The sequence below is a fragment of the Argentina silus genome (assembly GCF_951799395.1).
Source record: "Argentina silus genome assembly, chromosome: 4".
Classification (NCBI taxonomy): Eukaryota; Metazoa; Chordata; class Actinopteri; order Argentiniformes; family Argentinidae; genus Argentina; species Argentina silus.
The window spans coordinates 5411405-5693597 of NC_139658.1; the positions used below are offsets into that span (position 1 = coordinate 5411405).

General features: G+C 41.1%; 30 protein-coding genes and 1 long non-coding RNA gene across 39 annotated transcripts in view; 17 read left to right on the forward strand and 14 right to left on the reverse strand.

Annotated features, from left to right (window-relative positions):
• fkbp5 (FKBP prolyl isomerase 5) overlaps positions 1-6022 on the reverse strand; it is a 10548-nt gene extending 4526 nt beyond the window's left edge. Inside the window, exons 1-3 of the mRNA XM_083668804.1 lie at positions 5783-6022; positions 503-635; positions 54-198 (exon numbers count right to left, since the gene is read on the reverse strand). Of these exons, the coding sequence (XP_083524930.1) occupies positions 54-198; positions 503-607 (250 nt within the window). The 5' untranslated portion in view covers positions 608-635; positions 5783-6022. The remainder of the gene's footprint in view (positions 1-53; positions 199-502; positions 636-5782) is intronic.
• A 3440-nt stretch (positions 6023-9462) lies between these two features.
• srsf3a (serine and arginine rich splicing factor 3a) lies at positions 9463-14946 on the forward strand. The gene is made up of 7 exons (XM_083668815.1): positions 9463-9534; positions 10006-10061; positions 10258-10468; positions 10574-10720; positions 12325-12363; positions 13984-14070; positions 14218-14946. The coding sequence occupies exons 2-7, from the start codon at positions 10055-10057 to the stop codon at positions 14243-14245; spliced, it is 519 nt and encodes a 172-aa protein (XP_083524941.1). The 5' UTR covers positions 9463-9534; positions 10006-10054; the 3' UTR covers positions 14246-14946.
• Positions 14947-15545: 599 nt separating this feature from the next.
• Positions 15546-25088, forward strand: rab44 (RAB44, member RAS oncogene family). 2 transcript variants are annotated; one of them, XM_083668791.1, is made up of 11 exons: positions 15546-15677; positions 16206-18713; positions 19573-22313; positions 22858-22940; positions 23085-23200; positions 23568-23699; positions 23827-23908; positions 24114-24228; positions 24387-24485; positions 24748-24824; positions 24952-25088. In XM_083668791.1, exons 3-11 carry the CDS (start codon positions 19626-19628, stop codon positions 25040-25042), a joined length of 3483 nt encoding a protein of 1160 aa, XP_083524917.1. In that variant the 5' UTR covers positions 15546-15677; positions 16206-18713; positions 19573-19625; the 3' UTR covers positions 25043-25088. The 2 variants fall into 2 exon arrangements, with proteins under 2 accessions (XP_083524917.1, XP_083524916.1); XM_083668790.1 differs by having other exon boundaries at positions 16206-22313.
• Positions 25089-25468: 380 nt separating this feature from the next.
• Positions 25469-29735, reverse strand: entpd8 (ectonucleoside triphosphate diphosphohydrolase 8; the record flags this gene model as incomplete). Its single annotated transcript, XM_083667636.1, has 9 exons — positions 25469-25663; positions 25847-25978; positions 26183-26293; positions 26592-26858; positions 27842-28072; positions 28264-28423; positions 28798-28948; positions 29289-29406; positions 29613-29735. The coding sequence occupies 9 exons, from the start codon at positions 29733-29735 to the stop codon at positions 25469-25471; spliced, it is 1488 nt and encodes a 495-aa protein (XP_083523762.1).
• Positions 29736-35856: 6121 nt separating this feature from the next.
• trub2 (TruB pseudouridine (psi) synthase family member 2) lies at positions 35857-39933 on the forward strand. The gene is made up of 8 exons (XM_083668806.1): positions 35857-36108; positions 36213-36347; positions 37947-38021; positions 38180-38241; positions 38326-38407; positions 38529-38601; positions 38714-38850; positions 39182-39933. The coding sequence occupies exons 1-8, from the start codon at positions 35991-35993 to the stop codon at positions 39511-39513; spliced, it is 1014 nt and encodes a 337-aa protein (XP_083524932.1). The 5' UTR covers positions 35857-35990; the 3' UTR covers positions 39514-39933.
• A 312-nt stretch (positions 39934-40245) lies between these two features.
• On the forward strand, positions 40246-42276 carry hdhd3 (haloacid dehalogenase-like hydrolase domain containing 3). Of its 2 annotated transcripts, XM_083668812.1 has the most exons (3): positions 40246-40272; positions 40677-41029; positions 41406-42276. In XM_083668812.1, exons 2-3 carry the CDS (start codon positions 40700-40702, stop codon positions 41805-41807), a joined length of 732 nt encoding a protein of 243 aa, XP_083524938.1. In that variant the 5' UTR covers positions 40246-40272; positions 40677-40699; the 3' UTR covers positions 41808-42276. The 2 variants fall into 2 exon arrangements, with proteins under 2 accessions (XP_083524938.1, XP_083524937.1); XM_083668811.1 differs by having other exon boundaries at positions 40246-41029.
• Positions 42277-47225: 4949 nt separating this feature from the next.
• tgfa (transforming growth factor, alpha) lies at positions 47226-53173 on the reverse strand (the record flags this gene model as incomplete). Its single annotated transcript, XM_083667637.1, has 6 exons — positions 47226-47233; positions 48451-48560; positions 48727-48876; positions 49568-49682; positions 51772-51915; positions 53131-53173. The coding sequence occupies 6 exons, from the start codon at positions 53171-53173 to the stop codon at positions 47226-47228; spliced, it is 570 nt and encodes a 189-aa protein (XP_083523763.1).
• Positions 53174-56901: 3728 nt separating this feature from the next.
• Positions 56902-61738, forward strand: LOC310803001 (solute carrier family 2, facilitated glucose transporter member 11-like; the record flags this gene model as incomplete). Its single annotated transcript, XM_083667638.1, has 12 exons — positions 56902-56913; positions 57074-57172; positions 57353-57513; positions 57757-57881; positions 58128-58257; positions 58342-58490; positions 58599-58786; positions 59565-59675; positions 59968-60069; positions 60874-60949; positions 61154-61281; positions 61520-61738. The coding sequence occupies 12 exons, from the start codon at positions 56902-56904 to the stop codon at positions 61736-61738; spliced, it is 1500 nt and encodes a 499-aa protein (XP_083523764.1).
• A 4526-nt stretch (positions 61739-66264) lies between these two features.
• On the forward strand, positions 66265-72051 carry LOC310803860 (solute carrier family 2, facilitated glucose transporter member 11-like; the record flags this gene model as incomplete). The annotated part of the gene is made up of 12 exons (XM_083668805.1): positions 66265-66288; positions 66965-67063; positions 67848-68008; positions 68164-68288; positions 68736-68865; positions 69854-70002; positions 70167-70354; positions 70686-70796; positions 71050-71151; positions 71239-71314; positions 71453-71580; positions 71857-72051. The coding sequence occupies 12 exons, from the start codon at positions 66265-66267 to the stop codon at positions 72049-72051; spliced, it is 1488 nt and encodes a 495-aa protein (XP_083524931.1).
• Positions 72052-73863: 1812 nt separating this feature from the next.
• On the reverse strand, positions 73864-81590 carry patz1 (POZ/BTB and AT hook containing zinc finger 1). 2 transcript variants are annotated; one of them, XM_083668800.1, is made up of 6 exons: positions 80219-81529; positions 80015-80078; positions 79606-79777; positions 78701-78859; positions 76979-77191; positions 73864-75837 (listed from the first exon to the last, which is right to left on the reverse strand). In XM_083668800.1, the coding sequence occupies exons 1-6, from the start codon at positions 81460-81462 to the stop codon at positions 75359-75361; spliced, it is 2331 nt and encodes a 776-aa protein (XP_083524926.1). In that variant the 5' UTR covers positions 81463-81529; the 3' UTR covers positions 73864-75358. The 2 variants fall into 2 exon arrangements, with proteins under 2 accessions (XP_083524926.1, XP_083524925.1); XM_083668799.1 differs by lacking the exons at positions 76979-77191; positions 78701-78859 and having other exon boundaries at positions 80219-81590.
• A 607-nt stretch (positions 81591-82197) lies between these two features.
• Positions 82198-92050, reverse strand: eif4enif1 (eukaryotic translation initiation factor 4E nuclear import factor 1). Of its 3 annotated transcripts, none has more exons than XM_083668795.1 (19): positions 91753-92050; positions 90489-90650; positions 90017-90090; positions 89753-89880; positions 89320-89594; positions 88935-89133; positions 88474-88637; positions 87722-87860; positions 87390-87566; positions 86755-87050; positions 85756-85836; positions 85400-85595; positions 85183-85259; positions 84802-84938; positions 84531-84612; positions 84244-84361; positions 83751-84083; positions 83400-83585; positions 82198-83266 (listed from the first exon to the last, which is right to left on the reverse strand). In XM_083668795.1, exons 2-19 carry the CDS (start codon positions 90585-90587, stop codon positions 83091-83093), a joined length of 2937 nt encoding a protein of 978 aa, XP_083524921.1. In that variant the 5' UTR covers positions 90588-90650; positions 91753-92050; the 3' UTR covers positions 82198-83090. The 3 variants fall into 3 exon arrangements, with proteins under 3 accessions (XP_083524921.1, XP_083524922.1, XP_083524920.1); XM_083668796.1 differs by having other exon boundaries at positions 86800-87050; positions 88935-89136; XM_083668794.1 differs by having other exon boundaries at positions 88935-89136.
• Positions 92051-92470: 420 nt separating this feature from the next.
• sfi1 (SFI1 centrin binding protein) lies at positions 92471-102690 on the forward strand. Of its 2 annotated transcripts, none has more exons than XM_083668792.1 (31): positions 92471-92940; positions 93077-93148; positions 93311-93421; positions 93556-93650; positions 93796-93913; positions 94394-94496; positions 94620-94776; positions 95009-95170; positions 95319-95389; positions 95520-95612; positions 95758-95855; positions 96106-96172; positions 96293-96423; positions 96534-96615; positions 96714-96892; positions 97117-97192; positions 97309-97404; positions 97616-97692; positions 98016-98118; positions 98229-98325; positions 98939-99099; positions 99194-99268; positions 99507-99581; positions 99784-99960; positions 100514-100731; positions 100820-100903; positions 100990-101293; positions 101408-101504; positions 101594-101735; positions 102062-102164; positions 102405-102690. In XM_083668792.1, the coding sequence occupies exons 1-31, from the start codon at positions 92795-92797 to the stop codon at positions 102558-102560; spliced, it is 3726 nt and encodes a 1241-aa protein (XP_083524918.1). In that variant the 5' UTR covers positions 92471-92794; the 3' UTR covers positions 102561-102690. The 2 variants fall into 2 exon arrangements, with proteins under 2 accessions (XP_083524918.1, XP_083524919.1); XM_083668793.1 differs by having other exon boundaries at positions 101146-101293.
• Positions 102691-103155: 465 nt separating this feature from the next.
• sxph (saxiphilin) lies at positions 103156-108229 on the forward strand (the record flags this gene model as incomplete). The annotated part of the gene is made up of 17 exons (XM_083668798.1): positions 103156-103210; positions 103840-104003; positions 104137-104236; positions 104325-104501; positions 104678-104840; positions 105038-105102; positions 105298-105455; positions 105609-105795; positions 105912-106060; positions 106180-106270; positions 106424-106483; positions 106583-106765; positions 106858-107005; positions 107111-107193; positions 107457-107641; positions 107729-107915; positions 108098-108229. 17 exons carry the CDS (start codon positions 103156-103158, stop codon positions 108139-108141), a joined length of 2199 nt encoding a protein of 732 aa, XP_083524924.1. The 3' UTR covers positions 108142-108229.
• Positions 108230-108362: 133 nt separating this feature from the next.
• Positions 108363-111233, forward strand: sirt4 (sirtuin 4). Of its 2 annotated transcripts, none has more exons than XM_083668807.1 (4): positions 108363-108755; positions 109178-109662; positions 109914-110208; positions 110342-111233. In XM_083668807.1, exons 2-4 carry the CDS (start codon positions 109178-109180, stop codon positions 110492-110494), a joined length of 933 nt encoding a protein of 310 aa, XP_083524933.1. In that variant the 5' UTR covers positions 108363-108755; the 3' UTR covers positions 110495-111233. The 2 variants fall into 2 exon arrangements, with proteins under 2 accessions (XP_083524933.1, XP_083524934.1); XM_083668808.1 differs by having other exon boundaries at positions 108363-108748.
• Positions 110956-112820, reverse strand: cUnh1orf74 (chromosome Un C1orf74 homolog). Of its 2 annotated transcripts, none has more exons than XM_083668814.1 (2): positions 112486-112820; positions 110956-112173 (listed from the first exon to the last, which is right to left on the reverse strand). In XM_083668814.1, exon 2 carries the CDS (start codon positions 112159-112161, stop codon positions 111370-111372), a length of 792 nt encoding a protein of 263 aa, XP_083524940.1. In that variant the 5' UTR covers positions 112162-112173; positions 112486-112820; the 3' UTR covers positions 110956-111369. The 2 variants fall into 2 exon arrangements, with proteins under 2 accessions (XP_083524940.1, XP_083524939.1); XM_083668813.1 differs by having other exon boundaries at positions 112271-112820.
• A 403-nt stretch (positions 112821-113223) lies between these two features.
• tomm6 (translocase of outer mitochondrial membrane 6 homolog (yeast)) lies at positions 113224-114118 on the reverse strand. The gene is made up of 3 exons (XM_083668818.1): positions 113939-114118; positions 113541-113680; positions 113224-113333 (listed from the first exon to the last, which is right to left on the reverse strand). The coding sequence occupies exons 1-2, from the start codon at positions 114037-114039 to the stop codon at positions 113584-113586; spliced, it is 198 nt and encodes a 65-aa protein (XP_083524944.1). The 5' UTR covers positions 114040-114118; the 3' UTR covers positions 113224-113333; positions 113541-113583.
• Positions 114119-114233: 115 nt separating this feature from the next.
• On the forward strand, positions 114234-115488 carry uqcc2 (ubiquinol-cytochrome c reductase complex assembly factor 2). The gene is made up of 4 exons (XM_083668817.1): positions 114234-114379; positions 114523-114597; positions 114797-114866; positions 115315-115488. Exons 1-4 carry the CDS (start codon positions 114242-114244, stop codon positions 115422-115424), a joined length of 393 nt encoding a protein of 130 aa, XP_083524943.1. The 5' UTR covers positions 114234-114241; the 3' UTR covers positions 115425-115488.
• Positions 115489-119965: 4477 nt separating this feature from the next.
• Positions 119966-122931, forward strand: frs3 (fibroblast growth factor receptor substrate 3; the record flags this gene model as incomplete). The annotated part of the gene is made up of 5 exons (XM_083668802.1): positions 119966-120031; positions 120164-120350; positions 120708-120869; positions 121237-121358; positions 121462-122931. 5 exons carry the CDS (start codon positions 119966-119968, stop codon positions 122785-122787), a joined length of 1863 nt encoding a protein of 620 aa, XP_083524928.1. The 3' UTR covers positions 122788-122931.
• A 5531-nt stretch (positions 122932-128462) lies between these two features.
• slc6a11a (solute carrier family 6 member 11a) lies at positions 128463-139158 on the forward strand. Its single transcript, XM_083668803.1, has 15 exons — positions 128463-128714; positions 129144-129331; positions 129642-129776; positions 129968-130108; positions 131056-131143; positions 131624-131756; positions 132858-132992; positions 133128-133231; positions 133692-133816; positions 134051-134163; positions 134365-134502; positions 134682-134784; positions 136258-136358; positions 136499-136669; positions 138227-139158. Exons 1-15 carry the CDS (start codon positions 128707-128709, stop codon positions 138377-138379), a joined length of 1836 nt encoding a protein of 611 aa, XP_083524929.1. The 5' UTR covers positions 128463-128706; the 3' UTR covers positions 138380-139158.
• A 3423-nt stretch (positions 139159-142581) lies between these two features.
• Positions 142582-145526, reverse strand: ppil1 (peptidylprolyl isomerase (cyclophilin)-like 1). Its single transcript, XM_083668816.1, has 4 exons — positions 145360-145526; positions 143302-143456; positions 142995-143063; positions 142582-142889 (listed from the first exon to the last, which is right to left on the reverse strand). Exons 1-4 carry the CDS (start codon positions 145413-145415, stop codon positions 142669-142671), a joined length of 501 nt encoding a protein of 166 aa, XP_083524942.1. The 5' UTR covers positions 145416-145526; the 3' UTR covers positions 142582-142668.
• Positions 145527-154087: 8561 nt separating this feature from the next.
• eno1b (enolase 1b, (alpha)) lies at positions 154088-159207 on the forward strand. The gene is made up of 12 exons (XM_083669213.1): positions 154088-154194; positions 154987-155076; positions 155320-155415; positions 156397-156455; positions 156653-156722; positions 156839-156972; positions 157087-157309; positions 157484-157681; positions 157881-158082; positions 158248-158356; positions 158542-158600; positions 158698-159207. The coding sequence occupies exons 2-12, from the start codon at positions 154992-154994 to the stop codon at positions 158765-158767; spliced, it is 1305 nt and encodes a 434-aa protein (XP_083525339.1). The 5' UTR covers positions 154088-154194; positions 154987-154991; the 3' UTR covers positions 158768-159207.
• Positions 159208-159733: 526 nt separating this feature from the next.
• rereb (arginine-glutamic acid dipeptide (RE) repeats b) lies at positions 159734-168864 on the forward strand. Its single transcript, XM_083668257.1, has 17 exons — positions 159734-159867; positions 161021-161069; positions 161455-161579; positions 161913-162012; positions 162098-162196; positions 162392-162472; positions 162638-162791; positions 163006-163098; positions 163193-163386; positions 163577-163741; positions 163966-164076; positions 164275-165443; positions 165651-165861; positions 165973-166675; positions 166772-166909; positions 167105-167279; positions 167879-168864. Exons 1-17 carry the CDS (start codon positions 159842-159844, stop codon positions 167910-167912), a joined length of 3627 nt encoding a protein of 1208 aa, XP_083524383.1. The 5' UTR covers positions 159734-159841; the 3' UTR covers positions 167913-168864.
• Positions 168865-176265: 7401 nt separating this feature from the next.
• LOC310803002 (RING finger protein 223) lies at positions 176266-176964 on the reverse strand (the record flags this gene model as incomplete). Its single annotated transcript, XM_083667639.1, has 1 exon — positions 176266-176964. The coding sequence occupies one exon, from the start codon at positions 176962-176964 to the stop codon at positions 176266-176268; it is 699 nt and encodes a 232-aa protein (XP_083523765.1).
• Positions 176965-179999: 3035 nt separating this feature from the next.
• cUnh1orf159 (chromosome Un C1orf159 homolog) lies at positions 180000-183993 on the reverse strand. Its single transcript, XM_083669171.1, has 9 exons — positions 183957-183993; positions 183166-183250; positions 182901-182985; positions 182620-182715; positions 182445-182501; positions 181587-181721; positions 181425-181450; positions 181093-181120; positions 180000-180643 (listed from the first exon to the last, which is right to left on the reverse strand). The coding sequence occupies exons 2-9, from the start codon at positions 183235-183237 to the stop codon at positions 180540-180542; spliced, it is 603 nt and encodes a 200-aa protein (XP_083525297.1). The 5' UTR covers positions 183238-183250; positions 183957-183993; the 3' UTR covers positions 180000-180539.
• A 7493-nt stretch (positions 183994-191486) lies between these two features.
• Positions 191487-194787, reverse strand: kbtbd12 (kelch repeat and BTB (POZ) domain containing 12; the record flags this gene model as incomplete). Its single annotated transcript, XM_083669317.1, has 5 exons — positions 191487-192170; positions 192290-192487; positions 192637-192787; positions 193237-193507; positions 193715-194787. The coding sequence occupies 5 exons, from the start codon at positions 194785-194787 to the stop codon at positions 192001-192003; spliced, it is 1863 nt and encodes a 620-aa protein (XP_083525443.1). The 3' UTR covers positions 191487-192000.
• A 2745-nt stretch (positions 194788-197532) lies between these two features.
• Positions 197533-203414, forward strand: slc26a6l1 (solute carrier family 26 member 6, like 1; the record flags this gene model as incomplete). Its single annotated transcript, XM_083668338.1, has 19 exons — positions 197533-197672; positions 197973-198112; positions 198259-198369; positions 198464-198639; positions 198823-198987; positions 199377-199529; positions 199786-199868; positions 200010-200157; positions 200346-200459; positions 200628-200705; positions 200861-200956; positions 201107-201213; positions 201328-201397; positions 201521-201613; positions 201787-201897; positions 202298-202708; positions 202958-203012; positions 203118-203260; positions 203381-203414. 19 exons carry the CDS (start codon positions 197533-197535, stop codon positions 203405-203407), a joined length of 2421 nt encoding a protein of 806 aa, XP_083524464.1. The 3' UTR covers positions 203408-203414.
• A 974-nt stretch (positions 203415-204388) lies between these two features.
• Positions 204389-212547, reverse strand: p4htmb (prolyl 4-hydroxylase, transmembrane b). Its single transcript, XM_083668867.1, has 9 exons — positions 211885-212547; positions 211703-211784; positions 211299-211489; positions 211037-211133; positions 208533-208695; positions 208091-208276; positions 207642-207732; positions 207344-207467; positions 204389-205218 (listed from the first exon to the last, which is right to left on the reverse strand). Exons 1-9 carry the CDS (start codon positions 212227-212229, stop codon positions 205007-205009), a joined length of 1491 nt encoding a protein of 496 aa, XP_083524993.1. The 5' UTR covers positions 212230-212547; the 3' UTR covers positions 204389-205006.
• Positions 212548-220703: 8156 nt separating this feature from the next.
• Positions 220704-234383, forward strand: myhb (myosin, heavy chain b). Its single transcript, XM_083668694.1, has 41 exons — positions 220704-220710; positions 220904-220941; positions 221616-221826; positions 221980-222123; positions 222216-222372; positions 222458-222485; positions 222670-222787; positions 222884-222976; positions 223064-223127; positions 223204-223302; positions 223405-223508; positions 223814-223952; positions 224186-224304; positions 224413-224562; positions 224682-224852; positions 224945-225251; positions 225461-225525; positions 225634-225721; positions 225868-225985; positions 226132-226255; positions 226359-226495; positions 226758-227013; positions 227354-227596; positions 228040-228216; positions 228391-228536; positions 228643-228733; positions 228820-229209; positions 229383-229509; positions 229609-229727; positions 229821-230017; positions 230128-230311; positions 230491-230656; positions 230758-230882; positions 231068-231376; positions 231462-231665; positions 231751-231876; positions 232012-232182; positions 232270-232374; positions 232457-232552; positions 233656-233787; positions 234273-234383. The coding sequence occupies exons 3-41, from the start codon at positions 221623-221625 to the stop codon at positions 234291-234293; spliced, it is 5814 nt and encodes a 1937-aa protein (XP_083524820.1). The 5' UTR covers positions 220704-220710; positions 220904-220941; positions 221616-221622; the 3' UTR covers positions 234294-234383.
• Positions 234384-240138: 5755 nt separating this feature from the next.
• On the reverse strand, positions 240139-242082 carry LOC310804141. Its single transcript, XR_014554201.1, has 3 exons — positions 241974-242082; positions 240887-240914; positions 240139-240225 (listed from the first exon to the last, which is right to left on the reverse strand). It is a non-coding gene; the product is annotated as an uncharacterized lncRNA (long non-coding RNA).
• A 4871-nt stretch (positions 242083-246953) lies between these two features.
• Positions 246954-269631, reverse strand: cacna2d2b (calcium channel, voltage-dependent, alpha 2/delta subunit 2b). The gene is made up of 38 exons (XM_083667557.1): positions 269315-269631; positions 264197-264278; positions 261056-261172; positions 259176-259235; positions 258316-258357; positions 257820-257955; positions 257576-257707; positions 256929-256986; positions 256780-256830; positions 256528-256627; positions 255996-256157; positions 255533-255643; positions 255271-255349; positions 254762-254811; positions 254487-254576; positions 254113-254178; positions 253820-253894; positions 253520-253594; positions 253211-253282; positions 252763-252834; positions 252314-252375; positions 252126-252202; positions 251946-252006; positions 251702-251799; positions 251517-251607; positions 251364-251426; positions 251060-251163; positions 250671-250769; positions 250361-250452; positions 250066-250113; positions 249761-249832; positions 249402-249554; positions 248873-248925; positions 248634-248689; positions 247986-248109; positions 247719-247828; positions 247326-247408; positions 246954-247214 (listed from the first exon to the last, which is right to left on the reverse strand). Exons 1-38 carry the CDS (start codon positions 269428-269430, stop codon positions 247119-247121), a joined length of 3288 nt encoding a protein of 1095 aa, XP_083523683.1. The 5' UTR covers positions 269431-269631; the 3' UTR covers positions 246954-247118.
• A 12523-nt stretch (positions 269632-282154) lies between these two features.
• The window catches only part of LOC310803224 (interferon-induced protein 44-like), a 4263-nt gene continuing 4224 nt past the window's right edge, over positions 282155-282193 (forward strand). Inside the window, exon 1 of the mRNA XM_083667921.1 lies at positions 282155-282193. This exon is cut by the window's right edge and continues 31 nt beyond it. The gene's annotated coding sequence lies outside the window, so the exon portion shown is untranslated.

Genomic DNA, 282193 nt, shown 5'->3' on the forward strand with positions numbered 1-282193 from the left:
AGATATAAAGTAACAAGCAGAAGTGCTGTGAAGAGAGTCAGACCCATACATACCCTTTCCCAAATTAAAGGAGAAGGGCTCTTTGCGATCCAGACTTGAGTCAAACTTCTTCCCGTTGAGCAGTTTGCCAGTGTAGTGGACAGTCACCTTATCCCCAATCATGGGTCTGTCCCCATCCTCTCCCTGTCGTCTCACCACCTGCAGGGACAACACCCATCAGCTCTAAATGAGTTCATCCCAGTATGCAAGTCCTTGTTTCTGTGGCCAGGGTTGAGTATTTCTATTTCTATGTAGAATATTTCAGATTGTTTAAATCAGTTCCACATTGCACACATTTCGTCCTCTGCTCTTCTCTGTACAGTTGCCAGATTTTGAAGTATATCCAGGAGGATATGTTCAATAGATAGGAACACTAATGAGTGGTGATGAGAGAATCCCAACTTAAATCTTAAATCAGAATTGAGCCTTTAGTGAAGATGTTGGCGATTGGGTTGATGCCTACCTTTCGTACTCCATGGTCTTTGTTAGGCGTGACGTCGATGCCCTGAGTGGCAAAGACCACTGCAGAGGATTGGCCATCCATGGACAGGTCCTTATCAGTGGTCATCTCTGCACCTGGGCATACCACTCTATCCCTGTAGAGACACACACCGACACACCGACACACCGACACACACACACACACACACACACCGACACACACACACACACACACACACACACACACACACACACACACACACACACACACACACACACTGTTAAACTAGGAATACACAACAGCAAATGGACTCTGGAAAAGACCACTTCATCTGTAACCCTAACCCTGATGAGTCAAACAAGAAATCCACATATCGTGCAATAGTATCAATCAGTGTTTATGACCACACTTTCAATGATGAGCAATAACCGTGTGTGTCTCCCAATGGCTACCTTTCTCAGCCTCATCTCTTCTAAATGATATGTTAACTCAGGGAATAATTTGCTGCAGCTATACCTCATCCACATCAAGTGTGCATATTCAGTACCTCTGTACTAACTGTAATACAATCTCTGTACAGATATGCTTATTCCTGAGCTGTATGTACACTTTTTATGTTTAAGTAATTTGGCAGACACCCTGAACCAGAGGGAATTTCAGGGAATCATAATTGTAACTCAAGACCGTAGCTCTGCAATAACCTTCTAGGTCTGCTTTCTAAAACGTTGCCTGGCTGTCAAAATGTTTTACTTAGATTAGGCTATAAACTTAAATCTTGCATTGACCTTCTGTGACATATTGAATCCACATTTAATAATGAAACTAGCGCAACATACTTAACCATACCTAAATGAAGCAAAAAAAAAGATATGATATGTCCACATACTTATCTCAAATAAAAAACATGATCAGTGTTCAAGCCCCATTTTTGCCGATTGTTTCACTATCATTTCATCTTTATTTCTTTATGCTGCACATATCATGATTATGATGCTGCATATGTTTTCCTAATTCTATCAGACTGTACACTTAAGGTATTTGTTTGTATGACTGTATGACTGACACATCCAGAATATTGGTGTAGAGAGACTGTGACAGTAGAGTGCCACATCCAATCAGTAAAACAAGGTTTGTTGTTCATAACACTTGAATTGGGTTTACATTCAAGCACCATTCAAATACCAGATCTTATGGTTTGGGGTTTCAAAACACAGTGTAACTAATCGCTTCATTTAGGACATTGATTGCTGTTGATCACGCACTTCATGTCTATTTTCACAAAATACAAACATAGCCTACATGTGAGCTTTAACCTATATTTAGAGTACACTCTAGAGGTAACTCTGTCTGTACATTAGAGTGTGTCTCTTGGCAGACGGTCCTAGTGATACTAATCAAACTATGGATCTCTGGACACCAACTGTCCAGCTTCCCTCCTTGACAATTCATGCCTGTCTACATGATCAATAGAGTTGTCAACAGACATTGTGCGATGTCTCTCCTTGTTCTATTTCATCCTACACTCTACCCCAAGAACCTCCTCTGTTTCTCTCTTTACCTCTTGTTTTTCCACCTCTTTCTCTCACTCTTTCTATTTCTATGGCTATTTTCACTATTGTGAAGATTTATGTAGATGTTGATATATCATACCCTATAAGTGATATAACCTCATTGTTACCACTGTAGGTAAAGTGACAAACTCAATGTTACAACACAACATTAAACTGCTTTGCAACTACTGATATCATATTATATTTTAGTGGCACATAATCATAAATCATGTATAACCTCATTGTCACCACTGTAGGTAAAGTATTGCGCTGTTCAAATGTTATAACACTGTCATTAAACAAGTGTGTAGATGATATCAACAAATATGATATCAGCAGCTGCAAAGCAGTTTAATTACTGGTTGTAACATTGGCAGAGTGTATCATTTTACCTGGTGAGAATGAGGTTATAGATTATAGGTCATAGAATGAGGTTATAGGGTGTGTTATATCAACATCTGCATAGCTATAACATCCAAACACTGAGTCAATACAATAGTGCAAACAGCCATACAGCAAATGTGATAGATGTTTTTGTTTTGTGTTTATAAGGCATCATAACAAGCATCATGATGGTTTGCTTGACATATGTTATAACAGAAATATGTTATAACAGAGATATAGAGGTATACAGAGATATAGAGGTGGAGACAAAGTAGCATGCTAATAAAGGTTGTTATGGAGTATCAATGTTGCGTAACACATTAATAAAAACATTTATAAATGACTGTATCAATGTATAGACCATTATGACTCTTTGTGTCATGCATACTGTATAAAAGCTTAATGAATGCTTTATGAATGCTACATTACACCACTCTAAGTAAAGTGTTAGGCAAAAATAGTTATAGCAGTTGAGCTGTTGATTAAAACTGTAATGACAAAAGCAATATAGCTAGAAATGATCGTTATTTTCAGGAGTACAGCCTTTCTTCATACAGACTTGTCCAGAATATTTTGCAAGCTGTTGATCTTTTTTTAGAGAAAGGCCTAGCATTGTCATGCATATTACTGCATTTTCATAGTAATCAGTCGATTAAACAATCCTATCAAATGTTAGAATGAGCTGGGAGAAAAATAATTCTAGAAAGAGCCAGGAAAAAAAATCAGGCTTGTTGGTGTGTACTGTATGTTATACAGTATGTCTTTACTGTACGTATGTGACTGTGCCTGCGGTGCCTGAGGGTTTGTGCTTAAAGTGTGTTAACTGCATGCCTGAGAACACACCAGTGGGTATGTTGCCAAGTTATGTGATGTATGTTTGTACTGTACTGTATCTGAATGTACTGTATACTGTATGTCTATGTAAATATGTAGGCCATGTGTCTTTGTGTGTGTGTGTGTGTGTGTGTGTGTGTGTGTGTGTGTGTGTGTGTGTGTGTGTGTGTGTGTGTGTGTGTGTGTGTGTGTGTGCGCACTCTAGAATGTGAAAGTGTGTATTTGTGCATCTGTGTCTGTGTCTGCGCAAATTGACTTGTGAGAGTGTGTGTGGGGGGGGGGAACACTATGTTCCTTCTGTTCAGAGTTCCTGGCACAATCTGATGGTGTTCACCAATCTGAAACCCACTCAGTCACAACACAGCATCTGCTTTGGGTGGCAATGCCCAAATAGAAATTATTCAAATAGGCTTCCCCAAAATCGAAATAGGCTCAATGCAGCTTACTCACCAATGTTCTCTTGAAATTGGCAAAATGTGAAACTGGGTGCTGATGAAATTCCTGTCAGTATCTTGAATTTGAAACCTGCTTTAATACGCTTAAATGTAAGTAATTCAAAATATGTGTTACAGTTAAGTAATAATAAACCCTGAATGTGCTGGTAACAGTAGTAACAACGTATTGTTTAATTGATTTAATATTTTTATTAATTCAGCTTCATGACAAAGAAATTAAAATGTAAGACATCTGTGTATAAAATCAACAATCTAAGTTACAGCTGGGAGAAGGTGGTGCGTCACTTAAGCATGGAACTCAGAGACCCTGCAGAGAAATGCAGGAACAGAACAGAACAGAACACAACAAATCAGAGAACATTCAGTCCTGGGAGCTCACGGTCACTCCACAGATAGACACCGTGCCTCCAAGCTCTCAATCACAAGTCAATGCTTCAATGCTAATCCACATGTAAACATCATCAGCCTAAGTGTATACTCTGTCTGACAGACTAGCATGGAACAGAGTGAGACATTGTCTGAAATAACAGGACATTGTCTGACATAAGAGGACATTGTCTGATGTACAGTTAGTGGACATTGTCTTCTCTGGTTATGGACAGACACTGACATAGGTCCAAATAGGAACTAGGCAAACATTTACTGACATCGAAATGATATAACCCCAGGCAGTAGTAGTCAGATCCTCTCAATGTACTAACAGTGATCTATGGATGCCATTTCTTGGAAGAACAAAGGTGACGTGTCTTTCTCTCATGCACAGTCTACTGAATTTCTACAGGGTTAAGTCCTCCATCGAGCTCCCCTGAGCCTCCCCATAGGCCTCACTTGTATCACTAGACATGTGCCTACTCTGCCACAGGTCCAAACCACCCCCACAACTTTGGCAGTAAGGATGGCTGATAAAACTGAGTGTACACCTATTTCCCCACACAAGCCTTGAAACAGCAATAAAAGAATTGCTTCATCCTACACTTCTGTAATACAATTGTATCCCAGGAATTACACATAAGTGTCTTATTCATTCTTGTCCTAGTACTGTAGACCTACTTCAGTCCACCATTCAATAATAGCATTTCTATGCTTCTGCCAAGACCACATATTGGAATTGATGTAACAGTCTACCACACCTCAAATGAATTGATGTAACAGTCTACCACACCTCAAATGAATTGATGTAACAGTCTACCACACCTCAAATGAACTGTTCAGCAAACTTGTAACACTAAGACCTAAAGAATGATGACGATCTTGTCCTAAGACAACATACATTGTCATCTCATGTCTTACAGGTCTATAGTGCTGGGAGGTTTTAAAGTGGATTAGGCTGTACAAGAGTATATGATTAATTTACCTTTAATTCATTGTAATGAGTGAGACTGATTATATGTGCTGTGTGTTATGTGTGTGTGTGTGTGTGTGTGTGTGTGTGTGTGTGTGTGTGTGTGTGTGTGTGTGTGTGTGTGTGTGTGTGTGTGTGTGTGTCTGTGTGTGTGTGTGTGCGAGAGAGAGAGAGAGAGAGAGAGAGAGAGAGAGAGAGAGAGAGAGAGAGAGAGAGAGAGAGATCTGACTGAACTGAATACCAGAAAGGGATTTATTTAATTCAGTATTCATGTAATCATAAAGTAAAGCTTTACCATTGAGTACATTTGATTGATTCAGATGTAAATTCACTACTTTCACATTAGGCTACTATTTACTGAATGTGGTGAAAATTCACCATAAGTATTTTGTAAAATCATGACACTTGAGTCAAACCTGCAGAGGTGGAAGAGTAAAACAGAAAATGTATAGTATGTGGAAAAGTAGTGTGTAATTCAACAACACCTAACACAACATCTAAGTTAAATAGGTAGGTTCGTAGAATCTAAAACTTAAAATCAAGATAACATAAATAACGAATATAGGCTACTTATTGATCTTTTTCAGCTGCCTTTTATTATAGGCTATTATAGGCACGCTTATAATGTGACAATCCTTCGATATGTGAAACGTCAGCAATGAATAAGCCATTCATGTGACAGTTAAATCAAATATTTCATACAAAATTGAGAAGACAAAATAAAGCGTTAACTTACTATTTATCTTTGTCTTTTCTCTCTCCCGATAGATTGAGTGTTGCCGTGATGTAATTTCAGCCGGTATCGCCAGCGGTTCAGCGACGCACGCTATTCTGCTGAATTCAAGCCCGCCCTCTCTTAACCAGGGTACTAAATGTTCTGCCGACAGTTTGTACACTCTAAACCCTCGATACTAGTGACGGTCAACATGCTAGTTTCAGCCACATGGAGTACAGAATGAAATGACACTGAGAAGAAGGCGGAGGGAGAGAGAAGGAGGGCGATTTAGTGTAAAAATTAAGGGCAGGTCTTGGAAAGTGGCCACAAAGTAACACAATGTTCCGGCTGTACTGTAGCTGAGAACACAGTGTTCCAGTAGACACCCTGACCTGTAACCCGTTCTGTGCCGAGCGCCGCCGCAGCTACCGGGAACAGCCTGTACAGCAGTGTACTGTCCTCAAGAGCTCTGATGAACAGTTCAGATGAACATCGCTTTTATATGGGTTCAGTTCGTAATTGGCGGAACGATAGGTGCGCCATCTGGAGTAATTACTCAAGCGAAAGTATTATTTAATGATAATAATAACGGAATTACATGTTCTTCAGTATACAGTATACTTAATGAAAACTGCCATATATTCGGTCTAGAGTCTAGACAATAGCCTGGTGCTATTTCCTCTGTACGGATTTACATTGAGCGTTGTTTTATAGCCCAGATTAAGATAGTGTAGGCTATACATCCTATTTTTGTTTTCAGATTTGAACAGATTAGGGTGCGATTAAGTCTGGTTTAGACAGCAGAATTCAATAGGTTATTTGCGTGCCATTATCTGCTGTTGATAGAAAATAAAAGTTAAATATTAAGCCTAAGCATTAATATTAAACACATAGCCTACATTATGTTTAACGTTTCTTGTAATTTAGGGTATAGGCCAACTTTATCAAATCCCTTTAGTTATTTATATTTTCTTAGTTTAATTTCATCTAGGCCTAGGTCATTTGTTATTCATGATTGAAATATCACACCACCACCCACTCCAAGTTTGACTGAAAAACCCTTTAAACCTTCAGTATTGCTCTGTCATCAGCACTAGTGGCTAGCATATCACCGCAGTTTTACCAATTATAATGCAGTGTACACTTTGATATTATTTTAATTTTTAAAGATGTTTCTGAGATATGGTATCAGATTTCATAATTGCTCACCAAGAAAGTGATGTACAGTAGGATGGATTTTTTTCAGCTCATGTTATAGAATCATAGGCCTACACTCCAGTCGCTCCTCCTGGCTCTTCACAAATCCCACACAAACTTATGTTATGGTGGGAAATCCTATACTGCAGAAACATTGCATCCTTTATGATCTATAAAGACACAACTTTTGATTTAAATTAATATGAGTTTTGTTTTGTTTCACTGTATAAACATTGTTTTTGTTTTTTTTCTGTAGTGCAGACGTGATTGAATTCCACACTTAGAGGTGGCGTTGATGAAGCTGTCACACCAAAAGATTGGCTTCATCAATTACATGTCATCCTATTCCTCTGTGTGCTATTCCTGAAGACATTTCCCATCAATAATAGGCTTTTGATTCTGCATTTACATGTTGTAAATTAATCTCCTCTGCATCATCATGTCCTGCTACTCTACTAGAACAGTTCAATTCATGGATAATCAGGAAAGCTAAGAAAGTCCAGGGGTATTTCATCTTTTTTATTTCCCTTGGGTCAAGGGAGTTGGGGCATTGAACAGTCAAAGTCGTTAATTAACACTTTAGATAAACATTTATTAGAAGTGCTCTATCGCCTTTGTTCTGTCTTAGATAACCAGTGAACTCTGCTGGTCCAATGACACTACAGCTGTAAGCCTATGACATAAATGTTAATTTTGCACATTGCTTGCCAGAATCCAATCCATGCTCACGCATAGTACAGTAGTTTGGATGGTATACATTTTACAAGATTTTTACAACACACAAATAGGTATGATTTATTTCCCCCAACACTTTTTATACAATTGTCCATTCTGTTACAGACTGTAATAAACACAATTATGCTAAGCAAAATCTACCACTCAACAAAACCGGTTAGTAATCCATTATGTAGATTTTTCCAAGGAATTTATAAAATACATTGTGATATTGTTACTCTACAATCCTTTTTCTGCAAATGCCATTATTTTTCTACTCCAGGCTGCCTCTGTAAAATTCAACTGCTATAAGAATGTGTGTGTATGTGTGTGTGTGCGTGTGCGTGTGCGTGTATGTGGTGTGTGGTGTGTGTGTGTGTGTGTGTGTGTGTGTGTGTGTGTGTGTGTGTGTGTGTGTGTGTGTGTGTATGTGTGTGCATGTGCATGTGCGTGTGTGTATGTGTCTCTTCGTGTAACTAAAAGCATGAGGGCGGGTTCATGCAAGGATACACACAGTCATCAGGAAGTGAAACAGAACAGAATGTGCTGTACTAATCTGATTGAAAAACAGCCCTGAGTGGCTGTAAGAGAAAAGAAGATGTTTTATTTCAGCATCTAAAAGAGAATACTGTGAGAGTGTGAGAGGAAGACCAACAAAAACACTCAGTTGGACCATGGATAATCATTTTGTTTTGTGATGTGAAAGACCAGTATACTAGAGAGGTGGGAGAAGAGCACACACTCTCACACAAACATGCACACTGCGACAAAAATAAAGCTGAGCAACATAATGCTATTTGTTTGTGTACGAGGCATCTGTGTTACACAACCCCGTCAGTTTAATCTCCTGCCTAATCCTTTTTAGCGTTGAACTTTTGCCCCCCCGGGGTCAGAGGGTGTGATATGAGGAACATTGATGTTGTCTGTCTGCATCCTAATTCATGCACTGTGATAGATATTGTTTCTCAACCATGGGCCAGAACTAACTACCATACCATGTTTTTGAATGAATAAAGAGAAGCCAAGTGATATAAATAGGTTAGAGAGCTGGCAGAGACTGAGGAGGATGGATGAAAAGAAAGAAAGGGATATATGTTTTATGAGAGAGCAAAGAGGGAGAGGGATGTTAGTAATTATATATTGGGTCCTACAGTTTGAAATTCACCAGAGGCTGCCAGGGATGATATAAATATATATATTTCCATGATTCCTGATTTCATATCGTAAATATTACATCTGAAACTGATACCAAACCATTTTGTTTGAACATAAGACTGATTATGTCTTGTAAGGAATACATGATCATCGCTGTGATAGACCGAAATGTGCACATTTTGTCACTCTCTTATTTTCCCTTATATCTGCACCACCTTTGACAAACAAATATAATAATGATTATGATAATACCCCTGTATTTTAGTACATGCAAACTAATAATAATAGTAGTAATGATTATAGTACATTTGATTAGCACATGAGAAAGATACTTCACATTTGAAATGTTATTTAGGGAATTTACTCTTGAAAGAGAACTGTTTATAGGCCTAGGCAGACTGGCTGATATTGATTGATCTATCGTTTATTGATTGATTGATTGATTAATTATTGAACCACGGAGTTAGCGTTATACCAGGGATGTTCTATGTTATACCAAAAAATGTAAGATAACAAACAAAATAAATAAAAAAGTATGTCCTCTGGCAGTCGTACGACACCACTCCAGTAGACGGCGATGTACCGTTTGTGGTACAGCTGACCCTTGAAATAGACGACGTTGTTCACTTCCGTGTGAACAGAACGCCAAAAACGCCATTACAAGCACGGAACGACAGCTACGCTAAGCAACGGGTTTGAAACAACTGGTAATAATATGTTTATTAATGCTAAATTGCAAATAAAAACAATTGACGGGTCTTACAGCGTAGAATTAACATTGCAGTCTGAATTCCGGTCAGTGTAGCTAGCTATACTTTGTCTTTATGTATTTTATTAGCAGGCTAATGTTAGCTAGTCACCGACGCTCCATTGCTAACCGGTTGATTAGCATAGCTGGTTTAGCTACGCAATAGTGTCAAGCTAGCGACAAAGAACTGTTCTTGTTTTAACTGGCTAACTTTTCTAACACTTTTAGACTATGTATTTATGCTATTTAAACACGTTTAGCTAAAATACCCTTTTCGGGATGTAGCCTTAAGCTAAAGAAAGTAGCTAGCTAACGTAGAACATGTGTAGATTCGATTTTTAGATTCGCTTTTATTGTCCTCCAATGTTAGGAAATTAATTTGCACATGCTCGTGTAGGATGTTCATCACCTTTCTCATTTTGTATTCCAGTGTTTGGTAAGGGTTTTTGAGACCCCTCAAGAAATCCGCATCAGCTGAAATGGGAGGTAATATAGCTGTTCATGTTATCATGAAGAAAATATTAACCACAACGAATGTTAGTCCCGGACATTTCAGAAAGTCCTTGAAGTGGGATGTCCAATTTTTCGGATGGATTTATGAGTTGTGTTATTAGGGGTGATGTATTAACGTGATTTTCTCTTCTCTCCCCATTTCTTGCCCTCGTTGCGCTCTTTCTCTCAGAACCGGCCCACCTCCGAGATTGTCCTCTTGACTGCAAGGTGTATGTTGGGAATTTGGGCAACAGTGGTAACAAGACAGAGTTGGAGAGAGCGTTTGGGTACTATGGGCCTCTGCGAAGTGTGTGGGTGGCCAGGAACCCCCCAGGCTTTGCTTTTGTAGAGTTTGAGGACCCGAGGGATGCAACTGATGCTGTCAGGGAACTGGATGGAAGGTATAATTTGATCAATAGAGTTGGTCAACATAATGTCATTTTGTGCTATTCCAATGATATCCTAGTCCACATGCTGCCCACTTATGTCATGCACTATGTGTACAGGACGCTGTGTGGCTGCAGGGTGCGCGTTGAGTTGTCCAATGGGGAGAAACGCTCGAGGAGCCGTGGTCCTCCCCCTTCTTGGAGCCGACGCCCTGGTAGGGATGACTACAGCAGCAGGCGCCGTGGTAGTCCACCCGTCAGACGCCGGTAAGACCCCTCAGCCCTAGGGCTGCATGTATTCTTCCACTTTTAACATGTCTTGTAGCAAGTGTTCATGAGTCATTTTCCCAATCAAGACCCTTACCAGACCTTCCATCCTCCTTTTCATCACTTACACTCGCTCCTCAACTTTTCTGTGTCCATTTAAGTTAAAACTGCTGGATTTGGCTGAAAGGTCAAATTTATCTTTAGGTTGGGTAGTGCAGCGATATACTAGTAACACATTTCTCACTTTTGAAAGATAGTCATAGCTGAGAATGTTCTTCACTATAAGGAAACTGGGTCCATTTCAAGGTCACAAATTTGGAGTTTCAGAGTCCCCAAGTTAGTCCTATTCAATTGTTGAGGTCTGTATGCAGCGATAGATTAGTAGCCTAATTGAGCAATTCATCATCCATCAAATTCTGAAAAGGTGGCAATTGTTTGATAATTTGATTTCTATGGATGTTAGTTTTGTTTAATTTCTCTAAGTTTGATTTTTGCCATCTGTTAATAAAAATGAACCCCGTTGCAGAGTCACCACCATGCCTCTTCTCACCACCCTCTGAGTCAGTCAACTAGTCTTCTTTCAGCATCATGTGACCGCTGACCAGCGTGCCCCAATCAGCTTGGCTGATGTCGTGTCACATGACCCAGGCATGGCCAGTCGTCAGGTTGCACCAGCCTATTGGTTCCTGAGCATGCAGTTCTCAGCCTCCTCCTCCTCCACCTACAACCTTAACCCAATCGGCAGCGGCCCACCTCACATTCCCGACCAATCAGCGTTTAAACTTTTCACATTATGAACACAACTACCTACGAGCAACAGCCCTCGGCTAATCCAAAAAAGACAGGGAAACTCTACAGCCACCCCCTCCAGCCAACCAACTTCATATCGCCAACATTTGCAACATGTGGCAAATCCTCTCTGCAAATTCTACCTCCCTCGCCATCAGTCTGGCTTCCTTGCGTCATTTCTATCTTGTCCAAACACCCCCCAAAATAGTAAGTTGTTTTTCTCCTGCTTCTTTAGTGTCATGCTTAATCAAATTTTTACAGCTGCTTGACAATATTAATTTAGCAGTTATGTAATTTGTACTTGTGTACAAATGAGTACAATTATAAGAATTTTTAATCTCCCTCCCATAGATCACAAATGCAAAGCTTTTATGCTTACTCAAAGGTGTATGGTCCAGGAACTGCTGGTTAGGTTGAACTTAGTGATTTTAGCAAATCAAAAGTTTGGCAGCAGAGATTTCTCAAATGTACAGTATGTTTGTAAGTCTGCATACTTGTACTGAAAACATTGTCTCCTCTTATTGATTGTTTCATTTGTTGATATGTGTGTTGTGTTCACAAAAAAAGTTCCCCATTCACAGTGAGTTAAAGAGCTGTAAGTCTCTGATGAGAGGTGGTTGTCGAAGCGGTGTTCTGTCATCTAGCAGGGATGCAAAGGATCCTCCTGTTCACAGAAAGGGGAAGGCTGTGTGTGGTATTGTGCTATGATGCTTCTTTAGGGATCATAAATGCCAGATTTGATAAGAATTGACAATGTATCTTCTTAAATGTTCTGTATCCTCACCCCTGCTTTTCTTACCTCATCCATGCACCAGATCTCCTAGGAGGAGGAGCTTCAGCCGCAGTCGCAGCAGGTCAGCCTAGATGCCACCTTCTGCTGTCTCAGTCTGTTTACCTTCTGCTGTCTCACTCTGTTTACCTTCTGCTGTCTCAGTCTGTTTAGCTCTTCAGTGTGGCAATAGTCACTAAATGACTTAACTGGAGACTCATCAACAAAAATGAACAGGCTCAAATCTAATTCTTGATCTCTTTTAAGCTCAATGTACATTTGTTGATCGTTTTGCTATAAAAGTCCAGTATGTAACATTGAAGCTTTCTATAAGCTTCCTAATGGCTTTAATTGGTAGGGATCAGGTAGGGGTGGGTGATATTTTCCTCACTTTTTTTCTAAGCCACATTATATGAGCCCTGTAAAGTTTATAGATGACAAAGATCGCTTTTAACCTGATAAAACCAGAGAAAGACATGGGACAAAATCTACACTTTTTATTATGCAAATAATCTTGCAAATAATTATTCTCAACAAATAAAGTGCATGATAAACTACTTAGCTTTCATAAGTGCTCCACTGCTGGGGTTGACTGCTGCACGCATTCTGGTGCTTTCATCATAGTCATAACATGGTTTATTTTGGGGTGATGGAAGAGGATAGTCGTCTTGCCTCCTTTCGCAGTCACAGGCCGACGTAGCTTGCAGACGATAGTGTCTTGGTTGAGGTTATATTTTGAATCCAAACCAGTTCCAAATTACAGACGAAGCCCCTTTCTTCTGAACAGATTCTTCATCAGCGGGCCAAATTCCACGTTTTCTCTCATTTTAAATTCTTCTCGCTTGCACGGTTAGTTCATACCCTTGGCTGACGCACATGGTTGTTGAGGGGCGTGGTGCGAGGGCGTGGGCGTGGTGCGAGGCAGCGGGATAGAGGCACGCATACAGTTCTGAACAGAATTTATCTTGTATTACAAATTATACAATAGAATTTCCAAGTTGTAATCTATAGTTTTGGGGATTAAAACAATTGTAGACCTACCGTTCGCTGATTCTGCTAATATATATTTTAAGATTTTTCCATATTATGGCACAACGTGATACCGGTATTCACTTTCATACCGGTATATTGCCCACCCCTAGGATCAGGGAATGACATCCTTTGAATTAAATATTTCATTCATAAACACTGTTTTGGTCCAGAAAAAGCACTTTCTGAAATGGTGTGTCCTACCCAACACTTGGTTTGCATACCAACATGTTACTGCCAGTGGTGCCTTAAGAGTGGATTCACAGATGTTTGGCCTTTCAGTCTCTGGTGGCTGCCTCTTCGAATCGTGCACATGTAGAGAAACAGCAGCTAATGTCCGACACTGCTAGTCCATTTCGGGGAATTATATTATTAGGGAGGATTTTTGCAACTTCCAACTGAATTTCGCAGAGATAGCAGAATTTCCTTTAAAAGAGCAAGAGTAAGTTTGTTGGAAATCTGCCACCATGGTGAAAATCAGTTCAACTATCAGGAAGCTTTTAGAAAGTTAATGATTAATGATGCACAGTTGTACCAATCTTCTTGCTTTTGGATCTTCTTTTAAAAAGGCAAAATGATTCAATGCATTCTTTATGCATGCTGTTATGAATTGTCATTCTTACTGTGATGTTAAGTCATGTTGGCAACTGTCTCTAATTGACTTTTTTTTGTTCAGGTCTGTCTCAAGAGACAGAAGAAGAGATAGGTCTATCTCCAGAGAAAGGAACCATAAACCCTCAAGATCCTTCTCAAGGTCCCGGAGGTGGGTCTTTTGTTTGTTTGTGTGTGTGAGTGATGGTGGACTCCTGCATGTCTTTCTATGGACTTTCTGTGTAGCTGTACTGGAGTTCTGCACAAAGTCTGTGAAATTCATTTCCTGTGTCTCACAGAACTTTTCTTATTTCCACAGCCGCTCCAGGTCTGCTGAGAGAAAGTGAAGTGTCTGAAGTTAAACTCATACCAAACTGGAGGACGTCCCTAGTATAGAATCAGGTTATGGATGAGTGTGAGTTTCATTTTTAAAGGATTCAATGATTCATCTTTTTAGATTTTTTCTCCCTCTTTTTGAGATGAGGCAGCCATTATCTGTTCATCTCTGAAGCTTTTCTGTAATTGCAAACTGTATGATTCACTAAAGACTGTCTTATTTCTCCATACGAGTCCCATTTCCTTGTGTAAGCCTACTACACCTTACTTAAATGTCCAATGGGGAAGGGGTGGATATGGAATATTGTTGCTTCGGCGCTATTGACTTATCAACCCCTCCAATTGGTATAAGTATGGGAAGTGAATACTGTCACCCATTGCATGTTGAATGATTTGCATTTAATGTTGGCATAACTCAACTTCGTATGTATTGTTGTTGTTTTTTTTCTGTTAAACTGTTTGAATTAAAACTTTGGTAACCTGTGTTCTTGGTAGTGCTGTATAACTTCTGAATTACTGTTTTGAATTACTTTTTACCTTCATTTTACCAGGTTAGTCACATTGAGATTTAAGATCCCTTTGGCAAGATATACCTTTTGTTTTTTTACTTTTGATTGTGACAAGCTGAATGTTACTTTTTTAAAAGAGACATACAAGAGTTGAAATGCTAACTTGGAAGCTTTATTGGTCATTAAAATGTGCATAAGATGGACCTTTCTCTCTCTGGCTTTGAGTGCGTCACCCATGTTTTAACCTCTACAAAAAGTTTCTATTGAAAGTTTGATCAATTGACTCCATATTAATCTACATGCGAATATACACTGATTCTATTTAGCTAGGCCTATTTAGATTGAAATACTCTGGACCACTTAATCCCCTCAACTTGAAGAATTAAACCACCACCACAGCTAATTAATATTTACACATTATTTTAGTACTAGTTCAGCAGAAGTACCACAGAAATAGTTTTTGTCCTCAGGACCATAATAAATACTGTGCAGTATGATGTTAGGCTTTCTCATTTGTCCTATTAATTGTATAATAAATATCCAGTAGTTTAACCTCATGACTGTATTACCAATGTTTTCACAAACATTTGAAGCAAGTAAAGGGCAAAAGGCCTGTATTTCTATATTATGTGGACAGTGACAGTCCTCCAGAAGCTATGTTGTGTCAATAAATAGATAAGCTGGTAGATAGTCTAAGATGATCTGGCACACAGAGTTTAGCTGACTACCGGAAGGATGTTCATGCGGTACAGTTTACTGAATGTCGACAGAATGGTACACGTAGATCACACAGGAAGTCATCAGTTGTGGTTGCAAAAGAAGGAACTTCTACAATACAAAAATTAAGCGAGACATGCTTTGACCAGGGTCAGCATCATACAGGGTATTTGAAATTCAAGGATTTCCTGTGCATCTGAGTGGTCGTCGCAACTGGGTGAGTGAAGTATTATGATGCTGTTTCCCTAGTTAATACAATTTGTTGGAGAGGGAGTGTGGCTTTACTTGGCCATCATATCAAGGGTTTTGCACTCAGATAATGATACATTCTTATAACTAATTTCATTATGTATAGTATTCATGTTGTATAGTATAACAGTAAAGGTAACATTACAGCATTTGATGGCCGCGCAACATGACTCTAGTCATGAATTACTTTCACTCATACACATTCATCATAGTTGTTGACGGCTATGTTTTTAGTGCATGATGAGTCACAGAGCAGGAAATGAGAATGAGGTGCTTAAAATGTCTTTGTTGCATGGTGCGGGTTAGGGTTTAGAATTGTCTAGTTATGTGCACTTACAACCAAAGTCTGGTTCTATCAAACCATGGTTCTATCACTTCTATTTAATTCATTTACATTTTCTCAGTACATTTTATGCAAATGGTTTCTCAAATGATATTCCTTCTCATCCCAGCTGAGTTCAGTAGTTCTCAATCTGTACTATCTGTTATGATATAGGAGTGACTCTGAAGAACCATGTCTGATAAGAAGTCAAGAAAATCTAGAATTGGTTCATCACGACGGCTGATGAGGAATCAAAATGAAATGAAGTCTGAGAAAGATGATGGGTCTCAAATGTGGCTTGATAATAGGACAGGGGTTGAAGTTAGGGCTGATTCAGACACAGTGATCCTCGAAACGGACCCTAACTCATCAGATAATTCATCCCCAATAACACAATACATGGAGGAGGAAAGTCATTCTACTTTTGATCTTTCTGAATCACAGCCATCTCAATCTGGAAACCCACATCTGTTAGACTCTGACACCACAGGGAAGAAAAGAAAACTCGGGTCTCGCAGGAATAAAGACAGGCAAGGAGGGAGAGAGGTGAGAGCAAAACAAGTGCATAAAACTGCAGAGGAAATAGGTGAGGATACTGCATCTAGTGAAGCTCTGTTTAGTAATAGCAGTGAATTGCTTCAAGATACTGCTGGAACAATATCAATCCCCCGTCAGTCACAGGACTTTGTAGGGCAAGATGTTTTATATTCTGTGGAACAGGAGGAAAATAAACCCACACATCTTGCAGATATTGGGGATGAAACAACAATTGGAAGTGGGTCCATTGATACAAATACACCAAGTGACAAAAAGACACACAAATATACTTCTGTATCTGATAGCAGTGTAAGCAAATCTACAGACTTGGAAAGACTGCCTGAGCAAAGTGAATTCACCAGCCCCCTTTCTCAGTCACCCTCTTCACAAAGTTTTCAGTTTCATCATGATAGTGCTCTCACAGGCTCCAACACCACAGGAAGGAGAAAGAAGATGGGGTCTACTCGTAGGAATCTTACAGACAGACAAGGAGAACAAAAGGGAGAAGTAGTGGATAAGGATATTCAAGAGGAGCAGGCAGAGTTGTCAACAGAAGGTATCATCCAAGAGGAGTCTAAGTTAGAAATGTTAACACCTTTAAAGGAAGGGGAGAAAGAGGAAGAGAGGCGAGCAAGTGAACATGACACGACTGCATCCTCCACATTTGACACCTCTATGTATACATCCATTATTTCAGATCAATCATTCAAATTTGAGACTTCCACCATGACAGAGGAGGATTTTGAATCATGCAATAACACATTGATCCCCGAAAGCGGAGAAGAGGCTATAGATGATGAAAGAACGGAGCTAGACAGGGAATCAGGAGTGTTTCTGAACAAATCAACTCGAATAATCTTTGAAAAAATTGATGAATTCCATGATGCCTTTCACTTTCAGAGTGAAGAAGCTAGGGATCATGCCACACATGATACATCTCAGTTGATTGAGAACAGGCAATTATGCCTTGATACATCTAATTCATTACTGTTTTCAGAGCACTGTTCGCAACCCTCAGTGAGTGAGCTGCCAGAAAGTAGAGGGATCACAGAGGAAGAGGGGAATCAGGGCACTTATGGAAAAACATATGATGAGGAAAAACCTGACCATTCAATGGCAGAGGAAAGCCCAGGAGATGGGGCTTTTGACAACATGTATAATGTGATAGGCAGTGGCAGCGAGAAGGTTGAAGAGATAGTAGAGCAGAAGTTTGAGTACTCCATCAATACAAATATGTCCCCAGGTGGAGCAGCGAGCACCATGGACATTCAAGGCCCTGAATACAGTGTCTGGAGTGAACCTACTGGACTTCAATCTGACGACCATGACCAATTGAATAGCACACATGAGGAAACACAGACAGAGAGTAAACAAACTGAGAATATTGAATTGTTTCAACACACTGGTGATGAGTGTACACATCCATCAGAGGACATTTTGAGCCACAGAGTGACTAAGCAAGACTTTTATGACCCAACAGGAAACAGAGAAATGCAACCCACTGATGTTGACACTCATGGCACACAGAGTGATGCAAAAGTAGAGTTTGATTATCCCAGCCATGATCTGAAAGGTTATGAGGATTTTGAAGCCAGAGAGCTGTTCCAATTAGAGGGGAAGTTACACCTTGAGATGGGTGATGATGGTCATACTTTAAATGAGCAAAATTATTTACCCACTGATGTCACAGAGGATAGCCCTACTGGACAAGACAACCAGGAAGCATTGAACCAAATAGATGACAAGGAAAACATTAGAATAAAACAGGAACCAAATGAAGCAAGTAATAATGAGACACAAGAAGCAAGAGAAGAAGAGACAGCATGGGAGCAGGTTTATGGGGATGAAGAGAAAGGAAGTGATAAGGAGGAAATACTCAAAGACTTGGTATCACAGGAGGTGGAAAAACTACCTGGCCAAAGAGAGGGTATTCATTTGTCTTTACCAACTCCTCCATTAGATATGTCTTTGTGTCATACAGAAAGTGCTCACATAGAATCCAATACCGCAGGGAAGCGGAGAAAGATGGGGTCTACTCGCAGGAATCCTAGAGGTAGACAAGAGGAGAAAAGCAGAGAAGAGAGTCAAAAGGAAGAACATGGAGACACTGAACAGAGTGAAGACGTTATTATGGGAAAAGAGGAAGTAGTTGGTGAAGAAGAGAAGCTGGAAAAGAAGATGGAGCTCAAGGATTGTGCAGATTCACTTACTGAAGGAGACAGGGATTTCCAAGTTAGAGAGCCGTACCAATCAGAGAGCAAGTTACCCTCTGAAGAGGATGATGATCATCCTGTAAATGAGCAAAATGTGCTATACCCTGATGAAAAGGAGAATATTAACCCTACTGGGCCTGGTAATCAGGAGAAATTGGACAAAGGGCCAGATGATGAACCAAATATGATGCCTTGTGCTCTTGAAGACATGAGTGGAGTACAAAGTAATGAGACACATGAAGCAGAAGATGAAGAAGAAAGAAAATTGGAAAAAGTTTATGGAAATGAAGAGAAAGGAAATAAGGAGGAATACACAATAGAGAATAAGACAAATGATAAGGAAATAGAGGGCTCAATGAATAGCCACAGTGTTTTTGAAAAGTTTGAAGATCCAGCAGAGGAGGAGCACACAGCTCTTCCTGTCACAGAAAATAGGGATGTTCTTTCAGAATTATCTGATGCACATAAGTGTTCTCTTGAGGAGGATATTCCTTGTCACCTTACACAAACCGGGGTATTGTCTTTCACTGACCTTCCTGCTGTTCACACATCAGAGGAAAGCAGAAGTTCTGATTCTCATGTATCTAATACCCTTTTTAGTCAACCAGAGGAAGTGAAAAAATTACCTGAGCAAAGTGAAGATTCCACCTCCTTTTTACAATCACCCCCTTCGGACAGCTCTTTGTGTCATACAGAAAGTGCTCACATAGAATCCAATACCGCAGGGAAGCGGAGAAAGATGGGGTCTACTCGCAGGAATCCTAGAGGTAGACAAGAGGAGAAAAGCAGAGAAGAGAGTCAAAAGGAAGAACATGGAGACACTGAACAGAGTGAAGATGTTATTATGGGAAAAGAGGAAGTAGTTGGTGAAGAAGAGAAGCTGGAGAAGAAGATGGAGCTCAAGGATTGTGCAGATTCACTTACTGAAGGAGACAGGGATTTCCAAGTTAGAGAGCCGTACCAATCAGAGAGCAAGTTACCCTCTGAAGAGGATGATGATCATCCTGTAAATGAGCAAAATGTGCTATACCCTGATGAAAAGGAGAATATTAACCCTACTGGGCCTGGTAATCAGGAGAAATTGGACAAAGGGCCAGATGATGAACCAAATATGATGCCTTGTGCTCTTGAAGACATGAGTGGAGTACAAAGTAATGAGACACATGAAGCAGAAGATGAAGAAGAAAGAAAATTGGAAAAAGTTTATGGAAATGAAGAGAAAGGAAATAAGGAGGAATACACAATAGAGAATAGGACAAATGATAAGGAAATAGAGGGCTCAATGAATAGCCACAGTGTTTTTGAAAAGTTTGAAGATCCAGCAGAGGTGGAGCACACAGCTCTTCCTGTCAAAGAAAATAGGGATGTTCTTTCAGAATTATCTGATGCACATAAGTGTTCTCTTGAGGAGGATATTCCTTGTCACCTTACACAAACCGGGGTATTGTCTTTCACTGACCTTCCTGCTGTTCACACATCAGAGGAAAGCAGAAGTTCTGATTCTCATGTATCTAATACCCTTTTTAGTCAACCAGAGGAAGTGAAAAAATTACCTGAGCAAAGTGAAGATTCCACTTCGGACAGCTCTTTGTGTCATACAGAAAGTGCTCACATAGAATCCAATACCATAGGGAAGAGGAGAAAGATGGGGTCTACTCGCATGAATCCTAGAGGTAGACATGGAGAGAAAATGACAGAGGAGAAACTAGAAGAAATGGAAAATGTAAAGGTGGTGATAACAGAAAGGCATGTATTAGGAACAGTGGAAAGATCTGCCATTGAGAAGACTGAGTTGCAAATGTTATTGAAACCTGAGCATGGAGCCAATGATGAAGAGAAGAGAGAAGAAGAAAGAAAAGACAGGGATGTCCCCATTGAGCCCATCTCCTTTGACAGCAGCCTCTATTCATTTAATATATCAGATCAATTCCATGGACAGGAGAGAAGCATAAGTGGTACTGAATTGGGCGATATAGAAACTGAGAGTTACAGTGACTCAAACATGGCACTCTCGGCTGAACCAATGGAACTCGCCACAGGAGGACTAGGCCAATCAGGGGACACTTTACTCAGTGAGGAATTTGGTGATCATGTACTCCATGTAAATCAATCAGAAATTAGTGGCAGCAGCCAACTAATGTATGAACCTGCACCTGAGTCTTGCCAGTCAGATGAGACTCTAAGCACTGATCCTTCTTTCTCTCAAAGTCATCCATACCAAATTCCAGACTTGGAAAGTTCCAACCCCTCTCTTAGTCCACTCTCAATACCCAGTTCTCAGGGCAATGGGGACAATTTAAGCACATACTCTAATACCACAGGAAGGCGAAGGAAGATGGGGTCTACTCGCAGAAATCCTAGAAGTACAGGAAGAGAGGAAAAGAGGACAGAGGAGGGACATGTACAAGAAGAGGAGGGCAAAGAGATGGTAAAATATATTGCTGAGGTCTTGGAAGCAGTGGAAGGATTTCACATAGAAAATACAGAGTGTGAAATGTTGGAGTCTATGGATAGAGCCAGTAATGAGAGCCATGGAAGAGAAGAGAGAGAAGATGAAAATGCAACAAATGACAGTATAATCTGTTCATTCAGTACATCAAATCAATCCCTGCAAGATAGATGTGTCATAGATGGAGCATTGGACGGTAGAAGAAGTGAGAGCCAAATGACAAACTTAGAATCTAACCCCACAGGGAGGAGGAGAAAAATGGAGTCCACTCACAGGAATCCCAGAGGTAGACAAGGAGAGGATAGGACTGAAGTGAGACAAGAGGAAAACACAGAAGATTCAGAGATGATTGTAAGAGATGAGGAAGAGGCTATGATAGCAGTGAGTAAATTAGGCATAGACAAGACTGAGTTTGTAGAGCCTACAGAACTGTTCACTGAGAATGAGAGAGAAATGGCATCCCACAAATCTGGTGATGTGGCTTGTATAGATATTCATATGTCTGCTGATCAACTTGCCCACACAGCAGTCGAAGAGCATCAGTTTGAACCAAGTGATAGCTCTGAATCATTCCATTCTCAATGTTCCCAATTGCATGCGGATAATATGGCACAGAATACAGAATCCAAAGCTACAGGGAAGAGAAGAAAGATGGGGTCTAATCGCAGAACTGTAAAAGAACTCCATAGAGAGATAGAGAGACCAGAGACAAAAGTTGACAAGAGTAAAATAGTAGAAAATGTGGTGAGTGACCAGGGAGGAAAAACTGAAGAATGTGCCCCTTTAGAGAATTTCTCTATTCCAAACATGGAGTTGTTCATGGACCAACCAAACTTAATATTAGGTCAAGATGAAGGTTTCACATCTAAAGAGAGTGTTGAAAATCAACAAGGAAGAAGGAAGAAAATGAGTTCCAGACGTGATGGCCAAGGTTGTGTTGGAAAAAGGGAGACTGACCCATCAGAAGTCAGAGATGAAGCAGATTTTCTTTCTAGAACCACCCAAGAACATGAGGCTGGACTTATAGGCCTAGAGAAACAAATGGAGGAGAGAAGCACAAAAAAGGAGAGGACACACATAGAGGTACTGTGAGACTCATTACAAACAACCTAATTCATTCTCTTAACTTTCTCTCCGGCCAAGGGTGATATCTCATAGCAATGTATAAAAAAGCCTCTTCCAACATTATATTGTGTTTATAAACGTCTTGTTTATTGATTACATAAATTGACATATTTGTTTAATTGGCAACATAAAGAATTGCAAGAGCTGCAAAGATGAAATACACCAGAAAGGGGAACTTGCTGTCTTAAATTAAATGTGGTGTTTTTATGAGATGTCAGCCATGGGAAAGAGGAACTATGGGAAAGAGGAATATCTCAATATCTTCCCCTCGCCGCTTTGATACGGCCATATCTTTTCAAGCATCTTATCTGTTATTTTGCTTCTTTTTAAAAAAAATATAATTTGGATGAATAGGGTATTGGCATCACAACAATATTACGCAATTAATGTTAAAAAGTTTAGCTACAGAATTAGCAGAGAACAAGCAATTATCCATACTTTACCTTTGTGAAACTGCCCTGCCCTGCTCTTTGTGAGAGATTGCATTTTGCATTTGTCTTAGGTTGTTACCTTGGAAGGTGACAATAGACCCACATCCCATGACGCTTCAGTGCTTGGAAAAGACTTTGCTGCAGACCCTGCTGGGTAAGGCTGACATATGTACAAATTATACCCATGTCACATCTCCATTATTAATCACTTCCGAGAATGAATGTATTGTTCATGAATTGCCATAATAATATCATGATGGCTTGTATTGTGAACACCTGCTGACTGTCTCTTCAACAGTCAGAGACCGTCTGAACCAGTGGCTCCAACACCAGACCCAGGCACTGGGGGGCAGAGGAGGCCTGCTGAGCAGGTGGAGAAGAGCTTGGTCACAAGAGACAGGAGACAGCAACTAGGTAATGTATATCCCTAACTACTCAACCCTAGATGATCTTTTTAATAGTATATCACTATCCAGAGGATACAGTGGAGGGGATGGTCACATGTGCCTGTGCACTCTGTCCCCCACATACTGTATGACTACAGTGAGAGAAGAAGAGGGGGGTAATCAAGTTTGGCTTTGAGTAACAAGAGCAGGCAAGATATTTTTGGTAATAGAGAGAAGAGAGGAGGATATAGACGAGGAGGATGAAGGAAACATAAACAGTATACAGACTCACACAGGTTTAGAGACAGGAGGGAAGTGAGCAGGAATCCAAACATAAGGAAAACATTTAGTAGCCTTCAACTGCAGTTGACCTGTCTTTTCCCTCTACCCTGCAGGTTCTAGAAGCCCTGTCCGTGGGCCAAACATGTACAATGTGATGATGGTTGGAAATAGCAATGTGGGCAAGACCTCCTTCATAAAACGGTACCAGAGTGGCGAGTTTTGTTTGGACCACTGTGCTACCATTGGTGAGTATAGTGCTGTCTGTCTTCACACACCATCACATCTGTTACTCAGTTTTCTAACGCTCAGTATTATGACTGTACTTGTGTTTCCCACTCTGGTTACATGTTTGTGTGTACATGTGTTGGGCAGGTATTGATACCTTTGTACAGTGTGTGACAGTGGATGGAAGACCAGTGACTCTACAGTTATGGGACACTGCAGGTCAGGAAAGGTGAGTCTTGAGTCTTTCTGTTTATGTGGTCTTCATGACTGTATGCTGTGTGTTCATTGTCTGTTACAGCACAAAGCAGAATATTCCTGGTTCACTCAGTTGTTTTTATCCTGTATAAATTTCATTATGCATCATAATATCATACGCTTTTCCTCTGTCCTGATTTGAACACAGCACAGTATATCTAATAGTTACTCCTCCCAAGGTATCACAGCATCACCAGACAAGTATTCCACAAAGCACAGGCGTTCCTGCTGATGTATGACATCACTTCCTCTCAGAGCTTCTGTGATGTCCGCTACTGGGTCACCTGTATTCAGGTAGAGTGCATTCAACCAAGGAGTTACAATGAGTTATAATAACAAACAGTTGTTTGCAGGGTTCATCGATACAGCATACCATTTTTTATCTCATAGATACTTATACTATCTGAATTTATTGTATCTCAAGTACAATCTAAAGCCTTTGTATTTTGTAGGAAGGGACCACAGATGATGTGGTCGTTGTACTACTTGGGAACAAGAGTGATTGTACCAATCGACAGGTACAGTTTCATGAAGGGGAGAACCTTGCAAAGGTATGTTTATGTTAAAATTAATGTAACCTGTATCTAGTTAGGTAGGTCATCAAGAACAGTATCAACCTGGTAACATTAACGATCATGTTGTGAGCATCTGGGCTGCATGATTTGAAAATTATGTGGGTTGTGGTGGTCCAATGATTACAAAATGTTTATTGTTCAATCTTGTAGCAAGTTGAAATTGAAACGTCATGCTATAGTAAGATTCAAATAGTTGTTTGTCACATATACATTGTTACTGACATTTGTCATCTTATAGGAGTACAACATTCACTTCATGGAATGTAGTGCTGTCACAGGTGACAATGTGTCTCAGTCAATGGAAATGCTGGCAAGGTAAGACTTAAAGCAGGGTCCTCCACTCTCTTTATGGTGTGTGAACTTCACCTTTAAAATTTTACTTGTCTTGTCATTCTGTATCCAGTGGCTGTGGTGATTCAACCATTGTTTTTGGTGCTTTCAGGATGCTGAAGCAGAAGGTAGAGGAGATAGAAGAGGGAAGTTTGATGTTGCAAAAAGAGCCCCCACAGAAGAAATCATCAGGGTGTTGCTAATCAAGATACATCCCAGTCTCTTTTTACTTCATGTCACCTTGTGTTTGTTTTTTTATTCAAAATGTTCAATATGTAATACTTGTAGCTTATCCAAAGCATGTAGTCATTACCATTTCATTTTCATTTTCCTTATGTATCAGATTTTTTATTTAAATGTGCATGTGAAAACATCCAGATGCTTATCTTGAGGCTTGACTAAGAAAATCATAATACATTATATTTCCATCATAATTTCAGCCATTCATATATTGCCTGATATAACTATTACTACTCTCACTATAACTTAAAGTTCCAGAAGCTGCCTTTTGATCATGATCATTGAGTGCTTAGTGGGTGTGATATGTTTTACTAGAATAGAGACTAGAGGGGTTTAGAGATGTTGACAATGTGGCTGTCTTGGTTGCTAGTATGGCCCACCCTGCCTCATCAGTCACGTGGACTCCAGACCCAGAGGATGGTCAAAACCAGCAGGCTGATGAAGACTGCAAATACGATGAAGAAGACCTCAGCTGCCCACTGGCGATGCGGCACCCCTGTCACCACAAGGGGGCGATCTGAGGGGATCAGATTGGTCAGGTTCAGCATGTAGCCCAGTGTCCAGCCAATATCAGTATCAGCAACCTGATGGACAGACACACAGCTTCATCAGCACACACCTCCCTTCACACTACTTTGTCTTGTGATCATCACACACATACAGATGATTTATTTGGAATTTGAACTGTGTGCTAAAAGGATTGATAGTAGGGGATGGTAATGCAAATGTATGTATCTTTGAATACTCAGGTACTGATATACACATACCTGTCTCTGGAAGTATACGTTCTCCCAGGTCTGATTGAACTTGTAGCCCTCTAGTAGGATAATCATAATGTAGTTGGCTGAGGCACAGTAATCACGAAGGTACTTCTCTTTTACTGCATACTGCATCTTCAGCTGCCAAAAGATGTACTATCATTAATTTTAACATGACATTTTATTGTTTAGTATGGTAAATGTGGTATGATGTGCGTTCTATGTATTGATGTGTTCAATAAAGTTTTGTGGATAAATCCTGTGAGTGTTTACATGTGTATATTCATTATTACTGATGTGGGAGTGACTAGTAAATCCCTATATGTAGAGGGGTTAATATCTCACCGAGTCCCAGGTCCTGTTACAGAAGGTATCTATAGTGGTGATAACCTTAGACAGTGGAGCCTGAGGAGCTAGGCCCAAGAAGTCGAAAGTGTAATAGTAGGCTGAGAAAGCCTAGGAAAGGATACAGAATAAAGAATAATAACTTATTCATGGGCTGTATATGTCTTTCTGCCACTATTCATTCAAGACAACATTTGTTTTTGCCACAATATTTATAATAAACCATAATAATTGTTATGCTAAATAAGAATGCAAGTATGTACATTGGCATAGATCACTGAAGTATACCTGTTGCCTCAAAGCTGTTGTGAATATATAATAGTATAGTATAATATAGTAGCAGATAATCATTTAGCACTCAGTAGGGACTCAATTTGAAGATGTTTTAGAACAGGAGATCAATACTCACAAAGAAGTCCCCACTGACAGGTGGCTGGTAGACCCCATTAAAGCCACAGTCATGGGGGAAGGAGCAGGCAGTAAGGTTGATGATACTCCTCACTTGGCTGAGACAATGGACTGGTTCACTGGTCCCTGTGAAGGTGACCTCTGAAGCAGGGTCAAAGGTTGCTGGTTTGGCCACACAGGGGGAGTCATAGAGGTCACCCAGGATCACAGTCAAATTATAACCAAGGTGATAACAGGGATGCTTGACTGAGTGGGCAAAACCACTCATCTGAGAAGGGAGAACATGCATTTGATTCTCATGAGAAAACACCCTTATATGTTTAGAAAATACTGCTTATGCACACACAGAGCAAGGATTAGAGGATATATGTCCAAACAAGACCTAGAAAAACAAATTCACGCTTTCATTTTCAGTAGGTTAGACTACTGTAATAGTCTTTTCTCAGGCCTTCTCAAAAAAACACTGAGGCAGTTACAGCTCATTCAGAATGCTGCTGCTAGTTCTAACAAGGACTAAGAAAGCTGAACATATTACACCAGTTCTCAGGTCTCTGCATTGGCTACCAGTGTGTTACAAAATTGACTTCAATTGACTTCAATATTCAATACTATTACTTGTCTATAAATCACTTAATGGTTAAGGGCCAAAATACATCTCTGACTTGCTTCCACACTATGAACCCTCTAGACTTCTTAGGTCATCAGGGACCGGTCTACTAACTGTTCCTAGGATTAAAACAAAACATGGAAAAGCAGCATTCAGTTATTATGCTACACATAGCTGGAATAAACTTCTAGAAGATCTTAGATCAGCCCCAACTCTGGCTACTTTAAAAAATGGGCTAAAAACCTTTATGTTCGCCTTTGCCTTAAATTGAAACTGAACTGCTGCTAATAATTGCTCTCTGACCCTAAAATGCACTTTGACTTTTATTATTTTTTATTATGTCTTTTATGCTTTTTTATTATATTTGTTTATGCTCTTTCCTTTCTATCTATTTTATGTAAAGCACTTTGAATTGCCTCTGTGTATGAAATGTGCTATATAAATAAACTTGCCTTGCCTTGCCTTGCCTTGCCTTGCCTTGCCTTGCCTTGCCTTGCCTTGCCTTGCCTTGCCTTGCCTTGCCTTGCCTTGCCTTGCCTTGCCTTGCCTTGCCTTGCCTTACCTTAAATGATACCCATTGTTTCAACACATATTACTATGTATTATTGTCCAATAAGACCGTATACTGGGGGTGAGCCTCTCACCTTCAACAGATGTGCCTGTAGTTGCCTCAAGGCCTGGTCTTTGCCATAGCACAGGTAGCTGTGAGTATACGCCTTGTATTTGTGACCATAGAGCTTCAGTTCAGCCGCAGAGGCAGGGTCCTTTATAGGCTGTGTTGGTGTAAAGGCAATCTGGGTAGAGGAGCCTCCCATGTCCAGAGCCCCTATAATCTTCTTTCCTTTAGGATGCACCCACTCTCCCTCAAAAGAGTACTGCTCAGTAAAAACAGAAAGATCTTATTTTGATTGTGGATACCGACAGTTTGCTACCTTTACAAGTACCCCTGTTAATTTTGACTCCATTGTCTGGGAGGCATACCAAGGTCTAAAAATGCTTTCTTTCCACTTTGATTCAGGATGTTACAGTAACATAGGCTTTGACATTTTTTTGTAAAGGTTGACACCTTGATGAACCCCTCTAGTAGATAGTTGATGGTAATCCATCCATAAGATCCCTCCTCCATCCCTGAGAGGATCCGGGCTCCCCGGAAATCAAAGGGATACCCCTGGATCACCTTCATCACTTGCTCCAAGACCTGCTCAGACTCTGTGTGATTCGTGAGCCTGAGGAAGCACACAGCATTCAGTCATACCGCACATGAGACATTTGCTGTTGTTGTTTTTATCACAAATTATTTTTTTCATCATTTATATTGTTGTTTTAAATATGATGGTGAGGTTTTAATATAACCCCTTGCTGGGTTTCCTACCTCACCTGCACATGCACATTTTTAGCCATTGTATTCTTTCACTGTAATTATGTATGCAAATAGTCACCACATAGACAAGTGTAATGTTAGAAGGATTGAATTTGATACAAATATAATTTGATACTTATATTCTGTAAGTGTAACATACTCTCTGCCTAGCATATCAAATGGTAGTAGCATGTGGTAATAAAAAATGACACCCTAGCCAAGTCAGGAGTCTGGACTTACTGCAGGAGTCGCATTCCAGCAGTAGCACCCAGGTACACAGGGGTTTCACTTTGCTGCCTGGCAGGAATGGTTGCCAATGCACTGTCCAGACACTTCCTCAAACTGTTCCCAGCAGCAGGGGGGTCCTGGGCATAGCTAGAGATGCCAGGCCCTGTGGAAGGTGACAGGGATATGAGAGAGCATAATCACAGTGTCTGACTGGGTGGTGATATCCATGGTGGTAGAAATCGGAGGACGGGCTCATTGTAATATGAGGAATGGAATAAGGAATTCCTCATTCCGTTGCATCGAATGCTGGTTCCATGTATTCCAACATGTTTGATACAATTCCTCATTCCATTCCATGCATTACAATGAGCCCGTCCTCTGATTTCTACCTCCACCAGCCTCCACTGATCTGGACTGATACAGTTTTGTCCATCAGCCTGTGCAAGACTAAGCTACAATGGGGATTAGTAAGAGGTTGGTCAAATGATGGAGTAGAAACTGACCGTCCACATCACACACCAGCATCTGTGACACCACCCCTGTGTTGTTTTCCTTGTTGCCAGGCCAACGGTAGATGTACAGAGATGTGTGACTTGATCCAGCATCAAACACCATCCCAAACTGAAGGACACAGAGACAGAGAAATCAAACACCATTCCATATTGGGGGAGAAGGTGTGTGTGTGTGTGTGTGTGTGTGTGTGTGTGTGTGTGTGTGTGTGTGTGTGTGTGTGTGTGTGTGTGTGTGTGTGTGCGTGTGAGTGTGCGTGTGCGTGTGCGTGTATGTGTTAATCATTAATTATTACACAGTGTGCATTTTCTAATTACCTGCATGCGATAAGGCAGATCCATAGAGTGGTGTTTAACTAATGTGAGAATTAGCGCAGTTATGCCCATGCATCCCATCGCTACCACCACTGCAGCCAGTACCATCCACTTCCTCATTGCCATGACTCTTGAAAGAACACTCTCTGACACACACACACATGGTAAATGTCACTCGTCATTTGGGAAGATTAAATCTATCGTCTCTCTCAAATCTATCTGTCCATCCATCAACATTATATTGTCATACATTTTCATTCATAGATCTATGACATTGTACTTGCAAGAGTTGATAAATCTTAATTTAATGTACATTATCTGTCATTGTGTATCCTAAAAGCACTTAATTATGTACTGTAGATGATATGAGGCTTATTATGCCCCCATGGCATAAAAGAGGACACTAGACCTCAACTAAAGTTTGTCATTTCAACATAAACATTAGAATAATTTCAATCTTCATTTGAAGGCGCAATCTGGGATTCAAACAACAATAAAGCCAACAAAAATGTAACCACTCTCATGTTAACAGACAGGGCTATGGATGCAAAGACTGATCATCCAGGAGATCGTTTTAACCATGTTTTGAAGCTATACAATGTAAAACAAGCTTATATTTTGGGTTTCATCAGCTTATGTTCTGATGGGGTAAGACAGTTGAACTAAGCTGTATTCTTCAAGAATCAAGGGTTATATATAATTAATTTAAAAGTAAAAACAACTGACAGTCCCCATGTTTCATGCCACCTACCTCCTCTAAACAAATGGCAATCTCTATACAGCCAAACTTAATCATTACAATATCATATTTGTCTCAGTGTTATAACATTATAAAGATGTTAACATAAAAACATATTGCTTGGGGTACTGGACATGTCATGCTCACGTTGCAAGCCTTTTAGATAACAGTAAACGATAAATACCTACATGGGGCAGTTGCTGTGTAGTCAACCATTAACCAAGAGATTCCCTTAACCCTTCTGTTAAAGAGTGAGGTGACGCAAGGAGTTTTCCACATGACTGTCTTAGACTCGGTCTAAACAATCACTTACTGTACTTACTTATCTTGTTGATGTTCTTTTCTGTATCTTCCTCTCACCTCCTCCAAACTAGTTCTGTATATGCCTTATACGATATAGATTCACATTCAAAAGAACTACAAAATCTTACGTTAACTGCAGTTGTGCCCCTTGCTCTCGTTCTCTCTCTGTCTCTCAATTCTCCCTCCCTCTCAATTCTCCCTCCCTCTCTATCTCTCTTTCACCCTCTACCTAATGAATACACATAATGCTCCTACTTCCTTGACTAATTCATATGTACAAATTGTACTTGAAATTCCTCATAGTGATATGTTGGAATGTAAAGTTAGAGCCCACCTTGTCTCTACAAATGTGATTATGTTGATCATGTGCATGGGAAAAGTGGGTGATCTCATATTTGACCTAATGTTTGATCTTTCAAAATTCATTAGGTGGGCTTGCTTAAGCAAGTCCAACTATTGTTCTTTGACATCTTTATTATTATTATTATTATTATTCCAATTATTCCACCTGCTACTCCTGCTATAACGTTTAAACTATTCACACCAATCCAACTTTAAAACGTACAGAGAGGTCGCATTGCTATGACTTTTGGTTTTGATATTAAACTTATTAAACTTTTTAAACCTTATAGAGAAAGTGCACTTTTTAACATGGAAACCAAAAGATGCACATTTTGAACCACTGCCGATCTTACACCTTTTAAGCTATTAACACCACTTCAACTGTAAAATGTGCCACAAATTCAAATTTATCAAGTCAGATAAAAGCTTTTTGATACCTATTCAACTTTTTAAACTATTAATCTTTTTGTAACTCCAAAATCTCTCATCCGGTTAACATGGTGGAATGTTGATTTAGGCCAACATTCTGTGAGCTCCTTTGTTACTGCAACTGCCATGGAACTTTCAGGACTCTTAAATAAGAACAATAGGAAGCCTGCAGAACACATTCTTAGAATGATTACACAATGAATGCACTCTCTTTGCTACCAGTTCTACCCCACTGAAGCCACTCTCAACCACTTAACCCTCTACCCACTCCACAGAATTACTCCCGGCTTATCCTATCTATCTATCTATCTATCTATCTATCTATCTATCTATCTATCTATCTATCTATTGTCATGGAAAATACATTCATAGAACTATTTTCAGGTTATACACTTTCATATGACTGATACAACTTGTGTAACTACTGTGATTACATTTTCTCTTGCCACACCTCTAAGGTTCTATAGCCATTGTTCTGAGAAGCACTGTATGATCTACCATATGAACAGCGGTGATCTCTGAGGGAGTGGTGAGAGAGAACAATAATGGGGGGACAGGTGCATCCTGCCGATAGGTGTGAAATGTTGAACGGCAATTAATCAGTAAGAAAGCGCTGATTGATCAGTTAGAGAGTCTCCCCATTGTTCATTCTCTCCCACCCTTTCTCACGTAAACACAAGCCCATCAGCCAGTAGCCGTGGCAGCCCCTACTATTATGTTCAAACTGTATAAAAGGCAAACCTGATCATTGTCTCTTCAGACTTGCGCTGAACGGACCCCCGGATCTATGCTGGGCTGCTGTTACGCTCTTGTCTCTTGTTTGCAAACAATAAATACCGGACTCAAATATTGTGGCTACTCAGGACTTGTTTCTTGATTCTTACCTTCGAAGAGCTAAAGTACAGAGTGGTAAATCCTAGACTTCCACCACACTATCTATCTATCTATCTATCTATCTATCTATCTATCTATTGTCTCCGGCAATAGGCCCTGTACAGTAGCCCCGGACCAGCCCACCATCCAATGGGTTAGATCCTCAGCCTAAAGGGTCTTACCCTAATAGGTTTCTAAAGATATACTTAGGCTGGTGTCAAATAAACCCTGCTGTTCACCGTCTACTTCCCACAGTTTCCCCTGCTTTCTCTTTCTGGCTTTGTTCGGTAAGCGACCCACAAGCATTATGTGTGTACAGAACTGGTTATATTTGAATGGTTACATTTGCTGTTACTTTATTAGTTACATTCGAATACTGATGTTATATCATTAGCTATTTAGTATAGCCTATTGGTAACACTTGATTTTACTTCAGAACATCATTACACCACACAGACCCACCCAGAACCACATATTTTAATGGTTACATTCAATTACAGTTAGGTCCATATATATTTGGACTCTGACACAATATTTGTTATTTTAGCTGTTTACCAAAACATATTCAAGTTACAGTTATATAATGAATATGGGCTCAAAGTGCAGACTCTCAGCTTTAATTTGAGGGTATTCACATCCATATTGGAGGAAGGGTTTAGGAATTACAGCTCTTTAATATGTAGCCCCTTCTTTTTCAAGGGACCAAAAGTAATTGGACAATTGACTCAAAAGCAGTTTCATGGACAGATGTGGGCTATTCCTTTGTTATTTCTTTATCAATTAAGCAGGTAAAAGGTCTGAGTTGATTCCAAGTGTGGCATTTGCATTTGAAAGCTGTTGCTGTGAACGCACAACATGTGGTCAAAGGAGCTCTCAATGCAAGCAATAAATACCGGACTCATATATTGTGACTACTCAGGACTTGTTTCTTGATTCTTACCTCCGAAGAGCTAAAGTACAGAGTGGTAAATTCTAGACTTCCACCACACCAAATAAACAGTTTAATACATTCTGAGAGAAAAACAACGCACTGGTGAGCTTGGCAACACAAAAAGGCCTGAATGTCCAAGGAAGACAACAGTGGTAGATGATCGCAGGATCCTTCACATGGTAAAGAAAAAGCCCTTCACAACATCTAGCCAAGTGAAGAACACTCTCCAGGAGGTAGGCATATTATTATCCAAGTCTACCATAAAGAGAAGACTTCACGAGAGCAAATACAGAGGGTTCACTACAAGGTGCAAACCATTCATAAGCCTCATAGAAAGGCCAGATTAGACTTTGCCAAAAAACATCTAAAAAAGCCAGCCCAGTTCTGGAACAGCATTCTTTGGACAGATGAAACTAAGATCAACCTGTATCAGCATGATGGGAAGAAAAATGTATGGAGAAGGTTTGGAACGGCTCATGGTCCGAAGCATACCACATCATCTATAAAACACGGTGGAGGCAGTGTGATGGCATGGGCATGCATGGCTTCCAATGGCACTGGGTCACTAGTGTTTATTGATGATGTGACAGAAGACAGAAGCAGCCGGATGAATTCTGAAGTGTTTAGGGATATACTGTCTGCTCAGATTCAGCCAAATTCACAGTACAGATGACCCAAAACATACTGCGAAAGCAACCCAAGAGTTTTTTAAGGCAAAGAAGTTGAATATTCTGCAATGGCTGAGTCAATCACCTGATCTCAATCTGATCGAGTATGCATTTCACTTGCTGAAGTCAAAACTAAAGGCAGAAAGACCCACTAACAAACAACAACTGAAGACAGCTGCAGTAAAGGCCTGGCAAAGCATTACAAAGAGGAAACCCAGCATTGGGGATGTCCATGGGTTTGGTGGTGTCCAGACTTCAGGCAGTCATTGCCTGCAAAGGATGAAGTCATTGCCTGCAAAGGATGAAGTATTAAAAATAAACATTTTATTTATGATTATGTTAATTTGTCCAATTACATTTGAGCCCCTGAAAATAGGGGACTGGGTATAAAAATGGTTGCAATACCTAAACGTTTCACACAATATTTTTGTTCAACCCCTTGAATTAAACCTGAAAGTCTGCACTTCAATTGCATCTCAATTGTTTCATTTCAAATCCATTGTGGTGGCATACAGAGCCAAAATTATGAAAATGGTGTCACTGTCCAAATATTTCTGGACCGAACTGTACATTTCAGAACATTATTATTCCACACAGACCTGTCTGGAACCAGGTGACGTTGCAGGTCAAGGGAATTCCATATTTTTTGACACTATCTATCTATCTATCTATCTATCTAACATTCTCTCTATGACCTTCTAACATACTACCTATCATTCCAACCATATAGCCATCTAACCTTTCAAATACCTAGCCATCATCCTTTTACCAGTAACTACTGCTTCACTCATTATAACCCATGCGGATTAACCTCTTAATTGTTTTGATCTTTCTCTACCTCCCCTCTCTCATCTATCCATCCTCTCTTTCATCTATCCATTCATTTATTCAGTCAATCAACCTAACCAACCTATCTCACTTTCATTCAACTACCCAGAAAATCTTCATCAACCCTGATAAAAGCTTTCTGATACCTATTAAAACTGTTAAACTATGAAGCCTTTTGTAACTCCAAAAACTCTCACACAGTTAACTAACCAACTCTTAACTTACCACTCTCTACCACTCAATCAGCCAACTCTCTACCCACTCCACTGAAGTTAAATAAAGGGTTAAATAAAGGTGAAATAAAAAAAGTATAACAGTATAACTCATCTTTATACAGTACCCACAGTGCAACAATGTATTGTACATCTACTGTAAAGTTGATAATCAAATCAGTTTGATATTAAATTATTATGTAACTTGATGAGTGAATGTCAGCAATCTGTTGCCCTAGGAGTTGTTGCATTTTTGCTTCATAGTGTTAAGTATATCTCCATGGCAATGACCCTCTGGCCGTGGAGCACCTGTGTGAACACCCTCTCATATGTCTTTTCTCCAGACTCCCTTTTGCACCCTGACTGATCCCCGACAATAGCCTACCTCTGTCCTGTGCCTCCCATACAAAGCCCACAGCAATGGTGAGCCGTCACAGTCAATTATACATTTACCACTGGGACTCATGTTTTGCATTTATAGGGGTTAGGTTCAAATACAATTAATCAAAATTACAGATCAGTCTCTATTTACACAATACCTATGTTCCATTCAATTGTGTGTGTGTGCGTGTGTGTGTGTGTTCGCTCTCTCTCTCTCTCTCTCTCTCTCTCACACACACACACACAAAAGTCTTAAAGAAGGAAGAAGCAATTGGTTACATTTCGTTTTATTGCATTTTTCACAACCATACATGTACTTAATGCAGTATTTAGCTTGGTAACAAATGAACTGGTGAAAGATTTTGCACACAACTGCAGACTTGTCGATTGTCAATGTTCATAACATATAAACATGTCAATGTTTTCCTTATTCAGAATAATTTACCAATAGTTTATATTGGTAAATCTACTCCTGCACAGTAGGTGGCAGCAGAGCCCGAGAGAAGTGTTCCAAGTGTCGTATTTGTCCTCGCACTTGCGCATTTTATGACAGCTGCACATGGCCTGGTGTAAGAGTATCAACAATGTAATGGTGACTTTGATACTAAATATTGTTAGTTTGGAAATGTTTATGTGAGATTTAAAACAATCAGAGAGTTGTGAAACTCCAGCGTTATGACGACGCCATCTCTTCGTGTGTTTCGCAAACTAGAAGGATTGTTTTCCATATACAAACCACCCGGGGTCCATTGGAAACTTGTCCGGGATACAATTGAGACAAATCTCCTCAAAGGTAATGTGCATGCCGCTGCGGTCAACTTGATGTTCTGCAGATGATTTGCAGTCCTTTCTTGTTACTCTGTTACAATGTTACCCATGTGTCTTCCCTCACCTCAGGTATAAACGCTGCCCCTCCTCCATATCCGCGTCCCCATGTCAAATTCCTGGCCGGGCCAAGTTACGGGGTTGAGGGTCCGAGTGAGCTCACCCTCTCTGCAGCCTCTGTCCCATCGCTGACCGACCACCCACTGGGTAGGCTATGTTCAAGTTCACTCTAAAATGGCCTATTAAAATGTGTCAATGCGTTGTTGAGACCTCACCTGTAGCGCCGCATTTAATCAAACGTTGCGCTTATTTGTAGGCAGGAAAGAGAGAGAGCGCGCGAGAGAGATAAATGCGCTCATTGAAAAACACGATAAAGTAAATTGCAGAATTTACATTATCACAAACTCACAATCGGATCATTTGAATACGCTACGGAAGTCCCGTCTCATAAACTGCTGAGTGTAAACATGACTGGAGACACGACGGACTATTTCACCCCAATTAACAAAGTTTCAAGCTAAATATTTAAAGTCAATATTTAGTCATTTACTTGTAATTTGCCCAAAGGTTATGTTTGCCAGGTAATACATCTTACAGGTCATAATTGCACTTTCTGTTAGTACAATCACCCTGAACTGACTGAACGATTCACCACAAGGTTAAGGACGTTTTCAAGCTAAATATTTACAGTCAATAATAATATCATATACCACTCCAACTGCTGCCTGTCCCCAAAAATGATGAGTATTATCAGTATTATCACTCCAGTTATGTTTACCTAAGCCTACATTCTGTAGTCGGAGTATGGACGTTTATAGCGTATTATGACCAATGATGTAATTTACATATGAAAGAAGGGAATATAGTAGATATAATATGGAATATGTATGTCTGTGATTAACAATACAAAGGTGCGTGTCCTCAATGGTAGTTATGGCCCTACTAACAGCCTAAATAATAAAAGTAATAGGCTTTATCACAGAGATAGAAGGAGCCAGAGGGTTCGCTCAGCATCCATTTCCATCCGCAGTCTGTTTAAGAATAAGGACACAAATTTGTATGACGGAATATGAAACCTATCACTGACAAACCTCTCTGCGCATGCCTGCAGTGGCTACATTGCTAGTTTCCGGGGTGAACGGCTACCATTGGATTTTGAGCCACTCAACCATCTTCTAATTATAACATATCTTTGGCTATATGCATATCAAATATTTGTGCTTGTAGGGCCTTATAGGTTGGCAGTTACAATATGAAGGGTTGGCAAGGAATTATGACTATGTATTGTTAATAATAATGCATATCTTAATATTAATAATCTGACTCCATGTAATTTAATTAACACTGTGCAAAGAATTATTGAGTTTGTGTTTTAGAGCAACATAGACAATCACTACAAGGCAAATACATCATAGAGAAATGTTACATTCTACCCTCATCTTAAATGATAGAGAGAGAGAGATGACGACCACATGGTCGCCTATATGGTACTCACAGATCAACAGCTGGGACATCTGATCAGAGAACAAAGAGAGATAATCTGTTCCTCAACTGTTTTATTCTGTTTTATACCTGGCTTCCAGCCATAGTATTTAAATCAAGAGCTGTTTTTAAGGAGAACCAATCAGACCTCATCCTATCAATCGTATTCATATGACACCTCAGCATCAACACATTCCAAAGGCTTGTAAACATCACAGAGAGATCACAGTCAATTAAGGGACGGGATCTCAAGAAGGGGGGCAGAATTCATGTCCCGCCTTCAGTGCTGACATTCTTTCTTTCTTTTTTTTTCTCCAACTCAAGTGAGTGGACCTGAGTTCCAGCAAATACGTGTAGGAGTGGGACATCGCCTGGATGTATTCTCATCTGGAGTTCTAGGTGTGGTTTTCTGATAGATATGTCCACATTCAGAGAAAACAAAAGCTTACTGCAAAGAGATATGCGTTCATAGACGGCACTGGGCCTGCATTACTGCACATATATCAGTTATAACTTGTGGCCTTTTTGCTTGTACCTCACATCTGTTTTATCCTCAGTTCTAGGGGTTGGGCATGGAAACAAGGCTCTCACTGATCTCTACAGATCAACTGTCACCAGGGTCAGTATACATTTATATTGTATTTTTTGTTAATATTAAGATTAAAAGTGAAATGGTCATAACAGGGCTGGAATTGTGTTACAGGATTACACATTGGAGGGTGAATTTGGTATGGCAACAGACAATTTTTCTCATAAAGGCAGCATCATAGAGAGATCCACATATGGTAATGCAACTCTTTTTATTCATTTATTTATTTTACACCTTCCAAAAAGCCTTTAATTTACAGCATGTATACTTTTGAAATGCCTTAACTAAATTCATTACCACCTCTTATGTTTCACCAGATCACATCACACGGGACAAGCTGGAGAGAGTCTTGGCCATGATGCAGGGATCCAATCAGAAGGCCCTGCTTGTGTATGTGCAACACTTCACTCCTCTTTGTCCTTCATTGAGACAGAATGCTGCATCGCCTGTTGTTACTCTCAGTGCCTGGTAGAGTGTAGGATAACCATGGTTCTCCTTGCAGGCACTCTAATGTGGATATGTGCTCCCAGGAAGCCTATGAGCGAGCTGCAGAGGGGGCACTGCATCCAGACAAGAAATCACCCCCTATTATGATAGGCCTGCGCTGCTTACACTTCAAACCACCCCACTTCACCCTGGGTAATTGCAGACAGTTTCACCTGTATAACACAGGGGAGGCTGGTGGAGGTGTGTCCATCCAAGCATGCGTATCAGAGGTAATGCATGGAATGGAATGAGGAATGGTATTAAACACGTGTTTGATACCATTCCTAATTCCGTTTCATGCATTACCTCCGATACGCATGCTTGGATGGACACAGGCCCCTACACATAAACTCATAGAAATGCAAACATTTACTTAAACACGTGTGCATGGACTTCATTTAACAGACATTTCTATCAAAACCAAACATTTCTATCAAATTGATGCTCTGATAGTTTGTTGATTCAATTTGTGTTTCTCCTACAGAGGTGCAGTGTTTGAATGAAACACAGCGGTACTTGTGCAAAATCCTGCATGAGGTGGGCTTAGAACTACGCAGCACAGCTGTATGTAAGGGAGTACGTCGCACACGAGATGGGCCTTTCACTCTGCCGGAAGCCTTGACCCGCCAACACTGGACGGCTCCTGATATCATGCAGGCCATCCAACAGTACCACTCTGCTAGAAAAGCTATCAAACGCGCCAAGAGAACCAACAAAGAGAGAACCAGCACAGAGCTGCTGGAGGTGGACACGGGCACAGCCAGTCAAAGGCAGGCGAGGGGGGAGGAACGAGCAGCAGTCACCGCACTACATTGACTTCAACATTTGGCTCTTGTTGTGAATAGATCCAGAATAATCCTGCTGCATCATCCATTAAATTGACTGTTTTGGGTCTCTTTTAGACTTTGTGGACGTTTGTGCACGTTTTTGCTTTTCTGTGCATATAAGTGTTGTTTCCATGTTTGTATGTACTATCAGCCAATTCCATATAAATTAAAGAATGTCCTCAATTTATGATAATGTTTTGGTAATCTGTGATAAAAATGAAGAATGAATCTATTGGTCATTAATTTATGTTAAAAATGTAAATTGTGCCATAAAAAAACTTTGGAAAAACAGGACAGCACTTTAGTTCCGCCACTGGGTGGCAGCACAAGTCAATGTTAAACTTTGTTACTAAGCAATGTGTTATAGATAGTAATTCATTGATAGTAGAATACATTGATATCCGTCGCAATTCTTTTTTTAAATTTAATAATCTGTTCGGTCAACGTAGTGTCCTGACAATATAGCCACTACTGTATTCTTTACATATTGTTCATGGCACAATCAGTTCACAATCTGTTCTAATATAGATTTGGTCGCTCAATCTGTAACTATAGTTGGCGCCATGCTAATGAAACCTAAATATCCACAATAAAACTTTGATGTTATTGATTTATACAATCTAGATAGAAATATCGGTTGGAACCTTTCCTCTGAGTAAGAGATTCCGTACGGATTTGTTGTCATACTGCACCGCTACCACAGGACGTAGCAGCGCAGATTGTGACATTGTAGCGTCCAAGACGTCAGGTACGGGAGTGACAAATCTAACCATATTATCTAACTGTTAATCTGTTATTGTTAAAAAGTATCAGGCATGATGAACGTGTGTAAACTAACCTAACCTGCGGCTGCCCCCTGACGTACGTCGGTTTAGCCATTAGTAGCCTCTTCCCCATAATAATTACCAGCTCCATTGAGTTATTCATAGCAACGACAAGCAAACGAGTGGACATTCTAAACCTTGATTGTGCTCTGGTTCTCATCCTGTATTGTGCTTGATGTTGTGCATTAGAGGTGTTTTCTATAGAACTTGCGAGCATTTTAAGGTCATGAGTTTGTACAGTGGAGAGGCATGCTGCATTCATTGCTAGATGTCAAATGTAGTCTTATAAGTCAAGCACATGACACTGTTCATTCTGGTATTGCAATAGGTGGTGTGTTTATAGCAGGTGGCATGCGTGTGCCATTGCGCTGGGTGCTTTGGGATGTCAAAGACACTCTCCTGAAGGTGCGGAGGTCTGTGGGGGAGCAGTACTGCCAGGAGGCTGAGCGATCTGGTTTGAGCCTCGATGCTGAGGAGGTGGAGGCTGCCTTCCACCATGCCTACCGCAAGTACTCCAGCCTCTACCCCAACTATGGCACTGCTCAGCGCCTTGGTGGACAGGCCTGGTGGGTGGGGGTGGTGCGGAACACCTTCTCCCAGTGCAGAGTACAGGACCCAGCTTTGCTGGACAGACTGGCACACAACCTGTATCATAACTTCTGCAGCCCAGACAACTGGGAGGTAAGGGGACCATGTTTACTTAATCCAGAGGTGGCCAACATTTCTCAGAGTGCTACAGGGGGTATGAAGTCTTTTGTTTCAGACCAGCTCCAAAATACCTGATTCTGATAATCAGCTGGTCTGGGCTTGACCAAAATCTACCTCATCCTGTAGCTCTCAAAGAGTAGAGGTTTCATAGCTAGTTACTGTTTATGTCATCCCCCTTGCATTCACTTAGGCTACTACTACATTGAGACAGTAGTTTGAGGCTAGTCTGGCAGTAGCTGCATTCAGTGTTAATAGCCTGAGACAATAGGCCCTATGTGGAATAGTTAGTCACAATGTGAGTCACAATTGTTAGGCACAATGTTAAATGAATCTCTTGTATCCTCCTCAGGTATTTCCAGACTCAGTGAAGGCCCTTGAGAGCTGTTCCTCCCTGGGACTGAAGCTGGGTGTGGTATCCAACTTTGACAATCGTCTAGAGGAGATTTTACGTGGCTGTGGCCTGTTGTCCCACTTCAGCTTCCTGGTGACGTCGGAGGAAGCTGGTGTAGCCAAGCCCAATCCAGTCATCTTTGACCAGGCACTACAGAAATGTGGCGTGCCAGCAGCTAGTGTAGCTCATATTGGGGACCACTATGCCTATGATTACCTCACCTCTCGGTCCCTGGGCATCCACGGGTATCTGTTGGATAGACATGGCAAGGATCGCCACCCAGATGTTTCGCCACAGCATCGACTGAGCTCCCTGGAGGAGCTACCAATTTACCTTAAGCAAAGAATGGACTCACATTAAATAAACCCATTAGACCCAATACTTGTTCAGTTAATTAGTAAGTAAAATGTGATTTTGACCAATATTTTACAGAATTATGACAGTTCACTTAAGTGGGTGAAGCGCAATATACGGTACTTTTAGAACAGGAGTCCCACTCTTTCTCTGATGCAAAGTACCTATTAACAATCACTGGTTTTCCAGCAAAACTCATTAATGACTTATACGTATATATTTATATATGACTTAGAAATAAATCTATACAATATATGTATAACTTTTGACTATATAAAGAAGAGATGTTAGATATTGTATTTTTTGACTACTGACAATGATTTTTGGGGGGGGATTAACCGTCAGTTGTCCAGGACAATTTCAAGGTCAATTGTCAATTGCACTTTTATCTTTAGAGTATCTAATGTTAATTACTGTTGTGATTATTATTGTTGTAAATGTATGTCAAGTTGACACCATAATGCATGATGTAAATTCAATAAAAATGTCACAAAATGTTTTCATGCGCCTCGTATTTCTTTCCAAGAAACAAGGAAGCGAAAATCTGAATTAAATCAGACACTTTCCTATGTATTATCTGACGTTAGACAGTAACCTCGTCCCCAGGGTATAGCGCACGTGTCTGGGAACGAGGCTATTGAGACAGTAAGAAATTGACAGGGATAACGTGCGAAACTCACTTAACTATGAACTTGTGCGGGGATAATGATTTGCTGTGTAAATTTAAGTGAATTTCGCACGTTCCCTGCTCGTTTATTGCCCTGTCAAAACAAAACAAAAAAAACACGGGACGCATGACAACATTTTGTGACCTGCGCAAGGCCGACTAGTTCTACTCGGATAGCTGCGACGTTGCAAGTGGCGCCATAAGAACAGATGACTTATTACTTTTAAGAAACGTCTAGCCTTGCCAATGATGTAGGCCTATACACTAGATTGCTCACGCTGTACATTTGCTAATGAGAGGCTGTGAAGCCACTACAGCAATCTTGGTGCGCCTTCTGTCAGGGTTTTGAGTCTGTCAGGGTTTTTTTTTTCCAAGCATCTTCTCTTACACCTTAATTCATACTTTTAACAGAAATTACATTGTGTGATTTCTGAACAGAAATAAATACTTATGATAAAAGTGTCCCCACGACAAATAAACAAGAAATACTTCCTTACTATCATTAAAACATTACATTGAAAAAAAACTGTATTCCCATTCATTCTTATGGAGGATTGTTGTCCTAATATTGTGGATGGTGGCTTCAGAACAGCTCCCCTATCAGCCATCTATAGGGAATGTCTAACAAAAACATGGATCAGAGCCTACACACAAACCCTAACACATTTCATGTAGTGCCATAGAATGCTCTTTATCTTCTATGCAGCCTCAAAATCCCACCACAAAATGTGTGTGCCCTCTGGGTGTATGCATATTGGTAAGGGGAGGGAGGGGGGGGCTCCATAGTCCCCAGCCAAATGGCCTCTCAAGAAAGACCAGTATATCTTGCATTGTAAAACGGAGACGTTATTTCACTGCAGTGCTCACTGGGCGAGCACATGTCTCATGAACTGCAGTCAGTGGTCAGTGCAGGAGGATATAGTGACATAAGGCACGAGATGACGCCTAGTTTTGACCATACACACTGAATGGATGAGTTAAGCCCTTACAGCAGAACTGCAGATCCCTTACAAAGAAATACACCATTAAAGAGTATTTCTGTTGAGTGCAGATATCATTTGGTTTTTCAGTGTTCTTAATGATGCTGTGATTCAGCAGTGATGTCAGAGGGAGTGAGGGAATGCAAAGCTGAGAAGAAGGCGGGATCACTTAACCCTAATACTCTTTATTTCCAACCATCTGGTCAGAGGCAGATACTGGGAATGTTGGGTTAGGATCAGAGGGGACGAGAGAACAGCCAACATTGAGAGAGGAAGGCTCCAAAGCATTGAAATTGAAATCTCAAAATTGGTCTGATGTCCTTTACTGGAAATGGAGAAGGTCAGAAGTTTAAACCTTGAGTTTGATTGTCCATGGTAGAAGAAAGACTCCTGAAATTCAACAAAATAGCTAGCATTTAGTGCCATGACAGGTGAATTCGATCTTGGTTTTGGTTGGTCTTTCCGTTTCTATCTTTTCCCCTCTATCCTCCTTTCTCTCCCTCAAACACTAAGCCTTTTGTGTATCTTTGGGGATACCCCCACAAGAGCTTCTTAATTCAAAGCTGGCTTTAGTAGCTCAGCCAGACGGCTCTAAAGGGCTCCACAGAAATCCAATTGAAAACATAATGGGATTGGGAAACAAAATGTAGCTCATGATAGAGAGATTGAAGGGTAGAAGCAAAAGATACATGCAGAGAGATAGTTTCTGCTCTGACTTCACTAACACATTGGAAAATCTACTCCCACAAAAGGGACAAGCAAACAAATAAATAAATAGCCAAGTAAGTAAACAGAATGATAAAACCTTTCCCTCAGCTAAAAAAAGCACTCAAGAGGGAGGCTCTTTGTTCAACTGTGCCTGGGGTTTTGAGTGTTTATGTTTGCATTTCTGCCTCTTGAAATATTCAGGGGAAGGAAAAAATAGATGGATTGAGAGCTTTAAAGAAAGAAGATCACTGGAGAAGTGAAAGACAAAGGAGGAGGCACAGGATGGACAGAATATGGGGAAATACTGTCCCCTAAGGGACAAGAGAAAGTCAAGTGGGGAACACAAAGTGGGTCAGATAAAAGGGAGGCATACTGTGGTGTAGGGTGCCATGGGATGTACAGTATGCAACAGAAAACAGCAAGGAACCACTTTTTGCAGACTTCAGTCTTCATTGAAAAACAAACATATAAACAAACAAACAAACAAGTCAAGGACATTACAACATTGTACAACTGGTTAGTTCACGAGTGAATATCTGGCAAAATTCTGCTGTTGATTAAGATTAAGCCAAAGATTAAGCCAAACACAAACACACACACACACACACACACACACACACACACACACACACACACACACACACCACGTTCTCCTCAGCAAAAACATAATGAGAGCACATTATATATTACATGTCATTTGTATAATTTCCATTGTTGGGTACAGTAGATATGTTTTCCATGCTTACATCAATTTTAACTGTAATCCATGATCTCAAAGGTTACATTTTATAACAGATTTTTTTTTTTTTTAAAAGAAAGAAAAAAAAGATGTAAGTAATATCCCCAACACTTTAACTGTTGTATTTAGGTTTGTAAACAACAACACTTTCACAATACAATGCAAAATAGAGTTGCCAAGCCCTGTTCTCAATCCTAAACATCAAGTTGTCATGTTTATTTTACACCCCCCCCACACACACAATACAATTTTCCTTCGCCCTTTTTTTTTCTCCATAAACCTGAAAGTTTCATACATTTATCAATGTTGAATATTATTTTTGACTACAGACCATGTAATCCAATTGAAATATGGATGATATGATTTCGCATAGCCAAAATCTCTGAATCAAATAAATAAACATACTGTATCAAATCTGATTCTCAAACCTATTCTCTCATCTTCACCCGAATTATCTCTGGCCACTCTTCTGTATGCATTTACATGAACTGTCAACATTTTCTTTCCATTGATACCTTTCAGAGCTCTACTCTCACCATTTTGTACTCAGACACCTTGGCTTGCATCAAAGCACTTGTGTATAAGTACTGGGTTTAACAATTCAATAACTTCCTAAAAGGAATGTTTTCTCCTTCCCAATAAAAAGTGTTGAATTTCAAACCAGACAGAATGACAAGGCTTTAAAACTCCTTCTAGCGAAAAGCTGTTTTGTGCATAATGGTGGGGTGCGATAACATCATAAATATTGTGTTCTTACATATGTTTTTAAATAGAACCATAGTGGCTTCGGTGCGTGCATGCATAGGTGCACTAGAACTGGTGCTTACTGCATGTGTCTGTGTAACAGTGCTCAATCAGATTCATGTAAGAATCAAGTTATTTGGCATTGGTCACACATGAACCCATTTTAAGTGTACCTTCACAACAAGTGAACACAAATTAAGTGCAGAACTGTGCTCTGAAAAGTGAGCACACTCACAGAGAAGTGTAAGATAACAAATTACCATTCAAAGAAGTGTACGTCTGGAATAAGTTAACTTCCTCTTGCCAGCCAAGATTTTCCTTGTTCTTGTTCCAATGTTGCCAGTAACATGCATGTGCATAAAGAAGTGTCGGAACACCATATAGTAAGTTGTGTGCAACAAATAGATTATAAACCTTTGAGGCATAAGAAATGTTGTTTCAGGTTATTTGCAGAATGGAAAAAACACAAATGATAAAACACTACAATGCAGGTTCAATGCAATCCTTTGACAATCATGATCTCTTCACTCCAAAGCTTATGACCCCTTGTCTCTGTACATAGATTTGTTACAATCTCTCCACAACCATAGAAAGTCTCTGTAATAACAGGTAAAATGCTATTGTTAAGGAAAGTTATTACTTGATATACCAAGATAAATACATTGGCAATGTGTCAGTCATAATTGAGAGTCTTAATTATTATATTTTGCATGCATATCCAAACATAATTATGGGATAGGGATCATAGTCCTGTACATCCAGTATATAACCCTAACCCTAACCCTAACCCTAACCCATGTAGGTCATTTATCCACAAATGGGTCTAAAAAGTCAGTCCTACTAACATTCTCCCATTTTTGTAAGGTGAAATGTGTTCGTATCCCTTGCTTAAAAACAGACACTAAAACTCTTCTAAAGCATTAATTTGCCCCACCGTTATTTCTTAAAAATCTCAGTGCTTGTTTAGTTCTGATCAAAGTGTGTAAGATATTTAAAAGACAAAAATGGGGAAATTTGAGGTCCTCTGACTTTGAGTGAATCAAAAAAGGTTAGCCCTCATTCTGAAATAAATAATGTATTTTTCTTGGTCAACATCCCCTTAGGATGCTGCCTTGTTTTCAAATGTCTTCATCTCTCTTTGTCATCATAGGTGCTCTTGGTCATTCCTTAGGCCAGCAATCATTATCATAATGACACACTGAGCTCTCACCATTAAGGATCTGATTCCTCATATTCCTCCACTCAGGATTCAAAGAGTTCTGTGATCCTGAGCACTCTCCTCTCAACAGTCAAATTGTGAGATCATGGCGTTCCAAGTATTCGCAAGCTCTCAAAATCCAGTCAGTGTAAATAAGCCATTGGACTCACAAATCAAATTGCCCTTCTGTGGCTTGGTGACAGATGCAGGAGCGTACAGGGTCCTGCTCCCTTCCTCTCAGTCTAATGGTCTGTATTATCCAGATATCAGATGACCATCTTGGGTGAAGTCCATAAGAATCCCAGCAGGCATGGGGGTTGAATGGACTGATGAAGAGAGAAGGCAGTCCATCGTGCAAACACTGGAGTTCCAAGCAGGAATTTCCCTCTCAAACCACTGAGGAGGAAATGATAAGAGAGACATATTTCAATGAGAGTAATGAAATAACCCATGATTATTCAATGAAACATTTGGAGAGACTCCTATGGAGGACAGTTGACTGGAAGCCCTGAAATATTTGACCACATGATCTAGCCTAAAATAGAACACATAATCCTACCAAAAAAGCTACAGTTGGCCATCTACAACACATTCAACACAAAATACGACGCAATGATACCTTGTGTTAAGAATGTGAGTTGCTTTGAATAAATGTATTGTAACTAATAGGTCTAAGCCAAATAATCCTCCTGTAGGGCAGATGATAAAGAATGACGATACCTAGGCACTGTGACTTCAGGAGTTGACTTAAGGTTTTAATATCAGATGCTGCATAAACAACCTTACTTTTGAAACAACCTAGTAACTGAACAATGCAGCCTAGCAACTCCATAAGAAACCTTGTTTCTAATTGGCTAAATGGACGAATGGACTGTGAAAAGTTCAACTCCTTCAACATTCAAACAGACACTTGTCATCTCCGTTGTCCATCAACGGATGCCTCCCAGAAAGAAACCATTGGCTCAATCTATAATGAATGGATATAACGAACTAGTGTGGCCGGGGCTTTATGCAGGCACAAACAGGGAGACAGACATACGTCCACTCTCAACAACACCACGAGACTTATTAGAATATTCCCACAAGCCCTTGCTCTTAACTCACAAGCCAATAATATGTATTTAGAACAATGCCAGATAACAGGTGTCAAAATAAAAGCCCCACACTGCTATTGTGAACAGAACATATTGTTGGACATAATATATCATGCGGTCTTCATGACGTCCCTCTATTGTGCCTTTGTAACCGACCTTGTTCAAGCTAGAAAGTTATGTGGGAATTAATGTAAAGCACAGGATATACAGAATAAATTAGCAGTCGTTTCAGAAACACCTCAATGCCTTCCACATATGACATTAACCAGCAAAATACCTCTACTGTAATGATAAAGCCAGTCGGGTCCTATGCACTGGGAGAGAGGCTTCGGAAGACATGACACAGTAACAGTAGGCTATTAACACAGCCCCTCAGGCTCATAATTAACCTATAGGGTTGATAAGATAATACCCTCCTGCTGACTGGTGTAATTAGACTATGACTTCCAATTTCACACATGAGAAAGGGACTGCGCAACAAAGACAAACTCAGGAGAAGTGAACAATTATTTGAAGTACCACTTTCAGAGTGACAGCAGGATGCTCGGCTCTTCAGCACACTACCATGTTTCTCCGGGACACAGTGAAGTGCCTGGCTCCGCCTATGATCATTCCGTCTACACCAACAACTGAGAGAGAAAAGACAAACATGTCAAGGTAAAACATTGTTAATCAACTATGTAATGACACAGATGTCTTGTAAGATCATGGTGCACTTGTGGGTTAAGAAAAAATTAAGTGCACTATAGAAATTGTATAATAATTAATATGTGCAATGTACAGTAGTCTACTTACTGTAAAAGGGTGCAGAGCAGCATTGTCAGAACACTGCCAATCACACATAGCACCAGCACCGTGGCAACAGTCTGTTGCCTGTGATTGGTGGCTACTACAGCTAGCAGGTCTGCATGCTCGCACCTCATCCCAACGAAGCCAGGGTGACACCTGCCCCACACGGAGGGAAGAAAGGACATGGATTGTCTATAATGACAAAGATGTAATCAAATGGGATAGTTTCAGGTAGAATAGGTACTGATATTCATCTCAGTCCTTGATATAAATCAATTAGATACCATTGATAATTAACATAAACTTATTTGTATTATAAACATGCAAAAAGGGTTAGGGTTAGGGACCAGCTCTATGAACTGAAACAAATCAGTGCACACACAGAGCCCTGACAGATGGGAACCTACACACACTTTTTGTTCTGGCATCACTGCCCTGGTTGGAGCGAATAAAGGTTATTTGGCAATCACAGCCACACATTGGTCTAAAACCAAGGTAAGAAACTTACCTAAGAAACTTTAGAGCAACCCTAATAAATGCTCAGTATACTGGAGGTCACAGGTCAACTCACGCCAGCTCACCAGCCCTCACTACCAAAGTACAGCTCACAAAATCATATCTTTCCAAATATTATCTCAAATGTATAGAATAAAACAGGTAATTTTAAAACGCAATTTCAATTTTATCGTCAAAGACTGACAGAGAGAGAGAAAGAGAGAGAGGAGGGAGAGAGGACCAACAGATAGAGAACAGAGGACAGGCAGATAGAGACCAAGAGCCCATGGAGGAGAGGATGAGACCGTGATGATCCATTCATGTTCTGTACAGGACATGAGGTTACACTTACACACATGCAGGAGTCTCCTCCAGTATCAGGAAGCGACAGGTGCCATGAAAACAGAAATGGCTGTGGGAGTCTGGACAATCATCGAAATGAGAGCGAACGGCTGCTGCCACAAACTCTGAGAGAAAGAGAGAGTGAGAGACATGTAAGGGAATTTCTCATAGGACCACAAGACCGGGATAAGGTGTTAGTGCTCTAGTGTAGATCGGCAAAATGTCTTATGGGCCAGACTGTATTATTGCATTTATTGTGTTATACTGTAGCATGTAAAGTAATTCCTCACAGTTATTGATTGGAGAATCAATTTGCTCCACTGGCCAATGTTAGTTATTGATTGAAAGGCAATAATGGAATAGATAAAAATTTCAGGAATGATTTCCCATTACCTATGCCTACTGATATGCAATACATACTTTCTAAAATGTAGGTCCCAAAATATTCACTGGAAGTGTAAGTGTTCCGATAGCTTTTACTGTACCATACATACAAATGCTCCAAATGCTGTTACCTAAACAGCAAAGGTCAGTTTCAAAGATTTAAAATAGCCCAATAGTCTCTGGATACGTGGAATGACATCAAGGTCTCAAAGACGACTCCCACGCCTGTTGGAGTTCCCGAGGGACCGGAGACAACCAAGGCTTTTTGTTACCTCTGACTGGGTTTTTGTCCTGGCTTATGTCAAGGACAGTCCCTGGGAGGGACAGCCGTGCATTAGGAGGTGCTGCATGAAGGTCCAACCAAATTCCCGGTGTGACAAACAAAAACAACTGTCCATCAACCCCATTAGAGCTCAGGAGAGAGCACATCCCCGCAGGAACTAAAACCCTTTCTCTCAACCACCTCTATTCAACATCTCCCCTTTTCACTCCAACAAACGCATGATTTATGGCAAAAAAATTATACAAGACTAACAGAATAAAACTCCCCAAATTAACATTATATATCGGAATAGCCGAAGGGGGGCAGGAAGACCACGGTAACAGAATTACAGACGTAAAATGTGTATCTTAAATTGAGTTGAAAGCAACGCAGCAAATTTCTGTACAGTCAGAGAAAAATTCCAACCTGACTGGCCCAAACAAAAGTCTCTGTATCTTTTTTCTGGCAGCCAAAACAGATGTCACAATGTGGCATTCAACGAGAGGAGGATGGACAGACAGATAGATGGCTGCATTACAGCAGTCACAAACTCCATTCCAATGGTAAATGGTCTTTTGGATTCCAGCCTACATGCATTGTCCCTTCCTTTCAGACCCTGTAAAAGCCCTCTGTTCTCCCTGAGGCATCTGCCCTAGCAGCTCCTCTCTCCATGTGATTTTGGCAGTCAGTCGAGGATAACAGTCAGGAGGAAATCAGCCATTAGGGCATTTCAGGATTTTAGATGGTGCCATAATGACAGATTTTTGCCTGGGAATTTCTGGATATTCTCTTCATTATTGTTTGTCATCTTTACAAGAGAAACTGTTCCTTACAAGCTGAGAGTAATAGATTTATGGGAATTTCTTTTACTGTCTTTCATTTGTCAACATGCACCAGTGTCTTATGGCATACAGTATGTGTATTTGTAAAGTATAAGTAGCTCTTTGTTACCATTTTTCTTTTCAGGAAAGAAAATTCTCTCTCCCTTGTCAGGCCTTTCCCCATATCAGAGAAACACACAACCACAACACCAGAGCTGGTGTTGCTAATGTGTGATTGTACAAGTTCAGGAGTATGGCTGGGAAAGGCACATTCTTGTATTCAGGAGCCTCCGAATGTAATGAGCTGACTTTACCCATAAAAAATACTTGATTTCAGCCTTCAAAAAGAAGGTCAAAAATTGGCCCATGAGTTATGTGCCCTCTTAATCATTTCCTCTTGCCGATTCAATGTTAACTGTAAATGATTAAAACAGATGGGTTTTTTTATATCTCACTTGCCATGCTGTAATTAACTGTATAATCAATCTTGCTGAGCAAAATTGCCTTAATGAGGAACACAATGTAAAAAGGTATTAAACTTTATTGTGTAATATCATAAAGATTTGATTAATATACATGTAGGTTTTTGCATTATGTGTGCTTGCTTTTAAAATAAATGTTCAACAATTACTGTCAAATAAACAACACTAAACAAAACTAAGGTGGCTCCAGTCGTTAGTGTAGAGTGGTTTTAAGGCATTTACATGGTCTTCAGAATGCACACAGCTTGTTTGGGAAAAAACATACTTTTAACTGGAAGGGTAGTAGTGGTGGTGGTGGTGGTGGTAGAAGTACTGGTGGTAGAGGAGGTTGTAACAGTGCTGGTAGTGACAGGAGGAGTGGTAGCAATAGTAGAATTCTCCTGCCCCCTTCCATAGCTGAAGAGGGATCCTATTGGATGAAACAAAATAAATACATTTCAATACGATGCTCAAAGAGAATCAGAGACAATGAAACGATTGAAAAGAGCAATGGAGAATTGATTATATGGCTTTAAGTTCATTTGTAATAATGGATGAATAATAAATTATTAATGTTCTACTAAATAGAATGAGATTCATTTAACCCCATTTACCAACATATAATAATAACAAAAATGGGAGCCCTTTACGTCATTATTGTTCAAGCTCTTCTTATCAGCTTGTGTTGCATTGCTTGTGTTGCATTAGGATAAACGGATGGACACAAAATAATGGGTCTATATTCAGACTAAGTTGAATTAGTCTTAATTTAGCTCTCACAGTACAAATATTCACACACACACATGGCTAAAGTGATGCAGTATGGGTGAAAACATGCATTGCCATACATGGTTCAAGTCACAGACAGCCTGCAAGAGTACACAAAAGTCAATGTCAGTTGGTGACGAGGTGGAAGAAGAGGAAGAAATTCATCAGTCAAAAGGAAGCTGCTATCAACGCCAAGGACAAAGCAAATTACAAAAGCACAGAGTTATTGAAGCCTATGCTGCGTCAAAGCACCTCACTGAGTGACTGACCAGCCAACAAAAAGTAGCTGGGTCAAGCATCCACCGCTAAAAGGATGAGACCATTACAAGACTATAAATAGCCTAGATGGTCTGCATGCGCACGCTATAAAATAAAAACAGTTGAATGACTCAGTAATGCCCATCTTCGTCTTTAAATGAAACAATTTCATATTCTGAGCTACTCAATTTCAAAATTCACAAATTGGGACAAGAGGGCCAACAAGACGCAAAAAGGGACTGGGATCTCTATCAGAGTAGAAACATTCCTCTTGAAGTAGACTACGAGTAGACATGTTCATGTATATGTTAATGTAATCAATAAGAAAAAAAGGTGTTAATGAAAAGTACACATACTTTCTCGCAGCAAAAGAACATCCAATTCAAGTCTACCCGCAAAACCCACATATCGGGTTTGATGTAATAGCATATTGCCATACAATGCTGCATGATCTCAGCTTAATCTTAGTATGAATATTAATTTAGCCTACCATGTACTTAGTGCCTATCATGTATTGACGTACGCTGATAGTGTCCTCTCCATTGCCCGTACACGACCAAAGACTTGATCAAATTACCACAAGAGCGTTTAAAGATAAAGAGTTAAAAATTGGACTCACCAGTTATGAGAAAGATCGCATCCCAAAGCACCCGATTCATCATCATGCGTTCTTATGTTTGTTCAAGGTAATCCACGGAAATGCGAGCGTTCTCTGCTTCAGTACATAAACATGTGTGCACGCACGCATCAGTCAGGAGAAAGAAAATTATTCAAACGAAATATAAATCCGACTTCCATCACATAAACTTGATTTTACTTTACTGAAGAATTGTCGTTTGCCAGATATCGAACCGTGCCAGTGGGACCTGTTCAGTAATTTAGGCTACTTGATTAACATCAGCCAATGCCATGTGCATGCGTGGTACAGCCTTAGCGCCTCCTGACAAGTCATCATTAAGATGTAAGCTAACAAATCATCATCGAGTTCGTATCAATTAATTTCTCTCAGACAGAGAGAGGTCTTTAAATCTATGCGTTTACAACTATACGAGCAACTCCTTCCCACCGCAGTCCAGTCAGTAGTAGTCATTTCGATTGCGGGAAGCATGCAGCCTAATGAGAGAGAGAGAGAGAGAGAGAGAGAGAGAGAGAGAGAGAGAGAGAGAGAGAGAGAGAGAGAGAGAGAGAGAGAGAGAGAGAGAGAGAGAGAGAGAGAGAGAGAGAGAGAGAGAGAGAGAGAGAGAGACATGAATGACTTAACTCACATCACCACCCATCATTACATTCTCAACATAACTCTCTCGGCTCTATGATGGCACACTTCCAACGGCCAAAAATAGCTTGTTTTTAGTGTAAAATTACACTTATCACAAGAATTTCATTATGATAACTCAATCTTCAAATGACCAGCTTTCAGATTTTCTCATATCTCAATTGAGTAGTGGCTCAGTTGTTTACCACTAGGGCATCAGTATCCAAAATTCATATCTGCAAATTGCATATTGTTAAATGTTCTAATTATATCTGTGAAAGGCAATTACATTTTCTCTGCAGTAGTTGCACACTCAGATCATCAAAACAATTCCCTGTGACATAACTGGTCAATGGAAATGTTGCTACAGATAGGCCGACTACGAAATAGGTAACAAAAAAAAACAAAAAAAAGTATTAAAAAAGGTATTATAAATTCACACATCAGGTGAGATCACTGATGGATGGATTCTTGAATGAGCTCTGTGAACTTATAGTGGCAGAATTTCAATATAGTGCAGAAGTTTACCATCCCCGGAAGGAAAATGTCTGTGAGCTCGGTGGAATGTCTTGAGGTGTCAAAGCTGTGATGTCATCAGTTTGGATGTAATAAGATCGATTGTGGTTGGGTCTCCTTATCAACAGCTCCTAATTTAAATACTGTGGTTTTAGGGTGATATAAAAGCCAAAGGTCAAGGAAAAGCTGTTGTGAGGTTATCATCATGTTGTGAGTAGCATTGTTTTGAATGACCAGTGGTCATCTATCTATCTCTCTCTATTAGGATGTAACTTTTCTCTATGAAGTATTCGCCTTGTAATACAGTAGTTGTATAAGTATACAGTATTATTAAAGCCTCACTTCATTCATTCTATTTGACCGTTCTTGCACTAATTCAGCACAAACTCAACAATTCTTTGCACATAGTGATAATTACATTGCAGTCAGATTATCAATATTAGATATGTTTTGCTAATAACAAAATGTTAAAAAAGTTTTTGCCAAACCTTCATGTGGAAACTGATATTAATATAAATCCGTCTACAAACGTTTGCTTTTATGTTAACGTTTTATGTTAGACCCTGGAGAGTCATCATTACACACCTACCATCCTCATATAAGGCTCAATTCCAGATCACACTCTCTTGAGGTTTCACCAGACCCTCTTTAAAGGTCTAGTATGTAACATTCAAGCTTTCTAAAAGCTTTGTAATTGTCGTAATGACTATGTTTAATCAGTAGCGTTCAGGGAAGGAGATTGAAATAAATATTTACCTCTTCTAATCGTGCATGCAGAAAGGGTTAGGGTTAGGGTTAGGGTTAGGGTTAGGGTTAGGGTTAGGGTTAGGGTTGGGAGGGGGGGGTAATGCTTACTTCTTGTTGCAACATTTTGTTTGCCAGATATCGAACCGTGCCAGTGGGACCTGTTCAGTAATTTAGGCTACTTGATTAACATCAGTCCATTTTGCTAAACAAGGTCCATGAGGTCCAAAATACAATTTTCCTGCTGAATTTTGCTTTATCAAAGGGGAGTAGTGACATAATGCCAGAATAAATAGTCCGTTTGGATAGCCATAGACAGGGAGATTACAATGTCCTGAAGAAGCATATATAAATATATTCAGAAAGTGTCCATTAAAGGAGAAAGGATCAATTACGTAATAAATGCTCCATTAAGCTGTGTCAATTCTAGGTTCACTTAAAAGCTCTCACCTTCAGCAGCGGGCTGTGCAGTGGCCTAGGCAAACAATTCAGCACCATCTACTGGCAGGAGAGCGACAGTAAGAAGCTGATCAATTCAAACACCGGTGAAGAAAAAATACATTGCCTAACCAAGCTTGCAGTTGATCAATGAAAACGTATGGGAGGTAGAATACCCCATCAATAAAAATCATCATGTTAAATGACAAAAAGCACTGTTGCAAACCAAATGACATTGAACTCAACACTGTCCCGCTTCTTGGTTGCACCCTCTTGCGTACAGTATGGCGATGAAGGTCCAGATCAGAGTTACCTGGCCATCCTCTAGTTCTGAATGAACTGCAAGGTGTGGTCAAAGACACAAAAAGACAAAAACAAAGACACACACATACACGCACACACACATCTTAAATTGCAAAAAAAGCTGTTTTGTAAAAAATAATCATATAGACCCATTCAAATGCCCATTAAGGCTCATGCACTTTTAAAAGATGTAGACCTATATTGATGAATCATTGGTGCAAAATCATTGGCCATTGACTAAAACATGATTAATGGTAAACATAGACCTGCTGATTTAGTAGTTAGACATTTCCTTAGCATAACATGCACATGCACACACACACACACACACACACACACACACACACACACACATACACACACACACACACACACACGCAGGCACATACACTCTCTCTCTCTCTCTCTCTCTCTCTCTCTCTCTCTCTCTCTCTCTCTCTCTCTCTCTCTCTCTCTCTCTCTCTCTCTCTCTCTCTCTCTACAGTGAACTTCTTTATAAATAGTACTTACTTCTACTGTTAACTAGCATCCCAACTGATCTCTCTCGCGCCGTTTCCGTGGACGAGCAATTTCGTTTCTACTGTCATAGGCTAATCTTACGGAAAAACAGTAATCGATACAGTATGTCAACTGGTGGGGGGGAAAAGGTAAAGTAGTTTTGTTTTAATTTCCTAATATAGCATACATCTATTACTTCATGCAGCGTCGATTTATTATCAGAAGTGGAACTCCAACCTCATAATGTTTTCCGCGCAGACTTTGACTGGACTGTCAAGAAATGCTTGTACCTTGACTCAAAGTTACAAGTGGGAACCACATTGTTATATAGATACCAATAACAACGTTCTTAAATGATCATCGTTTATTTTTTGTGAAATGTCTATTTAGAATATTTTATAACATTCCACTTTGTCTGTACAGTAGGCTACAGTTTTCGTGTATGCACATCCAAAGTTAGTCACACCATACTTATTATGTCATCGTTTTATGGTAATTGGTTGTGAATTGTCTGAAACGAATACGTGAACATATTTTTGTATTTACTAGGCCAAGACAGAATTCACCTTTTGCATTTTCCATCTAAAAGTTTAATGTTACAACATATTTGATAAACAATCAGGTGCTACCTTTTAAGAGATGGGACTTCATGTAGCTGGGTTGTAAATGATTTAACGGACTGAAGACCTACACTTACTGTATATGACGATGACACTGTTGTATATGTTATTGCCCCCACGATTGACCAGGCTCTCTCTGAGCTATATATTGATGAAGGTAAACATATCATACGACTTATTTTTATTGACAGGGCCATGCTCGAAACTTGGCATTAATGGTGATTTCAGCTGCCATTGGAGGCACTTTTCAGTATGGCTACAACCTTGCCATAATGAACTCACCCACAGTCGTAAGTTTCTGTGTGTGTGTGTGTGTGTGTGTGTGTGTGTGTGTGTGTGTGTGTGTGTGTGTGTGTGTGTGTGTGTGTGTGTGTGTGTGCGTATGCATGTCTGTCTGTGTGTGTGTGTGTGTGTGTGTGTCTTTGTCTTTGTCTTTTTGTGTCTTTGACCACACTGTACCTTGCTTGCAGTTCATTCAGAACTTTGTGAATGAGACATTTCTGGAGCGCTGGGATGTTCAGCTGGAGGATTACCAGGTGACTCTGATCTGGACCTTCATCGTGTCCATCTACTCCCTGGGGGGCATGGCAGGAGCTATTATAGCTGGACCCATGTCCATATACTTTGGAAGGTAATGTTTGGTGTGATCTGAAATACTGTATGTACTAAGTAAGTAGGTTAGTTTGTCATTTCTCTCTGGTTGTATGGTCACTAGGTTAATAAGCCTTACTATATGCACAGCAACACATATGCATCTCAAAGAGTCACGTATTGTGATCTGAATGAGTAAATCAAAGACAGACTTGTTTCAAAAACAGATTAGGATGTGAATGTTACCACTGCCACAGTCTTTTCTCTTGTCTTCATCCCTTAGGAAAAAGGCAATGCTATTGAACAATATTTTCCTGATGCTGGGTGCAGTTCTTGCATTGACAAGTAGAGCTGCAAAGTCTTTTGAGATGATCATCATCTCACGTGTCCTGGTTGGAATCAATGCTGGTATGTCCACATAAAGACCAGAGGGCACTGAATCACTATGTAACATGCAAACATAATGTACTGTATGTGTACAGGTCTCATCAAGTTACTTTTGATCTCAATGGGATCACCTCCATGTATAGATAATTACATTACTATGAAGTAAACAGTTGATCGAAGTGACATTTTCAGAGAGAATATTAGCATAATTTACGTGATGGACGAAATGCAAGAAAAGGCTTCTGATTCTGATTATCTCCTCTGCAGGGATCAGCATGAACGTGCAACCCATGTATTTTGGAGAAAGTGCTCCAAAGCATTTGCGAGGGGCTGTCTCCCTGTCGTCAGCCGTCTTCGCGGCATTTGGAGTGGTGTTAGGACAGATTGTGGGCCTCAGGTAGGTACAGTGAACACATACAGTAAGCAACATATTGTAAGGGGTTGTATAATCTTTAGAATGATGGTGATCATGTCTTTGCAGGGAGATATTGGGTAGTGACCCATGTTGGCAGTACCTTCTGGCCAGTAATGCCATCCCAGGTTTTATTCAGCTACTTACCCTGCCCTGGTTCCCAGAAAGCCCCCGCTACCTCCTCATTGACAAGGGGGATAAGGAAGGCTGTATCGATGGTAAGTGATCCATGCAAGTTTGTGTGTGTGTGTGTGTGTGTGTGTGTGTGTGTGTCTGTGTGCAGTATACATTAAAATAAGCACAGGTTGTGTCGTCATTTGGGTTAGCTCTGAAGCGACTGCGTGGCTGTGAAGTCCAGCGTAGTGAGCTGGATGAGATCCTTCAGGAGCAGGCTGAGGCCAAGGGCCATAGGCCCAGCCGACCGTGGGAACTGTTTGCTGACCGCAGCGTCCGCTGGCAGCTGATATCTGTGATAATCATCAGCAGCGCTATGCAGCTCTGTGGTAACGACTCAGTAAGTCAATGTTAAGACATTGTATACTTTATTGTAAAGGCTTAGTAGGCCTATAAAGGTCTGTTAATGTTTCATTTGTTGTTTATTGGTGGTACCCTTTTGCAAGAAAGGTTGCTCAGCAGGTTAATCTTCTAATCAGCATGGTCTCCTTGTATTTAGTGTCTCTGGTATTAGTCTTGGCTGAGGGTCTGACAGGCTCAGGCCCTCTCCCATGCTCTGGCAGAGTGTTTCCGACAGAGAACTCTCTGGGATTACAGTTACCTACCTCTAAAGTACACCATTGTACACAGTAAAACATACTCAGATCGAATTTACTTTTGGCCAAAGTTTCCGCTGGACCCCTGGTTCCAATGCCAGCATGATTAGAAATGTGAGATCTGCTAGCTATGAATATTTCATACTGCGCGTTGACGTTTTACATTTCATTGTACCTTACCTTAAAAAATGCATGCTGATGATGACATAAGGTTGTTGCTTTACAGTGTAGTGCTAAGGGCCGTGGGAGATGAACGAATGGGTGTCATGAAATGGTTGAGTCAGTCCGAGGCAGTTTCACTGGAGCTGTAGTCTTAGTTGCTTGCACCTCACAAACAGCTGACTGTAATTAAAGCGTCCTCTGAGGGATTTATACCACAGGGTTGGCAGCCTTAGGGAGGGAGCTGGGTATTAGAGCAGTAATGTGCAAAATGCTTTGCTCAATCAGCTTATTAGCATGATGTGAAATGAGTACCTGTGTTCCTCAGTGCTCTTACATTTGTTCTCTCTTTCACTCAAACAGATTTACTTCTATGCATTCTACGTTTTTCAAGAGGCAGGGATATCCCCTGAAAAGATCCAATATATCACCATTGGCACAGGTGCATGTGAATTCACCGCCTGTATACTATCTGTGAGTATCCCAGAGTAATCCATGTGGTTATTATGTAACTACCTCTGAGGGAAAGAGAGATTGTTCTCCTCTCTCTACTTAAGTCCTTAATCCAGACTATTGAAATAGTTTCTGTGTAAGAAAGGTTCCATTTACATTTAACTTGCATTCCAAGGGTTGTTTAAGGAATTTTTCTGACATTCTGTTTGGATGATAAGATTTTTGTGATATATTTTGACACACATGACTAGAACATGCTCACCTCTGTGCTGTAAATGATTTGAACCATTTATTGTTATTTCAACTTCCTCAGAACCTGCTGATTGAACGTCAAGGCAGGAGGTTTCTGTTGATGGGAGGATACATTCTTATGACTGGCTGGGCTATTGTCTTCACTGTAGCTCTTTCATTTGAGGTACTGGTCTTATATCTTTTTGCAACCTTGTTAGTGGAAGGATCATTTTGTCACATGTAATGTATTGCAGGCTTGCTTTCTGAAGAGTGGTATAAGCAAAGTAGTCTTTGAACCCACTGTAAACCCACTGTAGTTCAGTTAATTAAATGTTATGACAATACACCACTCAGTCCAGTCCACCAGGGGGTATGATTTCTACATGATTCCCTACAGGCTAGCTACAACAGGTGCTGGTGTTTTGATAGGCATGTATGGTTAGGCATAGGTTACTTTTAAAAAAAACTTCAAAAACTTTACATTTTCCTACAATTTCTTCCCTCACTGTCTCCGGTCTCCACACTTTGCACCATCTCACAAGTTATTTTCTCTCTCAGTGATTTTTTAGTGTTTAATCTAACATTTTCTGACACATGCACTGGTCATCTTTTAGTGACTGAAAACTGACTGTCGTTCGTGTGTTGGATTAAGTAGTTTAGATGTAGTGGACTACCACTGGTGAGGTGGAGCAAAGTGCGGAGACTGGAGGCAGTGAGGGAAGAAATAGTAGGGAAATGTACTTTTTTTTTTTGTGCAAGGGCCGGAATAATAGTTGAATTATCTGTTTTTTTGTTTTCTTTTGGCAAAATGTAGTGAGTAGTGACAGTAGTTTACTACACTGCTACATGACAAAGTAATATACTACTGGAAACACCACATATGTAGTGGAACTAATCACCAACACTGATTTTCATATGTTTTCGTGGTTTATCATAAACGTGGCACGACATTAACTTACTTTGTTTTCCCTCTGACGGTGACCAACAGCACATTGTACAGTGGATGCCCTATTTGAGCATGACCTGCATCTTCACTTATATTCTAAGCTTTGGCATGGGACCAGGTCAGTCACTAGCTACTATAAATATTAGCCCAGTCCGGTCGGTTATAAATAGAAATACTGAAGGGATGTTGAACTGGTATTTAAGTATTTAATTGTAGATTATATTGTGTAATGATCCAGATTGTGTTGTGTAATAATCCTCATTGGATATTACCCACAATAAGATCACAGTGTTGATAAGTCTCCATTTACCCTTAACTTCAGCTGGAGTGACTGGGGTCCTGCCTACTGAGATCTTCAACCAGACTGCCCGACCAGCAGCCTACATGATAGCTGGCTCAATGATGTGGCTTAACCTCTTTATAATAGGAATGATCTTTCCATTTCTAGTTGTGAGTTAAGACAACCTCCCAACACACACACACACACACACACACACACACACACACACACACACACACACACACACACACACACACACACACACACACACTCTCTCACACACACACACACACACACACACACTCACACACACACACACCACACACACAAACACCATACCTTTCTCTTTTCCCTTATGTCCCACTCCCTGATTGACAGCCTTTGCTTTGCTCTCTCCTCTCTCTCCAGAGTGAGCTCGGCCAATTTTGCTTCGTCCCGTTTGGTGCTGTCTGCCTCCTGTCTGCTCTGTATGTCGGCTTCGTCCTGCCTGAGACCAAAGGGAAAACCCTGCAAATGATCGCCAGTGAGTTCCATAAGCTCAACTACAGGGGCCAGGACAAACAGGATTCAGCTGCCACTCAGGCCCAGTATCAGCTGGGTGAAGCCTGCCACTCCACTGCCCTGTAGGCCTTCCATAGCCCCAACCATGTACCACATTCCATAGCCCCAACCATGTGCTTCATTTTTGGCCAGTCATCTCATTGAAAGTGAGTTTGATATTCTGCAAAAGCTCCATTATCTGGAGCATTTTCTTTGAGAGAAGAATTGTAGTTTTGAGTGGCTTGAGTGAAAGCCTTACAGGGGTGTTAAGGGATGTGACTTTGCAATGATGAGTATGAATGAGGACACCTTTAGTGTGCTGTAACCTGTTGGTGTTGAAGAAGATATTCTGAATACACAATTCAATCATTCATTATCCTGTTTTACTCTCAAGTTGTTAGTCCCATATCTTGACGGGGTGAATGTAATCAATTATATATTAACTGATTTGTGAACATTGATATTTTTTTAAATGTTGGACAAAGTTTAATGATTCATCCCTGCATGCCTTTGTATGTCCAACATTCACATATTACCATGTGACAAAAATGTCCCAGGTATCATAAAATTATAGGATATGATGAGTGAGATTATATGAAAGTAAAACCAAAGAGAAATGTTACAAAGGAATGTCCACCATTCACACAATGCTGTATATACAATACACAAACATTGTACTTATGAACTACACCCCCCCAACACTTTATTAGGAACACTATACTAACACTGGGTAGGGCCTCCCTTTGCTCTCAAAACAGCCTCAATTCTTTGTGGCATTGATTCCACAAGATGTTGGAAACATTCCTTTGAGATTCTGGTCCATGATGACATGATTGCATCACGCAATGCCTACAGATTTTTCAGGTGCACTTTCAAGCTGTGAATCTCCTGTTCTACCACATCCCAAAAGTGTTCTATAGGATTCAGATCCGGTGACTGGGAAGGCCACTGAAGACCACTGAACTCATTGTCATGTTCATGAAACCAGTTTGAGACAACTTTTGTTTTGTGACATGGTGCATTATCATGCTGGAAGTAGCCATTAGAAGATGGGTAAATTGTGGCCATGAAGGGATGCACATGGTCAGCAACAATACTAAAATAGGCTGTGGCATTCAAGCGATGATTGATTGGTATTAACGGGCCCAAAGTGTGCCAAGAAAACATTCCCCATACCATTACACCACCTCCACCATGAGAAGGTGTACAGGTGTTCCTAATAAAGTGTTTGGTGAGTATATGTTGAGAATGTTGTATTTATAAACATTTCATATCAAGGTGATATTTCATTGTTTGAGGTAGATGTATCATAAGCTGTTTGACTTATGTTGTTGTTGTAATTAGGATCCTACTGTACTGTGGGAAAATAAATTATCTTCAAAGTAAGTGACTTAAATTTGTCTGTTTTGAGTATTGTTGTGTCAACCTGCGTTTCCTTATCAAATAGTTTCCCCCTAGGTGGCAATGTAGTCTCTGTCCAATGATACTAATAAGAGATTTTAAATCAGCTCACTCCAAGTTCGTTCTCGATGTCAGTGCTCATGAAATGGCGTGATCTACAGATTGTTCTGGAGACCAAATATCCTTATTTATATTTTCTATATATATTTTGTTGTTGTTATTTGTGATGTGAGCTGCTGTAACACCTTAATTTCCCCGCGGGGATCAATAAAGTGCCTATCTATCTATCTAACTATCTATCTATCTATCTTTCTATCTATCTATCTATCTATCCAACCCTCCATCCATCCATCCATCCATCCATCCATCCATCTATCTATCTATCTATCGTATTTATGGTATAGGCTTCAGTAAATAGAATACTTTATCCTCGTTATTTCTGTCAAAGTTGGGAAGACATAATTCCTTAATTGAACATTTGTCCTGCTCTATGTATTTGAAAGGCTTACTGACAAACAATGTCACTATTATAAATGAGAAAAGTATAAGGGTCTTATAGGTTGCCAGTTACAATATGAAGGGTTGGCAAGGAAATTAGGCTATGTAACAAAGTATATCTTAATATTAATAATCTGGTTCCAATTAATTTAATTAACACTATATACAGAGAATAGTTGAGTTTGGGTTGAATAGAGCAAGAATGGTCAAGTGAGAATAAATCAAATGAGGCTTTAATAGCACTGTAATACAACTATTACAAGGCAAATACATCATAGAGAAATGTTACATTCTACCCTCATGGTAAATGATAGAGAGAGAGAGAGAGAGAGAGAGAGAGAGAGAGAGAGAGAGAGAGAGAGACATGAATGACTTAACTCACATCACCACCCATCATTACATTCTCAACATAACTCTCTTGGCTCTATGATGGCACACTTCCAACGGCCAAAAATAGCTTGTTTTTAGTGTAAAATTACAGGGAGAGAGAGAGAGACCTGAATCGTCTACTCACAGACAGCTGGAACCACAGACCAGAAAACAAAGAGCAAGATATGTTCCTCAACATTATGTTTTATACCCATCTTCCAACCATGAGTAATCAAATCAAGAGCTGTTTTTAAGGGAGAACCAATCAGACAACATCCAGTTGTCAAATGACACTTCAGTATTCACAAATTTCAAAACATCAAAGTGAGAGACCACAATAGTCATGTTGGCTAGGGATCTCAAGAAGGGGGGCAGAACTGATGTCTCCCTCTTCAGGGTCAAATGAGCCAAATCTAAATGAGAGCAAAATGTAGTTTAGTTTAGTTTGTTAGGATTAGCTGTTGCTCATGGGGTCCAACATAAAACACATAGTTTTATGTACAGTCAAGGTACAGACAAGTTATAGACAAGAAAAACACAAATGAACACAAAGCCAATATTACACTAAATTAAAATAAAAGAATCAAATACTGTTGGACACCAAAAAACATGTTTCTATGTCAATCCTTAATTGCTAAATAAAGGTGTGTTAAAACTCACTAATTGCTGACGTTGCAAGTGACCCTCAGATCTATAATGGAATTGATTAGAACAACACCCACATAATCGCAATATGAATACCATGATAACCCAGGTTTTGACCAATAAAAAGAGACCATTGTATCAGTGTGCACCAATGATTTGTAAAATGTGCATATACCCACAAGGTCAACTGGTTATGTCATGTGCGTAATGTTTTGATGACCAGAGCTGTTGATTCATTCAGAGACTTTATTCACAGAGAATACGAAGCCATTCAAATTTGCAAAGTTGACCCTGAGTTTTCGTCTGTCACCTGTTTTTATAGACTCTCATACAGGTCAACGCCTTCTATTCAACGTACCTCTGTTCCTGTCTACTTACACCAATAACATTCAAGAAATACATTTCGTCATCAAGGTGGGCTCCCCCACCTGCCCTGGCGTCTCTTTGTCTACCTAAATCTTGATGAGCCTGTCGGTTTCTGCAGCTTTTGATCCTTTCTCTTCTTCACTTTTATCAAACCCCACAATCTGACCTCACTCCTTCTGCCTGCATTCTCCAAATATTCTAGGACCATCTGTTTTCTTGTGACCTTTTCCCCTAGGTGTGGGATTACAACACTTATATGTCTTTAAATTTACCATATTAGTTCTTATGTAAAGAAAGAACAGTTGTAATTTTACCATTTTAATTAAACTCCTGTTTATAACCACTTCCTCAATATGTTGGTCAATACATTGTGCATTTGTGTAAAAATCAGGGGTAAAACATATTGTAAGAGTCAGTGTTGACAAACAAAACTGAATTATTTCTTCATATCAGAAAGTCTCCAAAGTGAATATCTACTCCATAAACTCTCATTGCTCAACAGTTTAAACAATCAGCAATGACATGTTTGTTGTAACTATCTGCTTGGTTCTGAATATTTTAGATTAATTATATTTATATTTATAGCAAGAATTAATATTCTCTGTAACAGGAGCAATACAAAAAAACATATAGTCCAAAGGTTTATGCGGAGTGAAATTCGTACTGTGATGTATTCTACGTTTTGAGAGTTGTAGTGCATTTTGCAAAATAAATGTGGTGTTTTGGCAAAGGTTTTAATTAGCTGTTTAGGGGAACGTGTTAACTGTTTTGAAAAGTTCAATACTGCTTCAAGAAATGTGGTCAAGCAATCGAGAAAAACTGTAATTCAACGACGCCTTTGTCTATTTCTTATTTATCACAACATGAATGACTATGTGCTGAGTGTGAAAGTGGGCAGCAGATGTGCCACTTGACGTAGTCTGATTACGCACAGAATAATGGGTAAGTTATTATTGTTTTGTGAAGACACGTCATTCACAACCCATCTCTTAAATATCAGAAACATAATGCCAAACCAGGGGAAAACAAACAGGTACGGGAGTTTACGTTTCACGTCAATGCTGCAGTCCCGAGGTCTCCATCGTAGAAATTAACCATGATATCCAGTTGGGTCAAGGAACACCAGTACCAAGTTTGGTTCAGTCCTGTTCTTCTCACTGTCCAAAGTTCATCATGTCCTCACATGGTTAACTCCAAATTATACACATCTGAATGATCAACCCAGGCTGATTTAATGTATAACAGTGGGCAGCAGTGCAGAAGATATATACTGATCCAGAGTGTGTCTCTCCATCCCCCGCAGCTGCAGGTCAATCCAGGGTGCCAATACAGAGATGAAGGGCGCACTAAAAGAGCTGGTAAGGTAACATCACTCACCATATCAGACACAATTTGTGAATTTGAAAAATCCTAGTGTGGTACTGGGAATCAATGTTACTGTGTTGATTCAGTCATAATCGTCTTCTCCAGTGTTGGGGAAGCTACTATGTATTTGACTAAATTACCAAATAGCCTACTTTACTTAAGGGAAGAAGTTGAACTACACTAATCTACCCGATAGAAAATAGTGTCAAACTAAAACTTATTTGAAAAAGTAGTTCACTACTTCATCCAACACACGACCGATCGTCAGTCACTGTAAGATGACCAGTCCATATGACAGAAAGCGGTGCGACTGAAACGCTCTAAAATCACTGCGACTTGGTGAGGTGGAGCAAAGTGGGGAGACCGGAGGCAGTGAGGGAAGAAATAGTACTGACAGTTTAGGTTCAATGGCCGGAATAAATAAAATTGCTATGTTTAAATTGTTTAATTGCTATGTTGTTGTTTTTTCTTTTGGAAAAATGACAGTAGCTTACTCCGCTACATGGCAAAAAAGTAATACTGGAAACACTAGGCCTACTAGGATTTGAATTTAGTTTAACTTCAAAATTTAGTTAAATTGATAATGAACTACATGTAGTGGAACTACTCCTACCTGCACAACACATATATTGGTCTTAATTTGCATAAAAATGTCGATTTCAATTCCAGGTGCAGTACCGGAGGCTTTACCTGTTGACGTTGGTATTGGGAATTGGGGGATCATTTCAATATGGGATACAAGTCTCCATCATGACTTCTCCAGCAGAGGTAAGAATGATCAACTCAAACTGTGAGGTGTCATATCACACTTCAGAAAGAAAAAGGAGTGGAAGTAAAAGTATGGGAATTGCATTGGTGTTACGCACCCCGGCCCAGGTCTAGGTGATGGGTGAGGTACGTAAACATAGGACACACGCAGACAGTTACAATGGAGTGAGAACAGTGAAAAACAAGGACAAGGAGACAAGGGGAACAGTGCAATGATCATTTATTGTACCAAGACTAAGGAGAGAAGGGGGGGGGGGGAATTGTGCCCAAAGAAAGAACCAAAAATAAGGTAGTCCCTAAACTAAGACTAACCTATACCTAAGAAGACACAACAGATGGCACCTGCCCCCAATTAACTAGCGTATATAGACAAGAGTAACCTATTTACTCTTATTTAATGAATTTTCGCTCGCTCGCTCACTCACTCACTCACTCACTCACTCACTCACTCACTCACTCACTGAACAGACAGACAGAAACAAACAAAAGGATCTCGTGAGGGGAGGAAATGCAGGGTTTAAATACGGGGCCGTCCTCTGATTGGCTATGGAGGTAATGAGGAATGAGGAGCAGCTGAACCAAATTGATTGCCAGAATGCCTGAGAAGGATGGAGATAGGTAGAGGAACGGAAACACAACAGAACACAAGGCACATCCAAAGCATTTGTAACAATTTGGTGTGTTTTCATGTTATGGGCAGTTAATTATAAGATAACATGATTACAAGTCTGCTTTTGAGAGGAAAACCTGAATGTACTAAACAAGTCCCTGTACCTGTCTGTAGCACATCCAAAGTTTTGTGAACCAGACATGGCTGGGGAGGTACGAGGTTCCAGTGGATTCTTCTACCAACATGCTCATCTGGTCCTTCATAATGTCTGTGTTCAGTCTCGGGGGATGGGCGGGTGCTATCCACAGTGGCAGCCTCCCTGTCGTCCACGGACGGTGATACATGATGCATGATACTAACGCATGCACGCACGCACGCACATGCACTTGCACAAACACCAACATTTTCTCTTTTCCCTTCTGTCCCACTCTCTGTTTGACAGGCTTTGCTTTGCTCTCTCGCTCTTCCAACCTGTGGTTTGATTTTGCAGGAAGAAGGCCATGTTGTTCAACAATGTGGTGGCCATTGTGGCTGCTCTATTGATGGTCTTTAGTCGCATGGCCAAGTCCTTTGAGATGATCCTGCTGGGCAGATTTCTCTATGGATATAACGTCGGTATGTGTGTGCTTATTTTTTACCCCAAAATGTTTCCATGATTTTATTATATATTCCAATTAAATGCGTCCCATTGAACACTGAGAACGTTTCAACAAGTCTGCAGAAGTGAACACGGGGTCTCGTGCTACCCCTGCTCAATCGCATCTTGAGAGAAAGGAGCGCTTTTCAGAAGCATGCATGTTGTTGATAATATTTTTGATAATCAGCTTGTTTTCATTTTATTTTATTATTTTTTAAATTCCAAAATCTAAATCTAACAAGGGGTGTGCTTTCCCCCCTTATTTTAACAAGGAGTACTGGCTTACTGCCACATACCCCCTCAATTCAAGCCCTGACTGTAGGTTATATGTGTACATGTGGACGGTATGTGAGATTATGCCTGCAGTCTTTGTGGTACTCTTATTTGTAACATCTTCTACTGTCTACCTCTCTCCATATTTTCAGGCCTTGGATTGAGTGTCCACCTGATGTACCTGGGTGAGAGCTCTCCAAAGAAACTGAGAGGATTCCTGACCCTCACTAGCTCCATCTTTATTGGCTTTGGGAAAGTCATGGGTCAAATAGTTGGCATCAGGTCAGTGCCTTTGACATGTACTACATCAGTTAAGTACAGTTGTACAAAAATCACCCAGAGTTGTAAAACATGAGTTTCTACTTTCAGTATTACATGTAAGCTAGCCAACACATACTGTGCAAGACAGTGTAAAACCACAACTCTCTCACTTATTAAAGATGAGGAAGAAAACTTCCAGGGCTCTCACACACCAAATACCTGTGTAAACTTTCCAGCTGACAGCATTCTCCACTCCAGATCTAACCATTTGCATTGGATTACCATAGGTACAAGATATTAAAGAGCTCATCTGACTAACCACTCAAGATTAATAAATTACATGATGTACACAGAACAATGACAAAGAGCTGTTTGACAGGGGCTGACAAATACACTCAACCGGCCTTTATTAGGTACACCTTGCTAGTACTGGGTTGGACCCCCTGCTTCAAGGTTCGACGTGTTGTGCGTTCAGAGATGGTCTTCTGCATACGTTGGTTGTAATGAGTGGTTATTTGAGTTACTGTTGCCTTTCTATCATCTCGAACCAGTCTGGCCATTCTCCTCTGACCTCTGGCATCAACAAGGCATTTTCGCCCGAGAGAACTGCCGCTCACTGGATATTTTCTCTTTTTCGGACCATTCTCTGTAAACCCTAGAGATGGTTGTGCGTGAAAATCCCAGTAGATTATAGTATTTCTGAAACACTCAGACCAGCCCGTCTGGCACCAACAACCATGCCACGTTCAAAGTCAATTAAATGACCTTTCTTCCCCATTCTGATGCTCAGTTTGAACTTCAGCAGGTCGTCTTGACCATGTCTACATGCCTAAAGGCATTGAGTTGCTGCCATGTGATTGGCTGATTAGATATTTACGTTACCGAGCAGTTGAACAGGTGTACCTAATAAAGTGGCCGGTGAGTGTATATTCTCTATTAAAGATGGGATGGTGGTGAATTATGAATGAAGTCATTCACCTCTCTCTGTCTCTCTCTCTCTCCTGTGCAGAGAGCTGATGGGTACAAATGACATGTGGCCCTATCTCCTGGCCCTCAGTGGCCTTCCTGCTATCCTTCAGTTCCTGGCCCTGCTCTACTTCCCTGAGGCACCCCGCTACCTCTACATCGACAAAGGCGACACCGAGGGCTGCAAAAAAGGTATGTGAACTGGGCCAGCTCTATGAACTCAGAGATCATTTAATGTGTCAAGTAAGAGAATAGATTGAGCATATGTACAACTACTGCATGTTGGTGTGTGTGTGTGTGTGTGTGTGTGTGTGTGTGTGTGTGTGTGTGTGTGTGTGTGTGTGTGTGTGTGGTAGCTCTACAGTGGCTGTGGCAAGAGGATGATCTGAAGCTGGAGCTTGATGACATGGGGAAAGAGAGAGTTAGCTCACAGGGCCAGAAGGCTAAGACCGTGTTAGATGTGCTTCGTTCTCGCTGCGTGAGATGGCAGCTGTTGGCTCTGGCCATTCCTTGTGCCGGTGTTCAGTTCTGTGGCATTAACGCTGTGAGTGAATTATTTTACCCATATCACACAATCTAGTGTCAAAACCTTTACTTAATAATGTCATTCTGTACCCGATATACATACATACAGTACAGCTGAATAGATGATTCATAATTTTACCCACTTCTGATGAACTGCTTCCCTCCCTGTCCTCTTTTGTCATTCTTCTTTTGTCTTATCCCAAGTCCCTTGTTGTGTATTTGTTTTACATATTCTTTCTAGGATTTACTACTGTGAACATTACTCCTTTGTTACACCCTTAAAGATAACATTGTTGCTGGCAAGATGAATACATTGACCCCCTCATTTCTCGACTATCTTTATCTATCAGCTTTATTTCTACGCTTTTGACATCTTCCGTGAATCTGGAGTGGCCGAGGACAAGATGCACTACCTGTCCATTGGCATTGGAGCCACAGAGCTCATCACTGTCTCTCTCTGTGTGAGTATCGTCTCAGACTATGGTAGGACAGGATATGAAATCGCATAAAACAAAGAATAACATTATTGTAAAGCTGCCTACACACTAGGTAATTTCTATGGTCGGATCACCTTTCACATAACACAAAGAGGAGAAAGTTCCAAAGCACTACTTCACCGTAGTCCGCCAGGCATGAGTAAAATGTGCATTGGGTATAATGTCAAATATCAACCATGTTTCATTCATTTAACCCACATTTTCTGTTGTGTCTCAGTCTCTCTTGATAGACCGTGCTGGCAGGAAAAAGCTGATGGGATATGGCTACCTGATGATGGGTGTTATCATGTCAGTGCTGGTAGTCATGCTGTCTATAAAGGTAACCGTCCTATATATTCAGGGCTTATCTGTGTCTTTGTTTCATCAACCATCCCTGAGAGGTAATGCTGCCTCTCTCTTTCTACAGGACCTGTACTCATGGGTACCCTATATGAACATTGCCATGATCTTCTCTGTCATCTGTGTGTATGGACTCGGACCTTGTGAGTACTCTACATGCCTGCCTACAAATGCCAATCACTTCATGCCTTAAATACACTGCAGTGGATTGAGTGATGTGCTGTGTTGGGAGTCAGGTAAACTGCAGAGCTGGTTGTAAAGGAACTCTGTTGTCTTTTCAGCCGGGGTGTCCATGGCCCTACCTGCAGACCTCTTCCTGCAGGCCTGGCGTCCTTCCGCTTATGTCATCAGCGGCACAATCAACTGGTTGAGCCTGTTCCTCATTGGCATGTTCTTCCCATACATCGTGGTGAGATAGTGAGCCCACTCAACACACACTTCATACTGACTGAACCATTATTAAACAGTACCCAACAGTAATACATACTTTTCTTTCAAGTAGGCTTTGTAAGCTAACAAACCTGCTTCATGAGGTATTATCAGAACTCTGATATAGGTAGATAGGCCCTGAGTGTTAGTTAGCAAACAAATATATCTGTCATTCTTTCACCATTACATGTTACTTGACTTAATGGTGGTCAGTAACTGATCTATTAACTGTTCATATTTGTGTGTCTGTGTACAGGATGGACTGGGACAATACTGTTTCCTGATCTTTGTGGCTTACTGCATCTTCAGCGCAGCATTCATGCTATACTTCGTCCCAGAAACCAACGGAAAGACTATGGTGGAAATCATGGAGGACTTTAACAAACTTAACTATAAAAACAGGGGGACTGACACTGAAAAGGCTGACTTCGTTCTAGCAACAAAATTCTAAAATCCTAAATACATTATATTATCATTTGCCTGACATTAAGTCATTAATATGTTTAAGTGCCAAGTCAGTATGGTATATTATCATGATTTAAAAAGACACTACACTTGGCCCTCCATTTAATTTGACTGACAATTGAAGAAATATATACCACATCTGAAAAAAGATATAAAGTTTTGTATTTGTTAACTTATTGAAACTTGCCCTAATGAGAGCCAGTAATGATATTCAACTGAAAACAGAATACATATAAAGAACGATGTTCCTGGACTAGAAATGCCTTGACTGTCTACACCTGAAAGCTGCCACCTCTGAGCAGAAGTCTGTGCTTATATGCTGAATGTGAGTCAAGAAATAAACTCATTTAAAAATTACCTTAACCCTTGAGATTAAATGTAATTTGTCACCAACCATTTAGCTCGAATGCATACTGTACAATGTTCTGCAGTTAAACCGAGTCAAGCTGTATTACAATTTTATGTTAGTGAAACTGAAATCGACAAACAGTTGAACAATGATCTTCCAATTATGATTTATGAAATCTGAGTAAACTCACTCAAATCTATAGCACATTAATAACAACACAATAAAGAGAACTCAGGAACAGTTTCAAATACATCTTTATTTCATCCCCCACCTCTGTAGCGATTAAACAGAGACGACAGACTTCAAAAACAGTGTACAAAAACAAACATCTATAGAAAAGTATGCTTATATTGAAATATGTCCAAAGATTTTATAACAAAACATGTAACTCAAATGTTTAAAGAACAATTTTGCAGAGTACAATGATAAAATACCAAGGTAACATACATATACAAATGTACATGTTTGTGTGTGCATGTTTTTAATACAAAAGTGTCACTATGTATGATTTACCCTTTAGAGTAGGTCCATTATTCTACCTTTTTAAATCCACTGCTGTGCACAATCAGTATTGGGAAGGCACTTTGCAACAGACCAAAATAATAAGACAAGAAACAGAACAGTTGAGTATATCTACACAATCAATAAAAACATCCTTTAAATTTGAGTACCAAAATGGATGAGACAAACAATAGAACCAGATGAATTGATTAGCATATGGGCTATTCCCAGTGTGCTGCAACCACAAAATATAGCCTAATATAAGAGCATATTTCTAGAAAGAATCTCTCACTTATCCAATAAATAACACAAAATAGGCCTTTAACTCCTCCACTGTGTCATTGCATGTGCATCACAATTATGGAGGATCAAAAAGGGAGCCTATGGCCTAAACACACTGATTGGTCAAAGCCATGGGTCGGTCACGCAACTGATAGGATGAACACTACCAGAGCAAGGTGACAGCACAGCCAACAGTAAAACTACTGTCACCATCCAGTGAACAATCGCCCGTCCCCAACCCAACACGTCCCCGACCCAACACGTTTATATCCAAAAGAGAGTATACAACAGGAAATGGGTGTGTACAGCAGACTTGGGTTCGAGTAATAGTAGATTTGAGTTTCCCTGGCACAATGGAAAGTCCCAAATGTGCAAATCCTGCCCATCGGGCACTCCTAGCAGGTTAAACCAATGCAGACGTATTTGAACCTTTTATTAATATACTTTAACCCAGGTCTGGTGCAGTGAGGAAACCTTTTCAAAATGACCAAAACCTACACCCCTCTACATAATTGACAAGAGAAAACGAAACAGAACATTATATACAGGATCCCCACTGAAAATGATTAAATCAACTAACATTCTTTATTTTTATATATATATATATATATATATATATATATATATATATATATATATATATATATATATATATACACACACACACACATATGAATGTTATATACACTTGTTACAATCACAACAATGACACTATAAATAAAGGTGGAATGTACTGAACTTGGAGGAAATTTATCTAACAAATAAATGATTAAAAGCCTTCTGCTTGATTACATTCTGAGAACAAAAGCACACATCAGAGAGCAACAAACACACACAGACACACACTCCACACACACTCACTTTGTCTCTTCCAATTAGGCCTTCTGTTTCTAGCATAACTTAGAGAGAACAGCGCGTCAACATTCCAATAAACAATCAATAAAAACATCTGTGCACAAAGCGAACAGGGCAATCAATAAGTTAATAAAATATATTCTACATTTCTTACAATTTCTAATAGTCAAACCTGAACTTGGTCCCTGTTGAAGATCCAGAATTAATTTCACATTAGGTGATTTAAAAAATCTGTTTTTAAAATTCCATAATATGAGAAGAAAATATTCTCTAGATGTAAGCCATCGTTTAAAGGGTTAGTTCAGGATTTTTTATTTTACACTTTTTTCCCCCCCGGTCACTCGCATTCTTGAGCAACTATTTCTGGGCTTAGCTGCAAGCATAGGCCATATAGTGGAAGTGGACTGGGATCAATACACCGCTCTCAGTTTGACTAAAACCAAGTGCCTGTTTTTCAGATCAGTTCTCAGATTGAATGATATACTTCTTATGCTTGCAATAGTGGAAATAACTAAGTGTTTTCATATCAACATGCATGTATAGGCCACAAAGACATGATAGAATTTCTTGGAGATGTTTTTAAGTAGTTAAACAGAGCCGTGCTTGGAGCCCCATCCACTTCCACTATATGGCTTATGCTTGCATAAGTAGTAGTTGCTCAAAAATGGGACTTCAACTGAAAAAAGTGTCTGGGGGAGCCTGCAACACTCCAAGTAAGTGGAAAATTAGGTATAACATCCGAAATCCTGAACTAACCCTATAAGGAACAGGGTTTCATCTATATTCTGCAAAAACTTAAAGTATTGGCTTAGATTCAGAGTAATTGAGGACTTGATAATAGGCTAGAAATTCATCTAAGGCCTAATGAAGTATGGACAGGCCTGTTTCATAAGAGGGCATAACGAAAGAACATTTTGAATGACCACATCAACTAACAGCATTAACTATATAGGGTTCTTATGTGCATGTTTGTTTGGTAATGGATCCCAAGGGATTGGTATTGTTAAATATATTACAAATACAATCCAAAATGAAGAGAGCAGATACAAAAAAGCTGTTAAAATGCTTAATGTTAATGTGTACATTTTATATTCTGCTTTGAGATGGTACAAAAATAATATTCATGATAGTATGGTCCATGACACAGACATGACAGAATGGGACAAACAGTGAGTGATGCAATGAACAGCAGAGTAGTCTAGAAAGACTTGATATAGAAAATGTAATTCCCCACAGCTGAGAAGGTGAATCCCTTCTAGGTAGCTGGCCAGGGGTTGAATTAGGGCCAATTCTCCAGCACTAGGGTTTACTTCCCCCCTAGACCCATCCCACTGTGGCCTGCTTCAGAGTCCACCAGTGAGGACGCGAAAGCAGACTGGACTATCTGAAAGCCAAATGATTCCAGCAGGGACATGTTCTGTTGAGGGGAGAAGGGAGAGCCCAGGGAGGGGGCAAGCTCCCCAAGGCCAGAGCCTGCACCGCCCTGGCTTTTCTGGGCCTTGTGCACTCTATGCTGGTGCTTGTTGAGGTAGGACTTGGTGCGGAAGGCCTGGCCACAGTCGCTGCAGGGGAACTTCTTCTCAGAGTCTGGCTTAGCTTTGGTGCCCCCTGGTGTCTCCATCGCTCCAGCAGAGGCCCCATTGCAGGTGAAAGGCGTTGTCCCCAGCTCCTCCCCCTCAGATTTGTGTGGAGACTTGAGCTCTTCACCGTTGGACAGTTCCCCGAACGAAGGGTCAGACTCCTCCGATTCTTGATGGGGGCATTTTCCAGCATTTTCCTGCCCGTCTGAGGTAAACACAGAGTGGGGGTGGGGGTAGATAGATGGACAGAGGAGGCAGCGGCGAGGAGCAAGGGGAGAGAGAAGATGAAGGAGGGCAAGGATCAGGGGAGGGGTAGGAGAAAAAGATAACTAAAATTAGGCTATATGCAAACAATAAAACATCTGGTTCCTAATCCTGCTCTCCAGTTGGTCACCACCTGCAACAGTTCGACAGTTTTGCAGGCTGGGACAGTTTACTGCAGTGTATATGCAGTGGCACATACCCTGGACACATCCGGGAAGTCCCAGACCTCCTCAATCTGTGGATGGGAAAATGTTTATATTATTGCATTCAGATTACATAGAATTTTACTGCCATTATTGATGGCCATGGTGTTGCAGCCTTGACAGGAATTATTCACACATTGTTCCAAATAAACCATGAGCTTATTTTTTGCAGCCTTGTTTAGCAAATCAGGCAATCCTCCTTCTACAGAGGGCAAACCAGATAGCATTCTGGTACTCACCTCAATACAAACTACCACTCCCACTCAACTATAGTCATACTAAAAGAACATTTCCACACATGTAGGCTACTATGTTCCTCCCTTCAGAAAAATAATGGGATGTAAGTTGGCACGGCTTGAATCGGCCAAATTGTCACAAACAAATAAGTTGAGCAGATGTATGACCTTATTGGATACCTAACCACTGTCACAGAAAGACACAGTGGTTTCATGAGTCCTACATTGAAGTGAGGGTAGAACGAATTCCTTACTCAATATAAAAAAATAAGTTTAGGCTTATAAGATAGAGCTATGTGAAGTAAGGAAATTTGAGCCAGCCTCCAGAACTACTCATTACCAATACTGGAACTGACCCTGCAAATGCCATGTTTGATTAGACTCCCTAATCCTACAATCCTTCTGAGACAGCTAGGCTAAATTCCAGCAGACTGTTAGTTCAATAAATCACAAAACAAGAACTCAGATGATCTAAATTAAGAAACTTACAGCTCCTATGGTCTCCTTTCCCATGCACCCATAGAGGTTGGAACCTCCTTGCCCTAGCCCTTACAGCAGAACTATTGTACTTATCCAATCAGTTGGCTGTGTTAGCTCCAGTCCCCTGGCCCCCCCGCCCACCCTCCTGCTGGCCCATACTGACCTGGGAGAGGCCCGTGAAAGGGGAAGCCTGGCGCCCCAGCAGAGCGGCACTCCCAGAAATACGGAGCCCCCCCCGACTTCCCCAAGAGCAGCTCGGGCTGCAGGCTCAGGGCAGGGGGGCCGGGTTGAGGGAGCACTGGGCGTCCAGTAAACCCACGAAAGCGACCCTCTGCCTCAGGGAAGGTGACCAGCAGCCGGCGGCTGGTGCACAGGTCTACACAGACACCCGCCCGGAGACAAAGAGGGGGGGAACAGAGATAACAGAAAAGGCCAGCGGAAACCATACAGTCAATACAGTCAGGATATTACCTTTATCAGTTCTGATTCACCACTTAATGTAATTCATTCCTTGCTATGATTTGTCCAATGACCATAAAAGAGAAAACAGTATTACTGTAAACAGAAGATGAAACTTTTTCCTCTATTATATGCCAAGCCAGCAGATTGCCTATAGGAGAGCTTGTTCTAGAGCACTAGTAAACCATTTGCAACAGCATTTCCATATAATGTTATTATCTTAACAAACCATTTTTACTCACCCCCACCCCCAAAAATGTCATGCATGCGTCAGCACCTCCAGTTAAAATTTTCTTTAAACACTCTACTTGAGCCACCAACATAATTAACCAAAAGTAATCAGAATAAAACAAGCCAACATGCCAAGGCAATTCATCTATTTATTCTAAACTGAAGCACTGCACCAATAGATTTAGAATTCCCCATTGACATGCCACTTTAGAATGATTTCGGATTGACTCAAGGCAAACTATAGACGGTATATTACTACAACAAACAGAACTGAATATAACCTTTTAGCTTATGCTCTCTGTCAACAGTTCTTCATACTGCATTGGGACTTTGGCTACTGCTCTACAAGAGCCAACATATAATACACCCAAAACCCTAAGCTGCTGTTTTCCATGGCAATAATATATTTGAAAAAGCTTCATTGAAGCGGAGGAAAATCACATACATGTAAAGTTGAACATGCAACGTTAGTGCATCATTTGCCACCAGGTGATGGAGATGACAAGAAGATGACAGGAAGCAGACAGACAGCGTTCACATTGTCATGCTTAACAAATGCTAAACGTATGGCACCAAGACTTAGCAGTGTATGTGCTTCTGGACAACAAGTCCTTTTCAAAATGGGGAAGCATACATGCAGCAGCAGCACCTCTTCCCTGTTGTAGACCTCAAAGAAGATGAGCTCACTGGCCATCTCCCTCAGCTATCCACTAGAGGGCAGTAACCAATTAAAGGACATGCCATATGCTACAAAGCTACCAAGTTTCCTTGATAAAGTTACCTTGATTCAGTATTTTTCATATAAAACAATTACAAAACCTAACTACCAGCAAGGACCTGCTGTATGGTGCTTCCACAGGAGACAGGGCCCTGTTAGCTGATGGACCAACAGACAGCAGATGGATTCTAATAGCATTGGCATGATGGTGGCAGAGTGTATGTATTATAAGTCATGTGGTTGCTGTGCAGACAGGTAGGTGTGTGTGTGTGTGTGTGTGTGTGTGTGTGTGTGTGTGTGTGTGTGTGTTTGGTGTGTGTAAGTATATCTATTATAAGTGATAAGCGGCGTATTATGCTTATATTTTTGTGAGGCTAAAGCACAAATGTAAGAATGCAGAATGTTTCCCAGAAGCAGCAGCTGAGCAGATGACAAAGCAGAGACACAGACACTGGAGTGGGGTGGGTGGCTGCTTGCCTTCCACTGCGCACTGGCGTCCCGTGTGGTAGGGCGTGCCGTTGTGCGTCTGCGGTTCCCCCCGTGGCTCAGGGAAGGTGTGCGCTGTGGCAGCAGGGAGTAGTGGCGAGCCATGGTGCGTTTTTATGTGCACCTTAAGGTAGGACGAAGTGGAGAAACCTGGGACCGGGAGAAGAACACAGAACAAAGGGCAGTTGCACACACCCAAAGACTGGATAGGAAGGGGCGAGAATGCTGCCCTCTGTATTCAAAGAGGGTCAAAACCTCATACGTGTCCCATGGTCAACTTTTGTATGCCTGATTTATATACACACAAGAATGACAACAACGTCAGAGAGGTAGGGCTTAAGTCAGGCTGCGCCGAAACACAAACATGGCTAAGTCACTAAATATTACAGTATTTAGTAAAAATATAACAAATGGGAAAGAACAATAAGCAAAACTAATGGAGAACCCATGCATGACACTAAGAACTAGAGAAAGCCCAGTATGCTTCTCCAACAGATAACTAAAACAGTCTTTACATCAACTGAGACCATTTTGAATATGTCTCAAAACACAACTACGCTATATAATTCAATAGTCAATATGTTTTTCAGCTTATACTCCCCAGGATCACTTTTGATGTTTTGCCAAGAGGGGAATAGCACCCTGAAAGAGAGAAAACTAAGAGACAAAAAGAAAACAACGCATTCAAACTTGGAAAAGCAAAAAAACAACACACAGACAACTACAGCTGTCCACTTGGTGTTCACTTAATGACATTCCATCTCCAAAGTAAACAGCACTGATGTTTCAACAAAACCGAAAATGTTGAAAGTAATTGTTAGCGGTGCAGCATTTTTGTTGTTGCTCACACCCCGGTTTTCTTGCCAGGTACATGGGTTATGTATATTGGGGGTTACCTTTGTTGCATATGCCACAGTAGTTATGAGGTCCTTCACTGTGTTTCTTGAGATGGTCAGTCATGTACGCAGCCCGGAGGAACTTGCCACACACCTGGCAAGGGATCTTGTCCTCGTGACAAGCCAAGTGGGATCGGAGGCGATCTCGCGTAGCAAAGGAGGCATTACAAATCTTGGCAAAGAAAAGAATGTAAGGAACATAAATCATATATCGCTGACATTGTATACCGTACAATCCAGCAGCCATCTACTATAATCAACAATTATGACAACTATATTGTAACATTTTCTATACAAAAGGCAATATCTAAAATTCACACTTCACAGGCAAAAGATAAGACTGGGAATATGTAAATTATTACATCAGACATCAATAGCCATTGTCGAGGGTGGATTCTGATTGTCTCACCTGGCACTTGTGGGGTCTCTCTGTTGTGTGAACCTGTTTGATGTGTCCATTCAGATGATCTGGCCTGAATAAAACAAACATGTTGAAACGGATGCAAAAACACTTGATTGTGAGTGAGAGGACCATATCAATTCTCTGTCGTTTCCAACTAGTATTCAAGAAAGGTTGGAATAGAATATAATTGTGCAGTGCACCATAACTCACCTGGAAAACCCTTTACCACAGCTTTGACATACGTACGGTTTGCCCACGGAGCCGTCGTGGGACCGCACATGGTATGACATTCTGTCCTTGCGCTTGAAACGAAGACCACACACATGACAGGCATATGGCTTTTCCCCGGAATGGGAGAGCTTGTGTCGGTTCAGATGATATACGTCTCGGAAAACCTTTCCACAAATGTCACAACCAACGTGACGTCTTGTCCTCTCACGCTTACGACTGTTTTCTGCTCCTCCGTGCATGGGCATACCATTCTCAAGCATACCTGGCTGCTGCGAGTGGGATATCAAGGTAGGGCCGCTTTCTGCAGACAGGCTGTCACCACCGCTGCTTACACCACCACTAGACGCTCCGTGCTGAGCTTCGTGGTTTCTTAATCGCTGAGCCTCTGTAAATGCTTTGCCACATACACCGCAAGGAAATAACCCTGTATCTTTAGGGGTGCTGTGATTGAAATGTATTGGCTCCATTGCTGTCCCTTTCTTTGGTCGCCCTCTGCCTCTCTTGGATCCTGGAGAGTCTCCATCGTGGAACGGGTTCCCTGGCGTTAATTCTGATGGAGACACGGGTAACCGATCGACAGGTTGCAAGATTGGCATAGTGGATTGAGGACTGCCATCCGATAGAACTGTGTCAGTGGCATGGTTTCCGACCACATTATGAGTTTGCCCATTGTTGTTAAATACCGTGCCATTCGCCAGAAAACCAGTCCCATTTGACATATCGAGGGGCAATGGGAAACCCAACTCAGTGGCCCCAGTGGCACGGAACATACTTACGTCCCCTCCTCGCGAGGGTGGAACAAGAATTTGTACATTGGACTGTTTTATTACCTCTTGACATATCTCGATGACCGAACGCATCAACAAAAACTTAGCTGCTGTCATCAACTCTGGGAAACATTCCAATCGCACCACAATCCTAGAGGTGTAGGCGAAGTCCAAAATGTCTTTGAAAACTTTGGGGCTAATCGTATGCATCTCAAGCTCCTTTGCCTCGCCGTCGCCCTCCGTTTGGCAACTAAAAACCGACTCGAAGTACTCACTGCATGCAGCCAGTACCGCCTTGTGGGCAGGAAAGCTCTCTTCACCGACGCGCAAGATCACATCGCAAAACCTGCCTCCATCTTTCCTCTGAATGTTGAGGTTATGAAGCATCTCCTCGCTGTGCTTGCTCACCTGATAGGTGTATGAAGAATTCCACGACTGCTCCGCTATTTTCTCCATGCCGAATTCATTCAACAATATTTTGTGTTTACAACAAGGGGTGGAGAAATGAAAGAATATGTAGACCTCAATAGTCGAGCAAAATTAAATAAAAAACACGACGACCACCCCTCCCTCTCCCTTTAGCATCTAAAATGTTAGCAGCAGGGGAAAAATGGCAGCCCCCCAGCTTCCTGTGAACTTTGACCCTTCTTTCAAGGCGGGTGGGGGGGGGGCGCATCATCGCTTTTATTTATTTTTATTCTACTATAAGAAAAGCAAGTGGGTGCCATTTAGTTTCATGCATCTCATGTAAAACGTAATTCTTCACACATAATGTGGGTTACACTTGTAGTTTAAGCACAATAGACAAACACACTTATAATATTTCTCTTCCTGGTCTCAGCTTCCTTGTTTTTTTACCCAGCCCCCCTCCCCCAATCACAGACACTGGTCTAGCTACATTGAGAAAGAATACATACGCAGAGGGAATAGTGAGCACATGCCTGTTAAATTACATTCCATAATCCCAGGAGCCCTCTACCCAGATGATATAGGCCTAGTGTAAATTAAGATGTATCCAAATAAATTACTAACACCCAACAAAAAGATTGAAAAACAACAACAAGTATATCATTTGTCTAATTTCTGCCCATTTCTTCTCCATTCTGAATATGCTGTAATAAGCTTTCCACAATATGGCACATCATTGGGTATCACATGTATTTTTTGCTTTTGAAATTAGACCAAACAAAATACCTTAGTGAATTTTTTTTTATTGAACATTTTATTTATTAATTCTATTTGTGCTTATAACTTAATAGCACATTACCATAAACTGAATCCCTACCACCCCCCCAAAAAGAAATGATGATAACGTGATTCAGAGCAGTGCTTCTCTTCCAGTGACTAGGGAGGGGGTGGTGGGGATGGAAGGGGGGATGCGGTTTTTAAAAAAAAGCCACAGAGAAAGAAAGGCACAACCAGCACGAGCTGCTCCCCCTGGGGGCTTCCTGAAATGCTCCAGCTTGCTACCTCTTCACACAGACAGCAAAGCCACTGACCAAGCTGGAAGAGGACATCTTTAGAGGGAACACTCAGGGCACAATTCCACAATCAAACATTAGAACTTGCAGTAGCCCCTTCCTCAGTGCAGTTCAACTCCAAGGGGGGAAAAAATAACATAACCAGGACCAGACAAAGAAACGCTACCTTCTCCCAGCGGCTCTACTCAGTCTTCGATGGTTCTCACTTAAACAGCAGGATAACCTTCCCCATACCAAGAAAAAGAAATCATATTTATTATGTACAGGGAGAATAAGATCCTTTCCCATGGTCTGTACAATTTGGGCCTATACATTATTTACTTCATATTTACTGAAAAAAATGATAATACAAAAAGAAACAATACCCAATAACAAATAAGCTGCAAAAAAAAAAAAAAAATCCTCCAGAACACATTCCCTTTTCTTAAGTTTAGGCCTCTTCAACACTACCAGTGACTTCAAGGTTTAAGACAAAGGACTGTTCTCCAAAATCTGTGCATTGTCTTACAAATTAAAGTTCACATTTTCACTAATGGGGAGGTGGAGAAGGGAGAAACGAAATCAAAAAAAGTCTTGCTTTATCCAGCATATCGGTTGAAACGCTCACGGCCGGAACTCCAATTCATCCACACTAATCACCTTAGAGGGCATGGAGGGAAGCGGCTGCTGTAGCACGTCTGAGCCAAACCACTTGGCCAGGCCGAGAGGGGGGCTGCCCCCATGTCGTTGGGAGTGGTTTGTCCGGTGAGGGCCGTGGCTCTGGGACTGTGAGCCTGGGACTGTTGAGTGCAGGGAGAGGGAGAGGGGAATTCAGTGAAGACAAAGAAGAATAGTAGGACCAAATTAATCAAGAGGCTACCATGTCAGAGCTTTTTTTTCATGAAATAAATGACAGACTTCATTTTCACTTACTTGGTCTCTGTTGTTGTTGTTGTTGCTGCTGGAGTTGCTGCTGCATGACTGCTAGCTGCATGTGAGTGCTGGCTCTGGGAGGTAGGAGTGGGTGCCCTGTTGCACCTAGCGGGTAGAGAGGTTGACCAAGCAAGGCAGGAGGCAAGCCTTGAAGCTGGGCCAGGTCAACATGCTGTGGAAATATACCTGGTATGGAGAAAAGAGACTTCAATGAGCTCCTCAGTCATATCCAAACATCAGACCATACCACATCAGGGCAATTTACCCCCTAACTCAAATATATCCCCTGTAGTGCCCTTGTAATGTGACTGTTTTTCCATGTGACTGCTTTTTTAGTGCAGGAATACTAACCCGCCTGCAGCAGAGCGGGGCCAAGCTGCTGGGGCTGGAGACCCTGGGCCAGCATCCGCTGCACCACACTGGGGTGAAGCTGGGGTGGAGGGGGGCGCACCATGGGTACATGGGATAGCAGCGGTACCGGGTAGATGGGGCGGGGGAAGGGGGAGGCTGGCCCAGGAGGCACCAGAGTGGGGGTGTGGTGTCCAGCAGAGCCTAGTCTAGGGCGCTCATGGTCCTTGGCATGGCGAGCCTGGGAGGACAGAAGTGTGGAGCAGGTCTTCACTCCTCCAGACTGGGAGCCATTCCCATCCATCCCCTCCAGGAAGGAGTTTGGAGAGCTGTTGTCTGTAAAGATACAGGTGAGCAAAAACATGACCCCAAAAAAATCCCATTCACTGAAGAAACAAATTTAATTACTGCAAAATCTACAACTTACTGAAGTAGCTTCATGACATGCAAAGCTGACATTATGTATCAAATTAGTAGACACCATTGGACAACATACCTTCTTGGGAGTGCACTGCCTCCTTACTATCAGGTCGACTACCTGGGTCATCTCGACTTTTCTCTTTAGTCTCGTACATTTTGCGGATCACAGATGTTGGTGTAAAAGATGGTGACAACTGTATACAACAAAATATATGAAATGTTAAATACTGTACAGTTGGGTGACCACTGCACTGCAACATTTAGGGACACCAAGGCCACATAACCCTATTTCAAAAGCCATTGTGAGTACTGGAGATTAATTCAGCGAGGGGACTGTGTTGAATAGACAGCATTTACACTCACCATGCTGGTAACTGCATTGCCAGGAGAGTTTCTGCCAGCAGGATGCGGGCCTGGACCAGGGGACCGATTCATCCTCGGTTGTCTGAGGAACATAAACATGTCAACCTTCTGAAGAGAATAGCTGTCACAGTTAAATAGAAGTCTCATGCTGTTATCCATCAATTGATTCAACCTTTATTCTACAAGGTAAGCTGATACAATGGAGCCTAGGAAAAGTCCCAAGAATGCAAGCGTGTTAAGAATGGGAGTGTAGACATCCATAAGTGCTCACCTGTTGCGGTAGGCCTTGTCCTGAGGCTGTTTGTTGTAGCCTGTTTGGAAGGCATGATGGGCATGAAGGGCCAGGTCCTGCTGGAAGACCAGGGCTTCCAGGTCAGCATGATCCACTCCCATAGAGAGCACCCTCATCTGGACACAAAGCACTCATTTACAACCAACACAAACATAAATCAAAGATTTGAATATGCAAACATTAGTGCATAGTGCAATGCCTGGTGGGTTAGTTTGCATGCAGTGAGTTTTAAATTGTACTTGCGGCAGAGAAAAAGAAATGTCCAACAACTAAGATGAAATTGAAGATAACACCAATGGCGTGTTAGTTTTAACTTCATAAAAACAATATTTCATTCTAGATAAGTCAAATGAGTCTGACCTGCTGTTGTGGGCTGAGGGACCTATGCATGTTCTCAAACTGCTCTGCCAACATGGGCTGTGGACCGCCAGGGAACCCTGAAACAAAACCATTAGACAAACCAGTCATTCTAACACACACACACACACACACACCAGTATACCTGCTTCACTGAAAATCCACAATCAAACATCCTTCACACAACACACATGCCTCATTAAGGCAGCTGTATGTTTACCTCCTGCAGGCTGCATGCGTCCATGAAAGTAGTCTGGTGATGGTGCCCTCTGTGGGAAGAGAGGAGGAGAGGGGCCCCTGTGCTGCAGCAGGCCATGTGGAGGTGCAGGGCCCGGTGGGGCATCAGTGCTGCCCAGTAGGCTGCTCAGGAGTGTAGGAGAAGCACTGCGGGGAGGGCCTTGGACTCCCAGGAGCTCCTGTAACACACACACACAGAGCTTAGACAGAACTAGCAGACCATAACATAACACCAGCACTAATGCAGGAGAGCCCCCTATGGGCCCTAGTCCTACTTTCATTACCTTAGAACCAGGGCTTTCCTAAATCAATAATACTCACGCTACAAATGCCACAAACCTGGAATATGTTCTTCTGCTGTGGGGCAGGCACTTGGGCTTCAGGCAGCGGCACCAGAGTAGGGACAGTGGGCTGCTGCAGCTGTGATGGGGAAGAAGGTTGGTGGCAGGTGCCATCAAGACAAGTTCTACAAGTTTCACATGTCTTACTCCATCCCCCTGGGCATAATTAAGCTTTGTATAACATATGTATGATTGGTCTGATGTAAAATGAATTTGCAATCAAAATTGACCAACCACTGGATGAAAATGAAGCCTAGATGTTACTCACTCAAAACCCTGCTTAAATCTTTCCAATTGAAATGTATGTGATGTTATGAATGTAATCTCAATTTAACCTTGGCAAAAGAACTTCAATCTTGTGGCATAATTGTGACAAATGGACAACTTGGCAAGCAAAATACAATGTTCAGATCTGAGATGTCGCCCACTGGGATGGTGAGGTGAGAAAAATAGTCCTGAATTGAAGTTTCTAATTACTCACCTGGGGAGCGTTTAGCAGGGTAAAACTTCAGAACTTGCAGAACGTTCAGTTATACATCAGGTATAAAAGACATGGCTTTTTCACATGTATAGTAAAGAATCATGTGATCTCTATTCATGGCATTGCCACCTGCAACGTTCAGCATGCTGTACCCTCCTGAACACTTGCATACAGGATGTTAGTTTCTTGGCTTTGCATCCATTTGAACTTGAAAGAGAACAACTCCCCGAAACTGACTTCAACACAAATTTATGCCCATCACTTTTCCAGACCTAACTACTACGAGTGTGGAATTTGTCAGGATGTTCATGGTTATGTATGGCTTGCATGCAGCATTTGCTTTTGAAAACCTTCAAGCATATGTTACGTAAAGAGGCCACCCTCACAGCACAGCCACTGCACAGGCCAATTACCTGAAGCAACAAGCTCAAAGCTGTTACATATCCAGTTTGTGTTACCTGAGGCAGCATGCTGACAGAGCTTTAACACATCCGAGAGCTGCGGCGGCACACTTACATTGTTCGCGTTGGCTTTGGGGTGGGTGGGCAAAGTTCCACTTGCCTTCATGCTGCTGACCAGCTTGTTGAAGGCTGACATGTCAGGGTCACGTGAGTGGGCCCGTGGCCCTGCACTAGAACCGCCTGTCAAAGCCTCTTCCAGGTGCTCAGCCATGAAGGGTGTGCCGTCTCTCCGCTGCTGAGAGGGCACCTTTCGCGGCTGCTGCTGATGATGCTGCTGCTGCTCAGACCCCACCTTTAGCCCCTTGAGCCCCACCTCCACCTCCTCCAGAGATAGCACTACTCCTGAGTGAGCTAGGGAAAGACAGAGAGATATACACCCCAAATCAATTCGCCACAAACTTATGGAACCTCATTAGATTGCCAAAGAAAAAAAACACAGAAACAAAATGTGGTACAAGTGACAGAAATTAAAACTATAGGTTGCACCTAATAAGAGGATCATCTCATCCCATGACTGATACAACAGTCATTACAGACTGCACCTTTAAAATCATGAAAAAAAAAAAAATCCTATCCCTGTAACCTAATCTCTCAAACGTGTAACAATTATCTGGTGCAACTGACTCCTAGTTCGTTCCTCAGACATGACATAGTGGAACTGGAGTACGAGTCACGGGAAGGGTCACTCACTGCTCTCACGTAGTCGAGCTTTGTTGACTGACAGGCTGGATAGAAGAGGCTTCAGGTCTATCTTGGCCTTGTGGAGCAGCTCCAGGATGTCCACCTTTTCCCTGCGATCCACTGACTGGATGGGTGTAAAGTACGGGGCTGGACCCTGGCTTGGGGATGTACAGCGAGGGTCCAATCCTGAGGAGTAAGAACATTAATAAATGCCAATTCTGACGTGGAAGTTATCAATAAATCAAAAAATAATTTCAAAACAGAATTGTGAAGAAGCAGTATGTTTGCATTAATGAGGAATTCTCTGAGCTGTCCAGCCTTTGTGGCAGTATGTCCCTTACCTGCCAATCTCTCCAGCTCCTCATGGGGGGTGGAACGCAAGCTACTTGAGCGGCTGCCGGAGGGGCTCATGTTACTGGAGAACCATCGGCTGAAGCGGCTGGCCGACACGGGACCCTCCCCCAGCACATCCTCAATCATCTAGAAGACAGAGAGGCGCCAGTGAGAGAGAGTTGGTGGTCCAAACTGGCAGACTGAAGTGGCAAAAGGTGTGCGAAGGCAAAGGTGGCACTTACGTTTAGGGCTCTTTCCACTGCATAGCACAGAGGGTGCTAGAAGAGTAGGCTTATGAGATGCATCGTCAGGTTGACAATTGTTGATATTGTACCTTTAAAAACCGATCTGTGCTCAACTCCCCATTTCCCTATCACTCACTAATAATTTGGAAACTGATGGGCATAAATTTGCATTTGCGAACCGCTTTTCAATTCACCAAACTGAAGGAGAAACCTCCTGTCCCCTTTTGATGAAACCTTGCACTGTAAAATCACATGCAAGGCAATGCACCATTAGAAACATTTTTACAAAGTGCACTGTTAAGAGTGACTGTGCCACAACCAGTCCAAATGGGCAAAAGACAGTCCACGTGAGAAACCAAGATGGAACTAACTCAGTGTGGGTAGAGAAAGGGGCAGCCTGTGCAGCTGCAGCATACTGCATGCAATCAGAGTTGATTTACAACAAATGACTGAGGAAACCAAGCCCACTGTGCACACCTTATCCTCTAAAACATGCAGTGCTCCCCAGGACTTACAGAGGCCAGGCCTGGCATGGTCTTCTCCAGATTGAAGAATTCATTGAAGTCGAAGTCTCCAGATGCTTGCTCGGGGAGAACCTCTGGGTGAGGGACCTCCTGATCTGCTGTAGAGTTTCGGACCACCTCTGGCTCTTCTGCTAGCCCACCATTACATTCCACAGCTGAACACAAAGACACATGCACTAATCAGTAAATAGAATGTCAATCAGGTTGGCTAGCATCCAGATATTTGATAGCTGAATGGCTAAACACACCAGATGTCTTCTAAAGTAGCATTAGACAATAAGAACTCTCCTCTAATCACTTGCATGCTTCCTGAGCCATAAACTCATGACATGCTTTACAAAGGAAGAAGCACTACCAAGTGTATTAATCAAAATATCACATTAATAAAAAACAAACCACCATTCAAAATGAGATCATGACTGCAAATCCCCCCCCCCAAAACTTTGACATGCCTTCTCTAACAGAGTCTGTCCGCTTCCTGGATCGTTTGGGTCTGCGCTTGTCCTCTTCCAGGATCTTATCATCAAAGCCAATAAGTTCGATAGTCTCTGATTGGCTGGTAGGACCTCCTGAGAACCACTCTGGTTCCTCCTCAGCATACGAGTCATTCCTTCTCCTCTCGCTGAAGATACGTTTGTCCCCAAAGTCTCGCTGCTGGGGTAAGAAGGAAGGACTCTTGAAATAACACTGCCAAATCACTGGTAACCAACTTAAACATAGAAAGAAGTACACCCCCCTACCAACAATAATTTACTTGACATGTGCCACAAGGAGAGGCCGAAGAGATAGCACCATCAGCATTGGTCTCTAGATAATTCATAAATAGCAGACACTAACCCTGAACCTCTTATCCTTGAAGTCCCTTTCGCGCTCCCTCTCCTTTTCCACACGAGGTTCTCTCTCAAAGCCTCGCGCAGCCATAATGCGACCACTGCCAATACGGCGCGCCCCTCCCAGTCGGAGACTCTCGTTCTCTTTATTCTCCAAGGGGCTGACAGGGCGGCGGGTGAGGGGTGCAGGCACAGCGTTGCCCTGACACCCCCCTCCGAAGCTGCGTCGCTGGGGGCTGAGCACCACATCCAGGTCGTCCTCCCTTAGTCTCTCACGGGGATCTGACACCAGCAAAAGGACAATACAGTTAGCATCAAACTGAATTGTGAGCCGCTTATTTACAGTGACATCCAACAATATGTTCGCATCTTGAGAAGACAGTGGAACATGCAGTGGGATGAGATAATAATAGAAGACTAGTATTACAGAACTTATTGACCTGCAATTCTACGTTTCAGGGGGACCCTATCATCCACGTAGTCCTTCTTATAACCTTCCACAGGAGAGCTGCACCCTGAAGCAGGGTACAGCGAGGCATGCCACTTCTCAGGATCCCACACACCATCACTATGGAACCAAATCCCAGTTAGACCAGAGGTCATCTGAACAGCAAACATACATTCACACAAATACCAAACAAAAGGTGCTTGTTTTGATGCAAGTCAAAAAGGTTAAACACAATGTTAAGAGCAAACAGTCTCACCTGTCATATTTGTCAGAAAGACAGTCTGGCCTTTCATTGGAAATTGGGAATTCTTTAATTTCCAAAAGTTCCTCCTACGAAATAATCAGGAATAAGTTAACTGAATTCTACAAAACAATCTACAGCCTTGCTCATCAATTCTGGGGTTAGAATCCCAAAAGCTTTGCATCACCAAGATTATCATTAGTCCATTGTAAGCCATTGTATCAGAACATCCCCACCATCTGAAGCCGGGATTTGATCGCTCGTTCCCAACATCTGGCACTCCAATCCAATGTCTAACGTGTTAATAAACATCTGACAGACTGAGAAGCCGGGCTGACATTGGGCTGATAAGTCTGCAGGGAATGATTTCACTGCACAACAGTTCTCACAAGCTGAAATATCTCATACACTATGGATGTAAAGGTGATCTTAGTGCTATAGAGCTTTTGAGAAGCTCACCCCAGATAAGTGGTGTTGGATTCATTACCTTGGTGTATCTGTAAGGGGATGTTGCTGCTGGCTCCTTCACCTGCTCCATCACAGTGTCACCATTCTCCTGATCCTCTACACAAGCATCCTTCTCCATGACTGTTTCAGGAGTATAACCTGATTGGGTGGCTTCTGTCCTAAGATTCAAGTAGTAGTGTACCTGTTGAAAATGCAAAAGGTTCTAATTGCATTTCCATAAAAGCCCTACAAGGTTATTGAAGAGTATGAGAATAATAGAATTAAGAAATTCTGCATTCTTGGCCAATTCCCTAATCAACATACCTAACGAGGGAAACATAGGCTTAAGTGCAGTCAATTATTGGTCCGAGGTCTATCAAACACTGACTTAGTTTGTTTCAGAAGTAACAATGCATATTTCTAACCAACTGTGGCATCTAACCGTTGTATCCTCATGAATATTGACATTTAAAAGTAAGTTCGAGGTACAATCGAGAAATCGACATTTCATTTATCTGGACCTAAAGTCCAGTTAAAGTCGGATATCAACGAGCCTTTAGTACAAAAGATCAAGATCAATCTCCTCAGGCATCATACCCTGTATTCGACTCGTCCCGGGTGGTGAATCAGTGCCTCGAGCAACTTATGGCTGAATGCTGGCGGAAAAATACAGGCAACAAGTCACGCATACCATACCTGGATAACACAGTTTCAGCACTGAGACCTGTATCGCGATGATTGATTAATTGTCGCATTCATTGTGTCTGATTGGTCATCATCGGGCTAACCAGGCAGGAGGTGATTAGCTAACGTTAGCTAGCAGGTGATGAGCAGCAATTAGCCAGCCAATTGGAAAGAAAACGCCAACTGGCTACCTCTGAAGTTTGAAGCTGGCAAATTACCGTATAAAATAAAAAAGTTGGAAAGCCGCTATCAAATTATATTTTAGGTATTAACTCCACCACATTCATTGATTGGCATCATTGGAAGACGAAATGCATGCGCTGACGTGACTTGGACTGTCCACTAACGTTACTACCAGCCTATGTTGAATACTTAGCTATGAGGGACGTTAATTACTGCTTTATGTGACTCATATCTAGAAGTCAACGATTAGATATAGTTGGCTAAAAAAAAGTTTGCCTAGTACAACTGAACACCGATTTGATACGTCGTTTGTTAACACAACATGAGCTAATCCTATTATTTCAACTGAGGTGGACAAGTAGCTAAGCAAACACAACATTTCATTTTACATTGTTTTTGGTGTTACTAAAAAGTTAAACCGGTAACCATTCACTTACGATGCTGATTAGAAAACGAGCGTAGCTGTCTGGCTGGCTGGCGTTTGTAGAAGCCGACTGAGATGCTGGTAGGCTATCTAGCAAGCTAGCTAGCTAGCTACGTTAGCTAGCTAGCCGGAGATGATGCCAGCCAGCAAAGTGCGAAATTCCTTGCCTCCGGGGTACAGTTATTTCAGCACTGAGCCTCCGTCGTTATGATGTGTCCAAATCCCGAATATATACTATCGTCCCGCTAAAACTACGTTATAATTTCGAAGTAACTGGTTATGTCTTTTCGTTCTCTGTTTCGTCTCCTTTCTCAGTCGTAGCAGCGATTTTCCTCTGATCACCGCTTCGGAGAGAAGGTCCTTAGGAGGATTATATAGTGCCCACTAGCGCCTTTCTAGAATTGTTTTTGTAAATATCTGACATAATCTCGTAAATGCTATACTATCTTTGAGATGGTCTCTTTTGGTTGAAATTACAATTCACATTAAAGTATATGTAATATATATAGGTGCATTTTATTGTATAAGTGACAAATACATGTGTCCGGCATTATCAGGGGCAGCTGATTGTTGTCATTCCAAAGATATTGTGGATGCGTTCCAGGCATGTGTCTACGCAGATGTTAACCGTTTTTCCAGCCACAGGAAGATCTGATAATCTGCGCAGGTCTGCGCAGAACACGTGTATCTGGAACGCACTCATCTCTTTGCTTCCTAGATTGGATGCAGAGTGTCCGATCACTGCGTACAAAAATACCCGCGACGGTTGGCTTGGTCTTTCCAAACACAAACCCAAAAGTATAAACATTGCGATTATCCCACCGCTATGGGTATGTTGAGTTGGCGACGTGTGGAAGTAACACATCAAATAAGATAAGTCAGGCAGAGGGCTGTTTCTTTTGTTTATAGTTTTTTGGGTTAGAATTTACCAAGCAAGTCCCACTTGTCACTGCTGTTAGATTCAGCACGGTAGTGTGTCTTGTTTACGCTGTCCTGTTGTGGTTGTCTGACTTTTGGCCCGTGGTGGTTGTCAGCACAGTTGTATTGTTGTGGTCATGCTTACTAGAAAGCGAGGTCCTCAAAAGTCAAGCAGTGCTGGTGGTGGAATCAGACACGCCCGCAATGTTCTATCCCGAAGGATTTGTTATAGAGTTGGGTACAGCTGGAATAGGGGTGGAAGACTCAAGGAGCTGAGAATAAGGTGAGAAGAAGAATCTAAAGTAAACCCAGATTAAACATTAAACAGTGTTTTCATCTGAAAAAATAGGCTACTAGGTCATCAGTCATAATGCACAGTATACTCTCAATAACTGACTGATGATTTTTTTTTCTGGCAGACACCTTGCACGGAAGTTCCTCAATATATGGATTCAGAAGACCTTTGGACGGGTCCATCCATGCAAAGCCAGGTACATTTTATCTGCTCAATGTCTCTGTCCCATGCTTTCACAGGTAAAACTGTGAAATAAGAATAGAGGACACCATTGAAATGAAAGCTCTTGATGCTACTGCTGAGAAATATCCACTCAATTGCCTGAGTTCTCATTCTGGAATGATGTTACATTCTCCAGGTCTCACTATCACAGAGTTGTTCTGCAGAAAGCTGTGAAAGGCTGGAGCGAAGAGTGGTGGACTGTCAGGAGGGAGTGGAGCCTTACTGTGCGGGCAGAGTGCCATTACAGGTCAGTGGCTCAATCCTCTATTGCCCATCAGCGAGGTGTCCGTACTCACAAATGTTTTCAGTCAAATTCTGGATCTCACCCAGAAGAAGCCTTTCTATTGTGAGAGCTAAAGTGTTATCTTTACTGTGTTATAGGTATTACCTGTACAACCAGGCTTTCCACAGATGGCAGAGGTTTGTGTCTTTACAAAGGGATAAGAAGAGGAGACTCCAAAAAGCAACATGCTTTGGTATGGAGTGCGGGTGTGATAGTGTCTTTGTGCTTGTGAAGGTGAATGTTGCCTTGCTGGAGGTGATGTGCCACAACAGCATTGGTTGGATTTATCCTAGGCTGTGTCACACAGAAGCAGTAACTGGGTTTGTCCTGTACAACAGCTAAGAGAAGACAGATGTGTGTGGCCTGGGACATCTGGGAGGTGTACATAGAGATGAGGCGAATGAAGCACAGGATGCACGAGTCTGCTCTACAGTTCCAGAGAGTCTCAGCTCTACGGTGAGGCTTCGGGTCGCAAATGTTATTTTGGGGGTTACACATTATGGTATCCTTTTGGGGAGGTTAAAAGTGTGTGATCTTCACTTTGGTACTGGGGGTACCAACATATGACTTGCTTTACTCAGGGCGGCTCATGCACTAAAAGGGTTAGGTGCTCGTGCACCTAACCCTAACCCTAAGACTTAGTACAGAGGATATCGAACTGATGATCACACACTACTTTTTATAAATGGGTTATAACAGTGCTAACTGATTAAAATAATATCAATAAAGTCATAGTTAACTCTCTATTAACTGATTATAAACACTGTATAAACCACCAAAAGATTTATTTTGGATACACTGAATTAGGAACAATCTGAGTGGGAAGTTTTGTTTGTGAATTGTAAATGCATGAGGTAATGATATGTGTTTTAGGGTTGGATTACAAAAAAAAACAGTCCTTGCTGATATTCCTCTCTACTTGTATCATATATACAGTTCAGCCTGGAGTTTGTGGCAGACTAGGCTCCAACAGCAGTATGGTGTGTGTGTTCTGCAGGACCAAGCACTGCAGCATTGGGCTCTGACTCTACAGAGCAGGGTGAGCCTATCACATACGCATATATGGCCTTCATCAGCCTAGTTATCTGTTGATAGCAATTTGATAAGCATGTCTATTCACCGCTTTTTGTGATTGAATACTAATGTTTGTGTTATGTTTTAGGCCTGGCTACAGTGGAGAGAAGTGTACATGGTTGTCTGTTGTCAGAGAGAGAGGGAGTCTAAGGCTTCAGTGTACTTCATTCATGGGGTCCAGAGAAAGGCACTTAGTGGCTGGATGAGCTATGTTCATCGCCGCCAAGCTAAGAGGAAGCCACAAGGTAACAACATCATGTTAACCATCTGTTGATCATGTGCACCCATGTTCTACACACAGGATCATGGAGGACATGTATGTTTCAGGGTTTTAATTGCACAACCAAGACAAAAGCTTGATCTGAGATTCATACACCCCGCCAGACGCATTTACCCCATAACCTGTGCTAGTGAAATAATCCGATGAAAACTCTGGTTACACCAGCTCTCTGATCTCTTGATTACCCTGTGTTGTAGCTGTTGCTCTGCGTGCCCGGCACCTCAGGCTGGTCAGGAGTTGCTGGTGTAAATGGCGCAGTGGACTACAGCGCAAACAGAGAGAGGTGGACAAATGGCAGGCTGCTGACTGTCTGGCACAGTGGAGCACACAGCGTAGGGCACTGGTGCACTGGAGAAACTGTATCCTAAATCACACACACACACACACACATACACACACACACACACACACACACCACTCATGCTTATCAGAACATAAGGTAAGAGTTAAATGTTTCAGTTGTTTTCTGAACTGAATACCTGTTTACTTTCCTGAGCTCAAGTGCAGATGTGGATCTACGTGTACAGAAGGCTGAGAGAGATCGAGCTGCAACTCAATATCAACATCGTCGTCTGCTGGTGAGAAGGATGTGTCGTGATTCCAGCGTGACCAGCATCGCCTGAACAATGTATCTGTTGTAAGACAGTGCTCCATAGACAGGTTATTACTGTACTCCTTAATTCTCTCTCTAACTTGTTCCGTCTGCAGCATGGTGGATTGAGGGGTCTGACCCTAAATGTCACTTGTAGAAAAACTCAGCGACTAAACAGGAACATGGCTGTCCAGCATTATCTTCACACGGTACGTGTTATGCTATTGCTATTTTACCCAGTTAGTATTTACTCTATGTAAATACTGTATATGCACAGTTGTTACAATGGTAGAGTGTTAGCATCACACCTCTTTGATCGTGTTTCCAAAACCAGTTTCTGTGTGTTTTCCATAGATCACAGACAGATTTTGGAGACTCTGGCAGCAACGCATTGAGGAAGCTGAAGACAGTGGACTTCAGCCACAAATGGAGATTGCACTGACCTTCCATAGGTACACAGCACACACACATGCACTGTACAATTGTCAATTAATCATACCTTTTCCCCCTTGTATCAGTCATGCAATTTCTACTTCTAAGACTTCATAACACAATCAAATATAATCATTATCATTATGCAAAAATGTAAATATTATATCCAAAGTAAGAGCAATAGAGGTGCCTTTGACTTCCCATACATGTACAGATGTGTTGTGTATTTATATAAGAGAAACCCTGAAAATCATGTCTCTCTCTTGACAGCACTTCACTACTGAGTAATTACTTGCACCACTGGAGAGAGCAGCTTGTTGAGCACAGGCATGTGCAGGTAGGTCTATACTGTACAGATACACACACACACACACACACACACACACACACACACACACACACACACACATACATACATACACTCTACTTACAGTGTGTGTCCTGTTTGTGTATAAAGGAGGTGGAGCATCGTGCAGAAGCCTGGTTTTCTGCCTGCATCTTGCCACAGTGTCTGAACTCCTGGGTTAAATATACCCTTCAGATGAGACAACACAAGGAGAGGGGAAGAAGAGCAGAGCTCCACAATCAGTGAGTCACCCCTGCCCTTTTTATATCAGTGCTGACAGGGCTACATTCACAAACAACATACACCAAAGTTAGCCCTGACTTCACAATGTCTTTGTGCAATATCCCTGTAGGCAGCGTCAGTACACCTGGGCGTTCTACACCTGGTGGGGCCGGTCAGAGGACAGAAGGGAGCAGAGGATGGCTGAAAGGATGGTAATGCAGATATAGCACAATAAACACACAATCACTCATTCCTATACAACACACTCAGTGGTACAGATAGAAATACAGATCCCACCTCCCTTGCTTAGGCCGTTCTGCATGAGGAGCAGTCATGTGTGAAGAAGGCCTGGGCTCACTGGAGGCAGCGGGCGGAGCAGGAAATGGAGGAGAGGGGGAAACGGAAGGCCTCTGACACTCTGTACCTGAACACTGTACTCCACAAGACACTGAGCCAGTGGAAGGACAATGCCACTGAGATGCGGGACCGGTATGTGAGAGCTCCAAACCATGCTAATGAGGATGATAGAATATTCTTGTATTGTTTAATGGCATGCTGCTAAAATTGAAGAAGGCAGATGTTAAGGTAATCCGTAACAAGTTTTGACCATCAGAGATTTGAGATTCATTCTGTGTATTTGTGTTTTCTTTGTCTGTTTTTATGTACTTGTTGTGTGTCTATTTATCTCCATACTGTATGTGTTCACATGCAAGGCGAAACAGAGAGGAGCAGGCAGGACAACATGGCGATTTGCGGTGTGTGAGACGTGCCCTGAGCGGCTTGAATGAGGTAGAGATGGTTTGGTCATTACCTTCGTAACATTGTGTAGTCAGGAAAGTCTGGTTCTGATGCTGAATTTCCCACATGTTTAATCCCTTATTCTGTATGTCTGTGTGATTGTTCAGTATGTCCAGCACAAAAGAGAGAAGGCCAACAGGCTGGAGCAGATGGACTCGTACCATGACAGCAAACTACTCAAACGCACCCTTCATGCTTGGAAGGTATAGCAGCTCTCACAGAACAGAAGATATACACATTTACTGTTTTGAATATGATAAATTTACACTTCTATAGTTGTAGTATAGTGCCTTGAAAACAGACAACAATTGATTTGATGATTGCATGTCATTTGACCTGCCTTGTGCTCCTGCATGCTTGTTCTTGTTTTGTGTCCTTTGGGACATGCGACAATCTCTGTTACCATCCCCATAGGAGCAGCACCTCCAGACACAGCAGATCTATGAGCATGCAGAGGAGAGGTACAGCCAGCAACAGCAGCACTCTCTCAGGTAACCACCACATGGGTCAATAGTCCCGACCTATTATTAGAGCTGGAGGCTCTAAAGGCAATTGTTTGTGTGTACAGCCTAAAGTGCTTGGCAATCCTGCCCTTTTTTGGGTTAATTTCGCACTCCAGCTGCTACCTATTAGTCTCAGACTCTGGAATATACAAATATATACATGCTATCAAACTGTAAATATTCCACATGCTAAGCACATCTCACTAATATGTCCCCAAGACGACAGATAGAACATATTTGTAAGTAAAGGGGGGATCTGTTCAGAGCTGACTGAAGGATTTTATAATCTTCACTTTTATACATTTCTCCAGGAGGGTTCTGCGTGTGTGGCGGGAGAATGCAGTCCTGTTGGCAGAGGCCAGGAGCCAGGAGAGGAGAGTAGAGAGGCACTTCCAGTGCTGTCTTCAGGCTAAGGTATTGGCTACAGATTTACCAATAACACTGTGTCTGCACAGTGGCCAGTACTAGCTACAGTCTCTGCTCAGTCACCCTGAGTTGCTCACCATGTGCTATATTTGTCCTAGGTGCTGTTAGCATGGAGGTGTGCCACATCTTATGCTGTGTCAAAGCATTGCCAGCAGAAGGAGGCAGTGAGCAAGGCTCAGTGTTACCTGGATCAGGGTAAAGACACAGCACAACAAGTTTAGGTTTTCTATGGATTTGTGTAAAGGTGTAGTTAATATATGCCATTTAGCTGACGCTGGGCGCATTGATTGGTTCACAATCTCAGATACTTTGTATTTGCATTAGGGCAAAGCCTCTTATTCCTTACTCCTCTCGTTGGAGTGAAAAGTGATGGGGTGGTTCTTAAGATAAACACACATCATGTTTTGTTACATTTTAAAAGATGCAAGATACCAACCTGTGTAAGGGCCTGTGCCCTATCTTATTAACACATTGTGCCGATAATCTCAAAGAGCGTCACCAGGGACTTTGGATTGCTTTAGCCAGGCATGTTCTAGCCTCAATTCATATTGATCAGACAAAGAAAGGTAAAGTGATGAATGGCTAGCATTTTTTAGCTAGATCCCTCACCGCGCACATTGAGTGTGCACATTAAATTTAAATTTATTTAAATTGAGTGTGCACATTAAGTGTGTATAGAAATACAGATCCCACCTCCCTTGCTTAGGCCGTTCTGCATGAGGAGCAGTCATTGAGTGTGCACATTAAATTAAATTAATTGGCTATAAATCTGTAGCCAATTCACAACTGTGTGAATCTCTGTAACTAGTGCGGCTGCAGGGGACCTTCAGGAGATGGAGGGAGCGAAGAAGAGAGGTTCTGGAGGAGAGGACGGCCATGGAAAAGGCCAGAAGGCACCACTACTCTATTCTTCTGTGCAAAGCCTTCAGAGGATGGAATATGTACCAGCACCAACACCAGCGCTTTGAGGTGGATACTGCATCATGGCCCTATGTTAATTTGCAGTGTGCTATTTGGTACAATCAAATCCTACATCAGTCATTTTTATGTGGTCATGCTTTAGGTGATGAAAGAGAGGGGACACTCGCTGCTGAGACGAAAGACATACCAGCACTACTTTCAATGCTGGAAAATTGAGGTTAGCTTCATCACTTTTTTTTAATACATTTTTATTTCTATAAATTGAATGCAATTCTACAATTTCTGTGAACAGAATCTAAAAGAGATTCCCCTGATGTTTCAGTGGAATGATCTTCTAACCATTCAACTCTCCTCATGACAGGATGTGGTATTATAGAACCGCTCTGATGTGGTCAATCTCTGAACTTCATAGTGAACTCCTGGCAGTTACTGATTGTTCTTCTCCCCCCGCACAGCTGCAGCACAGAAGGAGAGGGGCTGAACAGACAGAGCTGGCCCTCTGGCACTGGTCCCTCAGTCTCCAGGCCAAGGTAACACCTGCATACACATATTTAACTGTCAGCCATCAGCCTCACTGAGATATAGTAGAGTGAGTCCCTCTCTCTGTAGAGTAGGAATCCCCTTGAAGGATTGCTGCTGTCCATGTCGATGACAATCTCCATTACACAACTATGAAACATAGAAAACACATTGGACAATGTAACAACCACTGGTTTCTGGAAACTGTCGTAGGTGCTGGAGGCCTGGAGAATGTGGGTTACAGACCATCACAGGAAACAGCAGCGTCTGGCAAGAGCTGCGCAGTTCTACAGAGACCAGCTACTGAAGGAGGGAGTGGCACACGTCCTCACACACACCGCTCACATGAGCAGCTTCTGCACCAATATGGCTCTGCATAGTCAGAAGCAGGTGTGTGTAAATGTATATTGTAGATCATTGTTTGACACTTTTGTGTATACAGTGCCTGCGGAAAGTATTCAGACCCCTTCACTTTTTCCACATTTTGTTGTGTTACTGCCATCAATCCAAACTCTTATCAGCCAGAATGACAAAGCGAAAACACGTTTTTTGAAATTTCAGTAAATTTATTAAAATTGAAATACAAAAACAAAGATATCAATTCCAAAATTACATTAATTATTATCCATGCATTAAGATGGACTCAATTAAACTTATTGGGTGATTTGTTGATGACATTTTTGCATTTTAGCTAATGCAAAGGGTCTGAATACTTATATACATGAGGTATTTCTGTATTTATTTTAAATTTACTGAAATTTCTAAAAACGTGTTTTCGCTTTGTCATTCTGGGGTATTGTGTGTGGATTGACGGCAAATTCTTTTAATTTAATCCATTTTAAATTGAGTCTATAACACAACAAAATGTAGAAAAAGTGAAGGGGTCTGAATACTTTCCGAAGGCACTGTATGTGTGTGCAACCTGTCTGTATGTGTCCTGCAGAGCTCACAACGGCTCCAGATGGTTGTGTTACGTTGCGCCATGCGATGGAAGCAGAGGGCACTGTGTGGACCAGGCAAGGTGCGACAAGTTAGAGGATTGCCCACAAAAAAGAGTGTGACCTTCTGTTTACCCACACCTGGCACCGAGGGCATGTCCCAAGGTGGTGCCCCAAGTGGCAAAGCGAGGCAGGGAGCAGGAGACAGTGTCCTCAACCAACTGTGAGTGGACACTATTACGATGTTTAAGTTAGACCCTAAGCATTAAGTGTTCTAAACCAAGTCTTACAGCATTTCTTACTGTGTGCAGGGTGGTGGTGTGTGCTTCGAGACTTCAGCCAAGGCGTCCTAAATATCTACTCGACTCTCCAGTCAAAGGGCTGCTTCATAGCAGGTACACTTGTGTGCTATGTGACAAATAGTCCCAAATCACCAACATTTATGATCGTATGATAGCGTTGATACGTGTCTGTGTTCAAGCACACACAGGTTAACGACAGCCTCCAAAGCTGTGGATAACCTCGACAGGGTTCAGCAGTTTCCCCATCGAGACAGGCTGGGCCCTCTGCCACATTTAACCCAGGTCCAAGTCAGAACCTGCCACAGACCTCTTGCCTCACTTCCCATCACTCTCAGACCCTTACCAGTGGAACGCAGCCCACTCACTCCTGCTGTGGCACACCCAGCACCCTGTCCTAGCCTCTCAGCCTCACCACAGGGATCGGTTGACCAGGACGTACTGTTGCCCCCCTCCCTGTTCATGGCCACCCATACTCAAACCAAGGTAACTGCTCTTCTTTTCTTGAGCCCCATGTAGGATACCAGTTACTGGGTGTGTTTTTTAAAATGATTTACATATACTACAATATATAATATATAGTATATCTCTTTTTGTAAGATGAGGCAGTCTAGCAGCTTATGGCCCAGAGATTCTACCCTTCTGCCTCCTACTGAGTTCACCATCCCCCATGCTCAACAGCGGTCCCTTCACCCAGGTATCGTGAATGGATGTACAGTATGCCTATTATATTCCCTAAACAGAGAGCACCACTCTTTCTGACCAAACATTGTGATGCATGCACAGGTGTTTGTGAGAGCGTGTCTGATGGAGATGATGAAGAGGAGGTTCTCCAGACAGAGTCTGATCCAACCCTAGCTTTGACCAGAGAGCTGCTCAACATTCGCCTAGACATGCAGCGCTACCAGCAGGACAGGAAACAGCTCCAGTAAGGATCCTTCTCACCCCTGCATGTAGCTTCCACTTCCCCCATATATTAGTGAAGATTAACCTTATTTGTAGAGTTGGTGGACTTAAGGTTGGTGTGTGTGTGTGTGTGTGTGTGTGTGTGTGTGTGTGTGTGTGTGTGTGTGTGTGTGTGTGTGTGTGTGTGTGTGTGTGTGTTTCTGTGTGTGTGTGTGTGTCTGTGTGTGTCTGTGTGTGTCTGTGTGTGTGTGTGTGTGTGTGTGTGTGTGTGTGTGTGTTTCTGTGTGTGTGTGTGTCTGTGTGTATGTGTATGTGTGTGTGTGTGTGTGTGTGTGTGTGTGTGTGCAGGGCATGGCAAAAACTCAAAGGGGTGTTGAGGAGCTGGCTGCAGACAAGTGGAACCGAAGGAGAGGTAGAGGAGAGGCACACTATCAGTCAAGAGATGGAGGAGGTAAGACTATCTATCTATATCTACCTATCTTCCAAAGTCCCCCACATTTTTTTTCAAATCGTTCAATCAGTAATTTATACATTATATTGAAGTGAACATTATTACAGTCTATTAGTCAATCACTATGAAAATTAATTTATAAAAACACTCTTGTCAGCAGTTGATCAAATTCTCTCTCAGCATGTCCAGCAAGTGATAGAGTACACAGATGCAACTATCTGTTTCTGTTGCCATTGACAGTTGGAGGAGCGCATTGGCAAGCTGTCGGCTGAACTGGCAGGGCAGAAGCCAGTAATGCTTCTCCATGCTGCAAGGATCCACAGAATAGAGACTCTCCTCCACAGCTCGGGACATGCCATTCTCAGCAGGTCACCAGAGCATGTGCTCCCAAGATGACAAGATCGTTTCAATGATGGAGGAGCATTAGGGTTTATATGGCCAGTGTTTGCCTGAAGTGTATTTTATAATGTTCTGTAAATCAAGTAGCACTGATATATTTGTTTGTGCAATTTTTCCAATAAATACTGTAGGCTAAGTCTATTTGTTAACATTGGGTGTGTTTTATTTCAAGTAAAGCCAATACTGATCCATTACATGGAGGAGACCTATTTTAGTTAAATTGAGTGAAGTCGCCTTATGTTTGAATATAATCAATAAAGTAATGGATCACGGCAGTTCTCGGTTTATAATGTAACCACAAGTGAGTAAAAACTGCTGGATGCGGGTAGTCCGCGTGACAGATGTTCGGAAATATTTTCCATATGCGCCCTGTTTCTTTATACCCGCGGAACGAACTCCTCTTGCACAACAGTTTGATTTTCTTTACTTTCACAACCTCTAGGCTATGCAGTAGTAATTGTCCTGCTCAATTGTCTAAACTCTAAACGGATTTCTGAGAGCGGCGAAGGAGGCGTGCCCCCCTGTCCTCGCTGCGTAAAACAAACTGCGTTTATGTTTTACTAGTTCGACTATTGATCATTAAGAAGCCATAATGCGGTCGGCGCATGTAATTTTAATCACTCTCATCTGTCTCCACAGTAGTTGGGGTAAGTGCTATCCTCGAAATCAATCTATTTTTTAATATTCCTATTTTCACAGTTTCACCTATTGTCAACGCATTGAGCTTGTACGGCAGGAAAGTGTTAGTGCTGATTGCTGAAAGGTGGTAATATTAGGTAACTCTGAAAAGATGTTTGAATGTACTCAAATTATAATTATTTACATTAAGAACATCTGTTTGCTCTTGTGAAGTGACTGATCTCTTGAAACCCCCTGTATCAGTGGTTCCTTAACTTTTATTACTTTCTTAGTTGCATACCCACCCATTATATGATATACAGTACCAGTTTCCTTAGTAGCCTACAATATCTCTGTCCCAGATTAACATCTATCTGCGGACCTCTTGGCATTGTAATTGCCATACAAATGGTCATACAATTGCTAGGGTATCAACCTGGGTTTTAGTACTTTAGCTGACTGGAGTACATCTGGAAAAAACTGCTTTATATGAGTGTTGGTTGAGTATTTTATACAGGCATTATCGATGCATGCATTTATATGATTCTATTTGTTTGCAGTGTTATGCCCTCACTCAAGTCACCTTCATTAAATTCACACAGTACCCTACCTACTTAATTCTACCAGTAGGCCTACACACATTCTCTCCATGTCATAGGTAAGAAGATGCGGTGGTGTGCGGTATCTGACCAAGAACAGAAGAAGTGTGCAGAGCTGGCCAAAGCCCTGGTGGCAGTGTTACCTCCAGCCGTTGTAGCAGCCTATGCCAGGCTGTCCTGTGTGCGAGCTCACAGCACCACTGACTGTATCAGCAAGATTAGGGTCAGACATCTTTCAGATAACATCAATGCTCTCACAATGCTGTCACGGGGAAGAGGCACAGCCAACACATACAACCAATACTTACAGTGCAAGTGTACCATACAGAAGCTCACTGCTAGTGGTTTACTTTCAGGCAAACCGTGCTGATGTGGTGACATTGGACGCAGGGGAAGTCTACACTGCTGTGAAGCAATTTGGCCTCACTGCCATTGCCAAGGAGATCTACAGTGATGGTAGATTAACACTAGGGTTATTGATCCTCAATATATCTGTGTGCCTGTGTCAGACAGTGTTTGTCCCTCTCTGCTCCTTGTACCCCAGGAGGCTGTATCCTGTCTGTGGCGGTGGTGAGGAACAGCACCCTGGACATTCGTTCCCTGCAGGGCCACAGGAGCTGTCACAGTGGGGCCCGCTGGACTGCTGGCTGGAGTCTGCCTCTGGGCTTCCTGCTCTCGCGTAACTACCTGACCTGGGCAGAGGAGCAGCCCCTGAGCCAGGGTAAGACAGCCTCCCAGCCTGGATCAGAGCAGGACATGCAGGGGACATGATATGTTTTGACTTATGTATGACAGCTGACTCAGATAGCCACACTCCAGTTTCACTCTGAACTTACTCTCTCTACTTCTCATTTTAGTTCCATAATAGGTCACCAACTCCATTCTTCTCTTTGGCAGCTGTCAGTGCCTTCTTCAGTGGCAGCTGTGTTCCTGGGGCAGCTGCCATGGGACCTACTCTGTGTGCCCTGTGTCAGGGTCAGAAATCATACATCAGCCAGCGCAACTTCCACTGTGAGACGTCCCACAGCGAGCCCTTCTACAACAACCAGGGGGCGCTCAGGTCAATGGGAGCTTCACCTCAGGAGAACACCTCTAAATGTTGACTCATATCTTCTATATATGTGACCGAAATGGGAATTAAACCCATGTTGCCAATAACAGGTTCAAACCAAGTGAGCCTGCAGAACCATGAATTGTGACTATCAATCATTCTCTGTTTTTCTCTTCTTTATTTATTTTTTTATTTTTTTATCACAGATGTCTCAAGACTGGGGCAGGGGATGTTGCTTTTGTGGACCATACTGCCCTTGAAAGTATTGAGGGTAAACTCCCTCTTTTACAAGTCACTTTATTCATCACATAATCCACAACCAATGCCGTTCACAATCAAATATCTGTTGAAACAGAATGACCTTATGCTTTCTCTATCGCTCTCTCTCTCTCTCTCTCTCTCTCTCTCTCTCTCTCTCTCTCTCTCTCTCTCTCTCACTGTCTCTCTCACTCTCTCACCCTCTCAGAGAGTGAGAGAGAGGAGTACAGGCTTCTGTGCACTGATGGCACACATGCTCCACTCAGTCATTTTAGGAGCTGCAATCTTGGGCGAGGACCCGGAGGAGGTATAGTCACTCGACTCAACTATCGTAAGATCGCCCGCAAGTTCATAGTAGCAGCACAGGTAGCATCCCATTCTGTCTTCAACCACTCCCTGTGTATTTAACAAAAATTCATGTTCTACATGCATTTTTCCATTCCATGAGTATGTTTAATTTATGTATGTCCCAGGTATTTGTCTCTCTTGCTGTGAAAATGTCCAATGGCTTTGTGTCAGATGGCGTTTGGCCGACGGGGAAGAGAGAGACAGCGTTTCCAGCTCTTTGATTCAGCTCCCTTCGGTGCTAGTGACCTGCTCTTCAATGATGTCACTGAGAAGCTGGCCATTCTGCCTGACGATAAGGACATCAGTCAGGTGCTAGGGTTGGATTATGTGGCTCTTCTCAAAGGCCTTGGACATGAAGGTGTGTTATTCTTTGTTAATGTAGCTAGTTCATTGGAAAACTGTGTTGCTTTGCACCATTACTCAGAGTGAAGTGTGTGTGTGTGTGCGTGTGCGTGTGTGTGTGTGTGTGTGTAGGTAGCTCATTGGAGGACAGTGTTGTGCGTTGGTGCTGTGTCAGCAATGCAGAACAGAAGAAATGTGAACAGTGGGCCCTCAGTATAAAGTCAGACCCATTGGTGTGTGTTAGAGCTGTCTCAATGAGCGACTGCATCGAGAAGATCAAGGTAAGAGCACTCAGTTTACAGGGTGTACTCAAATCTTCCTACCCCTAGCTGAGCCATAACTTAAAGCTATTCTATACAGCCAAACATCTGTACAATATACACTTCGTGTGTTGTCACAGAGAGATGCGGTGGATGCTGTCTCGCTGGATGCCACGCATGCCTTCATTGCTGGAAAATGTGGCCTTGTCCCAGTGGTGACAGAATATTATGGTATGGCTGTTACTTAGCAGTTTCATTGTAATGAAATTGGATGGTCCCAATTTCCCCAGATGGGCTGGACCGCAGTCCCAGAAAAGTTAACTCCTTTAAAATATAGAATGCTTATAACTCTGTATTTATGTTTCTCTGCCTTATTTTTCCCAGGGAAGATGTGTGTACCTGCTGAGGGAGGAGCTGAAGCAGCAACCCATTTAGAGACTGATGGTGAGCCGAAACAAAGGAGAATACATTCATGACAAATGGGCTCCTAAAGTTTGCATTGTTTGCTAATCTGTCAATACACATTATTATTTGTCCCCTCAGTGTTGCCATCTGTGGTTGGGGTGGCGGTTGTGAGGCGCTCCAGCAGGAGTGTATTGTTTGGGAATCTTGGGGGCCGACGATCTTGCCATGGTCATATGTACAGCCCTGCAGGCTGGCTGCTGCCTTTCAGACAAAACCTGAGCGCAGAACATAACAGCAGCTCCCCCTGTGATCCAAACCAAGGTATTGCTCCTACTACGTAGTCTCAAATCAACTTTGAGAGTTCTAATACTGTACTGTGTGGTGAGGTTCTGTATTCTGCTCTTCTCTCTCAGTGTATAGTGAGGTGTTCTGGAAGGGCTGTCTTCCTGGCTCTCAGGGGAATCTCTGTAAAGTGTGTATGGGAGGCATAGGGGAGGCTGCCACCAAACGCTGTGCAGACAACCACAATGAGCGTTACTATGGCAATATGGGGGCTCTGAGGTGAGTAATGGCTTGCATGGTGTTTTCAGTTCATTATTTGTGGATACTTTATGGAAAATACTTCTGTTTTATTATTCAGGATCTGTCCTTCTGGTTGTTTTGCAGATGCCTGGTTGGAGACCCTAGTGGGAAGAGCTATGGAGATGTGGCCTTCCTGGAGCAGCACAATTTAGACACCAACATCCTCAGTGAGATACCCATACTCCAATCCATGGTTACTTATGATGACCACAGATACCCAGATACAGTGACATGATGGAATATGCTCTCATATACTGATGTGCCCTAATACTAGTTATTACATTTTTACCTCAAATATTTATTCTAAATAATCACAAACAATACATTTTTCACAGAGGGTGGTGCAGTACATCATTACAACAATGTGTTTTTTGGTCCCGTATCTTGTTGATATGATGATGTCATTTTGATTTATCCTGCTGTGCTCCAGGTCTGAGCTCCAGTGGCTGGGCAGAGGGGTGGCTGGCCTGGGACTTTGAGCTGTTGTGTGGGGATGGCCAGCGGGCCCCTTTATCTGAGTGGGAGAACTGTAATTTGGGAGCCATCCCACCCAATATCATCATGACACGACCTGTTCTCACTGCCCGCGTGTATGACTTCCTCATGAAGTCTCAGGTCAGGGATCAATCTGCCATCAAAACCAAACTCTGCCATCTTTATTGAACTATACACAAACCATTCCATATGTACGTCTCCCCATAGGAGACTCTGGCAGCCAACCCAGACTCTGAGTTCAGGCTCTTTCAGTCCCAGCAATATGGAGAGAGTGATCTGCTCTTCAAAGATGCCACACAGTGCCTGATCCACACCAGTCACCTGGACTACCGCACCATCCTAGGGGAGGAGTTTTACAGACAAGCGGAGACAGTCTTCAACTGCACACACTCTGGTGGGGACTCATACTTGACCATGTTCATTGACATAATTGCCTATCACATTGAACATATGATTCTCACTTAGATGTATGCGCACATATACACACTCACACACATGGTAGGCATTAACTAGATATCACTCACATACTAATTAAGTAGGCTAATGTTTGTATCCAATCCATTTTTCCTCTGACAGATATCTTGGAATTTTGCAATCAAGACGTGTGCAGCATATTCTGAGCAAGAGAGAGGAGCAAACCAACATCAGGCTGATATGCCCGGCTCAATTATTGCTTTGTATGAGACATGTAATAATTTTGTTTCCAAGCCTATTGTAATTCTTTAATAAATCCCCTGCCCACCTTAATGTTTAGAGATCTTTATTAACATAATGCATTCCAAACAATGTTTTCCAATGCATTTCAGTAACATGTTGTCTGTGATAAGAACATAGACGAGTCCGGTTAATTGGACTACAAATCCCAGCGTAGATGGGTAGAGGTTGTTGTGGTTCCTTGTGTTACACACTAATATGGTATTTTAGTGTGTAACACAAGGACGCTCTTTACATTCTCGACTGTTTATAAAATCAAGTGTTTACCGTGTCGCATGTTATATGACATTATGCTGAATTGTTCAATTTCAGAAGTTAATTCGAAATGTATTTCGTAGTGTATTCGAATTGTGTTTATTGTCGTCGCATTCTTTTAATCGATATTCCTCTTCAAATAACCTTGTCGCGAAATCCCCATTAAATAAATTGGGAGGGTTCTACGTCTTTTGCAGCCGCAAACAGGAGAGAAGAGCAGAGACGAGGAATCCTAACACCTCGTCAGCGCTGACAAAGGTGATTCGTAAGTTTCCAAAACGATTTTAAACACAGACCTTCAACAATGGAATACATGTCATAACTGCACTCATACAATTGTGGACTCTATCAATTAAATGGCCATGAAGCAAATCTGAAGGTTCATGTTCATGTGTAACCATTATGTTAACTTGTGGTAGACTACCATCCCCATGCATATTTCTCCATAATTGGTATTGTTTTGATAACTATGCAAAGGGGGAAGAAATGTGTTGGCAAGATTGACATATGGCATCATAATTCCATTATCTGGTGTTCAACTGTGTTGACATGAATCAGAGATTTGTGGCACTTTGTGCTCCAAGAAGTTGCCCAAAGGGAAGAAACATAGCCTTCTATTAACATTAAAATGGTACATTATTAAGGGAATGTTCTAAACAGAATCACTATTAATGTTTCTATTTGCAGATGTATTTGCAATGGAGGCCCCTGGCACTAGGTGCAGTGACGGGGAGACGGGCATTGTCTGTTCCTGCAGGTGTACAGAGCTTTGTGCCTGCCAGCAGTACCATTGATACCCATTCCCTGGAGCAGCTGCAGGCTTTTGTGTCCCGTGCCACACGCCTCTTCGTGATCAGTGGCGCTGGTCTGTCCACAGAATCAGGCATCCCAGACTATCGATCAGAGGGTGTGGGTCTTTACGCCCGCACAGATAGGCGCCCCATTCAGCATGCAGAGTTTGTGCGCAGCGCCAAGTCTCGTCAGCGTTACTGGGCAAGGAACTATGTGGGCTGGCCCCTGTTCTCCTCACATCAGCCAAACTCTGCACACCAGGTCCTGCAACGATGGGAAGAGAAGGGCAAGGTGCACTGGCTGGTCACCCAGAATGTGGATGCACTTCATTCCAAGGCAGGGCACAAAGGACTGACTGAACTCCACGGCTGTACACACAGGTAGGATAACTGAGACCAACTGTCATATCTTTCTCACATAAATGTGAAGTAGCAAGAATGCGCTGTAGTTTTTTCCTTTTCTATGTTGATTCATTCACTCTGAGCACCTGGCGCAAACCAAGGTGTGCAAACATTTCTCAAACAATACCCTAATACCCTCACACACATACATATACACACACTCACACTCACACACACACTGCAGCTGGTTAAAGAAATAACATTGGTGTATCTCTATCTATGTCTCTCAGGGTGGTGTGTCTCAGCTGCAGTGCTGTCTCTCCCAGAGAGGAGCTACAGAGGCATTTCGCAGCACTGAACCCTGGCTGGGGAGCACATGCAGGCGGTGTGGCCCCAGACGGGGACGTTTTCCTAGAGGATGAGCAAGTCCTCCACTTTAGAGTGCCCCCCTGTAAGGAGTGTGGGGGCATACTGAAGCCAGAGGTGACATTCTTTGGAGACTCAGTAAACAGAGGGACGGTACAATTTGTATATGAGAGACTGGCAGAGTCAGATGCTGTGTTAGTTGCTGGGTCTTCGTTGCAGGTAGGCATGAGTGAGAATCTATTGGAGTTGAATACAACTCTACTAACAAAAAATTTCCCAGTGACACAGTGAACCATTCCACATAACTTAGACATCTCTATTCATAATTGTCATACCCCTGTGTCTTTCTCAGGTGTACTCTGGGTACAGATTCCTTCTGGCAGCAAGTGATAGGAAGATCCCAGTGGCCATCCTAAACATTGGGCCCACTAGGGCTGACCACCTGGCTGAGCTGCGAGTAAGTGCTCGCTGTGGGGAAGTTTTGTCAGTCATCCAGCCCCTCTGACCCTGCCCAAAGGACCACAGACTAGATGGCTCAATGACTAGATGGCACAAAAGGCTCTCTATATAAGCAATCAATGATCCACAGACTGTCTCATCTTGTAATAAGGAGAACTACTCAATGGGCTCCATTACTCTACCTCTCAGTCAACCAGGCAGCAATGAAGTCAGCCTCAGAATATTGGACTGAAGTGATTGACAATCATCTCTCTCTGGGGGGAAAACACGTTTTCCTGGTTGCTAGTAGTTATCCATCCATAATTTTACGGAACTAGTCAAATGCATTACAAACATCCACCAATGTGGAAGTTGAAGGGTTTTCCAACCTTTGTCCAATAGCTAACTGTAAAGGGGTTTAAGATGAAGTATTTCATTGTAATGTAATAATGATATGGAGGAGACAGTCTGTATCTCTACTGTTGAGATCTATGCTGTCTTATCTACAAAACATCACTTTGTCAGGACACTGGTCAGAGATACTGTAATAGCTTGAGACATATTAACACATGAATGAAAGCCAGTCATATGATGTCATACCTCACAACAGTTTCTGATCAAATCGAATAAAAACAAAAAATCTATTTCATCACCTCCAAATATTTGAACACCAATGAAGTGCTGATAAATACCACATTGACCATGAGTGCAATATACTGGTACTGGTGCCCTTTAGGACTTTACCAGAGTAAAGCGATTTACACACTGAATTTTCTAATATCAATATAAATAAATAACTTGTCATATTCCAGTGGTGAATCAGTTTTATATTTCAGAACTTGACTTCAATCCAGGACCGCAGCTCACATACAGCTTTAAATTGTTTTGGTCCTGACATCACTGAAATAAACAGTTGCAGTTATTCTGTGACTGCTACCCCAATCAGAGAGCAACTGAAGGTAAAATAACTGTTTCCCTGGATACGCTGAGTCCAGAGAAGACGGTCTGCTGCTGAAAACGTTCCTGAAGTCGCAGGTTCCAGTCATCTAGAACGGACAGAGTCTCTGCCTTCATCACCTCAGGGATGCTAAATGAGTATAGGTAACTTCTGTGACCCTCTACACCTGTCTGCCAAGTTACCATAGCTTTCGTCACTACCAGTGGAGTCATAGTCAGGCAATTCTCAAAACTCCTTTTCTGGTCAAACCAATATGTGGCTGGGTAGCCCAAGAGAATCCCAAAGAGGGTGCATAGGTTCCATGTCTCAGAGAGCTCTCCAATAACAAGAGGGCTATTCACCTCAGGCCGTTGTCCAAACTCTGCAAGATGATCCAGCAAATCCTGTATCATGTCCTTTAAATCTCCCCTCTTTATATCAGTGATGACGGGCTGCTCCTGTGAGTGACACACATCCATCACAGCCACAGTCCTCCGGATGAGCAGCTGTTCCAAGTTTGAGATGGTCATGGCTGGGTTCACAATCAGGGTATTTCCACTGATGACTAATGTTAGTAGAGCTTTTGACACAAGTTGTGCAGACTGCAGTGAGCTCAGATAATGTTGGACCTGCTCGGCAGATGCTGTGTTGGTGTCATACAGCAGTGCAGGCTTCAGACCCAAGTCAACTGCAAGAACCTGAACAGCCAGATCCAGACTCAGAGAGACAGAGAAGGGCTTCTTTCCAACACGAAGACACTTCCGAGATGCAGCCACAAAGAGATCTTGAAGGGCCATTGCTCTCTACACCTGGGGGAACAGGATGAGATTGTATATACAATATATTGGTCATGCATGCATCTGGGGGTGAGATTGAATCAAAGGGAATGCTGCTCTCGTGTCATACCTTGAGCATTACAGATATGTCATAGAATCAAGCGCTATTTGCAAGTGCATTTGCTGCATTCTTTACGTTTTGTTTTCTCGTTTGCGGCGCTTTAAAACTCGCTCCACTCAAACTTGCAACCGCACCAGACCACTATACGACTTAACATTTGAGCCAAAACAATGATGATGCAGTTTTTTACTATACAGAATTTACTTTTTATTACATATACTCACTGCATTATAGAGTAATGTAGGACGGATAACTTTATCAATTGAAAAACCTTCTAACATATTGCAGTGCTCGTCCGCCTGTCCTTTGAGCTATTCTGCTGGAGGACTCGTTCGATTTCTAGCCATAAGCCCTTCTATAGTGATTTGAAGTTTCGAGATGCAAGTTCGTTCGATAAAAGCATGAGTTCTAAACAATGATCTCACTTTTTAGTTATACCAAAGCCTCTTTCTAATAATATCAACAAAATATCTAGTTATATGTGGTCATCATGCCTCCATCAGCTCGTGAACATTAAATACGTAGAGCTAGGGGTCGAAATGGAACCTTGCCTGTTGCCTTTGCTGCTCCCACGTGGGTAGAAATTGAGCCGCCTTCTTTGTCTCCCGACTAGAATACATCCTCTATCTTCTTTGATCCCATTGGTGGTTCAGAAACATATGTTCTGCTCACACAAATAAATGTTTACAGACTTCAAATGTTTAGGGAGGGCAATGTATGTCAAACCAGTTTTTCTTTTGGTACACTAACCTTCTGGTTCAACATTCTCATTTGTAAAAGTGATGATACATGGAAATAAAGGTCTCAGGTGTTATTTTCTAATGACACCAAACTAATGAAGTGAGTGGATGGAAGCAACACAGAACCAATCTTTTTCATTTGAGAAAATGTAACTAAAAGGTTAGTCTACAAAAATAAACCAACATAATTAATTAGTGGAAAATATTCAAGAACTGTAAGACAACTTTTCCAGACAATCTTTAATAATCATTGATCACAAACAATATTCCAGTGTAAACTGTCACTGAACAAAGTTGATGTCCGTTGTAGCCTCTAATTTGGTCCAAGACACCTGAAATAAATTGGTAAAAATAATTTCACATTCTACTGATGAACATTCCTCATGTCTCACAATTAGTGTTTTTAATATCTAATTGACCATATTCAATGTTATGGGCTGTGATCAATCAACATTGATTGCAAACTGCATGTATTGGTTCTGTGACTGAAATGTATATTCTGTACCAAAGCCTCTCTCAAATCCAAATAGTTAACTTACCATCTCTGTCTGTACTTCATGGTAACGTTGTCCGTATTATGTACTACGTGATAGGTTGAGGAGACATCAGGTCAAAATCTGAAAGATTTCTTGCAACCCAAACTCCAGCAGCAAATAGGCCTAAATTGACCAGTAGGTTCCTAGACAAGGGTAAATAAATTAGTTAATCAGAGGTATACTGTTTATCACAAGGTGTAATTATGAAATAAAATTTTCAGTCACAGCTAAGCAAGATGTTGCGTGGGTTATTATTTACTACACACAAGATATCACTAGTCTCTGGATACACTACATTCAAGGGCGAAGCTAGGAGCATGATGTGAAAGTACAGTTAGTTGTCGACATGATAACTAGCTAGTCAGACGAGGGTGATCTATTCTAAGAAAACTGATATCCACCTTCTGAAATCGTTTCTATCTGTGGCAAAATGACACGCGGAGCTGATCCATTCCACGACACCAGAAGGTCCGGCGGCAGCCTTTTTCCCAGCTCCACTCATCTTGATACCTGTGTTGATTGCTTGCTCAGTACTGCTACAGATTTGGTGGAGCTATTTCATACGGCTGGACAGATTTGGATGCAACACCAGTACGGAAAGCCCAACGTAAAAAACTATGGTTGCCTATAGTGGCCACACTTAACAGCAGGTCGTTCAAGTGCTCACACCCACTCCCAAGCGCGTTCGCGTTCCATAACAGAAAATGTCTGCTACACGGTATCGTCGGTTCTTGAAACTCTGCGAAGAATGGCCACGGGACGAATCGAAGAAAGGCCGAGATTTAGGGACGTTTCTTCGACAGAGAGTAGCACATGCCTTTCGTGAAGGTGAAAACACACAGGTAGCGAGTAAGCTCTCACAAATTAATTGCCAATTCGACGCTAAGAGGATGACAGGACACGTATCGACCTTGCACTAAATTTGGTGTCTCTGGTTGTTGGTCTGTACTGAGGTCCTGCTCACTGTTCTGATCTTTCTTGACAGCTCTCGGATCCAGAGAAGTGTGATCACATGTACGAAAGTTTGGCCCGTATCAACAGCAACTTGTACAGAGAACGAGTAAGGACGATATTGTCATTCCCTCACATCCCTGAAATGTTTTGCTTGCATGCATGGGTAGTGGATACTGTATGTGCAGTTGACTTAAAGAAGATATGTTCTGTCGCAGTAATAATACTAATATATATAGGGCTAAATCAATACTGCTGCTGTATTTTGACAAGTACACTGTATTTTTACGATCTTCTTATATTCACAGTTCCCCCGCACAAGAGACACCAGTTTTACTGGTGTCACAGTGGAAGAGTGTAGAATGCTATTGGCCACAGGTATGGATACACACACTATTTCACATAGGCCTACATCTATAGATTTTCCAAGTTGATCATTTTCTCATGTACCTGGAAAATGCAGCACTACATTGCAGTACATTTTGCATTTTATGTCACTAACACAAAAGTCATATTCACAAATTGATTTTGAGGTAACACAGAATTTCCTCCTTGACTTTGTATTATCAATAATGTATTTTACTATTGAGTGTGGTCTTTGCTTAGGGTTTCATTTATCATAGTGCCACTGAGGATACTGACGTGTTCATGGACTTTTTCCTCTTATCATCATGCAAATTCTGTGCATATTCTTTTTACATTGAAATATAATCTAACCATTTTTTAAGAGCTATATCCTCTTGGGTCTCTGAGAAGATTACATGGGTGGGAAGAAACTCCACTGGATGTTTAGGATATGTCTCTGATGTTTTACTTCCCCTCAAAGGTAGCATGCAGCAGATGGATGAGGAGAAAAAGGGGTTGTGGAAGACACTAATGACGCGATTCTCCTCCAAGTCACCAGAAGATGGCCCTGAAAAGGCTCCTGAAAAGTAGCACTTGTCCTGTATATGTTTTCTTTTGCCCTCTGTATGTTTAGAAATAAAAGTTTATTATTATCCTTTGGGATTCTTTCATAATTTCAATGAAGCTGGGCCATTGTAACTGTAAATATAGCAGACATAGTGGATCATAAGAAGCCTGACAGAGAAGGTTAAAAGCTGTCACATTCCTTTTACACAGGGAAGGCAATCTTCCCACAACAAACTGGGCACAGATTGGCATGTGTTAAGTGATAAGGAAACAGAACCAGGAGGGAAAGTAAGCATCAATAATTATTAATTATATTGGAATTAACCTTGTTGAGACCAGGCTTTTGTGAGAACAAGATGATTTGGAGGTATGGCAACGCAAGACTATATTGGAATAAGATTTGTTCATAAGAAATAATTAAATTATGTATGTTCACAGTCAAGTGCCAAATAGGGTTGAATGAATTCCTCTTTTAGGAATTGAGCTACCACTATAACACAACTCCGTAGGCCTGTTAGTCATAATGAAAATGAACAGCCTTATTTATGTTTAATGACAAACATAGAAAAACTATATAATTTCAACAAACCAGTACAAAATACATTTTATTTCTGTTTGATTCCATAAATATAAGCAGACACAAAAATAATACATTTTCACATTGAACATAGTCTATGTAGATACAATCTGATATACTTTAAAGACTTTGCTGGCATATCTAAATACCTTTTTCAGTATATATGGTCCCAGTGGGAATTATGTCACAATGTTTCACACAGATATACCGTAGTAAGCTCCTCATTAACAACAGAAACAATCGTTAGAACATGATGCTGACAATACTAAGACAATGAGTTCAATTACTGCACTGGAAACATATCAAGTATGTGTGGTAACAATACTCAATATGTTTTATTGGAATATAGAATAGGGGCCGGTACGAACTGTGTTCAGAACAGTATAGCACGAGTGGCCAGTGGTGCTTTTCTGAAATAGCCTAGAATACTAGAGAGTAAAGTTTTCTTATCATTCACTGGGAGGCAAGCTCTTGGTGAGGACAGGGCCGGCTCTAGCCATTTTGGTGCCGTAGGCGAGATTAGAATTTGGTGAGTGATTTGGATGAGTGATAATTAGTTATGCACAGGTCGTTAGTTACCACTGCCTGCTTTCCCAGTTTGTGACAATGTCATTGTAAAATTGCCCTTTTGGTGAAAGAATGCCCTGTAAGAAAATAAAAGGACAGTGACAATGTTGACTGTGTTTAAGGAATATTTTACTTGGTGTAACCAGCAGCAGAGCAGTCCATGCTCTGGGTCCAGCCATGTGGTCTGAGCCGAGAACTGAGTTTTAGTTTAGTCAGTGTTTTACTAGAAGAGCTGATTTATTTAATGTTTTTCACATGTTTTTCACTCGCACTAACCGCTACGTTATTCTCACAGAATTGCATTTTCTTTGGGTACCCCCTCTCAACATTTTAGGCAGCACCCCCTCGCGAATTATACTTCCTACGTCCCTGACTGCAATGCCATTAATGAAATTTACTGCAAGATAACAGCTACGGTTGACTGTTCAAAAGTGTCATGGCCTGGTGGAGGAACATGGCTGGGGTGGCTAACACCACATCCTAATTGCCCGCAGCGCTGCTGTCTATCTGTCACCGAGTTGATTGGTAAAGCAGGTTAACTGCAATAAATCGAAAAACATATACAGGGTTTTTTGGATAAGTAGGTACATACGATTTGTGATGTTTGCAGGCGCCACATAACTGACAAAACTGTACGTAGAAAAATGATGCACAAAACTGAAAGAGTTGAAGGCGTAAATGTAAATCCACACTATGGCTGGGACGACAGAGACGCATTATTAATTGTATCCTATTTAGACTATAAATTATGTGACTGCAAAATGTGACTGCAAACTGTACACAGAAATATTTATACATTGATAAAATAAGTGGCTGTGTGCCACACTCCATGTTATAGGGTTATAATAATTATATAATCTTGAATCTGGTTGACTACCAGACTTAATACTTTCATAATAGTAGGCTATGTGACAGCATGGCTTGCCCTTGAGTGAAGCTTTGGCCAATGAAAGTGTTGTGGGTGGGCCCACATTGGGCCCACATTACCGCCCTTCACCAGCATAGAAAATAGCAAATACGAAAACAGAATAAATTTAAATAAAATGTTCTTGTCTTTCTATTACTGTTATTTGATTTTGCAAAACTAAACAAAATAAAGAACAAGCCATTCTTCGTTTTTGGGGGGCAGATTGAAAACATTAAAATTACTGTTGTTTCTCTTTTCTTCCCCAACAAAGGCAGAAATAGCAAAATGAGCAATTCTCGTTTTCTGTTTTCTAACTCCACAAACGAAAAACGAGATATGAGTGGATTTCCGATATCCGATTTCCGCTTTGAACACGCAAATCGGATGGCCGCGAGGTACACGGACCGTACACGGACCTTATTTCCACTAGTACTCATACATGGTAGTCACTTTTGTGATATGGGTACTTTATTGCACTTGCTTAAAAATAATTCAATAGGCCTACCACTTGGTGCAAAGTGGTGCTGAAATACAAATAAAAATAAGTAATGAATTGATTATTGGGTAATTACCATATTACCATGCAGAATCTGGTCATTTCTGAAGGTTATATCAATTACAGTACTTGCTCAGTCAATTTAAACTAGAGGGACATTCAAGGGCAGTGAAATTACCCTCTTAAATGTTCTAACTTTATTTGATTAGAATCCACAATAGGCCTACGCCTTGGTCCCATTCTAACCTATTCTATAAGTATGACACTAGAGTACACCCACACCTGGTGATAAACCAAGATAGACACATTTCAATTAAAACAAGAAAGCAATGTTATTTTCATTATTATGATGGATTTATCGCATTAATGGCTGTGCTCACAAGAACATTATCTAAAGCTCTTTTATGATCACATTGGAGTTATTTGGCCCACCTTCCCCATCGTCCTACCACATTCACACCTTGCAACCAGTCCTCCAGCGTTCCTACCTTCTTGTCGCTCCACAAAACCTCGTTGTCTGACTGTGAACTCTCACCCTGGTGGTCGGGAAATGTCAAAGAGAGGCCCGTGCTGCAGCAGGGGGGGCGTATAAGGGGGGGAAAAAACAACAGTTTATTGCCTTATTTTCATGGAAATTATTTTCCTTTTGCCTAGTGCAGGAGTCATAACCTATAACATCAAAAACTGACGCGTAGCTGATCAACTCCTCTCACAGCCGCCGTTGACAGCAATTTGCAGTCTTGATCGTTCTCCTTTCGCATAACAATCCTTGCCAAACATGTGAGTAGCAACCGCTGCTATGTCTTCCCTATGTAAACCTGTTATATCTGCGATGTTGTCTGTGCTTATGCTTCCCCTCCTATTTGCTAGGATACACTGTGTCGGTGCAGTCAGTGGTTCATGTAAATAACGTTCTGTGCTCAGTTACAATAAACCTGTGCGGCTCTCTGCGACGCAAATTGATGTCTGTCGGTTTCACCGGGCGGTTGTATGGCGACGTCTCGTCTAATTGTGCATTTTTTATTTTTAGATATTGCCATGCGTTGCGTTTTCTTAGTGTTTGACTGATAAAAGGAATGGGCTATTAGCCTACGTGATACTAGATATGGCCTCTGAAAATACATACAAGTGTATTTCCGCAAATTGATTCAAGATAGCCTACCACACAGATATCAAGTCTGAGTGATAAGACTCCTAGAAATCTTGTGGCTTTCATTTATATAAGCCATGCAACAGAGCTGCCTTAGATGAGATCTTTACTTGTCTTATAAGCAGGTAAGTAATTGACACCTCGTGCGTCTATTGATTTGACGGAGGAATGCACGATTTAAATTGTCATTCTATTATTCATTCAATTTCAGAATCTTTGTCAATCAACATGGCAATACAGCAAATCCAACAACTAAGAGCAATGAATTCTAGTAACAGAAATCCTAGTCATGAAACGTAATGTATTTTTGTATACATTATGTCATGTTTCATGTCTACAGAAATCCCAATGTCTGTCAGTTGACCTGCTTGTTGTTCCCAATGGTGACACCAAAGTACCTTACATTCATGACTCCACACCTAATTCTGGGTTTGTCTTGGAGTCTTTATAAATATAGTTGTCTTTATTTATGCCTGGTATGACAAAGAGGTTTATTACAGGTCTGTTACATTATAAGCAACGGTTTTGTTTGTTTGATAGTTTTTTTTTTGCAAACCTACTCTCAGGTATTTAAACCCTGTCACCCTCTTTTTCAGGAGGGAGAAATACTGCTCCTGTTAAAAATGACCATCCAACCTACCAGCTTCTTTTTCACCATGACACCCAGCAGAGGATTCTGGGATTGACGCTTGCATCACTCCCACTGATGGCCTGGACTGGGTAAGAACATGTGACAAACACAGAAAGATATTTGTATTGCAAAGTTCCAATTATCAAGGAGAGTCCCCCTGTTTGCTTTGTGTTACGCCATTATCTGGTGTAAAAGCCTTGTTTATGCCTTGTAGGTTTCAGCTTGCCTGCTGAAGCTATGGGGAGCTGTTGGAGCTGTCTATACAGAGACCCCATCCAAGACAACCATCTCACAAAATTCAAGGTTCATAATTACTTGTAATTTAACCACATAAATTGTTCTCTGTAAGTCGTTATTTGTGTATCTAGAGTGATATAGATTGTTATAAACTTACTATAGAGAAGTGATTGTGCTTTGGGGTTTTTTCTATGGCAGGTAACCAACGTGGATGATGAGGGTAACGAGCTGGGCTCTGGGACCATGGAGCTTACCCAGACAGAGCTCATACTGCACACACGCAAGAGGGACGCCATCCGGTGGCCATACCTCTGCTTGCGCCGCTACGGCTACGACTCCAACCTCTTCTCTTTTGAGAGTGGTCGGCGCTGCCAGACTGGACAAGGTCAGTCACCTGAACTCCATAGGTGTCCCCCTTAACATTCAGCCCCGGGCTATGACACATGCAGTGGAGGCTAGTGGAGGTAGAAATCGGAGGACGGGCTCATTGTAATAAATGGAATGGAATAAGGAATGGTATTACACGTGTGTTTGATACCATTCCTCATTCCATTCCATACATCACAATGAACCTGTCCTCCGATTTCTGCCTCTCCTGGTGCACATGGTTCCAGTATTGAATATTTGATGCTGCTTTTAATGAAAATGAGCCAGCAGCTCAAATGCAGCTTGGGGTTGGGTATTTGTCAGAACTGTTGTTAAGAAGCTTATCTGGTTGCTTTCGTCTTTGTGCTTGGGTCAGGAATCTTTGCATTCAAGTGTTCCCGGGCAGAGGAGATCTTCAACCTTCTCCAGGAGTTAATGCAGTGCAATAGCATCAATGTGGTGGAGGAGCCTATGATAATGACCCGTAGTGGACACACACCGGAGATGGATATGCCTCGTACTCCACAGACACCCAACAGTGAGCCAACTACATCATTAGACACACACACACACACACACACACACATACACACACACACACACACACACACACACACACACACACACACACATACACACGCTCAAAGACAATCTCAGTCACAGCCTTTGTCTCACCTCATGTCTTAATTTCATACAAATACAGTTCATACTGAGTGGACCATGCACACACACACACACACACACACACACACACACCGACTATCAAAAAGTCTTTCTACACATTCACAACACCACACACCGAGGCTTATTCAACACCATTAGCTACAGTATGTAGTATAGACTCATTTACAGGCCCATTCACATCACAGACTCATATACAACATTGTCCTGTCATCTGTTTGCAGCTCCAGCATTCCCTGTCCAGGGTTTCCCCAACGGGTACCCAGGGTATCCTATCAGAGCTGACTCCTCCCAGCCCTCTCTTGCTGATGATCATGGCCACAGCCTCATGGCCCTGGAGGACCAGGTAAAGACAACCTCTCACCTCTCCACCCTCCTTTGTCTCCACCTGGGAAAGGGACGAAGGTGGTCTAACTCTCTCTTCTTTATTTCTCTCTCTCTCTCTCTAGGCCCACACTTATGTGAATACTGTTAGTGTGGATGGGGATCTCTCCAGTAGACATTGTGTCCACTCCCTACCAGAGGTGCGGCCCAGCTCTTTTCCTGAGGCAGCCCGGGGAGCCATGCCTGTAGGGGGCCAAGGAGGTGGGCAGGCCAGCATGCACTGCTGTCCCCTGGAGGAACGCAAAGACCCCCAGGTGTTCTTACAGCCCTCCTCACAGGAGGTCAAATTCATGCTGGGACCCACCCCAGCACAACGCCACCTACTGGAACGAGAGAGGGAGAGGGAAAGGCATGGGCACAATCCCCATGTCCTTCGGCCTGTAGAGGGTGCCACAGGCTCAGAGACGGAGGGAGATGAGCCCCCTCTGCATATGTGCAACTCACACTCCTATCATCACTATCACCACCTCATGCACAGGCACCCTGGCCATGAGCACCAGGAAGGCTGCCAGGGCAGTCAGCTCACCTACGAGAACATCAATGGTTTGAAGGGAGGCCGCAGACTGAGACTCAGCCCCAGCAGCGTGTCCCAGTCTGTGGGCTCCAGCAGCAGCAGCAGCACTACCGGAGATAGTCACCCCCACTCACACCCACTCCCCCACCCACACCCACATGGCCCCTTGTCCTTGCCCCCCCAGGGGTACCCCTGTGAACGGGGTGTGGGCGGAGGTCACAGGCGGACAGCTCTCCTCAACTATGAGAACCTGCCCTCCCTACCACCAGTGTGGGAGTACCGTGCTCTGCAGAGGGATGAGGAGCAGGACGAGGAAGACGATGAGCAGGATGAAGAGGAGTATGAGGAAGAGGAGGAGGACTTTGACGAGTACGAGTTTTCAGAAGGTCCCGGCACGCCCAATGGGTATCACCAGGATGGCCGGGGGATCCACCGGGATGCACTGCAGAACTATGTCAACACAGAGCAGGTCCAGCCCCCCCGGCTCCGACATGCCTGCCCCCCCCACCCTCAGCCATGCCAGTCAGACAGGGGGGGGCGAATATTTAGCTTTGATTTCCGCAGACGTTCAGGGGGAGGGGTGGGAGGTTGTGAGCACGGCCATATGCCCCCATCACGGCAGCTCAACTACATCCAGGTGGACTTAGAGGGAGAGGCACCCTGCCAGGCCCTCAGCGGTGGGGCTGCTCAGCCACAGCCACAGCACCAGCGCCTACCACCCCTCAAATGTGGTCCCCAGGCACCCCGACGCAGTGAGTTCTACGCAGTCATCGACCTAAAGAAGACTGCAGCCATGTCCAACCTACAGAAAGCTCTCCCTAGGGACGATGGCACCTCGAGAAAGACTCGCCACAACAGCACAGACCTGCCTCTGTAGAAGGTAGAAGGAGGATAGGGGAAACATGAAGGCACAGAGTAGGGAGAGAAATTAAGGGAAACAGGTGTAGGTGGAGAGTTTGGGTGGACAGGCTTAGTCCACATTTCAGCGCACTGGACCCCTCACTCTCATCCACACATCAGACTGTCCAGCTGGCTAATATACAGGTACCTATTTAGAAACTTGCTGAAACCTGTCCATGCATATTCCAGTAATGGAGCAAGCTCTTTGGTTTAAATTTGCCATATCATTGTGTGTCATTTGGCTGTGGTGTGAGACAGTTTGGGGAAGCAGCAGCTACTGCAGTTGTGGTAGCAGGGTTTATGGTTAAACCCTTTACATTGTTTTGGTTGGAAGGCTGTTTTTCTTTAAGCTTAGCTGTGGTTGTGAGCAGAGGTCCCTGGTTTGGGTTGGGAGCAGTAGTGGACAGGTTATATCGACAACCTTGCTTTGAATCAGTGATGCTTAATTTGAGATGTAAAAGCATTGCTCATGACTTAGCTAGAAATCTTCATTTCATTTTCATTCATGTTTTTTTGGTTTTGTTTTCTTCCCTGTTTACAGACATGTGACTACAGTCTTTACCTATTATGAGCCTAATCAATTTAAGAGAGTTCAGGTTTACTTGTCCTGATTATCATACAGTTGCGGAAGTGAAACATAGTTTATGATTCCCTTTCGAATTAATGTTGATGTGCATTCCTCAGCTTATAGTACAAGTACCTCTTCCCCTGCGATGGGTAGAAAGGACAGTTGATGAAATATGTATAACTATCTGCCCTCAGGAATTATTACAGATTGGTACGGTTTGCACATGATCCTTTGGAATTGTAATTTTACGTCCTAACATAGTTGGCTGAGAAAGAACCCATAGCAGAGTTTGGAATGAATAGATTTTCTCTCTGCTCAAGATTGAATATCCTTGAAAATTGAAAGTCAATTTACAGTGGGAATAATACTGTGCCCTGATAGCATACATGACACAGTGTAGTAAGACTGGATCCTCAGCCCCCGCCCACTCCACCCCACACACATCTAAAAGGCGGTAAGCAGGTCATCTCTGTTCATTGCACTCTGCATATTATTCCACATATATAAGAAATCCATATCCAGTTTGGTTCATAAACTATGGTTCGAGTCTTGACTGTGGTTACCTTTGCACTTTTTACCTTTGGCTCAGACGATGGCCACTGAAGTTCCTACCGTTCGTACTCCCTCTCCTCTGACCTAGGGTTGTGACCAGCTTGGATGAAGTGGTTACATCACACTGGGCCAAACATTTTTTGGATGTTCTTTTCCAACATTGTAGAGACCAATTTGTTTATTTTCAGAGTAGATGTTGGTTACCTGTAATAATGGCATGAATCTCATAACCTCACATAAAAAGTAGAGAGGCCAAGAGGTTTACTATTTTACTACTTATCAGAGTGATACTCTCTGATCACAGAGGGTCTACTTAAAGGGGAATATATCAGTATGTTTTCAATGTTAGCTGTTTATGGAAAGTCATGCAGTGAGCATTCGGGTGATGATATTTATTTATTTATTTTCTTATTTATTTATTTATTCAATTAGTTGTCTATTATCCTATTGGTATTGTCTAGTCAAAGATGTGATGACCTTTTTTTTTGTAATCCAGAGTAGAGACCAAAGTATCACCTGACGATACCACTGGATACCTTTGTATTACCATTATGACTGTAATTATTTTCTGAATAAGAAAGACTGTATTAACATATTAAAGTGCCAAATCTTTACTGTTAACTGTATGAACATGATAAATCAAATCGATGTGCCATTAGGATTTGTAGAAAACCTGAGGGCTAGGAGACTCAAATGTCACAAAATGAGTGAGTTTGTTCCAGGTAAACTGGACAAGAAAGGGCAAGAATGACACATTTCACCTCATCCACATTGACAGCCATATTGGAGTGAGACAAAGGATTGGTAAATCTAGTAATCTGGTAATCACAACTCCAGTGGTTTTATGCTGCTATATACATATTTAAACAGTATGATACTTGTCACGGTAGAAAGATGTTGATGTGTTGGAGCCTATGCAGGACTTTTTGCTATATTGTTTGGTAATAGAACTAGCACTGTCTTACTCCCTCTTACTGCCTCTGAACTATCAGTGTCGAAATAGTTATTTCTAAAGAGTTATTTCTCCTGTATTAGGCAAATGCTTTACACTCCAAGCATTGTTTTCATTACAATCTGGCTGTCTAGTGAGTAAAGTAGCTGAAGCACAGGCCTACCAACTATAATCCTCATCTTGAGTGTTCATATTAACTGCTTATTTGAACTGATGGAAATAGATGATGTCTACGGGGACATTTTTCGGACAGGGATATCCATTTGTACACATATATTTTCATGATACATTTGAAGGGTGTTTACATTACGCAATAATGGTTGAATAGAGTTGTACTGATGGAGATGATGTTTCAGACCAATGTGTGACGTTTGAACAGTGTATAGAGCTGCAGGCCTATTTTATTTGACCCCTGTTTTTATGTGAATCACCATTGTCAGACTCCTTTCTCAGGCCCTTTGTTGATGATACAACATCCCTAATGCGTGTTTAGATTAGACATGAGAAATTATATGTTTTATGTTTTCTTGATTGTCTATTACAGTAGATTTGCGCTTACTCAAAACTTAACTGTGCCATAAGTGACCGTTGCCAAGCACTCTGGACGATATGTACTGTAGCTCTTGAATGTTGAAGCCTATAGGGCCATGTATCAGGAGGCATATGCCCAAAATATCTGTGTTTTGCACCGATATAGAGGGTCTCTGTGAAGTCATGACTGTTTATGAAGGTTTTAAGGTTGATTTGTTCTACATTCAATGATTATTATCAATTAATTTCATTACAAAGGGCATAATGCATTAATGCCCTTTGTAATTTCACTCCCTCTTCCTTTAACTCCAATGGGCTATGTTTATTAGCAGTGTTGTTGGCAGCTGCTAATGTGTCATTGGATGCAGACAACATTTTGAGTTTTTGTTGGCACAGACAACACTTAATGCCTCTGAGTTATTACTGTAGGCAGAAGATAGACAAGGCTCTAGTGGTACTAGTGATGGGTTAGGCACTGTCAAGCCAAGGCAGGGTGCATATCAAGAGGCTCTTGTTATTTCATCTCCCCAAAACTTGAAACACAATTTAAACTTCAAACTGTAATTCCAACTAAAAGCTCTGTTGTTAAAGCATTAAAGCCCACCTAACATGTGAAATTATATAAATTAAATAATTTTGCCCCATACAATGTTTAACCTCATTTTATGGTGAAGATTACCTTGCATTTCCAAAAAAGAAAAACACCCAGCCAGTTAAGGCCACCTTGTCATGGTGTGTTCCATTTGACAGTTGGTGTGTTACTTGTGTTGGCCTCTCCTGCCAGAGAGCTAACGGTTGTAGGAAATGAAGTTCCTTTCTCTCCACTGGAGAAGCCACTATAGGTACAGAGAGCACTTTGTGCAATATTTTCCCAAGGTATAAACAGTAGCTCAAAATCTATGAAATGTCGCAATGGCTGCATGCTGTATTACCATGTTTCTGTTAACAGTTTGTTTTATTCGTTCATTTCTTTACCATTGAATGCATGTGTGATAATTACAAGTGGGTGATTCTAACAGGGGTCCATTTTCATCTTATCATATGCTAATGCTCTAGTCAAATGTGCCCAGAGCAATGAAAACATGTTGAACCTGTGTGTGGTAATAATGTTTGTGATGGGTATGGTATGTATTGATTAATATAAAGGTTGGGTTGGCCAAACTAAATGACTGTGATGTACACTAATATGACTGAGTGCCAAATCTCAAGGCCAGGACACGCCTGGGACTCCAGGTACTAGGACTCTCAATGAGAGATGCCAATGACTCTCAACCCTGGTGTTGATTTTACCTGCGGTATGAATGTAGAGAGACTCTGTATAGCTGATGGGCGACTACGCTTAATGTTTCTATCTTTGCTGAAAAAGAAAAAGATTGTGAGTGTTCAAGTTTTTGTCTCAATTTCAAATTTGCAATCCAAGTTTCTTCGTATATTTGCATTTATTGTAAGTATGTATCTCTATGTATGTACATACATATATATGGGTATGCAGTGAAGGTCTTCTCATATCTTCATTAGATATACAGTAACTGAAAAAAAGCTAATTTTGCTACAGTGCATCGGTTGAATCATGTAAAGAAAAACTCTAAGCATTTCATTACGTTTGGGGAAAAGACATCCCACATTCTGATAGAGAAGATGACCAGCATAATTACTGTATGTTCTTTGCACCCTAATCTTGCAGAGCCAGATGAGTGTATCTCTGAATATTGCATATATTCTGATAAATCATTACGCTGTAGCCGTAAAGTCTGGCAATCAAGATTATTTGCACCCCTCCCCATTCCACCCCTGTCCCAATACAAAGCAGGCATGGTTGTATAATTTTGGTTGTATAAACCATTGAAGATCGGGGCTTGTACAAAAACCATGTATGTGACTACATGTCATGTCAACATTAAAATTCAACTCTTAAGAAAAAGTTATTTTGATGACTATTTTAATCCAAAGTGGATTTTACAATCTTTCCCTTAGAGGAAAATATCAATAGCTGCCTGTACCTGATCAAATTGCCCTCAGTGATATTGGAGGAAAAAACATTTCAAGAAGACATAGTCATGTTTTTTATTTTTTGCCTAAAAACCTAAAATTAAAACATGACATTCATTTGAAGACTGCTTTTACAGGTGAATATTGTTTACTATCCTACTTTGAGCATGCACTTGGTGTCTGCCTGTGTAACCGGTTTTATGATTTGATGTACAGCAAGCATGGTCTTGTTAGTAATAGATTTTTCAGCAAGCTGTAATTATATGCCTTATATAGTTGTCTTAGTTGTCTTGTTACGTTGGTATGTCTGTCTTGTTTTATGGCGATTGAACCATTGTGTCAAAAGAAGATTCTCACAAATAAAGCAGAGCTTTTATTGTTTTTACTCCGTTTGGTGTCAGTAATATAAGACCCTTGCGATCTAAAGTGATCTTAGGCTGAATAATTCATGAATGTACTGGTAACGGAAGAACCCAAGATGCTCAACAAAAGATTAGGTCATGCATATTATACTATATAGTATGTGATATGAGCATTGAAGTCCTATAGGTTACTTTACCTGTACTTTAAAATGTTTTTCCAAAGTGACACACGTAACCAGTCATGACACAAGCTTATAAACCTATAGCCTATCAACTTTTTGGCAACAATGAAAGTATGACCTGAAGACATTTTATGCTGAAATGCACATGCACTACTACAACAGAAGGCCTACATTATTGATTTTCTTTAATGTGAAATGTATCCGAAGTGTATACTTCAATTCAAAATACCTCACCATAATTGGTTAAACAATTGGTTAAACAACAAATGATGTTCTCGGTTTACAAAGAAAGGTTGAAATATTCACTAAATATGCTTCAATTATGAACACTTCTTGATCAACATTTCCCAATTACCAAATAACTAAAGCCTAATTATGAGCTCTGACATACCAAAGACGGCTCAGCTGATTTGGTTTAGTTGTTAGCAACTGAGCCAATCTCAATGACCCTAGCTACTCTGTCCCAGTGGAAAAGTACAACAAGGAAGTCCTGTACACAGCTTTTATCATAACAGATTAACAGGAAACCTGACTATCAGTATCCATGTTTTCATTGCCATAATACTCCATCACTGAAGGCTATTTAGCATTGTGAGAGACATGGAGCTATCAACAAAAATGAGTTAGTTTCTTACCGTGGGTCTACTCATGACATCTTACCATTGTACAGCAGCTGAGGAGCACCCTGGCTGAGGGGAATACTGATCAGTCTGTTGTTGCTGCTTAGACCCCTTGGGGGAGGGGAGAAGAGTCTTTCGTGATGGAGAGGTAAGTGCTTTAATATGTGTTTGTTGTGTAGACAGTATCAGTACTAGTTTCTATCTTTTAGTGCTAAGCTATAACTTAAAATCTAGCTGACGAAAAAAGAAATCCACTCTTCATAATCCTAGATGCTTAAGTTCAACAGTAAATAAATTAAGCTTATTATGGGTGCCAAATAAGGGTCAGCTGAGTAGTTTTAGGCTTTTACACATTGTGAGAACAATGGATGCAAAATTAGAACTTCCTCAAAGATACTCGTGAGAATACCACAGGACTGGTGTATCTCGGCAACCTGTTTCCCTGCTCTTGGTAATTTCTTAGATTTCTGTGCTTCTCTATAAATATTCTCAGTTTTAGTGCTCTTCAAGCCAACCACCTTATAAAGTTTTTCATAGCCTTAATCTGAACACTATATGTGTTTGTGACCATGCCCAGGAATTTCCCTAAAGAAAGTAATCATGAAGCCCCTGCTCAGGACATCAATATAGTGAAAAAGGGCCAGCTGCTACTGGAACGTGGCCAGTGGGCTAACAAGTTGGAGTTCCTGCTGGCTGTGGCGGGAACCTTGGTGGGGCTGGGAAACCTGTGGAGGTTCCCTTACCTGTGTTACAAAAATGGAGGAGGTAAGGAACCCTAGCAGGGACCAGCAGACTTCATGACAGCCTTTTGCTTGTATTATTTCCTACAAGGTCAGTACTGTGGTCCACTTGACTGCAATGTCAACAAAGAATAACCTTGTTAGCTCTTTACTAATTTGGATACTTGATGATATCAGTCTTGGTTCCAATTATATCTAAATACTGATACTAATAAAGTTGGAATATGGTACAGTAAGTGGGGAACATAGTGTCTGTGGATGATTTATGTGTTTTGTCTCAGTCCAAATTACATCAACTCTTGGCATGTGCATCACCTGAGGCTTATAACCCACAGGTGCTTTCCTGGTTCCATATGTCCTGTTCCTGCTCTCCTGTGGGATTCCTATGTTTCTACTGGAGACTGCCATGGGACAGTACACATCTCAGGGCTGCATTACCTGCTGGAGACACTTCTGCCCTCTCTTTGAAGGTTGCTTCTTATTTAGTGGAATTGCATAACTACTATTTATTTTTAAACCCATTACGGGGCAGGTAAAAAGTTTAACTGGGCAAATTAATTTGAATAAAAAATATTGTAAAAAAGCGAAAAGCAAGGAACTGATCTGAGTGGATAAAGCACAACATGTTAACAAGAAACCCTGTGTTTATCTGCCATTCTAGGGATTGGTTATGCCACACAGGTGGTTATTGCCTATGCTGCAGTATCATACATCATCATCCAAGCCTGGGCGTTCTTTTACCTGTTTCATTCCTTCAGTGCCGAGGTGCCATGGGCCAGCTGCAGAAATGCCTGGAACACAGGTAGTCTGCCTTGGGGAGGGGAGCGTGGGGAATGGTTAATTTGGGACCATTTCAATGATTTTAATGCTAGTGATGTATTATTTAATTGTTAATAATTAGATGGTTTTAAATAGATTGATGTTATAGATAAAATCATAATGCTCTCCTACTGTATTTCCATGTATTTTCATAGTCTTACATTGACAGAGTAAAGCATTAGTTGGCCACTTGTTGTATGCAGTGTGCTCATTACATTGACTTTGGGCTTCAATCACTCTATTCACTTCTATTCAGAAAAGCATGGCTGTCACCCACTGCTCTGATATGAGATTGGCCTTCTGCACAGATATAGGATTAGCATTCCCTTCCCAAATCGTAGTATTAAAGCCACAATCCTTAATTCGAAAAACAACAAAACGTCAGCCCTGCCGCATAAAGTAGATGGGTTTGGAGAAATGTTACAACTCTCAAATTCATAGACAGAACTCAGACAGTCTGTGACATCATGGGAGTTTTGAACATATTTTTGAAGCTACAATATAAGTGATTGTTTACAATCCTGCATCTTGAAGTAATATTATTCAATAATCTATCTATAATTAATTGTTATGCCAAGTTGATCAGCCCACCTGAGTTTCTCCAATACACATGTTTTTTCTTTGATAGAAATCTGTCCAAAGTAAAGGTTTTCATTTCCAGCTTATATTATGTTAGCACTCCTGTGGAGCATAGGGGTCACCCAGTTACAAAGGACAGGAACTGCTATAGAGGTAGCTCCAAAACATGGACCATTTTATACTCTCATTCAATTGTACCAATGGTAACTTGATTGATTTTGACAAGATATATAAAATATATAAAATAAAACCCTGGAGTGTATGTTGATTCGTAAAAATAAACATTCCATGTCCAAATATCATCTTAATTATCTAAATGTTCTCTCTTTTATCATTTATTTTCTACCACAGATGCATGTGTTGAATTTGACAAGAGGAATATGTCATCCAATTGGACAGTGCCTGTAAATGCCACATCACCTGCAACAGAATTCTGGGAGTAAGTGTCATCTACATCTACCATTATGCAAATCATGTACACTTTGTTTAAATCTGTCTGGGTGTAGCGGATTTAATTCCGATAACATGTCCAAAACACCTTGCAGACGCTCCAATCCAACTCATAATATGAAATAATCCCTATTTGAATACTTTGCCTGCATTATATTTCTGAAAAGTCATTTTGTTATGTTGTAATACACTTTAGCATTTCGGTTGCGTTAAATGTTAAAGTGGATTACAGCGTAGTTTTGGACAAGGTGTTATTCCCAGGAATGATTTTTTTGTAGTCTGAGGTGCTGTTATCACATTCTTTCTCTCGATACCACTCTTTTGAGGGTCATTTACCAGACTGTTGTGAGTGTACAGCTGTTTTTGATTCATATTGAGATACTGTATCATGCATACAAGTATCATCTCATTGTCTGTCATGATGAAGTGGTGTTCAAATGTGTTGAGATGCTGTTTGCTCTCTCTTCAGGAGAAGGGTGTTGAGCATCTCCAAAGGGATAGACCACATTGGTAGTCTGCGTTGGGAGCTGGCTTTATGCCTCTTGTTGGCCTGGACACTGTGCTACTTCTGCGTCTGGAAGGGAGTGAAGTCCACTGGAAAGGTATATCTGTGAGGACGAAAGCGGAAGAGGAGATAGGATCAAGTAGTTCAAGATGAATAATGCTGGATTGTCTTATTATCTGTAAAACAAAACAAAAAAGACTGTTTTGACGATAAAGTTTATGAGAGACACCATTTAAAGGATTATTGGCTGGTTTACTACAACATACGCAGGCAGAGGACTCAACTAAAATCCAAAAGAACAGTCTTTAATTCCAAAAAGCAGGGGTCGGTACAGGCTGGCAGTTCAAAAAAGGCAGGCAGATAATCCGATGAGGAGTAGGCAAAAAGGCATAAACGCTGGAAGGTATTGACAAAAGTACAAAGACGAACTGGCACAGAGAGAGGGGAACACACAGACTAAATACACAGGGAAGGATGATGAGGAACAGGTGAAGCCAATCAGGGCGGGGTAGACAATCACACAGGTGGGAAACACACAAGGGCAGGTGGTGAAGTGTCTGAAATGAGAGACAAGGTAAGGAACACAAAACAAACAGGAAACAAAAAATGAATCACATGAAACAAAGACAAACATAAACTAAGGAACAGGATGAGACGTTACAAACAGCCGTCTTATCTTTATATGACTTGGTAAGTACAATAGCGACATAAAATATGGGTTGTCAGAATTAACACTGATCCCAGCCAATTGAGCCATGACATGTATTATTTAGTGTTTTCCTGTCTTTATTTCCTGCTGTGTCATTCTAGTTGGACTAATCAGAGGTAATGTTGTGTGCAATTTGGTATGTAGTGATAAAACATCAGCTGTTCTTTGGCACAATGAGAAGTTGCAAAGGCAGCCACACTAGACCTCGTGCCATGAGAACTGAGTATGCCAATTTGTCTAACAGACTGATTATTCTTTATTGGCCTTTTGTAATACTTGTCAATGCCTTATAATTATGTCAGATAGAGTTCATGAATAGTTGATTAATCAGACTTATGAGATCCAATCACTATGTTTCATTAAGTCATATTTTGTGTAATCTTAGACCCCAGAATGGAGAGTCTGACTTAGTGAGACAATGTTTTGTGATACAAGGCATTATACTGTATGTCTGTAATGGTAAGAATGTGACCTTATCCCTCTTGATAGGTGGTGTACTTCACAGCAACATTTCCTTATGTGATGTTGGTGGTTCTTTTGGCCCGGGGACTCACACTACCAGGAGCCATCAATGGGTTGAAGTTCTATCTATATCCTGACCCGGCACGACTGGTTGACCCACAAGTAAGTAAGAGAGAAACAATTAATACATTCAACACCAGGAACATTAGGGAAACGAGTGAGCAGGTTTTATTAGTGATTTTCTACTGAACACTGTTTAATGCATATCAATGATGTATGTTCTGTGTCCCATTGTAGGTATGGATGGATGCTGGGGCACAGGTGCTCTTCTCCTTTGGCATCTGTCAGGGGAGTCTGACTGCACTGGGCAGTTACAACCAGTACAATAATGATTGTTATAAGTGAGTGTTTCTATTATTTTCCTTTTTCTTTATATCACCTTTGTTTAATCATATAGCAATGACTATGATATATAAGATAATAATACATTTTCAAACGTTTCATCAAACAAATTATCTACCATTTTTGGGGTATTGCATACAGTATTTTCTATGTCTATGATTTGATGGCATTACCAGAGCTGTATACTATAGTAGCTGACAAAGATTCTCAAGTGTATCGCAGTGAGTTACAATGCAGACTCTTTAATAAGCCATTAATGTCTTTAATTCGTAATGTCCCATACAGTGTTCCTATCTCTGGGATGCGCTTCTCACAGGAAGTTCTTTATCCTAGCATCTAAACGAGAGAAACAGACAGACTCTGTTAAGGCGGCTCCTCAGTGTTAACACTGGGTGTGTCCTGCCTCTAGTCAGGGTGCAATATGTGGGTTTTGCGCTAATCTTATTTTTTCTCTTTTAGGGACACCTTTATTCTCTGTTTAGTGAATGGTGGGTCAAGCTTTGTGGCTGGGTTTGCCATCTTCTCTGTGTTGGGCTTTATGTCCTATGAACAGGGACTGCCCATATCAGAAGTGGCAGCATCTGGTAAGACTACAGTGCAACTAATTCCATAGATCATAGGCATGATAAGAGTTAACAGACGTGGTGTGTGGGTGCTCTTGCCAGGAGTGTTAACATATTATATAAAGCACAAAGGGAGGTCCTTAGTTCTTAAAACATGTAATGCAAGTGGTGAAACATTTTATTCAGGAGGCAACTTCAATCCCCTCATTGATATCTGAGAAGTGACATGAAATTAATCTGTGCACATTGATACAGGTCCTGGCCTGGCATTCATTGCCTACCCTCGGGCAGTGGCCATGATGCCTTTTCCCCAGCTGTGGTCCATATGCTTCTTTGTCATGGTCATCCTGCTGGGTGCGGACACACAGGTGAGACTACGACACAGCTTTGGGCCATTTGGGCAGCTGTAGTTGGACATCTACATACTGTACAGTATCATTTGTTGTTTATTACAGCTATTAAACTATTCTCATGAGAACATTTTATAATCAGTGTGCTTGGTGTAAAGAGGTTGAGCTTATTGTTGATCATGGTTTAGAGTAGACTATGATTTTGCCCCTCTGTAACAGTTTGTCAGTCTAGAGTGCCTGATGACCTCAGTGACAGACATGTTCCCCACTGTGTTTCGGAGAGGGTACCGTCGAGAGTTGCTGTTGCTTGCCCTCTGCTCTGTCTGCTTCTTTCTGGGTCTCCTCCTGGTCACAGAGGTGTGTGGATCACTAGAATCTCTCTCACATTATCCCTGCTGCATTAGTATGGTCTAACCAGTGCATTACTATGTCTAACTAGTTCAACAAAGTAAAAATAAATGTCACTTGGAAGCATATTGTTCACTGTTTTACAAAGTGCAGGCAAAGGCTATATGATCCTTTCTCCTCTCTTGCAGGGGGGCTTGTATTATCTCCAACTTTTTGACCATTATGTGTGCAGTGGCAACAATCTCCTTCTTCTCTCTGTCTGTCAGTCGATAGCGATCGGGTGGATTTATGGTAAGTCCTTGAGATTCTCTCGCAATAACATCATGGAGGACAATTAGCTTTCTGCCTTCATGACCCCTCTGCCTTTATTTCAAACCAGAATGCCTTTCTCATGCAATGTAATGGACGTCAATTTAATTGACAGCCATCACATTGCATGGGAAAGGCAAGTTAAATTCATACAAGTCTACACATCAGCATAAGGTTGGCATGGTTAAATCCCAAAGCCCCCTGAACAACAAAAACATTGGACCCACACAATGCAAAGAGAGATCAACACAACAACCTAACAGTGTCTAAAAATCAATACCTTTATAATTGTGTATAAAACCCAAATGGGGATTAAAGAGAGAGAGGCGCAATTTACATATCACCAGATTTATTCCCATTTCCCTTACACTGTAGATGATTGTCTGATACTCGGGGCTCTCCGACTCCCGGGGGCTATGGGAGTCATTGCTATGCCAGTGTACATGTGACTCTCCTCTGTCAATTGACATGTGAATTGATCTCTCAGGTGTTTGAAATATTAAATGCAAAAATGCAATTATGAACTGGTTTACTAGCAGAATATGTGCTGCAAGATCATGCTTGAAATGCAAGTACTTGTTTTATAACCATATACTTAATGGTTCAGCTGGTTTACTATTCCTTTCGGGGAGATCAAGCTTAAGCAATGGCGCAGGTGAGGCTCTGGCAAATAGTCATTTAAAATATTTTTTATTTTAAATCTTTTTTGGGGGGGGGGGGCAGGTAGCAGGTAGCCTAGAGGTTAGAGAGGTCAGCCAGCAATCGGAAGGTCGCTGGTTCGATCCTCACCGGATGTGAGCTAGTGACTGGAGGGTTGCTGGCATCATATCTAAGGTATCCTACCACCACTGCCGTTGTGCCCTTGAGCAAGGCACTTAACCCCTAACTGCTCCAGGGGGGCCTGTCGGTGGCTGACCCTGTGCTATAGAGCCCAGAGCTCGGTTCTCCCTAAGAGTGTGCTGTGCTGTGGTACTGTGCTGTGTGTGTGCTGTCTCGGAGTGTGCAAAAAGATAATTTCCCCTTGGGGATCAATAAAGTATACATTATTATTATTATTATTATTAAGAGCATGTCAAATCAATGTTGAATTACTTCATCTTTACAGAAAGGAGTTAAAACCCCCCAGGTGTCACAGCATTTCTAGGAATGAGATTTCCCTGTTGTGGGACCTTGTTGAATGATTTATGTGGAACATAAGTTGAGGTGCTACTTATATATCCATAATGTGTCTCTAAATGCCAATTTTCCACGTGTACATTCTGTCCATGCTTACCTACAGTAAGAATTCCATTATTGGTAAATTCTACTTTAATAGAATAAATAAACTTTGATTCAAAACTAAGAATGCTCACAAAAAATGTTGTGCCATTTAAATTAATAATTTGATGAAAATGTTATTACATTTTCTGAATTTAAGTGGAGGTTTGAATAGAATGTTGTGTTATACATTTACAGGTGCGGATCGTCTATATGACAATATTGAAGATATGATAGGGTATCGTCCCTGGCCATTAATGAAGTACTTCTGGCTTTACGTTACTCCTATAGTCTGTTTGGTGAGTGATTGGGTCTCAGATAATCGATAAATCTTTCTTGAACAACAACAATCATATCACTGACAATATGCTGCATGATTGCTAAATGCAATGATTTTACCTGAATTACAGAATGATATGCATATATGTGTTTCCTTTAGGGTACCTTCATCTTTTCTGTTGTGAAGTACAAGCCTCTAAAGTTCAACAAGACCTATGTGTACCCAGACTGGGCATACGCATTAGGTTGGTTCCTTGGGCTCTTCTGTGTTTTCCTTGTGCCCCTATGGATCATGTTTAAGGTTTCCCAGACTAAAGGGACTACCTGGCAGGTAAGTGTGCTGTAAATGTTATCAATTACATTTGATAGAAGAGAATTTTTAGCTAAATGTATAGAGAATGTAAAGAATTTGAAAGCGGTGTGGTGTTCCAGATAGTACTAGGCTCAATGAGTTATAGAGCTAACTTTAGTCAAATCTTGAATCAGCTCTTAGAGCTCAAGGTACTTACTCAATGTAGGTAATACCTAACATTTCCCACATTGGCAATTGTTCACGTCCATTTTTCAGACATTATTTTTGCACACCCTTCCAAGCGGACAGGCGGACACTTTGCTTTATTAACTGTTTTTCCCATTTGGAGTTATTGTGGCGTCTTTGTCAGTTCTTTACCTTAATATTGACACAAAATGTGTTCAGACCTTGTATCTATTCTCGATTAACAGTGGGACCCAACTCAACACAAATGTTAATAAGCCCATCGGCCCACCTGTTCCCAGGGTGCTCTAACCCAAATCTTTATTTGGGACTCTAAACTGAGTAGTCACGTTCCCTTTCTCCTTTCAGGAGCCCTTCACTCCAACCCTGGCGGGTTCTAACCCTCAGGGGGAGGATTTAGGCTCCAGGACCCAGTCTCTGGCCGTGCACAGTTGGCCTGTTGGTAGACAGGCGGAACACTTAGGTTAGGGATCCCAGGCGAACCCCCAAGTTGTCGTGGAAATTCTCCACAGTAGTATTTTATTTCAGCAAAGGTGAGATTCAAGAGCCAAAGGTCTTGTTCAAGCCACAATATGACTTTATTTCACTTGCAAACAGAGAGACACTCCAAACAAAAGTTCAGTGAAATCTCTGAGACGCAGCTCAGCAACATTCCTCCTTAAAAAACACAATCAAAGATAGGGATGTCTGCGATTTGGAGATTGTCAATAACAGGTTCCACAAGTACTGTTTCCAACAGTCTAGTTCCAACCTTCAAACCCTGTTTTGCCCAGCAACAATACTCACTAAATTTCCACAACCTGCCTTACCATACATTGTTATAAACATACTGCAGTATTATGTCTAAAAACACTTATCAATAATATTTCTCACAGCAGGCTTCACCGGATCAGAAATTATGGCAACAAATAACCTGCTTAATTTCAGGCAAACTAATTTCTAGCGTAAATTTGTGACTTAATTCACATGCTCTAGACCAAAATGTATGATGATAAAATGATCTGCGATATTTCACTAGAGGCCATCAAAAATGCCTTTTTCTTATCATGGCTATAGATAATTACCAAAAATATATTGTCTGAAATCTTCTAGTTTTGCAATGATCGCTTCGTGGCGTAACACACTAATGCGCATACCACATAATCGCAAGGTTCCTGGTTCAATTCCGACCCTCGACCTGTCTTGCATGTCACCCATCCTTCCTGTCAACCTCTACTGTCTCTATCCCAATGAAGCAGAAATGCCCTAAAAATATACATATTTCAATATACATATTTTAGTTTTGCAATGATCCAATGTTGCAATGATATTACTGACATTTTTAGATGATCCCTCTTTTTTAGAAGAGAAATGTATGTTTCTTTGTGTTATATCGACGACCTACTTCCACAGTGCATCAAACAGCTTTGTCGCCCTGAAATCGACAAGACCCTCAACCTGAAGCAAAGTCCTGAGCGATGCCCTTTGAACCCAGACCCTACTATAATTCCTCCCTCAAATGAGTACAAGGGAAGTGGTGGAGTTGAGCTAGAGATACAAATTTGATAACTGTTAATTTCATACATGATGTAGTACTTTGATATGAAACAATGAAACAGCCCACACCATGTGAGAAATATTTGCAAGAATTAAAATGATATTAATGGATTGTGTTCACCCAGGCCTTTTGATCTCCAAGCACTTTATGTGTGGGTTAATTAATCTTATGCCTAACAAATATGTTGGACGATAGACAGCAGTCATATTTTTTGTATAGGGCTTTTCATAGGACTATTTCTGCTGCTGCATTGTTTTAGATACTTTTTAGCTGTTTAGTGAGTGCATGGCAAGGATAGAATAATGGGAACTGATTTCAATAAAGAAGAGGGAACCGGCAAGTGAGTTCAATATAATACCTACATATATGCTTCACAAATCATTTATAAGCAAATTAATGCAAAATAAAGGGCTTTTATAGGTCCTTTCTTCTGGTGCTTTACCACCATAACCTGTTTGCCACCCTTTATATTGCATAACATTTGCTTGTGAATGAATTTCAAAACATCCATAAAGGCCTTATTAAGGATTTATGAAGTCCTTCACTATATATGAAAGGTAACATTTACTTAAAGTAGGATGGGTGATTTTTTTGTAACCATGACATATTTTAGTACCCCTTTCAAGTTTGATTCTGTGTGATTTGAAAATGTCCATTGACACTGTCCATTTACAGTTGTGTTATGTATGACAAAATGTCATACTACCGGTGATTTGTTTTTCCTTTGTTTGAAATGTGGGTATGATTGCAACCTCAGATTGCTTTTTGTAAACAGCCATACTACTCATTATTTTGTGTCTGCCAATCATTGCCATAGCTGGTCCCTTCTATTGGGTCCACTCCTCCAACAACACATCATTACAATATCAGTCATAAGCACAGAGATGGGAACCAAAGATTTACAAATGCTTTTAATCCAGTTGATCAAAGGAACTACACATGAAATCTGGCTCCCCTGTGGCCTGAGTCGAAACTGCAATTAAAATGAGCTGTTTCTTTATTAGTTTTCTCGTACTAATCATTGGTACTAGCTTGTTTCAATCACAAAATCGGCTATCTAGACTCTAGACTATTGAGACAAGATCTTGACATGTTAAGTGAACAGGTAATCATAAATATTTCCTTTTGACATGATTTGTCTACTTTCTGTAATGAGCTATGATTTGACAAAAGAGTGGCCATACTGGCCAGGAGAAATCAATACACTAATACCATAGCCAATCAAAACATTGGTAGGGAGCTATGCTGCATAGGCTTCATGTGTAGCTCATTTAAGCTAAGTGGGAGTAGTTGTTATAATATATATTATAAATACAAACCAAAGGTGTAAAGGTATTTCCAAGAACTTGACTCATCATAAGACATCAATGAAATTAGTTTGACATTGTGAGAAAACATTCTCTTATCTATTTTTCTAGATCAATAATTCTGTCTCATATGGCAGTCGCCAGGATGTATTATCCAGTTTGACTTGATGAAACATAAGCTGTTGCATTACAGCACAGTAGGGGTCTGGGGTCCAGCCAAACAGTTATCCATGACCTTAAAAATAACCTTGCCGAAATGGTTAATGTTACTCTGTACATTCATCATGATGCAGATTGATCCTTTTTTATTACTATAGGTGTAATTTTCTGCTAAATATCTTTATTCATTCATTTAAACGTGATAAGCACATGAAATTGATAAACATTTGAAATTGATTGAGCCTTGAGATTTAAAATAAAAAGTGTTGTTGGGGACGCATATTTATCATTCATTTGAAAAATAACCTCTGCAACAAAGATCAGACTGTACATATTTATTTAGTCATACAGTGTCTTTTCATTCACAGTCATTGTTACCCGCATAGTTGACCTTACACCTCACTGTAAATCATACAGTAAGCATGTTTACTCCAGACTATGAACACATGCTATTACTTCAAACACAACCTCCCCAGAATGAGGTTACCCTTCATCAGCTGACACGGGACCACTGCACCTGATATAAGATATAAACAGTAATCTCAGTCAAGTGTAGAACAAACTGCACAATCAGGCAGTTTTCATACTCTTCGACTTAGACTCTCACAGGTAAGCCTTTTAAGACATGCAATGTCTAAGACATGTATGTCCCGGCATTGCTGCTGTGATGGGAAAACCATTACCTCGTGGTTACCTTGTGGTGTTCCTAGATTCAAATGTTTTTGATGTATCATCCATCTTTTCTTTCAGATTATAGTTACATCATTATGAATCTTACTCAATCACTGGATTCAACACTGTCCCAAGCTAATCCTGTCAAGTTATTTATCTGCAGTTTGAATAAACCACTTAAATAACATGCATTGACACAAGAAAGTTTATTATATGCAGCCTGTCTCTGGAAGAGCTGCTACGTCATCTGAGGTTTCACAAATCAGACACATACATAAATACCAAAGATATATCAGGGCGCCAACACACACTAGTCAAAAAAATTGGTGATTGGTGATTTTTCCCTATAGGATTCTATTGATTCTCACAATTTTGTGTCACCTCTATCAAAATCATATTGGAATCCTATTGGACTATTTTTTTCCTATTGGAAATCATAAGTAATCCCATTGAATCCTATAGGAGTCACTAAATCCTATTCGTTTTTTTTGTACCACCTCTATTAGAAACCTTTTGGGAGGGTTTTCCTATTGGTTTTTGAAGTCTTGAAGGATTTTACTTCAATCAGAATCCTATTAAAACAGTTTTTCTTAATTGAGATGTTTATTAAAAATAAATTATTTAAATACTATAGGATAGACTAGATTAGACTGTCAGTATTTGCATGTGCTATTAACGCGTGTGTGAATAATTCCCATCATTTAGTGAAATTTTGCAGGACTTCTCAAACAGGAGGATCTCCCTGTGCAAGGAACCCTACTGTGGGTGCAGGAGTGGGGCCAGTAGGCTAACAAAATTCAGTTTATTCTGACTGTAGCCGGTGCTATTATTGGACTTGGAAATTTTTGAAGGTTTCCATATCTATGCTACAAGAATGGCAGGGGTGAGTTTTTGTGGTGATCATGGGAAAAATATTATTCAATTCAATTTTGGAATTTTATAAGGAATTTTAAATATTCTAACCACATTAGAATATTTTTAGTAAAAAATTTATACATTTTCTGAAGTAAAAATAGATTGTTTCATTGATGTATGATTGCAGTTGTGAAGTGTATTTTGTTGTACTCATCATGATATATTTTGTATTTGTTTTATTTTATTTTAACTTTATTTAACTTGGCAAGTTAATTAAGAACACATTCTTATTTACAATGAGATTTAATCTTATATTTTTAGTGCACTGCATTGATGAAGAAACTGTATTATTTTTAGTTATATAACATTATACTATTTATATCATATATCATATATAATGAGGTTATCCCATAGTCAGATCATGTTAACTTTCTCTCTCCCTGTTTGCTAATGTGTGGTTGATTAGCCGTTGTTTTAGGACAGCTGGAATGTATTTAACTATTGTAAACTCCTGGTTGATCAGCCCTCTGGACAGAGATGATGAGAGCTATGAAAAGGCTGTGTAACGAGGGGTTCAAGTGCAGAAAGGAGGCAGGACTCAAAGTTGCAAAAATCGAACGTAAACTTTACTTAAGCACTCACAGGGAAAGCACAGGTACATCCATGAGCGAAAGCTTATGACTGAACACTCAGGTGGTGAATATGCCAGGCTTATAAAATGGACTAGAAACTAGGCACAGGTGTAATCAATAACTAAAATGAGGTGAATAAGGAAAAGAATAAGAGTCAATGGCGGCCTCTGGTGGCCATTAGCAGAAGCAGAATGTTATCTTTATACTGTATGATAATGCCCATTGTCTACATTCATTGTGTGATGATAGAGGATTGATTGACATTGTGTATCATTTTACCAATTTATGGGGACCATTTATACACCAACTAATCCTGTTTTATATGATTTTTGGTATCTTTATGTAATAAAACAAATACTTTGAATCATAATATGACTCACCCTGTCTCCTTAATGTTTAACTGATGATACACATTTATGTGATGGAGTTATGTGTGAGTTTATTGCTCAGATGGAAAGATTAACATGAGTGAGTGATTATTATACTTATTCAACTAATAGTGAGTTACAGTTGGTACATTGGATAGCCTGCTGTGTTCATATAGGCCTGCATAAACAGACATATTCAATTGGTTCAAGAGACAAACATAATCAAAGCTGTTTTATTACAAAACAAACAAAATATTCCAAGATGCAATTATTGTACAAATAAAAAAAGAGCAAACCAGGACTCTCAGTTGGGTACATTTGTCCTGAGTATTTTGATGTCATCAGTAGGCCGGTCTTGTGTGTTTGTCTCCACCATGCCAATGCGGTTCACCACTCCGATACCTTGGCACACTCTCCCAAAAATACTGTGCTTCCCATCCAACCACTGAGTGGGCCCCAGAGACAGGAAAAATTGGCTTCCGTTGGTGTCTGGTCCTGCGTTGGCCATAGCCAGAATCCCAGCACCTAAACCAAAGAGAGTATTACTAAGAGGTCCAGAAACTGTATTTTCAATACAAATCCCTGACCACACTTTGGCTGTGTCATTTCTGACTTAATTTATATAGTTACCTGTGAATTTCAGTTCAGGATGAAGTTCATCTTCAAACTGTTTACCAAATATGGAGGCACCCCCACGGCCTGAAAAGCATCACACAACATTTTGAATGAGGAATTTTTTTAATAAGTGGATGTGTCCCTCAAGTACTGACTATATGAAATACACTAGAATTAGGAGAGACAGATATACCACCAGAGCAAGTGGAAAAGTATCTTTGTACCCAAATGCTGTGGTATACAGTGACAAAATATGAACATTGTTGGGAGGGTACAGTGAAGTGTCAGTGTAGACTAGTCCCGAGATATGTCTGAAAAACACCTGTTCCCGTGGGGTCTCCACCTTGGACCATAAAGTCCTTGATGATCCGGTGGAACTTGGTATTGTTGTAGTAACCTCTCCTGGCCAACTCAGCAAAGTTTTTGCAGGTTTTGGGAGCATGTCTCCAGTACAGCTCAACCACAATTGTACCCATTCTGAAACATGAGATGAGCCATTTATATACAGTGCATTCAGAAAGTATTCAGATCCCTTCACTTTTTCCACATTTTGTTATGTTACAGCCTTATTCTAAAATGGATTAAATTAAAATTTTCCCTCATACCCCATAATGACAAAGCGAAAACAGGTTTAGAAATGTTTGCTAATTTATTAAAAATAAAAAACTGAAATATCACATTTACATAAGTATTCAGACGCTTTACTCAGTACTTTGTTGAAGCACCTTTGGCAGCGATTACAGCCTCAAGTCTTCTTGGGTATGACGCTACAAGCTTGGCACACCTGTATTTGGGGAGTTTCTCCCATTCTTCTCTGCAGATCCTCTCAAGCTCTGTCAGGTTGGATGGGGAGCTTCGGTGCACAGCTATTTTCAGGTCTCTAGAGATGTTCGATCGGGTTCAAGTCCGGGGTCTGGCTGGGCCACTCAAGGACATTCAGAGACTTGTCCCGAAGAAACTCCTGCATTGTCTTGGCTGTGTGCTTAGGGTCGTTGTCCTGTTGGAAGGTGAACCTTCGCCCCAGTCTGAGGTCCTGAGCACTCTGGAGCAGGTTTTCATCAAGGATCTACTTTGCTCTGTTCATCTTTCCCTCGATCCTGACTATTATCCCAGTACCTGTCTCTGAAAAACATCCCCACAGCATGATGCTGCCACCACCATGCTTCACCGTAGGGATGGTATTGGCCAGGTGATGAGCGGTGCCTGGTTTCCTCCAGACGTGACGCTTGGCATTCAGGACAAAGAGTTCAATCTTGGTTTCATCAGACTTGTTTCTCATGGTCTAAGAGTCCTTTAGGAGGCTTTTGGCAAACTCCTGAGGAGTGGCTTCCGTCTGGAATCATAAAGGCCTGATTGGTGGAGTGCTGCAGAGATGGTCGTCCTTCTGGAAGGTTCTCCCATCTCCACAGAGGAACTCTGGAGCTCTGTCAGAGTGACCATTGGGTTCTTGGTCACCTCCCTGACGATGGCCCTTCTCACCCTATTGCTCAGTTTGGCCGGGTGGCCAGCTCTAGGAGTCTTGGTGGTTCCAAACTTCTTCCATTTTAGAATGATGGAGGCTACTGTGTTCTTGGGGACCTTCAATACTGCAGACATTTTTTGTACCCTTCCCAGATCTGTGCCTCGACACAATCCTGTCTCGGAGGTCTACGGACAATTCCTTCGACCTCATGGCCTGGTTTTTGCTCTGACATGCACTGTCAACTGTGGGACCTTATATAGACAGGTGTGTGCCATTCCAAATCATGTCCAAACAATTGAATTTACCACAGGTAGACTTAAATCAAGTCGAAGAAACATCTCAAGGATGATCAATGGAAACAGGATGCACCTGAGCTCAATTTCTAGTGTCATAGCAAAGGGTCTGAATACTTATGTACATGTGATATCAGTTGTTTTTTTTAAATAGCAAACATTTCTAAAAACCTGTTTTCGCTTTGTTATTATGGGGTATTGTGTGTAGACTGATGAGGAAAAAAATGAATTGAATCCATTTTAGAATAAGGCTGTAACATAACAAAATGTGGAAAAAGTGAAGGGGTCTGAATACTACTTTACATTGCAGTGCTTATATACTGTGTAGATAATAGCAAGTACTATATTGACTCATTATTGAACACTGAATTTACGGTTATTATGGTTAGGGCTAACTAAGTAATTACGATGTTCGTTGCACAGAAAACAATAGTTATTACAGAGTCATATGTGCACTGCAATATAACGTGTTCCTGAGTCAATAAAGTCAGCCAGTACAGGTTCGGTAGAGCCATTATATGTACCCAGGTTGTAGGTGACTAACAACAATTGACACACTCTAGAAACATTGTCCATTCATTCAGTAGCTAGTTAGCTAGCCAACTTAGCTAAACAAGATACCTACGTTGTATCCACCGCTACCGTGGGTGGCTGCCATGAATCAGGTGGTATTCCAGACATTACTAGCTATGAGTTTTCAAGTGAATCCGCATAAACACGTTTAAATATTGTGTTATTTTATCCGTAGAATGTCTCAGGTTTTGTTGGGAACCACACGCATCTCACGCGGATTGTGGAAGGACAGGAAATGAAATATTTGTACCCAAAGCATTCTATCGCCACCTAGCGTGCTGCACATTTACATCGTCACTGTTGATGTGTCAACAGTGGTCTGTTGCCCCACAAAGGCAAGAACAGTAACTGCAAAATTGAAAATACCCTGTTTGTCAAATACATTGTTAGACAGTTGATTTTCCTATTCATGTAAAATTCATAATTCAGATAAACCCTGACTACTGTCCCTTCTCCTACCCCGTTTCACCACTATTGTGTGTTTATTTGCTTGCTGTCATGTATGTAGTAAAATGATAATTGTGCTAGAATGATTATGTAACAAGTAGAATACATACTGTGTGTGTGTGTGTGTGTGTGTGTGTGTGTGTGTGTGTGTGTGTGTGTGTGTGTGTGTGTGTGTGTATTATGCACACCAATGCACATCAACTGGAGTCAGTGGCACGTATCATTAATGGCTGCCAAGCATGCAAAAGCCTTTGCATTGCCAGGCATGACCTCATTGTTGACCTAATTGCTAGTGATGACAGGTGTCATCATCAACAGTTAAAATTGACAAACATTCCTGTGTTATGGCAAGTTGGTTCAGTTAGAATAATGACATGGTTTATTTTAATGTGCCAAATACACCTACTGATAGTGACTACTACTGATATTTGGCAACCTCTGACACGTGTATTACCTGTCAGTATGCGGCCTGCAAATTGCAGGCCACCTAAAGAAAAAAGCCAAGCAGCTTGCAAGGTATTGCTTTGTCAACTGGGAAGTTTAGCTGTGTGGCGAAGACAGTGCTACTTGTAACCATGAATATCTGTATAACCCTTGTTATATTTTGGCCTATTGATATGTGTGTGTGTGTGTGTGTGTGTGTGTGTGTGTGTGTGTGTGTGTGTGTGGGTGTGTGGGTGTGGGTGTGTGGGTCTGTGTGTGTGTGTGTAATAATGGGTTAAAAGATACTTAATGAGAAGCACTGTTATGAGTTGGAGACATTTATTGAAATGATTATTCAAACCCTGCCAAACAACTGCCCACAGCAAATATAACATATATATTTAATTTTCAATTTCACAATTTCAAATACTTTGGAAACCAGTATTAAAATAATGTATGAATTCAGAGATTTCGTTGAGCATACCAATAGATATCTCTTAGTAGTCCGAGAGAAACACAGATCGATGAAACACCTTGTAATGGACGGCATTACCAGACAGTATTAGACAGAATAGTTAAATCTAAACTTGTCTGGTAAGACGTCAACCACAAGGTTTGGGAGCATCAGAAGAGAGTAGCAAGTGTCTTTGTACAGTAGCTTGATTTACTGCAGTAAAGGGAGGAGATGGAAAAAATAATTGGAATTGTTTAAGGCAATACACATTTGTTAGGTTGTTTTAAACATTAACACATCTGTCAACCTTTAAATAAAAATAATTTTAACACTTGATATTTAGTTGTGAGGCTATTCAGAATGAGTACACAAAGGTGTGATTCATTATTTGTGGGTTGTTGAGCACAACTCTTAAGAGCAGCCCTTGACAAACATCACCTTGGAAACAACACCGTCACTGTGCCTAATGCTTTTGTCTCTGTTTTCCATTGATTTGTACAGTCAACCTCTTGTTTGATTATTCATGGTTTGAGCACATATTCCTCATTTACCTTCACATTTTCCATTACAATCTCTGTCATGAGAATTAAGTTTTATTTGGAAGCCAAAAGAAAAGAAAAAGTGGAGAATAAGGATTGTATTATACGAAATAGCCAAAGATTATTTTTTTATAGTTATAGTGGCTTTGCTCTGAGAGAGAGAGAGAGAGAGAGAGAGAGAGAGAGAGAGAGAGAGAGAGAGAGAGAGAGAGAGAGCCATAGAGGTCGTTGTGTTTATTTTTCTCACACAGATCTCAGGTGTCAGCTGTACAATATGCCACGCAGGTACAGTAGGCTGGACCAATCAGGAGCCAACAAAGTCACAAGCTCAGACTGGGGGAGGGGAAGAGGAAGTCGCTCCTCTGCAACAGTCATTTCGCTGGTATTCTTTAACTATTGGGTGGGGTGGAAAATCTACACAAAGGGCAGGGAGGAACTACAGTACCTTCCACAAAAAAGGGATAAGAGGGGAGGTGCTGTCTACAGTCGACATATTGCTCTCTTACATCATCATCCTTTTCTCTACCTCTTTCTACCTCCCTGTCTGATATCACCTGTTCTGGATGCTTCACTTAGCCGGTCGTCCCATCATCTCATTTGTAGTAATTATGTGGTCCTTTGTAAATAACTACCCTACTGCATCAATCTGCCCCTGTGCTACTGGCTGGAGAACTGCTATTCAGATGGAAGCCACACCTGACTAATCCATGTAATGGCTTGAGTTGGTCCAAAACATATTGTAAAAAGAAAATTCCCAAGAAAATTTTTTGAATAGTTTAAACTTCCTCCTAAAGGTGTGTGTATATGACAGTGCTCTCCCTCTCTTACTTGTTGTGAAGAACTAGTCTGGTTGTTTGTGCAGCTCTCAGAGAACATCATTACCAGACAGTGTTAGAACACCTGTGTACAGCCCAGCACTGTCAGGTAAGATGTTCCCGGGGAGCAAAGGTAAGATCGACCTTAGAGCAAATCACTATGTCAACATAATTGAAGCACAACTCAGAACATACTGTATCAGGATCAGAGTATGACTCAAACCTATCAGCAACATATACAATAACATAACTGCTATAAATGCATTCGATGCAAACCACTATAAACCCAGGATCACCTTAGAGAACATAAATACTGGGCTGCATACTCAATTTAAAAATTCTGTCTCATTCTATCTATGATGCCTGCAGAGGGTCATCATCATCATTACCAGGCAGTATTAGAAAAGTTTATGACATCCAAAACTGCCTCGTAAGATGGAGATGGCCATCCAAATGCTCTACGAGACCAGCACACTCCTAATGCTTTGACAACAGTGTAGAGAGCGGTATACCATACCATTCTATACCACCGCATCACACCACCAGAAGTCAAGTAAAGCATTGACGGCGGCTGACAAACCCTGCCTTTGGCCTCTTTGAAGGATTGTGCAATCACAACAGTGGGCTCTCTCACTGTTTGTTAATAATTATCCAAACACATTATGACTGGTCTTTTTTTATGATCTGAGTCAGAGAGGATAAATGGATGTGATATACTATGTGTGTCATGTAACTAAGGGGTGTTTTATAAAACAAATACTTTTAAATAATTGATTCCATGAATTTCTGCAATGTGCACTATTTCCTATAAACAGTATTGTAGTAGACCATCTCAATGCCTTAGATATTTATACAAAAACAAATTGTTGGTATTCAGCAGTGCTGGGTATTTAACAGTGCATGTTCAGAGGCAGGAATTCCATTAACATAGTTACTGGACTTAGCTCAGAAGTCACAACACTCTAACGTGTAGACTAATTTAACTGAAGGTATATCATGGCTGTGGATCTAGAAATGTGGTCATATATTTTCTTCTGTATCTCCTTATCTTACAGTGATGCAATGCCACCAATGTTATAGAATTGATACTCAGACTCGTTCTCTTTTGAAGATAGGTGTGTTATAAATGAAAGACCAATAACATACAATGTTATACTTTGTATCAGTTTGTGTGTACCAACATACTGTAAAACCTTAGGTTTGGATTCAATCAAAGCTGCATTCTGCAATTACACTGTAACTGCTAAAACTCAATTTAATTTAAATGAATGACAATGTTATTTTTCAGCAGCGCAGTCATACACGTAAAATCTTTTTTACATTTGTCAAAAAGCTCAAATAACCTGTCACCAAGACATGACTGAGAATCAGAGTCAGAACAAGCAGAAAGTTATGATTTTCGAGAATGAGAAATTATGTGTGGCTGGAGGTAAAGATGTACTGTAGGACAATACCCTGAGAATAGGAGGGGGAGGGAGTGGGAGGCGGGCAAAGGGGATTGAGCGGGAAATCAAACCGCAGCACCTGTAATCTTACCGTTCTAATCATTCTGAATAGAGCAGTAAATGAAGAATGTAAAAAGGTGAGTTGAAGGGAGAAAAGAGAGGGAAATATCTCAAATTTCCCCTTGGAGCCCAAGCCATCCAGTCTCTGGTCATTCAGGCCCCCATGAAAGGCAAAACCCACCCAGACTTGCCCTCTCAGTCTTCAGCCACCATTTCAGCAACACAGAGCAGCACTAGAGGCCCTCTAAGGGAGAAAATGAGAGAGGGAAGGAAAAGAGAGGGGGAACATTTTAGAGGATGGCTACAAGCATGGGGGGGGGGGGGGGCACAAAAGAGAAATAATTGACTCTCTATATATATTTGGCATCAGGAATCAGGAATCTGGGGGCTAAGGATGTGATGTCTTCCTCTGTATTCCTAGTACTCCTTGGTAGTTTTACTTTTACTAGGAAAAGTTTATGAGAGGCTTTAGATTACATCTGATTATGAATGACATGTCAAGTATTTAGCATGTCTAGTATTGAATAATAATCTATAATTTGCATCCAAAAAGTATATTATTACATTTCAAGTGATATGCAGAAGAATACATATCATTATGATGTTTACATCACATACTAATGGCATATTATTTTAATTTGATCAGTTTTGCCTCTAGGGAAAACTAGTAATTCAGCATCTGCATGGTCAACGCCTACCGTCAGTGTGTTGCATATGTGAACAAATAGAAATGAAACAAAGGACTGAACTGGTTGCTTAGTCATTCTGACAAAATGGCTGTTCTAAACATACAAAACCGAGCCATGCACTCCCTGACCTCTCATCTGTGAATAACAATTAAAGGATTCATATCCTTGAGGGAAAACAAATTCCCTGTCACAAAATACATTGTATTCTAGTATGTTATGGTATTATAAAGCACATTACTTTCGACAACTGGTGTAATGCTACAACTCAACAATGCTCACCAATATCACTATCTGTCAATGATAGCATCAACAATTTCCCAATTGTCTTAATATTATCTACTCAACTACTGCCTCTAAACACACATTATGCTCTGTACAATAAAATGCAGGGCAAATACTGCAACAGTAAAAAAAGAAAATCTGAAGGTCAACAAGTATAAATTTGATGAGCACATTCATACTTTTGGTCAACAACCATACAACTCATAGTACAAATCTATTGACGTAGTTGAATCAGGAGGAGGAACGGAAGCTTACATAGTCTCCTCTCCAATCATACCAGTAAAAGCAAGTAAGAACAAGCCTGACCAAGGGCTTTTGTAGTTATTCTCAGAATAGCCAAGCATGCCAAGTATATCTATTGTGCAGAAACCTTTCTAAGTATTCAAAGTGAACTTCTTAAGCCATGCTACAGTATTATCAGTATTAACAAACAACATGTAAATGCAGAATTGTCTCACTTCAGCATAGCAACAGAATTTCAAAGCAGCTCTCAAAGTAAATTAATGAGACCATCATGATTTGTTTATCCTGCACATTGTGCTGCAAAATTGTTGAGACGACTTTTTAGACCTACGTGCCATAACTGGTTTGTCTAGTAAGATGTTTGCCTGTTTTGCACTACTATATTCTCCATGATTTAGATGAGAAAGAATAAGCACAAGGGAGGATTTCCTCAGTGCCACGACAGGTGTCTCTGATGCTAGTTTTCAGACACCCCAAACATATACTTTTTGACATAAGTCAAGCTTATTAGATACTAAAATGAAACACTTGAATGTTCATTTTACAAAACACAAATAGTTGAAAACTAGTTAGTTGTGGTGGTCTGATTACATTTTCTTTTAAAGTAATTTAAATAAAAGTTTTATAGAGAATACATCTGAAAACATTGAAGAGATAAAGATTAGCTAAGCTAGGACTGGGTAAAACTTCAGCTTTATAATTACAAGTTACCCTATCCTTCCTCGGATCAGTCGTTGAACCAGAAGCAATGGACAAGAGATACCATTGTGCTGTTGGTCTTGTTCTTAGAGAGGCTTTTCTTCCTCTTCCCTCCTCTTGTTGAAGGACGGATGATTTCTTGCATGCCAGCGTTAGATTCAAAAGGCGGCCTTAGAGATTCAAGAGATCAGTATATCAGCATGCAGGCAGACATCAGTGGAAAGATTTTCGGTGATGTCCATTGGCGAGGGGCCTGGGGTGATGTTACCTGGTTAACCTCTTAATGCAAAGAGTCAGAGTTTGTAAAAGGCTTGGTTTACATGTTCACCTAGCAGCCTTACCCCAGTTCCTTTCCAGTGTGTAACCAATCCCATTGCACCCGGCACTGGCAGGTGTGTTTCCTTAGCTGTGATTGGTTGGGCCAGCATGAGAGTCCACTGGGGTATGTGTGTTCATGCATATGACATCAGTTTTACAGTCAAGAACCACGCCCTATATGCACAGCTTCTCTTCCTTGTTTCAAACACACCTTTTCCCCCCTGACCTTAGTTTGTGTTGAAGAGTAAAATCAAAGAACAAAGGGCAGTGGCAAGAAAAGAAACAATATCAGCTGTATTTCCTACTCTTTATTTGTGGAGCATGGTGTGTAGAGGTATGGTTCAATAAAAGTGAATGCTTGAACAGTATCTATATGCCAGATACATTGCCATGTATTCTCTAAAGTCTGCAGGTAAGATGACAGAAGCCCATGGAATAATAGACTAGGATAAAGTGAAGTGACAGAAAAATTGACCTAGTGTCACCTGAGAGTTTAAGAGCCCCAAGCTTAAGTTTAGGCAGGTACAGACGAGTAATAGCCTACTGAAAGGCAACACAACCTGACAGTTCAGGGCTATCTTGGACTCATCTAATGATACCACTGGTTAACCAACAGTTTACTCTTTGTTCTATTTCATTCATCAGAATTTGTACCACACACTGGTGAAGATACATACTTTAAACAATCAGGTTATTAAGCATTGTTCACAATCAAGTAATGGCAACCGAATGGCAACACAATAAGGACATTCTGACCAATTGTGACAAAAACTCATAATACTTGCAACAATATAGAGTATAGAACAATATAGAATTTCCCCCACAGTCAGACAGTTGAAAATACACAGACAGACAGGTTTGAAATGCTAAATAATACAATGATGAAAATAATAATAATAATTCATAATAATAACATATATGGCCTGAGCCTGTACATATTTCCATTGCCCCGAAGTTATGACACATGGCTCATCTTGTGGACATAACACCTTGTATTAGCTCATATAGTACATTTAGATATTTGACATCAAACTTTCTTGTCCACTGTATAAAGGGCAAAAGGTTTGAGAACTTCCATTTGGTGTGTGTTCATCAGACCAGGCATAAGGGAATCACAGGACACATGCACCCCAGCAACCAGGTTCTGCTCCGACTTGCACTCCCAGTTAATTGGGCCCAAAGGGATGTTTGTGTGCCAGGCTGGGCGATGCTGGGGGTTCAAGTGGCTATCCCAAGAGCCCCATAAGAGCAGATGCATCTGTGAAGCACAGAAGCAACCAAACAAGCCAATTACTGCTTCACCTTCCTACTGAAGACACCTGCCATGCTATAGTCATACAATGGGGAAAGTGTTACTAAAACATATGAATAGAATGTCAATCCCATAAACCATGTCAGATGCCTGCTTGTTTATTTCTATAAGGGAGACTGCAGTGAGTGACAGATGACATAGCTAAGTGAGGGGTTAAGATGAACTGGTACACAGAGACAGACCCCGTGGGGATGGGGAGCACAGGGAGTCTTGTTACGGCTGTGTTACCATGGGTACCAAGGCACACAAACATACTGCACTGAAGGTACTCTTATCCCTGATGTTGTTTCATCACTTCCTTGTTAAAGAGACATAAGATATTAACAAATATTGTGTCATTGACATGGTTTGCACAACATGTCCATGAAGTACAAGCATCTATACATTATATTGTATAAGATGATAGGTCATTGAGAACAAGCACAAGCTGTCTGTTAAGGGACCATATGGTCTGTTAAAAAAGTATGATGTAAATGTGAGCTAGTGGGTGGGGACTGGTATCAGCTCTTTCAATACTTCTATACTGTTTGCTTATTTAAGCATTTTCATAAGCTCTGATCTTTTTATTATCATTTTACAATGCAGTTATTTGTTTTGAGAACTGAAAGAGGAAGATAGAGGGAATGAGAGCACAGTGCAGGAAAGAGGGAGAGGTGAGTTTTAAGAGGATGGAGAGAATAAGGGAGTGATGGGGGAAGGGCAGACAAGGAGGGAGCTTGTTTTTTTTGGGTTGTCATGCAGGCCTTCTGTTATGACATGGTTAGAACCTGTATGAGTCTAGGCAAAGTCAAATTAATTCAGGCCTAATGACAACTTGTCTGCAGAGGACAAGAGTTTTCTCGTCTGGCTAGTTGCATAGACATGCAGTGTGAGAGAGAATAAGGCCCACAGTCTCTCAGGTGCCCTTGATTAAAAAATGTTCATGGCTCACGAAATATACATTATTTCCTATTCCCTAAAGGTAACATTGACCAACAGTCACTTACTGCCTCCAATGCATTGGGGGCAGTGTGCAATAAAGAGGGGTTTTGTTGGTGGAGTGAGAAAAGTAACACACGGAAGAAGGAAGCAACGCTCTGCCACGCCCCCTAGTGAGTTTTTCGCATAAGTCACCGGTGAAACTGTCCTTCTACTCACCTTGAATTTACTCTTTATTTTAAGGTAAGTGAGAACATCCACCTGTGTTCAGTGAGAAATGTGTTATTTTGTTTTAGTAACCGCTTTAAAAACACTGTGAGTTGCCCTTCGACATTTTACACAACTTTCTCCAGTGCGTATCCGCTAGCCAGTCTAGCATAGCTAGTCAAATCACACCCACGTTGATCTCAACAATGATGTTGCTAAATTATGTGCATTTGACTTGATAAAATACATTGCTGTTTGGCATTTCAGAGAGGAAACATTATTCCTTGATCTCGATCTTATGTGGCTACTATATTCGGCTTCACATATTGAGTTGTGAAATGCGTTGTAAATCACATGTGTTCAATTCCTGTACATTTTGATATGCCAGCTGGGCCTGGCTAATGTCAAATTACACAAAAACATTCGTATTTCGAGAGATATTCCATGGGGGCGGATTAATAGGGGATCTCATGCCAAGCAAATCCCGCTAGAATCAATTTATGTATGTCGTTGTGATACATATCTACAGTATGTATAATACAATATGTAATATACAATGTCAGGCAACACTTGACTTAAAAAATTAATGAACCGTCCAGTTTAATATTTTTTCAGCTAGCTAGATACTGAGTATGACTGTTTTTGACTTCACAGATGCCTAATTACTGCAGTATACTGTCATGTGACTAAGCAGATTCAAATCTGTAGTTCATAATCCAATTAAGCTGCTAACCTGTTACAACCACTATAAACTCGCAACCAGGATATTGTTCGGGGAAGGATTAATTAGTAAACAAATCTTGTATTTGATTCTGTTTCTCTTTCAAGGTACCATGTCTATCCTCAAGATCCATGCCCGTGAGATCTTTGATTCCCGTGGAAACCCCACTGTGGAGGTTGACCTCTACACTGACAAAGGTAAGTCCTGCTATTGGCATGACAGAATGTGGTAGGACAATGGTAAACACTAGCTCATTTTAACCCCATCTCAAGTAAATCACAAGACCTTTATTTTAGATGATTGATAAGAACCAAGTCAGGTTAATATTCTCCAACAACAAATTGTACTTTTAGAGGTCTTCCCCCAGGTGTTTTTGTTTTCCCTGTTTATAATGACACAAATGATTTGTCTTTCTTTTCACTTGTGTCTCCATCTCTCAGGTCTATTCAGAGCAGCTGTACCCAGTGGTGCTTCCACTGGCATCTACGAGGCCTTGGAGCTCAGGGATAATGACAAGTCACGTTACCTTGGGAAAGGTGTGTAAATGAAAATTTATTATCCTATGTAGTATAATGAAGTGAAATAATTGTGACGCTAACCAATTTTTAAGGATACAGATTTTTTCTATAAACTTGTATAGTGTTATGGCACAGAACTCCAAAACAAGTGCATGACTACATGTTCAGAGGTTTGATGCCATCTGCGTTCTGTCTTCCCTGCTATCACCATTCTCTGCTATCTCCCTTTCCCTTTCCCTCTCCCTCTCCCTTTCCCTTTCTGTTAGGTATGGAAAAGGCTGTTAAGTGAGTTAGGGAGTTTGTGTCATCAGGTAATTTGATTGCAAGGTGAACAAGACCATAGCACAATCAATGCAATAACTAAACACTTGTGATTGGAAATTGGAATTTTGGCGTCTGATAATTGACACAGGTAGGATTGCTAGACAAATGCTAGAATGTAGCATGTGAATTGCAGCGACTGAAAAAGTCAGCCTTGTATTCTAACTAAGCATGGCACCTTGTTGATTATAATTTACTGAATGTACAGTATATTTGGAGCAGTGAAATGTCCATCGCATACAGGCATGAGTGCCTCACTGAGATTTAGTCATCTATGAATGTTAGATGTCGAATTTAGATGTCTCTTCTGCAGAGCACATGTGATGAAAACAGTAGGTTGTGTGTTGTTGATCGTGGTAATGTTCATGGCACAAATTAGAGTCAGTCAGATTTTCATTTTCTCTCTCACATGTACGCATCCTTGTGCATGAATTTAACCCTTAATCGTCACAGGAGATTTTGCGTAATACACCAAGCCAGCTTTGATATGAGCCTGATCATGAACAAACTATACCATGAATTGATTGTTTGTGGTCGACTTTTGTGGACCAACCGTTTTTCCTCTGTCTGAAAAATAATACTTGATGTTTTATAGAGGTAATACAAGGGTTTTGTTCATTGCTGCCCCACTCTCTCTTACTCAGTGTTTGATTAGTAATGTTTCCCCTGTCCTTGCAGGCGTCTCAAAAGCAGTGGAAAATATTAATTCAACTCTTGCACCTGCACTTGTTGGTCAGGTAGGAACATTTAACACTTTCTCCATGTTAATTTGTAATATTCCGTCCACTCATCTTATCCTCTTTTTGGCAAAGGTCCACTCCACTTACCTAGCCTCTAGTCACTCAGTTTAAATGCATTATGTGTTGTTTTGATGTCTGCCTCCCTCAAAGGTCACTAAGCATACCAGCCACTCTTTTTCTTTTCCCCATCTTAGGATGTGTCTGTTGTTGAGCAGGAGAAAATTGACCAGATGATGCTTGACATGGATGGCACAGAAAACAAGTGTGAGTTACGAATACGAATACATACTGTATCTCCAGACATGTGTCTAGTTGAAGTATTTCTTTTTGAACAGTTACCCTTGTTTATGAATGCTGTTTACTTTTTGACACACCATCAGCTAAGTTTGGAGCAAACGCTATTCTGGGTGTGTCCCTGGCTGTGTGCAAAGCTGGTGCAGCAGAAAAAGGAGTCCCCCTGTATCGTCACATTGCTGACCTTGCTGGGAACCCAGAGGTCATCTTGCCTGTGCCGGTCAGTCATAATGAATTACCTACTGCATATATCCAGCAGTGTCTAGTGTCAGAAATAGACTTCCTTCTTCTTTTAAAATATCAAATGTTCAATCTTGAATTTCTTATTTTACAGGCCTTCAATGTGATCAATGGTGGATCTCATGCAGGTAACAAGCTTGCCATGCAGGAGTTCATGATCCTGCCTGTGGGTGCCAGCACCTTCAAGGAGGCCATGCGTATGGGAGCTGAGGTCTACCACAACCTCAAGAATGTAATCAAGAAGAAGTATGGCCAGGATGCCACCAATGTGGGTGATGAGGGCGGCTTCGCTCCCAACATTCTGGAGAACCAAGAAGGTATAACTCAAAAGTGATCACACGGTGTTTGGAGACTGGGAAGAAATACATTGTCTAAATGCTGTTTTATTCAGACTTAAAACCAAAAAAGATAAACATGGTTATTCTCAACACAAACCATATCAAACCATATTTTCCATCAGCTTAATATTTCATTTTGGTTGTTTTCCATAGCTTTGGAGCTCATAAAGGAGGCCGTCAGCAAAGCTGGATACACCGAAGAGATTGTTATTGGCATGGATGTTGCAGCCTCTGAATTCTACAGAGACGGAAAATACGATTTGGACTTCAAGTCCCCCGATGACCCAAGCCGTTACATCTCACCTGATGAGCTGGCAGACCTTTACAAGAGCTTTGTCAAGGATTACCCAGGTATCTGTCCTCAACTCCCTCTTTTTAACTGCCTCCATACACTTCAATAGAGAGGGGGATACGAGTTAGATATTCTTATGCAGATTTGCCCATGGTAAGACTGATCTGTGTTATCAAAATGAAGAAAAGGTAAGTCCTCTGCCCTTTAGGTAGGGGACCATGATTTTGTGATTAATGTCCCCTTTACGCTGGTTGACAGTGGTGTCCATTGAGGATCCCTTTGACCAGGATGACTGGGAGGCCTGGACCCACTTCACTGGCAGCACTGATATCCAGGTGGTGGGAGATGACCTCACAGTTACCAACCCCAAACGTATCACTAAGGCTGTGGATGACAAGGCCTGCAACTGCCTCCTTCTGAAGGTCAACCAGATTGGATCTGTTACCGAGTCTCTGCAAGCGTAAGTCTTCACCCTAGTGGGTTGTATCAGTTTACATTGTCCCCAATATTACAGCTTTTATTTTATCAATACATGTATTTTATCAATACAGTGCACAGTAATGCAGCCCATTCTGATGTTCAGACATTTCCCCTTTTTTTTTATTTTTATTTTCAACCTTTGCAGGTGTAAGATGGCCCAATCTAATGGCTGGGGAGTGATGGTTAGCCACCGCTCTGGGGAGACAGAAGACACCTTCATTGCTGATCTGGTGGTGGGCTTATGCACTGGACAGGTAAGGGTGTGCCTAAGGAATCACTGTCAGCAGGTTACCTGAGACCTTAAAAAATTGTATGGGCCGAAATGTGTATTTTGATTGCAAAAGAGTAATTTTGCTTACTGATCTCCATTGTTGTTGATACTTGTGTATGTTATTTTATTGCTGTGTTGGTAAGGTTGCCCCTTTTCTTATATTTCCAGATTAAGACTGGTGCACCTTGCCGCTCTGAGCGACTGGCCAAGTATAACCAGCTTCTCAGGTGAGGACCTTTTGTTTATGATCAACTTTATGGTGCATATCTTTGTTCAAAAGTTAAATGCTCAACCGTTTCTCTTCTCTTTTCTTATGACTCACAGAATTGAAGAGGAGTTAGGAGACAAGGCTCGCTTTGCTGGGAAGAACTTCAGGAACCCACTGATTAACTGAGAGCTGAGTGCAGTGTGCACATAATCATGGACACACACACACACACTCAGTTTAGGACACATTCCATTGTTTCTGGAATTAAATTTGTTCCTGAAGCTCTCCTAGTAGTGTTTCATCTTTTATGGTATTAAAGGCGGTTATAATGGAAAATATTCTAAATAATTTTCCAAGACCATGCTGTAGGGTTTTGTTAAGACACATTCCTTAATCAACCTTTGCTGCCCTAGATGAATCAGTTGCTTTTGGAGATTGTAGTTATTACTGTATAACCTGGCACTATTTGTTTGTGTTGTAATCAATTAACTTATACTACTGGTATTCTATTTTAATAGAACAAATTATATTTGAGTAATCAATACATCAGTTTACTAATGATGTACCTGTGGCAGAACTGTAGACAGTTTAATAAACTCATTTGCTTAAACAGCAATTGCAATGTTTCTGTGGAGATGTCTTTTCCTGTTCAAAATATTGTGTAAACTGTTTGATGATATGATAATTGCTGTTTATTTGCGTGTTTATCTGTGTAAATTAGGCTATGCCTCTCATGCATGATGAGTAGATTTGCATGTGACAGTGTAAAAAGAGGGTATTACAAATGTTAATTGTCATTATCTGTTATAATATTTGATCATGATTGTGATAATGCAAACAGTCTGCAATATGCAGTCAGAGCTTGGGAAGATCATTGGCCTACAGGTTGGGATGATTTAGTTATGTAATTCTATTATGTTTTGTTCGATACAGCACAGCCGTTAACAATACTACAACAATATGTATGCGATGCGCTCATCTCTGCTGGTGTCTGGCGTCGATGGGTCGCTGGGGCGTCATTGCTTTGTGGACATTGCAGGATGATCCTATTAACGACCGCGGCACATGCTCAGTTATGTCTACCCCAAGAGGAGAACTTTGAAGGCTGAGCGTGAGGGCTGAGGTCATTGCACAGCTTAGTGGTAGGAAAAAATCGACTCCCGTAGCCTCCATTTTGAATAGTATGAAATAGAGGAATAGCATAGTTTGTATCGACCACTACGCAGTGTCAACATAAGAGGCACCAAAAGAACCTCCGACATGGACGACCTGTTCAGTCCACGAAGGTATTCAAGTTGTCTTATATTGTTGAGAACGTTTACAATGCTGAATTGTAATGTTTACTCTAATTTATGACACACTGGCTAGACTGCTGCTTGGAATGTCAGTGTGGTCATGGAGTTGTTAGCTAGCGAGCTAGCTACATCTCTGCTGCTGCTCGCAACTAACGTCGGCTACGCAAGGAATATACATGTATTCGTTAGCACACATATCTTTGTTATTAGCATTTTAACTAGATAATTGTGAGGACACTCAGTGTATTGTTGACTTTTATGTCATATGTGTCAGATCAGCTGTCATCGATTTGTTCCAATTGTATTTTCTCTCTGTCGATTTGCATTGCTCACTTTAGACTTGCCAGCTAGGTTATATCAACACTCCATTTTGCGATTACATTAGCAAGCCACGTAAATAATCACTGACGACGTGAGATGTTTATGATACATGCTTTAGCAATATTATGTGCAAGCTTGCTAGCTAAAAAGCTCTAAACCTGCAAACGCCGCTCTGTGTTTGTTGATGTTTTGGGAAATTAAGTCAATGTGTGTGATTGATTGATACTCTTTGCTAGGGCCTCTAGTCTCGTTTATGTAATGTTTGGAGGGAATGTAGTAGCCGTTCTGAGATTGGCTCTCAATGATGAATGGGTGGGACTTAATTAAATCACAGCCCAATTGAAATGCCAGATTAAATCTAGGACTAGTAGACTATGTGACATATTTAGGATGAGGGATTAATATTATTGCAACTGCTCATTTACTCATATGCTTGTAACTGATGCTAGAGATAATCTGTTTCATAGGCCTAAATTATGTTATGAGAAGAGATGGACCTTACTGCAGGAAATCTAACGTTATGCCTATGTTTTAGAACCAATATGATATTAAACTGTTTCTGTTTGCTTTGAGGCAATCGATTATGATAATGTTCTGTGTGTTTTATTTGTTCACCTCATGCTTTATGTCTACTCAAACAGTCATACAGGGATTTCCAAAGCCTAGCTAGCACTCAGAGAAAAGGTGATTTCCTGTATATTTTTGGTGGAGTCAGAGGTGGAATGTTGGGCTACTTTGAGTTTTCATTCAATTGACTTATTATGTACTGGTTTATCTTTGTAGCTGAATAAGATAAATCAAGATGAAATTGTTGTTTCTTTAGGAGCCTGAACAGCACACAGGGTGAGATCAGGGTTGGACCAAGTCACCAGGTTAGTCCATGAAATCCCTCAAGCATAATGTCAGAACTCTAATGTATTGGTCTATGACGACCTAACAACCATACTGCACTACTGCTATGTCCGCTATAAGGACCTGACAAAGTTCCCAATGGGATCAAAATGTTGTGTTTATGCATCTCAATAAATCACAGTGGGAAAATATCAGTTGCAGACCTTGCACTTTTATCATCTTTTTTTGTCCAGCACCTGAAAAAGGTGGATGTGGATATTTTAGTTTGATGTCCTATAAGTACTATTGCTTGCTACAATATTGAACCTCAGACTAACTAATGAGCCATATATGTCACCTCTATATCACTGTTATACCCTGGCTCTAACTTTGTTTCGTACTTTTGTCTGTGTGTGCATGATGCAGGCTAAGCTTCCGGAGCTGCAGCCACGCCCAGTGCCCGGTGTGCAGACGCAGACGGAGAATGAGGAGCTGGTGTGGACACCAGGGGTCAATGACTGTGACCTACTTATGTACCTCAGAGCTGCCAGGTTAGTGTCTGCACTCATGACCTGTATCCCTGCAACTTGGTTAAACTATTAAACTCAGTGTCTCTCAGTGTTGCCTAACACTGGGGTTGACAACAAGGTTAGTTTTTATGGTCGCTAACTTGTGTGCATAACATTTGGAAGCCTTCTTTAGTAGCTCCATGAGAATGGTCAAGAGGTGTGGCTGCCGCTAACATAGCCTAGTTGATAATAATCAGTAACTAGGACTGCTACCTCAATGGGAGCATTCCTCATGCTGTAAAAATTTGTTTTGTTATCATCCTGGCTGCAGCCATCCTCATATATTGTGCCTCCTCTCCTCTCTGCTGTTTGAAGGAGCATGGCAGCGTTTGCAGGGATGTGCGACGGTGGTTCCACTGAGGACGGATGTTTAGCAGCTTCTCGTGATGACACTACGCTTAACGCGCTAAACATGGTGAGCAGGAAATATATGGAAATGGAAATATGAAAAATCATACCAAGCTGTATGTAAAGTTACAGGGAAGTGTCTTTCTCTCCAGTTACATGCAAGCCATTATGATGCAGCAAAAGCTCTCCAGCGTCTTGTGAAGAAACCTGTACCCAAGCTGATTGAGAAATGCTGGTCAGAGGATGATGTGGTAAGGCTCCCTTGTTTCCCCAGCCACATAGTATTTCTTTCTTTTGTTTTTTATTTAGGGACTGAGAAATGTGGGCGAAGCTTTCATTAGTGGAACGAAATAAAACACACTGCATTACTTTGAACACATCATGTATTTGGGGAACTGATCATTGATGTTCATTTAATTGTACTCTACACTTGTTTCAATCAACAGAAACGGTTTATCAAAGGCTTGAGACAGTATGGCAAGAATTTCTTTAGGATTCGTAAAGAGCTCCTGCCCAACAAGAAAACGGTAACGGAAACATCTGTTTACATTATATGTCTTATAATATCAATAGCTCTTTGGATATTTTATGCTATACATTACACACTTCAGTCAAGTCAAAATCAGTATCATCATCAGAATCTGCACTCATAGCTGCCCCTTTTAAAATGCCATGTTTTCTCTTGTTGTCAGGGTGAGTTGATCACATTCTACTACCACTGGAAGAAAACACCAGAGGCTGCAGGTACACGGCCCTATCGGCAGCACCGCCGACAGCCATCCTCCCGCAAAGCCAAGACCCGCTCTGCTGCAGCTCCTGTGAATGCCCCCTCCCGATCCCAATCCAGTGAGTGTGATGTACAGAGAGGCCCTCAGAGTGTAAAGTCCTGTCTACTTGTTCAAATGGTCCCATCCATTGGGTCATTAAGATCGTATTTGTCCTCCGTTCCCATCAAGAGGGTCACCATGCAGCTAAATGTTTAGAGATCAGAAACTAACCTTTTATAGACAAGACAGAAACAGCTGTTGTCTCAATTGTAGTCAATCTCTCTCCTCTGCAGTGGACTTGAGCTCAGCCAGTGAGGACGACCTGGATAGTGAGGATAGCGAGCAGGAGATGAAGGGCTATGTCTGTGGTCACTGTGCAACCACCAGTGAGTAAAACTCTCCCCATATATCTACAGTGCCTTTACAGAACAATTTCAAAGATCATTTAGCATCAGTAACTCACACAAGTGGTTCTTTCAGCCTCTAAGGATTGGCATCACGGTGGTAGAGATAACATTCTACTGTGCACGACCTGCCGCATCTACTATAACAAGCATGGCCGCCTGCCACCAGCCCAGAAACCTGCAGACCCTCCCTTTATGTTCAAACCTGTCAAAGAGGAAGAGGAGGAGCAGGGGAAGCACGGCATGAGGACACGACGCAGCCGAGCACCTGTAAGCCTGAGATCACATCCCTCCCTCCTTCTCTCACTACTCCTCACTCATCGTCATCTGCTATCAAAACCTTTTTTCTTTTTACCCTCTTGTTAATTATGTCTAATTTTACTATATATTATTCATGCGATGGAGTCTGTAACCAAATGTGTTTGTTTTGAATACTTACCCTAAGTTTACCTGTATCCAGTTGTCCTCTCTTAGAAGTGGCCACAAGAGGCTCACAGGATCTCCCACCAGTGAGGACCAGCAGTCCAGTAGCCACCCCTCTCCCAGCGGAGCCAGCTCTACGTCTAACGCTTCTAGAACCTCTGGTTCAGACAGCAAGATTGACTCCATAAAGAAGCCCAGCAAGGTACAGTCACACACTTATAAATAAGAGATAGAGACTTTCATCTTGGCTTATGGATTATGGTACACTGAATTTGCCTTTTAGTCAACTTTTGTGTTTTGAGGCACATTTCTATCAAACAACTAAATTGTTGTCCAAATTGTTGACTTGTAGTCAATTACTGTTTAGACCAGCTTCCTCTATATCAATGGAATTATAACTGTAAATTAATGATGTTCCGTCCTCAGAAGATAAAGGAAGAGGCGCCCTTACCAAAGAGTACCAAACGTATGCGGGAGAGTGCAGCTCAGGAGCCAGAGGAGCCTGAGAGAACAACAACTAAAAGGCCCAAGACACAGGTGAGAGAACGACAGCAAGAGAGTCTGAGAAAGAGCCGGAGATAAATAGTATGACACAAGTGAACGATCAGAGAGTAGTCAAAAGTGTGAGACCGGCTCTCAGAGATGCTTTTTGTGCACCATTTTGTTTTTGAGTTTCTCCCCCGTCATAAATGATGATCCACAGCTGAGTGTGTGTATTTATGTTATTCTTCCCAGGAGCAGCAGGAGTCGCGGTCAGATGGAGAGGCTGAGGGCGAGGTGGAGGAGGAGAGCTCGGACAGCCGCAGTGCCAACGATGATGGCAGCAGTGACACCAAAGACATTGATCAGGACAACCGCAGCTCCTCCCCCAGCATCCCCAGCCCTCGCCAGGGCAACGAGAGCGACTCTGACTCTTCGGCCCAACAGAACATCGTCCAAGCAGAGCCCCTGGCCCCTACGGCTGTCCTGAAGGACACACCGACCCTCCAGATACTCCCCCCACAGGCCCCCACCCCCACCCCCGCCACCTCCCCCCAGCCCCAGCAAAGCACTTCACCTGCAGAGTCTGTTCATGGACCCCCCTCCCCGCCAGAGCCCCCCCAGCCAGCCTCTGCTCAGGCTGCTGGCTATCAGACAGGCCCACACAGCCGACCTCAACCACCTTCTCACCCACTGTCTGGCCCCTCGCCCCTCCCTCCCACCTTCCCTTTATCTCCTGCATTTCAAACTCCAGCTTCTGCTGGCTTTCTCCCCTCCCAACCTCCGCCTCCCCATGGCCCTTCGTCTCAAGCTACACAGCGACCCCCTCACTTCTCCAGGGAGCCCCAGTTCTCCCAAACCTCCATTTCTGGGCCCCAAATCAAACCTCCCCCAACCACACCCATCCCACTATCACACAAGCAGCCACCCCACCTCTCTGCTCCCCCTTTCCCCCAGATGCCCTCCAATCTTCCCCCACCCCCAGCACTGAAGCCCCTCAATGCCTTGCCCAACCAACACCCTCCTGGTGCTCCTCCACCCCCCCTCCAGCTCATGCCCCAGTCTCTCCCCATGCCCCAGTCTCTGCCCATGCAGCCTCTCCCACCCCAGCCTCCTGTGCTCACTCATCTGCAGACACTCCCTGGCAGAATGGGCCACCTCTCCCTCCCCTCCACCGCCCCCCTGCACCCTGTCCCCTCTGCTTCTCCATCTACCATTGGTCCTGTCCCTGGTCTCCAGCCCTCTTTCCCCTCTCTCCACCTGCGCCCATCACCTAGCACCCCTATAGGAGGATCACATGTTCAGATTAAAGAGGAGCCGTTAGATGAGTCTGAGGAGGCTGAAAGCCCGCCCCCTCCACCAAGAAGCCCCTCGCCAGAGCCCTCTATTGTGAACATTGCCAGCCATGCCAGCCAGTCAGCACGGTATGTGCAGTATGACATCACAGGTCCTGTAGTATGGGCTTTCCTTATCAAGTTAATTGTGGGCATAGTGTCATTTGATGCATCATGTTTCTCTAATTAATTTGCTGTGGTCACCTTGACAGCTTGTATTTTGTATGTTTACATATTGAACATAGTTGTGCCATTGGAAAATGTGCATTTTGAAAAGATTTGGATGATTCATTTTAGGTTTATCAAACACCTGGACCGTGGCTACAACTCCTGCTCTCGAACAGACCTGTACTTCACTCCCCTTGCTTCTTCTAAGCTGGCCAAGAAGAGAGAGGAGGCAGTGGAGAAGTCCAGGAGAGAGGCTGAGCACAGCGCTCGACAGGAGCGGGAGAAGGACAGGGAGCGAGAGAGGGAGAGAGAGCGAGAGAGGGAGGCAGACAAAAATGCTGTGCGTATTCTGTGCTATTCTTTAGTTATCTTGCATGACTTATCGCCCTCTTTATATCACAGCATTTCACTCATATAAACCACCTGTATGTGGCCTGTCCTGTTCTTACAGAGAGCCTCCAGCTCGTCCCATGACAGTCGTATGAGTGAGCCTCAGATGTCCAGCCAGGTCCACATGCGCTCTTCCTTCGAGCAGCCCCCCACCAGCGTGGCTGCAGTGCCCCCTTACATTGGGCCTGACACACCTGCGCTCCGCACACTCAGCGAGTATGCCCGCCCCCACGTCATGTCCCCCAATAACCGCAACCACCCCTTCTTTGTGTCCCTGAGCCCTGGGGACCCCCTGCTGGCCTACCACATGCCTGGTCTGTACGCTGCCGATCCCGGCATGCGTGAGCGTGAGCACAGGAACCTGAGAGAGAGGGAGCTCCGCGAGAGGATGAAGCCTGGCTTTGAGTGCAAGCCTCCGGAGATGGAAACCCTCCATCCCTCTGCCAACCCCATGGAACACTTTGCCCGACATGGAGCTCTGGCGCTGCCCCACATAGCTGGGCCGCCACACCCCTTCGCCCAGTTCCACCCGGGACTGAACCACCTGGAGCGAGAGAGATTGGCGCTAGCTGGGCCCCAGCTACGCCCAGAACTGAGCTACGCGGAGCGGCTGACCGCAGAGAGGCTTCATGCTGAGAGGATGGCCTCAGTGGCCAACGACCCAGCCGCCAGGCTGCAGATGCTAAATGTGACACCACACCATCACCAGCACTCCCACATCCACTCTCACCTGCACCTGCACCAACAAGACCCGCTCAATCAAGGTGAGGTTGGCTCAGTGATTTCACATCTTTTGATACTTTTTCCTATTCCTATTCCTTATTCTGAATGAGGGTGTATTTTTGTGGGCTTTTTTCCAGGTTCAAGCCCTCACCCTCTAGATCCATTGGCCAACGCACCACGTCTGGCCCGATTCCCCTTCCCTACTGGCCCCATCCCCAACCCTCTACTCAATGATCTACCCCATGATCATGATATGCTGCGCCACCCTTTGTTTGGTGAGTACATTTAACCTTTTACTCTCCATGAGAAGTTGAAAAACTTCAATCAATCTGAATTTTCATCGGTCTGAATTTCCAGTAAATGTGTTTGTCTGTTTGTTCTGGTCTATTTAAGAGAAATCATAATATGTGTAGCTGGCTTAAATGCCTTTTGTATTATGATGTGTGGTCTTTCCTGTTTTCCTGTTTCAGGAGCATACCCCAGAGAACTGCAGGGCCCCATTCCCCAGATGTCTGCTGCCCACCAGCTCCAGGCCATGCATGCCCAGTCGGCAGAGCTGCAGAGGATGGCTATGGAGCAGCAGTGGCTGCATGGACACCACCACCTCCACGGGGGACCTCTGCCTGGACAGGAGGATTACTACAGGTGAGGTGATTATATCCCTGAGAAAACGGAACAAATAATGTATATTTTTACCTGAACAAAATGTATGCCTAAAGCTGCCCTTCACAAGTGGGAATTGGTTAGCACACCACCGCTTGTAAAAGTAACCAAGATAGTTTTGCTAAGGGACTGCCCTTAAACAGTTAGTTTAGAAGTAAGATCATAGTAAGGTTTGAGGTTACAGCAGCACAAGGACAATCCACAGTGCTTGGTGTTTACACACCTCCTGTCAGACTGCAGGCAGCTAGGAAGATGCATACTGCACTCAGGTAACCGTATACCTATCTGCTATCTCCCTCCCAACAATCTTGCTATAAACCTAAACCTTTTAGTGTTGTTGTTGTTGTTGTTGATAAGCTGTCTCCCTGGTTACTGTTACTACATGCAATGCCACATTGTTTACTCAGAATGGTGGAAGAGCCAATTCCCACTTTCAGAGGGCAGCTTTAAGGGAGTTACTATTTTGATGTGTATATCTTATTATTATTATTATTATTATTATTATTATTATTATTATTGATACAAAGAAATAACTGGACAGTGTTTGATCAGAATGATAGTATCTTGTTTTTGTTCAACAGCCGTCTGAAAAAAGAAGGTGACAAGCCATCGTGAGACACTGGACGGTGTGAGGATACCTGATGAGGATTTGGTCATGAGAATACCAGAGAGATAGTATACTGTCTACTTTTGGCATTATAAGAGAACTAATCTTAGTGTATCTTTTTTATTTGTTTTAATATAATTCAAAAAAGAATCTTTGTGGATCTCTGTTTGTTTGTCAGCACTAAGGGATAGTTCACCCAAAATCAAAGTTTTATCAGGCATTTTTATACTTTCAAAGTTAAGCTGTGTCTGTAGCGGGATGTACACTAAATGTGGTGTAACATATGGCTCACAGGTTTTAAAAAAGTGGGGAACTATGATTTTGAGGTGAACTGCCCCTTTATATTCTAAGCAATCTAACTGATCTCCTTGTACAGAATGGCATTTTACTAAGATGTTTGGATGATTGACTGTAATAACCTTGCATGACTGTTTCCCTTCTGTTTTCTTCACACTAGAGTAGTGACTTGTTTATTTGTGTTTAGGCAGAGTAGAAAAAAGCATAGTAGACATCAATTTTATTCTAAGAATATTTGTCTAAAACCCTAAAGTTTTATATTTCAAGATATGTTTTCACAATTTAACCTAAGCTCTGACACAGTATACATTTTTGAGATTGTAAATAATATATGTTCAATATTATAGATTATTAACTATGATTATTATTAATATTAGGTGTGAATTCTTGACTTGCAAGCTGGCACAATTAAGTTAAATTATTTACCTATACAGTATACAGCGTTATAAAGTGAGATGGTAAATTGCAGTATCACTTTTGTCACCCCAGACAGAAAATGGTGTTGAACAGTGGATCCAGATAGTACTATTGTTTTGTTTAGACAGAACAGAAAAAGCATTTAAACCTTGGCATCCCTATTGAAAAAATCCTGTTTGAATATTTATGTGAAATAATATGAAAAAATGTATTCATTGCATATTTATTTGAATAAATAAATACTTCTGCAATAACTTTCAGCTCTGTTGTTTTACTGTGTCCAGTATGCTCTGCTCAGGGGAATTAATGTGTATACTGCTAGCTACTAGCTGTGCTGCTGATCACCACAGCTTTAGGGAAGTGTTGTGGTAACAGCATTTGCCCGATAGAGGGCAGACCTTGCACTTCCTCAGTCATATTACAGTATGCTCTTCAGTGGCATGATCTCTAGGCCCTCCTGAAAGGAGGCTTGCACTCATACAATTGGAACCAGATTCCTTTCTCTGGGTATATCAAATCCCAAGCCATGTGTCATGTAGAAGTATTGACCCACATCCAGACTGTTTTCATTGCAAAGAAAGTGGACATTGAGAGGAAAGGATTTATTTTTCCTTTTATTGTGATCACAAAAAGCATTCTAAACAGCATATTGTTATTCATCAACTTGTATTCACATTATAACCAAACACTATTCAGGCCTATTCAACATGAACTATGTAAGAATTGTGTAAGGTGAAGAATGATAACAGTTTATAGATAATTGCATAGTCCATATGATGCCAATGTCTTGGTTTTCCCCCCAAATGGAGCCTTTTAAAGAGCAGTTCCGTCATAGCAAGTTTACTCAACATAACACAGCTTTGGAAGTACACTCGAACATGCAGGTCAATGTGTTGCACACCAAGATGAGTGCAGACCTTGAGTTATCATATTAAATGTTTTACATTTCTCTCTTTAGAAAGCATGACAAAGCAAATACATACAGTATCTTTTCTTAAAACATCCACATAAACCTGCCTGACATCTCCAACTTGCACTTCTGACTGACACATCAATTTCCTCCACAAAGACGTTCCACAACAAACTGCATTTCTTTTGCTTCTCATCTATCACAAATTGGCACTCTGTTATTGTTGAAATCATACTGTTAAACGGCTGACATGCAAATGTATAAGCATACAAGACCAACATATATGAAACACCCACCCATGATAGCACTGCTGTTTAGTGACATACTGTTTACTACCTCTCCATTATGGTCCACATCAACCTCCATTCACACAGAAAAGTTTAGCCCTGCTAAAATGTGTTTTAAATGCTACTTGAGAAATGTTTGCATATAAAATATACAATCACTAACTTAGAAAATTATTGAATCACTGTTGAATATGTATAGAAGTATCTATTTAATATGAAAATGGTGTAAAACCTAATTGACCATAGAAGAAGCCTCAGGTTGAACATTCTATAACTGATATATATATATATATATATATATATATATATATATATATATATATATATATATATATATATATAGTATTGCCAAGTCATAACATAACAGTGTTATATATAAGTTATATATATAACATATATATAACACTATGTTATGACTTGGCAATACTACTCAGATATAGATGATAGTTAGTGTTACACTGTATGAAACTCCTTTGACAATGGCCCCAAGTGAAAATGTCTGGAAAAGATTCCTCTACAGGCAGGCTACATATCATGGATCATCTTCAGTTGATTCCTTCTTCTTCACGTACCTCCGCAAGTACTGGATTGCAGATATTGCACTCACGTTTGCCAGCAGAGCTGAACAGTATTTCAAGGAAAATTATTCACAAAATCTGGGACTACACAAAAAAAATGTTTACAAATAAAAAACCCTGAAAATAAACATCCAGTATTCCATATTTAGTTTTATAGATACTAAATATAACTGGTATTAAGACCTTGGGATTTGTCATTCATGACAATGGAATGTCACATTTGTAATTTCATGGATTCCAAGGATTTACCTGCTTTCCATGTGTCTGCTGCCCCTGGATCAGAAGACTTCAGTACCCAGGAGGCAAAGGCAATGCAGACTAGGCACATATCTGATTGTTTCAATGTGAAGAGGATCCCATCTCTCTCTACAGGATGGATAAATGCAATTAGCCAACTTAAATATATTGATTGATTTATTGTTATTAATACAATGAATAATCTCAGTGCGCTGAATTGCACTTACTTGATAATGAGACAGTTGTCTGTAGGTTTTTAAATTTCCTCTGTTGCTCTGCAAGTTCTTTGAATATCTGGTGTCCAAGGTGAATTATCTTAGGAGGAGGCGGAGTGACTGTTCCCTCTTTGACAACTGAACTGGCTTGGTTGCTGGTCTTAATGGGCAGTGTGGCCCTCTGAGCCACAGCCGGAAACACCCAGGCACCAGAACTTCTACACCAGCTGCTGCCCTTCCCTGGGAAGCAGATTCTCCTCAGGGAGAACAGACTTGTCCAGTTCCTTCTCCAGCCACTCTGACTGAACAGGTTTGGGTACCCATCTGGGGCTGCAGAGGAAGATACAGCATCTTTGGCCTGGATGTCAGAGCGAGTCACCACTCGGATAGGGGAGCTGTCATCCTCCTCTTCTGATTCTGCATATGTGTCTTGTGGAAAGAAAAGCTCATCCAATTCTGGGAATGTGAGGTCTGTAGCTTTAGAGCGTGAGCAGGAGAAGATAGGAACCGTTTCTCCATCACTGAACTGGGATCGCTGGACCAGGGGAGGGAATATCATTCCTGTGTCATATTTAGAGAGAGAGTAGTCATAGGTTTCAGAATCTGGGTAGCTTTGCGAGTCATAGACAGAGACAACTGCCCTGGAGTTATCAATTGGCTCATCTTCTTCGAAAAGGTACTCAAATACCTCTGGGAAGGAGATGTTATAGGGCTCATGCAGTATGTCTCTGTTGGGTAAAATTGGGGAGGGTGTTCTTGTGATTCCATCATTCACTTCAAGAAAGGGATTTTCCTCAAAGCAGTTGCTAAGAAATAAGCTCCTTCCTGCCTCCTCGATTATTGACTGCAGATGTATGTCATTAAGCTGTATCTCCACCTCCAGAGCTTTTATATTGCGCATACTTTTGCTTTTTGTCATACCTTTTAGGCATGTAACTTCCTCTGAGAGGAGGGTATTTAGGATTATTTCATCGGAGCACTGCATTGAAAGCTCACAGTCAAAATGAGTCTCCAAACCAATAGGGTTAATTTCCTCATCTTGTAAGGCTCCTCCACCTGTTAGGCAGGGAGACTCATCTGTTGTTTGACTTTGCTGTTTTAACTCCTGAGGCTCAGGGCTGGGATCTGTGCTGGTTCCGATAAACTGAAGATACTCTTCATCAAAATCTGAGAAGGTAGAGAACTCACAACTAGAGCGGTCTGGCTTGGAGTCGTCAATGTGTGTGAAATAGTCTGAGTCTGTCCCATCTGATGTGTCCCCCAGAGTGCTGTCTGGTAAAAGGAATTCTGCTGTATCAACCAAGGAGCTGTTCTGCATATGGGCATCTTTGACATCCGCCTGTGCACTTGCAGTTGCCTGAGGATCATGCGCCCCACTTGTGGGAGATGGACTTCTGGCTACACGAAGCTGCAGGATGTCCTTTATTGTTAACTTTTCCATTTCATCCCAAAAAGCAGAGATGGCGTACACTGGGCGAGTGGAGTCCAATGCATTAATACATGTTTCAGGGCTTTCTGTCATGGGGCTAGGTGTTTCTGTTACATGGAGAGAAGGAGGAGAAGGTTCAGCCTTTGCTAAATGCTCAAAGTCTGTAAGCGGCTTGTCAGTTTTGTGTGCTGGTGTCTCAGAAGTCATGTGGGAGAGAGAACTGTGCTTGGAATCAACAGCCATGGAGCTGTCCTCTGGCATTATGGGGTTGCTGTGACCAGTAATTGGAAATGTTTTGGCAGGCTCAAGGTAAGCCTGGTCAGCTGTGATTTCATAACCATCACATTGCTGTGGCATGGGGCAATTAAAGCAGTCGCTCTCAGATGATGGCTGTAAATTAGCTCTAGCAATTTCTAGGGGCAGTGAACTACCAGAAGCAGAGGGAGTGGAAACTATGCTGCTGGATATAGTGCTAATATGTGCATCCTCTGAACACATGGCATGAGAAAGAAGTGTAGTTGGTGAAATGTTACATTGTGCATCGTGATGTGGAAACAATTTGATATTCATATTATGTATAATGCTGAGGCAGTCTTGATTTAAATGTTGAGTTTCCTCTGCAGACTCTGTGGCAGAGATATAGTCATCAGAATCATAGCTGGTACTGGAGAAGAATTCCACATCATCTTTTAACTCCTCAGACTCGGGATCTCTCTGTATAAATCCCATGTCATGCAGTGTGGTTGCTGGGGGGTTTACTGCCTTTTCTAAGCAAACAGCTGAGCTGTATTTTTCATATTTCTCATTGTCCATAGAAGTCTCTTGGACAAGTGCTTCGGAAGAATCAGACCTCTCCAAGGGCAAATCTAGAGAGAAATTGTCTTCCTCACCAAATGGTGGGGGATCTGAAGAGAGACTTCTATGAGAATTATCATTTGATATATGAGCATTCGGCAGTGCTATTGAGTTATGGCATGCTTGTGTAAAGTCGTTTATGTCCACCTGTCCCTCTGATTCAGTAATTCCGTCTCTCTCTAACTCAGAGCCGCTCTCTGGGGGAGGATCCTGCCCCTCTGATGTGCTGCCCCTGTGGACAGAGTTTCTACAAGGTTGTTTTTTTCTTCTTTTTTTTTTGGCCGAGGGCATAGAACGCACCCGCTGTGGCATCTGACTATCATTCACAGTCACAAACCAGCGCTCTTTCTCTCTCCTAGGTGCCTCACTGCTGTCTCTCTCACATGCCGCTGTGTCTGTATGGCACTTCTGCTCTATGTTGATGGTGGATCCTAAGGCTGCTGAACATGGATCATTTGTTGATAGAGTGATCAATTGCTGTGCTCTAAGTGTATGATCATTTGCTGTGCTCTTCTTCATCGTATCTGTGACCTTGTCAGCAGTCTCCTCTGGGCCTATTAACTCTGTGGTGAGCTTGTTTCCCCCAGAGCATTTTGCATTTATGCCTGATGCCCTCTGTGTCTCAGGGGAATTTTCAGAGACCCCACTCAGGAGAGCAACACCCTCCTCAGCTAAGCTTGATTGGTCATCCAATTGTATTGCCTCAGTGCCACTCTGACAAATCTGCATGGGCAGGTCTGTGAAGCTAGCATAGCCCCCTTCTGCCTCTCTGGATTCCTCAGCAATTGTGTGAGATGGGGCGTCGTTTGGAGCAGTGCTCTGCTGTAGCTCATGTTGGCCAGTGTCTGGGGCTGGACACACTGGATTCTCAATGTCCTCTGAGTCACTTAGACTGGAGTCATCCAGACCTGCAAGAGCAGGCTGCTGGAGACAGCATTCCTCACTCTCCTCATAGAACTCTTCCCAGTCACGCTCTGCAATGTGCACACTGTGGTCTAAGTCATCCATGGTGACCAAGATCCCTTTACATGCTGTTGCATCTGAAAACAGGTCAACAACATTTAGAATGATTTACTTATTCTTTCTGGCAGAATCATCAGTGTGCATGCAAAATGTGAGTCGTCTATGTTGCTATGGTACAGTATATCAATTATGAAATATAAAAATATATACGTTTTACTGCTTTCTAGAAGACATGCTAGATATGATTTATGATATCTTATGATGCATATTTATTATTCCTTTTTTAAATATATTGATTTGTAAAGATGGTGCTCTCCAAATGATGTGAACTAATTACCTCAGTACATGTATTCTAGATTATGTTCTTCAAACAGTTGTTTACAAACTAGACCCTTATGCCATGTCAATGCACAAAACTGTGTGAATCTGTCTTAGTTGTGATCACCTCGTCTCTTTTTGAATGGAAAACTTTACCCTCAATAGTACCTTGTGGAAATCCTGCACACAGCAGATCAGCTCATGTAAAAAAGCTGTGGAGTAACATGCGTCAGAGGAACAGAGTTGTTCTGTAACAGACCCCAAAATACTCTGTGGCATTACTCCTAGAAAACAGGTCATGTGGTCTGATATGCCCACCTACACCATCACAACAGGCTCAGTTAACCAGAGGCACTATGTTGAATACTAATTCTAAAAGCAATGCTAAAAGCTTTAGTATGAGACATCATTCACTCATACAGTATATTTCACTATCCTCACTCACACTTTCTTCGAAATACTAGTAAGCACTGAAGTTATCCAAATGCAATAGATTATATTTGGTGTTTGCTTACAAAAAGGAAAACATCTATTTTGATCATTGGCTCTGCACTGGAGCTGAGTTTAAAACCAACTATTGAGGTAAACAAGTATGGATACCACTCAACAGATACTGTATTGTGAGACAAAGCAATTAAATCAGCCACATATCAGGTGTCAAAAGTGTGAAAATGAAGTGTTAAGAAGAACAGTACTGCAATGTACTCTTTGACCTCCTCCAGGCAGCAGAAGTTGTTGACAGTAGTTTCCATAAGAGGTCCATAAGAACATCACTATCAGTCAATGAAAGAGATGTCATTATGTGTGTTGTGTGGGGTGTATGCAGGGGTGTAGGAATGGGATCCTACCTGTTGCATAGAGAGAAATTCTCCAGGTTCAACCTTTCAATGCAGTCTCCCTGCAATGACATGGTGTATGTCCTCTTGTGTTCCTCTGTCCTTGCATGTGGGAGTGTGAGGCCTTGATATTCAACCGTTATAAATAGAGCAGTGTGTCTAGTCACATGTAGTGGCCTGTGCATAAACCCTCCCTTCCCAGAAGTGTAACATTTCAGTGCCTGAAATAGAAGTCCTCTGAAGTAGGAAGAGGTAGGATAAATTCTATACTATGTTACATATTACCCAACATAGTAGTAGTAGTAAGTATATTATGTGAAAACAGAAGCTGTGAAATCGAGATGATGTGCAAGTGTCTTTGAAGACAAAGTATTGTGGAACACCAGACATAAGTTAGTATCCTCGTGAACAAAGCATGATAGTAATAGGATGAGGTGATGCAGTGCGATATGAAATGTGTGCACAGAGACTAGATGATCAAATATATTTTTATTTTAGATGAGCATGTGTGGACAGATGCAACAAAGGGGTGCATCAATACGCACACAAGTTGGTTAATATGCAAATGTATGTACATGTCTATGCATACAAGGTACAGAACTATAAAAGAGCTGTGTCTGCTGATAGAAGGTAAGAAAGTGTTATACATGTTTGTGAGGATGTGTCAGAATAAGAGAAGAGAAGTATGCACATGCAGGTTAGGCATGCTCATGTGATAGTTACTGTGTCATTCAAGGACATTACATTTCCATGATGCCACAACATGAAAGATGTAACCCACCTGAGTAAACCTTGAGCAAATTCTTGGTCATACATTGATATTACAGACTAACAGACAGCATTTTGCTCTATATCTATAAACTCATCTATAAATGAAACAGAGATAAAACATGAGAGCAATCAATATACTGTATGTATGTGTTCTTAAAAAAGAGTGTAGCAAGTGAGATAAAGCCCATATCAGGTCCCTTCGTAGCAAGCATAGCCATCTTGTCTATACGCCTTATTCGTCTGCAGTCCTAAGAGACTTCTGATTGCAGTTTCCAGTTGTGTCCCTGTGCTGTACAAAATGGTATTGGGGTGATTGTAGAGGGAGTGGAGGACTGCCCTATAGGGGCCATGTTCTGTCTGGAACAGGTAATGGAGCCGGTGGTAAAGACACACTGCAGCGGCCACAAGATGACACAAACTAACAAGATCATCAGCAAAATGCAGAGCACCAGCCGTTTCCAGTCTGAAAAGAGACACAGACTGCCCTGAAGTCTCCTTCGCCTTGTCTGGGTCTGCATGGCCACATCCTCCTGTGCCATCCCAATATCAATACAAATACAGGTGGTAGAGCTGCCAGGCTGGAGGGGGCTGGAGTAGCACAGCTTCTTCCCCTCCAGCCACACCCTCTCCTCCTGCTGCTGGTGGGTAGGCAGCCTGCCCAGTACCTCCTGGCTGGTGAGGAGGGCTGGAGGGCCACTCTCAGGGATAGAGGTGGGATGCCTGCAAAGGGGACAGGGGATCTGCCCTCCCCCCTGCTCCACAGACACGGTCATGACTCGAGTGACACACTCCAGGCAGAACGTGTGGTTACACTCTAGCATCTTGGGCGTCTTGAAAACATTATTAAAGCTGTTAAAACAGATGGAGCACTCTGGTTTGTCCCCAGGACAGTTCACTTCCTCATCCACGGCCGTGGTCTGTGTGTGCCAAACTTCAGTGGCCTGCATGGTTCACGCTCCCTCGGTTCGCTGGTACAGTAAGCACCTGAAAGATTAGTTTGATGAGAGTGATGTAAAACATACAGTTTGTTATTGCCCGTACTGTATGCTGTTTTTACACATCCAACGGTAAAGAAGGGATAGTAATAGGGCCGTTAACCTGTTACTCCTGTCTCTTGTCATCATGGTTGGAAATTGGTCGTGTGTGTCGTGTGTGTTATGTCTGTTTGCCATTATGTATCTGTTTTGATTGGCATCATGTCATTTTTGCTCTTCAATAAGGCAATATAAGTGAAATGTAATAGAAGGCATCATGTACATTGATCTGGCCCCTGAATGAAGCTAACCAGTACGGGCGGGTGAGCAGAGTCACTGTATGTCTAGGAGATTAATCATTGACTTCTCTCAGCTTCCTGACTCCCTCACAATAGTCCACATTGTAAAGAAATGCTTCAAAACATCCTTTGAAAATGCTATCAGATACCTCAGTTTTAACTATGAGGGACTGGCAAACATCAATTCATAAATATATTTTTCTGATCAAATTTAATGTTCCTCAATTGGTTAACTTCAGTCTAAGATAAGTAATGCAATCATTTGTACTAAAAACATTATCCTCCAATTTCATCTGACAGAAAAACATGTATTTCTGTTAAAAGATTGGCCTTGGAACTTTGCTGGATACGATGAAAAAGAAGTTACAGATGATTATCATAATGGAGAGAATAATCCTTACCTATGGGGAGTGATGAATGTGATTCTGTAGAGGGTGCTATGCACGAGTCAGTGTTTGGGTATCTCTGTGATAACTGATGGAGCATTAACACAGTAGCATTGACCCTGCTCTCCTTCTTCGGATCATTCGACTTTGATGTCTCAGTGGCTTTCTGCTCTCTCCTCTCTGTCTCTCTTGTTTCTGAATAGTCCAGCCCCACCTGCTCACTATTTTTTTAGGAGGGGAGAAAAGGGGAGGGAGGGAAATGGTAAGAAGGAAGAGGCTGGGGAAAAAACAAAGCACTCACTCACCGACACACTCACACACGCGCACACACACACACACACACACACACATATATTCTGCCAAATAACGGTGACAAAGCATTCAATAAAACTGACCTGGGAAAGTGAGTCACAGTAAAGCACAACTTCCTTGACTGTCTTTATGGAGGTATGATGTCATAGGAAATGTAAAGAGGCCTTTTTTCTGGATATTTCATCAAACTACAATATTCAGATATTTTCATGGAAATCAAAGCAGTTTTACATCGACATAAAATAATTATCTTGGATAATATATAGAGGAAATATAAGGCAAAGAGGAGAGTTGTGTTTGAGGAGAAAGGAAATAATGACGCATGTCAGTGGCACTATGAGGATTTTCATATGAGATTAACAATAGTCATGTTTTCATTGAAAGGGTCATCAGTTTCCCTCATCTTAAGGTATCAGTGTGAGTCAGTGGAACAGACTGTGTGGTCAAACCTTAGCTTATCAAATTTGTAAATGGAATTGATCGCGAGAAAATTATCAACATGTACATAAAAATGCTTTATAATAATCTCAGTATCAATGTTTGCAGTGTCGATGTTCATAGACCACACACAGTTCAAAGATCAAATCTTCAAGAAAACACTCAATACTGTATATGCAACCAGATAGCCTAATACATACATCTTATATCCCCTTATATAACCCATAACAAATGTAAGATATAGGTAAATAATCCACTCACTGCATCATAAAAGATGTGGCAAGGGTAGTGATATTGCCCAGTGCCCACAATAAAGCTCACCACACCCATGTTGATTTTTCCTTACTGGATTTGATTTCCAACAATGTGTTAATGTGGGTGTAGATATTTATAGTCATAGTAATGCAGAGCTCATAAAAAACTTCAATAGATACCTATACTGGATATTGAAGACATGACACAGCTGTGACAACTTTCCTAATTAACGCTCAAACTCACTAACTCATTCAAAAGGATTATATAGAAAGGTGCTTTATTTCTGTAAACGATACAGTCCATTAAGAACATACTTCATAATGACCATTAAAACTAGAATCAACACATAAAAAAGACATCATTACAAAAAAACAATAGATCATTTGTATAAAAAACTATATGTACATGTGAACAATTTGACAAATGCCTGTACAACAGTTAATGTCAGAAGCAAAGGATACATATTTTTTTGGATGAAAGCCATTTTACAATCAGTGGTCCCTATCTATCTAACATCTTCACTTCAGAATCATTCATACAATCTGGAACTTTGCCATGACCTACCCTCAAACGTCTTCTTCCCATAGTCCCTCCAGAATCAATAAGTCAAAAAGCAACCTAAACATAGGCCAAATTGTTCATAAAAATACCATCACTTTGTCAAAATATACAACTACCCTTAAATCTACTAAAACTGGTTGCACATAAAGCGCAGGTATTCACCCTTGATTTAAAACAAGGTGTTTAAGGCTATCACGATATCATCAAAATACCCCATAATAAACCAGAGACAAACCATGTCTTTGAATGATCATCACAGCCTTCCTGGAAAGATCTTGGAGCACACAACACACCAATGGCACAGTAATGACTTTTAGTGCACTTTTGCTCTAACACGACATATTTGGCAGAGAAAATAGTTGCCCCTCACATCCACCAAATTTTAAGCTTTATATCAACAAGTAATATTTGCAGTACTTTGTTGATAATCAGTTGTCAGAGTTCACTGTAAAAATGTACAGCACATACCACTACTGTAAGCAGCTGAGACACCTGAGTATCACCTCTACTCAGGATGATTTCTAGACATTCATTCAACATATCCTTACTTTGCAAACATGCTTAGTCACATGCAGTACAGCACACGGGGAACAGGTTCTGAGGGTCCATCTGTCCATGCTCTTTTTGGATGAATTGGCTAAGACAGAGTGAAGCATAACTGTAGACAATGGATCATGTGTTTTTGTTTAGTGTGAGCTAATGATTTCTGAGGGTCATGAATGTCATGGAGTGCAATGAGAGCTTTTTAAAAAACAAAAAACAAAACAAAACAAAAAAAACTTTTAAGCAATATTTCACTACGGTAAGTACTCTTTTGTTGTGTTTTTATATGTGCAAGTGTGCAGTAAGACAATAAATTACAAAACATTTAGTTTGGCTCAGTGCTCAACCAACAAACAGAAACAATACAGTAATAAATTAAAAACAAAATCTGTTTGGAAAGTATTCCCCAATGTCAAAGATAGCTATTACACCATAGTCCTGCTCTTTCCATTCAAACAGAGATAGAATAAAGTAGAAAAATAATATACAAAATATATACTGAAAATAAATGATTGGATATGTGTATAAACACATTGCAAAAACAGAATTATCAAAAGTGGAATCATCGACCTAGAGAAACAAGGCTTCTGCAGATACTGCAGAGAAAAAAAAAGCTGAATTGCACCACCTTCTTGGAGTAAAGTAAGCTGTCCTCTTAGGCAATACTTTGGAGGAAGATAGGCCTTCACAGTAATAAGGGCTCTCCGCTGAGCCTGGCCTCCCTATTGGCTCCTGCTAGCTGGCTCCAGCCCGTCTATACATTGTAGACTTTGGTGGTGGCCGCGGTGGGGATTGTGGCAGTATTGGATGCTGATGTCACCGAGGGCCGCTCTCTCCTGACGTATCTTGGTTTCCTTACTTCAGATTAAGAAACACAATGGAGAGAGAGAGGCCTGATAAACCCAACTGCATATATTTGACCCCTATGTTGACTTTCCAACACGTCCGCAAGTTATTTTAGCTTCAAGGCTGGGCGTCGATAAAGGAGAGCCTTGAATATGTACTTTTTTAATCTGTAAAAATATTGCTCAATCCAAATTTAAGATGAAAGGTGAATATTGTCATTATCTTTTCTGTGGTAGTACACTGCTAGACAATTATGCTTACAAATAATTGTACTGTATGGTAATTGTACTGTATGGAAGTTGTTGTATAGCAAGTACTTGTGTATTAGTCAGGGCCAATACACTGAAAATGGTATTGCTGATAAGCTTTCAGGTAAGACATATTATTAGAGATTTACAGAATGTATTGTGGGAAAGTAATGTAGAGTAACGCTCTCTATATAGCTTGATAAGGTTTCTTACCTGAAGAAGCTGATGGTATCATGACAGCCTTGAGAAAGAGAGAGAAAAAGGGTCAGGTTTATTCCTTATCATCTATAATACCCTGCTAAAACATAATCTACAAAAAGTAGCAATCATTACACTGACTCCACTGTTATACTGTATGTATACTTATTCAGATTAAATAACACAGAGTGTGTGTGTCCATAGCAATACTGTACATTCAAGCTTGCATCTCATCGCCACCATATTATGTATCTCATACAACTTAAGCTTTTTAATAGAATACATCTTCATGTATTAGGAGTGATATGGTCTTTCTTTTAACAGTAGTGTTAATATATATGACTTACTGTTTCACTTGGTTGAAATATGAAGGCTGTGGAAAATACATAAATATATCAGTTAATTAGATGTGTTTTACCTGCTTGTATTCAACCATTTACTGTTACGTATTTGCAGCACATAATATAATGAATAACAGTACATTTCACAATCAAACTCAACCAACTTACCTTTGTTGCGCTGGTAGAAAACACTGGGAAGTCGGTTAGAGCGTTTGAGGTAAAAGAAGGAAGCAACAGACAGAATCAGGAACAGGCTGATCAACAGAGTTCCAAGCAGGAGAGAGGCTGCCACACCTGGACCACCTGCTCACAGACACACACATTAAACATAACTGATCACAGTAGAGCAAAGATGTTATACATTGTCATATGGTTACATTTAAAGCAGGTGATCTGACATATACAGTAGTGCAGGGTTTTTAACAATTATATTCCAACATTTGCATGCAATTATGTGAGACTTGTTCACAAACCTTGTTCACACACCCACAGTCTTTAATACTCACACAGGAAACATGAGGCAGTAACAATTTACATTACAGTGCTCATGATACTATGTGATTACTATTGGAGTTACTCATTGCTACACTAGCACTAACATCAATGACCATGCAGCTACTTTAACCCAGCTCCATTGTAAGCACAGCGTTACAATGAGTAATTACCATATGTGTTATTGATAAGAAAATTGATAAGAAAATGACTACATGTATGAAATACATGTTAAGGTAAAATATGACCTTTAAAGGTAGACTCAGTGATATGATGTAGCCACGAAATAGTGGGGTAACTACAGGCAGAAAAAGTTGGCGTAAAGCAAGACAATTCACAATTCAATTCACGCACTTGTGCCCCAACGAAATTGAAGTGAAACATCTTGCTTTGGTGAATATGAAACATCTCTGAAATCACTCAACTTCCTGTGGAAATTATCATCTACCTTCAAGACTTTTTCATTTGCAGACTTTACGAACATATTGTTACAAAAATGTTAACATAAGTAAAGAAATTGGCAAAATCTCTTACCAATTTTAGGGATAACTGTAGTTATTGTTGTACGATTTGTCCTCTCCGTAACATATGCTGTATGAAGCAAAAAGAAAGGGCCAAGTAATCAGAGGTGGACGTCCATTCCAAAACAGGTCAAGTCTCAGAGTCAGCAACTAGCAGACTCTACCAGTGGTAAGGCCAAAACACTTACAGTAGTTGCAGGTTGTAGAGTTCTCCAGATCCACAATTGCTGAGTCACAGTGCACACACACAGCTGTGTTGTTCTCCAGGACACGCAGGTAGCATCCTGAGGAAATCAAAGAAAATGGATGCAAAGAAACACAAACGCAGAAAGACCATATAGGCTAAATGACTGAATTATGGGATTTTCATCCCATTATGTACAGCAGTACTTGTAGGTTTTAGGCCAAGTTAGGGGACAAAGGGGCTGAGGTTGAACTAGGTGAGGCTGAGTTTGATAATTTACTGCACCTGGCTCACAATGACTGCCATTTGAACAGGAACTGTTCCCTCTCTGTCTTTCTCCACAGCAGTCATAGGGATTCTGATGTAGAGCCTGCAACAAAATCATAGAAACAGTGCATTACTATTGTAACCTAGACTTCAACTGAACCAAAGAATGCTTAAAACTGAATTAAAACTGTGTTAAAACTGTGTCACCCATTTACAACAGCCCTAAACCGGTCAAAAATGACAGTGGTATACTGTTGTGACGGTCTATATTACCCTACCTTACCTTAGTTAGTGGAGTTTCAGGACTGATCAAAATCAAAGTTGCTGCAAAGACCATGAGGTATGACAAAGCCATATTGAGAACAGCCCTAGAGAGATATCAGTGGTAAGAGTCAGTGACAGGATTTCAAGCTAAAACAAAGTCTCCAATGACAACAAATCCAAATAAACAATAAACTCAATCATAGTGTTCTGGTTATGAAAATGTAACCAAGTCAGTTGTACTCTATCAAATAGGTTCTCTGGCTGTACTAACATCATTAACATACATTTAGAAATAATCTATATAAGAAGAAGAAGAAGAAGAAGAATCTATTTTATTATTTGCAATAATTACTGAAAAAAATACAGACTGTGTGGCTCCCAGCACAAATTCTAGTTTAGCTGCAAGCCGACTGGAACATCCAGTTTGGCGAGCTATACATGTAGCAAGCTAAACTGGCTGGAACTTTGTCATCAAATTGATCATGCAAGCTAATAACATTATTAGTTAGTTCTTAACTAGCCAGTTAACAGAGAAGCCGCCAGAATGACGCCAATAAAATGTCCTGTCATTTTAAACACTAGGCAAAAGCTAAACAAAACGTGTGTCAGACATCGGTCAAATTACGCGGAGACAAGCTAGCTAGCTAGTTAGCTATGCCCAGACTCGACTACATCAGTGACAGCCTGGCGGCTATGGCCATAATATACGGTGTTGCTGCATTTAAATAATGTCATCACTATATCATCACATAGATAAAACAGCTGACCAATGCTGAATATATAATTCAATCAAAAACCGAACCGACTAACCGTTGCAATCAAAACACAAGTTATGGCTCGATCAGATGACAGCTCTCTTAGCGACATTCAATAATAACTTCCGGCGGAGATCAGATGGACTTTATCAGAATAAAGGTTCCACGATAAGGCACAATCAAACTTTACATTTTCTGTCTGGTATGCTAACATTGTTTATGATTGCCTGTAGATAAGGTTGTTAGTTAACGTGTTTAAATTAACAATTATGATGTCGCAGAATATGAACTGTGTCTCTCTTTATCTCTCTTTACCGCGCGCCTTCAAGCTTTTATGCAGAGAAGAATGTTGTGAATTAATTGGTTTTCCTTTTAGTTAGATGCGGGATTTCACTTTATGTTTTTTTCTTATCAATAAGCCTTCTGCAGACTGCCATCATGACTTACTTTCGTGGTGCAAGAAATCTATTGGGACTTATCTATTGGGAATCTATAGCGGACTTTTATTTCATGGTGTTACATCCGCAGTGTTTGGATCTCCTGAGGGGAAAATGCTGCCAAGTTCATCTCATCTACAAACACCCTGCTGAGCCATCAGGCCGAGGCAGCCAGTTGCTAAGATACAAAAAAGACTGCCACGGGGTGTGTCTGCCTATGGTCCGCCTTTTGCTCAACATGACCAAAATGTACCTTGGTGAAAGAATTTAGAAAAGTCATTTGAAAATTTATATTATTATTATTTGATAAAATCTATGAATAAACATCCCAGCATTGGCAGTACACTACATACATTAAAAACAATCATTATTAAAACCAACTCCTTGGTAAAAACAAACAAAATGATTTTGTTGTTCAGCTGCTTTTAACATCTAATAGGCCTGTTAGATGTCAGATTAATGATTCAGATTAAAAATGTCAGATCAATGATTTTATTATGAGGGCATCCCCATTACTCTCAAATCATGACCGATCCTTTGGTTTGAGACCATGCTCTTGCAATTGGGGCCAGCGGAGACAGTCAGACACAGTAAGGGGTGCAAAAAGTGGATGAGTCTTAGCTAGGTTAGAATTGGAGTGGTTTCTAGGACAATAAGGGCTGGGGTGGAGTTTACAAGGAGTCTCCCTCAATGTTCTGTTGGCAACTTTATCCTTGGAGACAATTGTCCCTGGCAGAGGTTGGTTGCAGAAGGTATAGTGGTAGGTGGTCTTGTAGGATTCATTGGATGAGGGGGGCAGGGGCAGCCGTGGAAGCAGGAGTCGTTGGGGTTGGGTTTTGGGTGACTTTTGGAGGCAGAAGGCGGTGCAGTACATGCTGAGCGGGGGGCCTGCACACACCAGCTCCTCCTTAAGAGGACCCCAAGTCAACAGTTCCGGTTTGAAATTAGCAGCCTTGGCAATAGGACTGGAGACATGCTTCGTGCCTAAACCCTAGGAAAGTTGAGAGTTGGACTTAATCTGAAGTGCTGCTTGCTGTCAGAAAATGTGGCTGTAAATGTAACTTCCAGGTAGACATATTATTAGATAGCACATGGTCATATATGTCTATATGAATTATCCATTATTTTTAATGGCTACTTACACCTTCAAAATACACTGCACTACCCTGAAACAACTCCCTGTTATCATGTTTTGAGAAACTGTGCTTCTTCGGGTTTTCCTGTAAATAGAAACACATGCCCCCCCCCCCCCCACACACACACACACGCACGCGCGCGCGCGCGCACACACACACACACACACACACACACACACACACACACACACACACACACACACACACACACACACACACACATACATCATTGAAAGGGAAGGATGCAATACCATATGTATGGCAGTATGTATTCTTTGTGTATTGTAAGCCTATAGAAGGCATCGAATAATTAATGCTATGCTTTCTTAAGATTTCAGTTTTCTCTCTTTTGTGCAGGGAGTTACGTGTTTGTCAACCTTTAGTCTCTGCAGCAGCTTTTCGGGAGGTGGGGGTCTAGCTGCAATCCTGTAATCCTGCAGAAAATCATTTCTGAATTTGGTGCGGAAGTGCCCATGGAAGCCACTGGGAAACTGTCTCAATGGAAATGGGAAAAATACATTTTGCTGAAATTGTAGCAAATTTCAAACACTTAAAAATTAATTGGGCACTTTTCCTATAGGTCTTATTTACAAAAGTGTTCATGGTATAGATAATCCTAAAACATTTCGTATGGATTGTAATGTTGTAATCTGATTCTTTAGCCTGCTATCTATTCTAAACCACTGTTAGCTGTAATATGAAATATTCACATGTAGGCTACTTGTGAAGATACTTTACCCATGAGCCGGTCACATCCCCTGACATCACTAAAAAGAGTTTTTGCCTACTAAAACCTCTGGCCTACAGACAAGGTTGGGAAGTTATCATACAGTATTTTATTTGTTCAACCATTATGACGCAACAACATTGTCTGTTAATGACGACGGTTAAGTGGGGAAAATGAGGTCCAAGAGCTGGCATGGCGGGCCATTTAAATCTCCTCGTGCAATCCAGTGCCTATAGACTGTGCGGCTGTCCATTAAAACCGTTATTCAAAACCAGGTGTGTTGATAATGGATGAAACGGTGTTATCTACCTAGGTAGAAAGACTGGAGCTCGAACAATATGCACCATATCCTTCTTGGCGTTTTGCAATTGACAAATTATTTCATTAGCTAATGCAAAGACACAGGTACTAGGTAGCCAAAGAAGGTTAATCCCCAGTTTACCGTTAACAAGTTGGCTAGCTAGCAAAACTATTTTGAACAGCTACAAAGCTAGCTAGCTATATAGATATCAGTGTATTTTCTTGTCTTACCAGCGGTAACATTATACTTTGCTAGAGTGGTGAGTAACAAGTAATGTAGTCTAACGTTAACCAGCAAAGCCGCTTTAAAGCAAAAATAGACACATTTTGATAGCTACTAGTAACTACTGTAATTCAAAGAGTATTGCTTCCTCGATAATTGCCCCCTTGGTGACAGCTGACTTCTAGCAGTTTGGTTGTATTGTGTGTTGATTTCAGTGCTTAGAGCAATTCAAATTAGGTTTTCATAGGCATTCTAACTATTGAACGTTTTGAACTTTTCTATTATCAGAAACAGCAACAATGAATCCCAACGTGTGGAATATCAAGGAGATTTTAAGCATCCCAACTGGAACAAGGTAAGCATACAAAAAGGCCTACTGTATAGCAGACCGTGTAGGCGCAGCTGGTCTGTCAGATTTACATTTCAAGGCATATACATATTGCTATAGTATAGGAAAAACATAGTGTCAGTGTCTATGTATGTGTTTATAATATATTCTTAGCGGGACCAAGACCACAGGAAGGATAGGTCCAACCAGTGACTACTCCAGCTTGACAGACTCACAGTTTCTATTTGGGTCCCAATTTTGGCCTGAAACCTCTCAGGGCATATCACAGGAGATGAGTTTTTCATCCAAAACATCTCAGCAAAGTTCACAGGAGGTACTGTAGACCCCATGCCCAGAATCCACCTTTTTAACATGTCTTGAACTTTCTATTATCGCACCGTTTATAACACTGCTTGACCACATCACCTGAGCTTATTATGAGCATATGTATCTTCATCTGGAGTATGACTGTGTTTGTGATGTATGATGTATTGCTATTTAGGCAAGTGAGCTAAAGACCTCAAGTAGTTACCACACCAAACCATTCTTGTTTGGAGGGGACTGCAAGGACAAAGGCAAGGTGCCAAATTTCACTAGTGGCAAAGCTATTGGCATGTTGGATAGGTTTGAAGAGGACAAGAAAAAGGCAAAAGAAAAATGTGAAAGGTAATGGTTTGGCAGGGATTTCATTACAATAACTGGACTGATGTTGTTGGAAGAGGGCTGTGTCTCTTTTATTGAATTGTATTGAAAGCCTAATGAAAATTCTAATTAAATATAAAGATATTAGTGCTTAATAATGTCTTGTGTTGTTTTAGTAGTGGCATTCTCGCCACTGAATTTCTACAGTTTCGTGAAAACCTTGAGAATGTGAGTCATGATTGCAGATTTTGCTTGCTTGATTTCAATACTTTTTTTTTCATTTTCAGAATTCTGATATGATAAAACCTACTGCTATGTGTGTTTCAGATGAAGCTCTCTATCAATAGTATTGATCAGAGCACTACAATATGCAAAAAAGTCTTATTGGAAGGCCTTGACAATTTTGTAAAGACATGTGAGTTTCTTTGCGCATCTTCTTAAGTGTTAGGCTAGTAGTAGCATACTGTTATTTTAAAGGGTTATTCTCAGAAAATATACACTCACCGGCCACATTGTTAGGTACACCTTCTCGTGGCGGAAGTGGTGTAATGGTGTGGGGAATGTTTTCTTGGCACACTTTGGGCCCGTTAATACCAATCAATCATCGCTTGAATGCCACAGCCTATTTGAGTATTGTTGCTGACCATGTACATCCCTTCATGGCCACAATTTACCCATCTTCTAATGGCTGCTTCCAGCATGATAATGCACCATGTCGCAAAGCAAAAGTCGTCTCAAACTGCTTTCATGAACATGACAATGAGTTCAGTGTTCTTCAGTGGCCTTCCCAGTCACCGGATCTGAATCCAATCGAACACCTTTGGGATGTGGTAGAACGGGAGATTCACAGCTTGAAAGTGCACCTGAAAAATCTGCAGGAATTGTGTGATGCAATCATGTCATCATGGACCAGAATCTCAAAGGAATGTTTCCAACATCTTGTGGAATCAATGCCACAAAGAATTAAAGCAGTTCTGAAGGCAAAAGGGGGTCCAACCCGGTACTAGCAAGGTGTACCTAATAAAGTGGCTGGTGAGTGTATAGCCCTGGTGGTAGGCCTATTTTTTGCCATACAGTATTTTGAAAGCTTTTTTGCTACCAGTAGATGGGGCTCTTGTTTAGCAATATCTAATCTCTATCGGTGGAATCCTAACTCGAGATCTGTGCGTGTGACTCCAACATTTGCGTAAATCTTGCATTCATGTCAAATGGAAATTTGTGCTATGATTCGACTTGATGATCTCAAGTTAGGATTCCTTCGCCTCCTTATGCTCTATTGAACTCACTGAGACGGGGCAGTGTGTACTACTGTAGATAAGTTCTAGCCAACATAGCGCTAGAAAGCATTTTCTTAACCCTCCCCTTTGATTTGTGAAATGCAAAAAAAATATTTGATCACATTTTACATTAACTTTCAACATATTTTGCAGTTCAGCAAAATATATCCAGTTTGCAGGGTGGCATTGCATTGCAGCTTGATGCAATGGTAGATAAAGTGAGCTCCCAGAGTCAGACGTTGAAAGATGTTGAAGAGAGAACAGTCAAGGTGAGAACAAATGGGATGTATAATGTCATGCCTTTGTCTTGATTAATTTTTAATTTGTTTAATTTGCACACAACAGTTAAGATCAGTTAAAGCTAATGTGTGGGGAGAAAGTTGGTTGCAAGAGAGATAGCTTGCTACATGTAGCAGTGTATCCCCAGCATTTATGGGCTGTTGTATTACTACTTTGTTAGATAAATGAATACTGGTTTCCAAGTAATATTTCTGCATTGGACACAATAAGAATGAAGAGACTTATAATGAGTATGTACAGTATGCTGATAATGATGTGTCAGTTACAGTATCTCTATTAGATTGGTTTATTTTATTTTTGGTTGTTTTTTAATTTGAGTTATGCATCCACACACTGATGATATTTCTCTTATGATCTAGATGGGAGTGGCTACGACTGAACTCAGCATCCAGATGCATGGCTTGCAACAGAATCTGGAGGCCTTGAAACAGGAGCAGAGAAGAGAACAAAGCATGCTGGGAGAGGCCCTGTCCCTGCTAGGCACCTTGGTTTCTCAGCATGGGTCTGGGCCTAGCCCTGTCAGGGTGACAGACAGCACGGTCCAAACTTCACCAGGGCTGGTGGAGAGATTCTGCCTTGTGAGTGAAGAGAACCGGTTCTTTGAGGGTGTGCGTCTGTGTGGTGCGACAGCTCCTTTGAGAGCAGTGGCATGTGTAGGTGAGAGTGGAAACGCAGGACTGCAGCACACTACAGAGAAAGGGCCCCCCGAGACATGTGAAGAGACAGTCGCCCCCAGAGCTTTCTACCCTCTTGTGATGGAGGATCACTGCAGCCAGATGGTGCCGGATGAAGTGAACAAGAGCTCTTGGGAAGGGGTGTGCCATGGTGCTGTGACTCACAGGACAGGCAGGGGGAGCGCCACAGCCCTGCATTACCCCTTGCAGGACCCCAGCAGGGCCTACGCAGTTCTACAGGATGTGACCATCAGCACCCGTTACATGAACACCCACTGTGACCCTGAGCAGAGCAGCCAGCCTGATCACACTGAGCCTGCAGTTCCCTCTGAGGACCCTGGGCGCAGGAGCATCACAGCTGTGAGGAAATTTAAGCAAAGAGGCCAGAGGAGACAGCCCTTCAGGAGCAAAAAGAGAGTTCTGCTGCCACTGCAGAGCACAAGTAAGAATAGTGGTCGGGACGAAAACCGCCAGCCCCTCAAACTCAAAAGTGTGCAGCCGCATCACCTATCAAGTCCAGCCGCATCACCTATCAAGGACCCTTATCTGAAAAGGATGGTCACTCTCAAACCCCTACCTCTCAAACAACAGAACACGGAGATAAGATCTAACAAAAGCACTGGAGGCAACCTTAATCCTTTCAGCTTGTGGTCCCAGGACAGTAAGAACTCTCTCTGCAACACAGTGAATGAGAGGCCTGCATGGGAAAAGATGCCGCCACCTGGGCCCAAGGCTGAGGTTACAGAGAGAACAAGAGGTTTCTGGCAACTGTTTGACATAAACTGTGATTCTGACTAATGCCATGTACTGTATGAGATGTGGGGGGAGCTCCATGAGTGAGTCGTGTAACTTTCTGTGAAAAGTTTGCAATTGATTTTGAAATATTGACTTTGTTCATGTTATTGTCCATCTTTGGGGATTTTTTTATCAGACTTCAGTAAGAATAAACAAATGTATAAGAACAGTGATGAATTGTCTATACCTAATTGCCTTGAGTAGAACAAAACTAAATAAATAACGATACATATAGGGAAGCAGAGGCAAAAAAAAAAAGTTTGTGATGAATAACAAGGCATATATTTATATCCAGTGGCACAGTTTGGTAGCTGTTTTTAGGACTATGTGCACACTGAATTATTGCCAAACAACACCGCTATTATAGGACTAAGTCTCAATAAACCACATTACATTCTCCTCTATACTAGCCCAAACTTGCTGCATGGCATTCTGTACACAATATGGTTGGGGAGCTTTTTATAGCATTCAAGGGACAGCTGTGCTCAGGTCTTCATACCAGTAACAAGCCCAGCACATGCCAGTCCTCCCACACATGTCAACATACTGTAGGACCTCTGTTGTCTCCTGTTTTTGCAATTCAGTACTGCACAATATCACCATGCCCACATGTTTAAGCCTGAGAAAAGACAGTGTCACAGTTTGGAAAGCTTTGTTGGCATAACAGATACATAATCATGAACACATAGGAAGAATAAAAAGCAAAGTAAATGGTTTATTTTTAACAATTGAGTTATTAAGGGCCTTGCCAATGGTTTTATTCATATATATAACTGAATAAGGACACAAATTCACTATTCAAAATGATATTGACTTAATAGCAAAGCCTGAACAGACACTATACTACTTGCCTACATGTATTTACTCTGCACTTCTAACAGCTGCATATGTCTGAATGGAATCAGTGAACATCTCCCACATCATACTGTACTTAAAGAGGCATTTTAGAATGAACTAGACAACAAAATGCAGCAATAATATGTACAAGCTATAGTTCAGAGTCATAAAACCCTCTAAGGTATCATTATAATTGAAGATACAATAATTGATTTAATATGTGCAACACAACATGTCATATACTGTGTAAAGCGAGTGTTTTTGTGCAGTGCCCTAGGTGAAGGCCTTGTAGTAAACCAGAAACAGCACCAGGGAGAGTGTTAATGCATTTTCACTCCTGGCCCAGCAATAAGTGCTTACTCAATAGACTCTCAGCTTTCAGAATTATTGGCCAATATTCCCTGAGCTGTTTTGGAAGTGGTGTCACACAGTCACCAAATCTGCGGGTGGGGACATAAGTCCTCTGGGGTTGAGCTTAGCCACCAAGCAGACATCATAGCCGTCATGCATTAGAACGCGCCGGGCCACCACTGTCCAGCGGTTCTCCCATGGATCCAACTCTAGGATGTCTTTTGTTATGTCGTCATGACGATCTGAGGGAGATGGAGATTAAAATTCTGTTTAGGGAAGATGCTGTCACTAGGACTCATTTCACAAAGGATTAATGACTGACATAATTATTTTAGTTATTTCATAACTGTTTTTTAGCTACCTGCTCCCTTGTAGTATCCACACACATAAAGCTTCCCCCCCACTACCCCGGCATTGGAGGCATTAGTGCGCAAGGATAGCTGGGGAGAGGGCAAAGTTGGCCCATCTCTCCAGAAGTCTCCATCAGGGTTGTAGATCTCCACCGTGTCAAGGCAGCGACGCGATTGCCCACAGTCCATTCCCTCACAGCCAATGCCCCCTGTCAGAGCAAAAATGGGTCACTACATGAAGATCTTACTATTTGTATTGTCAAGTGCCACTTCAGAATCTGCAGAAATCATCTGAGCTGTTCCAGATAAGAACATGATCAAATGTTTTGATGTCAGAAAACTATCTGGTTTATCTCACCCAGCACATAGATTTCACCATTTAGTGCCACAGCACTACAACGGTATTTGGAGTACTTCATAGAGCGTAGCTCTGTCCATTTGTTTGTGTCTGGGTCATACTCCAGGAGGCGGTTGCTCAATCGGTCAGGCTCATCATCAATCCGGTAGGACTGCCAGGAGCATGACAGAACAGGACAGGTGCAAAGTTAGGGAGGGGGGGGTTGGGGGGGGGGTGGCGTCATACACTGACACAAATACAGTATGTCTCCCTGCTCTCACAGCCTCATGCACAATATGTTCATTGGTACTATGTGAAACAGTTAGATAATAAGCTATTTGTAGATAGTGTACACACTACCAATATTTGAGTATTTTAGCATTTAGAAATATCTAAGGGGCGCTCAGTGGCATAGCACACTAAGGCGCATACCATATCATTGCAAGGTCCCTGGTTGTTTAATAGTATGTTTAAACATACGATTTATATTTATGTTTAAACATACTGTTTATATTTACCATTTATTTTATTTATGAAAGCTATTGTAATCAGTTACCAAAATGCGCATATTTCACACAACTCAGTCAACATCAACCATTTTGTTTACACATATCACATTACCTCTGGAGTTCGACCGCCAAGCACGTAGAGGCGGTCTTTCAGTGTGACCGCACTGTGATAGGCCAGAGGTAGTGGTAACGGGGCAGCACTACGCCAAGGCCCGCCCTGCAATGACCAACGATCCACACAGTTAGTGATGAGGTACTGGTTCTTCAGCTTCATCTGGCCTCCCAACAGGTACAGAGTGTCACCCAGTGCCGCCAGAGCGTATGAGTCACGGTATTCTGCTGAGCTCAGGTGCTCCCAGGTACCTTGGGCTTCTACCCTGTACCTTAAGGAATCAAACACAACAGACAATGTGTGTGGGGGATTCTGCCTGTCCATTAGTACGATTTTTTTACACAAAAAAATACTCAGCCTCTGGGGTTACTGACCAACATGCTCACAGTCACGCTACCTGGCCACATCAGAACACATTATGTTCTTACCATGTGATGAGCTCATTCTCACACAATTGTTTGATAATCAGGATTCCTACCTGAAAATCTCCACGTTACTCTCCTTCTGCCTTGCCATTCTACGCACACCTGCCTCCCCAGCCACAATGATGTAATTATCCTCTGTAACAACGCCTGCACACACATATCCAAGAGCCTCTCCGTAGCGTGGTGACGTAATGTAGTGGGTGCGCCATGTGGATGGAGCGAAGCAAAAGCTACGGTCAGCATAACTGCCATATCGTGATCTGATCCCTCCTCCATCATTGCCGATACAGAGCAGCAGGTCTGTGGTCTCCATGCCATAGCGGAGCTTCTGCCGGCGTGGTGCAGCTGCTGGGTGCATCCCTGTGGCCTCCAGAGCCTCCTCCATCATCTCCAAGCACTCTGCATTTGCCAAAAGGTTCATGTTCCTCTTCATCGTTACCCTCAGGTAGTCAGAGCTCACTAGTGGCAGACGGACCTTCCTCAGAAGCTCTGGGAGGTGCCGGCTACGCCCATCCCCATCCCCCAGAGTGTCTTGACTGACCCAGCGCAGCACCACCTCCAGGATAGTCTCCTCACGTGACACATTCAGATCATCAGAGCTTAACAAGATCCCCAGCTGATGAGCCTCAAGCTCCAGCACCTCTTCGCTCATGCACACCTCTACAAAGTGCTGTTGCACATAACGCCAGGCATGGTCAGTCAGGTCCTCTGCACCCAGGTCACGCGCATAGTAGTACACCCCAAGACAGTTGGAGGCATCCATGTTCTCAGTCATGTGAAGCTTGCAGCGGGCGAAGACGTCATCCATTTGCAGGAGGAAGGCGGCAACAGAGACTCCCTGTACATTGGCGTTGGAGAGCGGCAGCTGAGAGCAGTACATGTAGTTCAACAGCAAGGCCAGACTATCTGCAGGGGTGTCACGCAGAAACACTTCTCTGCTGCTGCACTCGCGCAGGCCACAGGTGAACATGACACGGAAGTAAGGGCTGAATGCGGACAGCACAACCCGGTGACAGGGAAAGCTGATTCCCTCAGCCACCAGCACCACATCTGTCAGCATCTCAGTCTCCCTCATCTTCCTCAGCTGGTCCAGCAGCACCAGGCCATGCTTGGATCTCAGATCCATTTGGCTTAAGTTTATTCAGCAGCAAGATAATAAGTTTAGTCAGATGAAGTATTGAAATGTTTTAAAAAAGACTACTCTTAACAAGTGGGGTCTTTATCTGAAAAGGAAAAAAAAATTCTGTATTCAGTATTGGCCAAGCACTGTAGGAGGCATGTTCATTGACATTGAAATTGAGTGATACATAGATACATTTATTAGGGTGGCCGTCACTATTCTTTTTCATTAAATGTTCTTATTCTCACTTAGTTGTGTGAACCATTGTACAGTAAGTGAATAGCGTTCCGTAATGGACTTTCTTTCTCTCTCTCTCTCTCTCTCTCTCTCTCTCTCTCTCTCTCTCTCTCTCTCTCTCTCTCCCACATTGACCACATTGACACATGGGCTTCAGAACAGCACAAAATCTGTGTCATGTCCTACCAATGTACAGCTACGGATCCCTTCTATCAGGGATTAGTATCATATCCCACCATGCAATGTGTTAATTAGACAACCCTTTGCCCTTTGATCTAAGCCAAGCCAAGCTCATCATTTCCTACCGGTCAGTGGAAATCCTCATGAATTCTGTGCTCAAAGGAGACTAATGGACCGTCATATTCTCTCTCCTGACTTGTATCGTTGTTGTTATGGCTGAATGCGTTTGTGAGGTGGGTGAGAGTGAGGGGCCTAGCAATCCCCCTGAGTTACAGAGCTGTTCCCCCTCCCCTCAGTGCCTCGGCCTCTGAGCAACTAACCTTAAAATAGACTGTGTGTGATGTGGTAAACTGCAAGTGGGTCAGGAAGGCTGAGGTTTTGGGGCGGGGGGGGGGGGTCATAAAATGCAAAAGTATTCCCCCCTGCACAAAGTTGTGTAGATCAGTCTGAAAAAAAAATGAAAAAATCTAAATTTCATGCATTTCAATTTTCAGGTTCTGAGGTAATAACATTTGAAAATTGCTCAGAGTGGGAATACTTTGGCACTGTACATTCCTATGGTGTTGGGAGGCTTGATCACGTGTGTGCATCTCTGGAATGACCTGCAAAAGAAGGAGATGTTGTTTAAATAAACCCCCTTATTATGAACCAAGCACACTGTATACGGTAATAACAGAAATGCTTATCATGATACAGTAACAATTTTTCAACACCAAATGTTTTAATGGTCTCTCAGATACAACAGGTACAGTACATAGGCTTATCTGGATGATGTTGGGATGTTATGTTAAGTATTGGTCCTTAGCAAGCATGTTTGAAAATTAGGTAAATCAGTCAATAAGTCATTTCTCAGAGTACCTTGGTGTTGCACTTTCCATATCCTGTGTTTCCACCACCCTCTTAATAGAGACAGTTATCTGTAATATATAACAGGGTTGGTGTGTTTTGGACCTCCATCATTCCATGGCTCATTAGAATCATTTTTGCAGTGTAAGGTAGACTGATTTGAAGACAAGCTGATTATTAAACTGGTTTGGAAATATGATTAGTGTGGGAAACACTATGGTAAATGTAAAGACATATAAGGGTTGTAATCCCACACCTAGGGGAAAAGGTCACAAGAAAACAGATGGTCTTAAGAATATTTGAAGAGTGCAATTAAGGAGGGGTGAGGTTAAAGTGGGGGTTAACTAGAGGGTATGAATACAATGAAGTACAATGGTTCAAAGCTGCAGAAACAGGATAGAGTGATCTAAGGATAGGATAGATGAATAATAAACACAGTTGTAAACAGCCAGGACAAAAGGCTTTAGAAAACAGCCTGGGCCAATTGATCTCTCAGTACACTGACCGACGCCAGGTCAGGTGGGCGTAGCCCCTGGATGACGAAATGTAGTTCTTGAATGTCATTGGTGTATGTAGACAGGAATTAGAAGTTTGTTGAATGGAGGGTGTTGACCTGTGTGATGTTTATAAAAAGACAGGTAACAGAAGTGGAAAGGGATTCAACTTTGCAAATCTGAAACGGCTTCTTTCTCTGTAAAGTCTCTGAATGAATCAACAGCTCTGGTTAACGGTATTTTATTTCAAAATACTATGATTTAAATTCTACGACAACACAAATGTTGGTTAAACTCGTGACCACTGCATTCCATGTACATGTGTTTACATGTGAATGATTACCTGTGTTTACGAGCCAAAGGAAATGCCTTGATAAATTGCTCCTCTATCAACTTTACAAGTGTCGTCTGGTTCATTGTGTCACAGAAGAATGATTGCCTGTGCAGAGCGCTGTTTATGATTAATCTACTGTCGTAAAATTTAAATAATGGTATTTTGAAATAACATACCGTTAACCAGAGCTGTTGATTAATTCAGAGACTTTATTTACAGAGAATACGAAGCCGTTCAAATTTGCAAAGTTGACCCCGAGTTTTCGTCGGTCACCTGTCTTTATAGACTTTACCCAGGTCAACCCCCTCCATTCAACAAACTTCTAGTTCCTGTCTACATACACCAATAACATTCAAGAATTACATTTTGTCCCCCCCCCCCCCCCACACACACAAATAAAGTGAATGGGTAAATCTTGTAGGAGTGGTAAGGTGAGACAGCACTCTGGTCTCTGATAGTCCAGACAGAGAGCTCACTGTTTGATCACTGGATATGTTCACTCTGCTTTGGGGTTATATTGGAGTGTTTTATTTTTTATTCTGACTCCACCTCTATTGTCACATTGAATTATAGAGACGGGACTGTGAGGCTCTTGCACAGGAAGGGCGAAAGATTATAACTCGTTTGGACATACAGTACTGACGGATAGGACAAGGTGCCATGGGTGCCGGTCGGAAGGCTGGGAGATACAAAGTAGAGAGGGATGTGTTGGATGAGCAGGGGCTAGAGGATGTGGCTCAGAGGATGAACTACTCTGACACTAACCCTCCCCTGACCAAACGTCTGAAAGCCTCCCTTAGGTAAAGCAAATAATGTATTGCTTGAGCGTGTAAGTGAATTTCTAATGTTAGAAATAGATGGAATAAGATTTGCAATTTGAATGCTGAGCAGGTTGGTGCATCAACCCACCTAACTTGGATCCTATGGTTTGTGTTTGTTAATGCCTGTTGGGATTTGAGTAGGAGTAGAGTAATACAATTACATTTTATTTGATAATCAGGGACCACTATGCTGCAATATGCATTTTAACTTGGCCCCTTTCTGTTTCTCTTCCTATCCTGCTCCCTGTTTCTCTCTCTCTCTTTCTCTCCCACTATTAGATGCACCGTACCCAAGCTGAAGCGAAGTGTGGTGGGCTGCCTACCTGTGTTATACTGGCTACCCAGGTACTCCATATGGGACTATGGCATGTCTGATCTCATCTCTGGCATAAGTGTGGGCATTATGCACCTGCCACAGGGTAAGACCACAACCTATGGGACAACCATCAAGGTGCCAATAGAATCTCTAATTCAGTTATACCTCTGACACTGGCCCAGTAAATGCTGATAGTTTGTTGGCCAGTGTGATTGAGGCTATCATAAGCAATTTCCTTTTTTTCTGCAGGTATGGCTTATGCATTGCTAGCTTCCTTACCCCCAGTATTTGGGCTCTATACTTCCCTCTACCCTGCATTGGTGTACTTCATTTTTGGGACATCCAGACACATTTCCATAGGTAAGTGGTGGATAGAGATGTAAGCAATAAATAAGATGAATACTCTCATGCTTTATGTGTATGTGTTGCTACCGTATGGTGTGTTTCTGTCCAGGCACATTTGCAGTGTTGAGTATTATGGTGGGAAGTGTGACAGAGAGATTAGCACCAGACATAAACTTCCTCATCGTGAACGGGACGAACAATACAGCAGTCGTGGACATTACAGCAAGAGACTCCTATAGGGTGCAGGTTGCAGCTGCTACTACTGTCCTGGGAGGACTTATCCAGGTCTAAAAAATGCACAGCACACACTCTCACTCAGTAAGATTTCTGGTCATGTTACTAATGCATGATAGTTCAGATGATATATCATAAATCAGAGAAAGGGTCATTGTGGATGATGTATCGTTACTATGACAAGCAGTGTGTAAAGTACACGTAGTGTATGAATGTTCTTACCTCCACTCTTAGGTGGTACTGGGGCTGCTGAAGTTTGGATTTGTGGGTACCTACTTGTCTGAGCCACTGGTACGGGCCTACACAACAGCAGCTGCTGCTCACGCTGTGGTCGCGCAGCTCAAGTACATCTTTGGAGTGACACCCACTCGATTTAGCGGGCCACTGTCATTGGTGTATGTGAGTATTATTAAGTACCAGACCTGGGCAAAAGATAAGTATTAGAAAAACTTGTGATGTGCTTGATTAAGCTTGTCTTTGCCCTTGCCTATGCATTCCAGTGCTTCCATTGTACTGTACAGTACTGTATGTAATATTTTTTAAATATATAAATACGATTTAACCCAGATCTGTTAAACACATCCCTCAAATTTCCCTCTCTGTGGATCACACAAAAACCTCTTAACTGTGTTTTTGTCTTTGTGTAATGTAGCCTACTCTACTGTGTGTAAGAGAATACCATGATGATTTAGTTTACACTTAGCTGTTGGTTGTGTGGCAATAAAATGATCTTATATCTTTAGCTCTGTCTGGACCCTTCAGTCAGCTGGTGTAACTCTTATCCACAGACCCTGGTGGACGTGTGCTCCTTGCTGCCCAAGACCCATCTCCCCACTTTGTTGATCAGTGTTGTGTCCATGGTGTTTCTCATCGCAGCCAAGGAGCTCAACTCCTCCCTCAGCACCAAACTGCCTGTCCCCATCCCAGTGGAGCTCATCACAGTCAGTTGACATTAGATGTGTCTAGGCTTTTGTGTTAGAAAACAGACGTGTGGTAGAATGCACCTCTTACAGCCGAGTCAGCTATTTGACTGTTCTCAAAGTATCTTACGTGGCAGAAATAGGGGATTCATGACTAATGATTAGGACATGTCTGGCTTATGAATGACTAGGTTCTCATCTACGTTCACTGAATGATTAACACAGTTTTCATTGACAGGATTTTTTTTTTTTATTATTATTTTTTTATTGTGACTAGATTGTAGCAGCGACTGTGCTATCATCATATACCTACCTTAACAGCAACTACACTATCTCAGTAGTGGGGGAGATTCCCAGTGGGTGAGTATTCAGAGTGAAGGTGAGTAATGACTCAGGTGTGTGTGTGTGTGTGTGTGTGTGTGTGTGTGTGTGTGTGTGTGTGTGTGTGTGTGTGTGTGCTACTGTACTACCCTGACCTCCACCATCCCTTGCCTTACCCAGCTTGAGTCCTCCCCGCGTACCAAATGTTAGCCTTTTTGGAGAGGTTATTGGGGATGCTTTCGCCTTGGCCATTGTAGGATACGCCATCTCCATCTCTCTTGGGAAGACATTTGCTTTAAAACATGGCTACAAAGTGGACAGCAACCAGGTGAGCCAGCACCCCATCCCACACCACATCACATCACACCACACCACAGCATACCATACCATACATAATGGGGATCCTGAAATATATAACATACCATACCATACTGTACCTGACCTAGTACAAATTCCTGCCTCCTCTTGCTGTGTCTCCCTTTTGTTTACCCCTCCCTGTCCTTCTCCCTGCTGAAGGAGTTGGTGGCATTGGGACTCAGTAATGCAGTGGGAGGCTTCTTCCAGTGCTACTCTGTCTGCTCCTCCATGTCCCGCAGTTTGATCCAGGTGACCACGGGAGGCAAAACACAGGTGTTGCAGCGTGATGCTCATGCTCAATCATTCTGAATAATATTGATTGCTAAATACGAATAAATAACATATGACGTATGAATGGTTTGTAAAAAGTGTATGAATATAATATAATATATCATCTAAAATATTGGTGGACTTGTGTTTTACAAGTGTTTTTTATTATAGATGGCTGGTATGGCCTCTGCTGTAATAGTGCTGGTGACTATTCTAAAGCTTGGACCAATGTTCCAGGAGCTGCCTAAAGTAAGGTTCTACTTCAAATTGTGTGTCAGTGGAAGACAGAATGTTTGTATGTGTGTGAGAGTTAGTCTATGCAAGAATTTGAGGGTGAAGTATGAGGAAGAGTGTGTTTTATAATCACAGCGGTTGAAGCCGAGCTTTGTGTGTGCTTGTTTCAGGCAGTCCTTGCAGCCATCGTCTTTGTAAATCTAAAGGGCATGTTCAAGCAGTACTCTGACATCCTAACTCTCTGGAGGAGCAGCAAGATTGATCTGGTGAGAGGATCAAGGCCAGCTTATCACATACACATCACACATGACACCTGAATTTAGTATAATATATACACCGGTATTGCCTGATTTGAATGAAAATTCAGTTTTAAAGTCATTATTAGTGGTTAAATCAATATTCTATCCCACTGCAAGGTGGTGTGGTTGGCTACTTGGGTGTCCACAATGCTGTTCAATCTAGACTTAGGCCTGGCTGCCTCTATCACCTTTGCCCTGCTAACCGTTATCTTCAGGACACAGCTGTAAGCTAATTTGTTTATTACACATATACAGTAATTAGTCAAATGTAAGAAGAAAAGCACCACTGCTCTGTTGTCCCTTATGTTGGTACCTAGTCCTGTTGGCTTTTCTTTTAGCCCGAGGTACTCTGTTCTGGGGCATGTTCCAGGCACAGAGCTCTATTTGGATATGGAGACCCACAGAGAGGTGAGACACAACACCAATAACACCAGGCAGGAAGTGAATGCCTGATAATACAAAGGAGAATACACAGGTTATGAACAATAACCTTGGATAAACACAACTGCTTGTTGGTTTTGTTTATGTTAGGTGAGAGAGGTCCTGGGCATCACTATCTTCCACTCATCTGCCACAGTGTACTTTGCCAATGCTGACCTCTATCTGGAGGCTCTGAAAGAAAAGGTTCACCTTGTTCTTTATAGCTCAATGACAGTCTTTTTCTTTCTTCTTTTCCATTTGCTCATTACTTTACTTGTCTTGTTGTATCTATTCTTTGCATTTTCAGTCTCTGTCTACTGTACCTATAGGACACATTGTAATATATTTGGGATAACAGTTTGAGTATCTATGTTTAGAGTGGACTTGACATCAGCAAGATGATTATCTACAAGAGGAGACAGGAGGCAAAGCAGAGGCGTAGAGAGAGGAGGGCTGAGAGAAGAGCTAGGAGGGAGGCCAAGAGACAGGTGAGGTATTATGTGAACCTTCTGGCATTCTATTTGATTCTGAAAAAAGTTACTAGTACAGTATGTTGAGCCATGTAAACACTAGTCTCAAGTCATCCGTACCAGCTAATGCGGTACATCTGGACATAATGGATCCAGATTTTGAGAACTTCGAGAAGGGAGAAAAACATCTTGTACAGTCAGACACCTCTACTGACAAATCACGAGTTTGGATAATTGGGTGGCCACCATCCGTCTACTCAGTTTAAAGGCAATAAGCCTCCAGACGGTATGCCGGGAGCATATGCAATTTGTGGGAGGCAACATCTCGCTGGTCCTGCGAGACTAGGTAAACCCAGTCAGTAAACTGACATCAGCACCCATCATCTGCATGTTGCCTGTCTGTGTATGGATTCTGCAGATGCGGGCTCAGAGAGCAGTGGAGCAGGTAGGGGGGCCTGTTTTCTCTGTGGAGGTGGAGGCTGGGCATTGGAAGGACACATGTGTTGATGGAGACCAGCCATGTTGGAGTGGGCGGGAGAATGGCACTGTATTTGTCATGCCAACATCACCTCAGACGCCCGAACGCCACTGCAGCTGGGAGTACCTGAAGGGTGGCGATCCTGACAGCGCCACCCTGGGGTCAGTGTCTGAACTGCAGGACGGGGACACCACCACTTTGGGCTCTAGTAATGACGATACCCTCAGCCGAGACCTGGAGAGGATCTCTCTGGGTTCTCTGGGCAAGTGGACCTGGGACATTCACTCAATCATCCTGGACCTCTCCACTGCCAACTTCATTGACACAGTGGCCATCAAGACAATGAGAAATGTGAGTACAGTCGGTGATGAAGAAGGGAGGTAAATTATGATATATGAGGGAGGAGAGAGGGGCTATCAGATTGGTAGGGGACAGGGGAAAGGGAAGAAAAATGGGAGAATAGGAGGTGTATAAGAATTTGGAAGAGGTGACTTGGTGAGGGTTGTTTGAGGATGGTGAGTGTTTAGGAATGCCAGTAATAATTCCTCTTTAACTGGAGAAGCGCTCATAGTCAGACCTCCCTGTTCTCTGTGTTAACAGATATTCCAAGACTTTGGTGAGATTGATGTTCACGTCTACATGGCTGGGTGTCAGGGTAAGTAACACCCCTCTCTTTAGCCTGTTCTAAACCATTCCTGATTTGTAGTGTTAGTTTGAATGATATTTGTGCCTCTAACTAATTTTCATGTCCACTGTCCAGCATCTGTAGTGGAGCAGTTAGAACTCGGGGGGTTCTTCTCTGAGTCCATCACTAAGGGACATCTATTTGCTACCATTCATGATGCTGTGTTATATTGTCTTGGCCGCCAAGGAGCATCATTGCCCAGCAATGAGTATTCCCTGGTAAGCTACTGTATGTGCTTGACCACAATGATACACAATGTAAAACTATTGAATATTCACAACAGAAGACAATACATTGCTTTTAACAAATTCATCAACTCTGAAAATATGTAATTACAGGATATGCAGTGCAGCGCCAAATTCTGAGGACCCATGCGCATCCTCAGACCATATGACCTGCTGTCCAAAAACAAACATGGTTGGACAGAACTGATCATAGAACACTGTTTGGGATGGACAACACAGAAGTTATTGTATAGACCCTTTCATCTGATGGGAAAGGTGGAGAAATAAATAAGGCAATTAAATTTATATCCAACCTTGAGAGAAAGGGCAGGGTCGATTTTATTTTCTAAAAGGATACTGTCATGAGAACCTTGCTGAATGCATGCTTTGTTGATCTTTATTCTGGTATGACTGTTTTCAAACTACGATAACTTCATCATAAGATTAGAGGTTGATTGAGGTTAATATAGACTAGAAATGTGAATATTTGATGATTAAAATATTTCATGCAATGCACAGCTCAGTCCAGCAGTTTAATTTTTTTCCATCAATTTCATCATTGCTATCAAGTTTTTATGTGCTTGATTGATTGATGCAGAGATAATCATTACTTCTGGCTTTATCAGAAATAGTAATAGTATGGTTTGGTAGATAGATACTTTTCAGTTATTAGGACAGGCCCCTATCTTTCTTAAGTTAAAGTAAAAAGTAAATATAGTTTTACAGCAGTCAACATGTATAAAGTTCATCATTATTTCTTCTTTTAAAGATCCTGTAACACACTATCCTCAGAATACAAACAGTACTGTCAGGGTGACAAAGCTGGGGAATATATTGCCATTTTGGGTCGGTCAGATTAAATTTGTTCTTAGGGCAGCTCTTGAGATTTGCATCACTTTCGACCGTAGCCGTATACCATCTAGCCACAACTGCAGACCTGCCCTAAGAACATGTTCATCCCAAAAAACGGCAATGAGGTCTGTTACTAAAGGTAACTTAAGTTCTTGACGAAGGACAATATTCTGATACTGATGACAGAAATGAATTAACACATCCATGGCTATGCTAAAGTAAGTAAGATAACGTATAACGTTTATTTAAAAAAATTAAAGTGTACTTTATTTGGAACAAAGGAAAGTGATTTAGTGCAATTTGGAACAGACACAAACAAGGTGAACAAAACAAATACTCAAATAAATATACTCCCAATCTTACCTGGTGCAGTTATGATATAAAATAAGAAATAAACAAGAAACAAGTCATTTTTCTATTGGCTAAGGCTATTTATGACCATAATGTAAAAAAAACAACTCAACAAATTAACAGCTTATATAGTACATGCAAATGGTACCTTTTCGTTGGTCACTTTTTTACCCCCAATATGTGTATTACAGTCAGAGTTCCACCTCATAAAAATGTAATATTGATGTTTTGTGACATTCAGAGGAGAGGTACATTTTGCATTCATGTAAACAAAGGTTTGGAATATGCTTGAATTCAGTTCAAAAGTAACATTAACTAAGAGACAAGGAAATTTAAAATAACAATTTAAATCTCATTCCCTTTACATTTGCATAAACCCAACGTGACCACAGTCCCTGAATATATCTCTCTATGTACTGGCCGCAGGGGTAATTATGGGAAGTTGTGCACAGGACAGTCGAGTTGGGTCAAGGGGCGAAGGGAGTAGCTTTGGGACTCAAGACGAGGGGTGGGGGGTCATTCTTTTTGGTTTCTAGGCTACAGGTCCTGGTGGGTGTCTGTGTACAGTTCAGGGTTTGGCTTAATCCCTTCGCCCTCATCCTCCTGCTGCTGTGATACCAGCTGCTGGTAGCGAGCCTGGCGCCGGTAGTCTGGGTCGATGTTGATCCAGTTATTGGCAACCCACTTAGTCCCACGGGTGACCACACAGCCTCCATGCAGAGAGTACTCATCCTGCTCCCCCACCCAACCTATGGGGAAAAACAAAAGTAGCTGCTGGGTGCTGTATATATGACAACTACTATAGTGCCTTCGGAAAGTTTTCAGACCTCTTCACTTTTTCCACATTTTGTTGTGTTATAGATTTTTTCTAAAATGGAATAAATTCATTTTTTCCTCATCAATCATAAATTTATTCAAATTGAAATACAGAAATACCTCATGTACAGTGCACCCTTTGCTATGACACTCAGCTAAAATTCAAAACGTCATCAACAAATCACTCAATAAGTTGAATTGAGTCCATCTTAATGCAAGGATAATAGTTCATGTAATTTTGGAATTAATATCTTTGTTTTTATAGGAATCAATTACACACTGTGTAGATTAGGATGTCACCACCAACTCAGCAAATTTCATAATTTTCTCTTGATCCTGACAAACTCCCCAGTCCTTGCCAGTGACAAACATACCCATAATTTGATGCAGCTACTACTATTCTTCACACGAGAGATGGTGCGGAAACTGCATTGCATGTGCTGAATTTGCACCAAACTTAGTGCTTTGTAGTAAAACCAAATAAACAAATTTCCAGCCACTTTCTTTGCTGTATCACTTGAATTTATTGTTGCAAACACAATTATGGATATGAGATAGATTATTTTCTATTAAGGGATTCTTTTTGGCCACTTGGTTATAGACCAATTTTGTGAATGGCTCCCGGTAGCAGCTCGCATCAAATTCAAGACCCTGGTGCTTGCCTACCAGGCGGCAAAGGGAACAGCCCCTCCCTGCTTGCAAGCAATATTTAGCCCCCAAACCCCTGCAAGACCACTCCGCTCGTCCACCTCGGCTGCCCGCCTGGCACCGCCACGGCTTTTTACTGTCCTGGCGCCCCGCTGGTGGAATGAGCTTCCCACTACTGTCAGGACTGCAAAGTCATTTCGATCTTCCGCCGCAGATTGAAAAACAATCTCTTCAGGCTACATCTTAACAGTCCCTCCTAAAGACCGCTTCACCCTCACTACCCCCCCCATACTAACCCTAACCTCAACCCCAGAGACCTCTTCACCCCCGCTACCCCCCTGTACAAGTTGTCTCCTGCTAATAAAATACATTAAAAAAATAAATAATAATAATAATAATAGCCTACTGGCATTGCGACTGCCAATGGCGCCTGGTGTGAGCATTGATTACTTTGTCTTATGATGACTGTTGGATAGATGATTCACTGACTTAAACAAATGTATTGTTGTAAGTCTCTTTGGATAAAGGCGTCTGCTAAATGCCATAAATGTAAATGTAAAAAATGTTGTCCTATCGACGATCGGCCTATCGGCTTTTTTCTCTCCACCCTTCAACTTTGTCGATTTTTGTAAGTCTCCCCAGGCCTCAGGGTCACATTCCTGAGCAGTTTTATTTTTCTCCATTTGCTCAGTTCGTAATGACAACCTGATCCACACAGTGTGTAATTGATTCCTATGCAAATCAGAGACCCTATAAAAACAAAGATATTAATTCCAAAATTACATGAACTATTATCCTTGTATTAAGATGGACTCAATTCAACTTATTGAGTGATTTGTTGATGACATTTTTGCATTTTAGCTAATTTTAAGAATGTCACAGCAAAGGGTCTGAATACTTACGTACATGAGGTATTTCTGTATTTCAACTTTTGTTAAATTTACTGAAATTTCAAAAAACGTGTTTTTCGCTTTGTATACAGAGACAAAGGGTATGTTATTGTACAGACAATTACTGCCATTGAGTCAATCGCTTTATTTTATAATATCACTACATTTCAGGCCAAAAATACAGATACCCATATTGTTTTAGTAAAGGTTAGCAGGACACCTCTGTTGTAGAAACATTTTGAAAAATAATACACTAGAGTATACAGTGTCTTCAGAAAGTATTCAGACCCCTTCACTTTTTCGCTTTGTCATTCTGGGGTATTGTGTGTGGATTGATGGCAAATTCTTTTAACTTAATCCCTTTTAAATTTAGTCTATAACACAACAAAATGTGGAAAAAGTGAAGGGGGCTGAATACTTTCCGAAGGCACTGTATGCTGTAGCCTGAGGGGCAATTATTGCATGTTAAAAGCTGTGGTATGTTTTGTGCTGGTCAGCCCCATGCTGTGGATCACTGTACCTCTTCCATCAGAGAGGTAGTTGTACCAGAACACCGCTGTCCCTTGAGTGGGCTTCACCCTCAGGTTACTCTTGTCACAGTTCTTTCTGGTGTCCAAAAGATCCACATCGTTCTGGATCAGAGACTAAAACCACAAACACATCAACACTAAGACTCAATAACACTATTGACCAAGACATATACATATGCATACACATACTCATACATAGATAAACACATACAGTATGTATATAGAGATGATACAAACAGACATGCACATAATGTACACACTCATTCACAGACACACTAAATTACGCACCACTTCCTCATAGGTCCTGTTGTCTGCCACAGGGAATGCGGTCTCCCCGCCTCCCTCAACAGAGTTCAGGTAGAAGAGAACTGTGATGTACCTAGGTGTGCAACAGACATTTATTTCATACACACAAACACACGCTGATACACACAGACAAACAAACCCACCCGATGGATTTAATCACAAACTATCTGATGTATACGTAACATAACAGCTATGTTAATGCTGGGCAACCCCACTCACAGTAACATGCCAGTCATTGTTATGCCACTGATGAAAGCCTATACATAGCCATACAACACACATCAAGCACACCAATCTACCATACACAGACCCACATATTCAGAGTATATGTTGACCAAACATGTACAGTATGCCCATATAATCAAAAAGGAACCAGTGGACCCAGTCACTGGTTGATTAAACCTTACCTATCAGTGCCATAGGCCTCTCACCTGCAGGAAGTCTCAAAGGGAGTGGAGGTGTTGGCTGCGAGGCGGGTGTGTGTGCAGGCGGTCTCTGGGTAGACGGGCCCACTGTCGTGGTGGGCATGGTAGTGGCCCCCCTCCTCATAGCGCACCACCTGGAGTGGCTCACTTAGGTCCACCAAGGCAGGGGGGAGCCGGGTCAGACGAGTCACCCTACACCAGACAAAGGAAGGGAATAGGATGAAAATCTTAATTACCTTGAAAGTGGTGAAATTTTTTTTTTTTTTAAAACAAATAAAGTTTGAATTGAATAGTTAAAACCATATTCAACATAAATGCATTGGTGAGTGCTGTGCATCCCAATTTTTGTGTTTTTTTTTTTTAGACAGACGATAATAGAGGGGACAGAGTAGAGGGGTCAGTGCAGAGGCCAGAGTATCAGAAGAGGGCAGCAGTGGGCTCTCCTCACCTCTTCTTGAGGTCTCGGAGGACCTGGTGCGCTCCCTGGCCCTGGTACAGCCAGGTATGTCTGCTATTCCTCACCAGTTGGCTCCTCTTCACCCCACGCTTCTGCAGGAAGCGCTGGAACGCATCGCTGCTCAGGAGCCTGAACTCGTCCAGGCTCAGCATGCCTACACGTCACGCAGAGGGAACATACTGTATATTGACACAGAGCTGTGATTGTGGGTAATGTTGCCCCTGCAATCTTTTACTTCCTGTCAATGAAGCTGGTTTTTACTTTCACATGATTTTAGAGGCTGCGGTGTTTCATAGTTGCATAGAGACCTCTAAGAAACAGGATAGGATCAACTTTAATGTCCCAGAGGGGAAAATGTTCTTAGACACCCAGTACTGCTGTACACAAAATAAGCCTGTACATTACATACTCGACTCAACAATACTGCGCATTACCCTTGTCATCATCTCGTAAAACCACATACATAATACATATGGCACACTACCCTTACACATTCTGCCAGTGGCGTACTAACACAGCTCAGCTTTACCTGTTTGGGTATTTGATGGATACGGAAAGTAAGGACACACTTTTCTCACTTACATATGAACACAGAACACATATTTTTCTCTTGTAATGAGAGAAATGGCACTTCTTTGATGTGCAAGAGCAGAAAAATTTGGTTCATACTGTATGAAGTGAGAGCAATTCTCAGGCAATGATGAAGGTGTTCATTTGTCATGTGTTTGTTTTAATAGCGTTCATGTGAGAGAAGCTGGATTCACGTGTATGTTGATCCAACATAGTTAGAAAAAAAACTGCCAATCTTCTCGTGTTTGGGAATTGCTCTCCAATGACATGCTCAGTCCAAAACTTCGCACAGACTGAAGCACCTGCCTCAGATCAGCTGATGTTTAATGCTAATTAATTTTCCAATAATATCACTAACCGTTCCCCTGTAGTCCCAAATTAAGTCCAATCAAGTGGTTGAAGATGTCACTTCAAAAGCAAACCTCTGCCATGAATTCCTCTTCCAGCATTTGCAATAGATGTGTTGGCTTTCTTGTGCCGCAATCTCGGAGAAAAGCGACAATCTCCTCTCTAACTTTGCATACTATTTTGAAGGCATTACCCTGCTTAGCCACCTAACATAATTTAACAATCAACATTATTGTGTAAAAGTAGATCATTATGCTCGGCTGACAAGTCTGATAGCAGTTTCCAAAAAAACGGTGCTGCAGGCTAGATGATTGGATAATGATAGACATGACAGAGTCCATCATGTTTTTTAAATCACCGCTGAGTTTAGTGCACAGAACGCTCTGGTGAACAAGGCAGTGTAGTGACCTCATCCGCAGTGCAAGAGCCGACAGCCAGGCAGACAGACCCTGCACCCTTCCCGACATAGCCGGAGCGTCATCAGTGACAAGCATGTTAACTTGGGTCAAATCCAGTCCCTTGTCATTGAATAAGGTGACTTCTGAAAATTATCTCACCTGTGTCCCTCCAATGGTAGTAGACCCAGCACGTCCTCCCAAAAGCACTCCCCATTAAAAAAATCGCAAATATAAACAAAGCTGTGAGGTGTCAGTGTTGTCTGTGGATTCGTCAACAGCCAGGGACATGACCTCAGCGTTTCTCAGTCTGTCCAGAAGGGTTTAGAAAATCTCTGTTGCTAGGACGTCAACTCTCCTTGCAGTCGAAGTGTCAGAATGTTTTTAATCGACATCATCTGATTTCTCACCTTGTCATCTGTGATCACTTCCTCAACAGAAGCTAACATCCACTCTCTCACTGTCTCCAAGTGTCTGTAAAACGTAGGCCTCTTCTTTTTAGCATGTCACACAGATAGGCTGCTGTAGCCTTCTAATGTGCAGAGCAAAACCGAATCATGGTGACTCTTCTCTGCTCATAGGAGACCGTTAAACCTTTAGACATTAGTGTTTAGTCTTTAAGTGCCTCCTCGGGTTATAGTATTTTACCACAGAAACACACTCGTTACACAGTAAGCACATTGGTTTTCCCCCTGCAATTGATATGGACAGATACTTCCCAGTCCATTCACTGCTGAATTGACAATTTTTTATCATTGATTTTTCGTTTCTTGAGTGTTGAGAGGACCATTTTGACATTTAGATTCAGATCTCTCCGTGCTAAAAGTTTGTTTTGGCTGAGATTGTATGGCAGGCCCAAAATCAATTAGTCTAACGACATTGCAAAATTCAACGCTGAAGACTCGTGCGCGAACGCTGATTGGCTGTAAACTGGTACCTTGGTGATATTGATTGACAGTACTCAATAGGCGGGACAACAAAGAAAAGCCTCTTCTCTATGACGGTATGGTAGAATAGGAACATTATTTTTGGGTCTACTCCAAAGACCCTGAGTCTAAGTAGAATGTAGAGGCACTGTTGGACCTTCCAGCTAAGCATATTGTCTTGTACACCCAGGTACTTGTACAAACTAACATGGCTATCAGCAAGATGATACCTGAACTTAAATGGACAGCCTCTTACCATTGCCATCTGGGTCGGCTTTAAGTCCAGCATAGATCTCTCGTAGATTTTCTGGTGTAAGCCAGATCCCATCTCGCACCCGTGAATGGGTCAATATCTGTGGGAGGCCCAGAGGTATTAAACACATGGATTACACACATAAAGCACGAGACAAAGTATGCAGACAAATACATTCATGTTCAACACACACACACACACACACACACACACACACACACACACACACACACACACACACACACACACACACACACACACACACCTCCTGGAGTTGCAGCTGGCCATCCTGATTGAGATCGAGAAGGTTGAAGATCTCCTCCGGGCTTAGGTTAAGCTGCTCTGTCAGCTCTTCCTGGCCCTCCTGCACCATCACCTGACTGTCCATCAGACCCTTCAACTGAGCCAGCTGCATCACCACACGACACTCCTCCTCAGATAGTAACCCAGGGATCTCTGTACACACATACACAGAAAGAGAGAGAGAGAGAGAGAGAGAGAGCGAGAGAGAGAGAGAGAGAGAGAGAGAGAGAGAGAAAGAGAGAGAGAGAAAGAGAGAGAGAGATTTAGCATAAACGCAGAACCTTGGAGAGCATTTCATTGAACCAGATTGACAACATAAACCCATAGCACAGTGCATAGGGCCAGGAGTTGAGTGAGAAGTCTCACCGAACAGCAAGGGCTTCAGACTCAGGGTCCGCATCTCATGCACTTTGTTTGGCACCAGTGACACCTTCTGGACATGTCCGACCTGACAGACAAAACAATGACTACTTCATGCAACTTAAGTTGACACGATAATACACAATATACATTGTCTTAAGTGAAATCGTTGAAAAGCCATATCTCACCCGTATCCCCTCGATGCGTGGAAGGTACATGTCACGTTGAAATCCAGATTCTTGTGACTGTGCATGGGATTCGGGGGGAGTGTGATGATTACTGCCCCCGCTTGCCGCATCCCGACTCGGAGTGCTCACTTCTCCTGGACCGTTGTTGTAATGCACGTAAAGAAGTAGTAAAATTACATTGATGATGTATACATGGAAAAAGACCATCACAACCATGAAGTAGGAGCGCGAACATACGCTGCTCTTTTGCAAGGAGACACGCTCCCTTGACAGAGGCGGTAAGGTCGGAGGAGGTGGAACGGTGTCACCACCGTCGTCGTCGGCGCTTTCCTGAGGTTCAAACATCTTTCTAAGACCTAACGGAAGCAAGTTGATGACTAGCTAATTATTACCGTTATGAGACAGCGTTTAATTTAGTCTTACTTGAAGCTGAATTTACAGTAGCTGGCTAACTGTCATATCACATTCACAGTTAACGTACAGTACCACTGGAGCACTGCAGTCAGACGGAAGACCGCATCGAACGTCTTGCTCTCGACTTGTTTACGTTGCAGTTTAAGTGGACACCGCGCGTCCCTCAAACGTCAGTATTTTCAAAACTTGTACCATTTATCCATCTCCAGTAGTGAGTGCAATTTTCATTTATAAATATAAGTATTCGTTAAAATATGCAGACATCCTTTCATTTCTGCCATAAATATCATTGCAGTATTTGTTTCCTAGCAGATAACACGCCATTGCCCTGACAACTGGCGACTGCAGCATCCCGTAGTGAGCTCTAAATCAAAGATGTTGTATAATTAGAAGATGGTTGAGTAGCTCGAAATCCGAAATAGCCGTTGTCCACCACGGAAACTAGCAACGTAGCTTTGTCAGAGATAGGTTTCATATTTTGTAATATACATTTGTGAAAGTAACTGGACAACGAAGTGCAAGTAAGTGGGAAGATATTTAAAATCGTGTCACAAATGTTTCTCTCCTTAAATAATGTCATTTATTTTTTGCCGATTAGCGGGCTAACATGCTACACTCTGTGCGGCGAAAACATGGTAAGACTGGACATTACACAAGTTTAGCTCAAATCAATAAGGACAATGTGCAGATTTTAGTAAAAAAATAAAATAATAATAATAATAATAATGTTCACAGCCCTCCTATTGTTTCCCAGCATTCTAAGTTCCTTGTTTTTCCACAGACAGCGGACGGAAATGGATGCGGATTGAACCCTCTGGCTCCTATCTGAGTCTACACTCTCGCGCTGACAGCAGACAGAGAGAAAGGACAGAAATAAGTGCGTTACTGCCCCATGGTGGAAGTACCTTTCAATAACTTTGCTTGCTTTAAAATCATAGCATTTCACAGTTTATGTAGATTCTCTACTTTATTCTTCTATGGTTCTGCTAATTTACAGTCTACAAGTATTTGTTTAAAAACTTGCAAAGCTACTGTTCTAGGATGATGCGTCTAGACATTTGTCAGAGGTGTCAGTATATTGTTGTAAATCTTATTAACAGAGAGATAAGAAACAACACTAGTGTGCAAACGTCTATGTAGCCATCTTTATTAACCGCAGTGCACTACTCACACAAAGTAGACATTTCACAAGACATTCATATTGTATGACTGCTTGTTACTGTCTCATTAAGCTTTCACCCATCACTCCTCCTGCATCCTTGCTCTACAAAAAAAGAAAAACCATTTAGGGCAGAGTTGCAACTTGTAATTCAACCTGCCAACCTGCCAAGAGCCAATTTCATGGCTCCTGGCTCTCAGCTTGTTGACGTGGGATTCGGTGAGGTCAGCCCACTCCTGAGCTTCCTCGAGCCCATGCTGCTCCTTCCTGTATACTGAAAAATAAAGTGGATTTATGACATTTAGTCTTCTACATCTTACTGTAAAAGTCTATATAGAATGGCTATATTCATTCGTAGGATTTAGGAGGTCAGAATCAGGTGGGAGAAAAATCTTGTAATTAATTTGAACATTGGTCAGTTTGTTATTTAAGAGTAAGACTGCATTATGTCATGAACCATACAGTCATCAACACTTAAGCCACAATTTTATGTAAAGAATTAGCGACAAAAATCCTGTAGCATCTCTTTAAAGAGATAGTTCACCTAAACTACAGAATCACACATTTGGTTCCTTCCAATGGACCCTAAGTGAGCATGTTTGAAATGTCATGAACAAATCATCTCAAAGTCAATTAAATCAAGTCATTTAGTCTCTTCAGAGAATTTGAGATGATTTGGACATGAAATTTCAAACAAGCTATCTAATTGGGTTTTGGTTAAAAATGCTAACAATTAGCTGTTAGTTAAAATGCCCAGATAAACAGAACCAAATGTTGATTGAAGTTTGCCCTTGTCCATAGACTCATTTCAAGGAACCAAATATGTGTTTTGTAATTTGGGTGAACTATCCCTTTACATAAATCCCCTCACTTTGCTGGGATCTTGTAAGTCCTTGGAGGAGACGCAGGTTGCTTTTTATATAGCGAGATGAGTGCCAGCTCAAATGACTTGCTCTATTGAGTCATGTAGTTTTGCTCTTTACATGTATTAGTAACCTCTATAGTTGTCCTCTTACTGCTCATTGTGTGCTTTCCCTTTTTGAGGATGTAGTATGTTTGAGAGATTTTTGTCATACATTTATTTCAATAAATGATCATATTGCACAGAAATTATTGAAATAATATTGGAATAATAATCAGTAATTCTTCCAAGTATTGCACAGAAAACACGAGGTTAATTCTGATCTAATTAAGGTCAGGTCAACGGTCCTATTTGTCCCAAGTTGTGACTAATGCATCCTTTTAATGCCCTATGGCACAACAGAGGATCCTTCTTTAAGTCTTGAAATGTCACTGGTATACTGTTGCAGGAGCCTTGCATGGCATTGCATGTTATAAAGAAATAAAATGGGTATACAGTAGTCATGCCAATGAGCTTGATGGAAAGGAGGAGATTGCCAAGCAGTTATTCCTCACAACAGCGCCAACAGCTGTGCCGAGCTCATCACATGAGAGAGGTTGAGACAACCTCCAAATGCAGGCTCCTCTTAAGTCATTGAGGGTTTATGATTGTTACACTTAAATGCTTTTTGGTTTGCAGTTACTTCACCTTGAGTCTTTGTTTTATTTTTGTACAGTCTGTGTCAAATCTTCTATCACAAAATACTAAGAGACATACATTGTACTCAGCGATTCAAGTCCTCTCCAGTTTCACTGAATATTTTGATTGCATTTTGATGGAATCAAAATGATGAATCAGACAAACCTGAGAGACAGAATGTCAAATGTTTTCTTGTGTCTTGACAATAGGCTACGTTTTTCAATTAATATGTGTTTTTTCAATGTGGGCTTTTTCAATGCCTTACAAATAGTTAATTAGGAACAATAATTTTGTGTGGAGAGCTACAGTATATGATTTTTCTTGACTTTGTTTGAGTCATTGTTGATGGAATGTTGTGTAATAGAGATGAGAGAGCTTATGGAGAGTTTAATCTGAAGATGTAGGGATAGGCAGTTGTCTAAGATGGCAACAGTGTGACTTTTCTCCTCCAGTTTTGCCAAGACTGTTGGCATTCAGCAAGTGGTTTTAAAAGCATGAAAGACTGCCAGTAATAGACTTCTTCTCCATCCTGAAAGGTGATCTGATAATGACTACAGTGGATAGGAGGGTTAAGAAATTCTGAAGTGGTTACCCACAGGATAGAATAGGCTCCTGTATTCAATAAAAGTGTGATACTTGATAGCTCCTCTGAAACCCTTCTTTCTTATGAGGACAACATTCAAATATAGCAGCAGGCTCAGTTATGTTCTGCCTTAATGTCACATGCTTAAAAGGCTTATTGTGTTTTCAGGACCTTTGATGTCCCACTGTCAGTTTCAAATACTTGACCCTCTTCGTTTGTCAAGCAGCAGCAACTGTGCTCTGGGTAGCAGACCAAGCAGAGTTTCAAGAAGCCTAAGTTAAGACTATACTGTAGTATTATATTTTGTTTTTATTTGACTATGACTGTTTTACACCATTTGTAAACATTATGCAGTGCAATTGGGAAAAATAAACTGTATTTGACTGACTGAACTTATTGACTGATCAATTTTAATTGGAGAGCATTTAACAAGGCATTCATAGTAGGGTATTTTCAGGGTATTTTCACACTGGTCCCTTTCAGCCAACTGTTCCCCAACATTTTCATGCATACACTATGTGAATGCTTTAAATGGACTCAGACCCCTCTGAAGTAAACCAAACTGAGACTCTGGGAGTGGTCTGAGTTCTGTTCACTTTAGGTTCGTTTTTCGGGGTGCAATATGAGCGCAAAGCACTTTTCATTGGAATTGCTCTGTCCTATCCTGGCATGACTCTCTTGGCCCTCTATGTCACATGTTCAATCAATGTGCAATTACCCAAGGTGCAAAGCAGTTAATTGGCCTGAGTTCCAATAAAAGATGGCCGCTGTGAAAGCAAAGTGGACTGAGTCCTCATCACTGCTGTAATGGACCAGCAAAAGAACTGAGTCCTCATCACTGCTGTAATGGACCAGCAAAAGAACTGAGTCCTCATCACTGCTGTAATGGACCAGCAAAAGAACTGAGTCCTCATCACTGCTGTTATGGACCAGCAAAAGAACTGAGTCCTCATCACTGCTGTAATGGACCAGCAAAAGAACTGAGTCCTCATCACTGCTGTAATGGACCAGCAAAAGAACTGAGTCCTCATCACTGCTGTAATGGACCAGCAAAAGAACTGAGTCCTCATTCAAACAGAAGGGCAGTCTCTTTTTTATCATTTTTCCATGTAAAGAAAAACAAATAACTCTTATTAACTCAAATAACTTATTTTTGTATTCACACTGCCTTCTGTTTGAACGGGGACTCAATTATCTTGCTGGTCCATTTCAACAGTGATGAGGTCTCAGTCCACTTTGCTTTCACAGCGGCCATCTTTTATTGGAACTCAGGCCAATGAACTGCTTTGCACCTTTCAGAGCGAGGCAGGGACAGTTATCTCTTTACTTTTGTTGTGATGATCATGCAATACTGAATGCTCTTATGTTGATTTACTCAGGTTTGTTTAAGAAGACTGGAATACGAATGCTTACTTTGTCAACATAAGATATCGGCTCTTAAGGAGAAAGGAATTCAGATGGTCACCTTGTCCTCCATGTAGTGATGAGGTGTTAAGCTGTCTATCATCTTATACAAAGTGTTTCAGGAGGTCAAGACAGTGAGATTCAGCGATGAACTGCAGGCATCTAACCCATGGGTGATCTTGTTTATTGAGTTTGGTTGTGACAATTCCTGCTATTATGTGAGCATATCCTACTGTTTGTTGATGTAAGTCTACAGTGTACCAGTAGATGCACTGTATGTGAGTGAGTTCAGGGTAAGAACAGTGTTATAGTTAGTTAATCAAGGCCTCAAGCTTGTAGTATTATGATTTCATAATCAAATTCTATCACTATTAAATATCTCAGACACTTGAATATGTGAATATATATATATATATATATATATATATATATATATATAAGTGAAAGAACGCTAACTATGTATAAGATGAAAATACTCACTCATCCTACTTATAATTAAATAAATATGCATCATCAACATGAATCATTTGTTCATCATAAGAAAAGACACGTAACAAACTATTAGAAGATTTAACAGATTTTTAATGGCTTATTGGTAGCAAAATAATAATGAAGCAAATATACTTATATACAAATATAAGAGTGGATTTAATTATAACTTCATCTTCAGTCATCACAAATGGTATTTGTGCCCAACACTGCTTCCTTGATAAAGTCAAAAGCATTGTCCTGTTTGCTGTATTAATCATTATAACAATAATACACAATTAGAAATAAATACAGGCATTGGGAATATGAACACATTTGAACACATAGTGCTCTGATACTGTATGATAGAATGGAACGCAATATCTTTATTAGCCACACAACCAGGTGGAATCAGTTTGGTGGTGGAGAGCTCTACTGTACAGTACCTACATAACATATACCGCAATAAGACAAGACTGACAATGCATACAGTATAATACACAGAGTTGACCTCGCTTGCAGGAAAAGTTACAAGGAAAGGAAAAAGGTTGCATTTTCTGTACAATCCGAACGCAGCCATCCTCTTAGCTCACGACCACCCACAAGTCATCTCTAACGGGATGGGGGACAAATTATTGGACCCACCCCCTGGTGGAGGCTTATGCAGAGACAGAGGAGGGAGAACAAATCAACAAATTTTATATAGTTTTGTGTGACACATTGTTACATTAACTTCCAGTTCCTATCTTATCAATTTTCAGGTAAAACAATAAGTATGTTACAGCAAGTTGCCCTTATACCTGTGTAGTAACACAAATTACTCTGGTAACAATATTGTATTAGCATGTTACATAGTAATATAATTCTTACTGTACCTGGATTTGTGTTTTTGTACACGATTATTTTACTCATTGTATCATACAATAAAGCTTGTCTCCTTGACTAAGGACACTCCTATCCTCTGTTCTTTTCTCTTCTTTTGCATTCATCTTCTCACCCATCACCTGTAATAAAGTATTTGATCGATATTAACATTTCCCCATCCCACATTATCCAACTTTTATTAAGAAAAACGATTAAAAAGAATAAAAAAACATAAACTACATTTGAGTAAAATTGTTGGGATTAATTGGAGTTCATTGGATTTGTCATATCACTAAAATATTTGAAATTACATTGTCACAGCAGGAGTAGGCCACACTCACCTGTCCAAGTACAAGCAGCCCCATCCCTCAGCTGTTTACCAAAAAAGTAGCAGGGAGTCTGCTTTGTTGTTATTTGAATTACAGATTGAACCTTTAAAGAAGGTCATGTCCATGGTGTTAGAGGCAACATAAAAGTCAGGCATTTTATAATAATGAGTAATAATAAATTAAACAGTTAACTGACCTCGTACTGATGTCTTTGACAGCACACACACTGCTTCTCACATCTCAACCTGTGGAAACAGCAGCAAATAGCATACATGATCAGAACTGTCTCATACTTTCTCAGTCATTGCCACATCAGCTCCACCTCCAAACCTCCTTTCACACAAAAATGGAGTGTATCTGGGAAATAAATGTGGAGCTTGCGGTACGACAATGTCTCTGGCTCTCTCACATTCTCTCTTTACCATTCTCTCTCTCCCTCTCTTTCTCTCTCTCTTTCTCTCTCTCTTTCTTTCTTTGATTTATTGCAGCTGTGAGCTAAGACTCCCTCTAGCTGACAGATCTACATATTTCACATTGAAGAGAATATCAGCTGCCGCCTTAAGCTACCATGACCTCTGGCAAGTTGGAGCAGTTCTGGCATGGTCAGTAAACAATAAACACACTGGTAGTTTGTTTTCATTGCTTGTGATTGATCACTTAAGTGGCACTATAATATTCACACTTAATATTCAACTTTTAATCATCAAGATTTGACTAGGTTTACAAAAAAAAGAGTGATACGAGCTTGCACGTTAATGCTTATATTTTATGTAACCAAAAATCTGTCTTTTGGTTTGTTTCTTATTAATGTTTAGGAAAATAATCAAAACCAATGAGTGGTAATATACATTGGTAATGTAAAATAGTTGATAGTTACCTAGAGGTTTAACTGCACCCTACAAAAATCAATAAATATAAATAGTTACTAAAACACTTGTCTCTTCCCAAGCTTCAAAGTAAATTCAAAGTAAATAAAAAGTAAATGAATAAAAAACGTTTGATTTACAGTAAATTATCTGTAACAATACTCAGCCTTCCAAACCTGAAGAAGCTTCGCAGAGTTTGAGCCCAGGGAGCTCTAAATCTATATGCTGAAAGGCATCTGCCACATACTTAACAGTGAGGCTCAATGCATATGTCAACAATTCTCAATAGTGCTAAGGCATGAATGAGCAAGAGGCTATATTTGTTTTAAGTCCTAATAAGAACGGAAAGAGAAGCCAAAGATATTGTGTATCACATTTTTATTGAAACTTTATCACATGTGGGACCACAAGAGAACACTTTTTAACCCACTGTCCCCATTTGGAAATAAAGTGTCATATTTCCTTTGGAAAAAGAAAGATGCTAGAGCATAATAGATCTTGTCTTAAATTAGCATCACTTGATCTCTTGTTCAAATGCTCAAGGGATATTTGAAACAATGTCAATCATCAAGGTCAGTTCAGAAGGTGTGATACCCTTTCAGATCCGTACTGAAGTCATGCAGATATAAAAATGTATTTTAAAGTACATTTCATTCCACAATATTTGATCAGTTATTTAGTAAAATATGAGTATGGTTCATATTTCTTTATCAGATATAAACAATCCAACATCGATGATTAGGCTGAAACAATAGGGGTTCCAACCATATCTAAGTGAAAAATGAGTCCCATAAAGATCAGGGGAAATCAATTTAGTAGTGCTGGTTTTACAATTTCACATGAGAGGCACACCTAACAGTACATTGTTTAGATAAAGATTATGCAAAGTCATAAATGGTCTATTTTCCCAAAACAAGCAATTAGACTTGGATTGTGTACATGTACAGTAAAGTCACTCAAATAAGCAAATCTCTGTAGTTTTAATGATGCACATTGTTTAGTTTTTTTAGAACAAATAACAGGCTTGAAACGGTTTCCCAGTTTCTAGTTAATGCTTTCAATATAAAAAGAGCAGTAAGGATGCTGAAGGGAGATGGGGCAGACATACATGACCAAATAAAGAAAAGGGGCTGCCTCATCTCTCTATAAAAGAAGCTGTCCTGAAGACTTCTCCTAAGACTGATAGGCACAGAGCAAAGGTAAGTAAGTGAGACAGCTCTCACTTTAATTTACCAGTGGCCAATATTTAATATTTAATATTTAATTTTTATCTGTTTCCTCAGATCCAGTTATTCTTGTTTACTTTTTGAAAATACCTCTGATTCTCTGATTCATGTTGAAATAATAACTTGGTGTATATTGACAACAGCCTGAACGTTTTTCATTTTCAAGTATCAACATACCAATTTGGTCACTTGGCTTCAGAAAAGGTAAATAGAGTTTAAGTTAACTTTGGCATGCATGATGTAGATTAATATTGAAGACATCAAAACTATGAAGGAACACATATGGAATTATGTAGTCAACAAAAAAGTGTTAAACAAACCAGAATATGTTTTATGTTTTAGATTCTTCAAAGTAGCCACCTTTTGCTTTGATGACAGCTTTGCACACTCTTGGCAAGGTGTGTCCAAACTTTTAGATATAGATATAGACATAGATATATATACTATATACTTAATTGTGTGGAAGTAGTAACTATTTCCACATATTGGTTAAAACTGTAGATAGAGAGTAGTTACACACAATTTCACTACAGGGTTAGGTTAGGGTGTTGTCTTGCGTTATTACTGTGGCACAGTGTAGTAATACACGATAGTAACACTTGTTACACTGTACTTACAAAAGTAATTGCAGAGTTATACAAACACAGTATGTAAAGTGTTTCCTAATGTATCAGAAAAAATCAGAATAGAAATGTTGGCAACTAATTGTGAAGAGAAGAGTGACAAAAACATATTGCTCTAGTCTAGATATTTGTAAAGATTAGGCTAGAGTTATATTATTTGGCTTAGGATGGAAATTCCAAATTGTGAGAGTTCATCGCATTAGGATCTGAATTTTTGTATTTTTATTTTTAAGAGTAACTCTTTTCTTTGCATAGTGCCATCATGAGCACGGATGCGGAGATGCAGGTCTTTGGCCCGGCGGCTATTTTCCTCCGAAAGCCGGAAAGGGAGAGAATTGCGGCACAGACCACTCCCTTTGATGCCAAATCAGCTTTCTTTGTGGTTGAGCCTAGTGAAATGTACCTCAAAGGGGTTCTTCAGAGTAGAGATGGTGGCAAAGCCACTGTCAAAACTCTATGTGGAAAGGTCAGTGGATTTCTATCATAGACTGAACTTATTATATATTGGCAAACTATATAATGTGAATACTGTGGCAATTCTGCTGATCTATTCATTATATATATTATATTCACTATATCTGAAAGATTAGCCACTTGCAAATATATCTTCCTGTCACAGACCATCACTGTAAAAGAGGATGACATCCACCCCATGAACCCTCCGAAGTATGATAAGATTGAAGACATGGCCATGATGACCCACCTCAACGAACCCACTGTGCTGTATAACCTCAAAGAGCGTTACGCCGCATGGATGATCTATGTGAGCCTTACATAAAGTACTAGCATTCTATACAGTAAAGTACATGAATAAATGGAAAGCTGATACAATAATATTTTCCTCCACTGTCACAGACCTACTCTGGGCTGTTCTGTGTCACTGTGAACCCCTACAAGTGGCTGCCAGTGTACGATGCGTCTGTGGTCAATGCTTACAGAGGCAAAAAGAGGATTGAGGCCCCTCCCCACATCTTCTCCATCTCTGACAATGCCTATCAGTTCATGCTCACCGGTACACAAATACCCTTGGACTAGAGTAATATTCAGAATATTATGATAAGTTTATATCCCATTTTCACTTGCCTTTTTTCTTTCAGACCGTGAGAACCAGTCAATCCTGATTACGTAAGTGCAAAATAATGAGTAAGATTATATTTGTATTGGTCTTCTACACTAGCACTATCTTACAATATAATTGTGCAGTAGTGTTGTAGTTTATCATACATCATCATGTTTTCTTAGTAAGATTATATAAAACTTTAAAAGAAATAAAAACAATGGTAATAAGAATCATCCATGTCTATTCCAGCGGAGAATCTGGTGCAGGCAAGACTGTGAACACCAAACGTGTCATCCAGTACTTCGCGACAATCGCAGTGGCTGGGGGATCGAAGAAATCTGAGGCCACTTCTACTGGCAAAATAAAGGTCAGATAATGTGATTCAAGGCTACATTCACTGATTTTGTGGAGATTTATGCATCGTGACAAATTTCTAAAATATGTAAAATAATGTCATCTCCAGGGGTCACTGGAAGATCAAATCATTGCAGCCAACCCCCTGCTAGAGGCCTATGGTAATGCCAAGACCGTGAGAAATGATAACTCTTCCCGCTTTGTAAGTATCACCAAAAAGAAATCTTGAGATTTCTTCTAAGGGAAGTTCAAATGTTATATTCTGATGGATATCTTATGAAATCTTTAGGGTAAATTCATCAGAATCCATTTTGGAACAACCGGAAAGTTGGCCTCCGCTGATATTGAAACATGTAAGTGCACCTTTATCAGTATATCATCCTGTTGTGGTGTCAAAGGCCGCTGCTCATGCAAAAATCTATTCTACAGATTTGCTGGAGAAGTCAAGAGTAACATTCCAGCTGTCTGCTGAGAGAAGCTACCACATCTTCTATCAGCTCATGACAGGACACAAGCCTGAACTGCTGGGTGAGGCAAAAGAAATATGAAATGGAATGTTTGGTAACAAAAGTTCATCAAACTTATATACAGTAACTGGGTTCAACGTGTATTCAAATTATTCTCCTCCAGAGGCTCTTCTGATCACCACCAACCCTTTTGACTATCCCATGATAAGTCAGGGTGAAATTACTGTGAAGAGCATTGATGATGTAGAGGAGTTCATAGCTACAGATGTAAGTGAAAATGCATTACGATAAATGCAGATGTAGAATACAAATTTAGAATAGAAATGATTGTACATTGTGAATATTATGCATGCATTATACTGTACAAGAGGCCCAGAGTTGTTTCTAGCTATGTGACCTGAACAAGGTCACTAGTCTAGGACTGAAATAGCTGGGGTAAGACTGTAAAATAAAGCACAAACAACCGTTTTTCCACAAACAACTGTTTTCCACTAAGGAAGACAAGTCAATTAATCTATAAAGACACTAACTGGCATAAAACGTTAATTAAAGAATGCTTTAATTCTCTGTAGACGGCCATTGATATCTTGGGCTTCACTGCAGAAGAGAAATTGGGCATTTTCAAGCTGACTGGTGCTGTGATGCATCATGGGAGCATGAAGTTCAAGCAGAAGCAGCGTGAGGAGCAGGCAGAGCCTGATGGCAATGAGGGTAAATATCAGAAAATAACAGTTTAAGATGAGTTAAGCCATCAACTTGACTAAACTACTGCTGCATGAAAGGATTTGAAAATATGACTGCCAAGACATCAATTTGCACAATGAGAAAACAGTCAAAGCGGTTTCACTACTACTGTATATGGACTTTGTTATCTTGGATATCTTTGTCACTTAGAAACACAATGGAATGATTAATGAGCACTTTATGCTTTCTCTTGCAATCAGAGGCTGATAAAATTGCCTACCTCATGGGCCTGAACTCTGCTGACATGCTCAAGGCTCTGTGTTACCCCAGAGTGAAGGTCGGAAACGAGATGGTGACCAAGGGGCAGACTGTGCCACAGGTAACATCCGAGAAACATTCACTCACAATAACCAAGAGAAAACCGCTAAGGAGAATTCTTAAATTCTATGTATGAGTAGAAATCAAAGCACCCTTCTTTTTAACTTAGGTGATGAATTCAACTTCAGCCCTCTCCAAGTCAGTCTATGAGAAAATGTTCTTGTGGATGGTCGTCCGTATCAATGAGATGTTGGACACAAAACAGCCCAGACAGTTCTATATTGGTGTGCTGGACATCGCTGGGTTTGAGATCTTTGATGTTAGTGGACAACACAAAATAACTTATTTCAATGTTTTAATTTGTTTCTAGTGACTGATTCCATCTTCATTATTTACATTCTTATTCCCTAAAACACTGACCATATTTTCCGTATTCAGTATAACAGCTTGGAACAGCTGTGTATCAACTTCACTAATGAGAAACTGCAACAGTTTTTCAATCACCACATGTTTGTGTTGGAGCAAGAAGAGTACAAGAAAGAAGGCATTGACTGGGAGTTCATTGACTTTGGTATGGACTTGGCTGCTTGCATTGAACTTATTGAGAAGGTAGGTGAGATCTGGAAAGAAATATACAATGCAGTAATATCCTTGTCTGCTTATCATATAATATTGAATATAATATGTTACATTGTCAACAGCCAATGGGTATATTCTCCATCCTTGAAGAGGAGTGTATGTTCCCCAAGGCTTCAGACACTACCTTCAAAAACAAGCTGTATGACCAGCATATTGGTAAAACCAAGGCCTTTGAGAAACCCAAACCTGCAAAAGGCAAGGCTGAGGCCCACTTTGCCTTATTGCACTATGCTGGTACTGTGGACTACAACATCACAGGCTGGCTGGAGAAGAATAAGGACCCCCTGAACGACTCTGTGGTGCAGCTCTACCAGAAGTCTTCAGTTAAACTTTTGGCTATGCTGTATGTAGCTCATGCCGGTGCAGAGGGTAATGATACAGTAACTCCCTTCCTTTATCTCAAGTTATTTTTCCACAAGAGAAGTTGATAAACTCACGCTTCTCTTTTTTAAAGTTAGAATATCCAAATTGTTTACATTTATGTTCAGTTAGTGTCATTATATGATAATATAATATAAATATGGTAAAAATTAAGTTTGTGCCCAAAAACCTAATTCGAGAAAAACTTTTTTCAACAGATGCAAAAGCAGGAGGCAAGAAGAAAAAGGGTGGCTCCTTCCAGACTGTGTCTGCTCTGTTCAGGGTATCTGTATTTTTATTACTATTGTACATTTTTACTTTACTGCTACATTTATTTACAGATTCCTATTAACAGATTCTTATTAACAATCAATATCTTTCCATCCGACAGGAGAATTTGGGCAAGCTAATGACCAATTTAAGGAGCACTCATCCTCACTTTGTGCGTTGCTTGATTCCCAATGAATCAAAGACACCAGGTTGGTATTGTGATATCATAAACAATACAGCATACATTTATCATGTCAAAAATGACAAACATCCGCGTCCTGTAAATTGCTACATGTGTTAGGAAAACCAGGCCTGTGTAACAGGATAAATGTGATGTTTTCTCATAATGTTTTAGGTCTGATGCAGAACTTTCTGGTCATCCACCAGCTGAGATGTAATGGTGTGCTGGAAGGTATCAGAATCTGCAGAAAGGGCTTCCCCAGCAGAATCCTCTATGGTGACTTCAAGCAGAGGTACTGTAATATATGTACTGCAAGATAAAAAGTTACTTTTAACACGGTTATTTAATTATCTTAAATGCGTACTTAGTAGACATGATTCCATAATGTGTTTAATATTGGAAACAAAAAACATTGTTTCCTTATAACCATTTTGACAGATACAAAGTATTGAATGCCAGCGTCATCCCTGAGGGGCAATTCATTGACAACAAGAAGGCTTCAGAGAAGCTCTTGGGATCAATAGCTGTCGACCATACTCAGTACAAGTTTGGGCACACCAAGGTAGAGCAATAGAAATGCAGCAAATGACACAAGCATTAATACTGTCGTTATCAATAGAAATTTTTTTGTCAATAAAATCTATCCCTAAATCTGTTCCCTAAAGGTATTCTTCAAAGCTGGTCTGCTGGGTACTCTGGAGGAGATGAGAGATGACAAACTGGCTACTCTGGTGACCATGACTCAGGCTCTCTGTAGAGGATATGTCATGAGGAAACAGTTCATGAAGATGATGGAAAGACGGTAGGTAAACCTATTGCATGCTAAATCGATGAATGAATCTGTTTTTGGACCCACTTTAAACAAAGGATTATTTTGAAGTCTAAATGAAACCTTTAAAATCCCTTTATAAGGCCTATATACTGTACAGTAGATGCTTAGGAAATAATTCATAAGCAAATCTCTTATACGCCATCGAGGTTATGAATGCTTTATTAAGCCTAAAACATTATACTTTGTTTACAATAGGAACCTGATTTTCTTATTCTGTGATTGTCATAAACAGAGAATCGATATATTCCATCCAATACAACATCCGCTCATTCATGAATGTGAAAACATGGCCATGGATGAAGCTGTACTTCAAGATCAAGCCTCTTCTGAAGAGTGCAGAGACTGAGAAAGAGATGGCCCAAATGAAGGAGACCTTTGAAAAAACAAAGGAAGATCTCGCTAAGGCACTGGCAAAGAAGAAAGAGCTTGAGGAAAAAATGGTTTCTCTGCTGCAGGAAAAGAATGACCTTCTGTTACAAGTAGCATCTGTAAGTTACAAAAATGCCCTTATGTCACCTTTCATTTTAACAAATTGCTTATATACAATTCTACAATTGTTTTCAAATTGTCAAAATACAGCCACTAGATTAATACAACTCATATTATCTCAACATTACTACAGTATGCTACTTCTTTTCCTATAGTACAGTATATGGTTTAAAGACAGAGATTTTTGTATTTGCACTACAGTGTGTTACCAGCATTACCTCTCTTTAAAATTGATTTCCAAGCCATATTATCTTGTATGATAAATTGCAGATAAATCATTTTGATCCTCAACTATTTTCCAGTGTCAATTCAGTCTTGTTTATTTTTCATCTACAATAGGAAGGTGATAACCTCTCTGATGCTGAGGAGAGATGTGAGGGGCTCATTAAAAGTAAGATCCAGCTGGAGTGCAAACTCAAAGAGACGTCTGAACGACTGGAGGATGAGGAGGAAATCAATGCTGAGTTGACAGCCAAGAAGAGAAAACTGGAGGATGAGTGCTCTGAGCTGAAGAAAGACATTGATGACTTGGAGCTCACCTTGGCCAAAGTGGAGAAGGAGAAACATGCAACAGAAAACAAGGTTTACTTTTGATCAAGTTCTACTACAGTACATTTATATTTTAGTCATTTAGCAGACACTCTTATCCAGAGTGACTTACTGTACAATAATTACATTTGCCTACAGTTAGTGAAACAACTATTATCACAAGTACAGTAAGACTTGCTCTAAGAATAGGTGCTGGTAGCAGCCACAGTGCTAGAAAAATGATGTTCATTCTAAAGCTGGGACACACAAAGCCGATAGTTTGGGCAGTATGTTCCAGTGTGTTGATCAAAGACATCAGATGAAGACATCTCAAATAGTCCCTAACCATCGCCTTGGTGTATCCCAGCTCTTAAATGTTTAGGAAAACTGACTGATGATGTAAAATGAAACAATTTACATTAAAACAGCAGAGTTGTACGTTCAAGATGATAATTTTAACTTCTTACTGAGTATCCATATCTCATGATTTCATTTAGGTTAAAAATATGACAGAGGAGATGGCCTCTCAGGATGAGACCATTGCTAAGTTAACCAAGGAGAAGAAAGCCCTACAAGAGGCCCACCAGCAGATGTTGGATGATCTACAGGCAGAGGAAGACAAAGTCAACACTCTGACCAAAGCCAAGGCCAAGCTGGAACAGCAAGTGGATGATGTGAGTTAGATACATTGGCTTGAAGTTACAAGCAACAGGATATCTGTTTAAAATAGCAGCAATTATAGCTGTGCCTCACAATAACCAAGGAAAATAACATACATACTGTATAACACTCACAGTTGTCTTTGGTTGTTTATCCATTTTTTATCTTAACATTTTTGGGTGAACTAGCTGGAGGGTTCCTTGGAGCAAGAGAAGAAGATCCGCATGGACCTAGAGAGAGTCAAGAGGAAGCTTGAAGGAGATCTGAAACTGGCCCAAGAATCCCTAATGGATCTGGAGAATGACAAGCAGCAGTCAGATGAGAAGATAAAGAAGTAAGTTGTTAGCTGATAATGAAGACATTAGAACAGGCACTTATCCCACATCCATATATCATAACACCATAGCACAATTAACATATGTTAATTTTCTCCACAAAAGAAAGGATTTTGAGCTAAGCCAACTCCTAAGTAAGATTGAAGATGAACAGTCACTTGGTGCCCAGCTTCAGAAGAAGATCAAGGAACTCCAGGTGATGTTTAAATTGATTCATTGATTCATATTACTTAATTTCGGAGTAAAATAATCAGTTAAAAATAATACAACTTTTCATCTCAGGCTCGTATTGAGGAGCTGGAGGAGGAAATTGAGTCTGAACGTGCTGCTCGGGCCAAGGTTGAGAAGCAGAGGGCTGATCTCTCCAGGGAACTTGAGGAGATCAGTGAGAGGCTTGAGGAAGCTGGTGGTGCAACTTCTGTTCAGATTGAAATGAACAAAAAGCGGGAAGCTGAGTTCCAGAAGCTACGTCGCGATCTTGAAGAGTCCACCCTCCAGCATGAGGCCACCGCTGCAGCCCTCCGCAAGAAGCAGGCTGACAGCATGGCAGAATTGGGAGAACAAATCGACAACCTTCAGCGTATCAAGCAGAAGCTGGAGAAGGAAAAGAGTGAATTCAAAATGGAGATTGATGACCTCTCCAGCAATATGGAAGCTGTTGCCAAATCAAAGGTGGGAGATCTAATTTAGAGCGGGGGAAAATAAGTATCTGTATGAATGAAATAACATTAAAGATGAATGTTTTGTCATACTTAATATTACAGTGTTCAGTAACACAGTAATTACATAGCACGGCAATGTAAGGTATTACCAAATGTCTTAAGTAACTTCAAAATGGTTCACAGGGAAACCTTGAAAAAATGTGCCGCACCCTTGAAGATCAACTGAGTGAATTAAAGACCAAGAATGATGAACATGTCCGTGAGCTGAATGACACAAGTGTACAAAGAGCAAGGCTTCTGACTGAGAATGGTGAGTATAACATCTAAGGCCTGTACAGTAAACCTTGTAAAATAAATACATAAATAAATAATTAATAATGCAAATGTTCATACCCCTCTGTCCAATCAGGTGAATTTGGGCGTCGACTAGAAGAGAAAGAGTCTCTGGTTTCCCAGCTCACCAGGGGCAAACAAGCATACACTCAGCAGATTGAGGAGCTCAAGAGGCAGATTGAGGAGGAGGTTAAGGTAATGGATAGGCCTACATACACCTTTCTGCACCTCCTTTCTACAGTAAGTACAAATTAGTTGGGACTGAAATTCATTTTCATGATGACATAGGCCAAGAATGCCCTGGCCCATGGTGTGCAATCAGCCCGTCATGACTGTGACCTGCTCCGAGAGCAATATGAGGAGGAGCAGGAGGCCAAGACTGAGCTGCAGCGTGGAATGTCCAAGGCCAACAGTGAGGTGGCTCAATGGAGAACCAAATATGAGACTGATGCCATCCAGCGCACTGAGGAGCTTGAGGAGGCCAAGTAATCAAACATATTATGCATAGACATACTGCTGGAATACCTACAAAATAACTGCTGGAATAACTACAATATGAGATAATAACACCTTAATTACATTGTATTCTTCACAGGAAAAAGCTTGCCCAGCGTCTGCAAGATGCAGAAGAATCCATTGAGGCCATGAACTCTAAGTGTAGCTCTCTGGAGAAGACCAAGCAGAGACTGCATGGTGAAGTGGAGGATCTCATGATTGATGTAGAGAGAGCTAATGCTTTGGCTGCCAGCCTTGACAAGAAGCAGAGGAACTTTGACAAGGTAAAGTTTTAACAAATGTATGGTAAGAGAAAGTTACACACTATAATATTACCCATATTTTTGCAGGAGATGAACCAATGTTTCAGCACAATGTGCCCTGGTCAGTCAATGAAGTATCAATGAAGTACAGTAGAATATCTCTCTCAAGTCACTCATTCATTTGTTCATTACACTCTCAGGTTCTTGCTGAGTGGAAGCAGAAGTATGAGGAGAGCCAGGCAGAGCTGGAGGGAACTCAGAAAGAAGCTCGCTCTCTCAGCACTGAGCTGTTCAAGATGAAGAACGCCTATGAGGAAGCTCTGGACCAACTGGAGACACTTAAGAGGGAGAACAAGAACCTGCAACGTATGGCAATATAACAAGGATGTAATGCACAGTCTATCCAGAGTACTGTATGGATGCACACAAATCTATTTTTCAGTTTCTCTGCTCTTTTATTTCAATAGAGGAGATCTCTGACCTGACTGAGCAGATTGGTGAGAATGGAAAGACCATCCATGAACTGGATAAAGGGAAGAAGATAGTGGAGGCTGAAAAGGCGGAAATTCAAACAGCACTAGAGGAGGCAGAGGTATGCACACTAAAATTCTAAAATGTCTACAAAGATGTTCATGATTACAAAAGGATAGGGATATAAAATATCTAAATTGAGTAGTTAGTTCATTGTTCAAACTTATTTTTAGGGCACACTGTGTGGTCTTTGGAATGGTGCTTAGAATCTTAATCAACAAAAGTTGTCTACTCTTCATTTTACAGGCTACACTGGAGCATGAGGAATCAAAGATTCTCCGTGTTCAGCTGGAGCTCAATCAGCTCAAAGGTGAAGTTGACAGGAAGCTTGCGGAAAAGGATGAGGAAATGGAGCAGATTAAGAGGAACAGCCAGAGGGTGATGGACTCCATGCAGAGCACTCTGGATGCTGAAATCAGGAGCAGGAATGATGCACTGAGAGTCAAGAAGAAGATGGAGGGAGACCTCAATGAAATGGAGGTTCAGCTGAGCCATGCTAATCGACAGGCTGTTGAATCTCAGAAACAGCTGAGGAACGTCCAGGGAGTGCTCAAGGTACATTTAGACTTTTATTCAAACATCTTTTACTGTTTTCACCCTTTTTTAAACATTTAAATGAGTCTTCTCTCTTTGATCACAGGATGCCCAACTGCACCTTGATGATGCTTTAAGAGGGCAGGAAGACATGAAGGAGCAGGTTGCCATGGTGGAACGCAGGAACAACCTGATGATGGCTGAAATTGAGGAACTGCGGGCTGCCCTGGAGCAGACAGAGAGAAGCCGCAAAGTGGCCGAGCAGGAGCTGCTTGATGCCAGTGAACGTGTGGGACTGCTGCATTCTCAGGTACATACGAAAATACCTTTCTGATGGTCAAATATGGTGTGCAAGCCAGTTTAGTCATGTGACAAGATCATCCTAATTTTTGCAGAATATAAGTCTTATCAACACCAAGAAGAAGCTGGAAGCTGACCTTGTTCAGGTTCAAGGTGAAGTTGAGGATACTGTCCAGGAAGCAAGAAATGCAGAAGAGAAGGCTAAGAAGGCTATTACTGATGTAAGTTTCATTTTCTGCCTGTCTTCAGTATATTGCTTATTGTATTCATATACAATATATTTTCTGTAGCTGAGTACAAGACATCTAATATAACCACAAACCATATATATGAATACATACAACATATTATTATAGGCTGCTATGATGGCAGAGGAGCTGAAGAAGGAGCAGGACACCAACAGTCACCTGGAGAGGATGAAGAAGAACCTGGAGGTCACAGTCAAGGACCTGCAGCACCGTCTGGATGAGGCTGAAAACCTGGCCATGAAGGGTGGAAAAAAACAACTCCAGAAACTGGAGGCTAGGGTGCGTAGAGAGCATTTACATACTGTAAATGTTACAGATGAACAATCATATTTGAGATTAAAACAGAATTATCAAACTATATTCCAGGTCCGTGAGCTGGAGTCTGAAGTTGATGCTGAACAGAGACGTGGAGCTGATGCTGTTAAAGGTGTCCGCAAATATGAGAGAAGAGTGAAGGAGCTCACTTACCAGGTACAACAATGAATCATAAGAATGACAAACACTACAGATACACCATTCAAAAGGATAAACAAATCTCCTGTTAACTCTACAGACCGAGGAGGACAAGAAGAACGTGACCAGACTGCAGGATCTTGTGGACAAGCTGCAACTGAAAGTGAAGGCCTATAAGAGACAGACTGAGGAAACTGTAAGTACATGCCATGCCGTTGCATTACGAGAAATAGAAGCTGATAGCTGCAATAATTGTTGATAGAACTAGCTTCTATGTACAGTGCCTGACATCTATTGTACTTGATAGAGTACATTTAATTTTTACATTTTTTCACCCATCTAAATGTACACTCACCGGCCACTTTATTAGGTACACCTTGCTAGTACTGGGTTGGACCCCCTTTTGTAGCCCATCTGCTTCAAGGTTCGACGTGTTGTGCGTTCAGAGATGGTCTTCTGCATACCTTGGTTGTAACGAGTGGTTATTTGAGTTACTGTTGCCTTTCTATCATCTTGAACCAGTCTGGCCATTCTCCTCTGACCTCTGGCATCAACAAGGCATTTTCGCCCAGAGAACTGCCGCTCACTGGATATTTTCTCTTTTTTGGACCATTCTCTGTAAACCCTAGAAATGGTTGCGTGTGAAAATCCCAATAGATCAGCAGCTTCTGAAATACTCAGACCAGCCCGTCTGGCACCAACAACCATGCCACGTTCAAAGTCATTTAAATCACCTTTCTTCCCCATTCTGATGCTCAGTTTGAACTTCAGCTGGTCATCTTGACCATGTCTACATACCTAAATGCATTGAGTTGCTGCCATGTGATTGGCTGATTAGATATTTGCGTTACCAAGCAGTTGAACAGGTGTACTTAATAAAGTGGCCAGTGAGTGTATTACACACTATAACATTACCCATATTTTTGCAGGAGATGAACCAATGTTTCAGCACAATGTGCCCTGGTCATTGGTACATGAGTTTCAATAATTTTCGGAAAATCATTACCAAATCTAGAGTGCAATATATGAGTTAAATGCAACATGGGATATGCAATACAGAACCCAAATTATATGAAATCTTAATTAAATCTTAAAGGCTCACAGGAGTCTAGTTTATTTGATAAAGACTTACGTTTGTCTGTTTTCCTGTTAGTATGATTCACATTACTTTATTGGATCAATGATGGAGATGATAATTCATCTCCATCATTGATCCAATCACATTCAAAACACATATGCACAGAATCACAGTCAGACATACAATGTCACTGTTAAATCAAGTTTTCTCAATTCTAACAGGAGGAGCAGGCCAACACTCACCTGTCCAGGTACAGGAAGGTGCAGCATGAGTTGGAGGAAGCTCAGGAGCGGGCTGACATTGCTGAGTCACAGGTCAACAAGCTGAGAGCCAAGAGCCGTGATGTTGGCAGGGTAAAGTTAAATCCAATGCCATTTCATTAATAAGTGATGAAAAATATGACATTTAACAAAACAGGTTGCCTTTCTCACTAAATTGTGATACATTCTAGTAACTGAATATTTTAACTTAAAGATTTAGTTGTTTCAAATATCATCAATGTGGTAATGGTTAAAGCTCTAATTTGTAGATTTAAGCTTAAAAATAGTGCTTATTGGCCATGATAAATCTGTAGCATTCAAGGAATGACATCACATGATGAATGAATCAGTGAAGAGCACTGTTTTGGTCAAAACAAAGCTTTCTAAAATCTGGTGTCGTGGTCGAGCACTGGCCATTACGTACCAATTTTACTTTTTTATTTTACATTATCAGAAAACTTTTCAAATGTTCTGTGCTGCCAGAGAGGGCAGTAAAGTGCAAAACTACATGCTTCACCTTTAAAGGAAGGAGCATCTTCTACCCCTGACATGTTATTCTCTGTTAAATTCACTTCCAGGTAAAAGATGCTGAAGAGTGAGAGCAGAAGTCCAGACGAGACATCCTATCAAGAGACCATAAAATATGTTTTTCTGATAAATAGTCTCTAATGTATGAAACTAGTAATAAATCTGCAAGCTATATCTCTGCGTTGTCCGATGTTTTCATTGTACCACTCAAATACAGTATATTTTTGTCGTACTCATAGTGTATGCTGAGCACCATTGCAGACGACACCTGAGGAGAAAATGTTCCTATTGCACTTTATTTCAGAGTTACAGAGATTATTAGGTATCTACTTAGGAATGACATATTTCTTTCTTTGGAAATTACTTGTTTGTTTCTTTGAGATTATTTTTAACAAGCACCACTCGGCAGAATTTACAACAAGGTACTGTACATACTAATTGTATTGAATTTGAATTATTTGAGGTAAATACCAAACATTGTCCCCATTGTTACTACAGTACATGATTTCCGAAAGAGTGCTATGTAAGAACCAGTGGAAACAGTACCATAAACTGCTTCAGTACAAGTGCTCCTTGCTCCGTGCTCATATACAGCAGGCTCACATGCATTTAGAACTGTACAGTAGATGGATTGTTTCATTGTGTAGTGTTTAGTTTGTTACTGTAAATCCATTCCACAGGTACTATTCATCTGAAATATGGACATAAACTTCAGCCCCTGCAGAATGTGTTACCAACTCATAATTTAGATTTTCCCATTCATGGATTGGATGCAAAAGACATACACTCACCGAGTATTTTATTAGGAACACCTGTACACTCAGGTGTACACTCTCATGGTGGAGGTGGTGTAATGGTGTGGGGAATGTTTTCTTGGCACACTTTGGACCTGTTAATACCAACAGGAGATTCACAGCTTGAAAGTGCACTTGAAAAATCTGCAGGAATTGCATGATGCAATCATGTCATCATGGAGCAGAATCTCAGTGGAATGTTTCCAACATCTTGTGGAATCAATGCCACGAAGAATTGAGGCTGTTTTGAGAGCAAAGGAAGGCCCTACCCAGTATTAGTATAGTATTCCTATTAAAGTGTACAGTGAGTGTACATTAACAACATTAACAGCACAACATCACCTGGTGGCACCTTTCTCCTCCAAACCCAGTTGTCACTTTCCAAAACAAGGACATTTTCATGCATTTCTAGTTTCTGAAAACCCCTTTACATGTTTGTCACACTGAAAGACTTAATCGTGTTCACACAAGATTACTAAGGGTGCAATCATAAACCTTTGTTGTAGTACAGTAGATGTACAATATATGCTCTATGCTGAAATTAAACAAGAGTATCGTAAAGTTTGAGGTTACCAGTCTCATTTTAAATGTCACACTCAGCATAACCTTGTAATAATAATAATAAACTCATAATAATGTTGTTGTAAGTTCTTAATCTTTCCAAATGTACAGTAGATACTGTTGAACAAAATGTATACTGCATAAGGATAACTTGAAACATAACTGGCATCCATCTAAATTGAGGAATAATCTTTCTGTAGATGTATTTTAGTTGTCCCTTAGATGTGCCGGGGCCTCAGGCCACCTGCTTTATGCTGATTCTCTCCAACTGTTTAATGTATTTGATTTTCAGTTTTCAACAGCCAGAGGGGCTCTGAGCCCCTCAAAAAACTAGACTCCAGTTCCTGAAATATTGCAGGCTTTGTCCAATATAAAGCAAATTAGTTGATGACCAAAAACAGGCATTGCAAAAACAATGATTGTACCTGCAAAAATTAGGCTGATGGTTATCCTATGCTGGTACATACAGTACATTTTTCTCTAGAAATGGCAGCAAAATTGTAACTTACAGTACTTTTGCCAAAGAGAGGCTAAAAACTCCACTGAGGAGAGCAATACACAAGCTCTTGGTGACAAACAGCTAGGCTCTTAGACCATTGCTGAGCAGGCAGCTATATTTGTATTCCATCCTAATAACAACACACTTGAGGATAAAGATATTTTTATTAAATATATATTCCTATTTTATAACGTGTGAACTCAGTATTTGGTCACTGATGCCATCTCTCCATCTTTGCCAGTTCAGTATAAACTTTCCAAGGGGAAAGAATGACAGTGAATACACGTCATATAATATGATCTGCTCCTTACTTTGTTTGGGGAAAACACTTGAGGGAAGGTCAGGCTGCAAGGTTAGCCTTGTCTCCAGTTCATCTATCAAGACATACAGTGGAACAACACCATTAAAAGGAGGGGTTTATTAATAAATCTGCTCCTCTGGGACCAGATCTGAATGTTTGTTTCCAACCTGTAGACACAGAACTATGCTGCACCTGTTCTCTTCAGATTCCATGTCTAACAATGTAACAATGGAGGTGCATTTTACTGTAAGACAACCCAAGACCAATGACTTAGTTACAACCCAAGGCCAAGCCATAAACTAAAGCATAAACTAAGTTGTACACAATGTATTGTTACCTCAAAAAGAGTCCCTCAAAAGTAATGTACAGCATCCTTCATTCAGGGTGGCACACTGCCTGTGATTACAACCCTGACAGACATAATCTGTGTCACATTAATGGAGGCATGGGTAGTTCGCCAAGTTTTTCAACCTAGATTGTTTCCTAATTAGTTAATTGGAGTTCCCAGTAGACTTTATCGCCATTCAGAAGTAAGGCAAAAATGCAAGGGGCTCTTACATTAACTGTAGTTGAGTCATTGAATTTGTCCACACTATTCCTACAAAAGCTGTGAAGTGAAGACATGAAATTATATATTATGCCGAATACTGTGTAAATATTATATATTATAAATTATATATTATACCAAATACTGTATCTGTGTCCTATTGTTTCCAACTGGAATGTTATCACTTTTGAAAGAGATGAAAGCCAAAAAGATAATTACATCTGTGTAATTAATGATATCTAACACCTCTTTCAAAATGACGAAAGCATCCTAAGGAAAATAGCAATCAGCTATATTTATCTTTAATCTTTTAAATATGAGATATCAAGTAACACAATTTAATTTCATAGTAAATGTGATCACAACAGTCTAGTCTAGCCTACAGTTTCCTATGCCTGTAATATGAAATTTCAAATGTCACAATCTGCACAACAGGCAGGCACTTACATTGTACATTTGATAATTTATTGACAATGCAAAGTCTTACTGGGTCCTCATAAACTGCCTCCTGTACTGTATCCTTTTCTTACTTTGAGAAGCAAAATACAAATATCGAAGCCAATTTAGTAAATTCATTAGGTACAGGCCTTTTTAGTTTTGCCCACTTTGGTTTGGTTTGCTACCTGCAGAAATGTAGACATTTTACATTAAATTAGCTACAGAATTAAAGTTCTTTAACAATGCCTAAGAGTAGATTCCACTGTTTCTTATGAAACATGGCCTTAGTTAGTGATGGCCTTTGTGAAACTTAGGCATCAGGACAAGTGCCTCCACTGCCATGAAATATCACTCACAAGTTCCCAGAATAACAACTGTTAGGCCAAATGTTGCTCCTTTGTCACATGAAAGACTTGCAAGGCTTCTGCAACAGTATGCCAATGACATTTGAGAGCTTCTCCACGGATAAACTGGATCCTCTGCAGCGCCAAGGTGCATTAAGGAGATTAGTGTCAAAATAAGACCAAAACAATGTCTGAACTACAGTAACCAATATCCTTCACACAATAGCATTAACACAAGGTTAAGAAATGCCTCATCGCAAGTGGCACAATCTATAAATATCCAATGAAATTCAATCCCCAGTTTAGGCTACATTTGTACTTTCAGCATTGTTGTACAGAGATGACATACCTTTACTTAGAGGGTACATGGTAAAATGACAATTGCATACTGTAGGTATTAGCTAATGCCTATTTCTTGTTTCTTTGCGATTCTGAAACAAACATCAATATGTATACCACAGACTGTAGTTGTTATAGCTATATACATTGTATGCTCCTGTCTAAAAGTGTGTATTCTAAAACCAAAGCAACAGTGAATGCATGCTCAGCAATGCCCACAATCTCTAGATCCAATACATTAATGACTACACTGATAACATCCAGAAGTATCACTTATTTCATTAAAATTCTAAGAAATATGAGCTGCATGTATATGAGCTGCATTTATATGAGCGGTCTGTTTATGTTAATGACATAGATCCAGGATAAGTTCAGAGGCAAAAATACATGGGCAAACAGAGCAAAACTACATGATTATAGCAAGTGGTTTTTGCTGAGTGAACACTCATCTCTCTATATAAGAAGCAGCACAGAACATTAAATTGTTAAATTGTATAAATAGGATATTCATGTTTAGGATATTAATGGTTTACTTTTTATTATTTAGCAATATTTAAAATACAATCTCTATTGTTTTTCACATTGTTTTCTTTCCCTCAGTATCCTCAGACCATTTACAACAACTGTTCTCTTGGAGTAGGAAAGGAGGTAGAGTCAATTGCCTATACCCTTTACTGCATCATTTGCTTCATAATGTATTAATTTGCATCTAAACAAAAAGCAGCTGTTTTATAAAATTGTCTTGCCTGCATTTTATCAAGTGCACCCTACTAATAAACACACATGGTTTCTCAGAACAAAGGAAAATATATATTTAATTGGCCAGGAAATGTTTCCTTGACTTACAGAATTAGTGTTTTTTTTCTTAATGCAATTTCACTATAACTTGCCACCACATTACCAATCAACTGGTAAATGACACAGTGAGCCTTTGGATGATACCTGTAAGCTCATACCGGTTGTCATATTTGTACACTCCATTTGATGCCAAATCAGCATATTTTGTGGCTGTGCCCAAGGAGATGTACTGTACCTTAAAGGAATTCTCCAGAATAAAGATGGTGGTTAAGTCATTATCAAAACTGCATGTGGGCAGGTAAGTGAGGCCAACTTTAAAATAATATGTTACATTGACTAATAGTAATATACAGTAGCCATGACTCTCCAGTGGTCTGATATTATTGAAATTAGGACTTGATGAGTATTGCAATGAGGACTTGATAAACTGTGTACTTATACTGTAGTAACACTTTAAACATAAAAACAACCATTACTGTAATTGATGAACATACATTTACATAATTTTCTTCAACAGACCATCACTGTAAAAGAGGATGATAACCACTCCATGAACCCTCCAAAGTATGATAAGATTGAAGACATGGCTATGATGACCCACTTCAATGAGCCCGCTGTGCTGTACTGTATAGAGTTTAACCTTAAAGAGCGTTACACAGCATGGATGAGCTATGTGAGTTTAAAATAGATTTAATCAAGCAATCAATCAATAGGTATGTGAAGAGTATGAGTTAACATTTTCCTTCACTATTATAGACCTACTCTGGGCTGTTCTGAATAACTGTGAACCCCTACAAGTGGCTCCCAGTGTACAGTATGATGCTGTGGCTGTGTCAGCATACAGAGGCAAAAAGAGGATTGAGGCCCCTCCACATCTTCTCCATCTCTGACAATACCTATCACTGTATATAACACCTTCTGTGAGATGTGAAGGCCTACAAGTGGCAGGCTGAGGTAACTGGGAGTTTTATGTTGATCATTTTTGTAGCATTACAATATGAAAAATAACAGTGGAAGTACTCAGCTTTATAGGAAAAGCATAGATCTTTGCCAATACATAGCATTTAATAATACTAAATGTGCAGCAATAAATTGTGATTCAATCATAACCATTTCTAATTGAATCTTTAGTAGGCCTATAAAATATGACACTATCAATCAAGTATTTTGTAACATAATTCAATAAAACATTACTTTTTAGTCTTCTTAACATTATATTAATATTGAATGTGGTATTTCACTCCCTAACAGGAGAAGCAGGACAACGCTCACCTGTCAAGGTACAGGAGCGGGCTGACAACATGAGTCCCAGGTCACAAGCTGAGAGCCAAGAGCCGTGAAGTTGACAAGGTATAAAATGTTGTCTTCCCAAATGTAGAAACCTTGTAGAATGTAGAAACATTTTTAGCTGGCATATATGGCAAGGTTTACATCAACAAATCTTGAAAACAGTAAATATGAATGGTGTGCTACATCTTAATTTGGGATGCAATTTGGGACTCAAACAATAACAAAGCATTCTCCCTGACACTTTATTTGGTAAACAGGGATGGGGCTGGATACATGTAACCACTCTCAAATACATAGACAGAGCTATGGATGCAAGGACCGATCATCCATGAGATGAAAAGTATAGTTGTGACCTGGTTGTAAATCTATACAGTGTTTGTTTACAATGACATTGTTTACAAACAATAGAGTAAAACCATACCACCAGCTTATATTTTGGGTTCTGATGGGGTAAGACAGTTGAACTAAGCTCATGAGGCATTTATATGATACATTCTTCAAGAATCTATAAGTCCAAATGGATGTACAGTACCAATCCCAGATTGGCCTGTTAACAATCTTAAGGGTCCTAAAATTGAATATGGACTAATAGCATCCATTCTCTTGTTAAACTATTTTAGAGAAAGGAAGCTAAAAGAGTGTGATGGGCAGCCTTATATATATATAGATGGAATCTATATGAATTTCCAATATTCTGGTGAAAATTCAATAAAGTCTGCAGTCAAAGCCTTTGCATTGTAGTTGTGTACTTACCTTCTACTTTAACAAACAGCTCCCCCTTCTGGAAATTAATATAAGCTACATTACTTTCAAGATCACTATGTGACCCAAGACATCAACAGCAGTACAAAACTCCTTTTATTAATCACATTATCATCTGAGGTGGGGACAAACATTAATTTCTAGATTCCCTTAAAATGTAATTTTAAGTCCACAATTTCTGTGGACTTCATAAGAGTCAGAGCACTTCTAGAAATAGCCAATCACAACCACCATACTTACATACTGTATGTTACAGTATGTAGCCTATATTAATGAATGCCATTTGATAGCCTTTTTGTTAGCTACAGTAGTAGGCCTAGGATAATAAATAAGCAAGACCTAGAGTCTAATACAATACCTTCTTCCTAGAGCTGATTTTACTCAGTGCTCAGCATTTAATCTCTTGCACTCTTTGATGTACTTACAGACTAAAATGCAAGCATGAATTCCAAATGAATATCACAGGGCTAACAAAAAAGTAAGTTTATACTCTATATTTATCCAGGTTCATGTAATCATGAAAGACAATAAACAACATCAATCAATCAATACATCAATCAACCAATCAGTCAATATCAATATACTGTATCAATATCAATTATAAAAGAGTCCATGATGTTTGATGTCCATGATGTTTCAAAAATGATTTGCTTGGGTGAATCTGAAACATCCCTGAATTCATCCAACTTCCCAAAGTCTGCGTTTAGTCTAACTTTTAAAATGTTGATAAACATTGAGGAAAAATTTGGCGGGTTGAGTTGGTGTTAATTTACAGTTTTTTTTAACGACCACCTTTGTGGTGTTGGTTTTGGGGAACGTTGCTGGCATCATTAACTTAGGTGCTGACACCACCGTTGTGCTCTTTAGCAAGGCACGTAACCCCTGCTTTTTGAGATGGTCAGTTACATTGAGATGGTCTCATGGATAAGATGAAGATAGTTCATCACGATTTCAATTGAGCAACACCACAATTGACTCTACACGGAGATCTATGCACACATGAAAAAATCTGTTACTTTGTTACTTCAGCAACCACAATTTCACAAACTAATGTTTTTGGCATATTTTTAACACTCACCTCTGAATACAGTATGAGTTCCTGTTGAGAGCAAACTTGCCTGTTCAGAAGCTAGTTTGATTGTGTGCCCCTGAAGCATTACAGCTGTTCACGTTGTTCAGCACCTATCTCAAAATGAAGCAAAACAACCTCAGCCAAACATCAATGCTCTGAGATCATTGTTAAACAATAAGTTATATTTGCTTTTAGGCTTCATAGGAGGGCACCATGACAAAGGGATATTAAGTGTCACACATGTATTTGTTGTTGATAAACCTAAAACATCACATGATCCATTTCAGAGCTTGCATTGCCAGTCTACCAAAGCCAATAACATATCATCTTTCCCATGAAGAACAAAGGCTACTGTTCAGTAAATCCTTGTTGAGTGATATTATAAACAAATGGTTAGAGGAAGGCCATGCTGCAGGTCTCTCTGAGGCTTCCCCACAGCTATTTCCCTCTGGTCCAGACTCCCCCACTGTTTTAAATCTGTCATGTCAACTGTCATTGGCACATCATGTACTGCATTACACATTGATACTGTTGACCTCAACACAGCCAAAGTATGAATACATAGCCTACAAACATTCACTCATGTACTCAAACATTCACAAACATCAGACTCAAAACATGATTGAATAATGGGTCATCTGCATAATGGTAGCTGATTGTCACTAATATTCATACAATATAGGAACACTGAATATATATTTTAAGGGAATAGGTTGATTCCTAATTGCCAACATTTCTCTATGGTATGGAGCAGAGCTTGAATGTGTGTAGAGGACATACTACAGTCTGGTTTTGATCTTGTTTTCACCTACATGTTGTGTCACCTACATGTGTGCTGTTAGTTTTTGAAGATGTAGTACTAAGGTTGAAAAACCTTCTGTATGTGAGTATACTGTAGTACTTAATTCAATATTCAATTCTAAAATACACGGACCCTCTCCTCTTCACTGCATGGTCTACGTCAGAGAAACACCAGTGACACTTCCTTGCTCCTTTACAGCTAAAGTAGGCTTCTGGATTGGACTAATCCCAAAGTTATCACACTATTGAGCAACACCAAATAAAGACATGACCATCTTAACTTGCTTAACTCTTAACACTAGACCACTTGGGGTATGTAGTCCATGTGTAGGCCTACAGGCTACATGTAGGCTACAACCAGTAGCGGACTGGCCATCTGGAGTATCGGGAGAATTCACGTTAAGTTGAACGCTAACTTAAATTTGCAGTAACTTGGCAGGATTGAAAACTTGGCAGCCAGCATGGGTTCGACCATGACCTTGCTTTCACAATTCCTAAACAATATCAAAGCACTGTAATTCAATCTCACTTATGTCAATGCAGTGTACACTGTCAGTTTGTATTACACAACACTTTTTTGCACTTTGCACTTTTTTGCATTCAGATTTTTCCATAGTTAAATGGAATTATATCACTAACAGGTGAAACAGGCCAACACTCACCTGTCAAGGTACAGGAAGGTGTAGCATGAGTTGGAGGAAGCTCAGGAGCGTGCTGACATTGCTGAGTCCCAGGTCAAAAACTGAGAGCCAGGAGCCGTGATGCTGGCAAGGTAAATAACACCAGCTTTGATATCTGACACACATAAGCCTGCTGTATTTTATGGTGTCTGTGGAAGTGTACAATTATATTTAAGCATTAATTGCTGGTTGCTCTGGACTATTCAAATCACTCAACATTAAATTTTTTATGATCACTAAAGTTAGTTAAAATCAAGCAATGGCAATGTGAAATGAAAAAAATAAATTCTGTACAATGTCTTCTTTCTCCTCTCCGAGTGTCTATTCCCTGCAGAGATAAAAAGTCGAAGGGTGGGTTGTTTTGCCAGCAAGCCCAGTGTCCACTCTAGCTCCTACAGCCTGACCCGCAAAAGCTTTATTTATGACACCTATGCTTTATTGTTGCCAATGCCTTATCTTTAAATACTGCTCTCTCCACCACATACAGTATATGCTGCCATTTTATCATCTTAAACCACCCCAAGTGGCAGTTTAGAATGAAAGTTTAAATTTGTGTTTAAAACAATGGAGCAACAAGATTAAAATCTAATTATCAAATAATCTTGGTTTTATGTGAGATTAGAGGAAGGATTAGATTTAAACTAAAATTGATTTGAAACTAGGTTTGACTTTTTTGTGCAACATGATTAATAGATAAAACTTGTATTAATCCAATGTAATAGTAATAGTAACAGTAATCCATGTTGGTGCAACCGAGTCTTGGTGATGGTACAGTACAGTTAGATAATATCATCCAAAAGACAGCGAAATGGCAATAGCATACTGTAACAAGGTCAATACAGACTATCAAATACTCAAACAGTTCTCAAAGACTGATACAATAAAACAAATGATCTCAGCAAAAAGTAGCACAAACTACACAGAGCTGAAGTGAAAAATATCAACATCATTTAATCACCAAATATCAGATATAAACATTTATAGATTCATTTTGTTATGTGACAGACAAAAATGTTACAAAGTTGGCCTTCCTCAATTGACTGTTTTGCGTCATCTGTACAAAAAACGAGGTGACATGGAAGACTGGCACAAGGAGAGAGAACTCTGTCCCAAGCAAACATCAATAATAGCAGCAAACCAAACCAAAAGTACAGGAAGACATTCGTATTAGTCCATAGCCTAATAAATAAAATGACTAAGAAAGCTTTTTTATAAACTGCTTAAGATGCCCACCCCAATCTTCAAAAACATCCATAGAATCCTCCAATCCAAAACCAACTAACTACCATAGTTATTGGTCCTCTTATTAGCTCCACTGATAACAGGTCAAATTGAGCAAATCTAAGGGTAACCTACAGTATCAAATCCCATGCATGCCCCCATCTTGTGATAAATACCTCTTCTTCAGACCATGCCTTTCAAAATACACTGTCCTGTAAACTCTCATCACTCATAAATACTCTTTAGGTGGTACCAGTAGAAACATTTCCACGAGTGGCAAAGTGGGAGAGTGCTTACACACTCACATTTGAAACAAAATGTAATATATCCATCATTACTCTAGATACATAAACCTGGACATTCTTCAGAAACCATGCAGTAAATATATTAGAAACCAAACGTACCAAACTATAACACTGACTTCAAAGTTAATAATACACTGTATAAAGAGTATTTTTACAGAATGTCCTCCTTGAATGCAAATGGTGAGTTCTTGTGCACTTCCCCAAATTAACAGCCCAGGTTGAATGCACAAAGTGTCTTAAAAAAGCCCAGTGTTGCAGAGGGGTACAAACTGAGTATACTTCAGTCTGTTGAAAAAGGCTCTCCATGATTGGGTATAGCAGAAAAGCACTACTGTTAATACTGTATGCTAACATTCATTTTGAATTGAGCAAATCATATCATATTTCTGATTGGCTTCAAATACCTAATTTACCAGATGACTCATGTATCCAGGGTGGTACAGTAATTAGGAATGGCAATCTTAAAAATTATATCCCTGTGTCTGTGCTTTGGTCCAGGGCTGACTCAGAACCACAGTGTTAAGAGATGACACTGACTACTGAGGCACCAGGGTGTCCTTTATCAATACTGCGCTCCGCTCTTTCAACAGGAGTAAGTTCACCTATCCACAGACAGGCTGGAGGGGGAACAGGCGGATTGAAAGCAAGGACATACTTCCTGTGTGGGCTTGAGGCAGTCATGCATGCCAATTGTGCTGTTCTCCGACCTAAACCTTGCAGTTTCCAATTCCAACCAGGACTGAACCACCTTCCCTCACCCTCCCCAGTCCAATAGTCCACACAGAGCAGTAGCATCTCTAAATCCTACTGTACACTGGTCCATATGTTCATCTTGGGCTGTGCCATCCAAAACCTTAAAGTGTCCATAAAGTGTGCCTTTCTCAAGGGCTGCAGCAGTAGTGTCCTAATCTGAGTTCCCTGCCATCCAATAGGAGTGCAACAAGGCACTGCTGGGTGGAACACCAGGCAGACAAGAAAGAAAAAAAAACATCTCATAAATATTTCATCCAAAAAAGCGTGTCAAAAATATCACTCATTATTCTATAACCCAAAAGTGTTTCTCCACAAAGGCTCAAGCGGCTAAGCTCAGCTCAGACTAGAAGGGAATATCAAGGGTAAGGGTGGTTGTTGCATCACAAAATGATAACACTGAAAGCTGTCCACAAGTTACATTCCCCATACGTTAGCATACACAAATGCATGAGCTTTTCAGATTAAATCCACATATCATTGTACAAGACACAAGATGTGACTTAAGCAGGTAATCTTCAACCATCCAAATGTAGTATTACATTTTACATATATGTATGTTCATATGTTTGTTCATACACATATCTATATATTCATTTCTGACCATTATTAGTATTATGTTTCTTCATGAAAATGTCACAGATGGATGGATGACAAATAGGACTGAGTTGTTTTTCTTTTCTTTTTTTTGTATTTTATTTGATTGAAATATAGATAATGTAATCTTTACGATTGTAGCACACTGTGTGGGTTTTGTGTGAGTGCAAACCACTAGATGCTATACCGACTATGTCTTATTGCAAGTCCCTCTTTAGTTTTTATTCTGTTTCATTATATATGTGCCTTATTGTATTGTGCTGTTTTGTATTGTTCTCTGTTTGTTAAATGAACAAAATCCATAGTAAATGTTTAAAAAAAAAGAAAGAAAATGTCACAGAGCCCAAAATGTTGATGTATTAATATTGCAATGGTCCACTGTCCTTTAGTTACTTAAGTTTTCTCAGTGCCTCTTATTTAGATTTTGGAAGCACATTTAAAACATATCAAGCATTGGTGCAAGCATCTAGGTAAGTAAAACATTTGTCAACACATCCCTTTTCATCACACCCAAACAAATGGAGTGGCTTTCCGAGGATACACTGTACATGATGGAGAGTCACCCCTCTGTCATTAAAATAACAGTGACTATTCTTTTCCAGAGGCTTGTGAAACATGTCATAATGGCAAGGTAGAGACAGGAGCAAAGAGAAGAGAAAAAAGTTGGAATGATAGAAGAAAATATCAACTGTTTTTGGCAGAGGTCAAAAACCGACCGGAGGTGGAAAGAAATGATTATGAACAAGAAGAGGATGGCAGGAGATATGGATGACCTCAGTTAGGGTCTAACTGAAGTATCAGAGATAAAGGAAAGTCAGAATCAGTTGGATAGAGAGAAGGATTCCCATTGGAGATTGTAGGGAGTGGCCCCGCCCACATTCGGATGTGTTCTCCTAGAATAGAGATAAAGAGGAAATACAGACTGTGAGAACAAACACCTACTACATGTAGTGTACAAGGGCGAGAGGCCAGTAAAGTATTCTCTCTCTGGTCGCACTCCTTACCCAGACGTTGTAGTCGAAGCAGGCAGGCGGGCCTTTACGGTAACGTGCAGTACTCAAAACCTCACAGGGGTCCTCTTCCTGAACTGCGAGTCTGGGTTAAGGAGGTATAGCTGGCCTATCATCTAGTAAACCTCTTACAGTAGCTCTGACTACGGAAGCCAATACATTAGTGATTGCTGTGATGTTTTATACAGCTACCAGTGATCCAGTGGCTCCAAAAACTCAATATGTCACTGCAATGAATTTTTTGTAAAATACAGGAGATCATGCCTTGATTGTGCCTAGTCCTTGCACAGACTGGTAAAAGCTGGTCAGTTGAAATAAAGTGTAGTTTACTGTATTGTATCCCTCCCTCATGGCTTACCATAGTGTAAGTGACAAAAGGAAGGATACACTCTGTTTTGACCTGGGTCAGTCTCTCAATCTCGCAGGAGCTGCAGGGCAGTGTCTCAGCAACCACAAACAGTAGATTGGTGTTATCTATCCTCTTAGCATGGAATAACCTGCAGCAGAGGAACAGTGGTCATTGCATAGTGTATGTGCGTGTGTGAGTGTGCGTGCATGCGTGCGTGCGTGTGAGAGAGTGAGAGTGAGAGAAAATATAAGAATGTGACAAAGACAATAATATCTAAACAAAGACATAGCATAACAGACACCTACCTGGAGCAGTTCCCACAGTCCTGCAACACATTATATGAGTTGGTGGTGTTGGTGAAGTAGAACTGGCTTTGGATGGTCACACAGCTCTTTTCCCTGGTGTCATACCCTTCAGCCAGAACATCACCTGCAAAAGAGAAGGAGTGAAACACACCCATATATTTAAACCTTTAGTCCCATTGTTTGCAAAACAGCCATCACAGTGCACTCCACCATGTGCAATGGTGATTTTGGTATTGCCATGCCTGCTTGGATTAGACCAAAGAGTGCCCCCATATACTGTAGGGAAGATTCTAGTGAGTGTTTGTACTGTAGTGTTGTCTTTGGGAGAGTGTAACAAACCTTATGTAGGATATAGCTAATTTCCATGAACATATTGCCAAGGAGATTTGAACTACTAACTAACTAAACTATTCCCCACCGATTTACTGCTAAAGTCAGGCCCTCAGCTGTTTTATGTTCTCTTTGTTATGCTGACGTGATACCATTTTAGTAGCGACACAGCAATTAGAGAAGGAAAACATCTGCCGATAGACGTCAACATGACGCGTACTCACACATACTCAAACATCACACATACTCAAAGACACAATGGAGTGTGTGCATTCTGTACACACTCCACATTTGCACACATGGTACACCACCACAAACCTGTATAGAACCAGCTGTTGTAGGCCAGTCCATAGAGCAGCTGCTGGATTCCGGACCTGAGAGATGAGTCAGGTAACACACAGTTAGAGGGAGGGGGAAGCAGGTGCCACAAACATTACTAATATAATTAAATCTAGTAATGGAGGACTGGGTCAGAGATGAGCGAATGTCATGGTGCAGGCAGACGTCTAGAGGGGTCTGAGTTAATTGGAGCTTGTGTTTCCTCAATTGTGTCTCACCATGCTACTGCTGAGGTCCACCAGGCCAGGCTTAGGATGTCAGCAATCGAGGGCTGCAAACACCATATTGGGACAAGGAGGAGAGCAGAGGAGAGAAGAGTATAATCTGTCATTAATCCGCTATGAAAGTCCGTACGTCACAAACTGCACAATGTCAACATAACTGGAGACATTTTTGGAGACAGACGTCACCGTTATGCTAGCAAAAGTACATCTGAGCGGTTGCTAACGAACTGTAAATATGTTCTGATTTGGCCAAGGTTTACTAAGCTTGCAGGTAAAGTCAAATGAGTAATTTGCTGGAATTTACCGTACATTTTCTACCACGCTGGCTCTCTTTTGCAAGCAATCATAACGATGGTGCTTGTCTCCAAAAATGCTGAGTGTCTCCAATTTTGTTGACATTCTCCAATTTGTGACATGCAGACATTCATAGTGTATTGACACACATAATGACATATATTTGTTAAGTTGCCCTATAAAAGATTAGGCACTGTAGGGTAAGGCTGCCCTGGTCCTGGCCTCTTACCACAAAGATGCTCCTGGGTGCTGCGCCTGTGTGGCTGCTGCTGACCGGCTCACATGCAGACTGGTACTGGAAGGACTGTAGGCGGGCATAGATGGAGTTGTTGTACAACGCATGCATCAGGTAGGGGTCCACATCGCCAAAGAAAAGGCCCACCTTTGACAGAGAGAAAGAGTAGGATAACTGACATGCAGGCAGACTAAATGGACATATCAAGGCAGCAAACTGTGCATCTCCATACTGTAGATAGAATCTCTCATGTTCCTCTTATTGTTTGCATTCATTGGCAATTCAATAATTATTTGACCATTTAGCAATGTTTTGAATATTGGACCCTGGTTGGTATCTTCTAAACACAATACCTTTTTCCAGTGATCTCTTTGATTGGACATCACCAGGAAGCCACCATCGTCAATCAGATAGCAGAGTAAATCCTGGAAACAGAGTACAGCACACACTCTCTGACAATCTTTCTCCCACCTACACTCTCTGGTGCTCAAACCAGCACACATGTACACATATTATACCATAATTCCCCAGAGACACTTGGTTGACTTGAACTATTACACAACTGCTGTACATTCCAACCCTTCACCAGGGCAACAATCTTTCTACCCTGATGTGTTAATTTGGGTAAAGGGCTGGGTGACTGGAGAGGGGTTCTTACGTCAGTGTTCACTTCACAGTCCATTTCACAACTTCTGGATGGCCCACACTGTACAAAGCAAGATAAAGAGTCATACCTCATGGCACTGAACACACACACAGACACAGATACAGATACAGATACAGATACAGATACAGATACACACACACACACGCACCCACCCACACCCACACCCACACCCGCACCCACACACACACACACACACACATTAAACTAAACCAGTACTGTAAAGTTACTGCACAACCACACTGGTCTGCAGACTGATCATTTTGCATCAAGCCTTTCCACACTGTACCTTGTGCGAGCCCTGGCGACTGTCTGACACATTGCTAGCCAGGATCTTGAACTTGTCTACCCAGGCTTCCAGATCCAGCTTCACCCCCACCACTGAGCAGGAGGGGAGACAGAACAGGACCAAAAGCTGAGACACAGTTTCTACATGTAATACCATCACATAGAAGATAACAGTGTGACAGAGGCCCGAGAGGGAGAGAAAGGAGGGAACTAGGTTTAGGTGGAAATTGACATTGGAGACACAGAGGGTTGGGAGGAGGATTCCACCTCCCTCAGTCACTGTGTTCATAACAAAGACATTCCTACTGTACCTGCAGGTTTCAAGGTCCTGCCTTTTAAATTGACTTCCACAGCAGTGCTGACCAGTATTCCAATGGTGCCGTTCTCTGAGGTGACCGGATCATCCATAGCTATGGCAAGGGTTGACAAGGTCAAAGTTCAAGCAAACAGTAAACTGATGTAGACTAGGCCTTAAATTGTTTCTCTGTGCAGTATCCAATTATCTTGCGGAATATATTCCTTTCATGTAAGATGAGCGGAGTGAGATGCCCATTTACAGTAATCAATGTTTCCAGCAATGTCACATAACTACCCACTCATTTGACTTGTGTTACAATACATATAATACATACAATTGGTGTCACAATAATGAAAGATAAGGTTTTTACTTAAGGATCATGTACCAGAGACTGCTACTCACAGGCTCTCGATGGTGCTCTGAACATGTAGCCATTATTGTCCAGGCTGCGGCGGTAGTAGTTTGAATTGAAGGGCTCTGGGCCCTCATCCCATGAGTCTGCAGCCCTGGGAAGCACACAAGCATAGCACATCATACTGTATACAAAGTCTTACACAATGTTTACTGACAGGAAAGGCAGGTTATTGTCAACAAAACAGATACGATGATTCACATTTTGTATTTTATCCACAAAGTCTAACTGTTCCCTTGCCCTGTTCCTCCTCCCACACATTTGTGTATTTAGGAGCCTGAAAAATACACTCACGAGTTTGGGAAGACCCGTGTGATTCCACCGTCTGTGGCTGCAAATAATGCCAGGAAGCCATACCTGGAGGAAAAGTTCATGTCATTTATTCAGTTGTGGTTGAGTGATACATGGTGCCTGTTTGTGATACAGTATGTAGTTGAGTTCACTCACGTATTGAGATCCCTGCTCTTCCATACCCTCGATGCCAGCTGCCCAATGATTCCAGAATCCAAGATCAGGTTGTGAATAAGACCTTGATCACCTGTGATGACAGACACAGAATTTAGGGACTAAGGAATTAGTCTGTCTCAAATAACTTTTTTTTCCAATGAAACCTTCTTCTCTGAGGAACTCACAGTCTTGAGACTCTGGTGTGATTTCCACCATGAGAGACAGGAAGTTCTCCAGGAACTGTGTGTTGTTATCTGAGATATGCAGGCGTTTGCAGTATTCCCTGAAAGAGAATCACACAGATGAGATCTCACACACTCTCACACACTCACTCACTCACGCACACACACACACACACACACACACACACACACACACACACACACACACACAAATACATAAAGTATAGGAATATGCATATCTCTGTACCTGGGAGCCAGGAAAACATGTCCCGCTGATTCAAAGGAGCTTGGCAGCAGAGATTGCAGATCTGCAACAGAGAAGGACTGTTATCAGCCCATTATGTCTGTTATACAAATGCCAAGATACCTTAGCCATCCTGTTTGCGCAGGATGTTTGGGGATTGAGGCCCCCCGAGCAGGTACTCACACTGAAGCTGCAGCATCACATCACTTAGGTCTGCCTGGATGTAGTATTCACTGTAAGTGGGCAGTACCAAGCCCAGGCTACAGGTGGCAGCATCCCATATAGAAACAAGTGAAAAAATAAAAGTCTGAAGATGAAGTGAAGACACTATATTTCAACTGCACAGCAATGCCCATCACCTACCCACTTACCTGTAGTCTGTACCATTGATGGGTGTCCATGTATAAGTTCGAAATGCCTCATCTATGTATCGCTACAATGGAGAGATGAAGAATTACATATGTCAGTAAAGGTTTATTCCCAATATCCATGAAAGTGACCATGGCTGTTGAGTTAGGCAGTCAAAGAAAGATTATTGCACTGGGCATGACAACATACAGTAACACACAAGTAATCCACACACACACACACACACACACACACACACACACACACACACACACACACACACACACACACACACACACACACACACACACACACACACACACACACACAATAATAATCCACACACACACACACCCTTGCAATAACCCAATTCATCATACAGACACACACACACACACACACACACACACACACACACACACACACACACACACACACACACACACAAGCTGACAATGCAACAGTGACTTGCCTCGTCAATTGATTTGATGAGCGTCTTAATCTGCAATTCGCCTGGTCTGCCATCAATCATTTGTCGACGGATCTGAAGAGTACAAACAAACAAAACAGTATTTAACCCCACTGCATGCATAACTACAACTAAAATATTCACTCTAATATTCCATTGACATCAATGCATGATTTGCTCAAAATCTGAAGTAACGCACACATCAACATTTTGATTCCAAAATAGTTCTTAAATATTCATTCGAAAAAAAGGTTATCGGCCCACTGCTTTTCTCCCAATCCCCAGAGACAACATACTGTAGAGCTGGCTGATACTGGGATCCCTGTAGTGCAGCGTCCCTGGGGCAGTTTTACCCTTCTCAAGGCCAGGGCACAACTGTAGTGGATGGCGCCTGGGATCTGAACCCAGTAGGTTAGAACTGTTCACTACTACAGCCACATGTAATACTCACCTCATGTTTGAAGCTATCCTCCACCTCTGCATCCAGGAAGTCAAGTGTTACAGGTTCAGGAAGGTCAACAAGCTGGGAAATACAATGTAGGTACAGATGTGGTTACATAAGGAAATTGCTTGATGATCCTTGGTGATCAAAGGTATTTGTTATTTGGTATTCAACGTGCAATCACATACTACCAGGTTCTACTGTACCATCATCTCGACCTACAACAACTCCATCCACTTTATTTAATTGACACATGTTTCACAGTACAATAACTAACCCCCAGTAGAGACAATGTTCTGTCAGAGAAGCATGTATCACCTTTGGTTGAAGGTTGGGGTGCAGGAGAAGGTACCCATTTGGGTCGATGGCATATATGTATCCATTGGCTCCAAGCTACACAGAACAGAGTAAAGGAAAATGGTTGGTCGTCTGAGAGTTTGAACGTGTACCTGTGTGTGTGTGTGTGTGTGTGTGTGTGTGTGTGTGTGTGTGTGTGTGTGTGTGTGTGTGTGTGAGTGAGTGAGTGAATGAGTCAAAAAGACTGATTGAAAGGGAGAATTTGTTTGCAGTATGTGTCACTTAAACACAGGAAAGTGAAATATAATCTGATATACTGACATTGTATCGTGGTGTCAGGTTCTTGATTTCATCCAGATGTACATCCACTCCCATGACACCTAATATGAGCTGATTCTGGGGAACATCAAGCATTAATCAAAAGCTTTGACTTAAGAATTTGGATAGATAGCATTTTGATTTCATATCACACATCATCCTATTGCCACAACACGGCAGTACCCCACAACAAACATTTGTTGAGGAAAAGCAGCATCAGAACCTCAAAAAAGGGTTAAAGATTTTCCATTGTGTCGCTTTTTCATTTAACCTTGGGCCACTAGTCATGACTGTACCTGTGAGTTTCCTTCCACAGTGAGATTGAAAACAGGCATCGTCCCGGTTACCACCAGCCCCAAGCCCTAAAAAGACCCAAGACAAACAAGCTGACATAACTAACAAGGCAAAAAGCATGTTTTTCATACTAGTTGGACACTCAACCATTCATTTTATGAATCAGATTACAGTACATGGTTTGTAATTATGGCTCTGCATTATGCAGTGCAACATGGTACCTTCCTATTGCAATCTTCAGACAATCCTTTACTAAAAAGAAGATAATTCACAAGTGTAAATATCTCTGGATCTAAAGCCCTCAATGTTATGTCTTACAGTAGTAGTCTATATAACATGTGTAAGGCTATTGTATATTAATGCAAGGTGATCTCACCAAGGCATCCTGATAGACATTGGTCCACTGAACCTGTTTGGCACGGCTGCCTGCCAGAACCATGGGACGGCCTAGCACGTCCAGATACTCCTGACAACAACATACACACCAATGTTAAACAGGATGGAGCTTCAAAAACTTTCAAACAACCTAAGGGCAGTGCACAGACACAAACATACACAGCATCAGATGATTCCATTGAGAATCAGTGCCACAAGGAGAAGTGGAGACACTGACCAGGGTTCAGCTGTGTGAGAGGCTCTAGACAAACCCACCTGGGTGTTAATCCTTATGGCACAGATGGAGCGGATCTCAAAATAGAAACCTAGCAGGAGAGGGAGAGAGAAAAAACAAACAGAGAGAGAGAGAGAGAGAGAGAGAGATGGGGGGGGGGCATGTAAAAGCTCATTACAACAGATTTGTGGGAAAGTGAAGATAAGAGGACATCCAGTAATTGCAACCTATGTAATTGTGACTGTGAAAACTAATTGTTAAACTATGAATGTATGTCTAAGTAGCCTATTGCATCTGAGAGAGAGGTCGTCTCTGAGGCTGGTCAGATGAATTCACCTCAGCCATCATTCATCGATAAACGTTGATTGTTAGCGGATTGTCATTATTACAGTATCCGCTCTAATATCAAAAGCAAGCACTTACTTTTTGGTGGTTGGCAACACTCAGACAACCCATATTGGCTGGCTATAGTAGACTGTTGCATTTAACACCTCTAGCATTTTATTCATAGTGAATAAAGTGAATTGACCCCTATGCACATCCCACTCACCTTTATTGGCACATGCAATCCATTGCAAAGGTGTGACATCATAGTTGTGCTGCCCCACAGAGAATGTAAACACTCGCACCTGAGGGAGAGGGGAATTCAAAATATATTTAAAAAATCCAGGACCTACAGTATAAATATGAGAGAGGGGCAACCAAATTACATCTGCCATAGGAGGCCTTTTATGGATCTAAGAATTAATGAAAAATGGGAATTGAGACATGTCGGCTTATATTCGTTTTTTGTAGTCTCATGAGAAACTGACCGTCTTGTTAGGCCAGTTGTATTGCTCAAAGATGTCCTGAGCTCGATCCTCTCCTCCATCAGTAAACAGCATTATTATCTTATTGCAGTTAGCTCTAGGAACATTTGTCTTCTACGAAAGAGAAAGTGACAGGCAAATAGACAGAGGGTATGACTGTTAAAAGATCTTATCTGCAAACATACATTTGATATACATTTGCTTGGTATGTTATTGATGAAGGAGTTAAAAAAAAGCAAAAACAGATAGGGCTATCAGGCTACTGATATATGTTGTACTACAACAACCACAAACAAAACCCAATACCATTCACAAAAACAAAACTCTAGAATTACCATTCAAAACAACACTGTTACTACATACATCTTAGCTACAATACATCTAAAGGAATATAATTGATAGCTGCCTTAAATGATTGTGCATCAGTAGTGTAGTGTTGTCCAGTGTTGAGATTTTAGTAATTTACATTTAGCAGCTGATTGAAGGCAAAATGAAAGCCAGACTTATAGTCTGTGGTGCCTTTAGCTTGCATTTGCTGCACTGCATCTTTGAAAATCTTCTTGTTGCGGATGTTGGCCTGGACTAGGTGTCTGAAGCATGGGACCACAGCTTCTGCCTTCTCATTAAACTGAAACAGAGCAGGAGAGAGAAAGGAATATAGAAAGAGAGATTAAGAAAAACTACAAGAGAACAGAGAGCAAGAGAGTGAGTGAGAGAGGGAAGGGAATTGTTAACAAATGTAAAATCAATGACATGTCAGTCCAAGGTAAATGTAATTGCCACATTATCACATACTGTATTTCTGTATTTTAATTTTAATACATTTACTGAAATTTAAAAAAAAAAACGTGTTTTCGCTTTGTCATTCTGGGGTATTGTGTGTCAATTGATGGCAAATTATTTTAATTTAATCCATTTTAAATTGAGTCTATAACACAACAAAATGTGGAAAAAGTGAAGGGGTCTGAATACTTTCCAAAGGCACTGTACACACTTACCCTGGCTACATTGACATAGTCGTCATCAGACAGTGTATCCAGCATCTCCATCACTGACGCCTTGATCAGCTTCAGAGTGAGTCCACTGACACTGCCACTCCTGAGAGGTGATCATAAAGGTATCATCATAAATACTGTACAAACACAGACCTAACCCCCCCCCCCCCCCCCCCAAACACACACACACACACAGACAAATACACAGACAGACACACACACACAACTTTAAACCAGCAGCTTAAGGACACTCACACGTCTACAAGGATAACCATGTCTTTGGGAGATGAGGCCCCTTGGATATACCTGTGAACCAGAAAGAGAGAATCATCAAATTATCATCACTTCAGTCCAACTGTTCATATTACATAATCAAATGGGTAAACATGATATATTGCACATACCAAGGTCTACGTCTCACGTCATAAAGGTCGATCTTATCAGGGGCTCTCCAGGGTGTAGCTATAGAGAAAATAGAGAAAATGACGGCAATAAAGAACATAGAATTTCAAGTGAATTTCACTTTTCAATTGCCTCTACCAGACAGAACTTTCTAAAAGCATATTGAGCGAATATACACATTACACATTTAATCACTGACTATACTTTTGAGTCTATTTTCTTTTTTCGAACTCAACTAGAAATACACTTTTGAGACAGAGGTCCGAAGGGTGGTTAAATAAGCAACTTGTTCTGAGCTCAATTGGGAACATTGGCCAAACACAACACAGAATGTTTTCAACCACTCAAGACATTTGATGGATATGCCCAATTCAAACACACATTACAATAAACCTAGTGTCAGACAGCAAATTAATTTTCAGTGTATTAAAATACTGTATATGATGACATTAACACAAAATATTATTATATAAGCACCATCATGCTTATCTGGGTACTGGTTAATCAAAATCGAACTCTTTTAATAGTCACTATGAATTAAGTACCAGGTGACACATTAAACTGCACAGTCTGATGTGTTTAATCCATATTTGACTCCTTTGCAGGGGAAGTGTGGATGGTGTGTCTAATGTGGTTGAGGAGGATCTACCTGGGTAGTAGCGGGTTACACCAGTGGCACTTCCAAACGCCTGCCACAGGAGTGAGGGATCCTCACGACTGTTCTCCATAAACACTGTCTCCAGCGCTTGTGTCCAGTTCAGCTCATTCAAAATCACTGGAGCTGAAAGGGAACACACACTTATTAAGACACACTTATCAGCAACATAACCACAGTCAGTAGCAGATATCACATAAGGCATTCATTGACCAGTACTAACAAATCTGGTACTAACCTCCTTTGTAGATGTCTGTGGGGATCTGAACTGCTGTGTAGGAGTAGTTCACATTATTTTTGAAGTTAGGGTCATACACAAACTCCAACTTCAGAGGGGGGTTTGCTGTTTCCCCATCACCTTCTTGCAGGGAGTACTACACACACGCATGCACGCACACACGCACGCACGCACGCACGCACGCACGCACGCACGCACGCACACACACACACACACACACACACACACACACACACACACACACACACACACACACACACACACACACACAAACACACACACACACACACACAAACTGTATTCTATTACGATTGACAGGATACTTCACATCAACAAACAAAAAACAATACACACTTTTGGCAAAACCATTCCTTACAATTCTACTGTATGAACAAAAAGAAAATGTAGCAGGAGTTGAAAAGAGACGGATAAGACAGAAGGTTAATCAAGAGAGGTGATTTTCTGTTCACTTTAAATCTGTTCACCCACTACTCACATAATCCAGCTCTGCCTTTGAGTCGTAGTACTTCATGTCCCCCTGGAAAACAAACCCAACAGATATGGAAATAAAATGTGTCATTATAATATGGGAAAGACTGTTAAGTATCAGGAATGCTCAAGCATTATTTTGCATTTGTCACTGTCTCATGACAAAATAACTTTTTACAAGCATGTATGAGTGCAATGGCGATGCCATTGCTGTGGTCAAAACTCCAAACTATTGTTGCTCTGTTAGTGATAAAGGACAGGGTTCTTTCCTGTGCATTCTGCTGGCTAATGCAGAAAAGGGTGATGCTGTGGTGAGGCTCATTGAGGGAGCCGCTGCCCCAGGGAGAGATGGGGTTGTATGAGAGGATGGGGGTGAGTCCACAGGCCCAGTCTCATTGGGCTAATGGTACAAACCAAGTGAAAAGTGGAATGCCAATGTGTGTAGGACTCAAGAGAGCCCCTACGATAAGCACGGTCAGTCCGCTCCAGCTCTGTCAAACCAGCTCATCCCTCAGCTTGGCCCCTGACTGGTGATCTCAGGCCATCCAATGATGATTTATTGTGCATGAGGGGGACAGAGCATGGGATGAGCGCTTTCTAAGCTTTTTAACCCTGAGTAGATTACTGTGAAATTGTCCTATTTGACACATCGGCTGCCAGCTGATGTGGTAAAATATTGAGCCCATGGTGAATAATGACATAGTGAACATCTTGTGAATGACTGCGTGAACATTTACTGTTGAGGACAATTTCTGTATGGTCTCAATATACAAAGCAGTGAGACCATTGAGAAATTTGCTACATACTGTAAGTCCCTGTACCTTACAGCGTCACCAATGTAGACAGTGTGTTCCTAGGAAGTTTTACCTTGATGCTATCCTGCCAGGGGTGCTCTCGCTGGAGGCGTTCTGCCTCACTGGCCAGCCTCTGCAAGTTCAACAGGTTCAGGTTAGAGAATATGAAAATATAAAGGTCCTGGCCCGCATGCTGAGGACAGGGTGTTTACATATTAAGTTTACACTGTTTGTTAATAGGTCCCATTACCAACGAATAGTCTCAGTATGTCAAGACAGATCATCCTGTGTTGTTTATACTGTACCAGATCACTCAAGCATAGTATCAATCCTGGTAACACATTATATAAGGTTACCCTTCAACCTCTGTTGTAACGCTGCATAGAATAGTAGGATTTAGAGGACCAAGGGAAGTGTAGGAAAGTAGGTAATGAGATCCATGTATCGCTGAGCATAATTGTTTCAGCACTGCTTCTGGCATTGCATCTTCTGCTTTCCTAGTGTACACCTCCCTTGGTCCTCAACATCCTACTTTTTTACACCCTGTAACAACATTGTATTACTGCCAGGGTGCAATATACAGCATTTACAAATGCAAATAATCCTTAATGTCTCATATCTGTAGAATTTAAGGAATTTAATTCTCAAGAGAAAAGTACAATAGATAGATAAGAAAGAGATATAATAAAGATCATGAATGTCAATAGAATTTGTTATGAGAATGAAGAGTTGTTCAGTAAGCGACTTGTTGACCTTTTGGTTTTAACTGAGCTCAATTGTAAGCGTTTTTTGTAAACATTTTTGATGCAAAGAACTTTACTGAGTCTGAACACTTTCAGTAGGGGAGACCAGGGACAAATGTAACAGGGGTCAATTGTAATACCCTGCTTTTCTCCAATCAGGACCACACTAGAGAGATGAAACTCACTCTGTACATGCACAGGTTAGGTCTCCCTGCATGAAAAGTTGTTTTTGAGGGGTAAATACAACTTTTCCCACCGCCTGTATATTTTTAATACTGTCCAGAGCTTTAATATCCAAGAACCCAAACCAATATTTTTACTGTTATACTGTATTAGCTAAATATTTACATGATTTACATGTGGCAATGTTTTTGTGTCTTTCTAGCAAAAGCAGATCAATCCTAAACAATTTGAATATTAATAATTCATAAATTATTATACATATGAGGTATCTTTTACAAGGAACACTCTCCATGAGGTAGTAGTGAATGTGTCAGAGACTACAGTACCATCCACAGAATACGTCACCAGCCAAACTACAGAGTCTTCAATGCAAGGTGCAAACCACTAGTTATTCTCAAAAAGGATGGTCAGGTTACAGTTTGCTAAAAAGTACCTAAAAAGCCTGCAGAGGTCTGGAAAAAAAGGACAGACAAGACAAATATGATCATGTACCAGAGTGATTGCAAGAGGAACGTTTGGAGAAAAATTGATCTGCCCAAGAGTATACCACCTCATCTGTGAAACATGGTGAGCTGCCACTAGCACTGGCTAACTTGTTTTAATTGGTGACGGCATCAGCAGAATGTATTCTGAAGTGTACAGAAACACCTTGACTGCTCGAGTACAAGCAAATGACTCCAAATTCATTGGATGGTGCTTCATTATACAGTAAGACAAGGACCCAAAACATACTGAAACTAGGGAGCCAAAAAGTGGAAAGGTCTTGACTGGCCAACTCAATCTTTAAACCTAATTGAATAAGATTTTAATGATAAGATTTTAGGCAAAAAGATCTCAAAACAAACAACAACTGAAGATTGCTGCAGTACAGGCCTGAAAGAGCAAAACCAGAGAAGATCTGCATGTTTGTTTATCCCATTAGTAAGTAAATAAGTCGTTATTGTATGTCTTTATTTAGTGCATAAATATTGTTATAGTGCAATGTTTTTTGTAAAAGAAAGAAAAATAAGTAAAATTGCAAACTTACAACAAGTGCTTTCCGCTTCTTGGCCAGTAGTTTCTCTATGTCCGAGGCCACCTTCTCCACCATCTCATGGGGTGAATTTTTAACCAGGCTGAACTGCCTACTTTTCTCATTGTAGATCTGCAAAGACAGATGAAAATACAACGGTGAAAAATTGCCACATAGAAAGTAATATTGTAAGTTCATTTTGTAAGGATGATACTTATAACAAATAACACACTAGACTAGTGAGTGTTCACTGTAGGTGTCAGAATATGGGGATCCTAATAAAGAATAGAGTACCTTTTGGTTCTAAATGAGAAGCTGCCAAAATATCACATCCCACAATGTTACATGTGATATGGTTTGATGTGATTTACTCAATGAGAGTGGAGGTAAATTATCACTATACTTACATTTGCATTTTCACATTCAAAATGTGTATGATACATACATACTTGTACACTTTTGGCGTACAAACAACAGCGTCTGGGAATCCTGCCATGGCATGGGACCCGGCCTTTAATGTGCGCCTCTCTGCTGCTGTGTCGGGGAAACTAATGTGGGCCTGTATGTGCTTCAGGAATGCCTCCAAAAACTGGGTGAGCCAGTGATGCTTGTGACAGGCCTATCACATCCCCCTACACACACTGAAAGAATCCCTAGTCAGAAGGGAGAGGGCACATGTCACCTTCAGGAGGACAGGGATAGCCTTTGGTCGGGTTTGACCACACTCGAGATCGCCAGATAGTAGCCTGCACAAATCTAAAATTATTGCCGGGTCAAAACGGAATCGCTGCATGCACTCCAGGTCATTCAGACCCATGACATCCAGGCGCGGCCTGAGGACATGTTGCCTCGTATGGGCAGGGTGTTGCCTCGGGTGCAACCAGCGTTGCCAAAGGAACTCAAGTACACAGAATGCCGGACACATCTTTGGAGAACTGAATCACTTATGAGTTTATACTCTGTAATAATTAATAATTACTGCTTATTATTCAATTAACAATTCAATTAATAGCATGAATCACAATGAATGTCACATTTTGGCCACTATGATTTTGTGATGTATTAATTACATTACAAACAATTGTAATATAATTCAGAGGATGCATTATGAATACAATTCTTTGACCTTTTTTGTTTTTACAAAACAAGTTATTGAATTTGGGGCTTGGTGGTAACCGGTGTAATAGAACATATGGCCAAGCGTGATGCTACTGTAGACTTATTGCAGCCTCTCTGGTGCCAAGGGAAGAGTGACATTTTCTGCATAAAATATCATATGAGAATGCGCGTAGCTATGGTAATTCTAAGACACACCCCCACCCAACCGAAAATGTGAGTATCTCCGCCTCAAGCATGCAGTTGGCAGAAAAGATGGGCTGACATATTGGGCTACCATACTCGCTTGAACTCAGCACGTACATTTGGTGCGTAAAGCACAGATCTGGGCACGTACGGTGGTGTGCAATTAAATTAGAATAGACCCCTGTGTGCCTAACTGAATATGTATATATACAATATGTAAAGGTTCATCTGACACATCTGTTCTCTTTTCCTGGATCAGTTCCGTGTATGCATTCCGAATATACATTTTCAAATTGGTTGATTCACTTTGTAGAGTACCAAGCAGCATTTTGCAGTATATAGCTCTAAACTGCACTATGACATGGTATTACCAATGTTCTCCCCTTCATTTAATCATCTCTACAGGAATATCTTCTTGTCATGACCTTCCCATACAAGGCTTGTGAGCTGGCAAACAGTGACTTGAAGAAAATCTACCTGAGCAAGGAAATTAAAAAGAAGGTAAATCGTAAATTGGTTTACACTAAACAGAGGCCTGAGGTCATTACATAACTGAATGTCATATTAAATCAATTGGCTACAATAATCACTGTTGTAACCCCAGTAACTTGGGGGGTGATCCAGTCCTGTGTGAGTCGAATGTCTGTCAGGTGGAACTGTGCAGTTATGAGCTGGGACTCTCAATGAACTGCATCCTCCCTGTGAAGAACTACCATGAGGAAGATCGCCTGGTTGATGACATGGATGTGATGATATTGATTGCCATGTTCCAGATCGTACACTTTGCCAACGATTACCTTCGGAAACTAAAAAACGCTTGAGTGTCATAATTTCCTACAAAATGGAGTAATATGCTGATAGTGGTCCAAGACCAAATGAATGTCTTTGATATTTCAATATTATGATATTGTGGTCCCATTGATTTGAAGGATGACGTATAATAGATTATTAATCTCTTAGGACATTCATTACTGATTAATAGTTGATAGTTGTCACTAAAATACTGTTATGTTATACTGGTGCCTTCTAAAATGTAAGTACCGGACGGTATAAACATAATTCTATAATAATACTAATTGTGTTTTTTATTAGATCCAAAATAGTGAATAATATACTGGAACATAGTCTATGATCTGCTACTAGTTCACTCCGATTTCCACTCTAAGTACGCGTCATTTAGGCCAATTCTATGTTTCTACATGATGTGTAGGTCCAAGTCCAGGCCAGTTTACAGTACATATGTACTTGATATGAGATAACATGGAGGCTGAGGAATACTCTCTTCATCAGACCCAGCCTGTTTCAGACACTGGGCAGGATTATGGGTAAATTAGAGAAAAAATGCATGGCTCACATCTAGGCTTTATAGCAGGCTGCTAGACCATCTGTTCTGCTGTGACACAAACACAGAGGACACACGCCACGGCCATCAGTCATCGCTCACAGAGCCGAGGACACGCCCCCACACATCTCTACACCGTAGGACAGTTACCTTCTAGGGATCTAAGGTCTAGGTTTTGGTAACTGTGAGTTTAGTGGCAACACCCGCTAAAAACTCTCATTGTACAGAAGACACACCCAGAGGTATCTCTTACAACACCGGAAACTGAAACATACACAGTAGCCTATGCTGTATCATTAGAATTCCAAAAATGTTTAAACCAACAAACTATTCCTCCACAATGATTAGTAACTGCTTATAGGTAATGCTTGTATGCAGCCATACTTCAAATAAAAGCATGTTATCTGAGACTGGTCTATCAGTTTAAAGTACTTCAAGATATCAAACTAAGTGATTACAATGTGATTGATTGAGAATAGGACAAACATACAAACAGACAAACTCTCACTCACCCACTTCAGCTGCTGGGCCCCACTGATGTGCTGGAAGACTCTGTCAATCTCCTGCTCGATACGCCTGGCCCAATGCATTATCCTGTGGACACATACAGTATGGCGGTGAAATCACAAACTTTAGGGCTATAAATACAAAGTAGGTATCAAGCATGGCTAAAGTCATGATAAGAAAGTTATTGTGACCACTGCACTGTGCACACAGGAACAGGTGCGTCAGCTAGGGTTGGGCTGGTGGAAGGTTTTACCGGTAGCATACTGTACAAGCTTACACCGGTGTAATTCCCGCCACACCGTCCATAGTTATTTTGCTATTACACCCACCAAGCGCAGGAGCTGACGTCCTAAATGAATAAAATGGCATATGCAATGCGCAAGGCGTGATCAGTGACACTGTGAAACATGTTTAGCCTGCTACAATTGCCACATTTTGTAGCTAGCAGCCAGTAAACTAGTGTGAAGTTAAACTGACTTGGATCATGTCAGAGGATTTGGTGTAAAAGAAATAAGGCAATTGCCCCAGTATGGAAACATTTTGGATTCAAACCAGATTGCAAAGGTAGGGCCCTATCATTTCCACGATGCAAGTGTGTGTATGTGTGCGTTGTGCACTAAGAGCTGGCGTATGACATAAATTATGCGTGTAGTCAGTTAGTGAACGTTAGCAAAGGGCTAGTCCTATGTAGGCTTTTCAAACGTAATTCAACATTAACTGCCAAGCACATGACAGAATACTCCCTCGATTACTTTTGTTTTGAATAGAGCACGAGATTTAGCTTATGAACATGCAGTAAAATATCGGCGAAAAACTTCTGCTTGGCATATTTGGATACCCCACGCCCCCCTGTGCTGCAATAGATCTCCAAAACTTTTGGAAAAAGTGTGTATGCACTCTTAAAATGTATTCAAGCATTTATTAGTATTTATTCCACTCAGGGGATAACACGGGGATAAATCGGGGATAGACACATTTCGGCCTAGGTCATCATCAGTGTCATGACAACGAAATGAAATGGAAACGTACTGTAACACCTACCATAATACAGAATGTGCTTGGCAACGCCAGATGATGCAATACATATAAACAAATACAAAAAAATCAATCTATCAATCACTACAAACTAAACTGTGTGACAACAACGGTAACCACAATGTAACTGACACCACTACAGCTGGAGAGAAGCAAACACAGACAGATTGAAGGACGATACATAACACTACCATTGTTTGGCTGGACTTTATAGCCTATATATTTGCGGTAAAATTATGTACTGTTAAGAGCTCAGACGATACAATGAAGAGGTGCTAGTGTGCGAGTAAGAGGTGCAGGACACAGTCCAGCAAGATATATATGTCCAAGGATTAGCACAAATGTTTTTGAAAAAGGAGTCATAAATTACTGTAAATTATAGTGCATGACTAAAAATGGTTTGTTACATGGTTACTGCCCACAAAGCAACCCTGACTGAGTGACTCAGAACAGCTGAAGCACAATCCTGGATTTTCTGAGTGCGCTCTATTTCCTCTCTTCCCAGGTCCTATGGGACATCAGAGAACTCTGTATTGTAGAGCTGCGATAGAACTGAACAGCATACTTCTGCCTCTCCTCTGTTACCTGCCATACACACACACCCCTGAGACAGGAGAGAGAGTAGTACTGCACATTGTGACCCATATTCACTGACAGGGATGCGTAGGGGTGGAGGGAGGGAGGGAGGGGAGGGGGAGAGAAGGGAAAGATGTAGTGGATGAGAGAGACAGAGAGGGATGGGGAGGGGGAGGCGTGAGAGATGGTTAGAAAAAGAGAGTGTGAGAAAGAGATGGAGGGGAGGGAGGGGGAGGGTTTGAGAGAGAAGGAGAGAAGGAATAAATCCTGACTACTGCAGTATTAATTCTTAATTGGAGGGAGCTGCTGTTCTTCAGCATGGCGATTCTGCTTCATTTAGCTTACATGAAGAGACCCAGGGCAGAGGGGAGTGGCTCTGTTTTAAAGGACTCAGCAGAAAATCAGAGGAAAGAAGAAGGGCTGCGGTCCCCCTTGCAATAACCCAATTCATCATACAGACACACACACACACACACACACACACACACACACACACACACACACACACATACACACACACAGCAGCTGCAAAGACCCCTGCTCTCATTGGTATATAAACCTCCCCTAGTAACTCCAGCTGTGATTGGCCAGAGTTTCCTTATACTGTCCCAAAGATCCCTGTTCCATCTGGCGATGCAGGCTTCCAATACAACCTAACTGCAGTGCCTGAGGAGGGGCCGGGAGAGCTGTGAATCTCAATTTAAGTGCCAGCTGTGCTTACGAGAGAAGGGTTAAAGGTTGGAGAGGGAGAATTGAGAAAGGGATAATTAAAAATAGAAATGCAGTTGTGATCGTAAACCCTATTATTAAAGCGAATGGATGTTAACATGTTCTTGTTATAATCATCTTCACCCATAACTAAAATGACATCATTGCTGCCATTTCAGTAAACAGCTAGAGTAATGAATACCTTCATCATAGCAACTGTACTGTAGAAGAGTCAGCTTTGTCTCTGACTAGTATAGTGTTGAGCTTCCTCTCAAAGACCACTTAAAGGACACATCATGTCAATTTCAACATGATAACACAGACTACCAGAGGTTTTTATTGATTCATTTTATTGATCCAACTTAAAGCAAGACATGGTTTAGTCCGAAATTACAATACCAATCTGGTGGCCTCCAATAACCACATCAAGACCTGAGAATATCGATCAAGGTCCTCTTCTTACTTTGTTGCTTAAATTATCACTTACACCGATTATGATATATCTTGCATTCACTCTGGCTTTCAAAGAGGGGATTGACTAAATGTAGGCTGCACATTTTAATATTGTGCTGTAGTTTGTGCCGTTATACCTCATCGAAGAGCACATTTATAATGTAAAAATGTGCACATTTTGTGAATGATATCAAACCATAGTTTTCTGAAAAACTAACCATTACTATCCAATACAATTTGGCAACCCGTTAAAGCCACAACAATCTGAAAAACAAAGAAAAGGCAACCCCAACACATAAAGCTGAGTGATAGGGGTGGAGATATGTTATTACTCCCCAATTCATAGACAGAACTGGTGAAAGTACTGACAGTCTGTGATATCAACATGGGAGTTAAACATTTTGAAGCTATACGGTGTTTGTTTATGTTCCTGTTGTTTGTAAACATTGGAGTAATGTTTGTAAGACAGTTGTATTAACCTCATGAGGAATCTATACTGTGAGTAATACTCTTCAAGAATCAATGTATCATACATTCAGTTTTGTAGAGTGGTGTGAGCAGAACCACCTGCTACTCAATATCAGCAGGACAAAGGAGATGGTAGTGGACTTTAGGAGGACTAGGGTCCCCCTGTCTCCTGTTTCCATCCAGGGAGAGGAAGTGGAGGTGGTCCAGAGTTACAAGTACCTGGGGGTGCACCTGGACAATCAACGAGATTGGACTGGTAACACAGATGTCCTGTACAAGAGGGGCCAGAGCCAGCTTTATTTCCTGAGGAGGCTCAGGTCCTTTGGCGTGTGCAGGACTCTGCTGAACATGTTCTACCAGTCAGTGGTGGCCAACGCAGTGTTGTACGCGGTGGTATGCTCGGAGGGCAGCATCAAGGAAGGTGACACCAAGAGGCTGAACAAGCTCATTAGGAAAGCTGGTTCTGTCCTGGGTGTCACCCTGGACACTGTGGAGGAGGTGGCCAATAGGAGGATGAGGACCAAACTCCTGGCCATCATGGACAATCCCTCCCATCCCCTACATGACACTGTGGCAGAGCAGAGAAGCTTCTTTAGCAACAGACTACTACAACCACGTTGCACTAAGGAGTGCTATAGCAGATCTTTTCTGCCTGCCGCAATAAGACTGTTCAACTCCTCCTCTGGCTGGCTCGATCGGGGTGATCAGTCAGGCTAGGGGATGTTAAATCATAACTGGACTGTTCTTACTGTATATAATGTTTCAGATGTCTGTTTTATTCTATTATTCTATTGTCACTTTATTTTGTACATTTACAATTATGGCATTTAGCAGACACTTTTATCCAAAGCGACTTACAACAAGTACATTTGTCTAAGTAACAATCAGTCATCATAAGAAAAAGTAATTATGCAATTTTGTTGTTGTTGTTTGTGATGTGAGCTGCTGTAACGCCTTAATTTCCCTTGGGGGATCAATAAAGTATCTATCTATCTATCTATCTATCTATCTATCTATCTATCTATCTATCTATCTATATATATATATATATATATATCCAAAAACAGCTTCACAAATTACAGAGGGGGGGTTTAACAACAGACATGTTGTCAGCAAACCATCAAACCATCAAAACTCGGCTACCATTTACTCTAAACTGGGGATTAGATTATATCTTAAAGGCCTATCACACAAAACACATGTTACCTAGGCCCTACGAGTAGATATGAAAAAAGGCCATCTTAGATGAGGAATGCAGGTTTGTGAATATTCCCCCATAAAGCTAAACAGAATAATCTATTAACAGTTGGATGCCATGCCCCAACAAAAAACAAACAGCTTTCAACCCTATTCCCTCAGGGATAGGGTAGGCCTATCATCCTCCATAATACCAACAACAAGATGTTGCAGCACCACATTGATAAACTCATGGGACGTCCACAAAGATGTTGCGTCTCTTGATCAAATGCCAGCCACAGCCATCAATTAGAGGTACTGTAAGCAGACATGAGGAAACATGCTATTCTATAAGCAAAATTGATTATGGTTAATCGACAATAATGCTGAAAAAAATACTGAATTAAATAATTAAATACAAATATAATATTGTAGGTGTTTGTTGGCTATATTATTCATAGTCTATTGATAACTGAGTTCTGGACCTGTCATCAAAATCATGCTCTGCCTGAACCGTACGTTAATTGCCAAAATAAGTCGCATCATGAGCCAGCTCCCAAAACATAATGTGAGGTATCACGAACAACATTACGGTCACTGAGTGAGTGAGTGAGTGAGCGTCGAATGCTGGACCTCAAAATACGCCTGTGTAGCCTGAAGTTGAGTCTTTTTTGCAGTAGATAGCAGTCACAATATAGGCTACTTACGTGTATTGCTGGGGGAATGTAAGACCCTCCGCTCCAGGCCACGGTACACTGAATATCAAGATAATCTGGAAAGATACCAAGCAGACGATGCTGCAAGACTGAGTGCCTATCGCCATTTTCCATTAAAAATCCTAGAAACGTGTTTTAAAAATGTGAATGAAGCGTTCCCTTTGAGCAGCAATCAAAACGTTGAGGTTCAATTGCTTGGCGAGTTCATTTCTGTTCCTCTGGCCATGTCGACGGTAAAGCAGCTCATTGTGAACAAGCAATTTTGGCGATGCACTAAATTGATGCAGCTGCCAAGATACCGCAGAGTCTCTCTCGCCCACACTGCATAGACATCAGCATCCGATGGGTTGATAGCGCCGTTAGACAGTGTAATGATGATGTTTCTGATATTAAAGAATAACATCCAATGATGCGTGGAAGAAAGTGGATACTCAAATTGAAAGTTGAATAAAGACAATTTATTAGTCAGTTCGAACTGGGACACTACACAACTGTCCAGAAGAGTGGGCAGCAGAGCAGTGACACCGAACAAAGAGCTTGCAGTCAATTCTTATAGTAGATAGTAAACAGGAAACCAGGACATACGCTTCACATCAGACAGGGCAAGGCTCCAGTAAGTATGACCTTGTCACCGGAGAGCGTGGGACCATTCTAAGGGTCACTCGGGAAAATAAAGATCATATCAGACAATAACGCTCCTTCGTCAGCACACGTTGAATCAGCGATATGGTTAATTTCACATTTTTTTGTCCGTGAAATATCCCTGACCACCGACTTTTGAAAGAGCTGACTATTTTCCTCCATAAAACTATACTCTAGTTTACCATAAAAGCCTGTAACACAATAATTAACCAGACCTATGCTTCAAATGCACAGCCCACCTTGCAAGTAACGTAATAGCCTAATGTGGATACAACAATGTGGATGGAGGATTTCTATTTATTTATTTTAAATAGTTTTAATAAAACACACACACATTTGTGTGTGCCAGCCAAGTAAATTTCTTCTACAAAATATCCTGGGGGTCCTTTTTAGCTTTGTAAAGTTATGAAATAAAATACTGCCACTGTCTGGGCTTGTGCAAATCACACAGGTCTCACTCTCCCCCTAATGAACCCAAATAAACTACAGACTGAAGAGCTCTCTGCTGTTAAGTTGACCTACTAAAGGTTATGTGAGATGGCTTCAAAGGAGCTCATTGATTTGTGCCCCATGAAAGACCCTACAAGCAGGGCCAGCAGGTGTGGAACTAGTGTAATGGTTTCGCGATCTACAGGGATATAAACCTGACCTGTCATGTCAAAAGGTAAAACAAAGGTAAACTGGCACAAGGCAGACCCCACCCTTCACGCCAAGCGGCCGGACTCTCGGTGAGCCTCCGTGGGTTGGGACCAGCTCATGCTGGTAGCCTCAGTTAGCCGGGCCGTGGCCGTCTGTTCTTCGTTCAGTGTGGTTGTTGGTTTGTCCTTTTCTTTTTTTTTTCTCCCAGTGGTTTCTTTAAAAGAGGGTCACGGGGGACCATTCTCATATCCCCCTCCCACTTCCTGGGTCACCATACTTATTGAGTACCCTCACAACCATCTCACATCTCACACGCACATGCACTCACACACTTACTCATTGTGAGTGTTGTTGCTGCTATCTGGGACACTTACACTTTATGCTATTGCCATTGTTTTGCTATTATTATTGTTGCCTCATTTTGTTATTATTATGACATGGCACTGCAAATTTATATTGATATTGTTTGATTGTTAGGTTGTTGAAGAGTTGCTTACCCTAAAAGATTTAATTACATGGAATCCTGAATATACCATTCAAATCTGATTTGATTTGATTTGGCATAATCTCTAACAATGACTAACTTGCCTGTCCTTGACAGAACGCTTTTGCACTTGTCCTTCTTGCTGACACATACATCTCAAAATGCTGGATATGTCCCACTCCCTGTCCCAAGTAAGTAACCTGGGCCTTCCCCATCTCCCTTTCAGGTATATTAATCTCTTCCTATGTGTCTCTATGAACAACCACATCATCTGCCTCATCAGACGTTGACGCTGGTGCCTTTCTTACCGATGTGGGAGAACTCTGTATCAATACCCTAACTCCTTAGCCATTTCATGATCAGTTACTGCTCATACAATTTGCTTATATCTTGGCCACCTTGTTGCCTGGTGACCAAGCCATCGTTAGTGAATCTTTGCGCGGGATCACCAATTTCTGCAACAAAACTTTCAGCTAAAATGACTTCATCCTCTGTTCTTCCTCTGCCTGCATAGGTTCCCTAGCTTCGGAGTGTGTCCCCACACCAGCCGAAAAAAATCCCTGGGAAACTCTCACGTAGTTCATCTGTCTCTTGAGAAACCTTAGGGGTCTCCATAACCCTGGGACCAATGCTAACCATATCCCCAGTAGGGTGGCAAATTTTAAGAAATGTTCTTAATCGATAGACGATAACCTAAACGATCAATAAATCATTAATTAAAAATTAAGAAAACAGCAAATTGTAGTTTATGACGTAGAAAAAACAAAATATGTTCCTCAATCAAAGTTTATTTGTTAATTTAAGGCATATTTTGAAAGCAAAACAAAAACAGAATCATGAAGGGCTTAAAATATAGCCGACAGCTTGTAAAATTGCCACTCTCTGCAAAATATAACATTGTATCACTGAAACTTGTATAGATAAACAATTATGAAGGGCGATAAAGAATTATGAACAGCTATATTTTGAATATTTCATAATTCTTTGTCTATAGAAGTTCCAATCCAGACTTCATACAATGTTATATTTTGTGATAGGCTATATCTTTGGTCGTGAGTGGCGATTTTACGAGCCGTCAGCTATATTTTTAATACTTTTCGCCCAAGGCTCGTAGCCTACAACAACAATATCTTAGGCCTAATATATATTTACCTCTCCAAACTGCACACCCGACTCACCCCTGAGCTTACTAACTGTTTTTTATTTAGGAATATTAGCATATTAACATGCACAGGGGTGAGTCATGTGTGCAGCCTGTTCACAGTATGACCAGCTGCTGAAAACACCCGCTCGGATGGGGCAGATGTCTCAGGGATGCACAAGTAGTGTCGTGCCAATTTTGCCACTCTAGGGAATCTGCCTCTGTTGCTTTTCCACCACTCTGTGGGATTTACATCCAGAGGTGGGGGAGTGTCCCTCAAAGTGTTTAGACGTCACTGGCGGCGAGAGCAGTGTTGTACTGAGTAGTGCCATAGCATTGGCAGGGCCTCTCCCAGCAGGTTGAGGCACAGCTACCTGGACTGCAGCTGCATTCATTTGCTCTTTTCATGCTCTAGGGCAACTCGTACTTTCTCTATCTCAGTTTCCTCCTTCGCTTTTCTCCCTTCAATCTCTATTCTTGTTCTCCTCTCTTCTTACTCACTTATGTTAAGATAGCATTCTCTCTCCAACTCTAATTTCACAGCATTTTTCCAAGTTTCATTATTATGAGGTTCCTCTTGCTCATCACCACTCACCAGCTGTGTAAGCAGCTCAACCAACTCTCCCTTCCTCATTTCAGACTTACATGGCACATATGCTCCGCCACTTGGCACAATTCACATTTTGTCAGCAAATACCAATCACTCAGTCTGAGAATTCGACCAAGGAACTGAGTAGCGGGTTCAAACTCCTTGCTACTCATTTTGCATAACTATCAACACGCCAAGACCCTAATAATTTCAGCACAATGTAGCTAGCTACAGTCAAAACTTCCTTCAAAATGTGCAACGCTTTACTTCCCTGCTCCTACAACTGAAAAGGTGAGCTCCACTACCTCCTATGAATAGTCCAATACCATCACCATACCTCACTTTCACAATGTTAGCTGTACTGTAGCTACCTCTTACTCGCCCTGATTCCGACAGCTAACATTTACCATCCACTACAGGTTTCGTTAGACAAGCTCCCATTTGTCACGGTTTATAGTCTCCCTAGCTCGCATCCTACCTACTGTACCAGGTAGCGATCTACTGAGAAATAAACCTGGCATGCAGTGTAGTGTGTCAAAAGGTAAAACAAACATAAACTGACACAAGGCAGATCCCCCCCTTCCTGCTAGGGACCCAACGGCTTCATGAGGATAAGCAGCTGGACTCTCGGCGACCCTCCACGGGTTGTGGCCAGCTCATGCTGCTGGCTGTGGCGGTCTACTCTTCGTTTATTTTTTGCTTTTTTAGTTTGTTTTCCTCTCAGTGGTTTCTTTAAAAGATGTTCACGCGGGGACCATTCCGCCTTCCCGCTCTTCTCCTACCCCCCTCCCACTTCCTGTGTCGCCATACTTATAATTGAGTGGAGGGACTGCTTCCTGCTGCTCACTCACGTCAACAGCAGTGTGTTTGGTGTGTATGTGTACTTGGTGCACTGAGCTCCTAACACTAGGCATAATAATCACCTTCCAATGATTTATGGGTGAAGCTCATAAAGTTCAGTTTCTCAGTGTCTCACCAACAGTATCTCACCAACTCTCAGATGCCACTCACCTCGCCTCTATCTGTATTGTCCACACCAATGTATAGTAATGCAAATAAATTTTAAGACACAGAGAGCAAAATATTTGTAATAGAGTTCTGAGAAGTAGATGTGTTGGAGCGGATAACAGTGCAAAAAAGATTTAAGGCCTGCAGCCTTTTGAAACACAACAACAACGAAGTACACCACATCCCTGCTCTGCTAAATAAACACCAGCGAAATAGACATGTCACATAATTAGGCCTACTGGTTATTGTAACAATACCTTTGAAAGTCAGTAAATAGTTTAATTTATTCACCTCTATGATGCCTAGATACAGTAGGATGAGGTGGAGTGTGGTGTAAATGATGTGGGCAGACAAAAAGATGTGGAGAGAGCTATGATTGAGCCCATTTCTGTTCTGAGCATGCCTGGATACAGCTATTGTTGTTTCTTTAGGGGTGAGGGGGCGGAGTACAGCTTTGAGGCCTCTCCCTGACAGCCCTGCAGGCTCTAATCCTGCTGTCATGTCCTGGGGAGTGGAGCCTAATTACTGACCGCACACTCTTCCTGCTGATCCCCCTAGGAAGGCCATACTCTGTTAATTGGAATGGATCTGCAAAGGGAATTGAACAGTAGTTCACAGTGTGTGTGTGTGTGTGTGTGTGTGTGTGTGTGTGTGTGTGTGTGTGTGTGTGTGTGTGTGTTTCTTATTGAATTACTATACTATAGGAACTTTACTTACTGTACTCTTAATCTTACTAAAGGAATTAGGCCTATATCAAAATGTAAGCAGTGGGACATAGTTAACCACGTGTGGACAGACATGATTGCTGCAGCAGCACTACTGCCCTTTGAACATCTGCCCTGGGCCGCGCACCCTGCAATGGCTTCTCTCCGAGACAGCCAAGGCGCTGTGCAGAAAGGAAGGCTGGGCTATACCTTTGATAAACCGTTTGATAGGATATATATATATAGGATAGGATATATATATATATAATATTAGCTAATATTAGGCATGTAAACGCTCATTCGGCTTACTTGCCCAATCAGAATAACCACGTTTCTTACGCGCTTGGTACTAGGCGCAGCTTCCAAAGGCAAAACAATTGCCAAACACATCATCAATATAGGTGCTCGCACAGACATCCACCACAGTAGTTGGTCAACTTGTTAAAGAATAGTTTCTAGCTTGATCCAGCTATTCACATTTCTCAGTCAGGTCTTCATTACAATAATGAATGACCGTGTCAAATGAAACACTTCCTGTATTATCATGGCAGAAGCACATTCACTTCACAGGTCAACACAAGGGGACAACCAAGGCCTTAATTTGATTTAAAGCCACAATCTGCGATTGGTGTAATGGCAAATTGTTGGACCCACCACTCGGGGTTAGCAAAAGAAAAAACTTGTTTAGCTATGTGAAGTTTAGTTTACGGCAAAATTGTAGTGAGGTCTGTTATTTCAGGAACACAATGCCCTGTCTGTACCGCTTTGTTTACGAACCTCCTCTCGACCTGATCTGAGCAGAAAGAAACGCCATGTTCTCCGCGTTGTTTACCCGAGCGGTGGGTCAGCCAATTTGCTGACATCATGACTATGATATGATGGAAGGTAAACAGGACACTAGATCCATTATATGGGGAAGCAGAGTACTGTAACTCTTCATTGCTCTTGACAGAGATGCGAGAGACGAGAAGGAGAAGGAACAGAGAAACTTTAAAATGATTGATCCGAACGTGGGTCACCTCAGAATCTTGCTACTTGGACCAGTCGGTGCGGGAAAGTCCAGCATTGTCAAGTCACTCAATGACGTCTTTTAATGGCGTATGACACCTGATGCCCTGGTAGTCTGTGGCGGAGGCAAAAGCTTCACCAGGAAAGTCAATTGTGTTACACAGGAACGTCTGAGGAACCAAATGACGGCACACAAGAGAGGGTAGTGTTCAGCCCGAAGGCGTATTTAATAGTAAAGAATAGGGAGAGGGGTAGGGGAGAGAGAGATAATCCAAGGAGTCGTCAGGGTCCGGTCCGGGGGTCAATAGCAGGAAGTCCAGTGTTCGGGGGAGGGGAATGAGCCGTGGGATAATCCGTAGGGGTAGTCAGGGTTCGGTCCAGGAGTCGTTAGTGGGAGTCCAGTAGCTGAGAGGGGTAGGGGGCCGAAGATCAGGTAGGGGCTAGGTCCGTGGAATGGGTTGACGAGGGCGGTCCGAGGAAGACAAGGGTTCTGGGGGAGCACAGGAGAAACAGGGTAGGTCACAAGGAGAAAACAAGACACAAGGAATTCACAAGGGTTTCTCTGGAGGGCTGAAGCGTCTGCGGGTCATGAGTAAGTTACCATTAGTCACAGTACGTTCTGGCACTGGAGTGATGACCGGGCAGGGTTCTTATAGGGTGCTGATTAGGGATGGGTCGCAGGTGTGCTGATTGGCGATAGGGCGCAGGTGCGCTGCCGACTGGGAGCTGGACAATCCAGCGATGATCGCTGGGGCCTCAAGGTGGTGCCAGAGGGTTGGTTAGGAGGGGGAACCGTAACAAGTTGTTATGAATTAGAAATACCATGCCTAATTCAATGAGAACCAAAACTATTAAAGGATGACACATCTCTGGTATACCCGGGGACACCATTACATTACACCATTAATCTGCAGTTCATGGGCTATACACTGGCAAAATAGAAATATCATAACATCACACATAAGATTGGTTTGGCCCCTCCCTATATTGCTGACCTCTTGGTCCCTTATGAGCCAGAACGTAACCTAAGATCTTCAGGTAAAACTCTGCCGACAGTTAAGGCTGAAAACAAAAGGTGACTGGGCCTTCGCCATTTCGCCTTTGTTTTTTTATTCAGGTAGGTCCAAGTCCAGGTTAGTTATAAATATATGTATTTGTCATGAGAGAAGATCCTCTTGAGGCCTCCACTCTGCAGTGGAGGCTGAGGAATACTCTCTCCATCAGATTCAGCCAATTACAAATAATCAAAGAATTATCATGAGTGGACTCAGGTTAGTAGGGTGCAGAGACAGCCACCCTATGGTCAATAACTATGTTGCTAATCCTTCACTGCATAGACATTATCATAATTTCTGAAATAAAAAAAGTTTAAAACATAATCACAACATAAAGGTATTGACTACAGTGCTTATTTTCACCACTGCCACCAAAAACAACTATTGTGTGCTAACTGTGTCATATTTTTTCTCTAATTGATGTTTGTGTGTTTAGCTGTGTGTATGGTGCAATCAATCTGTCAATAATGCCCACTGGCTTGACACATTTCATCGACCAGTTTAATGAAGTAAGATCTTTATTCAAATGAGCTCTATCAAATATAAACATCTGTATAATTTAGCAAGCATCAAAACACGATTATCAAATAATCTGTAAAGCGATAAGCATGTAATGACTGACTTCAAAGGGCCTCTGATGTACAGTAACTGTATTATTTATCTAAATGCATCTCTATTAGCCTCTTTCATTAATGACTTTGGATTAGTCATACATCGATTGGTATAGCAAGTGATCATACCCTTCGTTAAGACTGCTATCTGGTGATGGAGATCCATGGACAGCTGAGCATGTCGGCCCAGTGTTGCACTCTGCAAAGCTGCAAAAAAGATTGTTTTGATATTATACATAATGGGCCAGTTTCACAGACAAGGTTTAAACCTAGTCCTAGACTAAAAAGCATCTGATCCATGGACAGCTGAGCATGTCGGCCCAGTGTTGTTCCTGCCATTGCATCTTCTGCTTTCCTAGTGTAAACCTCCCTTGGTCCTCAACATCCTAATATTCTACATGCTGTAACAACATTGTATTAAAGCCAAGCTGCAATATGTAGAATTTACTAATGCTGATATCTGATATCTGTAGTAATGAAGGAATATAATAATTTGAGAGAAAAGTATATTTTTTGTAACAATGTTGGATGCTAAGAACTTGCTTGTTTACTGAGTCTGATCACTTTCAGTATATTGAATAACACAGTCTTCCCAACAGAGAGAGAGTGAAAGAGATTTTAGGCCAAGTCATTGAAAGTACGAAGTCCACCCCCACCACAGCCCCATTCACAAGAAATTGGTATAGAGGTCAGATAGCTAGACTGCCTGCCAGGACTAATCCACCTGTACAGCACATAAGGCCGCCTACTGTTTCCCTACTTGAATCTCATTTTTCAACACAAACAAGGTAAGTCTCCTATCCTTTCTGATACCATCTCCTGCATACTCCATACAGTATTAAAATGATTTCATCCAGAAACATGTAAAAGCATAACAGCTGCAAATTTTGACATTTAGAAATGTTTAGTACACTTGAGAAGTGACAATAATGAAATGAAAGCAATTATGACAGGTGGAGGACAATTTTATCATGTACATCTAAAATAAACATTTAGAATTTAAGAGATATAAATGTGTTGTTTTACAATTAGGGTACATATTTAGTGACAGTATTTGCTGTTTAAAGCCTGTCTTATTTGGTTAGACTTTCACCAGGTTAAAAGTTCGACTTTTTGCCGTTCAAAGGTTAGACTGTGCCGTTCAAAAGTTTGAAAAAAATATTATTTCTTGACAAATACTGCAAAAGTGGAACACATTCTCTTCCTTTGTACATATACGGCATGTTTGTTTGTTCATCCCATTAGTTATTCACTGTCTTTATTTACTGCATGTTTACAATAATGGAAAGTAAAGGCAAATTGCTGACGTACAGTACAGTACTGTAGATCAAGTGCTTTGTGCTTCTTGGTCAGTAGGTTCTCTACATCCGAGGCCATCTTCTCCACCATCTCATGGGGTGAATTTTTCACCAGGCTGGACTGCCCTTGTTTCTTATTGTTGATCTGCAAAGACAGTTGAAAATACAATTTAGAGCCATTCGGTTAGGTATATTGGCCATTTTGAGAAAGTTGAAAAATGTCCAGATAGAAAGTAATCTCGGGACCCAGAATGTAACATCGCCAATGCTATAATCTTGTAAGGACTTATGTTTATACCTTTTGGTTCTAAGTGAGGATTTCTCAAAATATCACATCCCACTGTCTTACATGTGATGTGGTTTGATCTGCTTTACTCAATGAGAGTGGAGGTAGTGCTGACCCATTTATATTAGGTGCATTAGTGCAGCACGTTCACATTTAAAATGCTCCATAATGTGCAAAAAAAATAAATAAACACAGTTGATGGTGTTTTAGGGGTGGTGAGAATGGTTGTGTTTTAACTGACAGAGGGGCTTTAAAATAGCAATAGAGAGAGAGCAGGAGAAGAAATAAAGAGATATGGTGGCCAAAGGACCCTGCTGACATTATAGACAGAAGGAACATGATGAGAGAGAAAGAGAAGGAGAGGATGAGAAAGAGATGATGCAGGTGTGCAGGCCTATGAGGTGGCCCAGGACCAAGCAGGTTCTGCTGGCATCGCTGGGTCTCAGCATTGATGAGTTGAGTGTGTGTCCACTATTTTAGAAGGAGCAATTCAAGATCGACATGCCACACCACTTCGAGACCAAAAACTACAAGATCCCTACCTTCTGTGACCACTGTGGCGGTTTACTGTGGGGCTTTTTCAGACAGGGCCTCAAGTGTAATGGTAGGCAACTGTTTGTGTGTGTGTGTGTGTGTGTGTGTGTGTGTGTGTGTGTGTGTGTGTGTGTGTGTGTGTCTATACCTGAGTTTCCTTTCTTTCCTAGATTGTGACATGAATGTCCATCATAGATGTCAGGATAAAGTGGCCAATCAATGTGGAATCAACCAGGTGAGTTGCTGTAGAATATAGTATAAGTCCTTGCGTGTCCTTGTGTGTGTGTCGATAACTGTGTGTTTTATTATTACTATTGTAAAACTATATTCACTAGGGCACTAAAATGATATGTACTAAGCTGGAATTACTACATTAATCTATCAAGTAACTATCAAGTTATTACTACTCTATGGTCTTACTGAAATTGATTGGCAATTGATTGGTTATTACTTTAAGAGCATTATGTAGTAAACTACTCTATATCTAACCATTACACTATGTTCTTACTGTAAGATTTTCAATCAGCACTCAGTCAGCACTCTATGACTGTGTGCTAGTCATGTCCCTCCTGCAGTGTTTCTGTAAAAACTCTGGAAGTCTGTCAATTGTTTTCACTCTCCCTCTGTCAATTTTTCAGGACGTTTCTAGGAACAGTGGCAGTGGCCTGGATGTCAATGGTCAGTGTGTGTGTGTGTGTGTGTGTGTGTGTGTGTGTGTGTGTGTGTGTGTGTGTGTGTGTGTGTGTGTGTGTGTGTGTGTGTGTGTTTAGTGGTTAAAAATGGGCTAAATGTTACAATGTTTAAAGCTATAAAGTTATTAGCTAGTTAGTTACCTTTGTATGAACAGCTTCAATATTGTCTCATGCTCAAGAAAGTTGAACAATAAACAATACAACAATATTTCACAACCCTGCAAAGAGCACTAAGCTACTATGTCTCGGGTATTCCTGGCCCTGTTTGAATACTCTTAGAGTGCATTCTTACTTCCCTCTACACACACATAGAGATTGACAGTGGGCGGTATTCTCAAGTCAAAGCTGACATTCATCTCAACAGGAATGAGTCCAGTCTCTGCAGTCCACTCTCTGCAGTCCAGGAAGGACTTGATGACACTACGCTGAGATAAGGGATGATCATAATTATCATCATCCTCACCATCCTCATCCTCCTGTTTTCAGCCATGTTGCGTGTGAACTTAAATATGTATTGAAAATTGTTTCAGCCTTGAATAAAGAAACTCTTACCAGCTTCAGAGACAGCCTTTACTCAGCCTCCTCACCTCCCCTGGCTATTAAGTGTGTTGCTAATCCTTCACTGCATGGACACCATCATCATTTCTTCAATTAAAAATTAAAATGTTTTAAAAGTTCAAAACATGATCACAACATAATTAACCTGACCTAAATCACACATATTAATATAATGTGTATTGCAATGTAATTGTCATGGAACAAAACAATTGAAACATTTCAAATATTCCCCCACAGAACTTATTTGAAACAAGTTTGGAATACTGTGTGCTGCATATCTACAGAAGCCCTAAAAGGCTATGTATTCATACATATTTTAACTCTGTTTTCCTGTGATAACATGTTAATTTTTGTTGTATTAGAAGGATGTGGAAAATATAGTGTTGCTGGATGTACAACACAGTCTCTATCTAAAACTAATGAGCACCAGCAAATTAACAAGAATAATACCATCAAAGTAATGATTTCTTATTCAATTTTAAAAATATATATTAGTTATGTTCTCTACATTTATTTACTTAAGCTCCAACCATTTCTCAATGTCCTCCACCTTATAATATTCTTCATTGTATATATATATATACATGTGATTGGCGGTAATTTAAGTGACTTTGAACGTGGCATGGTTGTTGGTGCCAGACGGGCTGGTCTGAGTATTTCAGAAACTGCTGATCTACTGGGATTTTCACACACAACCATCTCTAGGGTTTACAGAGAATGGTCCGAAAAAGAGAAAATATCCAGTGAGTGGCAGGTCTCTGGGCGGAAATGCCTTGTTGATGCCAGAGGTCAGAGGAGAATGGCCAGACTGGTTCGAGATGATAGAAAGGCAACAATAACTCAAATAACCACTTGTTACAACCAAGGTATGGAGAAGACCATCTCTGAACGCACAACACGTCGAACCTTGAAGCAGACGTACTGGCAGCATGGCACCATAAGTTGTTAGTTTATATTTCCCCCATTATTCCTTTTTCACTGTATGCACTATGCAAAGCTGCAAAAAAGATTGATTTGATATTATACATAATGGGCCGGTTTCACAGACAAGGTTTAAACCTAGTCCTAGACTAAAAAGCATCCTCATCCTCATGCTAAAAAGCATCCTTGCCATTGAAAGTGTGAATTAGTCCAGGACTAGGCTTAAACCTTGTCTGTGAAACCGGCCCATAGCATTTTACCGAGGACTTGTATTTTGAAGGCAAAATACGAAAACTGGAAGTCATATTGTGGCTGGCGAATCGCTAATGTTTCGTGCCCATTACTTTGTTTTCTCGAGATCTCGAGAAAATGATCCCGTTATCTCGGGAAAACAACATTTGTTATCTCTCATTTTGAACGGTCTAAAATGTGTAATTGCATTTGCACAGCTATAGGCCTATAGTCGTATGACGGTGCTCATACAGTGCACTGTTTGTTTAATTTGGAGGAGTTTCATGAATAATTCCATTCATAAAAGTGAAACGGTTAGACATTAAACGGTCCTGCTTTATAAGAAATAGAATAAATTAAAGAAAGAGCTGTATGTGTATACACCACATCTGTCATATTGATGCTCTATATCCGGTAACACAAGAGAAAGGGAAAGTAAAGGCTGAAAAACGATACAAATAGTGTTTCA

What these genes read in the sequence shown, in the direction of transcription:
- eno1b (XM_083669213.1), top strand. Translation starts at nt 154,992, where the DNA reads ATGTCTATCCTCAAGATCCATGCCCGTGAGATCTTTGATTCCCGTGGA. An exon ending in TGACCTCTACACTGACAAAG is followed by an intron (nt 155,077 to 155,319) that starts GTAAGTCCTGCT and finishes TCCATCTCTCAG; the next exon opens with GTCTATTCAGAGCAGCTGTA. An exon ending in CTTTGTCAAGGATTACCCAG is followed by an intron (nt 157,682 to 157,880) that starts GTATCTGTCCTC and finishes GCTGGTTGACAG; the next exon opens with TGGTGTCCATTGAGGATCCC.
- slc6a11a (XM_083668803.1), top strand. An exon ending in AGCGATCGGGTGGATTTATG is followed by an intron (nt 134,785 to 136,257) that starts GTAAGTCCTTGA and finishes ATACATTTACAG; the next exon opens with GTGCGGATCGTCTATATGAC. An exon ending in TTACTCCTATAGTCTGTTTG is followed by an intron (nt 136,359 to 136,498) that starts GTGAGTGATTGG and finishes TGTTTCCTTTAG; the next exon opens with GGTACCTTCATCTTTTCTGT.
- uqcc2 (XM_083668817.1), top strand. Translation starts at nt 114,242, where the DNA reads ATGTCTGCTACACGGTATCGTCGGTTCTTGAAACTCTGCGAAGAATGG. An exon ending in GTGAAGGTGAAAACACACAG is followed by an intron (nt 114,380 to 114,522) that starts GTAGCGAGTAAG and finishes CTTTCTTGACAG; the next exon opens with CTCTCGGATCCAGAGAAGTG. An exon ending in TAGAATGCTATTGGCCACAG is followed by an intron (nt 114,867 to 115,314) that starts GTATGGATACAC and finishes TTCCCCTCAAAG; the next exon opens with GTAGCATGCAGCAGATGGAT.
- eif4enif1 (XM_083668794.1), bottom strand. Translation starts at nt 90,587, where the DNA reads ATGGAGAAGGATGCTTGTGTAGAGGATCAGGAGAATGGTGACACTGTG. An exon ending in CCTGAAACGTAGAATTGCAG is followed by an intron (nt 89,595 to 89,752) that starts GTCAATAAGTTC and finishes TGCTGGTGTCAG; the next exon opens with ATCCCCGTGAGAGACTAAGG. An exon ending in CCCTCAGCCCACAACAGCAG is followed by an intron (nt 84,939 to 85,182) that starts GTCAGACTCATT and finishes CTTTGTGTCCAG; the next exon opens with ATGAGGGTGCTCTCTATGGG.
- sirt4 (XM_083668807.1), top strand. Translation starts at nt 109,178, where the DNA reads ATGTATTTGCAATGGAGGCCCCTGGCACTAGGTGCAGTGACGGGGAGA. An exon ending in CTCCACGGCTGTACACACAG is followed by an intron (nt 109,663 to 109,913) that starts GTAGGATAACTG and finishes TATGTCTCTCAG; the next exon opens with GGTGGTGTGTCTCAGCTGCA. An exon ending in TTGCTGGGTCTTCGTTGCAG is followed by an intron (nt 110,209 to 110,341) that starts GTAGGCATGAGT and finishes TGTCTTTCTCAG; the next exon opens with GTGTACTCTGGGTACAGATT.
- srsf3a (XM_083668815.1), top strand. An exon ending in GTCAGGGAACTGGATGGAAG is followed by an intron (nt 10,469 to 10,573) that starts GTATAATTTGAT and finishes CTATGTGTACAG; the next exon opens with GACGCTGTGTGGCTGCAGGG. An exon ending in AGTCCACCCGTCAGACGCCG is followed by an intron (nt 10,721 to 12,324) that starts GTAAGACCCCTC and finishes TCCATGCACCAG; the next exon opens with ATCTCCTAGGAGGAGGAGCT.
- ppil1 (XM_083668816.1), bottom strand. Translation starts at nt 145,415, where the DNA reads ATGTCTGGAATACCACCTGATTCATGGCAGCCACCCACGGTAGCGGTG. An exon ending in ACGGTAGCGGTGGATACAAC is followed by an intron (nt 143,457 to 145,359) that starts GTAGGTATCTTG and finishes CTCATGTTTCAG; the next exon opens with AATGGGTACAATTGTGGTTG. An exon ending in TCCTGAACTGAAATTCACAG is followed by an intron (nt 142,890 to 142,994) that starts GTAACTATATAA and finishes TCTTTGGTTTAG; the next exon opens with GTGCTGGGATTCTGGCTATG.
- rab44 (XM_083668790.1), top strand. Translation starts at nt 16,224, where the DNA reads ATGTCTGATAAGAAGTCAAGAAAATCTAGAATTGGTTCATCACGACGG. An exon ending in TTTGCTGCAGACCCTGCTGG is followed by an intron (nt 22,941 to 23,084) that starts GTAAGGCTGACA and finishes TCTCTTCAACAG; the next exon opens with TCAGAGACCGTCTGAACCAG. An exon ending in TCAATGGAAATGCTGGCAAG is followed by an intron (nt 24,825 to 24,951) that starts GTAAGACTTAAA and finishes TGGTGCTTTCAG; the next exon opens with GATGCTGAAGCAGAAGGTAG.
- patz1 (XM_083668800.1), bottom strand. Translation starts at nt 81,462, where the DNA reads ATGGAGAAAATAGCGGAGCAGTCGTGGAATTCTTCATACACCTATCAG. An exon ending in TGTGGTAAAGGGTTTTCCAG is followed by an intron (nt 80,079 to 80,218) that starts GTGAGTTATGGT and finishes TGTTTTATTCAG; the next exon opens with GCCAGATCATCTGAATGGAC. An exon ending in CTGTGGCATATGCAACAAAG is followed by an intron (nt 78,860 to 79,605) that starts GTAACCCCCAAT and finishes TCCCGGTCCCAG; the next exon opens with GTTTCTCCACTTCGTCCTAC.
- cUnh1orf74 (XM_083668814.1), bottom strand. Translation starts at nt 112,161, where the DNA reads ATGGCCCTTCAAGATCTCTTTGTGGCTGCATCTCGGAAGTGTCTTCGT.
- sfi1 (XM_083668792.1), top strand. Translation starts at nt 92,795, where the DNA reads ATGCTTACTAGAAAGCGAGGTCCTCAAAAGTCAAGCAGTGCTGGTGGT. An exon ending in TCCAGCATTATCTTCACACG is followed by an intron (nt 95,613 to 95,757) that starts GTACGTGTTATG and finishes TGTTTTCCATAG; the next exon opens with ATCACAGACAGATTTTGGAG. An exon ending in GCCACTGAGATGCGGGACCG is followed by an intron (nt 96,893 to 97,116) that starts GTATGTGAGAGC and finishes TTCACATGCAAG; the next exon opens with GCGAAACAGAGAGGAGCAGG.
- cUnh1orf159 (XM_083669171.1), bottom strand. Translation starts at nt 183,237, where the DNA reads ATGGCTTTGTCATACCTCATGGTCTTTGCAGCAACTTTGATTTTGATC. An exon ending in TTTCTACCAGCGCAACAAAG is followed by an intron (nt 181,451 to 181,586) that starts GTAAGTTGGTTG and finishes TATTTTCCACAG; the next exon opens with CCTTCATATTTCAACCAAGT. An exon ending in GATACCATCAGCTTCTTCAG is followed by an intron (nt 180,644 to 181,092) that starts GTAAGAAACCTT and finishes CTTAATCTGAAG; the next exon opens with TAAGGAAACCAAGATACGTC.
- p4htmb (XM_083668867.1), bottom strand. Translation starts at nt 212,229, where the DNA reads ATGTTTGAACCTCAGGAAAGCGCCGACGACGACGGTGGTGACACCGTT. An exon ending in CACGCATCGAGGGGATACGG is followed by an intron (nt 211,785 to 211,884) that starts GTGAGATATGGC and finishes TTTGTCTGTCAG; the next exon opens with GTCGGACATGTCCAGAAGGT. An exon ending in CCCTTTGAGACTTCCTGCAG is followed by an intron (nt 207,733 to 208,090) that starts GTGAGAGGCCTA and finishes TTGCACACCTAG; the next exon opens with GTACATCACAGTTCTCTTCT.
- tomm6 (XM_083668818.1), bottom strand. Translation starts at nt 114,039, where the DNA reads ATGAGTGGAGCTGGGAAAAAGGCTGCCGCCGGACCTTCTGGTGTCGTG. An exon ending in GATAGAAACGATTTCAGAAG is followed by an intron (nt 113,681 to 113,938) that starts GTGGATATCAGT and finishes ACCCTTGTCTAG; the next exon opens with GAACCTACTGGTCAATTTAG.
- trub2 (XM_083668806.1), top strand. Translation starts at nt 35,991, where the DNA reads ATGACGACGCCATCTCTTCGTGTGTTTCGCAAACTAGAAGGATTGTTT. An exon ending in CATAGAGAGATCCACATATG is followed by an intron (nt 38,408 to 38,528) that starts GTAATGCAACTC and finishes ATGTTTCACCAG; the next exon opens with ATCACATCACACGGGACAAG. An exon ending in AATCAGAAGGCCCTGCTTGT is followed by an intron (nt 38,602 to 38,713) that starts GTATGTGCAACA and finishes TTCTCCTTGCAG; the next exon opens with GCACTCTAATGTGGATATGT.
- myhb (XM_083668694.1), top strand. Translation starts at nt 221,623, where the DNA reads ATGAGCACGGATGCGGAGATGCAGGTCTTTGGCCCGGCGGCTATTTTC. An exon ending in CTGTGTCTGCTCTGTTCAGG is followed by an intron (nt 225,526 to 225,633) that starts GTATCTGTATTT and finishes TCCATCCGACAG; the next exon opens with GAGAATTTGGGCAAGCTAAT. An exon ending in AAGCTGTTGCCAAATCAAAG is followed by an intron (nt 229,210 to 229,382) that starts GTGGGAGATCTA and finishes AATGGTTCACAG; the next exon opens with GGAAACCTTGAAAAAATGTG.
- cacna2d2b (XM_083667557.1), bottom strand. Translation starts at nt 269,430, where the DNA reads ATGGCGATAGGCACTCAGTCTTGCAGCATCGTCTGCTTGGTATCTTTC. An exon ending in ACTATGTCAATGTAGCCAGG is followed by an intron (nt 256,158 to 256,527) that starts GTAAGTGTGTAC and finishes GCTCTGTTTCAG; the next exon opens with TTTAATGAGAAGGCAGAAGC. An exon ending in TCATCAAATCAATTGACGAG is followed by an intron (nt 252,376 to 252,762) that starts GCAAGTCACTGT and finishes TCTCCATTGTAG; the next exon opens with CGATACATAGATGAGGCATT.
- hdhd3 (XM_083668811.1), top strand. Translation starts at nt 40,598, where the DNA reads ATGCTGCATTCATTGCTAGATGTCAAATGTAGTCTTATAAGTCAAGCA. An exon ending in GCAGCCCAGACAACTGGGAG is followed by an intron (nt 41,030 to 41,405) that starts GTAAGGGGACCA and finishes TATCCTCCTCAG; the next exon opens with GTATTTCCAGACTCAGTGAA.
- rereb (XM_083668257.1), top strand. Translation starts at nt 159,842, where the DNA reads ATGGACGACCTGTTCAGTCCACGAAG. An exon ending in CATGCCAGCCAGTCAGCACG is followed by an intron (nt 165,444 to 165,650) that starts GTATGTGCAGTA and finishes GATTCATTTTAG; the next exon opens with GTTTATCAAACACCTGGACC. An exon ending in GCTGCGCCACCCTTTGTTTG is followed by an intron (nt 166,910 to 167,104) that starts GTGAGTACATTT and finishes TTCCTGTTTCAG; the next exon opens with GAGCATACCCCAGAGAACTG.